Source organism: Gorilla gorilla, chromosome 2, assembly GCF_029281585.2.
Source record: "Gorilla gorilla gorilla isolate KB3781 chromosome 2, NHGRI_mGorGor1-v2.1_pri, whole genome shotgun sequence".
Lineage (NCBI taxonomy): Eukaryota > Metazoa > Chordata > Mammalia > Primates > Hominidae > Gorilla > Gorilla gorilla.
This window is the reverse complement of record NC_086017.1, coordinates 79878552-80166909: the sequence shown is the minus strand read 5'-3', so window position 1 is coordinate 80166909 and position 288358 is coordinate 79878552. Positions and strand designations below refer to the sequence as shown.

Genomic DNA, 288358 nt, shown 5'->3' with positions numbered 1-288358 from the left:
TAATCTTAAGATTATTAATAGCACATGTATTAAATACTTGATTATTGACATTTTACACATTCTTTTAAAAATACATTATGTACTCACAATCCAGATTTAACAGATGTTAACATTTGGCAATATTTGCCTTTTTCTTTTTCTTCTCTCTTTTTTTAACAAAAAATAAGCATTACATACTCTTTATTCTCTGTTACTCTGTATGAAATCAAGATTCTAACTTGAAACCCTTTGAAATACAGTCATCCAAACCCAAATGTTATTGTGAAAATAGCTCCAAAAGCCTGACCCCAGTATGAATCCCTTTAATCTGCCCAAGAACCAGGTAGGTGGTGGACACAACCAAGCTCATTGTATAGATGAGGTAACAGAGGCTAGAGGAGGCTGACATTTGTGATTTCAACCCAGTTCTGTCTAGTTCTGAGGCTGACCTCAAAGTAATTTGATGCTGTATGTGGGATTCAAATCCTCTCTTCAAGGCCCTTGCTCTTTGAACAATTCTACAGTATCCAGGAAGAATTTCAGTATTCATCAGCCTGAACAATAACCATCCAGTTTCAGGTTCTCCAAAGTCCAGGCCCTATTCATTCAGCCACTATTGAGCATTTACTATCTGCCAGGCACAGTGCATTGAAAACACAGACCAACCAAAAAGCAATCAATCAGAGGACTGCATGAGTTTACAAGGTTCCCACAAATCTATTTCAGTGTCTTCATTCCTGATGAAGCTGGGATTCACAGGCATCTCCTGCCACAGGACTGCTTATGCTCACAACCACCTAGTGCTACTGTTGATGTCAAGATAAATGCATTTTCTTGACTTTATTATTAATATACCCAAGACCTATTGGTGGAGAGAATCATACTGTGGTTCCTGAGTCACTAGCCTCAACGTCTTGATGATTGAGATGTAATCAACTGTTTTTTCAGTCTCCTGCTCCATTTTTTTCTTATTCTGAGTGACAGGCCTGCCTGGACACTCAATGGTTATAAGAGTCATCTTTTATTACCCCTTTTACTATTTCATTCTGGGGAGAGAATGTTGGCAGATTCATGAATTCTACAAATATTTACACCTCTCTTTTCCAGGCACTGCTATGGTCATCCTTCATAAGGAATAAACCAAACAGTCATAGATATTTGTATTTTAGTCAGGAATAGGAGGCAATAAGTAAAGTAACAAGTCTGTAGTAAGTCTGGTGACAAATAAGCAGGAAGGGCATAGATAGGGTAGTCGAGGAAGGCCTATCTTATTTGGCAGCATCCTGGCAGAAGCAGAATGAAATAAGGGCAAGAACCATGTTTAGATCTAGAAAGAAAGGATTTCCAGCATAGAAAATAGCAAGTGCAAAGTTCCTGATTCAGGAGACTGCTTGGCATGTTCAAAGCCAACAAAATAGAATGAACCAGGCTGAGTGATAAGAGCTAAAACCAGAGGCTCAGGGCCCAATCGTAGCAGGCCTTGCAGGCCATGATATGACTTTAAATTTCCATTTGAGAGATAGGGAAAATCATTAGCTTCTGTAACTAACATGATCTGATTTACAAAGTTTAAGTCGTAGGTTTAAGACACATTAGCATTTGGGAATTTGATAGGGCAGCACATCAGATTCCATGTGGTGGATACATCTTCTTAAGTGGTGTGTCTGTTACTGAAACACCAGGGGTTCCTTCTAGGTCCCATTGCTCACTGCACAGAAAGCCAGTCCCTGAGACAGCAAATACTGCCAGGAAAGAAGGCTTTTTTGATTACTGCATCCCAGGAGATGGGAGCAATCTGTTCAGTAACAGATTTTGGTTCCCTGACCCATTTCCCCAGCTGAAACACCTGAATAAAAAAGCCTTCTTCCCTGGCAGTACTTGTCTCAGTGATTGGCTTTATATGCAACAAGCAAAGGGACCTAGACTGCACCCCTGGTGTTCTGGTAATGTGTCTGTCCAGGTGGACTTCCATCCTAAGCCAGGACTGGCCTTGTGCAGTACACAGGGTGTTACTGTACAACCAAAAATTACCCAAGATGCTTTTTAAAACTGAAGATTTCGTGGGTCTCACCCAAGGTATGATGAACTAGAATTTCTGTGGCTGAAGCTAAAGAATTTGCATTGTAAACAAGGTGCACTTATGATTCATACGCGCAAGAATTTTGAACTACTGGAATCAGGGAAAGCTTTGCAGAGGATGGGATTCTCTATCTGAATTCCAAAGATGTGAAGGAGTTCACTTGAGGTGGGGCAAAAAGCAATGATGGTGAGGATTCCTCAGGGAGAAGAACCATCGTGCATAAATACCGAGAGACATAAAATATCAGACGTTTAGATTCCTGTGTATGATTTGACATAACTAGAGCAATTTGTTTGTTTGTTTTGAGCTTTTAACCTGTGCTAGATACTTATATGATCTCATTTTATCACCTCCACTACTATTAAAGAGACTTTAAGGAAAATGCGTGTCAGAGAACCCAATAAACTAAGTGGCCTGTTCACGATTACTTGCCTAGAAAATGGTAAAGACAGAATTCTAGGAAACGGGGTTTAATTCTGAAGCTTATGATCTTACCCATTAGACAGAGGAGAGTCAAATAATGAAGTGGAGAGAGAATGGATAAGATCAGGAGGTTCTTGAATGCCTTCCTGTAAGCCAAGAAGTTAGGGCATTGACACGAATCTGGGGAGGTTACCTTGAAGAAATTTATGCAAAAGAGTAACATGATCAGATGTGAACTTTAATATGATCCTTCTGGCATCCTGACAACTACACCAAAATTGTAGGGGCCAAGAGAAAATTTCCTCTTTACCCTCTGAAACATCCTTGAAAAATCAATTCACAAAAGGCTGATTAACAGGAGAAAAGGCATACAAAATTTATTAACATGTACATGAGATCCTTCAGCATGAAGACCCAAAGATACAAAGGAAATTGTCATTTTTTTATACGTAAGTTTAACAAACTACGTACAGCTGTGTGGAAATATGATCACACAAAAAAGGGTATGATCTAATGCTAGTAGACTGAGTAGGGAAACCCAGCAAGTCCTATCTGTTTAGATTCTTCTTGGACTTTCTGTGCAGCGTCCCTTCCTTCTGGGTGTGGGGCAGTTCCGTCTCTGGGATGGGGGTTTCATGACCTACGGTCAAACAAGTTAGGTCAGATCATGTCTCTATGGCCGGGTTTTACACAGAAAAGCGGGGGAAACTAAGAGTAATGTTTTTAGGTTTTATGGCTGGCTTTGGAGACCTGCCTTGGGGAAGAGGTATTCTAGTTTCTATGGCCAGCCTCAGAGGAGAATGAGACTGACAGACAGGAGGACAGAGAAGAACCTTAGCTTCTGAGGCTGCTTCTGAGACCTTCATTTTAAGATATCGTTTTCTGAGTCCCAACATTCAATACAGGCAAAAGTAGAGATAATGCTTCAGCTCAGCTCGCCTAGAAAGCAGGGCTTGAGGCAAGGGTGCAAGTATTGATGCCTTATTTGAGAGTTACATGCCTAGGGTGGTAAGGGTAAGAAACAAGGTAAATGTAGTAGGTTGAATAATGGCCACCCAAAATGTCAGGTCCTGATTCCTGGAACCTGTAAATATTACCTCGTAAGGAAAAAGGGTCTTCGTAGATGTGATTGAGTTAAGGATCCTGACATGGAGAGATTACATGGATCACGTGAGTGGCACCTAAATTGAATCACAAACATCTTTTTAAGGGAGAGGAGGAGGGAGATTTGACACACACAGAAGAGGAGATGATGATACAGCCATGGGGACAGAGATTGGAGTGCAGCAGTCACAGGTCAGGAAATGCAGGCAGCCCCCAGAAGCTGGAAGAGGCAAAACATAGATTATCTGCCAGAGGCTCCAGAGGGAGTGCAGCCTTGCTGACACCTTGATTTTGCTCCAGTGAAACTGACTTCACACTTCTGGCCTCAAGAACTGGGAGAGTTTTAAGCCACCAAGGTTGTACTTTGTTACAGCAACCCTAAAAAACAACTACAGTAATGGAACAAAGACAGGATCTCAAGCAATATGATGTCTTTCTATTCTGGCCACCATTTGACAAAGAACCAGGATATGACACAGCAGGTGGTTTGGCAGGTGTAGTTGTGCAGCCCAGGAGACTTCTCCAGAAGATATGCAAGGAGAAGCCATGCCCCAGAACAGCCCATGGAAGGAAATGAGGGATTGCATTTATGCCATCCAGCTCCTTGGCAACTACTCAGGAAGCCTGATTCCACACCCCAGGGTGTGTGTTTGCATCTGTAAATGCAGAAATGGAGGAGCTGCTTAATGCAAACAGGACTCAGCATGTAGCACAAGAGAGCCACGCAAATCTGAGCCTTCAACCCAGACTCCGTCTGGACTGGGAGCTCATCAAGAGTGCCAGGAAAGGTGATGATGGGGTGACACATTTGGCAAGAAGAAAGTAGTCGAGGAAAACTGAGAAGGTGCACAAGATTTGTGTGTGGTACGGGGGATGAAGAGAAAATGACAATGTACTCAGAGATGTGAAGGAGATAAAGTCCAGAGGTCTTTCTGACGAGTGTGATATACAGAATTGTAGTTAATCAAATGACCGTTGGAATTGAATGGATTTGGTTTCAAATCTTAGCTGTATCACCCACTCCATATGTGATCAAGGATGATTTGTTTGATATCTCAGAGTCTTGGTTTCTTCCCATCTGTAAAATGAAAATAATAATATGTACTTTGCAGGGTTCTTGTGAAACACTACATGCAAAGCATTTATCACAGTGCACTTGCTAAATAAAGATATGGAATGGCGCTTATTGTTGTCATGATTGCATGTAGTGAGTGAAACAGAGGAAATAATCTATCTAGTATGTCATTTGGAAGTCAGCCTTGGGCAAATGAGAAGATGTTAGGAAAGGGAGAAAGCTTGACAAGGGAGACAATTAGGTACTGATAGGCATCTACATTTAGATGGATTTTCTCAGAGCCACTTCACTGTTTTCCTTGACCACCCAGACCATTATGAAGAGGAGAAAGAAACTATTCATTGAGCTCCAGATACATGTCAAACACTAGCTCTCTATGTTACAATTGTTATTTCATTTGTTTTTACAACAACCCTTCGATTTGAGGTGACTTGCTATCCTTTATAGAAGAAGAATCTGAGGCATAGGAAACATAAGTGACTTTGTTAAGGCCTCCTAGTTATTACTTGGTAGAAACAGAGCACCAACTTCGATGTCTCTGATTTCAAAACCTGGGTTCCAACCAGGTTGGATATGCCCTAGCATATCCATCATACAGGCTCAGTTGTACATAAAAGACATATTCTAGAGCCAAGTATATTTTCTGTGCAAGTAGTCAATAAAGGCATTCAAATCTATTAAAACAATATTGCACCTGAAAACACTAAATGCTGACAACAGCACAGAGTGACTGGAACTCTCATACAGTGTTGACGGATGTATAAATTGGGACTATTCTGGAAAACTGCTAGGCAGTATCCACCTAAAGCTAAAAGTCTTCCCATTCTACAATTATTTCTACTTCTGGGCTTCCTCCCCAGTGTTTATGTCAACCAAAAAATGTTCAAATCAGCTTCAGTCATAATATCCAACTACTGGGAATAGCCTAAATGTTCCTCAAGAATAGGTTGGGTACATACACATATGTAGTCCTGTCATGGAGTACTACAAAGCAATTTTTGAACTAGTGGTACACACAAAAATGTAAATGAATCTTTCAGACAAAATGTTGGACAAGTAAAGTTAGATATAAATGAAAGAATATACACTATGAGCCCATTTATATAAGAACAAGCAAAATAATTGTAATAGAAGAAGTTGGGGGCAAAGGTGCTGCTGACTGGGAGGTGGGGGAAATGATGAGAGCTGTCTATGGTGCTGAAATGTTTTTTATCTGGATGAGGTGGTGGTTAGATAGGTGTACCCGTTTGTAAAAACGGATCAATGTATATACTTAAGATTTGCGCGCTTTATTTTATGTAAGTTGTAACTCAACAAAAATTTAAAACATTGAGAGGGCTAATGAAATCTGGCCAGTAGGGTCTCAATCATCTTCCTCTGATTAAGACTGAGTTCCATCTTAATCAGATCTGTCTTGCCCTTTCATCTCCTGTACCTGGCACATAGATCTCAACAACTATTTGTATAAAAAATGGGCACACACCTGTGACACTAAGCAAGTTCCCACCCAACCTCAAGCACATCCCTCCCTGTTTCTGAAGTGAATCTTAGACTGAGGTGGCATCATGCCCTGAAGCTCAGGAGGTGGTGAGATCCTCCCCATACTTGACCATACTTTCATTAGAAGAAATAAACCATAAAACCAAGTAGCAGTTTTGCAGTATGACGCAGCATTATTGCTTGCATTAGGCCAATTTTCCACTTATGACAGCAGTAATAGCACTAAAAGCCAATAAAAGCGGTCTGTTCGTTCAGAGATCAGCTTTTATGGCTTATTCTAAATATTATCAAGTGAATCAAGAGCCGTCATTATAGTGTCTAAAAAGCCTTCATACCTTGTAAGCAAACAGTGTGACTTTGACAAATAATCATTAGAGTGCCTGTGTGAGGCCAGTGCTGGGGGAAAAAAGTCAAATAACAGATATTTCCGTTTACATAAGTTTTTAAGGTGTTGTTGGTTAGTTTCAGAGTAAACAAAATGAATTTCATATGTAAAATGATACACTATCACTTTCAACAATTCCAGCCTTTTTCGTATTGTATTTCCAGGCAGCTGGAGATATGGGCTATGTTCATTGTTCCAGCCTTCTCAGTCCTTAGGAGCCTATCAGGAAAGTTTGATAAAACTGCTGAGGTCTCACCTAATCACACAGACTTAGCCAATGTTTCTCACGCCTCGTTGAAAATAAATCTCAATAATTCTGATTTCACTCATTTCAAATTTGGTAATTATCCATGAACGCCATGCTAAAAATTATGTGTGTGTGAGGAGTTCCTTAAGAAATAATTTAAAAAATCCAGTGAAAAACCAAGACATGTTCACTTTATTAATGTCAGGATTTCTCACTGATTACAGCTGAGAACATAAACTTTCTGGAGTGTAATTTGACAAAACTACAATCTAATTTGAAGGATTTGTCAATTTTTTTCTGTGTTGGGGCAGATAGTAAATATTTCTGGCTTAGTGGGCCATGTAGTCTTTGTCACAACTATTCAATTCTGCCATTATAGTGTGAAAACACAGATAATACATAAATTAATGAGCATGGCTGTGTTCCAACAAAACTTGACTTACAAAAAAATGCAATACGCCATATGTAGACCATGGGTCACAGTTTATCGACCTCTGCATTAGATTATTAGAAGGTAAACAAAGGTAAATCCACCATGGTATCCTCAGGTAGGTGTCTAACACAAAGCACAGATTACATATGTGATAAATATTTACTAAATAAACACGGAATGAATCATAATTCTTAAAATTTCGCATAATTCACTGGACAGCCACTTCTAAGTATTATCCTAAAAAAATAATGAGAGGCATATGCAAAGATTTGTTATGGGTATTTGTTACAATGTTTACTTATAATCACAAGGTAATAGAATTAACATACATTTCCAGAAGTAAGAAAGTGGGTGAAGAAAGTGTGTTCATAAGATGGAATAATATACAGTTATTTAAAATGACAGTATATAAAATTGGAAGAATAATATTTATGCTTTTAAAATAGCTTTAAATACACTTAGTAAAAAATTGTATTGCAAGAAATTATTTTTCACTGAACAAATATTCATTGAACATCTGCTATATACCAAACATTATTCTAGACTTTGGAATTCAGCAGGAAAAAAACTGGCAAAACTCCTGTCCACATAAGTTATATTATCATATTATCTTAATTATAATTGTATTTTGTTAAAAAGAGTATATGTACATTTTTTTAAAGTTTGAAATGCTCTTCATCAAAATATTTTTAAAAGTTTATTGTGGGGGAATAAAATCATGGGTAATTCCACTTATTTTGATTAAGAATATTAATCAAAGCTGATTAGTTACCGTGATTTGCATCGACAATGAGCAATCTGATTTTAAGTAATTATTGCCTAATTAAACACACGGTACAACATGGGTTTTAGCATATTTTAGCAGAAAAGTTCTTATTTTAAATGGAATTTATTTACCAGGTCCTCATATAGCACTTATTATATGCTATAAACTTCTGAAAGTACTTCACAACTTATTTAATTGTACTTCACAATTTATTTAATCCTTTCAACAACCTTTTGAGGTAAGTATTGTTATCGCTGATGAACAGATGAGGAAGCTGAGGCGTGGGAGGTTGAGTAAATGACTTGCCCAGGTCACAGAGCTAATGAGTGGCAAGGCCAGGATTTAAACCTAGGCAGTGCAGTCCCAAGGACTGTATTCCTTTGTTTTTTTTGTTTTGTTTTGTTTTGTTTTTTGAGACAGGGTCTTGCTTTGCCACCTAGGCTCTGGAATGCAGTGGCATGATCACAGCTCAGTGCAGCCTTGACCTCCTGGGCTCAAGCAACCCTCCCACCTCAGCCTCCCTAGTAGCTGGGACTACAGGCACATGTCACCACACCCAACTAATTTTTTTATTTTTATTTTTTGTAGAGACGAGGTCTTACTATGTTGCCTGGGCTGGGCTCAAGTGATCCTCCTGCCTCGGCCTGCCAAAGTGCTGAGATTACAGGTGTAAGCCACTGCACCCGGCCCAAGTCCTGTATTCTTAATCATCATGAATACTATTCAGAAGCACAATATATAAAACAGGAAATAGTTTATTAACTTTCTTGTAAGTTAGAATTCTAATATTTAAATAACTATAAAGTCAGTGAGAATGATGACCACAAGAACTTCTGTTTGGAGGTTATAAATAACAGCTGCAGGCTTATATCACCTGAAGAGGTAGTTTCCTTTGAGTTTCTGTAGTTTCCTTTGAGAGACAAGGTTCTGAGAATCTTCATTCTCACAGATAAATAGTTTCAAACAGTAATAGATTTTATTTCCCATTTTTATATAACTCATTTTGCCAAACTGGTAAAGATCTTTAACAGAGCAAATCCAGAGTTTACAGAAAGAATAGTAGGACATTTGGGTTTTAGTTACATCACTAGCAATATCTAGTAGTTTTTATAATATTCCTTAATACATATTCAATTTGGAAGTTTCCTTTTTAAAATATTTTTAAATTTGTTTTAAGTTCCAAGGTACATGTGCAGGATGTGCAGGTTTGTTACATAGGTAAATGTGTGCCATGGTGGTTGGCTGCACCTAACAATCCATCACCTAGGTATTAAGCTCTCCCTCCCCACCACTCCATCCCCAACAGGACCCAGTGTGTGTTGTTTCCCACCATGTGTCCATGTGTCCTCATTGTTCAGCTCCCACTTATAAGTGAGAGCATGCAGTGTTTGGTTTTCTGTTCAATTTGGAAGTTTCTTACTAAGTTCTTCAGTCAACTTAACATTAATTATTTGGAGAAAAATACTTTTCAAATATATCTGGTAACACTAAATTGATGAACAATGTCATTAAAAATTATATATCAGTGCTCATTTCTATCACATACTCATTCCATATTTCAAGAGAATTAAGTTTATTTTGTTGAATATGATGATTCTCAACCTTGTTTCATTTCCATAAGTGATAATTTATCTGCAATCAAAAGCTCTAAAATATTAAAATTTGAGTTGCCTGGTTGAACTAACTGAGAGTATTAAAACATATCAATTGTCTTTCTCTACAAACACACAAACACTCACATCCCCCACCCCCTACACATATGTATGAGAGTATAATTTCACATTATTTTCTAAACGTATTTCTTTAGCCCAGTCTCTCTCTCTCACACACACACACACACACACACACACGGAGGTTTAATTTCTTACTTTTATTTATAATATTAATAATGGCATCTTAGTTTTGAGAGAAGCCAATAAATTTTAGTGTCAAAAAGAAAATTCTGGGCCGGGTGCAGTGCTGTGTGCCTGTGGCTGCTCTGGGGGCCAAGGAGGGAGAATGACTTGAGCCCAGGAGTTCAAGTCTTCAGTGAGCCATGATTGTGCCACTGCACTCCAGCCTAGGCAATAAAGTGAGATTCTGCCTTGGAAAAACAAAACAAAAGAGAAAAATAAAGGAAATTCTGGACCTCTTTCTACATTTGACTGCTAAACAAATCTGAAAAAGCTACTCTTTAAAAACTGGGATTGATTAGTAATGCCTGCCATTGGCACAGGCCTGAGTAATGGCAGCATATGTGTGCCAAGTCCATCTGTACCTTGTCTTTTCCTCCTTTGATACTGTCAAAATGCTCTTATAAACCAAACACAAGACCTGCATTTCTTTTTTTTTAATGTCCTCATAGCTCAAGTGTTTCACTAGGCTTGACCTTTTCCCAGTTAGGTGATATAACTGTATTATCTGGAGTTTACTGTTTTAGGGAAGATTTTTCTGGACGATCTCCTGAGTGATGGCAATGATCCCAAAATACTCCTGGAGAGAAACAATTCTGTGATCTCATCCTGAAGCTTTTAAGACTTCCCTTTGGATTAAAGGTCTTAGCATCTCATTTTTACGAAGAAAAAAGAGGTGATAAGTACTATATAAACACATATTTTCCTAAGAGTAGTCTTCAGAGAAATTGTTGAGTCGACTAAGATTTAATGAACTCACTGGGCTTAGCACACTTGCTATTCCATCTCTGGGGACAAACATTCACATCTGCATGAAACCTCATGCATACCTTTCAAGTCTCAGTGATCACCGGGATGAATCTTAGATTTGTCAGTCCTTTTAGGATTGTATTCATCTTCCTTGTAACGGCAGCCTTTCCCAGACAAAACTTGGGTCACTGGCTGAACTTCCCTTGACAACAGGTAAGCAGGAGAGTGAGAAGGATATTTGGAGGTGGAGTGATAAGGGAGGAAGTGATTTGACCTGGACTGAAGCCGAAAAGATGCCAGTTACAATGCACAGGGCTGTAAATGACTCCTCAGGGTTTTTGCAGAATGTTAGTTGCTAGCTGTCTCCTTAGAATTTTGTTTCAGTGATTTCCTCTGATCTCTTTTTTATTTCCCTTCCTTCCCAAAGTCTTGCCGAAAGAAAATTCTAACTTCGTGAAACAAGCAATATTCATTTATGCTTTCCAATGGAGGAAAGAAAGCAAGGGGAATTTAGAGGAAGGATAATAATGTTTGTACGTTCCAGCAATGCAATGTACTCTATCTAAAATCAAAATTCAAATTGTGCTGAGCAGCTTTTTATAAAGTTAAACATACACCTGCCATTCGACTGGGCAATTCTACTCCTAGGTATTTACCCAAGAGAAATAAAAACATATGTCCACGTAAAGACCTGTACGGGAATGTTTATAGCAGCTTTATTCATATTACCTAAAAACAGGAAACATCCAAACATCCATCAGAGGAGAACAGATAAACAAATTGTGGTTTATTCATACAATGGATTATGCCCCAGCATTGCAAATGAATGAACTCAACAACACGGATGAATCTCAAAAGCATTATACTGAGCGAAAGAAGCCAGACACAAAAGAGTACATAGTGTATGAAATCTTAGGAAAGGCAAATTTAATCTATAGTAGCAGAAAGTGATTGCCTGGGGCTGGCTGGTAAGGGTGTGATGATTGCAAAGGAGCGCAAAGGAGCATCTTGGGGAGATAGGAATATTTTTCATTTTAATTGTGATGGTGTGCACTTTTGTCAAACCCCCACTATGCATTTGGAATGGGTACATTTTATTGTATGTACATGACATATACTTCGGACAAAATAAATGTGCTGAGCAACTCTCGCATGTGATATTTGGGGATTGTTGTTATTTCCTTAAAAAAGTGTTAGCCATAGCCAGACACAGTGGCTCACACCTGTAATCCCAGCACTTTGGGAGGCCAAGGCAGGCGGATCACCTGAAGTTTAGAGTTAAAGATCAGCCTGGTCAACATGATGAAACCTTGTCTCTACAAAAATACAAAAATTAGCTGGGCATGATGGCAGGTGCCTGTAAGCCTAGCTACTCAGGAGGCTGAGGCGAGAGAATCGCTTCAACCCGGGAGGTGGAGGTTGCAGTGAGCAGAGATCATGCCATTCCACTCCAGCTTAGGTGACAGAGCAAGACTCCATCTGAAATAAATAAATAAATAAATAATAAGTGTGAGCCATAGCAATTTTGGCCACTGTGATTTAGGGCTACACTTTCATTCTTTCAGATGCTCAGATTCAAGGCTCTGCTGTGCCCCTAACTCCAGAGACCTTCTTAGATGAGTCAGTTACTTACCTGGGTCTATTGTTTTGGCTATAAGATGAAAGTAATGGACCAACCAGAATTTGCGAACTGGTGGCCTGTGAGTCAAATTTGGTCAACATTTGCAAGGCCAGGGTGATGTTTGTTAAATAGTTAAGCAAATTAACATTTAAAAATCAGAAATTTACCATAAAAATTCCAGACTTCTGGCTTCTCTGAAAAACAGATTTGATGATACTGAATCTGCATCCCAAATGGTTCCAGTGAGCTGGAGGTGAGTAGCCACAACACAGTTTATTTGTGCATAATGCTCTCCAGTTTACTCTGCTTCCTACCAGGTCCTTTTCATGATTTACATACCTGCCTAGTCCTGGTCATTTTGAGTTTGCAAACCCTAAGGTAGATCAATGATAAATAACAGATCCTCAAGATAATTAGGTTGGTGCAAAAGTCATTACTGTGTTTGGCATACTTTTAAATGGCAAAAACCACAATGACTTTTGCACCAATATATACAACTTCCCAGCTTCGATAAATGGCCTATGATTTAATTTACTATTTTTTTATTTTCAATATTTCTTTTTTATTATTATACTTGAAGTTCTGGGATACATGTGCAGGATGTGCAGGTTTGTTATATAGGTATACATGCGCCATGGCGATTTGCTGCACCCATCAACCCATCATCTACATTAGGTATTTCTCCAAATGCTATCCCTTGCCTAGACCCCCATCCCCTGATAGGCCCTGGTGTGTGATGTTCCCCTCCCTGTGTCCATGTGTTCTAATTGTTCAACTCCCACTTATGAGTGATAACATGTGTTTTTGGTTTTTGGTTCCTGTGTTAGTTTGCTGAGAATGAAGGTTTCCAGCTTCATCCGTGTCCTGGCAAAGGACATGAACTCATCCTTTTTATGGCTGCATAGTATTCCATGGCATATTTTAAAAATACAATTTTAATATATTAAAGATCCATCCCAGGAAGTCACTCACTCCTGTATATACATAGAGAAAACACTGGCCAGCTGTGAAATTCCAGCCAACCTTCTGCAAACACTGAACTCAGACTAAGAAAGCAGCCATTTATATACATACTTGAGAAAGTTTTGGTAATTAAAGTACCCCAGTACTGACAATAATGAGAGGTAGCCACTGTCAACAAGTGAATGAAACACAAAACTTAGTGCTTAAACAGATCCTGTATTTATATGTGTTTGGTCTGTGTTTTTCTTTTCTTTTTAAAAAATTTAATACTAGTTTAGGGATCAGGGTTATATATTCTTTATACATCTATTTTTGGAAGCTGTTTTTATTTATTTCCCATGCTTTGAAATATTTTGTAATGTGCTAGGATTTGCTGTACCTTAGAAACTTGAAAGAACTCATTTGTAAAACCAACTGGTCATTGAGACTTCCACCACTTTTTTTCAAAGTTGTTAGTCTATTCTACTTGTCTACGTATTCCAAATTTCAAAATAATCACACATTTCAAATTTATGTGCATAATGCTGTGGATGGCATCATTAGATTTCTTAGAACATTGTATTTTTGCTGTTCTTCATTACCTGAAGGAAAAATAAACTCATGGATTTATTTATCACTGTACTCTTGTCCAGTTGTTTGTTTCGATCTGTTTTCCCTTCCTTCTCTTTATTTGAGGATCATTTTCTTTTTCAAATTTCTTGAGATGAATATTTATTTCAGTTATTGTCACTTAAGAATACTAATTTTTCTAAGTTTATATTTGGCTCCTTCCTTAAGTTTGGATATTTAGTGTTATCACCGCCTTTGTTTTTGAAATGAGATGTGATTTTGTTTAAATTTCTTCTTTGTCCTTTTAGCAATTTGGAGAATAATATTTAAACATTCAATAGACTAGGCATTTTTTAAAACAGTTTTGTCATTAATTCCTAGTTTTTTGCCACTATATTAAATATAGCTAGTGCATTTTCTGCTGTTAAAACAAAAACCTTAGACAAATTAAATTGACAGAATTCAATTGAACAAAGAAAAAGTCAAGAGCGAGGCAGCCCCTGAACCAAAATTGGTTCAGAGAGACTCCAGCCCTGCTACGTGGTCAAAAAATATTTATGGACAGAAAAAAGAAAATGATATACAGAAAATGGAAGTGAGTTACAGCCAGATTGGTTAGAGTTCAGCATTTGCCTTACTTGAACATGGCTAGAACAGCTGACTGCCTTTGATTGGCCAAAACTCAGGGATTGAGACCTAAGTAGGTTACAGGGTGTTTATGTATCCAGACAGGTTACAGTTCAGTATATTCATAGAAACCTTTAGCTCGAATGTGAAATATATAATGAGCCAGCTTTAGGCTAAACTTAATTTAACACTGCTTTTTGGAATTTATTGGGTTTTTTATGACCTAGCCTGTAATTGATAATTATTAATTTTTATGAGTATTGTATGTGAATATTCCAAATAAATATATTCCACAGATGTTTAAAAATACCTATTTATCTGATATGTCAGCCTTGTAAATATTATTATTCCACTCTTTACTCTTTATATATGTATATATTTTTTAACTTTTGACAGGTTGATAAAGGGACAATAATATATCCTATCACAATAGAATTTTTTTCCATTTCTTTTTTTATTTAACCTTTGTAATATACAAGAAGGTTAAGATTTTTCCTGGTTCAAAGGAGAGCACTAAATTTTAATTGCTTCCATTGTCAGTTATTAATAGTGGCCATACATAATATGTGCTCCAGAAAAAATAATCCTCATAAACTGAGATTTTATAAATTTATTGATACAAAATATTTAGTAAGAATAGTTTGTTTTGTAAATGAAGGAAAAATATTTATGATGCAAATAATCAGATATAAAGTAGATACTTCATTGAAGTATTTCTCTAAAGCAGTTGCCAAAATCAATAGATTTTAAAAAGAAGCTCTTAAAAATCAGCTGCAAGAACAAAAGAAGAGAGAATACTGAAAATTTAATGGTTTGACAAAGAAAGCTACATGTCAATATACATTTGTCCAAACCCATAGAAGGTACATCATCAGAGTGAACCCGAATGTGAACTATGGCCTTGGAGTGTTGATGTGTCAGTGTAGGTTTGTCAATTGTAACAAATGCACCATTCTGGTGGGGATTTTTTTTTTTTTTTTTTTTTGAGACGGAGTCTCACTCTGTTGCCCAGGCTGGAGTGCAGTGACGCGATCTCTGCTCACTGCCACCTCCGCCTCCCGGGTTCAAGTGATTCTCCTGCTTCAGCCTCCCAAGTAGCTAGGACTACAGGTGCACACAACCACGCCCGGCTAATTTTTTGTATTTTAGTACAGACGGTGGGTGTTTCTCCGTGCTGTCCAGTCTGGTCGCGAACTTCTGCGCTCAGGCAATCCGCCTGCCTTGGCCCCCCAAAGTGCTGGGATTACAGGCGTGAGCTACCGCTCCCAGCCGGAGAATGTTGATAATAAGGTGAATGTGCATGTGTGGGGGCAGGAGTATATGCGATATCTCTGCACCTTCTGCCCAATTTTGCAGTGAACCTAAAACTACTCTAAAAACAATGAAGTCTTTAAATATTGGAGAAGAAGGAGGAGGAGGAGGAGGAGAAAGAGGAAGAGAAGGAGGGGAGGAGAAAGGGGAGGTGAAAGGGGAGGCGAAACGGAAGGCGAAAGGAAAGGAGAAGGGGAAAGGAAGGGAAGGGGGAGGGAAGAAAAGGAAAGGAAATTGGGCCCTTGGCTCAAATTTTCGAGTCTACTTTTCAAAAGGTAAACAAGTTATCTGGATATATTAGTAATCATATTAAATTTCCATTTTTTACCTAACAAAACTTGTTTCCTAAAAACACTTAACTCTCATCCAGTGAAGACCCTTTATCTGAAATCTTTTACTGTGAAGCTGCCGTTAAAAAATGCTATTTTAGGCTGGGCGGGGTGGCTCTCGCCTGTAATCCCAGCACTCTCGGAGGCCGAGGCAGGCGGACCTCGAGGTCAGGAGATCAAGACCATTCTGGCTAACAGGGTGAAACCCCGTCTTTACTAAAAAAAAAAAAAAAAAAAAAAAATACAAAAAATTCGCCGGGCATGGTGGCGGGCGCCTGTAGTCCCAGCTACTCGGGAAGCTGAGGCAGGAGAAGGGCGTGAGCCCAGGAGGCGGAGCTTGCAGTGAGCCGAGATCGCGCCACTTTGCACACCAGCCTGGGCGACAGAGCGAGACTCCCTCTCGGAAAAAAAAAAAAAAAAAAAAAGCTATTAAAAAAGAATCTGTACAAGAGAGTAGAGTCTATAATCCTGTAAAGGTAGGTCTCATGGAAAACTTGATACTTAGATGATATTTTTTAGAACATGGTAGAAATACCTTCACAATATTAAGATTTACCCATCAATTCTTGTTTTGCATTCTGCCCTTTGTAAAAATGAGACTTCTTTTACTGTCTAAAACATAAGGGGGAATTAAGTATAAAATCCCTACATAATCAATCAGAGAACATTTATAAAAATAGAAGCTTGGTACTTCCTATTCTCCTTCCCACCCCCTTCCCAGCTAGCAATTTTGGGGAGCGACCCAACTTCATTCATTGGCACGACATTGCTCAGAAGGAAGCTATTTCATGAGAGTTTAGCTAAGACAACTATGACCGGAAAATGTTGGCAGTCTCCATCCAAGCATGTTCATATGTGAAGGCTCCTCAGCCAACAAATTTCCAATAATCTAATCCCATTGCCAGGCCATGCCTTCTGTGGCAGGCAGTGGATGTGTCAGACGAATGATTCCAAACTTCTCCCTTAATGGTGTTCACTATATCTGTGTACCTTCTGGACTGATATCTACTAATTTGCTTTGAAGCTGATTCATGTTTCAAATACCATAGAAATATATTTTAAAAGAAAAGTATAAGCCAGGTGCAGTGGCTCACATCTTTAATCCCCACACTTTGGGAGGCTGAGGCAGAAGAATCTCTTGAGCCTAGGAGTTTGAGACCAGCATGGGCAACATAGGGAGATCCTGTCTTCACTGAAATAAAAATAAAAAAATTAAAAATAAAAAAATTTACCCTTGTGTGGTGGTGTGTGCCTGTAGTCCCAGCTACTCGGGAGGCTGAGGCAGGACTCTGGATCACTTGAGCCTAGGAGATCCAGGCTGCAGTGAGCCATGATTGTGCCACTACTCTCCAGCCTGGGTGACAGAAATGAGACCCTGTCTCTAAATAAATAAATAATAATATAATATGAAAATATATATCTCTATGATAAGTAGAGAAGTGAAGCAGTTACAGTTGCCCCAAAATGTTTATATTTAATAATGATTACAGTTTAATCAAAACAGTGTTGAACTATATAAATTAAAAATTTGACATTAGAAGTACATAATTAAATATGTCATAATAGGTCAAATCAACTCACAAAAATACAAAGCTGAAAATAAGTTCCTCCTTCAATAAAAAAACATAAATGTTTGTAAATATTTTTAATAAAGCAACATTCTGCTTAAGGCTACTAAACTGAAGAAAAAGATAAAATAGCCAAAATAGTGTGAGAGACTGGTTCAATAAACTTGGCTCAAAAGACAAAGAGATTTCACATTCTCTTTTCTGAATAAGCAAACTTTTTTGGTGATATGATTAGGCTTTGTGTCCCCACCTAAATCTCATGTTGAATTGTAAGCTCCATAATTTACACGTGTCAAGGGGGAGACCAGGTGGAGGTAATTGGATCATGGATGTGGCTTCCCCCATGCTGTTCTCGTGACAGTGAGTGAGTCTCATGAGATCTGATGGTTTTATAAGTGTCTGGCATTTCCCCTGCTGCCACTCATTCTCTCTCCTGCCACCCTGTGAAGAGGTGCCTCCCATCATGATTATAAGTTTCCTGAGGCTTCCCCAGCCATGCTGAACTGTGAGTCAATTAAACCTTTTTTCTTTGTAAATTACCCAGTCTCGGGCAGTTCTTTACAGCAGTGTGAGAATGGACTAATACATTTGGTAAGGTGCAAAGCACATGGAGAAAATGTCCCTTATCTGCTTACCTTTGCCAGTCAGTTTGAAAAAATATTAATGAAGCACCTTGATAATGCAACCCCACCCTAAAAGTCCTGAGATGGCTGGGAAGTTTTGCTCATGAACTTGTGTGTTAGTGTGTGTGTGCAGGGAGTATGGAGGTAGCATGGAGCAGGGTGGGGTGGGTTGGGGTGGTGGTCATCAAATCCTAAAATCAAGAGATTTCCTGCCTTCTCTGCAATCTCCATCTTCCTTTACCTTTGCTCCAAAATTGATGCCTTTCCTGCTCTTGCATTCCATTAGTGAAAAGAATATCACACTTGGGAGAATATCTCACTAGGTTAGTTTTTTCTCCCTTCTTTACCTGAATACTTCCTTTCAATCCCCTATATCTCAACTTAAATATGATTTATCCAGAGAGACTTACATGAACACTAGCCTACTTTACATTCTCCCCCTGATATGCTTTGGCTGTGTCCCCACCCAATCCCATCTTGAATTGTAGCTCCCATAATTCCCACATGTCATGGGAGGGACCAAGTGAGAGGTAATTGAATCATGGGGGCAGGTCTTTCCTGTGCTGTTCTTGTGATAGTGAATAAGTCTCACGACATCTGATGGTTTTATAAAGGGGAGTTCCCCTGCACATGCTCTCTTGCTGCCACCATGTAAGATGTGACTTTGCTCCTCATTCACCTTCCACCATGATTGTGAGGCATCCCCAGCCATGTGGAACTATGAGTCAATTAATCCTCTTTCCTGTATAAATTACCCAGTCTATGGTATGTCTTTATTAGCAGTGTGAGAACAGACTAATACATCTCCGATGTCCCTACACACACACCCAAGAGTTTCCATAGCTCCCTGTATTTTCCCTATCATGAGATTCATCACACTGCTATTATTACCTGTTTAATATTTGTCCAAGAATTCTGTTATTATGGGACTGCATCTGCCATGTTCACTGTGTTTAGCAAAGTGAGTCTTTAGCAAAGTAAATGGCATACTTTAAGTGCTCAATAAACATTTGTTGATGAGATGAGTGACTTAGTATATGGCCTGATGCCAGCAACTGTTTGACTTACCCAACTCACTTTGCTCAAAGTCCATGCTCACCAATAAATTCTCATGGTTATTCTCTAACAGGGAGAGAATATGCTGGTCATGTGGACTCAGGCACATTGATCCTTGTGATCTGTAAATTAGCAAGCCGATATTCAGTTCTTAGACAGTCATTGGATGAGCCTTGTTGCTGTGTTTGCCCTCTAAAAATAAATCCACTCTTAGAAGACTAAAAAAGAGCAGATTTCTAAATATGTAAAGGTGATAAAGGCCTGCATTGTGGCAAATTGCAAAAGTATACTTAACTAGAGAGACAGCAGATAACACGACGGCCTTTTTAAGGTCAAGAGGGGTCAAGAGATGTTCAAGTCATTGCCATTGCCATTTTTATTTACACCATCTGTATATATTTTTAAATGAAGAAATGCAAAACATATGCTACATTTTAAACATATATATTTTGTAATCATTTAAAAAGTAATCCTTTCTGCAAAAATATTAAATGCAAAGTGATTGTGCTAGCCACAAGATGATTACAGAATTTATAACATAATGATAATTCATAGTAAAGTTAACTGCTTCCAGTCATGACAGAGTAGGAGATCCTGAATCATCCTTCTGCTGTTAACACCTAAAGAACTAGAAATAATGTATTCAACAACCATTTTAGATATTGGACAACAGCAATTGCAGGACTGTGATCCCCGAGAGAAAGGAAACAAAGTGAGTTCCACCATCGCCCAGACCTTCTGCCTAGGAGTAATTTCTGGACTGTGATATAGCAATGGGAACCCAGATGGAGCCAGACAGTGTTACTGAGTTGAAGGAAAGACAAATTGAAATTTGGGGAGGCAGAGAGGATAGAAATTTGTAGGGCAGAGAACCCAAGAGAAGGGAGCTCGGTAGATAAATATTTTATAAGTTTGCATAGGGCTCCCTTGAGTCTTTTGCTGAATACCATCTACATGTGTGAAGTGAAACCCTATGAGGCTAGGCATGACAAACTTTCTGGGAAAGAACAACTACTAGAGATCTGTCAACCAAACATTTTCCAGAGATCTTTCAGGGCTGAAAATTACTTGAATTCCCAACAGCCCAAGAGGAGAAACTTCTGTGAGTATGGGAGCATTCAGGGTCACAACTTCAGAAGGATCACACCTTAGAAAAGCTAAATTAGCTCTGGAGTAATTATTCCTATAGACCTACCCTAAAAGAGTTTTAAAATAAAATAAAAAAGAACTATATTGATCACAATTGTCACTAGAACAAAGTCAAATACACTTAAAAGAATATTTTTTTAAAAACCAGCACTCGATAACATAAAATTTATAATACCCAGCATACAATAAAAATTACTGAAGAAAGAAGAAGCAGGAAAATATGATCCATAACCAGAAGGAAAAATCAGTTGGTTCAAAACAGAACCATTAATGACAAATATAGAATTTATAGTCAGGGTACCAAAACAACTATTACAAATCTGTCCTATATGCTCAAAGATATAAAGGAAAGACAAACATAAAGAGAGAGATGAATTACCTAGAAATAAATGAAATAAAATTTTTAGAGAAATGCAATACCTAAAATTAAAATTTCCCTGAATAGTATTAACAGCAGGTTAGACAATACAGATAGGAAGAGCAGTGAATATGAAAATGTAGCAACAGAAACTATCCAAAGCAAAACACAGAGACAAAAATATTGGGAGAAATAAAACCCAGACTTATTGACCTGTGGGACAATATCAGGTCATCTAACATAGTTTTGAAGGACAGGAGAGAGATGGAACATAGAAAAATATTTGAAGAAATAACAACTAAAGATCTTCCAAATTTGATGAAAACTATAAACTTACAGATCCCGGAATCTCCAATAACCCCAAGCAAGGCAAGCATGGTGCATGCGCCAACCCTGTTATGTGACACAAGTATAAAATTTGAGAGTCAATGACTACTTGCTTTGAACCTAGCAGAATATTTCTGTAATATAATATTACATGCAACTTCATTTGGAAATAACTTCAAAATTCCTTTATTATGACAGTAAATAAGGCCCACATGAAATAGCATTCCAGAGCCCCCAAGCCATCCCCATAATAAACACTGAAGAGCTCTGCATTTACTATAACTGGTCTTATTTCATTTCTACAGTCTTATTAAGAATGCATCTGCATCTTTTAAAGAACACTGATTGAAGTTATTGTCCATTATATTTTTCTCATCAAAACTTATGTTATCAGATGGTGAGGCTCAGCAATGCATCGTTTTCTATTTTGCGTTGGCTCCTTGGAAACTCAGAGTTAAATTTTGTTTGAAGCTTCACTGCCTGTTTTCAGTCTCACGTTATTGGTATAATTATTCATGCATTTTCATCCTTTTATCATATGATTTTTGTTCTTTCAACTTTATTTGATAATTCTATTGAAAGTATTGTTACCGAGCAATGGCCTTGCTGCTCAACACACATAGAAGACAATACTGTGGCACCAGCTTTTGAGAAAAGAAACGGCTTTATCGTAAGATTGACCAGCAAGGACACATGAGGAATGGCTCAAATCCGTCTCCTCTATCTGGGGTTAGATCAAACTCTTACAGGTAAGGAAGACAGGTTGGTGTGCAGAAGTGCTGGCAGGGCAGAGTTCAAGGGCTTTAAACTTGGCCGTTTATGGTAAGGTATGAAACGGTGGATTTCAGCCCCGGATCTTCTTGGATAGCAAACCCCTTGTTTCTAAAAGGGTCTGGCATTCAGGTTCCAGTCACATCCTAGTCTTCTTGGTTCCACGGAGAGGAAATCTTGGTTTCAAATGCTATTTGAGGTTAAGGCTTTCCTCCTCTGCACATGCCCAGGTTATATGACTTGCAGTTTTGGCTTTGCTACATCTGCAAGATAACTTGGCATTCTGTTTTCCAAAATAAGGCCAGTTTTGGCTGGTCCTGCACTTATGGTAGAAATAGTTGAAAGTGAAGAAAGCCCATTCAGGGATGTCAGGGAGACCAAAAAGGGAGAGCATGGAACCTTGGAACTAGCAATGATATGGAAGTGAGTCATTACCACGGAAATTGAAATGTAATTATTAATCAGGATATAGAGAATGAATCAAGGAAAGTACAAACACAACCATGGAGGGAAGTTGCATCTGAAGTGCTAGATGGCTGCAGCTGATACAGTGAGAGTGAAGCTGCTGAGGTTTCAGATTAAACATATGCATGTTCACATCAACTTTTTTTGAAGCATAGTTGTTAGAGTATGATGAAGGGACAAGCCAAGAGAGCAATAAGGAGAAAGCCACACTGCACTAACTCTCTTAAAAGAGATAGCATGGCTTTGATTTTAAGAATCCAAGATTGACTCTTGTGAATGATTCAAAGCTTTGACCACCAAATGTCTTTGAGTAAATTTCAAGCAATGCATAAGGGAACCAAACTGAAATACAATATTATCTGCTAATGGACATCTGATTTTTGTGCCTTTTTTCTAAAATTAATGGAATTGAACTTCAAATAAACTTTGAAGTGCTTATATTCTTACTGTTTGAATAATTTGCGTAAGGTCTGTTTCATGTCAAGCGGAATTTTTTAAGAGACCTGGGGCCCACAAGTTCTGCAAATATTATAAACTTGAGAAAATCGCTTATCTTCCCTGGACTCAGTTTCTCCATTAGCTAGAAGTATATTGGTCCTGATCTCAGCAGGAAAAGATGGTACATTCTCTAACTGGAGGAGAGTTTATAAAGGGACTGCTTTTAAAAGGGTGGGCAGATGTCTGGGAACCCACCAAGAGGGACAATAGTACCTTGGAGCTAGCAATAATTGAGAAGTGAGTTCATTACCATCCCTAAATCTGAAAGTGAAAGGGGAGGGATAAGTTATAGGTATCCCAGGTGCTGAATCTGGAGAGAACAGCTGTATAAAGAGGGCAGTCTGACAGAAGTTGTAACCTTACATGGAGTGATGCAGCCACTAGGGAACCTGAAAGGAAAGATAAATAAATAAATAAAATATGCAGACCTTCCCTTCCTCCCTTCCTCTGGTCTCATGATAGGGACTCCTAGCCCTTGACTTAACACAATCAGAAGATGATAGGGAATGGGGCTGTTACGATTTGAATTGAGGGGATGTAAAAAATATGTTGAGGTACTAACCCCCATTACCTCATAATGAGACTTTATTTGGAAATAGGGTTGTTGTAGATGTAATTAGCTAACTTAAGATAAAGTCGTACCGGAGTAGAGTGGGCCCCTAAATCCAATATGACTGGCATCCTTATAAGAAGTGGTGATGGGAAGACACAGACACACACAGGGGAAATGCCATACGATGACAAAGGCAGAGATTGGAGTTAGGCAGCTGCAAACTAAGGAATGCCTGTGATTGCTGCAAACCACTAGAAGTTAGGAAGAGGGCAGGATGTTTCAGAGGGAAAATGGCTCTGCCGACACCTTGATTTCAGATTCTCGCCTTCAGAACTGTAAGCCAATTGATATGGTTGGGTTTTGTGTCCCCACCCAAATCTCATCTTGAATTATAACCTATAATCCCCATGTGTCAAGGGAGAGATCAGATAGAGGTAATTGGATCACGCTGTTCTCCTGATAGTGAGTGGGTTCTCATGAGATCTGATGGTTTTATAAGGGCCTCTTTCCCCTTCACTTGGCCCTTCTCCTTCCTGCTTCCTTGTGAAGAAGGTGCCTTGCTTCCCCTCCACCTTCCACCATGATTCTAAGTTTCCTGAGACCTCCCCAGCTGTGCTGAACTGTGAGTCAATTAAACCTCTTTCCTTTATAAATGACCCAGTCTCGGTCAGTTTTTATACCAGTATGAAAACAGACTAACCAGTATGAAAACAGACAACAATACGTTTCTGTTATTTTATGCCACCCAGTTTGTGGCACTTTGTTACAGTAGCCATGGGAAACTAATATGGGAGCCCACTGATGAAGACCTTACATGTCAGACTTTCAGGGTGTAGAGATGGTTAAAAGAAAGCAGAAAGTGAACTTGGAGGAGTAAATTAAAAATATTTCGCAGAGGGGTAATCCAGAAAGCCCTGCATGGCTCTGATTTCTGAAACAGCCATGAATAGAGCAGACAGGCTCCCTGCCCTTCAAGTGCTTGCATGCTACCTCCCAGACCTGGGTGTAAGGTTTGGTGCTTACTTTCTTTCTTTTTTTTTTTTTTTAAAGTCAATAAATTTTTATTCAAGGAATTCCATGTTGTGATTTCTTCCACTGTCTATTAAGGTCACTTTAGATCCTCTAAAGAGCTGGAGTCAAAAGATGGTGCTTACTTTCTTTAAATGGATAAATGTCAGTTTTCTCCCAAAGTAATGTGAAATTCCAACTCTTACCTCTTTCTTGTAGGTTTTTAGCATAGACTATGAATAGAATGTATTCTGGGAAATGGCTAGAGCTGAGGTTGTAACTGGAAAAAGGACCACATATGAAAAAGGGCCTTGTCTGCCATCCTGAGACATTCAGAATATAAACTGAGTGCTAGCAGGACGTACCGTATAATTTCAATTAGCAAACTGACCTGATAAGCACATCAACTGTATCTTTCTCTAATTAGCACTAACTTGAGTACCTTTATTATATATCTTGCACCCTTCTTTATCTTTTTAGCAGTTTTTCAAATATATATTAAAATTTCAATGATAAAAATAAGAGATTCACTGTGAAAAAATTAAAGAAATTGAAGAAAAATTAAATTTAAAAAATTAAAGAAAAAATTTAATCATAATGTCATCACCTGCTCTCAGCATTTTTGTGTGCCTCCTTCTATGGTTATATTTTATTGGCTAAATAACACTTTTTGCAAGGTTCCATTTCCCTATTGTTTGTTATTTTTATAATTTTAAAGTTTTCGCTATTAAAAACATGCTTCAATTCACATTCTTATACATAAAGCTTTGACTGCATAGTTTCTTTTTACTTTCTATAAATTTCCAGTGGTGTGAGAGCTAAGTCAGAGCATATGAATATTTTAAAAGATTGTGCCAATCAGTACTCCCTGTTTGCAATGGATAGAAATTTAGATCATATTAACTTAAAAAAAATGAGACTCTACTAGCTCATGTGACTGGATAGTCTAGGAATGGATCTATCTTCAGTTTCGGTTGAACCTAGAGGTTATAACAATGTAAGTAAATCTCTCTCTCTCTCTCTGTAAATACATGTTTCTGTATTCTCAATTGAAGTTATTTTTCCAATAAATGAACTGTAAATATTCTCTTCATATATGCTTGTTTTTTATTTTCTCGATGGTATTTTTCAAAGAGCAAAGATTTATAATTTTGATGAAAGCCAATTTATTAAGTTTTATGGCTCATGCTTTTGGTGTCTGATCTAAGAAACTGTTGCCCACCCTATTGCTCAAAGTTGCAAATATTTTCTCCTATGTTTTATTCTAGAACATGATAGTTTTTGCCTTACATTTAGATCGATGATCCATTTCAAATTAATTTTTTTTGTCTATGATGTGAAATGAAAGTTGGGACTCATTTAACTTTTCCTTATGAATATCCAGATGTTCTTCTAGCACCATTTATTGAAAAGACTCTCCATTTCCCCCATTTAATTACCTTGACATCTTTGTCAAAAATCAATTGACCATAGTTACATAGGTTTATTTCCGAACTCTTCATTGAGTCTTATTGATGTATATGTCTATCCTTACACCAATACCATGCTGTCATGATTATTACAGCTTTATTGTAACTTTGGAAATCAAATAGTAAAAGCCTTTCTGTTGTGTTCCGTTTCAAAATGGTTAGGGCTTACCTAGATCTATTGCATTTCTACAGATGCCTGCTGCTGGGATTTTTATTGGGATTGCACTGAATACATAAGCCATTTTGCAGAGGATTGTCATGCTAACAGTACTAAGTCTTCCGATGCATGAATAAAGTATGTATCTCCATTAATTTAGGTAGTCTTTAACTTCCCTAAGCAATGTTTCATAGCTTTTAGTGTTCAGGCCTCACATATACTTCCTTAAATCTCTTCCTCAGTATTTCATGGGTTTTGATGGCATTGCAAAGCGTATCTTCCTCTAATTGATTTTCCAGTTCTCCCTCCCTTCCTTCTTCCCTTCTTTCCCTTCCTCCCTTCCTCTCTTTGTCCATCTTACAGCTCTGCTCATTTATGATTCTTCTTTGCTTCTTGGCCACATTCTCTCCTGCCATGAACAAGTTATCTGCAAAAGAAATGATGGCTACTGACATTCCTAAACCTAATTCCTTAAAACCCATGATCCAAAAAGGGAAGATTCTTCCCCAATATCTCCATTACCAAATTACTAAAGAAGTCTATTCTTGAACTTCTTTGAATGGCCAGATGTGCCAGGTTTTAAGGAATGGGGAAGAGCTTGCCGAAGAAACCCGTCCCAAGTACGGGGAAGACCAAATGTATAGTTCACAAAATTTCCTACGATAATCATGACATGTATTATCAAATCATTTTCTAGAAAAGTAGCGCTGGCTTTAAACAGTATATAAATATCCTCTTTCATTTTTCATAGTCTATGCTCTAATCCTGCTTTTCGCCATCAGATCTCTGAATCATTATGATATTCTCTCCACCACTGGACTTGCCCTCCTCTCCTTTGCTCAGCCCATAGTCTGGCTTTTCCTTGTGCTTCACAGGGTGGACCAATTATAATCCATTTCCCAGGGAAGTGAGAACATGCGCTGACATCCCAAGCATCCATCTACAGAAGTTTATTTAAGCTTCTAGTTGCAGACATAGGTGAAACAGCCCATCTACTTTGCATTCCAGTATTAGTATATTACATATGTTTAGAGAACTCTTAACTTGGAAGTAAATGATTAATAGGGGACTTCCTGACAGTTAGAATGACCTAGAAGGCCAATAATGCCATCTGACCCTTTCCATTGCTTCCCCATACTGCTAGAAAAGGAGGGACACATCTCATGGCTCGAGGACTTCCTTTCCCATTATTTACTTTACTTTCCCATTATTTACTGATGGAGCAGCAAGTGGCATAGCATAGGTTTTCCAATATTGTATTAATTTCTTTAAAGTCACTAGGGTTTCAATACATAGCACTTAAGAAGAACTAAATGAACTAAATGAGGTCCTGAGACCCTCAAAGAGTTAATATACCTCCTTAAATTAGAATTGAGAGCATAAGCTTTTATTAATTGCAGTTTACAGTCAGCATGGCATTTTAAAGGAATCTTAGAGATTAGTTTATGATAGATCATCATAGGGAAGATTGCTAAAAAGGCCAAACTATGTCTTTCACATGACAAGTACATTTCTCTCTGTCTGACTTAGAAAATCCATAACAAAGGTGTCATCTTGATTCCCAGAAAGTGGCTTCATTTTTATTAGAAACAAAAACTTTACAACTAAAGTTTTAATGTTTCCATCTGAATAAAAAGGATCCATCTTAAAGAGTCATTCGTAACCATGGGGAAACCAATAGATAAAATCATTTGACCTTGTTGGTTCTTGCTCCATTACCTAAAACCCTGAATTTCTAAGTATATTGTTACTATGTGTATCAAAAAAATAATTTGGGGTGGTATTATTACACCTACAAACTGGTTCAATGCCAGTGGAGAAAGAAAAGTGGGTAGATCTTGATTTTCAATTACGTGTTGTAAAAAGTTTACCAATTCTCCCTGTAATTAGAATTTTTTTCCTGCAAATGCTCAGGATCCACACAGTTTGCACCTAACCAAGAAGTTAAAGCATTTTCTAAAGCTATGGAGGCTTCCATCAATTGGTGTGCATTGATCATTTCCCAATTCCTAATGTTCAGAGGGCACATAAGCTGTAGTTGAAAAATAGCCCCCTGGCTGGGTACGGGGGATCATACCTGTAATCCTCCCCTTGAGAGGCCAAAGTTGAGGGAATACTTGAGCCCACCAGTTCAAGACCAGCCTGTGCAACATAATGAGACCCCACCTCCACAGGAAAAAAAAATAGCCAGACTTGGTGGTGCATGCCTGCAGTCCTAGCTGCAGGACTAGGAGGCAGGAGGACTGAGGCAGGAGGACTGAGGCTGCAGGACTGAGGCAGGAGGATCACTTGAGCCCAGGTGGTCAAGGCTGCAGTTAGCTGTGCTCATACCACTGCCTGGGCAACAGAGCAAGATTCTGTCTCTAAAATAAAGAAGAAAAAAAATTACTGAATCACAGAACCAAAATGCTTATTCCATATCTACTTATTATGAACCAAATGTCAACAACAGCCAAGCCTCTTCTTTGGTCCTTTTATTTCTGCACTTTTACTGACTATAAAATCACAGTATGTATGTTTTACCATAGAAGTTTTGTTTTACAAAAATTTATGTGTCATTGGTCCACTAAGCTACTATTCATCTTATAGTTTACTAATATTTTAATTTTTTACTTTTCTTTTTTTAGATAACATAAATCAAATTAACTTCTTTGATACCAAAGGATCAGCATGGTTTAAGAATTCCACTAGTTCACTGTTTCATTTGTTGAACTTTCAATTGTTCCACAGGTTTTACCTGCGTTTCTCTCTTTCTCAACCTGATTTTCCACTCATTTCAAAAAGTATTGTTGTAAAATTATAAGGAACAATCTAAATGTCCATCAGTCTATTACTGGTCAAATACATTATTGCATATTCTTAATAGGAATATTAGGAAACCATTAAAGAGGAATGTTACAGTCGGAAAAGGAAATACAATGACAATTTTATATAATATGCTCTCAGTTTTTTAAACAGAAATAAGGGATGCATAAAGACATGTATGCATAAGTCTTGTATAGAAGAATGCACAAGAAGCTACCAACTGTTTAGTTACTATGGAGAGGTGATAGAATATCTCTATTGAGTAGAGTGCGTCATGACAGAACTTCTGCTTTTCATTTTATAATCTTAAGAAAAAGATTATCTACCACTGTGATAAACTTAAATAGTAAACTTTTAGTAATCCCTGATTTCATAGTGGAAAATTGTTTTCCACTTTTGCTTTGCTAAGTATGACAACCTCTGCCACCTCACCATTAGGGAAAATAGATTTGTATTTATTGTTCCAAAAGCTCTCTAAGTGAAAACTAATTTTCCCCAAAGTTTAGTGGAAGGAAAGCCCAAAAGAAGGTCTATTTTTCTTTTATGCCCTTTGTGTCTAAAATGGATTATGTTATTTCAGTTCATGCTCACATCTGTTTATAATAATGTACAACTTGTACAAAACAAAATAATAATTGAGAATAATTGCATGGATTGAATAAAAATATGCAATTTTAGAATGTTTGGGGTTGAGATTTTTTGAAAAAAGAATCCCTTAAGTAGTCTTAAAATATGACTTTAATTTATCCATTAAATTTAACAGAATTCAAATGCAGACTTCACAGCTGTTAAAATCATGCAATTGACACTAATGTTTTATCATTACTAGTTAGCATACAATTTTTTTTTGTAATTGGAACTGGGTTTTGTTATGTACAATTACCAAAAAATTTTAATGCTCTGAAAAGAATATTAAAAATATAAATATGCCTACTAAATAACTGTTATCTGAATCAAACTGTACAGATTCATAATTAGTCTTATCTCTGCATTTGTTAACCCTTTTTTTGAATCTTCTGAGCTAGCTATATTATGCCACAGAGCATACTAGGAAAGCTTCTGGACTTTGTTTTGTTTTTAAAAGAGATTATACATTTTTAGTATGTTTAAAAAGTTTTATCTCCAGGAACAGAATTTTTTTCACTTAAGCTTATTTAATACAAGAGTTTCACATCTTTCTAAATGGGTTATGATATAGTCTTATTGAGTATTTATGTGCAGATTTCAACATCTGGATAAAATATTTTCTTTTTTTATTTGTATTTTTACTTTTTTTAGAGTTGGGGTTTTGCACTGTAGCCCAGGCTGCAGTACAGTGGTGTTATCATAGCTCACTGCAGCATTGAACTCCTGGGCTCAAGCCATCCTCCTGCCTTAGCCTCTTGACTAGCTAGGACTACAGAGGTGCATCACCACACCTGGCTAATTATTTTGTGTTTTGTAGGTGAGGTCTTGCTATGTTGCTCAGGCTTCCTATCTTGGCCTCCCAAAGTGCTGGGATGACAGGCATGAGCCACTGTGCCCAGCTGGATGAAACATTTTCAATGTGGAAATAAGGTGCCCCACCTAAAGCAGCCAAGGCTCTGGTATTCTACAACTCTTCATCCACTCTCTCCTTTATCCACTCAGCCCCTTCCACATTTATCCCCCACCTTGGACTCCATGCACACCCCTGCCTCTGTATCCTTGCACTTCCCATTCCCCATAAATAAAATGGTCTTCCCTATCCACATGGCTCCCTCTATTACTTCTTTCAGGACTTTACTAAAAGGCACCTTCTCAGTAAGGACTGACCCTACCATATTTTCCAAAATGTTGTATCTCACTCACCTGCTGTATACTTTTCTCTTTAGCACTTATCACAATCCAAAATACTTTTTTATTTTAGGTATGTTTCTTTTTGATTTTTTTTTTCTTTGAGCAAAGTCTCACTCTTGTCCCCCAGGCTGGAGTACAATGGTGTGATCTCAGCTCACTGCAACCTCCACCTACTGGGTTCAAGCGATTCTCTTGCCTCAGCCTCCCTAGTAGCTGGAATTACAGGCGCCTGCCACCACACCCGGCTAATTTTTGTATTTTTAGTAGAGAGGGGGTTTCACGATGTTGGCCACGCTGGTCTCGAACTCCTGACCTCAGGTGATCTGCCTGCCTCAGCCTCCCAAAGTGCTGGGATTACAGGCATGAGCCACCGCGCCTGGCCTTCTTTTTGATTTTCTTTTTAATGGTTTGGTTTGTTTTGTTCACTGATGTATCCACAGAACCAGTTCCTGACATGTAGAGGCATTCAATTTAAAAAAATAAATAAATAAATATAGGGCAATACAGTGCCTGAATGATGAAATTAGTTGGAACCAAATAGTTATCTCCTATAAATGGGGCACATCTTCTCCAGTTTACCGTGGATATCTCATTCCTGTTATCTGGCCCACTTTATTGATTTATATTGTTTGCCTAGCCTCACTTAGCTTTTGCAATTGTAACCTTGAATCACGTTTGTAACTTATTATTCTCTCTGACCCATCTTAATTGAACCACTTGACTCCATAATCCATCGACAGTTATTACCACAATAGTTTATGTCCTCAGTTAAGACCCACTCCCCAACACCCAATTGTCTAAAAAAGTCATACACTGAAGCAAATGGGGTGACACCTATGAAAGGCTTATGGGAGAATTGTACGCCACACCATACACCAATGGAAAATCACAGCATATGATACATATACTTTAAGCCTAAGTCATACATTGGATAAGAATTCCACTGAAACTATGGGTTTGCAGAATTCCCCCATTTTGTTCAGTTTTGCCAAGTAACAGGTTCGGGACATTGGTCAATTACACATGACTCATAACTTTATTAAAACTTTTCAGATCTATATGAGCTGAATTCAAGCTGCAGCTTCAGAGCTAGCTTAGAATTGAAAGACTTAATAATAACAGGAGAAACTCCTTTTGCCTCCTCACATATGCAGAATTGAAGGCACTTGTTTTGCCTTCAATTTTAGTTCCTTAACACGTGTTCTGAAGACACTTAAGGAAGTAAAATTGGCACACTGTATTGGTTAAATATTGCCATAATTACAGTGTAACAAGACATCCCAAATTTCAATGGCAAATAACAACAAGCATTTATTTCTTTCTTGCTTATCTATGAGTCAGCTGCAGTTTGGCTAATCTGAATAAGGTGCAGTAGGGTTTGACTCAAAGCTGCAGGTGTGCCTAGGTCCGTTCTACAGGTTCCTCATCTTCCTTAGACGAGCAACTACTTAGGTATGGTATTAGGTTGGTGCAAAAATAATTGCGGGTTTTGCCATTAAAAGTAATGGCAATATTATAATATTCTCAATGCAAAAGCAGAACCTAAATTTGCAGGTATATTGCTGTCATCATATTGTTTATGTTGGCCAAGTCAAGCCACTAAGCCTTCCAGAAAGGAGCAGGAATGTACACTCCACCATCATGAGGCCAGAGCAAGGCTATGCCTATAAAATACTATTTAAGGGAATGAAAAAGTGTAGACCAATACATTGATCTAATATATACCCACTATTATGCCAGTAGACAGATACCTGATATATCTGTAACCTTAAATCTTGGGATGCATAGTCAGATAAAAAAAATCAGATAGTCCCCCTATTATGGCATAGGTGAACAATGAACATAGAAAATGAAGACTGAAGACTGCAGTAAATCACTTTACTTTCTGGACACTGAGTTCTAAGAACTCAGATATTAGAAATGAAACTCTACAAAGCATAGGCATCTCAAAATTCTGAGACAGTAATAACCACAGAACCTGAGGAGTAGCTCTGTCTCCAAAGATGTGGGCAGAAACCACCTTTTTGCAATTTCTCTAATGGAATTACAATTAACCACAGGCCTGTTGTACAATAAGGCTCCACTGGGTATTACGAGTTTGGTTTAATGAATACGATTCAACGGTGTACAGCATATTCTCTAAGTCTCTCTGGAAAGGCGTTTAAATGGTGATTTCACAAAATATTACTTTTAATCAAATCACATCGGGATGTCATTATTTAATAGTTTATCTTTCTCTAAATATATTAAATTTTATTGGAGACCATTTTTTTTCAGCCAAATGTACTATATATTTTTGATGAAGCCTTCTTACTATTTGACAATCTGCCCATTCAACCTGGCTTTCCCTGAAAAGAACTGTGTGCTGAAGAAGAAATGCATATGTTTATGTCTGTAAATCCAAAGAGAACACAATATTTTCTTAGTCCCAAATTGCAAGATGCTTCCAGGACAAACAAAAGAATTGCCAGTGAAAACTCTGGATATTAGTATTTGAAGTGTTCTAGGGAAGCTGGAAATTTTTGTGAAATAAAAACATAGCGTAATTTGAAATTACGCACATTCGCTGAACAAACCTTTGCCAAACTGGCTGCTGAGAGACTATTTTTCCACCCAAATAGTTTAATGGTTTTTCTTTTAAGTATTAGTTGAAAATATTTATCTACAAGCTCAAAGAAATGTCCTGGAGTTGATTGAAATCTCGTTGGAAATCATTCTGAGGTTTGTGTTTGTGTGTGTGTGTGTGTGTGTGTGTGTGAGAGAGAGAGAGATTCATTAAAAGAAAAATACAGAATATTGTCAATAACAATAAAAACACAGGGCATGACTTCTCAATTACCTAAAAAATGTCACTGGCAATAGTAAAATTACAAGTTACAAATTATGTCCTAAGAGAGTAGAATTAATCAATAGAACGTGAGAGATTTGGTGCTTCAGCAGCACAAGATGAGAAGAATTAAGAGGCCCAACTCAAGAAGTTGTGAGAAAGTGTTAAAAACTCCAAATCCTTCACAATATTTATTGAACAGAGAAGAATAACTAGCAACAGGCTAAAAAATAAATCCCCTGGCTTAAACAACTAAATAGAAGAAGGGATGTAAAATTTGCACAACCTGACCACACCGTTTATTTTAAAAGAATAACTTAATAAACAACTCGAAGCCAGAACTTCTGTCTAGATTTTACACCAAAATAGCTCAACACCAGCTAGGCTAGTGGATCTAATTATGTGCTATAACAGAGGCCACTTGGAGTACTGTTCCTTTTTTGCCAGAAAATTCTCTTGCCCCCTCAAGAATTTTTTTATTAACGTTAGCAAATAAAGGAATTTCAGCACTTTATTTTATGACCACTGGCATCAGTGGTTACAATTTGAAATAACTACCGTATCTTAGCAACTCTAATCTTAACAAAATAAATGCAGCAAGGAGCAAACAGGCTTTGCGCCATACTAATGTCTCATCAACATCCGAAAAAGGGGAAGGCGGGAAATAAATGAAGGATGACTCTCACTGTGCTGGTACTGTGGAATTGGCAGCTCTCCCATGATCAAAACATTACATTTCTTTCCATTTTCACAGCAGGGGCACCTGCAATGATATATTTTAAGAAAAAAAAATTTACTTAGACCTAAAGGGGCAGGCATAAAAGAGAGAGGGGAAAGGATGATTAATCAGAAAGAGAAAGATGTGAGGGAAAAATTGAAATTGTATCCTGCTTATTTATTTTTCTTATGATGCAGAGGTCACAGCAATGGTAGTATCTGTTAGTTGTCTCCTAAATTGCATTCCAATCAATGCTCATATTTGCACAATATGATAGATCCCCGCCTTAGACACTGAAGCCTGAGGTAGCTCCAAATTCAAATTATAACTACCATCAGAAAGAAGGCACTACATAAATTGTGAATGAATGAATGAATCCAGTTCTGTCCCTTCAAACCGGTTAGTAAATATTAAGGACACAAAGCTCTTGATTCACTTCATACCTCTAGATCAATCATTTAAAGTGTTCCTAATGTAGAACTTGGTCCAAGTGTACATCCACATCTATCTGACGTCAACCTCAGGAAGCACACCTTAAAGAAAAGATCAGGGACCTTGTGGTTAGAAGGACTTGAGTAGGGACCTCCACTTCCTCATTTCCTAGCAATGTGAACTTACGATAATATCTCTGAGCTTCCAATTCTTCTTTAGCCGAATGGGATAGAACTCCCTAGCAAATAAAATGACAGTGAAGTTATCAATTGGAATAATGTCTTAAAGCTTCTTAGCCCATTTCCTGGTAAGTAGATTTACCATCCAGTGAGTCCTTTCAATTGATTTCCTTTCAATTGAGTCATGTAGGCCACCATTGGCAAACATATCACACATGGTAGCCTACTCAATACTATCTTGTTTTATATTAACCAGGTTAATCACCATTTTCCAATATGTTGAGCTGTTGAGTTCTTTTGTTCACTAACTCTTGAATCTGGTTATTCTGTCCATTTCCAATGACAAATTAACATCTTGTTTAAGCTTTAATTAACTCTTGTCTTTACTGTTGATTGTAAAAGCCTAAATATTGCTCTTCTAATCCAATCTTGTCCCTTCCAATCTGCTGCCAACATTCTCTTTCTAAATTTGACTATGTATTTTCCCTGTTTTAAATTCTCCTTTGTTTAATATATGAGCCTCCAAGTTCTGAGCTATGCCTACTTTTCAAGTTCCATTTCCTGGCATTCTTTCTACCCTGAACCCTACACTCCAGTTCAAACCAGTGTGCTTCTAATTCTGCTTCATAACCCAACACTTTTTGGCAATTTTGCTCTCAACATAACACGCTTTTCAAAATTTTTTCTCCATTTATAAACTCCTTCAGAGGTGGAACATTATTTCTCCAGTGAAGACATTCCTGCAATCTATTTAGAAAGTTGATAATATTCTACATAAGATCATATCTATACAATATATTATGTTTTTATAGCACATAACTACAATGCTTTGCAATTATTTACTTACTCATGTTTCTGTCCTATTAGACTGTGAGTCAGAGACTTCAGGACAGAGAATAATATGGTTCATTACTCTCATTGTCTAGCACGGTGTCTGAATTTAATACATACTCAATAAATGTTAGCCTATCTCCTTTACCATTCTCCTTCCTACCCTTCAAATACTACAAAGATGGATTGAATTGACCTGTTTAGACTTTTATTTTGATCATTGTAGCATTAAATTCGACTTTATTTGTGAATGTAATGATTGATCTCATCAGAAAGAATACACATCTCCTTACTACAGAAAACAGAAACTTATAAAAAATAACTTATGATATTATTTTAGTGCTTCATGAATATTTTTATATCTATTTTTTTTAATGACCATAACCCTATTTTGTGTGTTTGAAACCTTGAATCTTCCTTTAGGCTCTATCTCACTCTCTTTTTTTACCTTGGTCCCACTTGCTTTATATTGCATTGGCAAATGCTCATAGCATGTATACAGTAGAAACAAAACCAACGATAATGATGATTGGGATAAAAATAGTTACCTTGTGCTATTAGAGTCATAAATTCTGAAGATTAAAAGAGATATAATGTTATATATTAAAATTCTAATAGAATTGAGTTGTGGCATTGATATGTGATTAAAAAATTGGTATAATATAGAAAAATCCTATATGTTTAAACTCCTCTAGAAAATTTTCAACTAATTCATACAATAGATAATATATATTATATGATAAAGAATACATATGAAGTGCTCAAGAGCACTGTTAACTTTCTGTTATACAACCTTCCTGGTGGGTTTTAAAAAAATTATTCACTAACTCTCTCCGTCTCCAGGAGACTCATCAACCATTCAGAACTCCTCTGTTTTCATCCTTGTAAGAAATACTGCCAGAGAAACACAGCCTATAACTTACTGATAGGAGGGTGTCAAATTTCACCTTGCATCTGCTGAAGAATATCTCAAAATGGAAATAAAACCATAGAGGTAAAACTACCATTATGTCTGAAAACACAGGGAAGTCATCCAAAGTTAGAAAAAAGGAGAAAAATCAATCCAATGGCCAAGAATAAATTCATTCAAGCAACATGAATTGATCTTCTACCATGCGCTCGGTACTATGATTGGCATTTAGGAAAATAAACTAAAGAAAAAAAATAACTATCCTTCGTGGTAGTCATGGAAACAGATAGGCGACCACTCACTGATTATTATGATATGCCCTGAGCCTTGTATTCTTCATGAATGTTCCATCCAGAACCTATAATTACGAATTATTGAAAAAAGAGTCATGTCTAAATATAATATTATTTCTATTTTGTGAAGAAGAAAATATATTTACAAATATTTAAGATGGTAGGGTTGTTTTAAGGGTGACAAAAAATAAAGGTCTATTGGGTTTTTTTTCCCTCTAAAAATGTTTTTTATACCAATGATAGTCTATAAAGAATACACAAAGCCTTGCTTTCGTAGTTTGAATTGCCAGATTAAATATAGAGTGCCCATAATTTTTTTTAGTTTTGTGTCCCACATATTGCTATATAAATGTAGGTTGTTGTCAACAACCCCTTAAATACGTTTCAGTTATCAAGTATGTTCCTCGTATTTCATGGAACATCCTTATACTAACAACTGATTCATTATTTAACTGAAATTCAAATTAAATTGTGCATCTCGTGTTTTTGTTTGATAAGTCTGATAGCCCTATTTATAGTGATGCCCATCCAATGATCAAACTCCCCACTTTGAGTTCACTCTGTGTTGTTTCAGTGGACCAGTGGATTGAACAATGATGAGATACCAAGCAGCCTACTTGGTCTTGTGTTTACAACAGCAGTGTTGTTCAAGCATTTAGACTTAGACAGTTTCTTTCCAGCTTACGTTCAAACTGTTTCTGACATGTTGCTCAAGTAACAAAGTGTGACCTTTATCCTTTCCTCCTGGTGAACAAAACAGAAACTTTCTAAGGAGATAAAAATATCAAAAATTAAAAATGGTGATGTACTATTCCAAGAATCGTACGGCTGTCAATACTTTATGCTTTTAAATAGTTGCTACGGTTCACCCCAGAAGCATCGCATATATCTGTGGGTTTTTTTTTATGGTGTGTAGTGAACTTTGATATCTTTTGGGAATAAAAGAACTCTCTGTCTATCTACATATATATATTTAACAATGCAAGTTATTGTTATATAAATGTAGGCTGTTGTCAATTTCAGTTCCCTACCATATCAAAAGAACAAAGCAGGCAGAAAGAGCAAGAGGATGATCTAATATGCCTACGCTAATAACAAAGCCAGTGTCCTAAATTGGCAATGGCAGCCCTCTTCTGCGGAGATTGTTTTTAACACCATCAGTAGACATTCAAAAAAACTGGATGGTGACAGGAAGAGCACATTTTAAATTGTCAACCTTCATGATGTCCTTTTGAAGAATAGCAATTACATAACTCAGGGAGCTTTATTTTGCATTTGAATATATATATATATTTATATATATATATAAAGCAGTTTGCAAAAATGTTATGCAAGAATCCATATTCTGATTTCTTTGTAGAAATTAAAGTTACTTATTTTTGACTATAATCTCATTTCCCTTTATTACCCAGTTACTAGTTAAGGTTGGCATCAATATTAAGTAAGCAGTACAGAATTAAAACTGCTTTCTATTTAAGTTATTAACAAAGTCATTTAAAGAGGCCATCGACCATATGCTATTTCTTAATCATATTCAAAGTCAAGTTTGTGATTTTCCAAGAATCATGTACTTTTTAAATCTATACAGCATTAAAACATTAAGAGTGTGTTAATATTCTAATATTTTGTTAAAGTTTTAAGTTATTTTCTCTTAGGCAATGAGAGAGGAAAATGTTATCCGAAAGTAATTTTATATCACCAAAATTTCATTTGGTTTTTTTCTAATTCTCATCTTCTTTTGAAATAATTTTAGAAAAAAACTCTTTTAAAAATGCAGACTTAACGCCAAGAGAAATGCATTGCAAGCACCCTAAATAGTTAATGTATTTTCTAAATGAATGATTTAAAATAGCTATTAAAGGAGAGGAAATGAGCTTAGGTTTCTAGTAATGACTTCTCCTCTTCAAAATGAAATCTGTAAATCCCTGATTGCAATTCCAAATCCCCTAAGGACCAGCAGTTCTGGGACCAGGGCTCACTGGCTTTATGTCTAATAGCACCAGATAAGTAGTATGATTTTTATATATATAATTTGGGGGAATATTCAGAATTTATAGTCCTGAAGACAATTTATGAATGAATTTCCTTTTTAAAGTACATTATTCTAAAAATCAACTTTTCCACCCAAACTGTAAGTAGAGCACATAGGAATGTGAGAGGCATGGATATATACATAGAGACATATGTGTATGTATTTATATATGCGTGCACACACATGCACAAAATATAAGTACCATTTTATTCATAAGAGCATAATGATTCAGCCTGTGATTGTTAATAAAAATGCATTTCTAACCATCAAATTTGAGTCTATTATTCTAAGTTAATTGCATTTGCCCTAAAGAGACTTACAGCTGGCTGTCAGCCTGTTTGTGTCAGTTTCATTTTATTCATCAGTCAATCTTGTCTCTTCTTCTTTTTACATCCCATATATTGATCAAATAGATTTGTTAGCCTACTCACAGCTTTCACAGCATTAAAAAAATAAAAATAATCTTGATATTATCATCAGATGCATTTGATTACTTCATTCATTTACATGTTATTTTAATTGATATTTCAGTAGCAAATAGAATGCCCTTTTGACAGGCCCATAAGACTGCCATTAAATACAATAGATGTAACTCACTCAAAGAGGCATTGAGAAAATGTTAAACATGAAAAAGTCTGCACTGCAGTGGTCGGCAGCGTTTCAGCTTTTCAGTTAGAACAGAGAATACTCATCACGGTAAACAATAGTTCCTTACTGGAGTACATTACAGAGTAAGGAAGCATCTTGTTAAAATTGGTCTTCAGCAATTATTAGATGGTGAAGTGGATTAAAGAAATAGTGGGCACCTTGTTCCCATTTGAGCCAAAGAAAACCAGTGGGGGAAACCGAAGAGCAGGGAGGTTAGGCTAGGAAAGTAGTTAAGGTGGAAAATCTGTGAAGAATTAGAATCTTCCATATGTGAGTCAAGTTGCGTAGAGGGGAGATGAAAGGCATCACAGGGTGAGGAGATAATTAGCAGATCAGAAGCAAAGCAGTTAAAAGGTGACCCTTACCTCCTCTGTTACTTACTCTAGGAAACTATAGACAATTATTACAGTATTTTCTCCAGGGATGTGTGATACAGTTCCTCCACATATCCTCCTAGACACAAAGCTCTCTCAGAATTGTCATTGCATTGCTTGAGTTCAGTGCTTTTTATGGAAATTCCTTTACATCATGCCAGCCTTGTCTTTCAACCTTGCTTTAGATCAGTGATGCCCAAATGAGGGTGATTTCACTCCCCAGGGGACATTAGGAATACCTGGAGACGTTGGAGAAGGTGCTGCTGGCATCAAGTGGGTAGAGGCTAGGGACGCTGCCACCCAACGCAGAATGCATAGCACAGACCCCCCTCCACGACAAAGAATTCTCCAGTCCAAAATGACGATAGTGCAGAAATTAAGAAATCTTGCTTTAGATGTGTGGCTGAAATACACTTAAAGCCAAAAAACGAAAACTACATCACAGTTCAGCAGCAGTGCAGTGAGTAGGATTTAAGCAACTCTGAAAGAAAGAGAGCAGTGCAGCTGCTGCACACAGAATTTCACACTGGCCTATCAAATAATACAATTCATTACCTAGACCCCAGGAACAGTTGAGCCAAATACAACCCCAATTTTAAGGAAAACAAAGAAAAATGAAAATTGTTGCTTGATAGAAGACATTTCAAAGGCCTCCAAGACAAACCAGCTGAAAAATCCCCAATAAAAAGACTCAGCAAGAAAATTGTGTCACAGCCCCTAATCCTCAACAGACCTTAACAAGATGTTCATGAGCCAAAGACTCTTGTCTGCAGAAGACAAAAGGCACAGGAAACAATATAGTCTAGAGAAGGATTATCATTAAGAGGCAGGAGAAAGATAAAACAGATTCCTCAACCTTACAATTAGAACTCCTAAAAAGAATAACCAGAAATGTGCTAAAAACCCATGTCACAAAACGGTTATATCGTTCTGCTCTTGGGAAATTAGTATTTAGGTTAGGCCTGGGGCAATTTTTTTAAAGTCTTTTTTTGATGGTTGTTTTTTACCCACCTGCCTAGACACCCCTGCCACCAAACCCCTCCCTGGCACAGATGGCCAAGACATTTGCTTTTTCAAATACTCCATATTTCCACAGCCACCCACCAGACAAAAATTAGATTACCAATGCTTGTGTAAACTTTCCAAGCTCTGACACAATAAGATTCCAGGAAATGTACATGCACAGCTAAAAGCAGCATTATACATAATGCACTGTAATTCCAACAGACAAGTTGCTATCTTCGATAGATATACACATTTTTCATGCCAAACACATGAACGTCAATACATTTTTCTCAAGTTAAAATGGAAACCATTTAACAGATATAATGGGCACAATGAATTTCATTTTGCATTACTAATGCAGCAGAGAAGGAGGGAAGTTTTGGAAAGGATTGCAATGAGGCCAAGAACAACAGGAAACAACTTAGAAGCTATCATGCTTGTCCAAGTAACTGCCCCAAAGGATGGTCATGGGACCTATGGGCCACTGAGATTTCATATTCTCAATTATCTAATTCCACAAAAAGAAATTTTCCACAAATGGGAAAAAAGTTTAAAAACTGACAAAATCATAGCTGTGTTTTTGCAAAAAGATCAAGAGGATGTCACTATGTGTTTTTCCCACCATTTCCAAAGAGATGTTATCAGAGCCAACTTGATTTTAGGGGAGATTAATTGGAGGCATATGAATGAAATGATGTGTCATATAAAAAAGGTTGGAAAGATACTCCAGAAGCCCAATCCCCAGCCTCTGCTTTTACCAGTAGAAATACATATCCTCCAAGACTCCTTTTCATCCCTATTATACATATGTCACAATAGCAGTACACATCATTGGCCCTTACCCTTACGAGGAAATTGCCTCTAGTCTTTCTGGAATCAGAGATAGTGTAGTCAGCCATTGCACACAGAAGAACTGTGTTGGTGCCACCTACTAGGATTAGATAATAAACTCTAAGGGCCTAAACAAATGCTATTATACAGTTTAGAATGAAACTTTTGAGCACAGGTTATTGGACTCTGGCAAACCTTTGTTCTAAGCCCATCTCTACTACTTACACACTGTGTGAGCTTGAGCAAATCACTTCATCAGAGTTTCAGTTTCTCCATTTGTAAAATAGGTATAATATTTTCAACATTAATGGTTTTTAGGAAGGATTAAATGGACTCATGTGTGTGAGACATTAGACGCCTTAGTAGCCGCAATGTTTAGGAACAGCAGGACATGATTGAACACTCTGGCCCTATTTGGTTAAAGTATTTGCTTCCACCACTTTCTGACTCTGTGAACATGGGTCAGGTACTTAGTATCATTAAATTTCAACTTCCTTACCTCTAAAATGAGAAAAATACTAACAAGAATACCTTTAGCAATGTTATGAGGATTCAAGTGTGATAATAAAAATAAAGGGCTTAACAATTCCTACCATACCTCCCATTACATTTTAGCCCTAATAATTCTTTTCATCATATTTACAAATGAGATATAAACTTTTTTAGGGTTAGTCACCAAAATGACTGGTGAAAACATCTCAAAATATAAATGCATATACAAAGACAGATTTTGAAAGAAAACAATTGGAGAAGCATAGCACATTCTTCATCATGTTTATCATGAGTTCCAGCAATAATTTGCCTTTTGATTTTATGTTTGCCTCCAGTATATAAAGACACACCTCTAAAGAGTGGAGTTTTAAAGTAGAAATATGACAATATTTATGAAGACCCGTTCTAGCAATTCTTCCAGAATATCTCAACTCCCAGGAACTGATAAATTTATCAGCCCATATATCATTTATGGTACCCCATCCATGAACAGAAGTCAGTGTCACCGCAGTCACATCACAGGCTAAAAACACTGTGACAGTAAATTGGTTACAAGGTGTAAAAATGGGTGGACACAAAAAAATGAATATCCTTGACTGTGAAAGGCCAAGATGAGCTAGTAAGCTATTAACTTGGCTCATTTATCAAATGATGAATCAACTTTTATAAGAAATATTCAGTGTTTTCATACTGCTTATCAAGTATCCTAATTCTGTCATCTTATGGGCCTATATTACTGAAATTTTCAGAACACCACTTAATATCTTAATTATTAAATTACAGTGATGTGCCCTGGCGTATGAAAATAACTCAGACTTGTGGCTTGTTTCTGTCTTCTCGTGCAGAATAAACTAGGGGTTTCTGAAATGCTCCATGTTTAGCCAGGTGAAAAATAAACCAGATTGGTACTATAGTCAGCAATAGAAAGATAAACAAATTAAGTACTTATAATTGACGCTGAAGGAATGAAAGAATTCACACTTTCTTAGAGCTATTATTTCAGACAGTCTGGTGTCAGAATTAAAAGCCAACCAGTGCATCTGTTTATATTGCCAAGGATTTTCACAGTAAGAAGGGCTAGGAAACACATATTTTTTAATTAGGGTCCAAATTCCAAAGAACACCAAAAAATAGTATGTCAAAAATATATGTTCTTATGATTTTTATTGTCCAATGTCTAAACAAAGACAAAAAACCACATAGCTCACTTCTACTTCACAAACACAAATGGAGAGATTAAAAAAAAAAAAAGTAATTCTGTCGCTTTGGCCACAGACTTTTTTTTTTTTTTTTTGGTTATTCTGCTTGTTTCTGGCTTAGCTACTGTTTTTTTTCCCCAAGATGAGATAATATAGGAAAAGCTGATTAAGGAAACTTTGTTCACATAGAAAGTTCACCAGGATGGCTCTGTTACCAAGCCTTAAAAGTTGAATTACAATGGTTATCTAAAATGACCATTTTACACTTTAAAATACATCTCTTATTTTAAAAATTTCCATTAACTCCTTGCTTATCTTGAGCTTCTAGTTAAAGAAATGTCCTGTGTAAAATCCATACTGATGTATTGAGCACTGAAGCACTCAAAACTATCATTAACCTATTTTCACTTCTCATCAGCAAAATTAGAATATTAGGTATTTTCTTCCATTTCAAAGCTTACTCCTTTGGTCAGTGAAAGAAATACAATACACACACAAAAAAAGTAATATTTTGTCCACAAGAGTAAATAGACTTCATTGTCTCATTTATTTATTCAACAAATATTCATTGATGATCTATCTGCCAGACGCTGGACTCACTATTGGGAAATACTGAGTTGAACGAGACGTCACTGTATTTAGCATATAATCATAACATAGGGCGATATGATCTCCTACAGGAAAAATACAGGGCTCTGGGGAAGCACTTACCAGGAGAGAAATGATGAAATAGACTTGAGAGATGATCGGCCCTCATTCCCCTTGTTTGACCAAAGAGGAAACTGAGGTCTAGAAATGTTAAGCTTCAGAATCACAGAGCTCTTTAGTGAAAATGAAACTGGAATTTATGTGTCTCTAAATTCAAATTTTATACTCTCTTTATAGTAATGTACTCCCTAGAAAGTGATTGGCTTTGTTTTCCTCCAAAACAATAATGATCAAACCATGAACTTCAAGACAGTTGATTAAAGTTGGAAATGCTCTGTTTGGGAACAGAGTCAATATCCAACCTAATTGCATAACATCCTGAATGGTGGAGAAGCCTTGAGAACTCAGACAGCTGGGGTCTAATCTTCCATTTCTATACCTAATAGCTAGGGTAAGACTTGGACCTTGGGCAAGAATGAAACTCTGAAAACCATTTGATTTTTTAAAACAATCTTTGAAATCAAGATAACAATATCTACAAGATACAGGTAAATTTCATGACATAGTTGAACTGAGTAGGTACTCAACATAACATACGTAAATTCCTAGCCCCACTTTTCACTATTGCAAATTGAATAGAACTGATGAAAGACCAGTTCAGCAGAAACCACATCTCAGTTTCTTTATTCCTTTCCATTCATTTTAGCATAAGATTCAGCCTCCAATTTTAAGCCATTTTTGCAGATCATTTTTGGCATACCTTCACAAAATTAAACATTTCCACTCTGTGAATATTTTAGGAGTTAGAAAGCAGAGATTAAACAATTAGATTTAGAGAATTTAATCAGCATGCATCCTCTAAAAAGAGATGGGAAGAAAATAGAGTCAGAAGAAATATATAAAATTAATTAAACCTCCTATGCAATTCTGTGAGTCTCTTTCCATTACAGGTCATAGAAACCTAACCAGTTTAGATAAAGAGGGAATTTGTAGACTCACATATCTAGGATGTCCAGATGGAGACAAGCTTCAGGAGCAACTAAATATGGGGACCCAAACAATACATTTGGAATTTGTCCCTGTGGTTAAAGTGCCCTGCCTTTACTTTCTTTTCTTGGCCCCCTTTTGGGGGTTTATTCTCAGATAGACTTTTTTTTCTTTTTTGAGACAAGTGCTCACTCTCATCCAGGCTGGAGTACAGTGGTGTGATCATGGCTCATTGCAGCCTTCACCACCCAGGCTTAATAGATCTCCTACATCTGCTTTCCAAGTAGCTGAGACCACACGCATGCATCACCATACCTGGCTAATTATTTATTTATTTATTTTGTAGAGATGGGATTTCTACATGTTGCCAGGCTAGTCTTGAACTCCTGGGCTCAAATGATCCTCTTGCCTCAGCCTCCCCAAAATGTTGGAGTTACAGGTGTGAGCCACGATGCCCAGCCTCAGATAGACTTTTTACACATGGCAGAAAAATGGCTCTGTCTATCCAAAGCCCAAATAGTGTTTACACCTTACATAGAAGGAGAGAACTGTTACTCCCAGTATGCTAATTTCAAGTGTCAGGGAACGCCTGGATTGGTGCTATGTGAGTCTCACAACCATCCTAGAACAAGCTGCTGTGGCTAGGAGATAGAGGACTCTGGCTATCATATGTCTGTGTGAGGAGCAGGAGAGGGCAAGCCATTTCCACTCAAGGTATAAAGAATACGTTCTTCACTATAAAGTACAGTTCTCTTTCCTGAAAAAGGGATCCTGGACAGGCAAAAAAAAAAAAAAAAGATACCACTCAATTAGTTTCTTTTCCCTTCTCTTTTAGGATTATCCACCTCAATTCTAAATCCTCTTGGAGATCCTGGTAAGTTCATCCTCCTTTCTTTGTGGTAGCTTCCTATAGTGATTAAGGGGCACTTTCAGTGCAATATTTAAGGAAAAATACTCTGCCTTTGTCCATGCCCACAATATGGCTGCCATGGCACCGGCATACAAATCATAACACATGCACATTATTCAAAGCTCATTGAGGTATGTTTCACCTTGGAGTTGCTTATAATCTGTGTGTATACATGTTAGATAACAAAAGGTTAACAATCTTTTCCCTATTTAGGCAATACATGGATTCCAAGTTTACTATATGTAGGACACTAGGTTTAGCTCTGTGGGAGTATAAAAACATTAGAGTCTGTCCTTGAATGATTGAGGAAGAAGAGTAAGAGGTGTAAGTCATCAATTTTAGCATAGCATGATGGACAGAACATGGAGTTAACATTTGAGCTGAGTTTTGGAGGATAAGCAGACGTTTCACTGAAAGGAATCGGAAAAGAAAGGCATGCACAAAGAGGTCAAGATAGAAAAGTCTGAAATGTGCTTTTTTATTTGGTTAAAAGATCACACATATGAGAAGGATGGGAAATAAACATAGCAAGGTAGTGTTTAAGCATTCATTAATAGAGGTCTGTCTATATTGTGGTGTATCCGTACTGGAGAATATGATGCAGTAATTCTTTAGGATGAGGAAGATCTAAATGAGCACACCTCCAGGATACACTAACAAAGGGAAAAATATAGCTTCCTATTAATAAATACAGCTTGCCCCCTTTACATTAAGTAAAAATCAGATATGCAAATGTTCGAGAATGAATGCAAAAGATCTGGAAAAGCTTTATCCCAAACTGATAATAGGAACCAAATAAATTTGTCAAAGAGCAGTGAGAATGGGGCAAGCTGCAGTAATGAAGTGGAGATGTTGCCTTGACATTGACACATCTGTGTTGCTTAAGCTACGATTTTTCACAATAGAAACTTACCTACATGTTACTTGCTTAATAAAGAAATATTTTTTACATAAATAAAGGTTTTCTGCTAGGCGCAGTGGCTGTTACCTGAAATCCTAACACCTTGGGAGGCTGAGGCAGGGAGAATCACTTGAGGCCAGGACTTTGAGACCAGCCTGGGAAACATACAAAGACCCCATTCCTACAAAAAAAGTTTTAATTAGCCAGGCATGGTGGCATGCACCAGTGGTCCCAGCTACTCAGGAGGCTGAGGCAGGAGGATCGCTTGAACCTGGGAGGTTGAGACTGCAGTGAGCCATGATTGTGCCACTGCACTCCAGCCTGGGTGACAGAGTGAGACCCTGTCTCAGAAAAAAAAAGTTTTCTAGTAAAACAAGGGTCAATTTACAGGCCCCAAAAGGAGTATGGACTTTAAAAAATTAATATTATAATTATTTTTGGTTGTCAATGTGGAGGTTGCTAATACATTAAGGCTTACACATTAGTAAGAAGAATGTGTTGCAAGTGGGAATATCTTAAGGCTAATAAACAAATAGGCAGGTAGAACTCTTTAGAGGCCATTCCAAATATAAATGTATAATAAAATACATAAAATATACAAGAAGTGAATATATATGAGTGAATAATATGGATTAAGGGGAGATAATCATTCTTTTTTAAGTGCAGGGAGTTTAAAGTCTCAAAGTGATGTCTCTGGAAAAGTTATTTTGGGAAGTGTCTAAAAGACAACACATCTGGATCTGTAGATCACAAGGGGCCAAGTCGATTTTAGTTTGGATTTAGCAGTCATCTATGCGAAGGAGAGAGTTGAAGAATGAATAAGGTCAACAGGTCATTAGAGAATAAGTTAGGTTAGCAAGGGAAAGAGTGAAGAGAGCTAAAGCCAAGGTCGTGGGAAAGATTATTCATTAAGAGAAGTAGAATAATGCATTTGCTCATTCATTCACTGCTAGTATTTTTCAAGCACCTTGTGACAAATCCTGTGCAGGTTTTGAAGACAGAATCATGATGGTGGGAAAAATGGTGTGGTGACTGCCCATAGGATGCTTATGTCCACTGAACCACTAATATGAACATTTAATGAACATGTATTGTCTTTGCTGTGGCATTTAAGTAGCACATCAACCTTTGAAACAATGCTATAATTATTTCTTTTCTACGGATAAAGAAATGAGGCTTAGTGACGAGGGATAATTTGTCCTAAGTCATACAGCAATAAATTGTCAGTGGCCTGATTTGAATGCCAACTTTGTCTGCCACCAGAACCCTTACACATTGTGCAGACTAACATATTCAAGAGTGGACAGCAAAGGGGTCGTAGAGAAACCTCTAAAATAGGAGAAAAACCAGGATTCTACATTAAAGAAGACAAGGACAGAGCCATGAGCCTGACTGACCATGTGTCAAGGATGGAAACTGATTAAAGATCATTGATTTGGTGATTAGAGCCATGTATTCATGTGTTTAACATTCATTCAACAATTATTTATTAAGCACCTAGCATGTATTATCACATGAGCTTTGAAAGGTCAGTTTAATTTGCGAGGAGACGGAAGCCAATTGTGAGGGATTAAGGAGTGAGTGGGTGATGAAATAGTATGTATTAAGGACTACCCAGAGGAATTTGACGATGGAAAAAATAGTGCACAAAGGATTTATAGGCTCTAGTACACCTAAGAATGCATCCAGAGGGAGGAAGCAGTCAGTAGAGTAAGACTGAAGATGCAAGGAAAGAGAATGACGGTTGATGAAGACACATCTTTTGTGGATGGTAAAAGAGATAGGGATGTAAACCCCTCATGCAAAGGTTCACCTTTAAAAGACAGAGGGCCCCTTCTTCTCCAATAGAGGTTGGAAAAAAATATAAAGGAACAAGGACATTCTGCAGCAAAGTGCAATCATAGGAAAATGTGCTGATAAAATCTCTTTGGGGCAGAGGTTCTCAAGCCTGGCTACACATTAGAATCATCTTCACAGTTGCCAAAAATCGTGATGCCCAGACTGCACTCCAGACCAAATAAATCAGGAAACCGTGAGGTTTCTCCAGGCTGAAGATGTCCAAGGCAGCGTTTAAAAAGTGACAGGCAAGATTTGAATAAGTGAGAAGAAGAGGAGGCATTCCATGAGATGACATCTTAAGCAGCACCAATTAAAAAATTAATTTGCTTAAAACGAAGCAAGGAAGAAGTGAGGGACGAAATAGAAAAGTTGGTCTGTGAGTAGATCACAAAGATTTCAAATTGCTGCAAAGTAGATGTATGTGTGTCCATTATTTGTGACCATAGCTCTATTAAGCACCAGAAACTTTTTTTTTTTTTTTTTGAGCCAGGGTCTTACTTGGTCACCCAGGCTGGAGTACAGTGGCCTAGTCATGGCTCACTGCAGCCTCGACTTCCCAAGCTCAAGTGATCCTTCCACCTCAGCCTCCCAAGTAGCTGGGACTACAGGTGCATGCCACCATGCCTGGCTGATTTTTCTATTTTTTGTAGAGATGGGGTTTTGTAACGTTGCCCAGGCTGGTCTCAAACTCCTGGGCTCAAGAAATCCACCTACCTCAGCTTCCCAAAGTGCTAGGATTACAGGCATGAGCCACTGTGCCTAGCCTAGCACTGGAATTTTATCAGTACTGTTTGCTTTTTATCCCAAACCTCATCAGAGTGCCTAGCATATAGTAGAAGTTCAATAAACATGAGTTGACTAAATAGCTTAATAAATAAACAAATGTATTTTTTAGGTGTCAACCCAGCCCTCTAAGTGTCTAGAATACTTGAAAAGTGGAATTGTCTCATACTCAATCCTTAGTCATTCATTGTAAGTAGTTGTCCACATCCCACTCAGATATTTCTGGGTCTCATTAGATATGACTCCAGTCTTTTTATTCTTAATGTGTGTATCAGAATTTTATTAAAGTTTGTCAAAAATGAGAAAACAATGGGCAAGGCACACACCTATCACATGACTCAGCATTTTACTCCTAGAGTTTTAGCCAAGAGAAATATCCACACAAAAACTTGCACAGGAATTTTCATAGCAGCTTTATTTGTAACAGCCAACAACTGAAAACAATACAAATATCCTTCAATTGGGTGGATAGATAAACTGAATTAAGGTATATTCGTGCAACTAAATATTACTCAGCTAAAAAAAATTGTTTAGATATGCAACAATCTGAATAACTTTCAAAATAATTATGCTGTGTGAAATCTTGACCAAAAAAAGGTACAAACTGAGTGATTCAGTTTACATGAAATTTTAGAAGTTGAGTCAATCTGTAGTAAGAAGAATGGGTCGGAGGTTGCCTACTGAAGGAAGTAGAGGGATGGATGGATTACAAAAGGACATAGGGAAACTCTGGCAGAGGGTATGACGGAAATGTTTTCGTTGTTTTGATTGTGGGGATGGCTTCATGGTGCACACATATGTCAAAAGTCATCAAATGTTATGCTTTAAAGCCTTGTCAATTATTGTATGTAATATATCTTAAATCTATAAAAAGGTTTTAAACAGCAAACAACGAAAAGGGAAGCTTTATCATCAAAATGCCAGCTGGCAAGTGATTTAAAATGAGATATTAGATATCTGTATTGTGAACTGTGTCACTTGCTTACTGTCACGGGTCATTATTCCACGCTGAAATCTTGCTCCTGTCATCTTGCTGCACTCATATCTCCCTCAAACATCACCAGGGCCACCCACTCCACAGATTTCAGCTTGTATCTTTTGTGGAGCAGTTTAATTATGACTCTTTCCTACACTAGGGTTTTGGGAGACCTCGCTTTTAGTACCCAAACTCTGAGACTCTGTTGCCCAGGCTGGAATGCAGTGGTGGGATCTTGGCTCACTGCAAACTCTGCCTCCCAGGTTTAAGCGATTCTTGTGCCTCAGCCTCCCAATTAGCTGAGACCACAGGCGCATGCCACCATGTCCGGCTAATTTTTGTATTTTCAGTAGAGACTGTTTTTCACCATGTTAACCAGGCTGGTCTTGAACTTCTGGCCTCAACAGATCTGCCTCCCTTGGCCTTCCAAAGCGCTGGGATTACTGGTGTGAACCCCAACGCCTAGCATAGGGCTTCAAACTTTCATAGGCACTTATGATTTTAGAAATGGTAAGATTTTTTTCCTTCTTTCTGTACAAAGGAATCACCCTGGGAAGACAAGCAGAAAATCTCCAACCCAGTAAGAAGTCAGTCCCTGTGATGGAATAAATATTTATTATTGGTAAAAACAATACATATTTACATTATTATTGTGACTAATTACCTCTCTTGTTGAGGGGTTTCAGGAATGATGTCTTCATCCTAAGCACTTTGGGAGGCTGAGGCGGGCGGATCACGAGCTCAGGAGATTGAGACCATCCTGGCCGACACAGTGAAACCCTGTCTCTATCAAAAATACAAAAAATAGCCAGGTGTGCTGGCGGGCGCCTGTAATCCCAGCTGCTCAGGAGACTGAGGCAGGAGAATCGCTTGAACCTGGGAGTCGGAGTTTGCAGTGAGCCAAGATTGCCACTGCACTGCAGCCTGGCGACAGAGCGAGACTCCATCTCAAGAAAAAAAAAAACTAGGAACATCATCATTGTGTCCAGCCACATGAGTGTGAATATTGTGGGCATTCGACACATGTGCACTGATCATGAGGATAAAGGTTGAAGATGAGACACTTGCTGGGATTCTCTACCTTATAATAACAGTAGTAATAATAGCTACTTGGTGTGTCCAAAGCTGTTGAAAAGCATTAACATTTCACATGGTGCACATCCTCACAGAGCAGATCAATATTTATTCTTCCAAGTGTGTCGAGTGTACGGTTGGGGCACCTCGAGGTGAAAACATCTCGCTGCCAGTGTCACCGTGTCAGCCTCAGCACTTGGAAAGCACATCTCCCAGTTCATTATGTCAGAATAACAAAGTGACCCTCAGCAGTTGAATATACTTATTAATGGCTAAGGGGAAGAAGGGTGGAAGGAGCAGACAATAACGCTTTGGGGGCTCCGAACACTAAACAACTGTCAAGAATACACGACTGTTATTTGGTGTAGCATCAGCTCTGGAAGGGAAAAATAGACACACATGCACACATCACAGCAGGCCTGTTTAGTAGCTTCCAGATGAGAATTTATTTTTGTGACTCCTGGTCCAAGTAATTTCATTGCCACCTAATTAGTAGGGGCAAGGGGGCAGTAGTGGGACTGGCTTTTGTCCCATTTCTTCTCTCCTTGTCCCATTTCTTCTCTCCGTGTATCTGTCTCTCTGCGTGTGTGGCTTTCTTCCCTTCTCTCTCTCTCCTTAGCGTGTGTTTCCCTGATTAAGCAAATCAGCCTTAATTGGTAACTAACCAGGGAAGGACACCCCAGCCTGTTCTCCAAGCCCATTAAGGGGTAATCATCCAGCACAACTAACAAGTCACTCAGACCAGAATTTTGGAATTTGGCTCTTTTGTTCTGTCAGTTTGAAGAGTACGCGGCACGTGTGATGCAATTTAGAAGGGAGCTCTTTTAGAGCTTTCACTCAGGAAGGCGTTGGGAGCTCTGGGGGTAGAGCTTAGCTCAGAAAAAGAGAAAAAACGCAAGTTTGCGTTGACAGCTTGATCCCAGAGAGAGATGGCGGGCTGCTTGTCTAGCAGGTCCTCTGGGTGTGGAAAAGGCAGGGGCAGGAGCCTCGTCTTAAGCGAACGTGTGCCGCCAATGTTAAAGGAACTATTCCCTTCCTTGAGCATGGCTAGCTGTTTGCCACTGCTGTTTCCTTCAATAAAACCTCTTTGCACTTGCTGACTGGAGCCTGTCAGGCAATAATATTTTTCACGTACATGTACGAAAATGCCCTAGTGTGTTTTTAATACATTTACAATTGATAACAATAGAGCTGTTATGTCAGGAATGGTAGAAAAGCATTTGTTGCAAATGCAGAGCGATGGTAAGACACGATGTTCCAGGGCTGCTAGGCCCTGGAGGGTCAGTGCAGCATCCTGGAGCAGGGAATCACTGCGAAATGGGATCAGGTTGTGGTCTTTTCATCCAAATTGAAAAGTGGAAGTTTGCCTTTTCAACAGAGCTGGGTTTGTTAAGATTCTCTTTTCTGACTTGGGAGGAAGATAGTAACACAGCAGGTGCGGCGTGGGCATGAACATCCTTAGATTTGAAGACGTATTTGGACCTTGGTCTCACCATGAAGCATTGCCTTTAAAACTCAAGGAGGGTGAAGGCATGGGATGAATTCTTCCACAGACAAACCACCACTTACAGAGGAATCCACCAAAGAAACCTAGAATTGATTATCAAATTACCGTTTGCTGTCATTGCAGCTCAACTTTTTTTGTTGTTGTTAAATTAAACCAGTTTTTAAATAATAAACAATAAGTAGACAACTTCTGCCAGTAATTTCAAGAGAGAGTTCCATTATTCAAACATCTATTTGGCTAGGATTGCAAAACTGTATATATATATATATGATTCATCTCGAATTTGTCTAATGTAACAATAATTTCATAGAGGTTTTGAGATCCAAGTAAAAGTTCTAGTGGTCAAAAAATAAGCGTTTGACACCAGCCCTCAAATATATACAGATTTTTATGAAAGGATATCCTGGTGAAAAAAATTTCTATTGCTATGCAGTGAAATTTCGTTGCAGTGAAATGAATCTCCTATGTTTGTCTACAGAATGAAGGGAACTGCATTGGGTGGTGTTAAACTATGTTTAATTTCTTAAAAGGGCATTCACTGACCAATGTAAATTATGGTATCTACCAGTCAGAGACAATGTGCTGTTAAATGGATGGCTCTGGTGTCTGATAGCATGGATTTCAATTTCGGCCCGACCATGTTTAATTCTATAATCTTAAGTAAATATTTCCAACTCCCTGAGCTCAATTTCTTAACCATTTTAATGGGGATGGCAGCAATAGCATCTAAGACATAGCACTTACAATTTGATAAAATTAGATAATAATATACTTTGTACAAATCTTAGAATTCAATAAATATTAAATATTTGTATCATTATAATTCCATAATAAATACCCCAAAATATTCTTGATTAATTCACATATAAGTTGTATCCCAAATTAACATGTTATTAGCTAGGCTGATTGACAGTAGCTGTTACAAATATTGACCCCCAAATTTTAGTATCCAAATTTAATAAAAGTGAATTCTTGGCCACCAAAATCTCAATGCAGATAGATATCCCTAGGTTGCTTTCCACCATGTGGTGACTCAGGGATCCAGGCTTTTTCTATTTTGTGGCTCTGTCATTTTTAGGGGCTCATCAGAGTTGTCTACCGTATTTTCTGTTTTCAGATGGCCAATAAGTAGAGAATAAAACGTGAAGAATCATATGATACATTTTAGAGGCCTAACATGCAAGGGAGGTACATCATTTCTGCCCATGTCCCTTCAGCCAGAACTATTTGTAGGTCCTGCTGAGATGGAAGAAAACCAGAAAAATATAGTTTAACCGTGTGCCCAGAAAAAGGAAGCAAGTTCTGCTATGTAGCATCTAGCTAGTCTCTGTCACCAACATAAATCTTTATGAGCTACAGAGAGGGTAATTAAAATGATCTTCTTTAGCCATATTTGAAGGATCGGATATACCAGCATATGCAAATAAGGATCATTCTGAATACAGAATATTACTAATATATGCACTGACATGGTTGCCCACTAAATTCTTTCACACACTCACCCTCCTCGGCTATCTCTGGAATTTTCTCTTGCTTCCTGACCATTCCTCTTCTGACACCTTTTCTTTTCTTGTATGTGTAAGATGCTGATAACTAAAAATTGTGGTAAAGTTTACAAAAAGTGTTATGCTTTTGATAAAAGAGAGGGTACATCCTTTCTATTCTTCCTCAAAATTCAGTTATTGGTTCATCTTCTCTGGGAAGACCTCTTTAGCTGTGGAGGCTAAGTGGGGTGCCCTGCATTGGTATCCCATTAGCCTCTGTTGTAGCATTTATTACATGGTATTCTCAGTGTTTCTTCACTGGACTCTGCTCTTGGACTAGAAGCTATTTGAAAGCTAACTTACGCCTTTTAGCTGAGTTTCTCCACACGTACTACATAGTCTGCCATATAATAGACACTTGGTAGCATTAGCTAAAGGAATTAAGGAATTTTGAGGTATAACCCAGCTATCCATCTTAATAGGTAGAGAAAAGGAGAATGCAAATGAAACTTGACTGTTGTTAGTAAAAAAAAAATTATTCATGAAAAAATTAATGAGAAGAATATACATTTCCTTCATCAAATGTAAAACTGTTATTTTGTTTTCAATTTTTAACATTTAGCCCCACACTAAAAAAAAAAAAATAAGAAGAAAACTTGAATGTTTCACCAGGTTCCAGTAAGTAGACTCTGAAATATTTTCCTTTCATTTACTTAATCTAGACATTAGAAAACAAACAAACCAACAAAGAACTTAGAAAAATTATAACAGGGGTCCTTCTCCCAAAACTATACTATATTAAAATACAGAGTCTATTTCTGAATCTCTATCAGTGAAGCATTATTTTTTTTTTGGCAGCCTAACGTCAGTCATAAGACAACAATTCCTTCTGAGAGGAAAGAAAAGCTATCCTGAAGATGAATTACTTGTCAAATGAAACTTTGATTAAAGAAAAGATTTTTTGGTTAATATTTTCCATTCTAGTGAAACATAAAATATATAATATAGTGTTATGTTTTCTTCAGCATCTTGGCATGTTTGCAATGTTTTAGTAGATAGTATAGTGGATATTAGCTGTAAAATGCCTTTCTTGATACCAAAACCTCTAAAAATTAAGGACAGTAAAGACAACTCAGCACCTTCTTCACTTTTAAATGTTGAACTATTTAGTACATGTTATTTTAACAGTAGTAGTGACCTATTCAATCTGATATCATTAAGATTCTCTGTTGGATATTATTTATATTGCTTATTATATTACTATTATACTACTATATTATCAATATTATTTATTATATTATACTTACTATGAATGTTATACTATTCACCTACTAAGTTTGCTTTAGCAGAAGCAGTGCACCATGGTAGTTAAAAGCTCATGCTCTTTTCTAGAACCAGACTTCCTGTATTCAAATCCCAGCTCTGCCACTTACTACTATCTGCATTTATAATTCACAGTTTGTATTACCTTTCTGTGCCTCAGCCTCCTCATTTGTAAAACATGGAGGGTAGTAGTGCTTATCCCACGGAGTTATTGGGAGAATTATCAGAGCTTATTCGTTGAAAGCCTCAGAACACTATCTGGCATCTCAAAAGCCTGTAGAAATTGTTAAGTAGTATTATTAGGTTGGTGCAAAAGTAATTGCGGTTTCAATGGCAAAAACCTAATACCTTTTGAAAGAGTAATCTATGTTCAACTTTTCACTTTCTTATTTTTGGTTTCCGTCATTCAGCCCACTCACTTTGTCTTCTAGCCTTGTCCCTCTATCGAAATTGTTCTAGCAAAAGTCTACAATGACCTCCATATTACCAAGGTCAGTGGTCTGTATTTCCTGCCAAACTATACGTGCCTTCTTTGCAGAACTTGATATTTTGAATCACATTGTTTTCTTGACATATTCTCATCTCTTGAGTAAGAAGTGGTATGGAAAAAACAAAAACAAACTAGAGAGACTGTTATCACAGTTCTCCAGGAAAATATAGTATAAGGAGGAGACTATAATAGGTTTAGAGATTAATTTAAAAAAGAACAGTGAGATAAGAACAATTTTAATCCAGTCTATTTCCTTTCTAATTCATCGTCCATCATGGCATTTCTAAGACAAAAATATGATCTTGTTGTAGTCCTGCTTTAACCTGTATTTCAGGTATCTTACACAGGAGTTAAGGGAACTTGGATATAATTTGTGTGCTGGGGATCAAAGGAATCTATATCATATGTCTGCATATGGTGTATTTTCCCAGGAAAAAGATGCATGTATTTTTTCGAGGTCCATCCCCTGTCAATCAAGAGCCACTGCTCCAGTGCCTCTCCATTGTCTATAGGCTAAAATAAAAAATCTACGGGTAAAGATCAAAAGCTTCATCAGAATTCCCACCAGTCCCTCTTCTCTCCTTTTCCATCCCACTTCTTACCATGCTCTGCTAGGCATTATTTTTTTTACACTTCCATATTCTACAAACTTTTTCTTCTCTTCAGAATATCTTGCTTTTAATTGCCACCTGGAAATTGCACACTATTTTTTTTTTTTTTTTAAGACAGAGTCTCTCTCTGTTGCCCAGGCTGGAGCGGAGTGGTACGATATCGGCTCACTGCAACCTCCGCTTCCCAGGCTCAAGCAATTCTCCTGCCTCAGCCTCCCAAGAAGCTGGGATTACAGGCACCCGCCACCATGCCTGGCTAATTTTTGTATTTTTAATAGAGACAGGATTTCACCATGTTGGCAAGGCTGGTCTCGAACTCCTGACCTCAGGTAATCCACATGCCTCAGCCTCCCAAAGTGTTGGGATTACAGGCGTGAGCCACTGCGCCCAGCCTTGAACACTAATTTTTAAAGATCCAGTGAAAATTTCACTGAGACACCCTTCTGCATATTATACCCAACAGAATAGGAAATTCCTGGGCTTTGCATCCACAAAACTATGTGTGTGCCTCTGTTATACGTCTCGTCACATGCTATTAAAATGACCTGAGTGCCTCTCACACATTGAAGAGCAAATTCCGAAAGCAGAGGCCAGGTCTTACTCATCTTTATATTATCTACCAGCAGCTAGTATATTGCCTGGCTCTTTATGAACATTCATAAATGTTTATCGAACGAGTGAAGGAAATGCTGATTACTGTCCTCCTTCAAATTTATCTATTAGGTGGGGATGTTGCATGTGTTTTCTGAGGGATGTGATCCACTATTGTCTTTTATTTTTTTTAAGTGAATGTTGATTAATCCATCCTGGAAAATACCTACCATATTCTTCAATATAGAGAGGAATTGAAAAATTAAGGCACTATGTCTCATCCTGTCTACATTGTTAATGACGTAGGCATCATCAAAAGACCACTTGGTAGATGGCGAAGGAACAAAGATTTGATAACATAATTCTTAAGCCCTCAGAGGCCAGAACTCTTTCCACTAGCAACGTTTGTCTAAACAAAGCTCATTATAACATTATTTCAACAATGGCACCACCATGTATCTTTAACTGACAAATGACATTTTTTTAAAAGACATAAATCTTAAGTGTTTTTGTTCTTATCACCAAACTATCGTTCCACTTTATTGTTTCATTTTGGGGTGTTCAAGAAACACTAAACTGCTTTTGATCTAGAAGGGAAACAGTGTTTCTTGTGAATGTGTTTAGAGAACTTGGAATTAGGCATGCTTCTAGCATCTTCACTTTTACAGAGAAAAGGATTTTGAAGCAGGGAGAATATAAACAGTATACACTGACTCTTGACACACCGTTGCTTTCTTAAACTAGAATAATAAAAATTTGCAAATGAACAAAAGAGTGGGAGGTAGATATCTGATTTACAATGTTTTTGAGATAAAGAACTATAAAAAAGATCAATGTGAATAATAAAGCATTGTTAACTGAGTCATGACATTTCTATTCTAGCGACTTGAACGGCAGAACTCTGCAAATGAGCACCTTGTGCCTTTCCAAGTGGGAGGAAGACATATAATTATAATTCTCACACTGAAGAGAATTCAAGAAAATCTGGGGAAAAGTTTATTGAAAAACATATTGACATATCAGTATTATAAATTTCTCTTATTAAACCAAAAAATAAAATTTCTTTTGTGGACTAGTTCATCATGGCACAAAAGGTGTTTCATGAAAGGATGTACTTGCTTTGAAAATTCCTTTCTTATATTGAGAAAGATCTACCATATATTTATTCTGTAACTTCCCAACACCCAAGATATATTAGAGAAATATATTTTCCAAACAGTTTTAACCTCCATTGTCTTGAGTACACGTATCAACATTGTCATGTCACCTATCCAAAATCCTCATGAAAACCTTGTATTTAGTCAAAACTAATGAATCTGTTTCACCACACTTTGCAAAAGGAAAAGAGGGTATAATATTATGTTTTCACTTAACATACATTTTCAGCCATCTCCTTTCTTTGTTGGATGGGTGAGGTGTGGGGGGGAAACTGCAAAAATTACAGTGATATTATCAACTGCAATGTTTTAATAGAGCGCAAAATTGGAAATAGCATTTTGCCGAGCGCAATGGTTAAATGAATTAAAAAAAAACTAAGGGTGAATTTTCTCCTGATATTTAACTCCGCTGGTCTCAGAGAGTGGATTCCCAAGTATTGCAGGAAGCTCTCTAACTGACCCCATTACTGCCTCTGGCACTTGAGAAGCCAAAGGGGCAGTTGTAAAGTCAGACACTTAGTGAGCATTGCGAAAATTATAGTGTTGTGTTAAATGTATCCTCTGCAGGGTGCTTTCCTATCTTCAGAGAACACACTCATTAAGTGCTGCCAACAAGAGAATGAAGCACTTTTCTTTAAAAAAGGGCCACCTTTTATAGAACATCTGGAGCCCATCCAAAGGGCTTCTAGAATAGGTAGGAGAACATAATGAAATAAAGCAGCTCAGCCATGGAAGTTTGTACCATACGCTGCAGCATGGAGTCATTTCTCCAAATGTATTGGATTTATCCACCATTGCAGTGTGCTTGGAGGACTGAGGAAGAGTGCAACATGTCAGGTGCATGTAGAAACCTTGGCTGGGACTTCAAATCAGCCTACTTATAAACTGAGAAGAAAATATATTTTGGCTATTTACCAAAGTCTACAAATCCAGTTTCATCCACATTCAATTATTTTCCCTCTGCTTGTTAGTGATAAAGATACACACAGGGATTTGGATTTTACACTAACCTGGTGTTTGTTACAGTATCTACTGTGATAAAGAATAGAGATCAAGATATATGGGGAAATATATAAAGACTGTAGATGCTGCAGTCTTGCATATTTCCAATAGAGATAGCATATCAGATTATAGTCAAGAAAGAAACAAAACCAAAAGGGTGGGGGGAGAGGAGAGTACAAAAGTTAGATTGATGAAGCAGAGTAAGAGAAAGAGCATGATAAAGGGAGAAAAAAGATTAAGTCTAAAAGAGTGCCTAAAAGCAAATTCACCTCTGAGAAAAACCATTAAAAGAAATCCGAAGCAGCTAACGTTCATTTGTATGTGAATTAAATTGATTGCATGCAACCAGCTTGGAGCTGACCTGGTCCTGTTCTAGGATGCTCTTAAAACTGCGAAATATGTTGGGAAAAGAAATTTTTCAGACTTAAGTTTTGGGAATGAACCTGTGACAGGGCACCAGGAAATAGCCTGTAAGACTCATTGTGTCTGCCCGAAGGACAATAATTTTTCAATCGAGTTCTCATTTTTGGTGGGGGAGACAACCTCAGCCTTTCTGAATTGTGGCACTGCACTAGTTTCCTTGAAATCTACAAGAGTAACTTTTGCTCAGAAAGGAAAAAATGGAATCATTTTTAATTCTATCTCATTTTCTTAAACATATGTAGGCTCAAAATACTGGATATGAGTGTTTATATCAGCGCTCTGCACTCATCTCAGTTGATTTTTAAGGAATCTGTGCAGAGATAGGTGGTGGTAAGAGATAGGGCTTGGGAGTCAGAAAAAAAGTGAGTTGAGTCTTGACTGTGTGACCTTGGCTAAATAACTTCATCTCTCTGAGTTTCGATTGCTTTGTGGCTCACAAATAAGAGCACAATAAGGGAAAACTTAGACAAAAAGTGTCACTTTCACATGTTAGCATCCTGTTACAAATAGACGTAAAGAGTAGTATAGAACAATGACAATCATCAGAAGCAGGTGTCAGAGGGTTGGCCATAAGACTTGCCACATTTTCCATAACTCTTTGTTTAATATAATGTATCTGAAATTTGAAGCCTGCCCCTAACTCATACTCACAGAATCAGACATTCTGAAAGTATAACATAGCAATATGTGTTTCAACAAGCACTCCAGGTCATGATATATAAATTATGTAGGTATACCATTTGGGCTTACCAAGCTGATCACCTGAAAAGGCATTCCTCTCAGATTGACCTTGACAATAGCAAATAGTATTCCTTTAAAACATCAGCAGTATCTTCTAATGACTTATGGAGCTCTCTTAGGGAGGAAATACTCTTTCCAGTCTACCACAATTATTGAATAGGAGGCACCTGTATATTTATACCAGTTTCTATCACCGAGAGACAACTTTGTACAAAGTATGGCTGGCTCACTTCAGGTCTGAATAGTCCATTAGCTAAGTGGTAAGGATGTCTGAGTAACCTAGGAGGCCCTAAGGTTCCATCTTAAGTATTATTCTTTTGGAATTTCTATTACTGTTTTCAACCCTTTTGAGTCTCTTCAAATTTATTTGGAATTCAATTTAAGTGAGATTAGCCCAAAGCAGATCTAGCAGTAGTGAAGAATTGCTTTACCGAAAACCAACCTATCCAAAGTGCTAACTTGTAAGCACATAGACACAAACAAATCCATAAATATCGATTATTAAAATAGATTTAAAATGCATAGTTTTCTATAACTCATTTGACAAAAATAAAAATGCCAATGAGCTCTTAGCAATGAGCTAAAATGAGTAGTTTTATCTTCATGGTAACATAGAAGAACTTCCAAAGTAGAGGACCTGAAGTTTCAAAGAGTCTTCATCTCCAGTTGCCAAAAGCAAGTATGAATTTTACGCAAACCTACAATTCTCCAAGGCTCTGACTGTTCACCTGCCTTAGATTTTCAGAGAAAGAGACCAGCAGAATACCTTTGCCTGTGTAAGCCTGGGGAGACAGGGAGAAGCTGTGGAACATAAAAGCACTGGGAGAAACCTAAAGGATAAAGGGTGGGTGTGGCAATGGTTAATATTGTTGTTGTTATTTACTAAGTGGGATAGAGCCAAACAAAGCACTCGCCTATGGAACACTTGACATTTTTCTATGACAACCTAATTGATCAAGGTGCTTAAAAGGGAATGAAGTGACTAATCTACCCAACTGATAGGATGAGTACTAACACTCATTATCTATTGGGTTGGCACAAATTACGGTTTTTCCAATTGAAAGTAACGGCAAAACCTCAATTACTTTTGCCCCAGCCAAAAAATTTAGCAATGTCCTGTAAATGGCAAGACCACCTTAACAATGATGCTCGATATAATCACGGTCCCAAGGATTGGGACAACAGCCAAATTGCCTTATCATCCAAGATCTACCTCATTGTCCTTTTTCCCCTTCCATTTGAACCTTGGCATCATTGACCAGTCACTTGTCTTTCAGGGGAATTATACCGGTTTTCAAAATCAGGTTAGAGATAGCACAGAAGGAATGCCTGTAGGTAAGCTATCTGTTGACATGTGTGTCTCCTTTAAATAGACCATAAAGCTCCTGAGGGCTCAACCAGGCCTCATTCATCTTTGTACCTCCTGCATATATCACGGTGGTTAAGAGGAAAGGCTGTAGAATCCAAATGCCCAAATTCAAATTCTTCCTCATAATCTTTACCAGTTTAGTAAAAAAGCAATGAATAAGGCACAGCGCCCTTCTTCTCTAAGATGTATTCTCCTCACTAGGAAAATTGAACGTATAATAACTTCCGCATTGGGTTTTTGTGAAGATTAAATGAGAATTCATTTAAAGCACTTAGGCAAAGCTTCTCATAGTGTGAAGTGAATGTTAGCTATCATTATTTTTATTATTATAGCAGGCACTAATGAATAAATGAATGGATGAATGGGTATGTGGGTGAGGAAACTAACTGACATCTACGGTTTATTCCACATCTAAAATTTTATACTTCTATTCAGTTTCCAAAGAACTTCACGTCTGAAAATTTCTCATCTGAAAATATTTCACCAGTACTAGTTATTATTGTACCTGGTTTAGATGCAATATAATATGGGAAAAAGCAAATAGACTAGCAGCCTTAGAACCAGATTTAAAACATGTCATTACCTACCACTTAGTAAGCTGATGCATAGCTACTACATTCATTCACCCTTTACGCCAAGCCCTGTGCTAAGCTCAGGAATGCCAAGGCATGGTTCCCCTCCCTGATGGTGGGAAAGACACACTTACAACTGAATGTCATGGAAGCACAAAAAAGGAAATGACCTTCTTTTGTGCAAGTCTAGGAACGCTTCAGAGAGACTGAAATCTTCATAAGGGTGGGCAAAGGATTTTATTCATCCCCATATTTTCACTGCCTGATACAGTAGCAGTCAGCAAATATTTGTTGAATAAAAATTAATTGTTGAAGGTTTCCTCATACATGATACCCAGATGCCATTCTAAAGGGAGACCAAACTCCTCAACATACTAACATACTTCCTGGGTCCTGACTATGTTTCCAACCAGGGTTAGTTTTGTATGTTGAAATTCACTTCAGTGCTTTGGTAGTAAATTCAATTTTGTACCAGTTAGAAATTGTGCACCAGTTCTTAATTTTTGCTGTCAGTCAGCAAAAACATAACTTGAAGTAATTTTTTTTTTTTTTTTTTTAGAGGTAAGGTCTTGCTCTGTCTCCCAGGTGGAGTGGAGTGGTGCCATCATAGCTCACTGCAGCACTGCAGCTTCAAACTCCTGGAGCCAAGTTATCCTCTCACCTCGGCCTCCCAAAGCACTGGGATCACAGGCACGAGACACTGAGCCTAGCCTAATACATGAGACTATTGTACTCTCACACAGAAAAGACAAACTGAGGATAAAATTCATGGAATATAACCTTATTCTCTCAAAATTTTAATACATCTCACCACTGTTTTCTGATGCTTAGTTTTGTACAAAAAAAATTTGAGGTCAGCTTCAGGAACAGTTATTTCTCATTTGATCTAGTTTTCCTTGCCTGGGTACTTGAAAGATCTTTTCTTTATTTTTGTAATTCAAAATATTTTTTAGAATTGTGGGTCTCTTTTTACTAAATTTTAGGCAGTGGAGCACACTCTCAAAAAGTGTTTCTGCTCAGGAAATACATCGCAGTACCATCTTTGAACAACGCTTATGCTTAGATGGTTTTGGTTTCTTCTCCAGGAAACTGTATCTCTTAGGTGAGATCTGTAGGTTCTGACCTTTGAGTTTGGCATCATTTTGTCATCATAACTCGAATTCTTTGTGCTTCACTTTTGAACTGTGGGAGAGTTTCAGAATTGCTCTTAATCTCTGTGTTACTAATGATATTTTCTGCAGTGTCAATTCTGTATTTTACTGCTTCTGATGCAGATTTTAATTCTGTCATTTCAATTTTGAATTCTTCAGTATCTCTCTTGGTTCACACATGTCCCTTTGGATCCATTCTGTTGGTTTTTCATCCCAATTTGTTTGATCCTTAAGATTATTTCTCAGTATTTCTCTTTTCTTTACAAAGTTATTCTTGCAATCTAATGAAAACCTTGCACAATTTTTGAAAAATTTCTTCTGTTTATGGTAACATTATTTCTGGATCAGTTAAGGTGACAAAGAACTACAGCTCTCTTGGTCACATCAAAAATCAACACCTCTAAAAAAACTTAACAGCCTAATTTTCTTGTTGACACAAAATATGGTTTGTGAATCGGGAGCATGCAGAAAACAACACTAATTCCATTTTACTTTCAGCAGAGCTCTGTAAGTGCTAGACTGATTGGATTATTCAGTTCAATTCTAATGGGTTGATATTTAGTGTAAATCTTTCCCAATACTATCAAACCCAAATTTGCAGATGTGAGCATTCTTGTTTTTCCATATTTTTAAAGGTGTTTTAGAAGAAAGCTAGAAGAGGCTGTTTCAAGGACTGTGATGCAGACAATACCTTCAACTTGAAAGCCTTGACTATAATGACTATTTGGTGTTTAGAAATAATTTTTTTAAACCTGCCTTTACTAACAATTGGAAAAAATGAACATTCTTTTTAAAAGGCAACTTTTTTTTTCTTGAAATGGCCCAAACACTTCATAAAATTGTCCTGTTATTTTTAAGACCTGAAATTTTAAACTAACTTTGTGGTAGCTTATTTTAACACTCTAAAATATATTCAGAATAGTTCACCTCAACATGCTTGAATGCTGAATATTTTATGCTTGGACAAAGAGCAAACTGTAGGTCTTTCGCCAAGCACAGTCAATGCACTTGAGTATGGGTTACCAAAAATGCTGAAGAATTTTTTTTTCTATTTATTGTTATAGCTCAAATCCTTGTGTCTCTTGTAGGCTTTAAGTGACATAAATATGCATTTCCATCTGCACATCCTTGTCAGGAATAGTTCTGCTGGGAGGTGTTATGCCACCCAAGTACTTCCAGAATAGAGTCTGTTAATCCTGTTACCACTATAGAAACTCAGAGGAAAAGTCTACTCAGGCCACTACTGCAGCTGCTGTGGCTGTAAACGTTCCAGCAACCACACCCTGGGTACCGAAAGGAAGCAAAAGAAAATTGAATTTTTTTAGTAGAAGAGGGATGTAGAGTACTGACCTCAGTCTATTACTCAGACCAGTGGTCTCCAGATTTTTTATTGTAAAGCTTATAAACCTTTACTAGTAAAAAAGGGAAAAATAGCAAGCCCACCTAATGCATGCATATATGCATCTATATACATCCACGTGCACATGCATACACAATGGAGGCATATGCTACCATATTCACTGTACTATACGTTATAAAACATGCAGAAATAGTTATTATATTAGGATTTAAAAATAGAAGTAAGTGTTTTAACCCCATTGGATAGGTTTGCACCCCCTCCAGGTATACATATGCCACTTTGGAGACCACTGGGCTAAATTTCCACCAAGTGGACTATCAAGAAAATAGATCTTAAATCCCCAGTGAGGGCTTTTGATAGATTCCATAGTTCATTGGGCACACAGAGCGGGCAAAAGGAGTTTAAAAATAAGCATATGGTTTGCTCCTCTGTTCCCTCGCTCCTGTGATTTCTTGTCCTTCCAAAAATGTGGCTTGACTTCTGGCCTCTCCAAGGCCTCTGTATACATCTTATTTCTATCCCACATTTATACAGGCACATCACAAATGGATATTAACCTGATAGATGCTGATAGGGAGCCTCTTAAGTCCATCCAACAGTATGTCACCCCCAAGCCCTCATAACTCAGAGACAGAACTAGCTAAATAAACCAGGTTCAATGATCATTCAGTAAGTATTTTTCAACACTAATTTACTGATTTATAAATACAGAATGGATGTCTTTAACTGCCCAATTCCATATCATACAAGAGATTTCAGATTACCAATGAATCTAGTTGTGAAACAAAACTTCCACAGAAAGGTGGTGGATATGAAAACACCTTCTACCTCTTATAGTGAAAAACTGTTTTTTCAGCTCTAGGAAAAATTGGACACTTAAATCAAAGTTCCTTTTAAATTGATAAAAATAAAATATTTTAGTGGTAAAACCTAGAAAGATCAGAGCATAGACAAACTTCTCCCAATCCCTCTTGGTACAAGTCTATATGGACGCAATCTTTCTGGAAGGCAATTAGCAAATTATATTAAAAGCCTGAGAAATTCAACCATTAATTCAATAGGTCCTTTTCTATTAATTCAACCAACACAAATAAATAAATATTTTAAAATCATGACAACAATGCTTATTTCAAGAGTATTCATGGTATCAAAAAATAGAAACTATCTACATTTGTACTGAATGGGGGAGCTGTTAGCTTATGATTCACCATGTAAGAAATGCTAAGCATTCTTTAATTCCCTGTATATTGAGTACCTACTGTATCCCAGGTCCTCTTTTAGGATATAGCAGTTAATTGACACAGACAAACTTTCATTAGGCAGCATTTTGGTCAAGGATGGGAAATACATGTACACCATAAGCAAGTAAACAAATAAAATATTTTTAAAAATCACTGTGCAGAAAAATGAAACAGAGTGATGTGATAGCAATGGCTGGTGATCAGGGCTATGAGATTAAAGGATTTCTGAATCTTGGCACAATTGACATTTGAAACCACATTTTTATGGGTTTTGGTGGTGAGGGGAAGGGGTCCCTGTGCATAATAGGTTGTTCAGCAGCATCCCTGGCCTCCACCCACAAAATGCTAGTGCATCTAGCCCAGTCATAACAATAAACATTATCTCCAGACATTGCCAAATATCCATTCCCTTGGGGGGCAAAATCTGCCCTGATTGGGAAGCACTGTTTTTGATGTCATGTAAGGGAAGGCCTGCCTCACCCAGGAGGTGACATTTGAGCAGAGACCTGAGTATGTTTTTCAATAAGCTTTAGGATGAAGGGAAATGGTTACGATACAACGGTAACATCTATAATACATTATATTCAATAAAATTCCACTTAAAAACTCTCTATCTAGACAGTATAGCCTATTAGTTAGGAACATGGACTTGGAGCCAGGCTGCCTTAGTTAAAATTCTAGCTCCATCACTTACTGGTTATGTGACTCTGGGTAAGTTATTTGATATCCCCGCATTTTCTGTGTCCTCATGTGAAAAATGGGAATGACACTAGCAGTAGCTACCACATAGGGTTGCTGGGAGTATTAAATGGGTTAATATATGCAAAACTCTTATAAAAATGAATGACATCTAGGAAGCACTATAAGTTTATATATATATATATATAAATTATAATTAGAATATGTAGTATTAATCAGATATCTAATTAGAATAGTATATTTGTTATTAATCTAATTATGTTGATATATGTTCTAATTGTATATGTATTTATATATAAAGTAGAATTAGAATATATATCCTAATATGCAAATATAAAGCATAAATATAAATATGTAGATATATATACATCCATAAACATAAATTCCACATATACCAGATATTTACATTTTTGTGAAACAAATATAACAATGTGTTTAAAATGGTAGAATTATAGATTTTAATTTATTTGTATCTTTTTGTATTTTCACAGTTTTACAGATATCAATGCAAATGTTGCATTCAAATCAAAATAAAATACCAAGATGTGTTTTACCACAAAAGACAGAAATTTATAGACTTTTACTAGGATCAGTTGGTCTACAGAGAATGTGGAAAGAGGACCACTGGAATGTACTCAGAAAACCTCCCCTAAGGATGAGTCCATTGTCAACTGAAAACCAAGACACCCCACCTTTAGTCTGTCAGTTCATCAGTTGGCTAAAATGTATTTATTACTTGCTTTCTGCCAGACACCATGGTAGGTTCTGAGAAATTGAGCTGAATGGCTTATGTATTTCCTCAAGGAGTTCACAACAGAAAGGAGAGGAAAAATACATCCAAAATTAATCACAGTACTATAAACTAAACTAAGGGCTCTAGTAAGGATATCAACCTGGATTTCTGGGGGCTCCCAAAGGAAACAATTGGGATTGGAGTTGCAGGGGACAGTTGTAGGAAGCTTCTTATAGTGGGCTTTGAGGGCTAAGTTTGGAAAAAGCAGTTATTAGTTATCAAATAGGAATTCTAGGTTTGAACCTACATAAAAAGTACCTCCTAATCAAATACCAGCAGGATCAATTAACCTGGAGAGGGGTAAGTCAGAAGGGACAAAGCAGTTTTATTTCAGAAAAGTATCTCAAGCTCATATCAGAGTGCTTCGTTTCTGAAGCAGTTTCGAAATGCAAAGTCTGACTGCCATAGGAATTAGAAGACATAAGTTCAAGTACTAGCGCTGCCCCTTACCAGCGGGGTAATCTTGGGCAAACCACTAAAATCTCTGACCCTCTATCAGTTTCCTCATTCATGTAATAATGATAATAATACTTTGCAAAACTGTTGTGAGCTTCAAATGTGATAATGCACATAAGAGACTTTAAGTGACATTCAAATAGTTCGGATGAATAAATTGTGATAGTTTTAACATAATAGAGAATATTTTGAATAATTATGGTTTATTTTTAACATTTATATTTAAACACTGATAGTAAAAAAATTGACTGTATATGTAATACCAATCATGCATGAGTTTATAGCCTGATTGGCTTCATTTATTTTTTCAGAGCCCTAAACCTATTATTAATCCAAGTGCATCAAACTATAAAAACTGCTAACCATTTTTTTCTCAGATAACATAATCTTTATTTCTTGAGACACTTTTTACAAACATTAAACTGAAGGTAACTGCATAAAAATGAAATGGAGACTCATAATTGCAAACTGCTTTCATGTCTGAAGAAGATTCAACTATCTCTTAGAAGTCAATTGTTCCTTGTTACCAGCTTATGATCTAGCTATAAAAGTACATCACTTAGCCTATGTCTGTCTACAGGTGCAAAGTATAGTGGCGGGCAGAAAACTGAAGTAATTATCCAGAATAGTTAGACAAAAAAAAAAAAAGGCCCACTTCAGCCCCCAAAAATTGAAGTTGCTTTGCAGGTGTCAGGGAAGCTTGGGGAGGGGGCCATGCTCAGCCTTCTTCCCTCAGTTCTTTTGTACTCTTTAATCCTTTTCACCTTGAACACTCACTTCTATTATTTCTGGAGGAATAATATACTTTAGCCTTTTCTTTCTTTTTAAAAAAGATTTACCAAGCCTGATTGAAAAGGCTTAAAATGTCCTCTTGTCATAGCCCTTGATAAACATTTCATCTAATGTTTCTTGAGGCAGGGTTTTAGTTGAAGTGCTACAGAAGACAAATCAAAACAACGATTTATACAACTGTGACTTTAACTTGAAAGTCTTTAAAGGATGTCTTCCAACCTGAGCTGCCATTTGAAAATTAAAGAAAAAATGTCAAATATATTTATCTTATTTATCCTCCCTCCCAAATTAGATTTAATGAACCCAAGGTTGTGTCTTATCCAATCTATCAGGATGTGGCAATTGAATACTCCATAGTTACTTATTTCCATTCATTTCAAAAAGGTGATGAAATTTTAGAAGTCTTCATCCCTCAACTGGAGAAAATTATCCACTCAGCTTTATTACTCAGCTTTTAAAGAAGAAAATATGTTTTTCTTGAAAACATAGCTTCTTTGGGTATCAATCACCTTTTATTATGCTTTTCTCAATGTCAAGAAATCTTCATCTTCCTAATTTTGTTCTGTCTTCAGCCATAGTATGTTTTCAAATTTTACTCAATATAAAAATAATAGTGATCTACACATGTAAAGAAAGATGATTCTGACCCTAGCTGATAATTTTCACCACGTTTGATCATGTTGAATGATTTCCTGTATTTTATATATTGCATTTTTACCCACCAAGCTGCAGAGAGTATAATCATACATTTTAACAACAAAAATCACCTCTAACATTTGAATGAACTTCACAAAATTTTCATACAAAGGAAAAAACTTTTTTTCTCTATACAGTGTCACTTCAATTAACTCCTTTTACTAACCACAATAATTTGTTAATGCTTTGGTAGCTTATACCTTGAAATGTCACTTGTCTGCCTTGGTCTGATTTCAGCCACGGATAATTACAGTACTAAATTCTAAGCTGGAGTATAGTTTAAATCCAAGGGAAAACATAATTCACCATTATAGCTTAAAAAATGGTCTATACGTTTGAAATATACACTCATTTTAAATGTTTTGGCCTAGAACTAAAATTAAAATCACCCTACCTTAAAGTCTTATCTAATAATTTTCATATACGCTTCTGGAGTTTACTGCTCACAAGAAAAACTTAGCAACAAGCTACCTGTTTCCACAGGAAACTTGGCAATAGAATTTGTAGGTTAAATGAGAATAAAAAGATCTACTCAGGAGGCTGAGGTGAAAGGATCACTTGAGCCCAGGAGCTCTAGTCCAGCCTGGGAACATATCAAGAACCTGTCTCTAAAAAGAAAAACAAAATAAAGACAGACAGAGGAGGGAGAGAGAATGGAGGCCAGACGTGGTGGCTCACGCCTGTAATCCTAGCACTTTGGGAGGCCAAGGCAGGTGAATCCCTTGAGCCCAGGAGTTCAAGACCAGCCCAGGCAGCATGGTGAAACCGAGTCTCTGCACAAAATACAAATAATAATAATACTATAATAAGCTTGCTGTGTTGGTGCACGCCTATAGTGCCTGCTACTCAGGAGACTGAGGTGGGAGGATCACCTGAGTCTGGGAGGTTGAAGCTGCAGTGAACTGTGATTGCACCACCACCACTGCACTCCAGCCTGGGTGACAGAGTGAGACCCTGTCTCAAAAAAAGAGAGAGAAAATGGGAAAATATTCAGGTAATAGTGAGCCATTAATACTTGTGTGTGTGTGTGTTCATGATGTGTGTGTTTTGCTTTCTTTATGACTAATGTGATGAGAAGAATATTGTCCAAAGTATAATTTTGATTATAATGCATAAGATATCTTGAAGAGAGTTGTCACTGTATTCAGAGCCAATGACTGCTGAAAAAGAGTCCAGATGTGAGGGCAGAGAGGATTAAATCTGAGTGGTAGTAATGGAAATGAAAAAGCAGACACGGACTTGAGAGATGTTTAGTAGGAAGAATAAATAAGAACTTGTAAATGATTGGATGGAGGGACATGGCCAGTCAAATAATAGTTTTAAGCCCAGGGAACTGGAAAAATGACAATACAATAAAGACAAATTGAATTGTGAATTCTCCAGGGATAGCCAGAGTCATTCCAGTTTGGGGAGAAGAATGAGGGGCTTAGTAGAAAGAGGCATCATAATTGAAAGGATTTTGCTAGTTACCCACATAAAATGTTCAACAGACAGTTACAAGTGTGAAACTGTAATTTGTGATTACTGTGAGCTTCTTGAGGACTGAAACCATTTGTTGTTCTTCTCTGAATTCTGCAGTGGTTAGTGCAGTGCCAGGAGTGTAGTTTATGCTTGACAAATATTGCCTGCATCTCTGGCTGGCTGGATGAAGATTTAGTGGCCAACTTCACAAAGAAATCAATGACAATGTGAGTGTGGACAAATACGGCCTTCAAGGGCAGGGTAGGAAGAAAGAAACTAAGAGGACAAAGTCTTAAGGAAAAAATACATGGAAGGAGCTGGAGGATAGCAGAAGCTGATAATGGAGACGGGCTAGGTCAGTCAAGGAATTACACCAGAGAGGGAGAAGGAAAGGACAAAGGAAAGGAAAGGACAAAGGGAAGGGAAGAAGGGAAGGGAAGGGAGAAAGAAAAGCAGAAAGGAAGGAAAAGGAAAAAGGAAAAAAAAGGGGGAAGGGAAGGGTAAGGAAAGGAAAAGAAAGGAAAGGAGAGGAAAGGAAAGGGAGAAAGAAAAGCAGAAAGGAAGAAAAAGGAAAAAGGGAAAGGAAAGGAAGAGAAGGGAAGGGCAAAGGGAAGGGAAGGGAAGGGAAAGAAAGGGAAGGGAAGGGAAAGGCAAAGGGAAGGGAAGGGCAAAGGGAAGGGAATGGAGAAAGAAAAGCAGAAAGGAAGGAAAAGGAAAAAGGGAAAGGAAAGGAAGCGAAGGGAAGAGGGAAAGGAAAAGGAAAAGAAAAAAGAAGGGAAAGGAAAATGGGAAAAGAAAGGAAGAAACAAGAATAGAATCAGAGGATCTAGTACTTATTCATCATTTGAATGCTTTTATCTATAAAGAGTCAAATGAGAGAAAACATGGATGCAAAAATTACAAAGTCACATTTAGTGATCAAAAATGAAAATCATTAAAACGTTTTCTTAATAACTTAGAGTAAATAAATTAATAGCTCCTGTCACATTGATTCATCTGTTGCATGTGGGTACTCAATAAATGTTAATTGAATTAAATTAATAACATTTGCTCAACAGTAATAAAAACTTAATTAGCTGTCTATCTTTTCTCTGACTTAAGTTTATGTCCATTTGTTCTTGCAATTACCTGTAGCCCAAACTGTTTAACATTCACTTTAATTTTTTTCCAAGAAATACAGATGAGCTTCTATTTTTTGTCCTAATTTTGGTTTGTTTTTAACTATTGGTAAAAATTATTTTCTCTAAGTTAATGTCAAGAACTATGAATAACATCCCAAATATAGTTTCACGAGTTCCTTATTTAACTCTAAAATAATTTTCTCTACAGAAGATGTGATACTACTTTTTATATGTTTCTACTTTGAGCTTATGCTACTTTATAGTACTTTGGGTGCAATGTCGAATAATACAATAAACGAAGGAATCTGAATCTGATGAAATTATTGTTAGCATCATCTATAAAAGACGGAAGATGTCAGTAACATTCACCCAAAAATTGTGACTCACTTCAGATGTCAGAATTCTGGGTTGAACAGACTGGGTTCTCAAATGTGTGTATGTCAGATGATTTTCTAATGAGCAACAGATAGTTCCCACTGAGGAATGAGAAAAAATAAAAATATAAACAGAGATATAGAATTAAAATAACTTTATGAATGGCAGTTTAACTTCTCCATAAAATTCTCTCAGTACAAGCCTAGTGTGCTCCAAATGGTTGCTTAATGTAGCACACCACTTACATTCAAAATGCTATACTTAAAATTGTCACAAAATTAAAAAGAGAATCATATACCACTTGGCTGTATACTGTATTCTCCGCATGTTCTTACATTCCAGTAACCTCTATCCAACTTTTTTTTGTTACTGAATTACTTTGTGCAAAAGCAATTTAAATTACATGCAGCCTGACTACGTGTGATAATTTGAACTGATTGTTAATTAATTCTGTTAAGTAAATAGCTGCTGCAATCTCCATACTCATCAAGGTCTCGTTATCTATCAGCTCTTTCTGAGCTGCTCTCTAATGTATGGGATAAAGCAGCTGTAATGGAACAAGAAGGATTCCCTGAGTGTGCAAAGAAGGTAGCTTTGCTTTGCAAAGACTGCTAAGGGAAAGGCGAGTGTGTAAAATCCAGCTATTTGCAAGGCTCGATTTTGGGCAGGTGACACATCACAGTATTTAGGGTGAGAAGGTTTTGCTGATGTGCATTCTCAGCAGTTAGAAGCAGAGATAAAAGCTAAGAATAAATCAGAGAAAACATTGCATAATATAAAAGGGAAAAGGACAAGCACAAAGCTTTTGGAATCTACCAGGCCTAGATTTGAATCTCAGTTCTACTACTGAATAAGGAGGAGGCCTTGGACAATTTACCTAAATAAACTCTGTAAGCCTTGGTTACCTTCATTCATCTGCTAACTGGGGATACCCATTCATACATTTCCCATCTGTTCAAGGAGGCTAACAATATCTACCTCCTAGACTCTTTGCGATGCTTAAGTTCAATAAGGTATATAAGCAGTAACATAGAACTTGACATAAGATACATGCCACCCTGTGTGTGTTCGTGTGTGTGTGTGTAAAGCAGTGCTTTTCAATCACAGTGATTTTGTCCCACAGGGGAAATGCAGCAATATCTACAAACATTTTTCATTGTCATGAGCTAGAGGGTCAGGTGCTACTAGCATCTAGTGGATAAAAGACTATGAAACCACTAAACATCCTACAATCTCTCCATGCCAAAAAATTATCTGGCCCAAAATATTGATGCTGCTCTTAGTGTTCTAAGACATCATTTGAATGTCCATCTATCTGCAATATTAGCTGATTACTGGATGCCTTGATACCCAAGTAAGAAAAATAAACTAATTATGATTTTCATCATCATCATCATCATTATATCATTAATTTGGTGAATCCCTCTTGGGTTAGAGGAAGCCTAGTGTTCTCTCATCTGTAGGGCTGATTCCACTTCAATATTCAATACTACATTAATTGCTTTCAACGATAGATGTTTTCTTGAATCCCTATTTCTGCCAATCCTTTTTATGGTGGATGAAACCACAACCAAGAAATTTAAAGCCAGCACATAAAAGGAAGAGAATAGAAATTAAACATTGTTGAAAACCAAGGCTGTTTGGAGGATCAGAAAGAAACAAAAATGACCTAAGACAGTTGTGTATACCAGACTGGTAGTTCTGGTGCCAGTTAGGATTCTTCAGAAAGCAACCATCTTAAGATTGGTTTCTGAAAATCACTGATGCACAAGTCAGTGGGCTGTTCTCTCTCTTTTTCTTGTCTCAAATGCAGAAGATCCCTAGCATCGTGGTTCCCAAACTTGTCTACACGTTGGAATCACCTGAGGAGCTTCAAAAATTCTCCCATCCCACCAAGGATTGTGATTTAACTGGTCTCCTGAAGAGGGGAATACCAGAGCTTTAAAAATTCTGAATTTTAAAAAGATTTCCCAGGTGATTCTACTCTGCAGAAAAGTCTAGAACCCATTGCCTTAGAAGGCAGAACCCACTAGACATTTCCATTGGCCCTAAACTAAGAAACAACCTTGGAAGGGAAATAAAGATGGACTTGGCAAGAATATGTTTCTTGTACTGAGCTGCATAAGCATGGTAAAATCAAACCAGGTTGCCAATTGTATTATCAATTTCAGTAACTCAATGAGCATTATTGAACCAACCAGGCATTGCATTAACAATGGGAATGCAATTCCCAAGGACACCTCTTGACCACGTCCCAATTGTGCCACCAAACCATGAGGACTGTTGCTTGTTCAGGTTTTAAGTTGTTCCTGGGCATCATCAGCCTGTAAGGAAGTTATAAGCTAACTGCACCATGACCCAGTCTGGTCCTCTCTCTAACATGATTTTATGATATGCTTCTCTTTTATACACTTCTCAATCCTGTAACTTACAGTTATTTCTTTGACGATTTGTTTGATGCTCATGAAGGTCAAGGTCCATGCCTGTCTTAGTCATCCCTCTATCCCCAATATACAGCCCAGCGCTTGTCGCAGAGCAGACTCCCAATCATTACATGGCAGGAGAATGCATACAGTTGTCCCTCAGTGTCTGAGGGGAATTGGTTCCAGGACTCCACAGATATTGAAATTTTCAGATGCTCAGGTCTCTAATATAAAATGATGTGGTATTTGCATATAACCTATGCATATCCTCCCATATACTTTACTTGACCTTTAGATTATTTATCATACCTAATACTATGTAAATGCTATGTAAGTGGTTGTTATACTGTATTGTTTTTTATTTGTATCATTTTTATTGTTACATTGTTATTTGGGGAGATTTCTGAATATTTTTCTATCTGTGTATCTAGGATTTGTTTTATTGGGGATGTGAAACCCACAGATACGGAGGGCCAACTGTATAGGAGATGTAAAATACATACAACGCTTGGGGCTTCTCAGCCTTCTCTATGGCTCTCCAAACCAGAATTTCAGTCAAGAACTTTGCTAGAAATTCCCTGAACATCTCTAGCTATTGTGCCAGACAGTTATGTGGAAATAAAGCATGTTCCCAAGAAGCATACCCCCAAAGCCATACAGGCTATCACCTGAATAGGAACTTAAATACCAAGGCAGAGAAAGCCACTGTGAGGTTATGAGGACAGAAGCAGGAATGAGCTTATAGACTATTCATTTATATGCATTTTTCTTTTTACAGAGGAGGAAAATGAGGTTTGTAAAAACAAAGTAATAAAGTGACTTGATTGAGCTCATATGAATAACTCAGCAGTATTGCCCACCACGTAAGATCCTTATCCTGCTCCTCAGATTAATAATACACTGTGACAGGAGGCTGGCAATGTACTATGAGATTTTGTTGATCCAAATGAATGAATTGCTTGATTCTCCCTACTTATCACCAAAAAAAAAAAATAGTAGAAATAAGTGTTACAAATTACCATGATAGGTAAAGTTTGCAATGTGTATAAAATTTTATAATGATTGCACTCTTCTTTCTTATATTTTTATTCAAAATTGTCTTGCTCAATAATACTTCATTTGTTTTCTTAAGACTTTAATCTTAGGAAAGTCAAATGTGAAAATTTCTGCATTCTTAGGTCACTAGGTCACGTAAACCATAGTGGGTTTCTGTATGTGTTTTTTCTTTTTTCCTCTAGATACGCAACTCACGAATGAAAAGCATGCAGATGAGAAACCCATTAATGCTATCGTTATAAATTCAGTATCTGACTTCAATATCACAGATGGACCAGCCAAGGAAAACCCCAATGAGAAAAAACTGTCAGAATCCAGCACATCACTGTCCTCCCTTGAAGAATGCCAAACAACATTTTCTTACCTCCAAACTGATACTTCAGTTCATCACAGAGACACTGATGGTATGTTTCTCAGAATTCAACCCATCTCTAAATAAAGCTCCCAACCCCCATCCCCTGTAAAATCATCACATATGCTGTTAGGAAAAAAAAAGTCCTTATGAATATTAAACACGAAGACTTCGATTTGAAAACTCTGGTGAATGACATATGTCAAGGTCACTTTGCAGTTATGAGGCGCTTGGCAGATTGTTTGCTCTCAAAGCTGGGAATCAGAGGCAACATGTTTTAAATAGCTGGGGTGGAACATAATCATTCTTGCTATGGGGCTATGAGGCAGATAAAGAAAAATGGCAAACTTCTTTCTCTCCTCAGACATGGAACTATTCAGTCTATAACTCTAGTCAGAGAAAAGAAGGCAGAGAGAAATAGTATTAAAATGCCGGAAATATATATATATATAGACAGCATAAAAAATTAAGATGTTTACATCAGCAATCTATGAGAAAGGAGTGGTTCCCCTGGGTATTATCCATAGGCATTCTGATCAGTGCAAACCTAGACCCAACCATCCCTATATATGACATAAAGAGTACATTTCGTTTGCAAAGCCAATTTCAAATTGGTTTGGTGCTAAATAAACAATCAGCCAAACAAAGTTCAAAATTATGGACTCCACACCAAGATATGGAATTTTACTTAGGTTAACTTTGCAATGACCTTTACAGGAGAAAAACCATTCAAGATTTTGTAGTGTTCAGTATCTACATTAGCATTTAAAGAAAGCCTGGAGTTTCTCAAAGGAAAATGTAATAAGGTATGGTTTCTGGTCTACATTTAAATTCATATTTACTTTTTGAAAATAAGAAAAAAGATTAAATAAACTTTGAATAACAGCACCTTTGGAATCACATCAGTTTCACTTCTGCCTCTGAAGTCTATTAACTGTATAGTACTGGACACGTTTTTTAAATTTACTATCTCTGAATTTCAGTCTCTGATTATATGATAGGCTAGTTAACACCATGGGGTATGTTGGGGATCAAAAAAAATAACGTATAAAGCACCTAGTACAAAAGTTGGTACACAATAGGTACTCAATTTCAGCCATGATTGTGATTACATTTTTAGAAAGTAAGGAAGATTTCTATCATATATTATATATGTGGTGTCTTGTGCACATGTTGTCATGAATGCTTTAGGCCAGAAACTACAGGCTTAATTGCAATTAAGCCTGTAGTTGCTTGCAGATAATATGAATACTAAGTAGGCTGGCAGTAAACAATAGGGATTGGTGAGGACTATGGCAAGCTGGAGAGCACATGGCTCATCTAAAGGTCACTACCTTGACACAGTACCAGCTGATTGTTGCCAGAAGGAAATACAGGGCCAGAGTTGCCAGATATTGAAGTTTTCCAAGAAAATCCAGAGACCAGGAGTGTTATGTAAAATTTCTAAGTTTTCCAGGGTTGATAATTACTTTTATTTATTTTTTCAAAGCTCAAGGTACTCCCAACAACACATCGTTGGGCCAACTTTGACCTGTAGCTATCAGATTATGACTCCGAATTCAGGATGATGCTCAAGTCTCTAGCTTTGGTAGAGATTAATGCCAGTCAAGAAAACAGGTAATGGCAGAGAGGCCTCAACAAAAGGCCTCTTGATGCTACAGCATTTTATCAAATTTTACCAGGAGTGTGTGGATGCTGCTCATCATGTGAATAATTGAATGAAGTTAAATCCCAGAACTGGGAATTGCCATTGTACATATCCACAGTGAAACATACTTTCCCTCCAGAATCACTCTGATCTGACCTATCAGGGATACTGGAGGAATAAGAGGGGCCAAGCCAACTAGCATGACACCTAACTCTTGTATTATCAGGAAAGGGCCCAAATCACTACTTCATTAAAATGGCAACTGACGCTCAAGAGCCCCATTCAAAAAAAAAAAAAAAAAATAGCTGACTACTCTTCATTCAAAGAGCAAAGGAGATCCATGAAGATAATTAAATTAGGTCATTTCCAAGAAATTCAGGTTGTAAGCTGACCACATAGGTGATAGTCCACTTGTCCTTTTCCTCCTGTGTGAAAAATCTCCCCAGTGAAGTAAGAGCTTTTGGTACCTGGATAAAAGAGAAAGGAAAAGAAGCCAACCTAAGACCCACAAAGAGTGATAAGAAACTCTCATTATCCTAAACCGCAAACAACAAGGAAAACAAGAGTTAAGTCAGACTCACTCCATTTTAGAGAATTTTTGATAGTAATTGTAATTAATTTCAGGATGCAGAAATTGAGAGCTGGGGTCATTGTTCGTACTGAGATAAACACAGAAATATCTTTCAGGAACAGCAGGGAAAACAGAAGGGAAAAGAGAATATCGCATCCACTTTCATGTAGTTTGTGGCTAATTTATTTTCAAATGTATAAATGAGTGCATAGGAATAGATGCTTAATTGCTAATATCTATTATTTATATACATTGCCCCACTTAAAACAGGATGGAAAAGCCTCACACATGCAGATTTCGTAAAATGTGTTACATCCATTAGCACAGTTCATGGTGTGTGCTCTGATGGGAATTTAAAAGGATCTTTACTGCACATCACACACTGTGTGCTGAAACATTACTTTATTACTAAATTGTGGTTCATCGTGTGTGGTCCCTTTCCTGAATAAAATGGAAAGTGTCCAGAGGACTATCCATGTCCCCACTTCTGTTTCTGCAAACTTCTGATTGTGAAAGCTTCTCTGTGGATAAGAAAGTCAGAAATATACATGATATTAGAAAACAGTCCCCTTAAAAATAATCCTGAGAATATACCTAATTGATGTATAATTTTGAATTTGAGACGTCTCATCCAGGTGGAAGAGGAAAATCATAAATACAAGATACCTCAAAAGAATAGTCTTAATTACACCATGGACTACTGAATAAAATGATTACATTTTCTACACTGTAAATTTCATACAATTAAATGCACCAGTGCCACCTTATAAAATGTTTCAATTTTATAATTATTTCAGTTCATTTGCTCAGAAAAAAACATAAGCCCAAATTTACTTAGTATCACCCAAATCTAGTCATTCTAGTTCTAAAGAACTGACTTGAGTGTTAGTTGTGCTTGTCTGAACTTAAATAGATCTTGACATATTTAAGTAGCTATTAAAATTGATAACATCAGGGATGATACCCCAGCTAGAGAAAGGGATTCAATCACTCTTTATTTATTCCCATTCTACATTACAGACATTTTTTAAAGAACTCAATGTGGGGGAGTGGGAACCGATTTTTATACTTTTGGAAACTTTTAGTAATCAGTGGATTCATTGTGTCATGAATCTCATTATGATGCTGAATTTTCTGTGATAACATATTAATGTATTAAAATACTGGCTTGGGGCTGGTATCATGCTGGCTCTTTTCTTTTTCTTTGCTTTGGGGAGGATGAGGAGGGATTGTGATTTGTCTGGGGTCACTTCCGGGAGAATGATTCTTGCCACTTAGGATAAGAAGTCCTGGGGTAGCAGGAGGTGTGCTTCAGCAGCTCAGAAATGCTTCAGGAACTTCTGTGGGTGCTCTTATCCCTCCCACCTCCTAATCATGGGCACCAAGGTGACAAGACCCAAAGTTGGGAGGGCAGAATCAGGGAGTGTAGGACTGCAGCCATAAGGCTCCCCTCAAACACACTTGTGGAACCTCCCTGGATTGCCACCTTTTCCACTCTAATTAAAGATGATGCTTTCTAGTGAGAGAGATTCTCCCTCCTAATCAGCCAGTCCCCAGTTGTACATTTAACACCTCTGGAAGCTGTGTTAATTCTTCAGTGTCATTAGGGTATCGCTTTGCTCATCACAGCCTCCATGTCCTAAAGGTACCCTGGGGTGTAGAAAGGAAATGAAGCCCAAGGGGGTTTTTGTCATGGCTTTTTGCTCCCAGCAAAACACCACTGTTGATTGTGCAGCCTGCAGGTCTCTGATCCATCTTAAACCTTCTTTAATTCAGGTTTAAGGAATGGGAAAGCCAGGTGGGCACTTCAATAGCAGTGATTAGAGCCTCTGCCAGGATGCCAGGTGTTCTATAGAGGAGATTTAATATACAAAGAACTTGTGACAAAGGTTTTAGAAGAGCAGAAAAGTCAAATACAGTGAACAGTAAGCTACCCAGATATTAGCAACAACAAGAAGGCTCTCCCACCTCTTCCTTTTGTCCCTCCAGACTACTAGTGCACTGGTATGAACTTGGAGACCACTAGTACTAACTGTTGTCAGATAGACTACTAGTCACTAACCACTATCAGATAGAGCACTAGTTACTAACCATTATCAGAAAGACCACTAGTCACTGACCACTATCAAATAGGCCACTAGTCACTAACCATTAGCAGATAGACCACTAGTCACTAACTGTTATCAAATAGACTACTAGTCACTAACCATTACCAGATAGACCACTAGTCAGTCACCAATCACTATCAGATAGACCATTAGTCACTAACTACTATTAGACCACAGTCACTGCCGTTAGCCAGAGCCACAGAGGGATATACATTCAGAGAGAGATAAAAGCAAAGAGAAGATAAAACCACTGCCTAAGACACCACCCAAAGCAAAGAGCAGGAGGAGAAGCATCCTGAATTTTCTCTTCCTCCCATCTTGCAGGTTCTGGTTACTGCCTTCTACTGGCTGAATCTAGACAGAAGCCACTAAGAGCAACTGGAAAATGATCTTTGCCAGTCTTGGGAATCCAGCACAGAGGAGGGCAAGAGGAGGGAATGGAGAGGGAAGCAGGCCATCAAGAAGCTGGTAGTGACCTGTGCCATGCTCAAGTGTGTCAGAAGGAAACTGGGAGCATATTATGGAAGGCAGGTTGGATTCCTAGTTAAAAACTGTGGAGGAGTCAGTCTGGTTCAAATTACAGTGCTGCAATAGCCTATGTTTCCTGGGGCATGCCTCTTAAACACTCTTTGCCTCAGTTTCCCCATCCATAAACAGGGATCATAATAGTACTCAACTCAGGGTTATTTGGAGGCCTGTGTAAGCTGTATGTGGAGGCCTGCACAAAATTTGCAATAGCAAAGACATGGAATCAAACTAAATGTCCATCAATGATAGACTAGTTAAAGAAAATGTGGTACATATATACCATGGAGAACTACACAGCTGTAAAAAAGAACAAGATCATGTCCTTTGCAGGAACTTGGATGGAGCTGGATGCCATCATCCTTAGCAAACTAGCACAGAAACAGAAAACCAAATACCACATGTTCTCACCCATAAGTGGGAGCTAAATGATGAGAACACATAAACACAGAGAGGGGAACCACACACACACTGGGGCTTATTGGAGGGTGGAGGGTGAGAGGAGGGAGAGGATCAGGAAAAATAATGAGTACTAGACTTAATAATACCTGGGTGATGAAATAACCTGTCCAATAAACCTCCATGACACAAGTTTATCTATGTAGCAAACCAGCACATGACCCCTGAACTTAATAAATGCTAAAAAAAAGAATTTAAATAAGTAAAAAAAAAAGTTACAAAACAAAGGTTCTAAATATAGAAGGAGAAGAGAAATGAACACCGCCCCCCCCCCCAAAAAAAAAGTATAGAGGGCTGTAGATTGGCTTTTGGCAAAATAGTTGACACATATAACAGTGGGATAGAGACCACAGGCTTTGGATTCAGAAAGACTTAGATTTGAATCTCTGCTCTACGATCTTACAGTTGGGAGGATTTAGGACAGTCAGAAACAATCCCTGAACCTTAGTCCTTGCATCTAAAAAATGAGGATTACAATATTTACTTGTTAGAATCATTCATTGATTTAGTCAGTCAACCAGAGAGAGAGATATGGCTTTCTTGCCTCTTGCAACGGAGACTCTAATAGGAGGAGGTAACAAACTAATTAGTTTCATGCCATCCTATGGTCAGTGCTACGAAGAAAAAATAAAACAGATTGCTGTGAGAGTTTCAGCAAGGATGTGATTTAAAGGGAAGGTGTTTAAAGCTAAAAACTTAAATGTTTGAATAGGAGTTGGGTGAAGTTGAGGGGCAGGAGGGTGTGCAATGCAGGCAAAAACACAGCATGTGCAAAGGCCCTGAGCCATGTGCATTCCAAATACTGCAATTTAGTCAGTGTGGCTGGAGTGCTGTGAGTGTGAAGTAAGTAAAGTAGGTCCAGAAGTCAGAGAAATAGGCAGGAATCTAATCATGCAAGGGCTTGTAGGCTAAGGCAAGGATTTGGCACTTTTCTCTAAGGGGAGAGTGAGTTGTTTAAATTTAGAATTAAAAATACTGAAGGAGCTGATGAATTTGAAGTGGGCTCGTGTGGAAGCAGAGTGTCCTTGCCAGGAGGCTATTGCTGTTGACCTGCTGGTGGCTGATGGTGGCCAGAGCTAAAATGGTGGCCCTGCAGGTGGTGAGCAGCTTGTGGATTTCGAATACGAATTTGAGGTGGAAACAGCAGGACTCAGCAATGAATTGCACGGGGAAGATATGATGAGGAAAAGCAAAATGACAAAGAATGACTACCAGGTTTCTGCCGAATTCATCTGGGTGTTCAGAAGCCATCCATAAAAGAAAATAGGAGGAGGAACAGGTTTGTAGGACTGGGGAGAGAGAGATCCAAAATGCAGTTTGGCCTTGGTAAGTGAGATGTTTTGAAGATGTTGCAGAAGAGACGTGCAGCAGGCAATAGCATATATGGTATACGCTTTTGGATGGGCTGAGAGAAGGGGTGCGAATCCTGGGATATGACTTTGAATATCACATTTATTAAACATTAAAGCACCAGGAAATAGTGCAGGCAAAGAAAAATATACTCATTCAGGACAAGAGGAAATCCAACGCTTTTTTCAAACAGTTGCAAAATTTCCCCTGAACTGCTTGTGCAAACAAAAATTGGCCATATGCAAAACAGTTTTACCTGCTCATGTAGAACTATTTAACATGCCTTTTAGGAAAAGTGTGGAACACACTTGAAAGTTCGGAAAAATCTGTTTTCAATTCATTAATGTTACCATGTTGTTTTTGGGCAAGAGACTCTGCCTTTTAAAACCAAATAAAAAGGACTGACTTAGAAACAGAAAAAAATGGGCTCTATTCTCAAGTGCAAAATAGGGAGGTAGAAGGAAACAAGTGCCAATTTGGCCAAAGGATTAAGCCAAAACTTTTTTTTCTTTTGTAAATAAAATCTACAGTATACATTAGAAGAGGAGACCTCCAGAGTCTGCCAACTTGAGGAGACATTGGCAAGAGCAATTGAACCAAAAGGTTGTACACTCCCAGGAAATTATAAGTCCACTTTACGAACAGGTCCTTCACACTCTGATAGGAAACACCAGCTCCAATCCTTAAGGTCACCTGCATTCCCACCGTACTTAGCTCCAAAGCAAACTTTTAACCTTGCATGTATAAAGGACAGGATCCAGTGGACTCATTTTTATATGGTCACAAGCTTGAGTAAGTCTCTTGAGCATTCAGCCTGAGGGATCACAGAGTATTCACTTGGAGTATTGTCTGCTGACAGCCTCTTCTTTGCCAATGGCTGCTATAGTAGTGTTCTTCATATTGGTAAAACTCGATGAGGTTGTATGTCCCTCATCTTTGACCATCTTTTCCTTTTCAGAAAAGCATAGTAGAAACAGTCTATATACTATTACTAACTTACTCTTGCATTTTTGTGGGAGGTTTGTGGTGACTTATGAGATATGGGAGAGTTGGTCACACACTAAAAGCTGGCTCTAAGTGAAGAAAAATACAGCAAATTTGGCAAAGAGATGAGTATGTACACAGTAGAGGTATTGTGGAATATGCTGCCTAAACTATAAATACTGAGTAGTGGCCACAGCACCTGCAACAATATATGACAATTAAAGTAGTCATAACAGTCATGGTGTGGTTCTTTACCACCATCTTTCTGGGAAGAAAGGAAGGGAAGGGAAGAGAAAGAGGATGGAGAGAAAAAGAGGAAAGAAGAAAGATTTCTGTTTACTTATATTCAGGACTCACCTTACAACTTTATATAGTGTTTTTACAAGAAACCAAAGTGGCTTTCTTTAAAATATTGTTCCTTTTCATAGGATGTTTCCATATTTTTCTTTCACTTACAGACGATTATATGAATAATGAAAGAAAAGAGCTTTCTGGGAAATAAAAGTAAATGAATACGGCGATAAGAGCACTTATACTATAGGCAAAATATCTTCTATATGCTTATATACTCCCCATTGACTAAAGTCTGAAAACCAAAGTTATTAGCATTCTTATCGGGAAAAATACAGATCCTTATGAAAGTCAAACTTAAATCAATTGATAAGCCCATCTAGAGGAGAAATTTTTCTCCAATTCTTGCTAGAATGTTACTTTCAATCATCAATAATCTTCAGATTACTGATTTTAATTAATTAGATAATATATCACATGAACACTTACCTACCCTTTTACAAAGCACTCACACATTTTTTAGACTTTTTTAACTTGAAAGAAAGAAAAGTTAAAATTTTAACGAGAGAACTGCTACATCTTCTAACTAATTCCCTTTATGCAAACAAAAAACATAATAATCCATAACCCATCACAGCTGTTTGGCTAGAAATTACCAATTACCTTCAGTGCCTTAGAGATACTTTCCAGATTTTTACAAGTCTGTGTAGTAAATTTTTAAACCAATTTTCTTAAAGAGGATTGATAAGATTTAAAACCTTTTAGGCATATGATGACGTATTTCACTTAAACAACTTGAATATAAAATCAAGGCTTTACATAACTGGAGGGAAACGGAAACAGAGATTAAAAATAAAACACAACCCAAAAGCTGTGATTATTTTAAAAAGCATTTATATTAAGTTTTGAAATGTGCTTTTCGCTTGCACTGGAATATGGGTGTGGCAGATTTATGGGAATCCATGTCGAAAAATAACAAAGCCTGGTGACAAGAAACAGGGCATTTGTACAGTCTCTCCTTGTCCCCAATCCTAACTGCTTCTTAAGCCCCATGTATTTGGGGAGTCCCTGCAATTTTTCAGACAGTTGCAAGGTTTCCAGAGAGGTAGCTAATTGTGTGGCTTCCCAGAGCCTTGCAGGCAAAGTAAATAAAGGAGTTTAGAAAAGTGACAGCACTTTAAATAACCGGATTATGTCGAATCAATAGGAAATGCTCAGGAAGTTAATAAAGCAATTACTTAAGTAGAGTGAGTACTGACATGGGGGTGGGGGAGCTTGAGAGAAGAAGGGTGTACATTACCTCTAATGTGGATAAATAATTAAGAGTTGGCTATCAAGTTATCAAGTATCCCAGCACACATGCCTGTCCTTCATAGACGCCCCCAGATGTGCCACTATTAATTGGTCTTCTTCTTTAAACAGAGGAGTGTGCCTCCCTTATCCTCGCCTGTCTGTTTTGCCAGTTTTGGGACTGTCTCCTGATGCTCCCCGGCACCTGCGAAACGGTGTGTACCAAAATGTGCTGCCCCTCTCACCGGTATCACCACACCTCGGATGAAAACCACTCTCGGAATGATTGCAGCTGCAATTGTGACATGGACTGCAGCCTTTTTGAATCTTGCCATGAGACCAGCGAGTGTCTGGAACTGGCCATGGAGATTTCAGAAATCTGTTACCGCTAGCACAGTGAAGTAACCACATTCCAGCAGTCCTTTTGGCCACGGTGGGAAATTCCATTACAACAAGACTGATTTCCATGTGCTGAAATGTAAGGACTGTACACATTTCTTGGATGCTATAGGCCATTTTATTCTGCACCTGTCTAGGAAAGCTAGTATTGTCAACTCAATGGTCTTATTCCAAATTTCACAACCGCATGGCTCACTGAAAAATAAGATTCTTGATCACATGTGATGAACAAATCTTAAATACCTCTTAAATGCTGTAGGTACAAGATGTTTCTTGACTATAAAATAGCATGTTAAGCCACTGCGTTATTGCACTCATCAGCTTGCATCATGGATTCAACCTCATTCACAAATTCAGGACAAATTAGTGCATTCTTTTAGAATTGACATACATTAGCTCGTCTTTCTAACGGACTCATGCATAAACATTATGCATTGTTGGTTATTATTAATAATGTATTGTATAACATCATTTTGTAATTAAAAATTTATTTATACAGTCTCTTAAAATTCACTTATATGTACAGTTTAGGTAGGAAAGGGAATTAAATGAATTAGAAACCATGTTCCTGTAATTACAACAGATGTCTCTAAAACATCTCCAGTGAATTTTGAATATGGTGTACTTCAAGAGAGTACTATAATTCTAGACCATATTATTGTATGTCTATGACTATGTCATAACAGGTTATTCATATTCTTAATTCGTTACAGAAAGGCTCTTAGTTATTCTAATAAGCATAAATGAGAATTATGTGCAAGTTTCAAAAAAAAATCTCAATCAATTCTTCACTTGCTTCATTTTTATTTGTCAGGTACAATAAGCAACAGGATATTAAAACAGATTCAGCTCATTTTACAAAAACTATCATTTGTATAGACACCAGAAAGAAATACGCGTTCAGGGTACTTATTCAGCACCAAGCTTCTTAATATAGCATGTGCTTCAGAAACCATGTTTTTCTTTGTCTGATAATTAAAGTGATCGATAATTATGTCAAGTACTTATTTTACTTATTTTTTTAAGAAAAAGATATGATATAGACTGGAAAGTGATTTTCGACTCAAATAAGTTTAAACAGTTTGTGGTGAAAACACATCTAGGTTAAAGTTACTTTGGAATGTTCTTTACTTTCTGTAGAAACAATTCTACAGTCCTTGGGCAAATACGTTGCTCATTACTTTGTGTTAATTTCCATGGATATATCTTAATATTTTCACTGAATATAAAAAAGCATCATGCATGAGTAACCAAACAAAGAACACAAAAGTGAAATGGAGAATTGAGGGAATTTTTTTTGTGTGTAATTTAGGGAAACAGCAACAACAAAAGAAAGCTCCAAAATACCTGTTTTTTCCTGACTTAGGTAATTTCAGGCAAAATCACCATTTGCTTTATTTCTGTAGCAAACTAGCACATTTTTCCAATTTGAAATAAACTCTCCCAAACATTGAAAACTATTCATCTGTTAAAAATATTTGTAAACTGCCTCTAAAAAGGCATTTAACCACTCTCAACTTGCTCCTGGCAGTGCAGTGCCCCCATGGTTAATGCTGATTTCATTCCTGTTTGATGACCATGTTATTCACAAACCACTGAGCATGAAAGTGCCCCACACCTTCCATGAAAAAGTCTTTCTGCTTTTCAGAAGCTCGAAGAAACAGCTCTATACTCGATGCATAGAACTTGTAGATCATTAGAAGAAAAAAAAATAGATTCCTAGAACAGGAAGGGAACATAAGGCTGTTCTTATGCAACCTTCTTATATTTCACAGGGGAAAAGAGAGGCCCCACGAACTGACTTATTCAAGACCACACAGTGAATTATTGGCAGTGTCCGGAACTCTAACTTGGGTTCTAATTTTCTGACTACCTGCACTACCCAATTCTCAGTCCAGCTGGTACACAGTGGTACAGGTGTTACAATTGTTAAAATACTAAAACACTACCAGACTGACTCATCAACAGTTGTTCCCTTGCACCTCCTAGTGCTTCCTTATGTCCCATCCCTCTTGGCTCCTCTCTGAGCACCCACCCCTCTACCCGTGGTCTAGTCACTAAAGGAGGAACACCTGGGGGTCTCTGGAACCCTATTCCTATAATATGGTACCTGGTATCATTGGTGAGGCCATGCCATATTGGTGTTAAATATTTTAATTATCATTCCCTTATTCTTTCTACTCTACATACCCTCAAATTATGCAAAGATTGTGCATTTCAAATGTGAATTGAATGCTTGTCAATTAGAGACATAAAAATCACCAGGTCTTATGTGGTAATGTGGTCAGAACACTACAAGATCTTTCTGTGGCCTTGCTTTCCACGGTTTGTTAACTTTGTTCCTCACTTTCAGAATTCACTGTGATAACAGAAAGGGTCGGTTATACAAAGTGTGAAATTTCTTTTCTTTATAACCAATAATAAAACATCATCCTTTTTGCAAACATGAATGGCTTTTTCTATTGAATTCTTACACAATAAAACATACGCAGCTGGGAAAATACAATTGCAGAAGTAAGGCAGATCAAAAAGGGATGTGGTTATTGATTAAATACAAATATCAGAATCTGAGAAGGCTCAGATATTTTCTGCAATGATGAAGGCCTGTGATTACAAATAAAGATAATGTTGTTCTTTAAGGTAGGACTTCTCAGGGAACAGAGTATTCTGATTTAAGGAAGCACACTCTTATAAAAGAGATTTAAGAACATACAATCTTTATATAGAATGAGGAACAGACATTTTTTTTCCTACAGCATTATAACCACATATCTACATTGTCTTTGCTCTGCTCAATGGATTTTTTACAAAACCACTGCTTCTGTAAAAGCCAACAAAATATGGAAAGCAATGAAGATACGAAGTTACGTTTGACTTGCTAATGAAATTTTCCCACTACATAAGCTGATAGGCCTACAAAATTAATTATCAATGCTGGACAATCAAAGTTAATAGAGCAAAAGTCGCTTCAGTTTTTTTCCAAAGGAGCAAGAAAACATCCAGGCAGAGAAACTTTACAAATAGGAAACATCATGGGAGGGCATATTAGCATTTTTTCAAGAATAAATGTATAGAAGGAAATATTTGATAGGCAGAATTAATTACCCAGTGCCTCTAAGTTTCTTTCTCTCAACAAAATGGACAAAAATATTAATATGTACACTTAAGTAAGGTTGTTTGACTGTAAGAATTTTGCCCATCAAATACTAAGTTCCCTCAGTCCACACAAACTATAGACTCTGATAAAATATAAATATTTGGTTTAAGAGTTTATTGGGTGTTTTTTGAAGAAGATCTGAGTAAAACCTAAACAGTTGCCACATGTATCTTCAGGTGAGCTGTGTAGAAAGGTAAAGTGAATAGAATCAAACAAATTTCTAGTGATAATCAACATAGGGGCTGGACTTGGTAGCCTGGGTAACATAGTGAGAACCCTGTCTCTACAAAAAATAAAAATTTAAAAATTTGCTGGCATAGTTGTGCATTCCTGTAGTCTTAGCCACTCAGGAGGCTGAGGTGAAAGGATGGCATGAGCCCAGGAGTTCAAGGATACAGAGAGCCATGATTACACCACTGCATTCCAGCCTGGGTGACAGAGCAAGACCTTGTCCTCAAAATAATTAATTAATTAATATGGGACTAAAATTATATTTTGGGGCTTCTCCAACAGAGGTCTGAATTGCTCCTAATATTACAGGGAAGGAGCCCAGAATGTGGGGAGAGGACAAGAAATGCAGGTGGGGGCCAGAGCTGCGCCATTATTTGGATAAATATGCCTCCTTCTGGTCTACCATCTTGATATGCTTCACAGCTCTGCTTTTGCCACTGCCTCTAAAGCAGTGGTTCTCAATTCCCTCCCTCACAATTTGGCAAAGCCTGGAGAGACAATTGATGTCACAGTGGAGGGCAGGAGACTGCTACTAGAATCTTGTGGATAGAAGCCAGAAATGTTGCTAAACATCCGTAAGGCACAGGACAGCCACCACCCCCCACGCCCACCAACAAATATCTAAATGTCAACAGCATTTCACTGAAGCATTCTGTCAGTCTCAATTATCCATCACCAATTCACCTTTAGAAACTGTCGAAAATAGAGTTGCCAGACAAAACACAGGATGCAGAGTCAACTTTGAATTTCAGAAAAACAACAAGCAAGCATGTCCCAAATATTACATGTGACCTACTTATACTACGAATATGATTCCTCATTTATCTGAGATGCAAATGTAGCTGGGTGCTCCTTATTTCTAATTGCTAAATCTGGCAACCCTAGTTCTAAAGACTCCACGTTTTGAGAAGGAGTCAACAGAAGTGATGAACCTTCAGCTTTCTCCCAGCCTTCAAGAGAGTAGGGGTTGTTTATCTTTTTGGTGGGAGGCCAGGACATTCATTGGGCCACATTTTACAATGTGGTGTAATTTAAGAGAGGTTTGGGGAGTCTGGCTTAAAGATCACCTCTATGGCATTTTCCTTCCTGTCTGCCGCTTACACAGGGCCCATGGCCCTGGACTACCCTGGCCAAGTCTCCTTCTCTGCTTCACATCTTGATTGGCAACTGAGGAGGACCCCTCAGCCAAAGGGTTATCTTGATTCAAAGGGTGGGAAGCAGAATTACTTAGGCCTGGAGATCTAAAACACATTTTCTCATTCAATCCTCGGCCAGAAGGACCTGTATTAGAGGTGCTTGCACAGCTATAAGGGAGTATTTTCTTCTCTCCGGAATTTTCCTTTCCATATATCGCTATTAGGGCACTTTGGGGGAAAGGGGGTAAGTGGGAGGGCGAGATGGAGACATTTTTTGGTCATGGCAATGCCATCTACTAAAATCCGAATTTCACCTTACACTCTTAGTATATAGTTAGGGGTGGACCAGAGAGATTGATGTGTTCTCTACATAATTTTTATTTTTATTAATTTATTTTACAGATGAGAAAAAATATCATATAGAAAATATTTAAGTATTTTGGTATATTATCACATTCTCTAACAGCTGTATAAAGTAGATTTTATTATTATTTCCTGTGTTTTTTTTTTTTAGGGAAAGAGTCTTAAAGAGATTAAGTAAATTGTCCCAGGTTACACGGCAAATAACCAATTATCACAAGGTTTGAGGCCAAATCTGTTCATTCCAAAACCCATGCTTTTAATCACTAAGCCTAAAAAGTTGTACATGTGAAAAATTATGAAACCAAGATAAAGTTCAAGTAGTTACTTTTAAAGCATTCAGAAAAATACAATGGCTATATCAAAGAAAAACATTCACTGGTAGTAAATGTTTTAAGAGTTGTTATCCTGTACAATGATTAGAATTTGGAACATCTTCGAAATGCTTTTAAGATACGTACCCAATAAGTAATAAATGCAAAGTCAATGTATTGCAATTTAATCCTTATGTCAGTAGCTGTGCCTCATTTATCTATGGTTACAAAGACTTACCTTTTAGTGTTCCATTTTAGAAAAGCAACTTTGATCTTTGCTTTAAGAGAGTCAATCGTGCACAATGCACCCAGGCCAGCCCCTCATCAGCATTCCACCAGAGGGTACTAGGAGCATGAATTGTTTTTAATCAGTCAACAACACTATGCTCAAAAAATGCATTCTGATGCTTAGACCTTTTATCTCAAAAGCTATACAGAATCCAAGGTCATGCTAACCTCTTTTATGGTTTATTGTTCCTCAAATGTACTTAGAGTGAATTTACAAAGCCACAATTTATTTTGTGGATACAGAGCTTTCATTAAGTTCAGCACTCCCCAACATCTTCTTTGTTTCCTCTTTCAGCACTTTCTGCCTATGGTTCCTCATTTAATATCAAGTTCCCGTAAAATTTAAAAAATAAGATAAGAATATAGAAGAAGATCCTCTCAGTAGCTAAGCTACTCATCATTTAAAGTTGAGACTTCAGAAAGCTGCATTAACGTGTCCAATTACTGCTGTGTAGTTTGCAATACTAGGGCCAGTCCCTGAAATCAGGGATGAAGGCAAGAGGCCAGGATGGTCCCACTGTCACTACTCTGCCATTGCTGTGATCCTATAATTGCCAATGTGGGCATGGCAGTAAACCACCTGGCACATAAAGTGAGTTTGTAAAACTGCCCCCAGGAGGCGAGGTGAAGATGGTATTCCAAGGGATGTAGAAAAGCCTGGACTGTATACACCCCAGGAAGTGATTTATTAGCTCACTTTCTTGATGCCTTTCATTCCAAGCAACAATATACATAAATTCCTAGTTACGCATTTATAATACTATATTAGCAATGTTTTATAAGTAATTCTGTGAATAAAAGTATCTGTGTGGCACCAAAATCCTCCTGCATGTAACCAAAGGTACTTGAATAATATTTTTGGAAAACATTAGGTCAAATCAAAGCAATGGTGAGACCAATTAGGTGGCCAGGTAGGAGGCTACTGCCCAACTTCAGGTAAGACCTAGTAGTGACCTGGACTAAGATGGTGATTGTGAAGTGAGCTTGCAATTTATTAAGGAGCAGATGAAAAATCACTGAAGAATAGCAGGAGATTACATGATTAAAGTGGTGGAGGAGGAAGATTGACCAGGCAGCAGCATGCAGGACAAATTAAAGCCAGGAGAGTAGAGACTGAGAAAGGTGCAATTGCAATAAGACATGGGGTGATGAAGGCTTGAAATAGGATGGTGACAGGGAAACAGGAGGGAAGAGATGGATGGGAAAGAAATTAGAAAAGGACCATTAGTCCTTTCTCAAACTCTTCTTATTTTAAAACTCAAATATTCCCTACTGTCTATCACATATATGAGTCATGAAGCCATTATTTTCATTAGGGAAGAAATGGGTTGGGGAGGGGGGAGTTCTATTCCAAGTGGAAAGTCAAGGTATATTTTTAGCTACATTAAGCCAGCCTTCTGCTGCTCTGCACACTGATGTAATTCCAACATAAAATATAATCTATAATATTCCAGGGGAACAAATCCAATTCTTGGCCATATAAATTTTCATATAAGTCCATCACAATTCATTCCCAAAACATCTCATTCTCTTTGAAAGCTGGAGCTGCAGCAAGTGATCAAAAAGAGTAGTTTAAAATTGCTCTGGAATTTCCAGAGATGCTAAATCTAACCTGCCTACGGTGCAGGACCAATCCCCCAAACTTTAAATCAGAGGTAAAGCATTTTATGTTTTAAAAGATATATTCCTAAAAGTTTATCATGGTGTATTAAAGTCAAATGTGAATTATTACTTACCAAATCTGGAGCTGATGTCTATTCTTGATTACCCTAGGTAGGCGAGAATAAGTATCTTCCAACCAACATATTTTTTACCTTTTCATCTGCCTCTTGCTATTTACAATAGAGTGAAAAATAATAGCCAAGGAGTGACTTTGCTAGGTTGGGCGAAGTGCAAAACCCATCTGACTATACTCTATATTGTATTCCAGGCCCCTGGCAAGTTCTGCTTCATGGAGAAAAATAATGGAAACTGACTTCTCAATAGCTGGATTGGTCCTGTAGGAATAATCAGTGAACACTTAACTGATGAACTTTCAGCACATTTGCATGGCTTAGAACTTAGTGTATATATTATTGGTCATGCCTGAAATGTACTTCTCTCTGCCCTCACTGGGGCTTTCTGCATGAGAGAGAGAGTTACCAGGATGCCCTATGAAACTCTAGAACTAGCATAAATTTTATAACTAATACCATCTATGCAAAAAAAAATTCCTGTCAATTCTCCTGGCTTTATCCTTTGTGAACACAGCAATTATTAGTAATTCAAGATTCCTCCTGGGGGTGAGGAAAGTAAGAGAATAGAGGTCATCCTTGAGTTTAAAACCATCTTGGAAGGATTATACTTCTTTGTGCTTGGGGCAGTAAATTACTTAGGCACTCAAAATTGGAGAAACATTCTAAAGATTCATGGTCTCAAGCACCCTCTCTTCTGATTTTTGGGGTGTTTGAACCATTAGGAGACTCCTACTCCAGAATGCCCTGTTACAATTCAGGTATATTTCATGAAAAGTTTTCATGTTAGCTTTGTAATAGCAGAAAAAAAAGGTTGCAGACTACAGACAAACATTGGTTCTAGTCATCACCACCATTTACCAGTAAAATGCATTGAGTTAGCAACTAAACCTCTCTGAGCCTCAGGTTGCTAGATAATAAAGTGTTGTTAATAATACCTACCCTATTGGGTCATTGTGAGGAGTAAAAGAGATGATTCAGCCAAGTCTTTAGCGTAGGCTTAGTATATATGGTAAACTCACTAAATTTCAGCTATAATTATTGTTATCACTACCTAGTTCATTTGTTTCCATGACACATGAGAGATGTCTATTCTTTATTTCTGCACTATCCCACATCATATCAACTTTTTGAGACTTATTCCATATACCATCCCTTTCATTATTCCTGTTCACTCCTCCAGGAAATGAGCACTTCTAATTCCCATGTCTCTTTATTTTTTCTTCTCTTAGATACCACACACTTTTCTCCCAAGATGAGCATAATACCTCCTGTAGTAGGTAATAAGCACTTACGTGTCAGTGCTGTATGAACAGCCATTAATGCATTATCTCACTGAACCACCTCAATGATCTCTGAGAAAGGTATTATGACCCCCATTTTATTGATGAGGAAAAGTGAGTCTTGGAGACTTGAAATAGCTTTCTAACCAAGACAACACAATGGCAGAGTAGATATTTGAACTCTAGAGTTTGTCTGACTTCAAACCCCATGTCTTCCTCACTTTACTATAAAGACAATAAAGAGAGCTGTAAGATGGCCATGGTTGAAGGCCAGGTTGGCCAACCCAACATTTTGAGGATTTAAAAAGGTAGGACAGTGGCAGACAGATAGAGACGAGTTTATGGTGTTGATTTCCTTAGAGACCCTTCTCTGTGATGCCTCCCCAGGGGAAAGGTGGGGTGGCTGCCCTTCTCCTTAATGTGGTGAGAGGTATGTCCAAGTGAACACTCAGAGAGCTTGCTACATGGCCTTTTTTTATGGGGAGACAAAGTGAACCGCATTGACTCCCACCCAGGAAATCAGAGGGTTGAGCTTCTTTGGCAGCAGAGTGAGGTAGAGTTGCCTTTGCCCAGAAAAAAAAGCACCACACTGCAGAGCAAGCACAGGCTGGGAATTGTGTGGTCTGATGGACTACATATGGGTGAGGTGCCTGAGAAAGAGTTGGTCCCAGAGCTGTCTCATGCTCTGTCTCATAAGGCCACCAGAAATGTCTATGAGACTTCAGCAAAAAGAAATTATGTGTGCAACACCAAGCCCTGGATAAATAGGGTTTATATTCACAGGTCAAAGGAACACACGTGGGAGACCCTTCTCCATCATGGGTACTCTGATGAAACCATAAAAGGCACCCTTTAATGAAATTGGCACCTTAAATGTATGCAAGATGCAGAGAATATGCCACAATGTTATAAGAGTATCAATCAAATTAGAAGCTTTCTATCCTCTTTATCCTCTTCCTACCCCCCTACTCCCCATTCGGTCTTGGTGGGTTCAGGAGCCACAGTGCCATTGAAGAAGGAAACATGGTAGCTAGAGAAAGAGGAAAGGCCCATAACAGACCTTTCTTCCAGCAGCCAGTCCACACAGTAGTCCCCAGATAGAACAGGAGAAGACATTGACTGAATCAAATTCAGAACTATGGTTCTTAGTACTCAAACTAGGTTATGAATTGAGACTATGTTTATGACTTAAAGGCTGTCTGACAGACATGTCATGGGGCTTCCCTGAGTTTACTTCCAAGAGCTAGGAAAAGACTCCCTCTGACAAAAAAATATAAAAGAATGGCAAGAGACAAATGAAAAGTTGCTTTTATAATGACACTTTATGAGCACTGATTATTTAACATGCTAGCGATATTTGTTTCCCATCACACAGTGGAAGCTTCTTGGGGGCTCCTTTTTCAGCTAAGAAAGGTTTTTCTCATTCTCCTCTTAACCACCCCTCAATTCAGTGCCATCAATGAAATCCCTTTCAACTATTAGGTAACCTTTCAAAATAAAAATTCCTACGGTTGAGTGTGCTGGCTCATGCTTGTAATCCCAGAACTTTGAGGGGGCAGAGGCGGGAGGGTCACTTAAGCCCAATATTTTAAGATCAGCTTGGGCAACAGAGTGAGACCTCATCTCTACAAAAAAAATACCAAAAAATAAAAAAATAAAAATTAGCCAGGCATGGTGGCATGCACCTGTAGTCCCAATTATTTGGCAGGCTGAGCTGGGAGGATCCTTAAGCCCAGGACATCAAGGCTGCAGTGAGCCAAGATCATGCCACCGCACTAGAGCCCAGGTAACAGAGCACAATTTGTCTCAAAAAAAAAAAAAAAGAAAATCCCATTATTGAAAATGAGAAGACCATTACTGAGATTGGTTTTTTTTTAATACAATGAATGAATATATGGTCATTTGAAGTAAAGAAAACTTAATAAGTCTTCCAGTTTCTGGAGTATGCAAAGCTTCATGTGACATACATTGTGATGAGGAAAGGATCTCTTTCTGTGTTTGAAGTGGGGATGTTGAGGTGTAGATGGAATAAATAGATCTCTGTAGTTCACAGTGGAAGCTCATAGCAGTAGTGGGTCAGGACTATGGCATAAAATTTTTGTTTTTTGGGTTTTTTTGAGACAAGGTCTCACTTTGTTGCCCAGGCTGGAGTGCAGAGGCACAGTCATGGTTCACTGCAGCCTCAATCTCCTAGACTCAAGTGATCCTCCAGCCTCAGCTTCCCAAGTAGTTGGGACTACAGGTACACACCATCATGCCCAGCTAATTTTTTTTTTTTTTTTTTTTTTTTTTGTAGAGACGGGGTCTTGCTATGCTGCTCAAGCTGGTCTTGAACTTCCAAGCTCAAGCAACCCTCCCACCTTAGCCTTCTGGTAGCTGGAACTACAGGCATGTGCCACTACACCTGGCTGGCACAACCTCTTTGAATGACCCATGGAAGAGTTTAGAAGGTAGAAGCTGACTTTAGGTGATACTTCTGCATCTGCCAATCTTGGGGGTGATATTTTGATTCTTTTACTTATTGTGAAAAGGGAATTTCTAGAAAGCAACTGCCAAAGACAACCCAAGGGTTATTCATGCTCTCTGTTGTCCTATAAAACTTATACAATAGCTAGATATTCTATGCCAGGCTTTCAATCCTCTGTCTGCAAGAGGGTGGGAAACTTCAATCATGGGAGAGCTCTGGGCCCCAGAGCTGACATGCCCCCTTAATTATAGGGAAGAAAAGACAGAAGGAGCTCCCAGCTACATCTGAGCACCCGTATGAAACTTTTAGTGGACATTTCAACCACACTACATAGTGGAAGGGCTATTCTGAGCCTTTTTCTTATTTCCATGGGATAAGATATATGCCATGGAGGAAATTTTTATATGGTTTCTCCTTTTGTGGCAAATCCAGTTAAGGCTTTCTTTGGTGATGGGAGTAGATCCGTGTTCTGTGGAGTGTGATGCTTAAAACTTCAGAGAATCTCTCCAAGATCAAGACTGCAAAAAATACCTTAATTTTGCAATTTTCCAAAAAACACATGGATATGTTGAAAGGGGCTCAGTGTTTCTATTTGGGATACAATACAGCAAGTTTCTCTGCAAGCTACTGATGGAGACCCAGACATCGATAGGATACGTTAAGTTTACATCTAATCAAAAAGGACTGCAGCAGAGACTTTGCATATGCTGGCATTCTCCTTGGTGGAGATAGCGCTGTCTTACAGGGAAAGGTCACTGCAAACCTGGTCCAGCATGCTAAGAACAGTACACAGTCCATTAGTTTCACCTGACAACCTGAGAGGTAAAATGTGGTGTGCTGAGAGGTATTTTGCCTTCTGTTTCAGGATTCTTCCCAAAGATTCCCCAGAAAGGTGACATGACCTCATGTGGTTAGTCCAGCAAGGGCTTGCAACTAAATTATTCAATGGGAACTGAGACTCCAAATTTCTGTTCTGATTTACCTTACTGCTTTAATCTCTTCATGTATGTCTTTAATTTCTGATTGTCTAAAAATCTAATCAGTTATCAATCTTTAGGAATTATGTGCTAACAAACATATAAGAAACCAAAGAGGACTAAAGAGATGTGTTAACTATCAAAAATTTTCATAATAAACTTCTATGTAAGCGGAGGCTTAGCCATAATGACCCAAAATCGGGTGAAAAAGTTAAACCCTTCTTTACCTAAGTGATAATATTTCAGCATTTTCCTAAGGTTGTTTGGAAGCACAGTAGTGTGAAGCAGATACTTTATGGAAAAAGCACTCTAAGATCAAGTGGTATAGTATTATCCCTTCTTAGAGAATCACAGGGCAATAGTAAAGGCTCTGAGAAGTCCTGCAGGGGAAAAACAAACCTGTCTATATATGTTAAATTCAGCATTTCCCAAACATATATTAACCAAAGTAACCCTGTTTATTAATCTGGGCAAATATATTTGAAACACTGGTTCCAGCATTTATTTAACATTTTTGAAGAAGCATCATGGATGATACATTGCATTGGGTATTATAAATTCTTTTAACAGTTACACAAGATTGTTTTTCGGAGAAAATCAAATGACCCAAACCCCATCTTTGCAACCACACTGCTTCAAATAGGAATTTGTACCAACATGGAGCATCCATCTGCTTTAGCTCACAGAACTACGAATTGGGAATCTTTTCAACATGACATCCAAAAGAAGATTGTGATTCTGCCACGGGGAAGTAGTGACACACTCTCTCTTCTTATCTTTCCCTTTGTTTCATGGTGTGCAACTTGCTCTCTCCTCTATCTCGCCATCTCTCTAAATAGATATCTGTGCTCTCATTATTTTTTTAAACTGCTCTCAGTTTGGGAACTGAGAAAGTCCTCATTTATTTTTTGAATTAGTTCATAAGGATAGAAGAGGGTCACAGATTTGGGGGAGTCTTCATTCACATGATGCCACTATGTGATGACTAGCTAGTTTCAAGCTGGCGCTACTTTTCTGTCACAATTTGGACACCCCAGGGGACACTGTATTTGTTCAGAGAAAGCTGCTCCTCAAGTAATAAAAAACCTATAACTTCCAAATTAAATAATTAGTTAAGTCAGAGGACCAATTGCATATTCAAAAATTCCTCTGTTTAGAAAAAGGACTGTGTTCAAACTCTGCTCCAAATTAACTAATTAGTTAAGTCGGAGGTTCAGTCGCATATTCAACAACTCCTCTGTTTAGAAAAAGGACTGTGTTCCAACTCTTCTCTTTGAAGCATCAGGATTATCTTCAACTCTAAATTCCAGGATAAATCATTCCACACGAGCCACTGAGAACAGAGAAGTGGGTGTAATATTTACTCTGGGAACTGTGAACTATTTTGTTCTTCATGGTTCCTGAAAACTGAAAAGGATCAAATAAGTAAATCCATAATGCACATTCATAATCATCTCTTTGGGAAAGTCACTTAAATTTTCTAAGCCTCAGTTTCCTCTGCTGAAACGTGGATTTCATCTTCATACTTCACGGTTACAGTGAAGAAAAAATGAGAAAGTTCATGGGAAGCACCTAGGCTTGTAGCTGGCATGTAGCGAGTGTTCAACAAAGAATAGTTATTATTTGAATCCAGAGATCTGAGGAGGACCCAAATGCCTACTTTTCCCTAAATTGTCAGAGTAAGAAAGACTTTTTAATGCTCAGATTTCAGCGTTAACTCTCTTGTTGAAGTCTTTTTCGTTTGCATCATTAATATACAGTTACAAAAAAAATCCAATTAGTCATTAGTCCTTTGAAATTATGAGCCATAAGCATGATAAGGAACCAAAAAGGGTTACAAAGAAAGAGAAAGACAAATAGTTAACTATTAAATGTTCATTCATAATGAACATGCATGCAGGTGGGAACTAAGCCACAATTGCCCTAAATTAGCAAGAAATTTACATCACTAAGAACGGTTCTGCCATCTCCATTACTTGGAACTGTTAGATTTATGTTGGAGTCAAATTGAGCCAAATTTGGCTAAAGTCACATTTGGGGGCTTCGCTATAAATTAGCCCGTGAAATCATTGAGACTGAGGTAAAATTTCCAAAAGCTTCGTCTTCGGAGGGGGAAAATGAACAGACCAACAATTCCTTAGCATGAGCTCCACCCCGCTCCAATCTGTTACTTTTACGTCCAACGTCAAAGGCAAGCTCTCCTAATTCCAATTGTACCCTGAACACTCTCCCCCATAAAACACAGTTTAAAGGCCAGCTGCAGCGTGGAGCCTTTTCTCAGAGCCTACAGTTTCAAACAAACGACTGGGCAGAAGCCAGAATCTATATGGGCTCACGAAGACTGTAAAACATTTGGTGCCGAGTGGAAAACGACGTCTGTGAGCTCTGCCAGACGTTTTCAGCTTTCTTGCACCTGTGCCAAGTGTTTTTCAGCTCCCCCACCCCTTTCTTTCGAAGGTGGGGGCGGGGGTTGGGGAGATAAGCAAGCTTTCTGAGGGCATATGCCATAGGAATTAAAAAAAACCTCCTTAGCACCATTAGACACCTGCTTCCTACCCAGGCCCCTTTCTGAAGGCAAAATGAGGACCTCCAGCCCATCTCGGGCTTGGAATTCAGAGCACTGGAGCATCCTGGACATTCATTTCATCCTGCCAGTGTCTCACAGGATTCTAAACCCTGTGATTCTGAAGACTACTCCCTCCCCAGTGCTCCTTCCCTGCAGTCTTTCTGAAATCTCTTTCCTGAGCTTCCAGTTGACTCACCCCTGCCCATCACCGATACTAAATCGCCAATTATTTCAAGGAAATAATTTGCACGTTGACACAGTTTGTAACATGCAAAAATATGTGTGGAAGAAAGTATATGTTTCTTAAAGGAAGAACACCCAAAATGTTTTCGGATGAAAGTGTGAAAATGTCTAAACATAGATGATGTGATACAGATCATGAGAAAGTCAATTTGAAATTACCCTGGAATCTTGTGATCATGTTTTCAAAAGAAGAATTCAAGGAAGGAAGGTCCTTTTCCCACCCTGCATGGTAGGGTTTAATATAAACAGTCCCACAATGGTGTATTTATTCCCATGCATTATTCTACTCAGTTCAACAACCCTATGAGGTGGGGACTCTTCCCAATTTGCAGATAAGGAAACTGCGGGTTAAGAAGATTGAGTATAAACAAGTCACACTTGTAGGAAGCAGGGCTTGGACTTTATCCCTGGTCTGCTTATCTCTGAGTTTCCACACATTATTAGGCCACATCCCTCTCCAAAAGAAGCCCCTTCAACTCCTGAGGTTGCTGATGCAAGAAAAATCACACTTAGAGATTCATTCCTTTAGCTTAAAACTTGAACCTCTGTTAAAATATAAATGTCCTCTCAAGACCACATACGCAGCTTCATTGGCCACTTTGCCTTTCAAGAGTGAGAAAATTGGATCCTTTTCTGTGGACATGTTTCACGCAATAAACTTGGCCATTGCAGAGAGGAAAGGAGCAATGCTGCTGGGAGGATGGTCCTGAAGAAGTCTCTTTAGAATGCAAACTGAAACTTATCACTTCCTTGCTTGATACTCTCAACGTTCACCCACTGTTCCCATGATAAATTCCAAGCTCCTCACCATGACTTGTCAGGCCGGGAAGATCTGACCCCGTGCAAGGCCTTGGCTAGCCCGGCTAGTCCCCCAACATAAGCAGTTCTTTCCTAACTCAGCCCATTTGTTGTTGCTGTTCTTTCATCTGGCTAACTTCAGGCCTAAAGCTTTGTTCTCTTTCCCCACCGAAACCTCAATTTAAATTAGGGGGCCTTTGTTTTTCTCTGACTCATAGAACTTTTCTTAGCCTTCGCAGCACTTAATTGAATCTGTAACTCCATGACCAGGGCAGGAACAGTCTGTCTGTTGTGCACCACTGTATATCCCATGGTCGGCCCAGATATAATATTTTTGGAAGACTAAATGGGTTCAGAGTAGCACGGTGTACTTCTGTAATCCCTAATTGTTCAGTGAGGTATAGCATATCTGAAGGCTCAAAGAACTTGAACATTTGCTTGATTGGGCAGTAATGCAATTCAAGGAGATTCTGGTTTATGTCGGTGTATAAAAGAGACCCAGGCTTGTAAAAGGGTTTCAGTTCTTAGATTTCTGTTTTCTAAGGCCTCAGTATTAAGCATACATACATATGTGTGTTTGTACCTATATAAATATATACTAGATATTATATATGCAACATACGTGTAATATATGTAGGTAGTATATACAATTACACATATATGAGTAACTGTCAATATGATTATAATTGTATTATTGTTGTTATTATTGGAGTAGCCTCTATTGGCCTGAAAACTTGCTGTGTGTTAGACATTGGCCAAAGCAATTTATATACATTATTTAGTTCAATCTTCACAAAACCCCATAAAAAGATATTACTATACTCATTTTACCTATGAAGAAATACTGCTTAGGACCATTAAGTTATCTATCTGAGGTTTCTCAGACCCAAGACTAAAACCTAAGTTGACTCAAAATCATTTTTTCTTTAAGGACAACTGAATTTCAGTTTATTATGCCATCACTCAAAACTGAAAACAAACTCCTTCCTTTCTACCCATTTTTTCTCTTCACACACACGTGTGCACACACACACACACACACACATACGAAGCACAGGTAAAATAATAAAAATCTATCCCATGATGAGAGGAAAAGAATCCCAGGAGAATAAAGGCCACAGGACTGTTGACACTATCCACTGGGCATCTTTCCCCATACATCCACTCACTCAGGAAGCACATCTTTCTTAGCAGTTGAACTTTTCCTTAATGTCCTTTGGACATAAGCCTGTGACTATAATCCAAGAATTCAAGCAGAAGTTCATTGACCCCATTCAGAGATAGAACAGAGGATATTCCAATGTCCAGAGGCAATTAAAAAAAACTCTTAAGTTCTCTTCCAACTCTAAGCCACAGTCAGCCACTCTCATGTACAAGTACAGACCTGCTTAGAAGCAAAGTGTTGCGCTGGTAGATAAAGATCCTAGTGTTAAGACCCACCTCTGCCATAAAGAAACTTACTGGCTTTCAGCAAATAAGGAGGCCTCAGTAAAATGAGATCTTGAACTCTATTAGGGGTGTACCCTGTGCAGTGCTTGGACTGGTCAACAGGACAAGGTGGGAGCCAAGAGCAGCTGAGTGAGCAGGGCGCTGGGCTTCTCTTCCCCCTCAGCCTCTGCAACTCTGCTCCTGTCTGTCTTAGGTACTGCAGTCCCACGTAGGATTCTGTGTAAAGTCACCTAACACGCATTCAACAAACACCAAAAATGTCTGTATTAAACACCATGCTCCAAGAAATGTTGAAGTGCCTAAAACTTTCACTTCTCAAAAAGAAGGGGAACAAAGGTTTAAGAAGTGAGAAGGGGAAAAAGAGACAGCACCCACAGAAGAGAGCTCCAGGTGCCCAAAATAATTCTGAGAGCCCTTCCAGTTTGACATTCTAAGTCTCAGAGTCACTTAACCTCTTAAGTCTTCATTTCCACATCTTTAAAATGGGACTAATTATTTTGCCTCCCTCATGAGATTATTGTGATGTCAGAGGCAAAAATATAAAATGAAACTGATCAGTTATAAAGTTCTTCTTCTTCTTATTATTATTACTATTATTTTGAGACAGGGCCTTGCTTTGCCACCCAGGCTGGAGTGCAGTGGCATGATCATGGCTCACTGCAGCCTCGACCTCCTGGGCTCAAGTGATTCTCCTACCTCAGCCTCCCTAGTAGCTGGGGAATGCCACCCGCCCAGCTACTTTTTTTGTATTTTTGGTAAAGATGAGGTTTCACCGTTTTGCCCAAGCTGGTCTCTAACTCCTGGCTTCAAGTGCTCCTTCCCCCTTGGCCTCCCAGAGTGTTGGGATTACAGGCATGAGCTACTGTGCCCAGCACAAAGTTCTTATTACTGCTTCATAAGCAGTTCAAAACCATTTTTCCTAGTGAGACATCTAATCATTTTTCATGGCCCAAACAAGAAAAGCTTCTAAATGCCTCCGCAGTGGTATTTGCAGGACTGGAAACTCCCAGCAAATGCCTCCTTCATAGTGCCATGCCCCAGTTTCAAAACATTAGTCCCTTCTCAATTTAACGCATTTTCTTAGGTTGCAGTGACTCTTCCACTAAAAGACAGAGGCGCATTAGTGGGAGATTTATGCTAATATCTCAGCACTGGAAATTATGAGGCTTGCTGTATTCTTGTTTGGTCTGAGACAAGCAGCCAGGGTATGTCCTTTAACAGGATTTCCAGGAAGGATACTGCAGTTTAAGAAATGCTGATTTGCTGGCATTTATATATTCCAGGAAGAGGGCTGTCTTAAGTGTATCAGAGCCTAGAGCAGAAAATTATTTTAATGCCCCCTCCTTCCTCCACACATCCCCAGCATAAGAGAAAAGCACAAAATATCCATTGGCTACAGAAATGCTGGCATTAGAGAAGAGCCTGGAACTGTTTTGAAGAGCCCTCATAAGACAATAGGACAGCCCTCCTGGGGAAAGGGGGGTGATATACATCCCCAGCAACTGCTCCTAGGATGGCCCTGCCAGCATGTGTAACGGCCAACTGGTTCATCTTGCTAACTATAACGCTCGGCATATGGGCAGGGAGTGTTTATAGATATATACATACACCATACATTTTCCCAGCAAGTACATATAGAGAACATCCAACTGTATATTTTGCAGACATACAAACACGCACATATATTGTCCATATGTTCAAACAATTTTTAAACTATATCATGAACGAATAAGGATCTCCTTACACTAAAAGTTGCTGGCGTTACCATAAGTGGACACTTGAGAAGGCATATTTTAAAGATGGACAGAACTCAGTTTGAATTTCAGTTTTACCCTTTTCAGTGGTGCAACTTCTTCTATAAAATGGGAATAATAATGGGATCTTCCTCATGGGATAACTGTGAGGACCCCATAGGATTGTGCATGTAAAGCAATTAGCATATTGTCCAGTGCGAGGTAAATTCTCAATAAATTTTAGTATTATTAATACGAGGTGACATACCAGGTTGTGACCACCAAAAGTCTTTGGAAACAAGAGAGGTCAAAATGAATGGCAGCATATTATACATTGTCCATCTAGATACTTCAACAACTGAATGTCACTCCTCTACTTCTCACGACACCCCAGACATATGTACTTAACCTGTCGTATCTCTCTCCTTTCATTTGACTATGACCTTGAAGTCAGAGAGAGCATATTTTTATCTGTGTTTTCTACCTTCTGGACAAGAGACCAGTTCACGGTAGGTGCTCAATAAATATTGATTGAACAGATTATTATGAATGGATGGCACACCCTGTGCAGATCTTTCAGCACACAGGGAAGTGTCAGATTTGGTCAGGTAGGGGTATGTAACAGTGTAAATTGTTCCAGTAAAAGCTGATCTCTTAAACAAAAATGTGCAGATAAAGCAAAACAACCTAAAAAAGACACATACTTTCTTTCCATATTTTCTTTCACTGAGAACAAATAGATGTATATATATTCTCTAGTTGTTTGGATTAACATCAAAGGATAGGTGGATGTCTGATCTTCAACACCCTGCATCATCTTTCTTGTATATACCAACGCCTTAATACATATGTAAAGTTTTCGTCCTTAGCTCTTAAAGAAAACATCTCAAAGACCTTTAACAAAAATCCTGTGTGAAGAATTCTAGATACCTGTGATACTCACACCCTTCAGACTTTGATCTATTCTCCACCCGGTTGAAGAGAAATTTTAAATTTAAGCCTTTATCAAGTAATTCCATAATACGTAACTTAGTTTCAGAAAAAATGATCATCTTTTTATACTCTTATTTCACCAGTTTATATAATATTTGATCATTTATGTATATAACATTAGGCATTAACATATTTGAACACCTAGTCTTATCTTTTTAGTATACAAATTAAATGATAGGTGTATTAGAGTAGTTTTCTCATTGCAATGGATCAGAGTTTGTTTTCTGGTAGAAAAAGAGAATTATTAGTTTGAAAAGTCGTTTAAGTAGGGGTCAGATATGAAAGCTTCTATTGAATTACCATTGTATTAATAACAACTCATAGAACATCATTTTGAGGGGCATTGGAAAAGGAAGAAAATTCCAAATTTCACATTACAAAAGAATATTTTGTAATCCACGTCAGGTCAAGACATTGATGAAAAGTTGATGAAGCTAAACTCTCAAATGATGATGTCATCTCATAAACGGGGTCTATCTCACCCACAGAAGCTTCTTCTGCTTTCCTTAATGCCTCTAATTACTTGTGTATAACAGAGGCTTATGGGGTTTCCTTCAAGTACATTTCTTGGGTTTCGCCTGAGCAATCAGTTCTACCAAATGGCCTCTTACAGGTATAACCCTGTGAACTACAAATAAATTGAGTTCCCCTACTCCTCAGCACTACCTCCATGATTTGCCTGGTCCTCAATTCCACCAAAAGAAATATATTAAAGCATGAAGAAGACAGTGAATAAATGGGATTTTTACATCCCACTTGTGAATATTTTGTGTCTTGGTGAATTTAATGAACTCAAATTCTGACCTTAAGTCTGAATCCCTAAGGCATGGAGATATCATGGGTATGCTGAATCTGAGTCTTGGAGCAAAGGCAGAAATATCTCTAGATGAAGTGTGCTCTTGAATGGCAAACAATAAAAATGTAAGCCTAATTACTACGTGCAAAGGTGTTTCGGTGGCCCCATGTAAAGCCAACCATGAGTGGTCAGGACACCTCACCTTAAACTAGCTTTCTCCTACTGAAACCCAGGACCCAACTTTTTACCATCGTCAGAGAGAAATTTTATGCTAGGAGTGTCTTGTTATAATGCAATAGTCCTGAGAATCTTACCACATTAAGTCATTCTAAGCCATTATCACCTTATCAGGAATTCATTATTTAGTCATTTGGCAGAGTTTCTGGAGGAGATTGTAGAGCAACTGGGGTAAGAGAAGGGATACATCCAAATTCTTGGTTGATATCTATGAAGTCTCAGAAACACTTTTTTTAAAAGCACAGAAGATTTGGGGTTCTGGATCAGCTCACATATGTCCACTTCTCAAAAGTGGACACGACAAGTTGTCTGTCTAGATCTATTCCTTCTGCTTCTCTCCTAATAGAGCCCTAATGTGAATCCTATACTTCCTGTCTCTCATACAGTTCAAGTGATTCATGAGACTCAGGCATTTCTCTGGTAGGGCTTGATGAGAATAAACCAGTCAGTGGAAGGCATTTCTTTGATAACTCTGATTGGTCTGAAAGATGCCTAAACTGACCCAATCAGACTGACATACGTATTAGACTAGGGGGAGAGGTACTCTTTCTCTATTTCATTTGGCATGAGCAAGAAAGTAAGGTGTCTTGACTGCTATTGGCGGCCAACTTATGACCATGATTAAATCAATGCCAGACCTATATTCATATCATTAGCAGAGGAGAGATGAAAAGAACCAAAGTCCCCAATAGAGTTAAACTACTGTGTCAATCAAAAAGCAAACTTGTTTATCTCCAGACTTTCTATTAATTGTGATAACAAATTTTCTTATTACTTAAGCCAATCGAATACCAGCTTTTGTGATATAAAAGAAAAACCACCTCGTTAAGTGTTCATATTGATTTTAAGATGTATTTCAATCTGAAAACATTAAAATGTATGTGGGAAGGTGGGGGGAAGTACTTATTAGAATTTGGGAAATAAACTGTACATGAAAATATGTTAGAATTGGCTTGGTTCATGATTTTGAAATTAGATTGTCCACTTAGGATTCATGATCTATAATTAGAAGTGGTTTCAGTTCAGTGGCTACTTCCTCATAGATGGCAGCCTAAAAAAAATCTTAGACCTTATTGACCCTAATTGAATAGATAATTGAAGGGATAGAAAGTCAACCTTTTCTAGAATATTTTTTCATTTGTAGGCATATGAATACAATAAAACTAAATTCTGTAGAAAAATAGATATGCTATTGAGAAAAGTTGAAAATTCTTCTTAGACACCATGAAGTACCTCTCATTAGCATATTTTTTTTCTTATAATTAATGGTAATTTACCTAAATCTAGGGTTACTAAATATCTGCAACCACTTCCAGGATTCTTTATCTCTACGTTATGTCTTGCTTAGCTCTGCTACTCTGCATGGTTTGATGATGCACATTCTATTTTGGCTGGACTCTGAGCCTGGATTTTAGATACAACTGCTTCATAAAGCAACCAACACTTCACTCCCTATTTAACCACTTACGCTCCCTTAAAGTGTACTTAAAAATATATCAACATGTGATTAGGTTTATCAATTAGATTTTTTTCCAAAAGATGAAATAATACAGTTTCCTAGTACAAACAATTTTTGTTCTCGCAGTGCTTCATACCATCTTAATAAACACTCAGATGTAGAGGTGTGGTTTAAACCTGAAAATGAATACAAATCAATGCAATTATCCAAAATATAAAATTCTAGTCAAAAAACAAAATCTGTTCATAACCTAAGAATTATATGAGAGATTAAGCTGGACAAGATGCCTCATAAAAAGAATGTTCAGATGTCCAAAGGGAGGATGTAATTTAGGAGTTAAGAACTTGAGCAGCTTTCCTGGGGAAGTTTTTTGGTTTTGTTTGCTTGTTGCTAATCAGCCATTCAGATTCCTATCCATTCTACATTCCCCAGATGCAGAAATGTGGAACTTGGTAACATGTTCTGGTATATCTATATTATTTCCCTGCAACTTAAATGCATTAAGTTGTTTCTTATAATGAAAAGTAACAAAATATCACCTCAAGGAGAAAACTTTATGAGTATTAGTGCTGCTAGTACTGTTTTATTCTCTTAAAGAAAAAAACTAAATAGAGATATGATTTTTACCTGGCTAATATGATTAACAAGACTGTAAAAACACAAAAAAAGTACTTATTTTTGTCATTTTGGCTCGTGATCATTGTAAGCAACTAATGGTTCAGGGAAAAATGTTTTTAAAATTTTTGCAAAAATTATCTAGTTTGAGCATATATAAATTCTCCTACTTATGAGAAGCACATGCAAAAGTCGTGAGAGGGCAGATGAGGTAAAGATCAAGGATAATATAATGCCTAGACAGGGGATTTAAAACATATACCATATATTTGCTTTTTTAGTTAAAGTAGATTTTGGTTGTTACTGCTGTGAAAATTTTGAACAAATTTTATATCATTACTTGAAATATCCAAAAGCTATTTTTAATGGATTTTGAAAAGCCACAGCAAATAGTAGTCATTCAATAAATGTTTTTAAATTAAACTCAATTGATTAATGCAGCACATCCCACGGGTCCTGTGACAAACAGAACAGAGACTATTTTAAAGGTAAAATAGTCTGCCGAAAAATAAATGGTTTGAGGAAACAGTAACCTGTATTACAATCTATTAAACTCTCAATGCGTTAATATGATAGGGTAATAATATCTCTATCAGTATAAATTTAAACTGCTTATATTTATCCAAGAAGAAAAATGTAGTGGGCTTTTAGTGGTCAAGTATGCAAGCAATAATTTACATCTCCTCCCAATCCCTGAACAGCGCTGGATCACCCTGTGTGGATGGTTTCAGCATCCTCAGTAGGAAAGAACTAACATGAGAACGCTACGAAGCAAACGACTAAGAGTAGAAAATTCTTCAACAATATAAGTTCTAATAAAGAAAAAATAACAGGTGTAAAGCTGACATTTGATATGAAGTGATGTTTATTAAACACGAACAGTTAAATAACTATTATGGAACATGTATCTCTCTAATATCATTCTCTTCTTTTTTAAAATTAAGAACTCAGATTTTGTTCAGCATAGTAAGTGTGCCCTGTTAAAATCCTGAATTTCCCCAGCTGTCTTTTGGTTGTGATTGACCATGAGAAATAGTTCTGTTCAATGAGCATCTAGAGAAAATATGGTTATCGCTATAAGGGACAGATGCTGAAGTCATGTGCCTTTTGCCCTTAGCCCTTCCCCTTTTGTTGCATTTAAGCCCCTCTTTTGTGAGTGTTCTTACCTGCAGCTAAAAGCAACCCCTAACCCAAACACAGGTCTGACATCTTCCAAGCAATTTATTGTTACTAAGCAGAATAGCTCTTCAAATAATATGAAATAAAACCAACACTTATAAGAACACTAGTGTAATGAACTTTTTACCTCTTTAAATAACGCCAGAAAGCTGGCAGTAGCAGTTTCTTAATGGCATGGAATTTCTAAGGACTTAAAATTGAAGCTTTGTTTTCTCTTTCTCCTGGATGCAGGTGGGACCATAAACTCTTTCTAGCATGACGCAGAGAGTACCCCATGGCCAACATGAGACTGTCACCTTAAAAAGAAAGAAAAAAAAAGACCACTAATGAAACAAAATAACAATTTGGGGGGAAAATCTGTTCCAATAACTAACTAGCCTTTAAAAATATTTTACCTGGCCTGTGGTTACCAATTGAATAAAGGCAAAAGATGTAAGAAATGAAACTTAATTGAATGAAGCTCAATAGAAAGTTCTCTGTAATAGGAAATGAAGTTCTAGTGGATCAGACCAACTATCTAGATTAAATCATTGTTGTTTAGCAGATTCTCCCCAGATAGCAACTCTTTTTCAGGTTACTTTCCAGAGACAAAATGACTGAATCACTGCTTACTTTTCAAATCACTTATCAGCACCAGCCAAATCACTCCACTATAGCCTTAAAATACAGAAACCTGCAACTCGAGGCTTTTTCAGCTGAATTCTATACCTCTCCTAGTCTAATACGCCAGTTGTCTTCCTGAAATATGTGGCAGGGGTGGGAGATTCATTCATTTTTGAGTATCCAGTGATTCTTGTTTTGATTTTCTGGGATAATGAGTATGCACTTTGAAAAGAGTAGAGAAGGTTTAAAGGACATGAGAATAAATTCCAAAACACATGAAGTGAAATTGAAGAGTATAAACATCTTTTATGTTTTCATTAATGAAGATAATTCATATTTGAGTAAAAACTGGAAGTCAAGCTCCCCCCCACAAAGACTGTGCCTTTTAAGTTACATCAATGTCCATTTTTTTCATGCATTTTCAAAATTATTTCAGCCAAAACTATACTCAGATTTTCTATTTTTTGCAGTGCTCATTTTGAAAATGTATTTTTATTTATAGCATTATACATAAAACCTATAAATTCTCTGAACAGTATGGGTTTGATATGTCTGAAGATTTTTTTAAACTTATATTCACAATATCTTCCAGGAGAAATATATGGCAATGAAGTTAAGCTTCAGCTAACCTTCTAGACATAAATCTTAGGTGCTCCCAGATTTACTAGTGATCAGTTCTCTATACTTATAAAAAACATAGGTTAGACTGTCTCTGGCACTTTGATAGACAAATTCCACTTTTAAAATTTTGATGTTCATAAAGTGTCCTGAGAGAAGAGAGCTCTTAATTTGTGAGAAATAGAGTCTAGGGGAAAAAGTAAAATTAAAAAAAATGTTGTGTATGTGTTTTTTTAAGAGTGTTTTCTGGACAGCAGGAAAGCAGACAGTTATTTCTGGAAGTCTTTCATTGAATAAAAATATCACAGAGCCAAATTCTGCCCTCCGATGATTTTTCTTAAAGTTACTTGAGTCCATATGTTTCTAGAAGCTGAATTTGCTTCATTGCATTTCAAGGTCTAATCACGCAGTTATTACACAGGCAGAATCTCCATGAAATTGAATTTTGTTTGTTTAAGAACAGTGTATTTGAATATTTCCTACAACAAAATGTGGTCAAAGACTGTGGAGAATTTGGGTTAGTGGAAAATAAATTGCAGATCACCAAAACATCTCTGCACTCGCTAATTTTTCTTATTTGATTTTCCCTTCTATTTGGAAAATGCCAAGACTTCTGAGAATACAGAAAATAATATCTAGAGAATCTTTATTCATATCTAGCTCTTAAAAAATTAACAATGTCCTTCACAATTTCCTTTTTAAAATTTTTCACCTCTATTTAGCCAGTGAATAAAATACGAATTTCTATTCAAAGCATCATAAAATACAAAAAAAAAAAAAAGGAAAATCTAGACTGCAAGTGATTCTGTTTAAAATTGTTATTCTTGAAAGTCTAGTTGCCAATTTAATACCACATGGCCATTAATTGTGTGGTATAAAGTAAAAATATTATGTGATTTTCTGTATAATTAATGAATTTTAAATTCAAGAATTTAAAAGAGACAAAAAAATTATTCCGCCAGATTCCAGACATTCAGGAACCTCTATATTATATCACAAATCTTCTTTTAAAATATTTGAACATTTGTCACTTTTCCTGTAAAGCTATATTCATCTTCATGACAAAAGTACCTGTTTCATTTTTCAGATAATAAGTGAAAAAAAAACCTCTCCTACATCTGCACAAAATATGTCTATCCTCATTAGATCCATTTTCTCAATTAAATTCAAGTTTCTCTGTCCAAAAGGCATAAATCTGGGTATTGATTTAACTATAAAATCATAAAACTCCCGGTAGTCTTCTAAAACCATTTTACTTGGATGAGCATATGAGCTTTTAAAATATCAAGTTATTCCAGTATTTAATACACATAACTGCTTCCAGAGGGCTAAAGGCAATAAGGCACAGCTGCCCATTCCATTTGAAGAACTACAACTAGACTGCTAGCCAGTGTCCCCCTCCTTTCTGGGGTATTTTTTCTAAAGCGTTTGCTTCTATTTTATTCAGCATGAGTTTGATACCTTCTGAACATGAACCATATCACCAGCAGCCAAAATCAATAAGCTATCTAATCAAGCGCCTATAAACTAACAACAGACCCTCGGTGCTCTGTTCCTATAAAATGTAGTTCATTCTAAGTCTTTCCTTCCAAACCAGTCTAACTCTAAATTTATTATCCTCTTCTGACAAGGTTAGAGCATTGTCTACCTAGAGTTCTAGAAAGACTCTTTTGGGGAGCAAATCAATTACCTCTTGAGAAGGAAAAAAAAAAAGAAAAAAGAAAAGACCTCTCTAAACTCTCCCTGAAATCTTTTTATTTAGCTTCAATTTTCTTTTGAAAGCAAGGAATCTTCGCCATGAAGCTTTCATGCAGCAACCAGCTACTTCCTTTCAAATAAAAATCATGTGTAAATATTTCATAGACATGTCTCTAGTGTGAATTGCACAATATGAAAAGGAGATGTTAAGGAAATATCACCCTAAATCATACCAAATAAGAAATACAAACATTTTCCTAGATCCATAAAGTTTTGAAGTGTAAGCCACAAATTCTCCTTGCATAAAACATCATATGCTTTTTTGATATCCTGAAAGCTGTGGCTGAATAGCCTTCACTCAATGACTTCATAGTGTATTTGATACTTATGTTTATTTTAAGCTTTTTCAAATGATATTTTCCATCTTAAAACTGAGAAGCATTTTTGCTTTGAAAGATTATTCATAGGTAGCAATATAAGCAAAACCAAAGTTTATCCAAAATATCTTTTTTTCTCCCAGATCTGTGACATTAAACACATGTGTGCAAAACCACTTTCCATGATAGAAACTTTCTTTTTATATTTTAGTTGTTTTGTGATTCTTTCTCCCCAGCTAGATACAGAACTCTTTCTGGACAGGGACCATGATGTCTTCACCTTGTTTCTACTAGGAGAGTAGCTTTGGCATAGGCAGTGCAATTCAACACACAGCTATTGAATTGGGTGGAAACTAACAAACACAGAAAACAGCCGGAGAATTTGAATGAAGTGTCAGCAAACATATTGGTGTGGGTTCCACATGTAACACATTGTTTCTTAGCAAAAAATAACCAATAACCCCCTTTAGAATAGTACAAGAAATTACAATGATTAGAAACATAATAAGCAAGGTATATGCTAATAAATTGATGGACAAGCAGAAAAGATGCTATCTATTGAGAACACTCCATGTACACCTAATGTTGACAAGTGGGGCCATAAATAAGTATTGATATGGAAACATTAGTGCTGATGTTGGCTACCAATTCTATGTCTAACAGCATTCTTATCTGTGCTCATTGATCTCACTGGCTTGTGTTCTTTTAGGCTTTTCTGATAGTCCCATATTTCAAAGAGCTAATCTTTTCTGCTGCTTTGTTGACTGGCTTTGCATCCATTCTTAGCATTAGTACCAATGCATACTTTCAGTGAAAATTTACCATGATCCAGTTTATAAGCACATGACTCTTCCTGGTGGCATAAGCTCCATGTGCTGATTTTCCTTAAAAGGCGCCACTACTGACCCGTGCTCTATAGGTTATGAGTTGTTTTGCCAATAGAGGTCATAGATGGCTTTCATCTGTCACCCCTTCCTCCCTTAATTCCCTTGGAACCAACTACACAGTCATTCAAGACAACAGCTAGAAGAAGGCAGGAATCTGTGGCCGGGAAATATTGAAGTTCACTAGTCTGCGTGATGATTGAACCTGTGCCCTTGACTTGTGAACCCAGCTATCTAATGCTCCAACCAAGATACTCAAAGATGGAATAGGAAAACTGGAGGAGAACCACTCTTTGTCCTTAATTCAGAATATGCGAGTCTTTCATGGAGAGGTCTTTGGCCATGGAAACAATGCTTTACTTTTCACTCCCTAAAAACTACTTCTGTGAAGATGGTATTTTTCCCTGTGAGGTCAGCTCTCCAAGATTCAAAACCATCGCCTTTTCCATATTCAGATGTAGTCCAAAATCAATACTTTAGCCACTCTCATTACAAGCTGTTCAAGCAATCCTTCAAATTCAGTGATAAGGACAGCATCGGCACCACCTGCGATGACCACAGGCTTCTTCTACTATGAAGTCTATCGCTGTAGTCATCTCCAGCGTGGCCCATTACCATGAAAGATTTAGCAGCTAGGGTGTCATAATGCAATTGGTGCTGATGTTCATCAGGGTCTGTGATGCCTGTTTGTTCCCCTAACGCTCTTTGTGCTAGCAAGAAAGCTGATGCATCTAGTTGACCAGATTTCCAGGAGATAAAGATCTCCCAGTAGAAGAAAATCAGGAGTTCTTAGGAGGTAGCTGAAAGGAGTACTCTGGCCATATTTTTCTCAGCTCAGCCTCAGTCACCACGTTCCCTTCTAGTGATAAAAATCACTAGATTCGTATTGCTCAAAATACAATGTGTCCAAAGGCTGTGAAAATATATATTGTGTTACATTTAGAGAAATGCTGCATCTGAAGCATGATCTTTATTTTCATGTACGTGTATTATTTCACAAGAAGATCATCTATTAGAAGATGTTAGAATTCTGCTCACTATTTAAATGCAAAAATCACTCACTATATATTCTGTACCCATTACTAGGTAGAAAATAACAAGCCATTTGTGTTTCTACCAATCTACTTATTTTTATTAGCCAACTATAGTTTAATATGCAAGGATATAGAACTTCACTCTCCAATATGATAGTCACTAGCCACATGTGACTATGAGAACTTAAAATATAACTAGCCCAAATTGAGATGTGCTTTAAGTGTACAGTACACATTGGATTTTAAAGACTAAGTTAAAAAAAAAGTTATACTGATTACATGTGGAAAGAATAATATTTTGGATATATGAGTTAAACAAAATGTAGTATTAAAATTAATTTTACCCTTTTTCAAGCATTTTATTGTAACTACTATAAAATTTTAGATTACTTGTGTAGCTTACATTTGAGGCTTACCTTATATTTCTATTGGACAGCATTGCTATAGAAAATAAGGTGAACTAAAGAGAATAATGCCTATAAAATATAATAATGTCTAGCCCCACCTATCTCCAATATTCTCTTTCCTTGGAGGGCAAGGAAAGGAAAATCTGTTGACACTTATTGTACAAACCATGGACATCAGTGATTCAAATTCACTAAATTTTTGTCCTGGGTGAGCATTCAATGTTAATATTCTAAAAGAAAATTGTCACAGGCAATTTTAAGTTGGAAAGTATGGACTCAGCTTTGGTATTCAAAACCAAATAGGCCTGTGGGGTTATAAACAGGAATTTAAATTTAATTCTGCTCTTCCTTAAATCACCCTCTACTTCTACGGGAGCAGCCAGCCACTCTTGGGCAGCCTGAAGGTCAGTGGCTTCTAGGAGGGCAATAATTATTAAAGAATGCCATGGAGGATACGGGTGCTGTAAACGGTTTATAAACTATTGTGTTATCTTGTTCTTTTTGGAAGAAGTTATACTATCTTCAAGAACACCTCTTCTAAAGATCTACATTTAACATAGGATATGAGAAAGCAAAATTGCCCAGGGGTATCTGCTATTCTTCTAGCTATTGGAAGCAATTCTTCAACCTAGAGAAGGCAAGCCACCATCACAGCAATACTTACCACAAAGCCTCATCCTTTTAGAATTCCACTACATACATTTTCACTGTAAAACTCTAATAATCAGGATATTTTTTCACATATGCTTTAAAATGGTTTCAGAGAGGTTAAGTGACCTGCCTAATACCATACTGCAGAGCTGGAATTCAACCCCAGGTTTGGCTGACTCTGAGGCCCATGATCTTAACCAACTGAACACAAAACAATGGCTCCATCAAAATTATTGCCCCTGAAATTTCTAGAAGCTTCATAAAGAAGCCATATTAGCTATAAGGAAAATTGGAGCTCCTTTAATTCAGTCTACATATCTTACAGATGAGGAAAGTGAGGCTCAGAGGAATTAAATGTCCTGTCTAAATTTCCCATAATTAATTAGTGCAAAATCTGGAACCATCACAACTCCCAGTCTTTCCACTTCATGGTACCGCCTGGATAAAATATCCAGAGAGCTGGATGGCACATTTTCCCATGGCAATAGCTTTGGGAATATGATGCATTGAATTTTGGAGAGATATCCATGACACCACGTCCTATAAGAATGGTAAATTTGATGAGCAAGAACTTTAAAAGAATAGACAGAGAAGCATCTTCCATATCCTTTACCTAAGAGAAACTTCTGATCCTTGGTAGAAAAGCCATGACAGAGTGTTCAGGAATGAGCTTTTCGTAGCATTTATGGACAACAACTTCCTCTGTCTTAGGTCATTGGGAGTACTATGACAAAATACCATAAAATGGGTAGCTTGTAAACAACAGAAATTTGCTTCTTATGGTTCTGGAGGCTGAAATGTCCAAGATCAAGGCATCAGCATATTCGGCTCTGGGGTGGGCTGCTCATCTGGTTCATAGGTGTGCCTTCTCTCTGTGTCTTTGTATTGTGGAAGAACCAAGAAAACTCTCAGGGGCCTCTTCTATAAGGATACAAATTTCACTCATGGGGCTCTGCCCTCATGATCTAAGCACCTCCAAAAGGCCTCATCTCTAATACCAATAGATTAGGTTTTCAACATGAATCTGGGGAGGACACAGACATTCAGACCACAACACTATATTACCCTGTGTTATCTGATAAGTCTGCATCAAGTCTTGTTCTTTCCATATCATCTAGAAAATGATTATATAATTGACACAAATTACATCCTAATTAAGAGATTTGTTTTTCTGGACACGTGGTGGATTGTTCATAGTAAATTCTCAAACCCTTACTCCACATGTCCAGAGAATTCATTTCCTTGGGGCTCTCCAGTTAACTTGACCATTTAGTAGAACATCTCTTGAAAACATATCTTATATATGTCTTGAAAATCTATCTATACATATCTTGAAACATATCTTGAAACTGCAGATACTAATGCACTGTTTCTTCAAAATATTATGCCGCCAAATTCAATAATGCAAAGAGCAGTTTGTAAGTTTTCTTTTTTAAAGCCCCAAAGTCTTTTCTGGAGGAAATTTTATGTGAAACTCAAATAACAACAGCAAGAACAATAACATTAAAATGTACACGGAGTTTGCTTTGTGCCAAGCACTCTTCCAAGAACTTCATATGTGATAACTCACTTAATTCTTTGTGGTAGGTTCTATTATTATCCTCTGGATTTTATAGATGAGGAAGTATAGCCACAGAGAGGTTAAAAAACTTGTCCAAGCTCACAGAGTGAGTGAGCCCAGATGGTCTGGCTACGGAGCTTACGGACAGAACACTATGCATACTACCTTGATTTGGAAGCCTTATTTGATGCACAGGTGGGAGGTCAGGAGCTACCTGGTAAAATTTTGCTGGTATTCAAATGATCTAACCAGAAAAAGTGCAGGCACAAGGTTTACAGAATTCATGCAATAAGTACTATTCACCTCAATAAATCCCTTGAAGTTACAGAAAGAGAGAAAACAGATCTTTTTTTGAAATTTTATATTGTTCTCTGATAGGCCCTCTTTGGATGATAGCCATTATTAATTAAACAATGCCTGTCATTGTGCTAGGGGTTCTATACATATTATGTCATAGAGAGATAAGTATTATTACCATGAGTAGATGAGGAAACTGTGGTTCAGAAAAATTAGGCAATTGTCTCCAAATGACACAGGCAGTTAGAGGCAGAACTAAAATATGAGCTTTCATCTGCCTGCATCAGAATCTCAGATTCTTTCTACTTGTTTCCCCCTCAAATGACAAACAGATGAATTGGTAATAATAAAAACTAGGCTTTTTATGAACCCAAATCCATCAGCACAATCACTGCAAGGCCAATGGACCAGTGTCTCCAATTAATCAACTCTTATGGATAAGTTAAAGGGATTACTTTGCCAGTTACCACAAGAAATTTGCCCTTAAAAATAGGGTTCATGGGTTTATGGGGCACATGGCTAAACTATACAAGGCAATTACCTTGGGAACTTTCATATCTGTGCTTTGAACCATTGAATCCATTCACAAGTAAACCTAGTGTTTGGTAGCTAGTGCAAATGCTTGAGGCAATTTTTTTCTAACTTTCTCCAGAATAACTGTAACTTCAATTTGGGAACTTCAGTAAAATTAAGAGGCCGTTGTTTTACTAAGTCACTGCTCTTTCTTCTTTTTACTCATTTCCAATCCCTCCCCGCATTGTCAGCTCCAACACAGGGTTCATGCCACTGCCTGGCTAATATTCCTAAAATGTGCTTTTTGTTATGACTCTCTTTCTTTTGCCCAAGGTCTTTAAAATGTCTCCTCACTGCCTATGAGAGTAAGTTAAAACCCCAATCTGGCATTTTAAAATCCTACAAAGTAAGTATTTCATGTAATTTATATGACAATAATAACATGAATGAGGAGAGGGGGAAGGGAACTATACTGGAAGAAAATTTCTATATACTAATGAAAGTAAGCTAATATTAATCTAAACTAGATTGTTTAAAATTAACATGCATATTGTAATACCCAGAGCAACCAAAGATAACTCTCTCTCTCTCTCTCTCTATATATATATATATATATATTCTATATAGATGGATAGATAATATATATATATAGTTCTGATTTATATATCAGAAAATAAAGAAATGTAAATGGTACACTTAAAATATATATTTAACACAAAAGAGGGCGGTAGTGGTGGCACAAAGAACACAAAAAAGACATAAGATATATAGAAAACAAATAGCAAAATAAAAATAAATCATACTATATCAATCATTGCGTTGAATGTGAATAGATTAAGCATCCAATCAAAAGATAGAGGTTGTCAGACTAGATAATGAAAAAAAAAGGATTCGATTATATACTTCCTAAAAAGATACCCTTTAGATTCAAAGATAAAATAAGATTAAAAGTAAAAAGATAGAAATAGGAACACCATGCAAACAGTAACCAAAAAACAAGTGGGGTAACTATACCAATGTTAGACAAAATAGACTTTAAGATTAAAAAATATTTCTAGAGACAAAGAGGAAGAACATTTTATAATGTTAAAGTAATCAATTCAACAGGAAAATATAGAACAGTCATAAACATATGTGCATCTAACAACAGAGCCTCAAAATACATTAAACAAAACCTGATAGAAATAAAAGGAGAAAGAGACAATTCAAAAATAATAGTTGGTCACTTCATATTACACTCTCAGAAACTGATAGAACAATTAGACATAAAATCAGCAAGGATATAGAAGACTTGGACACTATTACCAACCAACTTGATCTATCATACATCTAGAGAGCATTCCACCGAACAACAGCAGAATACATATTTACTTCAAGTGCACATGGAACATTCTCCAGGACAGATAAACTAGGCTATACTACAAATCATAACACATTTAAAATAATTGAAATCATATAAAGTATGTTCTTCAATCAAATGGAATTAAATTGGAAATCGGTAACAGAAAAAAAAATTGTAAAGTCCACAAACATTTGGAAATTAAACAACATATTTCTTAATAACCCAAGGGTTAAAGAAGAAATCACAAGGGAAATAAGAACGTATTTTGAGCAGAATGAAAATGAAAATACATATACGAAAATTTGTGGGTTTCACCTAAACCAATGCTTGGAGAGAAATTTATAGTTTTAAATGCCTATATTTAAAAAGACAAAAGATCTCAAAGCAATTTACTAATCTTACATCTTAAGATCCTTGAAAAAGAAGAAGAAAATAAGCCCAAGGCAGTCAAAAGAAAGGAAACAATAAAGATTAGAGTGGTAAACCATTGAATTAGAAAACAGAAAAATAAATACATAAAATCAATGAAACCAAAACATTGTTTTTTGGAATCACTGACAAAATTGAAAAACCAAAATTCAGCCAGGAAGAAAAGAAGGATGACACATATCACAAAAATTAAAGATGAAAGAGCAGAATTACCACTGAATCTTTAGAAATTAAAATAATTATAAAGTACTAAGAACAACATTATGTCAACAAATTGGATAACTTAGATGACATAAATTCTTAAAAAAAGAATTACTCAAACTGACTCAAGAAAAAATAGAAAATTTGAATAACAAATAAAGAAAATAATTTAATTGCCAGAAAGAAGAGCCTGGGTCAAGATGGTTCACTGGTGAATTCTATAAACCACTTAAAGGAGCAATAATATCAATACTCTACAAATTCCCCTGAAAATAAAGGAGGAAGAAAAACTTCTGAAATCATTTTATGAGGGCATTCTATGAAGGCTGATACTAAAGTCCAACAAATACATCATCAAAAAAGCAAAAACCACAGACCAATATCCCTCATGAATATAGATACAAAAATCCTCAACAAAATGTTAGCAACCCAAATTCAACATATAAAAATAATTAACACAACCAAGTGGAATTTATGCTAGGAATGGTAAGATAGTTACGAGCTAAAACTCAATTAATATAAAACACCATATTAACAGAGAAAGAACAAAAACCACATGATCATCTCAATAGATACTGAAAACGCATTCAAAAAATTCTAACATCCACACATGATAGAAGCTCTCAACAAGCTTGGAATAGGCAGGAATTTCCTTAATGTGATAAAGCGCATCTATGTAAAACCTGCAGTGAACATCATACTTCCTCATAAAAGACTGAAGGAAGTCCCCTAAGATTGGGAACAGGATAAGAATGCTCTCTCACCACCTCTTTTCAACAATGTACTGGAAGTTTAAGCTAGTGCAATTAGATAGGAAGAAGAAATGAAAGGCATATAAAAGAAAGACATCTAGGCTGGAAAAAAAGAGGTAAAATTGTCTTTATTTGAAGATAACATGGTACCATGTGTAGAAACCCACAAACAAAGCCAAAGCTTAGAACTGAGAAGTACAGCAAGGTCACAGGATACAAGATCAACATACAAAACTAAATTGTATTTCTACATATGAATACAAAATCCAAAAATAAAATTGAGAATATGTTTCACAATAGCATCAAAAAGAATAAGATATTTAGGAATAAACTTTAAAATTATAGACTTCTATACTGAAAATTATAAAACATTGCTGAGAAGATCTAAACTAATGGAGATATTCTATATCTATGGATTGGAAGAGTCAGAATTAAGATGGTAATTATGCTCCAATTTATCTATGGATTCAATGCAGTACTTTTCAAATTTTCATCAGGCTTTTCCTTGTTGCGGTTTCAGAAATTGACAAGCTGATCATTAAATCTATATGGAAAGGGAAAGACCCAGAATGATAAAGGAATTTGAGAAAAGAACCAAGTTAGAGGACTTTCACTTACTCATATCAAAATTTACTACCAAGCTACAGTCATCAAGACAACATAATACTGGCATAAGGACAGACATATGGATCAAAGGAACAGAGTTGAGTCCAAAAATATATCCTTCTATGAATGGTCGATTGTCAATTGATATTCAACAAACCTACCTCAGAAATTCACTGGAGAAGCAATTCGAGTTTTAACAAATTGTACTGGTACAATAAGCTATTGCCTGCAAAAAACTGCAAAGAAGGAAGGAAGGAAGGAAGGAAGGAAGGAAGGAAGGAAGGGAGGGAGGGAGGGAGGGAGGGAGGGAGGGAGGGAGGAAGGGAAGGAAGGAAATCCTTACCTCACAGCACATGCAAATATTATCTCAATATGATTATAGACTTAAATGTAGGAGCTAAAACAATACAACTTACTGAAGAAAACAGAAAATCTTCAAGACCTTGTATTAGGCAAGGGTTTTTTTAGGTATAACATGAAAAGCATGATTCATAAAAGAAAAAAAATTAATAAATTGGATCACATCAAAATTCAAAATGTTTGTACTTCAGTAGACATCATTAAGAAAACAAAAATAAAAGCAACAAATTGGGATACAATATTTGCAAAATATGTATCCAACAAAGAATTTATGTCCAGAAATTACAAAGAACTCTTACACCTCAATAAGACAATCTAATCAAAAAATAAGACATACAGATGGCTAAGAAGCACTTGTAAAGCTCTTTAACATCGTTAGTTATTAGAAAAATGCAAATAGAAACCACAAGGAGACAGTTTCACACTCACTAGAATGGCTATAATTTAAAAAGTCAGGGCCAGGCACGGTGGCTCACACTGTAATTCCAGCACTTTGGGAGGCCGAGGCAGGAAGATCACAAGATCAAGAGTTTGAGAACATCCTGGCCAACATGGTGAAACCCTGCCTCTACTAAAAATACAAAAATTATCTGGGTGTGGTGGTGCATGCCTGTAGTCCCAGCTACTTGGGAGGCTGAGGGAGGAGAATCGCTTGAACCCAAGAGGTGGAGGCTGCATGAGCCGAAATCTCACCACTACACTCCAGCCTGGGTGACAGAGCGAGACTCCATCTGAAAAAAAAAAAAAAAAAAAGTCAGACAATAATAAATACTAGCAAAGATTAGAGAAATTGGTACTCTCGTACACTGCTGATATCAATGTATGAATGGTACAATCATTTTGGAAAATAGTTTAGAAGTTTCTCAAAATGCTAAATATAGTTAGCACATAACTCCAGCAATCCTGCTCTTAGGAATATACTGAAGAGAGATGAAAACAGGTGTCCACACACAGGAAGGGCAACATCACACACTGGGGCCTGTTGTGGGGTGGGGGGATGGGGGAGGGATAGCATTAGGAGATATACCTAATGTTAAATGACGAGTTAATGGATGCATCACACCAACATGGCACATGTATACATATGTAACAAACCTGCACATTGTGCACATGTACCCTAAAAGTTAAAGTATAATAAAAAAAAAAATCACTAAGTAAAAGGAAAAGATAAAAACCTTACATGTATGAAAATATATTTTGGGTATCAAAAAAGGTTGTAGAAAGAAAATCATTTTAAGTAAACAATAATAATATATGATAAATTTTTGTCCTAATGTAAAATGACTGGTCAATTTTTTAAAAAGTATAGGAAAAAAACAGAAAATATAAACATGTCATGAAAAGTCTGAGTAAGTCACAAAAGGTTTGGAAAGGACAAATATATAGAGGAAATTTTTACAAGTTGCCTACAATTAAAAGGAAATTATTTTTGTCTTTCTAAATATTGAGCTTTGATATTAAAAATACACTAATACAAAAGTATAAATTTGGTCCCCTATATTAGAATAGCAAGGTTTTCCTAAAGTATTAATCTACTCAGTAAAATTTGCAAGAGGTTTTGATTTAATTCTAAAGTCTGTTTTTTTAAAAATAAACTTTTCAACCATCTCCTAAACTGTGGATTTACAGTTACAAGCAATGTTTTTCTTGATTCTATACTCTTGGCTTCTCTTGATGTGTCTAAATTTCTCTAGGTAAGCAGGAAATTTCCCATGCTTTTACTAAAAGCCATGTATTTCCCTACTTAAGGTACTACTTTTCTTGTTTGCATTAAAAAAAAAAGTGTCCACCCAAAGACTTGAACATGAATGTTCTTAGCAGTATTATCCATAATAGCTAAAACTTGGAAACATCCTAAATGTTCATCAACTGGTGAATGAATACTCAAAATGTGGTATAACCATACAATAGAATACTATTCAACAATAAAAACGAATGAACTATAGACACATGTTAGAGCACTGATGAACCTCAAAAACATTATGCTCAGTGAAAGAAGTCTAACACAAAATACCATATATTGTATGATTCCATTTATATAAAATTCCCAGAAAAGGCAAAGATATAAATACAGAAAATAGATTAGTGGTAGCTGGAGGTGGGAGCAGGGACAAGCGAGAGGGATTAACAGCAAATGCATATGAGGAATCATGCCAGGATGATAAAAATGTTCTAAAACTAGTTTGTAGTGATGGTTGCACAACTTGGTAAATTTACTTTAAAAATTTGGAATTGTACACGTCAAAAGGGTAAATTATCTGATATGCTAAATATGCTGAATGAAGTTATTATAAAAAACATCCAAAGCTCAATCTAACATTTAAACTGAAAGTTCTATAAAATACACACTGATTTTATCTTACCCAAGACACAAAAACTGTGAGGGTACAAGAGTGGGGGCTCTGGAGTCAGACAGATCTGACTTCAAATCAGACTCTTCCACTGATCGGTGATGTGACTGAAGCAAGTGATTTTGCCTCTCTGAGATTTATAATATTCATCTGTAAAATTGGGTCAATAAATGGCATTTCCTTGCAAGATCGTTATGAGAATTAAAGGAGGCAGGGTTCATAATGCATTCAGCAAATGCTAGGCGTAGAGTAAATCCTTACTCATTGGTAGCTAAAATCATTAGCTACATTTTCAAATTATGTCTAGGCTTTTGCAAAATAAATTCTGCTTCAGCCATTTTTGTTAAATGATTACCCCTAGACATTCTTAATCTGGCAATTGTATTGTCACTCTCTTCACCTAAAGGTCTCTACCTCTCCTGCCACCAAAACTACTTATTTTTCAAGCTCCTTCTAAGCATTTCATTCCACTAGGGACCTTTCTCTCCTAAACTCTTGCAAATTACTATATCCATATCACTCACGTGAATCATAAGCACACTCATACTATTGCCATTTACCTTCTCCTCAGCGTATATTTTGATTCATGTACTACCACACTCCCCCTTGCCTGAAGGCTCTAAGGTATGGAATCATGCTACGCTTGCCTAGTCAGCTCAGGTGTAACTTTTAAATCCTTCTTCACCATCGTTCCTCGTAGCCAGAGTGGCAGGTGATTTGACAATTACTCTCCCTGAATCTAGATAAAATCTTTATGGTTATATATTTGCATCAAGCATTGCTCAGAGATTGTGGAATAAATAAAAATGTTTAGGAAAAAGTAAAAGTCCTTTAAAAATACATATTAAGGTATTTGTAAAGTATATATTGTTAACATCCTTCTTTAGCTGCTGACAAAGAAGCCCATGACTATATCTTTTTACCCTGCTTTCGAAAGGGTTAAGAATCCAAGACTAGTAGATATTGACTCAGCAAAAATAGGCAAGAAAATAAGTTTAGGTGTGTTAAATATCTAACTTGTAAAGAAATTCTGACCCCTCTGTTAAACTCTATTGAACTCTCTCAAAATACTGCAAACATTAAGCAGCAAATTAGTGAGTGAAGCTATGGGCTACAGTTGATACAATTAATCTTTCTTATTAGCAACAACTTAGAATTTCTGTTTCTTAAAGTAGAAGGATGCTTTGTAAGAATATTTCCCCTTCTTTCACTTTCCATAATTCTTCCAAAGGAAAAAAATCAGACATTTTCCAGAAGTTTAGACATCAAAATTTCAACCAAAAGACGTGTCTTTATCACAGGAAGTAACTGTTCTTGCTAAGGTTTTCATTCTTCAAACGATTTCTAAATTGCCCCCTTCTTTTTTTAAAATACATTTACAACAGATAACGACCTACATCCTTCCATTATTTGTCACTTTTGATAAGATCTTCACTTTTCTCATTTATTCTTTGGTCTTGTCTCTATCAATTATGAGTTATTGAAAATTTTGATAAAACTTCATGGTTATCCTAGTTGGAGACTTGGAGCAGCAGTTTCCTGACCTTGCCTGAACACTGACTGTGTGTGTGACTGACCCTGGATAAGAGAGACTTTCAAATATACACTGGGCTCAAAATACTCGACTGCACAGTCATGTTGAAAAAATAACTGAGACCACAAGTATGAAAATACTTCAGTGATTTGGGATCAAAATTCAAATTCATTATTATGTTCATTGTATTTCCTCTTCAGCTCTGAATGGGTGGGTGCACCAGAAACAAACCCTCATCTGACCCCTGAAGTTCAAAGATACCACCTGGTTAGTGGATTTCATCTTTTCTTGTATTCATTAAGTAGGGGAATGGACTTAGTAAATTAAACTTGGGTCTTTCTGTTTGGAAGGAGGCAGGGATTCAGGGCAGAGGGTCCGTTTTGAGTCTTGGCTCCAATACATAAAGCTTTGAGCAAATTGCTTGAACTCTGCAGTCAGTGTCCTCATCTGCAAAATGGGAGCAAGGATCAAAGGTTATGAAACCCTTGAGTGCTGCTTAGATGTAAATGCTTATTAAATATTTAGCAACTCTATTTCAAAAGGATGCATGTTCAATATTTGAGGAGCTCTAACACCTATTAGCCCTATTATTTGTTCCATTGTGTATTTCTCAATAAGCTCTCTCTTCTGCCCTCCACCCTTAGCAGAAACTGGATTTTCAAAACAAATCAGTTTTGCAAGAACAAAGAAAGAGAGAGACTGATTTGCCAACATACGAAAACTAAAAGGAGATTGTTAAAAATGGCTTGTATGTTATTACAGCAGAATCTGAAAGAAAGGGGTAGAAAGAAAGCTTCATTACTGCCCAAGCCAATTTGACTTCTGCAAACCTAATTAAACATGCCTTGAGTATATAAAATATATCATCCTCAGATAACACCATACTGTTAAATTCTTCATCTTATTAAGAGCTTGCATTAATGCTTCTTCAACATAAATTTTATACCCAGACAGGTACTGTTTGAGAAGGCTCACAATAGGAATGACCTAAATTAGGGTGACAGAGGCAAAAGATGGATCACCAGTGACTGTCTCAACAAGAAGAGGAATGAAGATTCCATCTTCCATTATGGCCCAATTCTAATGTGATAACATTATCTCCTGAAAGAGCTTCCTTCCTCAGGCCTTAGGCTACCCTGGAACTTTGCATTGGGCTGATGGATTTCAGAATCCAGAGAAATAAACCCCAACCCCCAGAGTCATGATGTCAATACCCAAAGGCCCCTAGGGACCCTTGAAACCATTCTTTACAAATGAGGAAAATGAGGCCCAAATAGGTGACATGACCGAGGTTGCAGATATAGGTACCTATTATAGCATTTTGAGAGAAAAGAAAGCTAATATATGTAAGCCAATATAGGTGTATGATATCCACCAGAACTATTTGACCACTAAACATACAAATAAACAAATTTTAAAAAAAATGAAATGTTATCAAGTGATCTGATTGGTCCATACCTCTCACATTTTCCTTTGCTGTCCTAAAACATTATTCTGTTTCATGTCATGAACCCCTACCCTTTAGATATTACCTCCCCTATGCATTTTTCTCTCCAGCTTATATTTAAGTTTTCCCTGGGGATGCCCCTCTCCATAGGATCAAAGGTAAAGCCAAAGTCAACAAAAGTAGCATGGCCTACCATAAGATTCCACCATAAGTGACTACTAAAATCTTTACCAGTTTAGTGACTACTAAAATCTTAAAACAAGTTCAACTTATATAACTACCCTAAACTTTCATGGTTTCCTCCATTGCTAACTAAATCAAAGTCAAACTTCTTTAAGGAGACTGATGTTCAAGGCCATTTGCTCAAGTACCCAGAGTCATCTTTTATTATTTTCCTATGCTCTAGCCCAGGCAATCTTAATTTGACTGTACAACTGGAATCACTGGAGGAGCTTTAACAGCTGATGAATGCTCAGACCCAACCCCAGATCAATTCAAGTATAGTCTCTTGTTAGTGGGAGGGGTACATGAGAGGCAATGTAATACAGTGCTTAAGAGCACAGCCTCTGGGACCAGACAGCCTGGCCTTACGACTTGGCTATGCCTCTTACTTGTTGTATGGTCATAGGCAAGTGACCTGTCCTCTGCCTCAGTTTACTCTAAGATGAGGAAGATAATAGACCACTTTTGTAAGAATATTCTGAGAATTAAGTAAACTAACACATGCAAAGTACATAGAATTATGTCTAGCACATAGAAATCCCTATATAGTATTGCTATTATTATAATACTTGAAGATATGGGACAGTGATTTGTTTATGAGGATTAATACATTTTTCTGATTTAAATGTAATTAAATATTGCTTTAAATAGCCCCTAACACTGTGCTGGAAAAAAAAAAAAGTCAGTTTCAAGGAGTATTTTGGTATTACAGAAGCTCCAGCATTTAATACTGAGAACAAACATCCTGAAAAAAAATAGCAGGATAAATGAAACTTCAAGACATTATGCTAAGTGAAATAAGTCAGACACGAAAGGACAAATATTGTCTGATTCCACTTATATGAGGTACCTAGAGTAGTCAAATTCAAAAAGTAGAATAAGTATTCTGGAATGGGGAGTTTTGGGGGAAAGAGGAGTTATTGTTCAATGAGTTCAGTGGGTACAGCATTTCAGTTTGAGACGATGAAAAAGCTCTGGAGAGGAAAGTTGGTGATGGCTGCACAACAGTGTGAATGCATTGAATGCCACAGAACTGTACGATTAAAATGGTATGCTTTATATTATGATATTTTACCATAGTAAAAAGAATGTTGAGAGTTTTTTAAAAATCACAAAAATATAGAATATATTTAATATAGTTTAGGTGTAGTTAAATGTAGTTTTCCCTGATTACAAGATTACTTTTGGTTTATTAAAATCCCACATGTATTCTTTCATCTCTTTCATGTTCCCCAGGTGAAGGCCACATTTCAATAATTTTTTTTAAAATTTATGACCTCACTTTTAATAGGTACAATGGGAAATTGACCCAACCACAAAAACATTCCTCAGTGGTATCCGTTGCAGCGAACTGGAGCTATAGAGAACGCTCTGTGACTTGCAGGGTTCCCCCAAACAGAAAATCCTGAGCATTAATAGGGAAAATTTCACTGACATTGTAAAGTTTCTGTAGAGTTGACATTTGATTGATGCTGTGACAGCTTTTTCAAACCTTATATACTGTCAGTGCAACCATATTAGAGACCGCTCTTGACTTTGTAAAGTCATTTAAAAAACTTAGGCGGGGCTGGGGTGAGGATTAAAAAAACACTTCACTGACATCCCAAGGGCTCTTATATTGACAGAATAACGCCCCTCACCTTGGGATCATTTCCTTGGGAGAAAAAAAATATATGTGTATAATATATATACCTTCTAGGGACAATGTGTTGGCTCTGCAATTCCTTCAGATTCATTAAAGGGCCAATGGAATGACGACTGCATGCATTTACGCATCGCGTGAGACACTTCTACTGAAATTCAATTGTGACTGTGAATGCTTCAGACCAGACACAATTTTAACATTTGCTGCCAGTGGAGTGGGAAGACCAAATAGCTATTTCATATTCACATTTCCCTTTTCCAATTGATTGTGGCACTCCCCCTGGAACGCCCCCATATTACAACAGCTCTAACTTTCCAATTCATTTTCACTGGAAAAGTCTAAACATGAAGCAATACCTTCTACTCTACCAGTCACTGTGGTTCCCCTAAGGGTATTTTTGTGTTGAAGCAAGTCACTGAGTAGCAGACTGATAGCTTTTTGTCTTCTAAAGCTCATTGACTAAGAAAATAATACACATAAAGGCAGTCTATTCCAACAATATCTCAAGGGGAAAATAGTCTATTGCCACCCACTTTTAGTGATGGTGACAGAGAGGGTTAGATAATAAAGCACCTTGGGGTCTGCAGAAAATAACATGCCAATACTATATGTTTTGATGGAAAAAGTAAAAGAAAAATTATAAAAACCATACTTGTTTAGGACATATAGAAGAAGGTACCCACTGTCACTTTTGATTAGAAGAGTGCTTAAAAAAGATCCATTGGTAGCAGGCATTTCACCCAACTTGTACATTGGTTTACTAATTGAAAATTCAAAAATGCAAGGGGCATTGAAATGGCATTTTGTTATTCAGAAAATGCCACCTATTCATACTTTTAGGGACTGTCAATGCTCAAAGCCATATACTTGATATGGTGACTTGAAATCCTCCCAATTGTTTGATGATTTTTTTTTCATGGTATTGCAAATCAAGTGTTCAATTTCAATAGAGAAATATTTTAAAATTTTAAGGATAAACATATTTCTGCAACAGGTGCCAGAACTGTATCTTATTTTATAAATATTTTTACTCTAACCTGCATAAAAGCAGCATAATTAGGAAAAAGGATCAAGGAACATGGAATTATATTTCTGTTTAGAATTTTATAAACACAGCTATGCTTTCCTTTTAGTGCTGTGATCTGCAGCTGTAAAACATCCTTAACACTATTTTTTAATAATATGATTTTACTTAAAATTGCTTCCTTCCTCTATATATGTGTTTCTATAAAAAACAAACTTACGTTTAAAAATTTTAGACTCATTTTAGAGAGATTGAGAAACAACTCACTTATGTACTCAAAGTCAAAAATTCTAGAGCTTCGTGTTTAAAATGACAATAAAAGCAGAAAGCAAATAAAACTGAATGATTATGCAAAAAAAAGAAAAACAACCCATTTACATGATGAGACGATGGCATTATAAGCAATTTTTTCTTACATTTATCTTATTTGAATATTGTATTTTGAAGTAAAGAAATACTAAAATGTATCACTGTTTTATCATTTACCAAGTGTTTTAACATTTCTTTATTTTCCCAAGACACCATAAAGATGGGTAGTGCAAAGACTATTGGTTCTGTTTTGTGGTTGAGGATGATGTTCTTAGAGACTGAGGCAAAGAAAGGAGGAAAACATAGCCTTATAGCATCTCAACTTGAAGGATGACAAATACACGTAAATCAACTGAAATCCAGATGGGATTGTAACTCATAATAATAGAGCTCTTCATGCTGGCAGTAGCAAAGAATCATTTCTAGCATCCAGCTTTGTTCAGCATTCCCAGAACCAGCCTCATGGAGCAGAACCCAAAAGTACTTCCACCAGCTGAACACTCCCACACCATCCTCAGAAGTCTGAGCTCCAGCACCAAGGAGTCTCTTCCCAGATTCCTGGTGTGATAACCCCAACTTCTTCCCTTTTTTCTTCGAGTCTTAGGCATGATTGCTGCTTCCTGTAGTCATTAGTTTTTCATTACCTCAGTTTTCTCCTTTTGCTCTTTGAGACTTCTCATACCTGTTTAACCAGTTCCCTCCATTAAATTATCTCTGTTGAAATAAAGTGGGTCTGTTTTCCTGGCTGGATGCTAATAGAAACATGTAAACAATACATATTTTAAAACATTTATTTGTGTGTATATCTATATATCTATATATAGATATATATATTTCAGTTAATCTGATAACCCAGAATGTCACATTTTTTAGTATAGCCCCACTCAAAAAAATTGAACATTTATTCACACAATTCTGTGTTCCTGGATATTTGTTATTTGTAGCCTTTAAGGGGATGGCAGCTAGCCAATTGTCTTCCCTCCATATTTCCCAGGCTCCAGTGTTAAATGGGCACATGGCTTCTCTTCATATGTGCGTTTTACAAAATGAGGCATCCTCATCACTGAAGCTAAAACAATGGTATTACATGTAGTTTATTGTCACTCATGTAATCTTACAGTTACCTCTAATAATACTCTGCATGTGATTACATCCAGAGTACAAAGTAAATAGCTATATTTTTTTCTAGAATAATGGAATGAATCCTGCTAATCTATTTCAAATTTAAACATATGGCACTTGGGGCCAAATTCAGAAACAAAGCCAACTATGGTTCAACTCCTCCGAGCTTCAGCTTGGTCTTTATTTTGCAGTATTTTAACTAACATCATATTTCTAAAGATTTCAAGGGGTACGTGATACTTGGATAAGAACTAGCTCTAGCAAAATAATATTCTGATGAGTTAAGTGTAAATGAATCAGAAACATACGAACTGTATTTCCCTTGAAACACACAGGGATTTAAAAGTTAATGGAAAAAGTGCTGGCAACTCACATTTAGAGCTTTTATTGAAACCAGGATGTTTGAATAAACATTAGACATTCAACTAACTGAAACTGAAAAAGGGTTCACCAATCCTTAATTATAACAGTGCTTTAAATGATGAGGAAACATGTCACATTCAAGTTTCAGACAGAAAGCTTTACTTGGCAGACATACTTTTGGTTCGAAAAACCTCTACAGTCATATTATGGCAACCAACTGAGATATTAAAACAGACAGTGAAGTTTTAAACTCAGTCTGGCAAGCACCACGAGACAATAACTACCAATTGGAAATTTAAAAAAGAAAAAAAGGAGTGGTGAGAGGGTAATGATTAAGTTTTGAAAGAAAGAGCTGGACACATAATTTAGAGAGTATGCCTTCTTAAATGGACTAATAATGAGCTAATCACATAAGAGCTGAAGAGTAGCGTATGTTTGGGTTTCTGCTTTCTGATCAGGGGTTGTAACTTGGGGCCACAAACCAAGATAACTTGTTAAGTAGGAAATGGACAGACCTGTGATGGAATTTTGATTTCTCTGATGCCTAATGTTGAATTAAGCCAATAGTGGTATAAGTGGAACTTGTACGATAAGACAGCTTGGGACAACGTAATGCAAATTCCCCATGGCCTAAAAACCACCTCTGGCAGCTTGTCCAGAGCCCCGCTTGAAATAAATCAGAAGCAAAGTTAACTGTATGATAGTTGTCAAATCTTAGCATGCATCAGCCAAACCTTAGCTTGCATCAGAATCATCTGGAAAGCTTATTAAAACATGGATTTCTGCCTGCCCCACCTGCTACCCCCTGCTAAGTTTCTGCTTCAGTAGGTCTGGGGTGGGTCCTGATAATCTGCATCTTTAATGAGCTCCCAGCTGAAGCTGATGCTGCTGGTCTGGGCCATCAACTGAGAACCACAGGCTCAAACACATTATTAGGGACTGTTCTAAGCCACTACTAACTGTAGAAGCAGGTTTGCGTCTTTACATTAGCAAACTAGAAAAGGGCTTCAGGGTTACTAGCTCTGCTTTGTCCCCTAACAGACCAGACAAGCTTAAGGAATTGTCTGGTATATAATGAGACTAACAGCTTTACATCAAAATCAACATAAATGGTTTGTAAACTAAATACCTATTAGAAATAGCTATAAGAAAGATTTTAAAAATAAACAAACTGGGAGTCACTCTTTTCACCACATTTGACCTTCTGCTGAGAAACAATTTTCAGAACTTCTTTTTTTTTTTTTTTTTTTTTTTTTTTTTGAGACGGAGTCTTGCTTTGTCGCCCAGGCTGGAGTGCAGTGGCGCGATCTCGGCTCACTGCAAGCTCCACCTCCCGGGTTCACGCCATTCTCCTGCCTCAGCCTCCCGAGTAGCTGGGACTACAGGCGCCCACTACCACGCCCGGCTAATTTTTTGTATTTTTAGTAGAGACGGGGTTTCACCGTGTTAGCCAGGATGGTCTCGATCTCCTGACCTCGTGTTCCGCCCGCCTCGGCCTCCCAAAGTGCTGGGATTACAGGCGTGAGCCACCGCGCCCGGCCCAGAACTTCTAACTAGCCTGATAGATCAAGCTCCAAAATTGGTGTCTTTAGAATAATTTTGACGGAACTTGTTCTTTGTGAGCGACACAATGTGCTGCACAACTTAGCCAACCAGCATTATTCCTCGCCTTCCATAATAGATGCATTCACGTCCCTCTGGCTCCTGGTATTTCACCAAATCTCAGATGGCAGAATCTCAGAAATCCATTCCAAACCATCACGCTTTCTGCAGGAATCATGCTATCATTTGGATATTTGTTCCCCCAATCCTCAAGTTGAAATTTGATCCCCAGTGTTGGAGGTGGGGCTTAGGAGGAGGTGTTTGGGTCAGGGAAATGAATCCCTCATGAATGGCTTGGTGCTGCCCTCAAGGTAGTGAGTGAGTTCTTGCTCTAGTAGGTCCCATGAAAGCTGGTTGTTAAGAAGAGGTTAGTACCTATCCCTTCGCTGTCTCTTGATTCCTCTCTGGCCATGTGATCTGTGCACACACCAGCTCCCCTTCACCTTCTGCCATGAGTGGAAGCAGCCTGAGGCCTTCACAAGATGCTGGCACCATGCTTCTTGCACAGTCTGCAGAATGGTGAGCCAAATAAACCTCTTTTCTTTATAAATTACTCAGTCTCAGGTATTCCTTTATAGCAACACAAACAGACTAAGACAAATTACTTGTACAAGCTATTGCACAAGATTTTTAATTCTGTAATTGAATATCTGCAAGAGTAAGAAACAAATTACCTTTCATGACAAAACGTACTTTCATTCTGAGGGTAATAATTCATGTATAGTTTCGTGTGTGAACTTGTTTTTATTCCTCTAAGGTAAATACCTACTAGGGAATAGCTAGGTTATACAAGTGTGTATTTAACTTTACTGGAAACCACTGAACTATTTTCCAGAATGGCTATGTAATTTGGCATTCCCATCAGTAATGTTTGAAAATTCCAGTTGCTCCACATTCTCACCAGTGCTTGCTATAATCAGGGTATTTAATTATAGCCTTTCCAAAAAATGTATAGTGGCATCTGATCTTGGGTTTAATTTGCATTTCCTTAATGGATAATGATATTGAGCATCTTTTCATGTGCTCATCTGCCTTCTGTGTATCCTCATTGGTAAATTGTCCAAATTTTGCCCATTTTCAAATTTCTCACTATTGAGTTTTGAGGGTTTTTTATAAATTCAGGCTATAAGTCCTTTGTTGGAAATGTAATTTTTAAATATTTTTATCCCAGGCTGCAGTTTGATTTTCATTTTCTTAACAATGTGTTTTGCAGAGCATAAGATTTTAATTTTGATGATGTCCAACATATAATTATTTTCTTTTAGGGATTGATTATCTTTTGATGGCATGTCTAAGAATTCTTCACTTAACCACAGATTACAAAGTTTTTCTCCATGTTTTCTTCTAAAAGTTTTATAATTTTATGCTTAGATGAAAGATCCATTTTGAGTTAATGTTTATATAAGGTATGAGATTAGGTCAAGGTTTATTTTCTTGCATATGGATTTTCCATTGTTCCAAGACTATTTGTTGAAAAGACTATCCTTTCTCCAAAGAATTGCTTCATCTTTTTAAAAAACTCATTTGGTATACTCATGTGAGTCTATTTCTGGACTATATTCCAGTCATCTACGTGTGATCCCTTGACAATAACACACAGTCTTGACTATTGCAGCTATACAGTAAGTCCAAAAATTGAGTAGGTAGATTCTTCTGGATTTATTCTTTTTTCAAAATTGATTTTGACCATTGTAAATCTCTTGTCTTTTCATAAAAATTTTAGAACCAGATATTCTATTCTTACAAAAAATTATTCTTGAATTTCAAATGAAATTTTATTAAATCTATAGCTCAATTAGGAAATAATTGATATCTTCCCTATGTATAGATCTTCCAATTCATGAACACCAGATGTAGCTCCATTTATTTAGTTCATTTTTTATTTCTTTCATCAGTGTTTTATAATTTTCAGCAAATAGCTTTTAAGGATGTTTTGTCAGATTGGTAACCAAGTATTCCATTTTGCAGCAGCTATCATAAATAGTAATTTTTTAAATTTTGGTTTCCTATTTTTCAATGATATTGTCTAGAAATACTACCAATTTTTGTGTTGATTATGGATCCTGTCTTTGATAGACTCACTCATTTCTGAGAATATCTTAAATATTCCTTGGGATTTTCTACATTAATAATTATATCATCTGTGAATAGGTGATGGTTTTATTTCTTCTTTTCCAATATGAGTGCCTGTTATTTCTTTTTCTAGCTTGGTTGTACTGGCTTTTCCTAGCTTGGTTTGCAGTGTGATGTTGAATAAGAGTGAGGAAAGTGTACATCTTTGCTTTGTCCCCTGTCCTAAAGGGAGAACATTTCTCTATAAGACAGCCTGTTAAGTAGGTTGTTAGCCGTAGGTTTTTTAAAAAATAGATTTTATCAGATTGAAGAAATTTTCTTACATTTCTAGTTTGCTGGGAGATTTTATTATTAATGGTTTTGAAATTTGTGGAATCATTTTTCTGCATCAGTTGATATATTCATGTGGATTTTCTTATTTAGGCTATTAATCTAGTGGATTACATTGATTGACTTTTAACTATTGAACCAGCCTTGCGGTACCAGAATAAATCCCACTTGGTCATGGTGTATTAATTTTTATAAACTGCTGGATATGATTAGCTAATATTTTCTGAGGATTTGTGTATCTATGTTCATGACAGATATTTGCCTATAGTTTTCTATTTTTGTACTGTCTTTGGTTTTAATATTGGGGTATTCTGGTGTCATAAAACATGTTGGGGGGTATTTTCTCCTCTTCTCAAGATTGGGTATAATTAGGATTATTTCTCCTCTAAATGTTTAGTGGAATTATCCAGTGAAATTATTTGGGTCTGAAGAGTTCTTTTTCAGAAAGTTTTTAGCTATGAATTCAATATCTTTAATAGTAGAAGACTATTGAAATTACCCACTTTGTACTGGGTGAGCTTTGGCAGTTTATAGTTTTTGGGGAAAAGGTAAATTATTTTGCTGAATTGGTATGCTTTGAGTTGTTTGTAGTATTCCTTTATTATCCTTTTAATGTCTGTAGTGATGTCCTCTCTTTTACTCCTGGTGTTAAGAATTTGTGTCTTTTCTCTTTGTCAGTTTTCTTAGAGGATTGTCAATTTTATTGATAGTTTCAAAGAATCCACTTTCAGTTTCATTTGATATTTTTATTCTTTAATTTTATTTCTATTTTTTAAATTTCATTGATTTCTCCTATCTTTATTATTTCTTCATTCCTGCTTATTTTGGTTAACATTTCTCTTTTTTTCTAGTTTCTTAAGGTGGAAGGTAAGATTACTTCTTTGAGATCTTTCTTCTTTTCTAATATAAGCAGCTAATGCTATAAATTTTCATTTAAGTACTGTTTTAGCTACAACCCACAAATTTTGTTATGTTTTGTTTTTATTTTTGTTTAGTTCAAAATATATTCCAAATTCCCTGAGATTTCCTCTTCGGCCCATGGATTATTTAGAAGTGTGTTGCTTAATTTCCAAGTGTTTGGAGTTTTTTCTGTTATCTTTCTCTTATTGGTTTCTGGTTTTATACATTGTATTCAGAGAGCATTTTTAATGATTTCAACTATTTTAAATGTGCTAAGATTTGTTTTATGTCCCAGGATATGATCTGTCCTGAAGATGCTCTACATACTTTGAAAAGGCTATTATTCCATTGGTTTTTGATGGAAGGTTTTAAAAACGTCAATTTGATTCCAGTTGGTTGATAGTGTTGTTCAGTTCTGCAGCCTTACTGATTTGCTGTCTGCTAGGTTTTTCAATTACTTTAAGAGGAAGTTTAAAATCTCCAGCTACAATTGTGGACTTGTCTGTTTCCTTTCATTTCTGTCAGTTTTTGCTTCAGGAATTTTGAAATTCTGTTGTTAGGTGAATTCAGCATGTGAGGGCATCTGGAGGATAATAAGCGCATTGGGTTTTCTGTGCCCTGAGATTTTCAATGGCTGCAGCAGTCCTGGGTAAGAATGAAGAAGAAGCGGGCAAAGCAGGAGGTAAGGGGAGAAAGATGGGTAACAGATTCTAAACATACTTGTGTGGCCCTAAGAATTAGTTGGTGGGCAACGGGGAGCAAAAAGAGACATTTAAGCAGACAGTAACTGTATTAGTCTGTTTTCATACTGCTGATAAAGACATACCCGAGACTGGGCAATTTGCAAAAGAAAGAGGTTAATTGGACTTATAGTTCCACATAGCTGGGAGGCCTCACAATCATGGCAGAGGCAAGGAGGAGCAAGTCACATCTTACATGGATGGCAGCAGGCAAAGAGAGAGCTTGTGCATGGAAACTCCCATTTTAAAAACCATTTAGATCTTGTGAGACCCATTCATTATCACAGGAACAGCATGGGAAAGATCTGCACCCATGATTCAATCATCTCCCACTGGGTCCCTCCCACAACATATGGGAATTATGGGAGCTACAAGATGAGATTTGGGTGGGGACACAGAGCCAAACCATATCAGTAACATAATCAGATTTTTATTTCTGAAGTATATTTTGGAGGACATTGTAGATAAAGTTCAGGATTCCACAGGGGGAGATATGAACTTGAAATACATGCATACATAATTCTAATGAATGGACTTGGGAATCTGATGACAGCAGCATTGGAAGGGGTGAATTTTATTAGTTTAGATCAGAAAAGCATTCAGAAAGAAATAGACCTTGTATATACACACCAGCACTGGGACCTACTATAGTTTTTCTCTGTATGGGTAAAGAGGGGAGAGAGAATTATTTTATATATAGCAGTTCAGCATACTCATTATAAAGTTAGCATTAAAAGTTTAATGGAAAGGCCAATTTGCCAATTTGCTGCCTGTCCCTGTGAATGGCCTTATTAATAAATAATGCATATTGTTTAATGAAAAAAAGTCAAGGTAAAAATATAAAACATTTAAATGGGATGTCTTCACAAAAGGTCATTGCCCTTTCCAAATATTTTTTGATGAGTTCTTCTACCAAGGAAAGTTGTTTTTAAATGCATAGTTAGCATACAATGCATACTCCAGCACCTTAAGAATATCTAAGTGTACTTTGATAGGAATCCAAAGTTGTCTTCAAAAATGTTTACCAAAAGTCAAAATGATGGTCTGCCACTTATGTACTTATAAAGGTCTACAAATAATAATAAACAATAACTTCTCACAAAATAAGAAGTTTATCATATGCTGTCCTCGCAGGACAGCAGAAAACAGTTGCTACATCAAAGGAATGTTGAGAGGAGTTGAAAAGAAATTATTTACAAAGATGTGGTCAGGGTTCAGGGAAATCAACAAAGAATGGTGAAACACACCAATGCTAGCAACTGCAGGGAGCTCACTCTTTGACTTGAAGGACTACAAGGAAGGAGTGATTTCCAAAGTAACTGTGAAGAACACCCTCTACTCTCACCCAGCAAACTGCTGGAGTGTTACTTCACTCTCCTTCCACCCTCTTACTCTCTGCTGGAAACCCCCATTGGCCAAACCCAATAGGATGCAATGGATTGACCCACAGAGGTGAACCTCCTGGAGCAAGGAACAGGGTAGAGAAGAATAGAGAGTAGATTGGCAGGGTGAGGGATGGCCAGACAACTGAAAGCATTGAGAATGGGTACACGAAAAACAAAATTCTTATTGGGCATTTCATAATTGAAATAATTCCACCTCCACTGGCCATTATACACACGCACACACATTCACACATATACCCTAATTCTTCTTATGGAGAAAATAGTTATAAGTCTCATGTGTATTTTTTTTTTTTTTTTACTAAAATTCAAGCCTTTGATTCTCCTAGTGCCAGTTGAAAGACTGATGTTGTACATTAGAATTCCAAGCCCAGATGTTTCATCACATGGATAAATTATGTTACTTTCTAACAAATATAGTTACAAGAACTATACTTGCATTTGACCATTATATTAACTGATTGGGCTTGGAGTTGGGAAAGCAAATGGTCAAGTAACAAGTCTAAAATTCTCATGCATCCCTGAAAGTAGCTAAATGTCTCAATGATTTAAAGTGTTTGAGGCTTTAAGTGGTTCATTCAGAAGGCAAACTGAGATCATTCTGAGTCCTTGTCTTTTTTTATCATCACTTGATCACAATCCCTCTAATGAGATGAAGGGCTTCTTCTCTGTGAAATAGGGACTCAAGTATGCTTAAAGCAATTGAATTATGTTTCTTTTGTACAGGTGATTCACCGATTTGCCACCTTTTATATCCCTCAGGATTTGGCTGGGGCAGGAGCTCACTGGTCTTATCCACTACTGAAACCTTAAGAATGAGCATAGTGCTTCCCACACAACAGATACCATGAAGATATTTTTTTGACTGACAAAATTAATAAATTTTATTTTTTATTTTTTGTCAGATTTTTTTTCCATAGGTTATTGGGGAACTGGTGGTGTTTGGTTACATGAATAAGCTCTTTGGTGGTGATTTGTGAGATTTTCATGCACCCATCACCCGAGCAGTATACACTGCACCCAATTTGTAGTCTTTTATCCCTCACCCCTTTCCCACCCTTTCCCCCTAAGTCCCCAAAGTCCATTGTGTCATTCTTATGCCTTTGCATCCTCATAGCCTAGCTCCCACTTATGAGTGAGAACCTATGATGTTTGGTTTTCCATTCCTGAGTTACTTCACTTAGAATGATAGTCTCCAATCTCATCCAGGTCATTGCAAATGCCATTCATTCATTCCTTTTTATGGCTGAGTAGTATTCCATCATATACATATATATACCACAGTTTCTTTATCCACTCGTTGATTGATGGCCACTTGGGTTGGTTCCATGTTTTCGCAATTGTGAATTGTGCTGCTATAAATATGCATATGCAAGTATCTTTTTCTTATAACGACTTCTTTTCCTCTGGGTAGATACCCAGCAGTGGGATAGCTGAATCAAATGGTAGTTCTACTTTTAGTTTTTTAGGGAACCTCCACGCTGTTTTCCATAGTGGTTGTACTGGTTTACATTCCCACCAGAAGTGTAGAAGTGTTCCCTATTCACTGCATTCACACCAACATCTATTATTTTTTCATTTTTTTATTATGGCCATTCTTGCAGGAGTAAGGTGGTATCACTTTGTGGTTTTGATTTGCATTTCCCTGATCATTAGTGATGCTGAGAAATTTTTGTATGTTTACTTTTTTAATAGATTAACAAACAAACTAGACAGGCAACATAGCACTAGGAAGGACATCTTACTCTAATGCAGAACTTATCCTGTGTCCTGGCTCTATCCTTTTAGCTGTGTATTGTCTTCAGGGAGGTCACTTAACATCTCTGAGTTTCAGTGTCTTCAGCTATGAAATAAGAAGAAAAAAACAGAAAGCAATCCTACACAAGGTTGCCAAAGGATCATGGGAAATAATATGTTTGAAACTGTTTGGGAAATGTAAGGCATTTAAAAACATACACTATTTTTACTACTGAAATTGGTTACTGTGATGGTTAAGTTTGTGTGTCAACTTGACTGAACTAATAAGAGATGAATGGTGGCAGGTAAATACTATTTCTGGGGGTATTTATGAGAGTGTTTCCAGAAGAGATTAGCATTTGAATCAGTGGAATGAGTAAAGATCACTCTCATCAACATGGGTGGGCATCATCCAATCTGTTGAGGGCCCAAATAGAACACAAAGCTGGGGGAAAGGCAACTTTGCTGTCTTTCTTAGAGCTAGGACATCCATCTTCTCCTGCCCTTGGGCATTGGTACTCCTGGTTCTCAGACCCTCAGGCTCAAACTGGGACTTACACCATTGACTTCCTTGGGCCTGCAGCTTGCAGACGTAAGGTCATGGGACTTCTCAGCCTCATGATTGTGTGAGCCAATTTTCATAAGAAATATTTATACGTACATATATCTTATTAGTTCTTTTTCTCTGGAGAATCCTAATACAGATTTTTGTGTCAAGAAGTGGGCATGTTGCTGTAACAAATGCCTAGAAATGTGGAAGCAGCTTTGGAATTGGGTAATGCGTAGAGGCTGGAAGAGTTTCAAGGTTCATGCTAGAAAAAAAAAATAAAAACAAAAACAAAAAAAAACCTACATTGCCATGAATGTCCCACAAAGGGCAATTCTGATGAAGTCCCAGAGAGAAAGGAGGAAAGTTTGCTGTAGAGAAAACCTCAATCTTCTTAGAGAATTCCAAAGTGGTCACGAACAGAACGTTGGTAGAAATATGGACAATAAAGGCTATTCTGATGAAGACTCAGATGGAAATGAGGAAGAGGAACATGTTATTGGGCAATGGAAGAAAGGCAATTCTCACTCATTATAAACTGGAAGAGAACTTGGTTGAATTGTGTTCATGTTCTAGCATTTTGTGGAAGGTAGAATTTGTGAGCAAAGAAATTGGATATTTGGCTGAGGAAACCTTGTTTTTGTAGATCACAGAACTTCATTAAGATAGAATCACTGCTAATTACATAGAAGCTACTTGTCTAAGCCAAAATCCACGAGGTTAATATAAACTTACAGTTACACAAATTAGAAGCAAATGGCATATTCAAAACCATAAGGAAAGATCCTTATGCCAAGGTGATGAAGGCTGAAGTAAATATGTCTGCACATTTATTTCAAGCTGTTAAAGAGTTTGTGGGTCACTCAGTGGTCCCTTGCATGCAAAAAGTCCAAAGCTCCTTCATGCCATTCTCTTCTTTGCGACTGGAAGGATATACACTCATCACAGAGCTCTAGCCACTCCTGGCCTTTACACATTTCTCCAGCTGCTTGCATTGCTCTCTTTCTGTTGTTAGGGGATCCAGTAATTCCTCCTCTTGCTCTTCCTCCTCCATGAGATCTTCGGACCTGGTCAGCATCTTTCACTCATCTTCCAGTCCCATGTCTGGCTATGGTTCTGAATTCAACACACTCAAGCAGCAACAGCGGCACCTAATCCACCTCAGAATCAAGAAGGACTTATCAGCTGAGGAAAGTTTTAAGCAGTGTTGAAAGTGCAGTTGGCTTCTCTTGACTGCTTCTTGCAAAGTGTGAGAAGAGAGAAATGACTTACAAAATAATTATTAATGAAAAGGGAAGCAGAACTTAAAGATTTAGACAATTCTCAGCCTATTCATGTTAGAAAAAAAATGAGAAAGCCTGTATGGAAGAGAACATGAAGGGTGTGACCAAATTTGATAAGGAAATTAGCGTGGATCAGCTATCTCAATGGAGCCAGGTGCTATTCATCAGGACAATGGGGAGATTAGTCAGCCATCTAAATAGAAGTCCAAATAAGATGTATTGCACGCTCTATTGTCCAATACAATGAAAGAATGACCCCAAAGACATTTTGGAGAACATCAAGGCTATACTTACAATCACAGGCCAAGAATTCAAACACCCAGGGGGCCGAGTAATTTCAAATGAGGGGCCACTACTGTTCAGCACATCACGTCATGGGCTTCCTTACCCCAAACTCCATAACCATACTCCTCAATCACTCCAGGTATGAGTCCCATGTGCTGCACCCAGCAAAGCTGTAGAGGCATGGCTGCCTCCACCTAGATTTTAAATTATGCCACAGGACCCAGACAGAGGGATGCCTGTGGGGAAAAGCCATTGCAAGGAGCCCCAACAAGGACAATGCCCAGCAAAGCCACGGGGTAGGGCTACCCAGAGTCATGGGTATGGGGCTGCAACCGCAGTGGGTCCTGAAGACAGGACCACTGTCCCAGTGGGTCTGGAGTGCAGAGTATTAAGCCAAAGAAAATTATTCTCAAGACTTAAGGTTTGGTTGGGTGTGGTAGCTCATACCTATAATCCCAGCACCTTAGGAGGCCAAGGTGGGAGGATAACTTGAGGCCAGGAGTTCAAGACCAGCCTGGACAATATAACAAGACCCCATCTCTACAAAAAATTTAAAAGTTAGCTGGGTGTGTTGTCATGTGTCTGTAGTCCTAGCTACTCAGATTTTATTTTTCATACTAAGTCTCTAATATCCAGTATAGATTTGATACTTATAGCACATCTGGAATAGCACATTTCAAGTGTGGTTAGTGATTACTGTATTGAAGAGTGTAGTTCTGTAATGAAGATATATCAAAATGTATTAATTTACACAATTTCAAATAAGGCAGGAGGGTCACTTGAGCCTAGGAATTTGAGGTTACAGTGAGCTATGATTGCACCACTTCACTCCTGCCTGGGTGACAGTGTGAGACTCTGTCTCTAAAAAGTTTTTTTAATTAAAAAGACTCAAGGTTTAATGTTGTTTGCTCTCCCACCATTATATTTTGGAAGCACATTATATGTTTGATTTCACGGATTCACAGCCAAAGAGCAACATGATTCAGAATGAATCATACCTTGAGTCTCACTCATACCTAATTTAGATGATATTTAGATAGGACTTTGGACTTTAAACATTTAAGTTGATGCTAGAATGAGATAAGACTTTGGGGGCTATTGATATGAACTGAATGTATCTTGTGTGTGAGAAAGACATGATTTGGGGAGACCAAAAGCAGAATGCAATGGACTAAATGTTTATGTCCCCCCATGATTTCATATATTAAAATTCTAGCCACCTAGGTGATAGTATTAAAATGTAGGGCCTTTGCTAAGTGATTAGGACATAAGAGCAAAGCCCTCATGAATGGGATTACAAAAAAGCCTCTAGAGACATCTCTCACCCCTTCTGCCACGTGAGGTTACAGGGAAAAAACAGCCACCTAGAAAGTGGGTCTCTGAATCTGCCAGTCCCTTGATCTTGGACTTCCCAGCCTCTAGAACTATGAGAAACCAATTTCTGTTGTTTATACATTATCCAGTTTTATGATATCTTTGTTATAGCAGCTGGCACAGACTAAGCCAGTTACCACACAAACAAACAAAAAATGGGGATTTTATTTAATACAGATTTTTAAGTGCCAATGAAAATGTTATTTCTTCTATAAAGAACACAAAAAACTTTTTGTGACAAACTACAATCAGCATGCTTTTACATTTGAATCTCATTCCCAAAACAAATTTCTTGTATCTATTAAAATTAATAGTGCACGTCTTTTATTCAGCAATTCCTCTTCTGGGACTCTATATTTCTTAGAAATAAATAGTTATAAGGAGAGCAATGCTTATAATGACAATAGCAACTCGGAACAACATGAATGTATATTAGCAAGCTATATATTTAAAAATTGTGATATATCTGCACTACAGAACTACACTGCCCAATACAGTAGTCACTAGTCACATGTGAAATGTGGCTATCCAAGATGTGCTAGAAGTGTAAAATCTATACTGGATATTAGAGACTTATGGTAAAAAATAAGTGTGCAAAAAATTTCAATAATGTTTTATATTAAGTACATGCTGAAATGATAATGTTCTAGTTAACTAAAACATAAAATGTTAAAATTAATTATTCTTATTTTAAAAACTGTGGCCATTAGAAAACTTACAATTACACTTCTGGTTTGCATTGTATTTCCATTGGACAGTGTAAGTGTAGACTGGGAACTGGCAAATGTTTTCTGTAAAGAGCCAGAAAGGAAATATTTTAGGTTTTGCAATATTCCTGTTGCAACTACTCAAGTGAGTTGAGACAATATGTAAAAAAAATGAGCATGATCGTGTCCCAATAAGACTTTTTGTATGGACACTGTGATTTCAATTTCATGTAATTTTCACATCAAGAAATACTATTCTTCTAATTTTCCCCCAATCATTCAAAAACGTAAACACCATTCTTAGCTCATAAACCATATAAAAATAGGCAACAGGACAAATTTGGCCCATAAGTCATAGTTTGCTAACCTCTTCTATAAACTATCGAGGAGTTATTTTAAAATAAATTAGACCTATCTGTACTATACATACTTTCTCTAAACAATATATTGCAAAGTAGTATGTAGAGCATGATTTTACATTTGTAAAAAAGGCAAAATTATTATATTTATATGTTTACCTAATTCTATATGACCAAAGGACTATAGAAGGATACACACCAAACTGTTTATCTAACTTGTTACCATTGGACGTAAGATGGGAGACAAAAAAGAAAAATTTGTAGCTTTTGGTTTTGTGTCTATGGGTTTCCTGGATCACAGCAATTATGTATGACTCATAATATTGTGATAAAATAAAAGGTACATAAATTTCAAAAAAAGTTTTATCATATACACATAAAGACTCTTATTGAAATGTTGATATTATTGTTTATTTCCTTTGAATATGTTTTCTGTTGATCATAACTATAAAAACTTAAGGAGAAAAACTTAGATCAAAACAAAACTTCAATGACATAAAATGTCTTAAGTTAAAGACATTGTTGCCCTTCAAATTCTACACTTTGCATTAGTAAGTATAGTTAAACCTTATCTGAGCTCTTGATAAAATACAGTATTCTCCTAAGCTATTTTTATTTCAGAAAATACTTAATACATGTCTCCACTTTCAGTTTATACCAGCTATCTATTACTGCATGGCAAATTACTCCCCCAAAATTTAAAGGTCTGAAGCAAAAAGTAAACATTTACTATCTCACACAGTTTCTGTATGTCAAGCATTCAAGAACCGTTCAGCTGTTGGTTCTGGCTCACAGTCTCTCAAGAGGCACAGACAAGCTGTCAGCCAGGGCTGCAATCATTTGAAGGCTTGACTGGGGCCAGAGGATTCATTTCCAAGTAGTTCACTCAGATGGCTATTGGCAAAGGCCTCAGTTCCTTGACACATGGACCCCTCCATAGATCCACTCAATGTACTCATGTCATAGCAGCTGGCTTCCCCCAGGATGAGGGTACAAAAGAGAGGAAGGTAGAAGAAAGCTATAATGCCTTTCATAGTCTAGACTTGGGAGTCACACAACCACAATAACTTTTTGGTGAACAGCTCAGTTCTATTCAGCGTGGGAGGGGACTACACAACGGTGTGAATACCAGGAAGCAACAATCATTGGGCACCATCTTGGAAGCTGGCTACTACACACGTTCCCCAGACATATTCACCAAAATAGCTATGGGCATGGCCTTAAATCTAGCAATTAGCCATGTTTTACAAATAAAAATCTGATTAAAATATTCCAATTTTGTGTGGAGATGTATTGCAGGGAAAAACCTTTACATTATATTGAAAGTATATTTAAACTACAACTTAACTATAACAACCGACAAATCAGTGCAAAAAAAAAAACACTTAGAGAACACAGGGTATTTTATAAAAGCAACTTATCTAGCTGCATAAGCCACATGCTCAAGTGATTAAACACAAGAAGCAAGGCATTAGATGGAGAAAAATGGTATAGTAAAAATGAACTGCTTCAGCTTATTAGTTTCTTGACAAAGTGTATACATAACATAGAAAGTACAGAATTTCATTTGGTAAAATATCAGGTTATTACATAATATATAGAATATACTTTTGGAAAAGGAATTTTATGTATGGAAAAAAGACTAGAAGGATATGCACTGATATTAACCGTGGGTGTCTCTGGATATTAGATTGAACAGGATTGCTTTCCTTTGGCTTATGTGTTTTTATCTTTTATGTCCACAGAAAATATGCATCAATCACTTTAATGAGAAAAAGACTTATGCAAAAATGCCCATTGTCTGTTTTTTTCCGGCTTGCATTAAGGTATTTCTGCTCTCTAAGTTGCCTTTTGAAGAATTTTGAGATTCATAAGTCATTCTTACAAACCCAAAAAGGGTAAATTACCCATTCTAATGTTTATTCCTGAGGCTATAAGAAGCTAATTGTGAATAGGTGAAATAATAGATAAATTTCATTTACATTAACTTACTTTTATGCTCAATAAGGTCAAAGGTACATATTTTGTTTCTTTCTGGTCCATAAAATATAGATTGCTATTTTCAAAGTACATCAACAGTGGTAATAGCTATTCCCATTAGTCAGTCATATAATCTTATGAAATATTGACATGATAAAACAATGCAACTGAGAAAAAACCAATAAGACCATAGGTTTTATTGACAAATAAATGCACAGGTTTAAATTGTCTCTCACCACCTTTATACCTGATTGACATGTTATCAGAAAAATAAAGATTTAAGCTGGCCAAGATCAATGATTTCAAAATGATTCTTTAGTGCAGATAAAAATACAAATTCAATTCAATTCTAATTCATATTTGGGTTCATGCCACTTTGACAGTTACATTTTATGGCAAAATGTACTTTAATTTTATTCAAACCTTTTTCCAGCTTTTCTTAGAGATTCACTTTTTAATTTATGATACTTCCTTGCCCAATTCAAGCTTCATTCACTTTTAGATACTTTGGAAAGATAAATAACTGACACACACTGCCATTCATGAGTAATGTACCGCCTGTATCCTAAGAAAATAAAATAGGTGGCCAAAGAGATATATTTGTTTTAGAAATAAATATGTATCATATGTATAAGTAATAAAATAACAATGAATTAGAAATATGTCATAAAAATGCTTTTCTATTTTACTGAGATTAAATTATATACTGTAATATATACATTTAAAGAATGAAATACCTTAGTTGTGTCTTAAGCTAAATATAACTATGCTTGTATGTAAAGCATGCAAGTTAAGTCATATGTTTACACTTTATTTGTTTGCTACTTTCAGTATATATCCATTGGGAAATATTTTATTTGGCTGGCAAATATTGTATCATTGCAACTGTAGTCAACAAAAGCACTTGAAATGCAGGGATACCTCCATGTAGTACTTAACACTTTTTCGTAGGTCATACTGAGTACTTTTTATTAAAAAAAAAAAAAGTTAAAAAAATCATTTATTGAATACTTTCTATGTATCAGGAACACTACTGGGCATAAACTCCTTCACATACGTCATTTCATTTAATTTTTTTTTTTTTTTTGAGATGGAATCTCGTCCTGTCACCCAGGCTGGAGTGCAGTGGCACAATCTTGGCTCACTGCAACCTCCGCCTCCCGGATTCAAACAATTCTCTTGCCTCAGCCTCCCAAGTAGCTGGGATTACAGGCACCTGCCACCATGCCCAGCTAATTTTTTTTTTTTTTTTTTTTGTATTTTCAGTAGAGACGGGGTTTCACCATGTTGGCCAGACAGGTCTCGAACTCCTGGCCTCGTGATCTGCCTGCCTTGGCCTCCCAAAGTGCTGGGATTACAGGCATAAGCCACCGCACCTGGCCCATTTCGTTTAATTTTACAACCACCTAGCAAAGTAGAAAATATTATCTTCACTTTACAGATGAGGAAACTCACATCAGTCTGAACCCAAAGCCTGGATTCTTACCTGCTATACCTCAGAAAATTAATTAACATGTGGATCATATATTTATGACTGAGTAAGGAAAAAACAACTGTTTTTCCTCTCTTTACTCACACTCCCTCAGTACACATCAATTCTTTGACAGACACCAACTGCCTAAAATTTAACTCAACTGTGCCCTACAACTTAGGTTAATTTTGAGACTATCTATGTGGAGACAGTGTCAGACCACACAGGTTAAGAGCTCATTCCCACAAGACTACCCACACTACAGATAGCAGTCACAAGCCCCAGACTGTGACCTGTGCTTCTAACTCACGAGCTATAAATTGAAGGACTCCCATAACCTCCCTTTGGGCTCAACCATTTGTCAGAACAGCTCATTGAATTCCAGGAAACATGTTACTTACATTTATGATCTATTATAAAAGGATGCAACTCAGAAACAGCCAAACAGAAGAGATGCTTAGGGCAAGACATTGGGGATGGGGGCAGAGTGTCCATGCCTTCTCCAGCAGGTCATCCTGCATGTGTTCAGCAGCTCGGAAGCTCTCTGAACCCTGTCCTTTTGCGTTTTTATGAAGGCTTCCTTATGCGGGCCTGATTGATTAAATCATCAGCCATTGGTAATCAACTCAACCTTCAGTCAGGAAGTGGGGCTGAAAGTTACAACTCTCTAATCACATGACTGGTTCCCCTAGAAACCAGCCCCCACCCTGCAGCTATCTAGGGGCCACCAGCCATTAGTCATCTCATCAGCATGTAAAAAGACAAATCACTTCAGAGATTCCACAGGTTGTAGAAGCTGCGTGCTAGAAAATGGGGGTTGGAAGGATATATTTCTTATAATATAATATTATAATCACAATATCACAGTGCCCTACATACTTGTTTCTCTCATTTATTCACAGGTGAGACCATTAACAGACACCATTCACCTGGTAGCAAACACTCATGTCTAAGTCAGCGATGGGAATGTACATTTGCCTTTATAAGATCTGCCTTACAAAGCTCATCTTTAAAGCAATTTCGAACATTGCACATTGATTGTCAATTGAAGAATGACAAGGTTCATAAATTGTTTTTTTTTTTCTTTTTTCTTTTTTTTTAGGGTCTCATCGTGTTGCCCAGGCTGATCTCGAACTCCTGAGCTCAAGGGATCCACCTGCCTTGGCCTCCGAAAGTGCTGGGATTATAGGCATGAGCCACCGCACCCAACCCAAGGTTCCTAAATTTGGAAAGGAGAGTTTTATTTCTCATAAAGGTTGCAGCCTGCAAGATGGCCACTCTGACAGGCTGGAAAATGTAGCTTCCTGCCAGAAGCCAAAAACAGGCACCTTGAGGTTGGGAAGAATAAGACAAGGATATATGTTAATAGGGGTTGCCAACTACACATATCCCACAGATTATAGGAGGAGCTGTGAACATTTGTGAAGGGGAGGTATGGGCATGTGTAGTAGGCTAACATGTACACAGCATGTATCTCATGTTCACTTTGGGGTGGAGACTTAACATTTAAATGTATTACAATTAGGCCCTATACAGCCAAATGTGAAGCAGAGGACAAAAAGGCCCTCTGTGCATAGCCTTCAAAGACTGTCCAGAACCATCCCATGGTCAACGGTCTTTTATCAGGAAGAAATGCTGGTTGGCTGCTGTATTGAAGTCACAAAAAGGAGGGGCAGCATCAGGCAGTTGGTTGATATCAGTGGAGGACCCAGTCTTTCAAAATGACTGGTTTTGTTTAACCCTTAGGGAAGAAAGCCTAACGGTGTTTAGTGAGGGAGGGGATATAATGAGGTGTGTCTGACTTCCTACCCTGCCATGGCTAAGAACTCAGTTTTTACGGTTTCTCTAGGGTCCCCTTGGCCAAGAGGGGGTCCTTTCAGTCATTTGGGAAGCTTGGAATTTTATTTTTATTTCTCAATATCATCTCCTATTTATTCTCTAGATCTGATTATAGGTAGGCTACTTGTAAGCATGATCGAGAATTGCAAATCCTGACCATGCATAGTGTCTCACGCCTGTAATCCCAACACTTTGGGAGGCTGAGGTGGGTGGATCAATTGGGATCAGGAGTTCTAGACCAGCAATTTAGTGAGACCGTACATCTACTTAAAAAATCAAAAAAACTAGCTGGGTGTGGTGGGGTATGCTTACAGTCCCAGTTCCTCAGGAGGCCGAGGTAAGAGAATCGTTTGAGTTTAGGAGGTTGAGGCTGCAATGAGCCATGATCATGCCACTGGGCTCCAGCAGCAAAGTGAAACCCTCTATTTTTTTTTAATTGCAAATTCTATTGCCTTGCATTAACTAAACCCTGTTCTTCCTGTTCATGATTGGAGTAAGATAAATAAGAGAAGGAAATAATGGACATGAAGGCAACTTCCCAGTATTCACCCTGCCCCAGACAACTGGTTGAGCCAATCATGTTCATTTCATAGTCTAGTAAATAAGAATTTTCAGCTTACAATGAGGTAGCAGGGAAAACCTCATGGGGTTGGGGATTGCTTTTAAGCAAATTTCCTACTCCTAAGAGAGAACCACAGAAGTCTCTTTCTTCTAGACATAATTTTGACTGTATAGGAAACTTGCAACTTTCAAAAGCATCCTGCTTTTAGACTAAAATAATGCTATCCTGAGAATGCTCTATGAATTCAAAGAGTCTGAGTTCCTCAATGATATCGCTGAGCCACTCAGAATACCAGACTTAAAGCTCGTCTGACTTCTGGGCTCTGTTAAGTGAGATGATATATCTTCTATTTTTAAAACTGGCTTGAGTTAAGTTTCTGTTACTTGCAGTCAAAAAGTACCCTATTTTATACCAGTGGTAACCAAACAATGGTTATATACTTATTTGGGCATTCAATATTATTCTTAACTGACCAGAGTTTCATTTAATATAATTGAATAATAAACTATCCCAAAACCTAGTGGCATAAAACAACCAGTTATTGTATTCATAGATTCTGTAGGTCAGGCACTTGGACAGAGCACAGAGAGAATAGCATGTCTATGCTCCATGATACCTGAGGCCTGAGATGGAGGCCTAAAAATCTTTGAAGTCTTTAGAGTCCTTGAAGATTGAGGTCTTGATCATCTAAAAGTTCATTCACTCGCATGGTTTTGTTAGCTACTGGCTGAGAACCTAGTTGAAGGTGTTGGCTAGAACATGTTCACCTGGCTTCTCCATGTGGCCTGGGCTTCCTCAAAACATGACAACTGAGTTCGGTTCCACAGGTGTGCATCCCAAGAGGGAGTGAGGGCCAAGCAGAAGCCACATCACCTTTGATGTGCTAACTTCAGAAGTCACCCAGTGCCACCTCCATTGCATTCTATAGCTCAGGACAGTTACCAAGTTACATCCAGTTTCAAGCAGAGGGAACAAAGAAATGTCATTATCACGTTGTAAGAATAGCATACAGCATGGGATGTATATTTGTATGGCCAACTTTGGAAATGCCATCTGCCACAGTTTGCTTCTGGCCACAATAATTCACAACCCTAGCACATGCAAAATATACCATTCCTCTCTTGAAACCCTCAAGTCTTATTGCAGCATCAGCTCAAAGTCCATGATCTTGTCGCCACAATCACCTCAGGTCCATGTACAGACGTGGCTCCTCAGATGCAATTCTTTGACTTACAGCTGCTCAACTACATTCATCTCCATCTTAATACTGTTAATCAATGAGACAATTTATCTATTCCAGAAACATTCAACATTCAATGGTGGGACAGCTGTAGACTCCCTGCTAAGAACAGCCCTATTCATAAAGAGGGGGCATGGGAGACTGTCATCACTGTTTCACCACAGTTCTAAAATTCAAACAGGTGTATATTGCCATCCCATTGATTAGAGGGGCTCTTACCACATACACACAAAGGGTTACTTCCCTGTGACATAATGGATGTGTTAATTTGCTCAAGTATAGTAACCATTTCATTATGTATAAAGTATATCAAAACATCATGTTGTACAGCTTAAATATATAACATTAAATAAATAATGTTTTAAAGTAAAATAAAATAAAGTCTAACCGTTTTCAAAGTGGCAGAACAAAGGCCCCATCTCTTGATGGAACAGTGTCCATATCATATTTTAAAAAGAGAATGTGGGATGGAATATATAGCTATAGCTATACATTCATTCATTATGGAAAATACAATCTGCTGCAACTAGCTCAGAGATATGTTTAATTAGGGTTAGTTTCATATCTATAGACTATAATCTATAAGCAGTCCCAGGATCATTGAATAAAATGCACTTGCTGGATAAAAGATCTGAGTCTGACTACCAGCTGGGTCATCAAGAATAAGATTCAATCCCTTTGTAGGCCTCATTACTCTTATTTATGAAAGATATATTTAAAATAGGCCATCCCTAACGTTGTTTCCATGTCAAACATATACTATCACACATTTATTTTAAAAGATACTCGAATGTTTTCCACCAATTGCTGTTTATCTGATGTTTACTTAATTTTGCTTAAACATCAGTATCCTCACCTGGGAAATGAGTGCAATCATAAAAATGTTTATCTTTTAAGGTTATTATGGAAATGAAATGATATATGTCAAAAAGCTTAAAGTAAAACCTGGAACACAGTAAGTACTTAATACATGTTTTCCGTTATTTAACAGAAAATTGCGTCACATTTGACAACCACACTAGTTTGACCACTTGGAAAGCTTATCAGTTACAAAAGAGGTTACTTTTATCAAAATGTTAAATCAGAAGATAGAGACACAGGCCAGATACATATAATCCCAGTATCCAATAAATGTGAAAGGAAATTGCTCTTTTCCGTTATTTTTAATAGAAAATATTTATTGGTGCCAGACCGTGTATTAAAGATTTATATGCATTTGATGCTTACATAAACCTTATAAGGCAGTTTTTAAACTGAAAATTACTATATTTACCTACTCCGTGAAATATTACTTTCTACACTGCTACAAATTCTCTACATTTTTAATACTTTTCACTTTCCTGCACTACCAGATATACCAGGCAAAAATGTTTAAGAGAGATACTGAGGGTTATTAATAGACATCATTAGTAATAAACCACAATGTTAATTTCATGCCCCAAATGCTTCTTATCTTGCTCCTAATTGAAAAGAATTCCTTGTCTGGACCTCTCAGGTTCATGTCACCCCCAAAACATAGCCAAGGATTGGTTCCCTTTCTTAAAGAGTCAGACAATAGAAAGATGAATAGGAAAGGGCAAGCTTTCAAATAAGAATTTCTAAAATAAGAGGAAAAATTTCTGAAAGAGGATAGATAGGGAAATCTCCCATAATCATATGATGTCTTTATTCCAATCATGAGAGTCCGTATTTCAATCATTGTCTTTTGAATTATCAGGCTACCTTTCAAAATATGAAACGGTTTAAAATATTAAACTGGATTCCTGACCTGGGACTTTTTGGAGCTAATATTTGTTGGGAATCTCCAAGCAGGGTCTGTGAAGTATATATTTAACCTCAAAACTCATTTTTATTTTTCTTGCTGGACTAGTATTTATTGGAACATTCAGGGACTGTCAAGGTGAACTTATCAGTAATATACACATTCTTGGCAGCTATTCAGATGGAGAAATGGTAGTTTTGGTTCGGGAGAGGAATAAGGGGAATTGAGGCACTTCTTGTGTAGACAGTCTTAGATGGAGTGACTTACTGCAGCATTCCAAATGTCAGGATCAGCCGGAAGGCAAGAATGCCTAGAAACTGGGAACAGGAAGAGGGATGCTCCCCCAGACACATTTAAATCACTTTACACTATTTCCTTTGATCCTACATACTTCTGCAGGCTATTCCATTCACTCAAACATGTGAACTGTAAAATGATGCCTGACCCAGGAATGTTATCCATTCTGGTCTTTACTAATCCTTGTACTCCCGAGTATGAACTATCATCTATAAAATGTGGGGCATGGTTGGGCACAGTGTCTCATGCAGTAATCCCAGCACTTTGGGAGGCCAAGGCAGGCGGACTACTTTAGGTCAGGAGTTAGCGACCAGCCTGGCCAACATGCTGAAACTTCATCTCTACTAAATATACAAAAATCAGCTAAGCATGCCAGCACGTACCTGTAGTCCCAGCTACTTGAGAGGCTGAGGCACAAGAATAGCTTTAACCTGGGAGGCAGAGGTTGAAGTGAGCCGAGATTGCACCACTGTGCTCCAGCCTGGGTGACAGAGCAAGACTTTGTCTCAAAAAAATAGAACAAAATGTGGGGCATGGACTAATTTAGTTATGGCAAATAGAAGTCATTCCACTTGCAGATGCTAATCAATCCTAGTAGCTTCCATTTATATTTGTTAATAAAAATAAATTTTTCGAAGACATGAGATCCTATATCTCATTGGTAGTAGGATAGGAAATGGAGCCATTATCAACTTCCCTGGTCTGCCTAGAGTTTAGGTGTGGAGAATGAAAACATATGGCCTCTTGTCTGCCATCCAGCACCAGGGACTCATTAAGTTCTGATAATTTATGATCCTGACCCTGATAAACACCCATGGGCTGCTGTTTGCTGGGGATTGTACCACTGTCTTCCCTAGAAGGAAGAATGTAGTAAGAGGATCCTGAAAGTTGAAAATAATAATAGTGATGATAAAGTATGGATATAAACATTTTATTCTTTCCTTTAGAATAAAAATAAATGACATCTTATATCATTATTTGGGAAGCTTTGCTTTAGATACCAATTTCTCTGAAACATAGAAGCCCACACTCTTAAGTGGTACAGCCTTTATCATAATTTAAAACATTCGTTCACATAAGTATAATATATGCTACCCATCTTGGACAGTTCAAAATGTTCCACTTAATTTTATTTGATTAAAAGCCTAATTTTGGCCAGGCACAGTGGCTAACTCCTATAATCCCAGTACTTTGGAAGGCCAAGACAGGCAGATCAGGTGAAGTCAGGAGTTCAAGACCAGCCTGGCCAACATGGTGAAACCCCGTCTCTACTAAAAATACAAAAATTACCCAGCATAGTGGCACATGCTTGTAATCCCAGCTACTTGGGAGGCTGAGGTGGGAGGATTGCTTGAACCCAGGAGGCAGAGGTTGCAGTGTGTAGAGACTGTGCCACTGCACTCCAGCCTAGGCAACAGAGCAAGATTCCATCTCAAAAAAACCAAAAAACAAAAACAAAAACAAAACCTAACTTTTTAGCCTTGCCCAGCTTTTCACAATTAATCTTGACATATAAAACAGTGAGTCCCACATGTCTCTGGGCCAATTTTTGCTTGAAAATGCCAGCTCTCTATCAGCCATTTGCAATATCAAGGGGATGCACAAGCTCCTCCTCACTTTTCCTGCCTCGGCCGACCGAACCCTTCTGGTGAGGCACCTGCCAGCTGAGCTGACCGCTGGAGAGAAAGAGGACTTGCTGAAGTACTTCAAGGCACAGTTGGTGCATGACCTGTCAGATAAGGGGCAGCTGAAACATACAGCTTTTGCCACATTCCCTAAAAAGCAGCTATAAAGGCATTGACAAGACTCCATCAGCTGAAACTTTTAGGTCATACTTTAGTCTTTGAATTTGCAAAAGAGCAAGATCAAGTTCACTCCCCATGTCCCACTTCAGTCTCTGAAAAAAAAAAAAAAAAAAAAAAGGTCTGATGACCCTGTTGAAGACGATAAAGAAAAGAAAGAATTTGGTTATTTAACAGTAGAAAACGGAATTACACCAAACCATGGGCTGACTTTTCTTAATTCATGCCTCAAGTATATGTACCCACCACCTTCCAGCACAATCCTAGCAAACAGAGTAAATGCTTTGGCAAGCGTGCCTAAGTTCTATGTACAGGTCCTTCATCTTATGAATAAAATGAATTTGCCCACAGCTTTCAGATCAATTACTGCGCGGCCTCCCATCTATGAAGACCATATGCCATTGCATCCACCTCTTCCACCCACATCTCCTCAGCCACCTGAGGAACCTCCTTGGCCAGAAGACGATGAGGAATTATCTAGTGAAGAATTAGAAGATGACAGCAGTGATGATGAGGACCAACAGAGAATGAACAAACTAATGGAACTAGCAAATCTTCAGTCCCAAAGACCCAAAATAATAAGGCAGCGCCATGTGAGAAAAAAGAGAAAAATAAAGGATATGTTGAACATACTTTCGCGTCCTTCACAAAACAGTTTACATCTAGTGCTGTTACCTTCGGATGTATTTGACCAACCACAACCTGTAGGTAATAAAAGAATTGAATTCCATATATCTACCGACATGCCAGCTGCATTTAAGAAAGATTTAGAGAAGAAACAAAATTGTGAGAAAAAAATAATGATCTACCTGTTACTGAAGCTGATGCATCCAGTATAGGATTTGGAAAAATCTTTCCCAAATCTAATTTGAACATCACAGAAGAGATTAAAAAAGACTCTGATGAAATGCCATCGGAATGTATTTCTAGAAGGGAATTGGAAAAGGACAGAATTTCTAGAGAAGAAATGGAAACACTTTCAGTTTTCAGAAGTTATGAACCTTGTGAACCAAACTGTAGAATTTATGTAAAGAATTTAGCTAAACATGTTCAAGAAAAGGACCTTAAATATATTTTTGGAAGATATGTTGACTTTTCATCAGAAACACAGTAGATCATGTTTGATATACGTTTGATGAAAGAAGGTCGTATGAAAGGACAAGCTTCCATTGGACTTTCTAATGAAAAAGCAGCAGCAAAAGCCTTAAAGGAAGCTAATGGATATGTGCTTTTTGGAAAACCCATGGTGGTTCAATTTGCTCAATCTGCTAGACAAAAACCAGATCCTGAGGAAGGAAAAAGAAAGTGTTAAAAATTAATAAAGGTTTCTTTTGAATCCTGTATCTTTCAAGGGCTTTCCAACTTGGACAGGAAGAAATTGACCACCTGGACTATGGAACTGTGCGTAACAGCTTTGAAAGTATATTTAAAAATTAAATACATATGCCTTTAAATCAGTGTATTGGAACTATATTATATGTATTTTAATGACCTTCCTCAAATATAATAAATTATTTTCTTTTTCTTTCTTTCTTTCTTTTTTTTTTTTTTTTGAGATGGAGTCTCGCTCTGTTGCCCAGGCTGGAGTGCACTGGCACGATCTTGACTCACTGCAAGCTCCGCCTCCCGGGTTCACGCCATTCTCCTGCCTCAGCCTCCCAAGTAGCTGGGACTACAGGCGCCCGCCACCACATCCAGCTAATTTTTTTCTGTATTTTTAGTAGAGACGGGATTTCACTGTGTTAGCCAGAATGGTCTTGATCTCCTGACCTTGTGATCCGCCCGCCTCAGCCTCCCAAAGTGCTGGGATTACAGGCTTGAGCCACGGTACTTGGCCACAGGTACCGTATTTTAAGTCTAATAATGAAAGAATGCTTACATGTCAGGTAAAAATGTTACTAAAAAATAACTAACATTATAACACTTGGAAATTTTTTGTATATGTGATTCCCTAGTACCTAATTACTGGACAAGCTTTTTAAAAATACGCATTTCTCCCGCAAATGATAAAAAGCCTGTGATTAGTCACACCTGTAACTTGTAAGTTTATTCATTAGTTCATTCAGTAGTTATTTATAGAATACCTACTCTGAGCCAAGTACTCCCATAGAACATTGAAGAGAAACATAGTCATTAACTTCACTCATTCATCTAATAAGTTCTGTGAGGTAGGCTCTGTGCTGTGTGCTAGAGATATGGTAGGGGATAAGACAAAGTACAACCCAGGAGACAGACAATCAAATAATCACAGTGACCGATTCAAGAGGCGAGAGAATGTTCAGGAAACCAAGGCCAGGAGAGATTGTGACTTCCCCAGGGTACCCAGTTAGTCAGCAAGGAAGCTGGACCTAGAATCTGTCTTCCGGGCATCCTCCCAATCTGTTCAGAGGCAACAACATTGAAAATGGCTCTCACTCCCTGCATTCCTGCTATGCTACTTCCTGTGCTGGGTGCTCATTTATCCTCACACATGCTGACTCCATTTCATTCTGATACCTTAAAATGATTCTGGAAAGGGAATCCTCAGAGACCCTCCAAAAGCCTGAAGGCTTTACCTTCCTGCACTCTCCCTGCCCCCAACACATCTGCACATCTCTGAGAGGGGATCTGCTCCTCCCTACAAACTTGAAGGCACCTTAAAGGCTTTCTACTCCCTGGCTCAGTTCCCTGCCCAGGTGATATGTGAGCAGTGACAAACCCATGTAAACTATTCCCAGAACACTGGTTTCCAAGCATGGCTGAACGCCATAATCACCTGGTCAGGGGTTGGGGAGTGAGGGAGTGTGCTTTAAAACTAGCTTACCCGGCTGGGCATGGTGGCTCATGCCTGTAATCCCAGCACTTTGGGAAGCTGAGGCAAGTGGATCGCTTGAGCTCAGGAGTTCGAGACCAGCCTGGTCAACATGGCAAAACCTCGTCTTTACAAAAACACAAAAATTAGCTAGGCGTGGTGGCAGGCATCTGTAATCCTTGCTACTTGGGAGACTGAGGCACAAGAATCAATTGCCTGAGCTCGGGAGGCAGAGGTTGCAGTGAGCCAAGATCATACCACTGTACTCCAGCCTAGGCAACAGAGCGAGACTTCATCTCAAAAAACACAAAACAAAACAAACTAGCTTACCAGCAAAGCATGATCTAATATAGAGGTTACCAAAGTATGTCCCCAGTCCAGCAGCATCAGCAGAATCTTTGAACTTGGTAGAAATGCAGAGTCTTGGGCCCCTTCCCCAGCCCCACTGAATGAGAAGTCTGTGGGTAGCCCCATCATCTGTGCTCTAACAAGCCCTCTGAATTGTTCTGAGGCTGTAACTATCTATCTAGGAGTTATCAGGTAAGGGCTAGGGACTATTTTTAAGTATTTCAGGTAATTTAGAAGTCCAGAGAGTTGGGAACCACAAGGAGAGCATTCCTCACTGCAAAAAACACACTTTGAAATGCCCTAGGACGGTGAGGTGAATGCTATACAAAAGAAAATATTAGAGAAGACATTCGAGAACAGTAAGGTTGGAAAAATTTGGCAGACAATTTAAAAATTGAAAAGCATTGCTATTAATTACAGTACATGCAAAAGTTATGCTATAGGATAAAAAACTTATTTTGCAAAACAATCCTATTTTGAGACCTAGAAAACTAATCTTTCAAAAGTTATCTATTCTAGAAACAATTTAAGGAATACATGCCTGAAATAGAGAAAAATCTTCTGTTTCACAGCTTTTCATCTTGAATAAAAAACATGTTTTTTTCACTATTTGTTTTCTTATTGACAGTTAATGTTAGTTTAAATTATTACTGTTTTAAACGTTCATAATGTTATTTTACATTTGTTAATAAGCATATCTATATTCTTTATGTTCTTTAATAATTGAAAATTGGGCTGAGTGCAATGGCATAGGCCTGTAATCCTAACAATTTGGGAGGGCGAGCAGGTGGATTGCTGGAGCCCAGGAGTTTGAGACCAGCCTGGGAAACATGGTAAAACCTCAAACCCCGTCTCCACACACACAAAGAAAATATATAATAATTAGCTGGGCTTAGTGGACACGCCTGTAGTCCCAGCTACTCAGGAGGCTGAGGTAGGAGGATTGCTTGAGCCCAGGAGGTAAAGGCTGCAGTGAGCCAGGCTCACACCACTACACTCCGGCCTGGGTGACAGAGAGAAATTTTGTCTCACAAAAAAGGAAAATTAATAGGAAAGAGATAAAATTTAAAGACTATCACATTCCCGATTATAGACTGTATAGTATTAGTGAAAATAAAATCCTCAATGACTAATACTTTTTACCTCTTATTATTAATTCCAAAGTAAATGACCCACACAAACACTATAACAGGAAAATTTTTGGCACCAAATTGATACTTGTTATTATATCCCAGGTCTGTCGAGACCCTGGCCAATGGTGGTGTCCCTCTGAGTCTCTTACGAGATTCATGCCAAGTGCCTGGACTGTGCCAAGTAACACCCCCCTTCAAACACAACAACATTGTGCAGGTGGGATCCTTAGAATCCACACTTTCAAATGGGAGAATGCAAGCTTAAAGTAGTTAAGCTACGTAGCTGACTCGGCTGACTCCAGGCAGTCGGCCACCAGTCTTTGTCGCTGCCCTGTCACTGTCCTGTCTCCTTCACGCCTAAGGCAGCACCAGCACCAGAAACACAGTGGACGCTCAGGAAATTCAGCACTATTTTGTCTGTTTGCTGTGTGTATTGGCTTTTGCTTGGGCCGGCTTAAGACTTTCAAAGCCCCAAGTTACTGAAAAGCTTACATAATTCAAATTTTAAAACCATGCTCAACTATAAAGGAAGCTGAAGAAAGTCCAAGAAATTCTTTATTTTTCTCATGATGACTCTTCTGATGCTTTGTTAAAAGATCAAATGTAAAAATTCTTTAAAGTAAATGTGTATTTTTTTTTGCCTTCCTTTGTGCATTACAAACATACACACGATACAGTACAGTATGGGCCCATTTCAACTGATGGAGAGTTCTTTCTAGACATCCTCCTACTCAGGGCTTATGCTAGGTATGACTGAGAGGAGGAGATGAAAGGCTGCATTCTACAGCAGGGGTCCCCAACCCCCAGGCCAGGGACCAGTACTGATCTGTGGCCTGTTAGGAACAGGGATGCACAGCAGAAGGTGAGCTGGCAAGTGGAGCTTCATCTGTGTTTACAGCTGCTCCCCATGGCTCACATCACCACCTGAGCTCCGCCTCCTGTCGGATCAGCAGTGGCATTAGATTCTTATAGGAGCGCGAACCCTATTGTGAACTGCACATGCAAGGAATCTAGATTGCGTGCTCCTTGTGAGAATCTAATGCCTGATGATCTGTCACTGTCTCCCATCACCCCCAGATAGGGCTTACCATTTAGTTGCAGGAAAACAAGCTCAGAGTACCCTCTGATTCTACATAATGGTGAGTTGCATAATTATTTCATTATGTATTACGATGTAATAATAGAAATGAATTGCACAATAAATGTAATGCGCTTGAATCATCCCGAAACCATCCCCCCACACCTCCAGTCCGTGGAAAAATTGTCTTTCATAAAACTAGTCCCTGGTGCCAGAAAGGTTGGGGATCACTGCTCTATATGATCATTGCTTCAGTGCATCCCTGACTCAGCAGACACTTGAGAGAGCTTCAAGAGAAGTCTAGGTGGTAGAGGATACTCTCCCGCGGTTTTAATATTTCACTGCCAATTCAGGTTTAGCCGCCTCAGTCAAAAACAATCTTGGAGTGTCACCTCCAAGGACATTTGCTTGAGCATGGAGGCATGGCTGACTTCAGTTCTCACGTGAGTGCAAGAGCTCCTCCTGCTGGCAGAGGTGAGAGCAACACTCCAGAGTACATGCGTGAAGCAGGCAGCTTCTGTCATCATGGCGTGCCATCATGGTATGGCGAGAAGAAACCAACCTTTGACATGAATTGAATGTAAAAACCTGCATCCAATCAAATGCATGGGCTTGACTGTCCTGAAAAAAATCAAATTCTTCATCCTAGATTAGCTCTCGCTAATTTGGGGTTCTCTCAGAGCATTGGCTGACCAACTCGCCTTCTAAAATGCTAATCACCAAATGCCATACATCCCTGGGTTCCATTCTGAACTCCTCACCTTATTCCAAAGCCCCCATATGAAGTGTCTCTCGTGACAAGTGTGGGGAAAATGTGGTGAAGAGTTAAAAGTGAATCTCTTACCTCTTTGAACTGTTTTCTTCGTACTTCATGTACACAGATACACTTTTGATGTGTTAACTAGAAAATCTGACTAGAAAAGAACAAAGCAGCTGTCACTGGAAGGAAGACACTGACAAAAAAAACCACACAGCCCTTTATTGAAGAACTGTCAAGCCCATCCTACAGTTCTGGGGTTGTCTGTGGTATTTATCAAAGACCTAGATCTGATGCAGGAAATTAAAAATAATAATAATAATAAATCTATCCACTGGGCATTTATTAAAGGAATCTAAAATTATATTACATTTAAAATAACCAAAATGGATATTTTAACAATTCAAATACAAGGTTGTTTGTATTAGTTACATATATATGCATATTTGTATATTCATGTGCATGCTTTCTTACCACAAAAATGCACATGTATATATAGAGAATAAAGATATATACATAGATAATGTGTTTACACACAAATTAAAAACATTTTTTCTCACTATGAGGAATCTTTTAATGTATTTAAACATTTTTCTTGATATAACCTTTATTTTAACATTACATATAAAATTGAAGCTTTTAAATATTTCTGAAATTTGCTTAAATGGTCTGTCCAGGAAAGTGGATTCCTGCATTTCATGTTGCTCAATGGACTCACAACATTTTCCTGAATGTCATTCCCAGCTTTGAGGTAATGTACATGTTTTTCTTTCCTCTATGCCATTATATATTTATTATAAAATTTTCTGTTCTATGTGCTATTTCAGCCCAGTCCTAATTACTGTATTACATGGAATTCAACTACCTTTTTCTAAGTAAATATACTGTATGTAATAAGAGTAGTGGTCAGGGGGCAGTGGCTCACGCCTGTAATCCCAGCACTTTGGGAGACCAAGGCAGGTGGATCACCTGAGGTCAGGAGTTCGAGAGCAGCCTGGCTAGCATGGTGAAACCCTGTCTCTACTAAAAATACAAAAATTAGCCAGGTGTGGTGGCGGGCGCCTGTAATCCCAGCTACTCAGGAGGCTGAGGTAGGAGAATTGCTTGAACTCAAGAGGTGGACGTTGCAGTGAGCCGACATCGCGCCATTGCACTCCAGCTTGGGCAACAAGAGCGAAACTCCGTCTCAAAAAAAATAATAATAAATAAATAAGGATAGTTTTCTTACAAAACCCCAATGACATGAACATGAGGAGAAAAGAAATCTAGGAAATAGCGCACAGAAAAGCAGAACAGATAAAGTTGCTAAGTGTAGCTGGAAATGGTCCATATATTCAAACAAATCTATCTCCTCATATTTTCTGGCCACATTGCCAGATTATAGGATAGGCTTCAGACTTGAGGCTTCACATCTTAGCTATATCACTTAAGACTTGTATGTCTTTGGGCAGGTTACTTAACTTCTGAGCCTCAGTTTCTTCACCTGTAAAATAGGGGTAACAGCTACCTCACAAAGGTTGTTTAACTGAGACATATTTACCACAGCAGGGTCCCCACAACATTAGTTTGAAAGGAAGCAAGCAGATGTTGGATGCTAAAAAAGGGCTCGGGGTGCCATGGTTAAATCAGTTTGAGAGGTGGGACACTGAACAATGCAGAACAGATTTCTGTTTTACAGAACAGAATGCAGGGCTTCTCAGAGCCTTTCCCATGCTCCTTTTAATCAAAATATAATTCAGTATTCAGATTTCCACAGAATTATTTGACCTGAAATCCTTTTATGATGAGTGTTTCTGGGGATTAACGTTTCTCAGAACACATTTTGGGTGCAAAATAAAAGGTTGGGGGAAAAAAGATTCTAACAGACATCTCAGGTCAACATAAACTTCTTAATGGTACATTTGAACTTGCTGGCATAAAGACAATGTAACAACAATGGAGAAACCATCTGGTAATTCAGGTCACTACTGCCTCAGTTGCAAAGTGCTTCTCATGGTCTAAATTGGCAACCAAGTGTATTTGTCCGTGCATATTAAGAAAAAGATTATCTGGCCAGGCACGGTGGCTCACGCCTGTAATCCCAGCACTTTGGGAGGCTGAGGCGGCTGGATCACAAGGTCAGGAGATCGAGACCATCCTGGCTAACACGGTAAAAACCCCGTCTCTACTAAAAATAAAAAAAAAAAAAAATTAGCCGGGCGTGGTGGTGGGGCGCCTGTAATCCCAGCTACTTGCGAGGCTGAGGCAGGAGAGTGGTGTGAACCCGGGAGGTGGAGGTTGCAGTGAGCCGAGATGGCGCCACTGCACTCCAGCCTGGGCAACAGAGCGAGACTCCGTCTCAAAAAAAATAAATAAATAAAATAAAATTTAAAAAATTATCCAGAGGACAAATTTATTAGGTAAATAAATAGCTACAAATATTTTTCATAGAAAGAATTTGTTAATGGTTTAAATTAGATTTCCTTATAAGTGCTTTAAATGTATTTATGTATCTAAACAATTATCAAGTTGCACTGTGGACCAAGCAGGTATCTAAATTGAGATCAGGACAAGCCCTGGGTAAGATATTGGTGGCCAGTGATGTGGGTTTTATGGTCTTTCTCACCAGACCAACACAAAGGAAGATTTTCAGGGGGTTATACTGAGGCCCATGATCCCTTGTTTATTTTCAGCTCTTAAAAGCCAAAATACTGCATGGAACAAGGGCTCTATAAATATCTCTGTATAATTTAACTTTTCAATCAATTGAAGGCAAGAAGAATTGATGATTCATTTCTCTCCTTTTTAAAATTCTCTCTTTCTCTGAAAATTACAACATTTTCAAAGGATCTGATAAATAATATCAAGTTCATTGGCATTTCAAACAGACAAGACATTTATCTATTTTAAACTATGATGAATGTCATATTTCCATTCAAATTTGGGAAGATCACATTTTCAGCTACCAACCAACTATGGAAAAATCTTTCAGACAACAATAACCTCTTAATTGAAGATTTCTCTTAAAATTTTTAATAGAATAATGTGGGTGTTATCCTTCTGAAAAACAAAATTACTTTTAATGAAGCAGTTCAAAATCAGGGCAGAGAAAGAGCAAAGAGTTTCCTTGAGGTTCTGGTGACAGTTTACATAAAAAGATGTTTTATTTTCTCTTCCCAGGGTGTACACCATCATTTTATCTTATTATTCCTGACATTCAGTTCATCATATTAGCATCTTTGTGGGAAACAAGAAAGCAATTAAGGTTTTTGCTCTTTATTCTTTGGGAGACAGAGATTTTGCGTTTCTTCAAAACTCTTAATGATGAGGCAGACCTGGTCAAACACCAAATGCACGAGTTTTAAAATGCAATAAAGATACAGCTTTAATAATTTTCAATTACAGTTATTCTGCAATAATGTTAGTGAATCTCATCTAAAAAGTAAATTATTCATTGAATAGGAAATAAGAAAGCTTTGGGATTGTATGAATCTCCCATTTAAAGTTTCACTAAGATTCTCCTTGATAAGGTCCTTTTAAAAGATTACATATTTTATACTTTGTTTCTATCCCTTTTCTTCATTCATGATGCTGTTTCTACTTTTTAATATACTTTTCTAACAAAACACGGTAGTTATAGAGTGGCCATTCAGACGGGTCTATTCAGAATAAGTATTCATTCACTTGCAGCCAGAAATACTGATAATATGATATTTTTTTTATTTAGTTTTAAGAATACTTTTTCATTTTAAGCAAATGAAACTTAGAACCAAATAAAAAAAACTGTCACTGGCTTTCATTAGAAAATTGGTAGGAAAAAGTCTCTCGTGTTGCCTTTGCATTGTGGAATCTTGCCTTTCATGTAAATAAATACTTCATTTACTGGAAAGTGCACAGAATACAGCAAAACTATAGAATCCCAGAAAAATATTTTAAATCAAAATAAAATATGACAAAATGAAAAAGGGCAATGCAGACTATTTTCTTTAAAAAAAAAAAAAGAAAGCATCGCCCTTCTCCTAAAACTTGAAAACAAGTCATTAACTTAGTCATTTTCTATATCCCCTTTGCAATAATTTCCAATATTTGTGCTCAGATAAATGCTAGATTCTTTATATCTCCCTGCTCTCTTTTCTCTTGCCATGAATTTAGTTACTTTCGTTAAATCTTCCAACCTTAAAATTGAAGAGGGTGTCACAAATTTAACCTAGTGATTAGATTTGTGCAAAACTTTTGCAATGAAACTTTTGACTGGAAGACTTTACATGTAGAATTCTGGTACATATTCCAAACTTACACAAGACTTACGGGTTGTGCTCCTGAGTTCAATAACAGATAAATTGGAAGTTCTCATCCAATAAATATGACCAACTTAACTCACAAATCCAAGCTGACATGGTTGAGATGTCAACACTGGGCAACTTAGCACCCTGAGGGGTCAAATTCAGTGATTTCTTTTGAATATTATTTTAGAGTCAACGTGTCTTTTTGTTTGTTTTTTCAAATGTTGTTTAAGAAAGCATTTGTTTATCCATTTCAATGAGAAACTAGGTTGGGACAAGAATAAGGGAATAAATTCCTATGTCTGTAGACTCATAGAATAGAGGGGAGAAGAAAATTCTTACAAATGCCTTCATCTACTAATTTCCCTCATTCCACTTTACAAAGTACTTTGAGTTTATTACAATGACAAAGATTTTAATGACAAAACAAAAGAAAGAGAATCCACGTTGGCCCTTAATCAGTGTCTCTGACTCTCTAAACAAGATGTGGATGCTTGTATCCTAATTAGCTTAATTTAAACTAGATATGTAAGTATGTCTAAGACATGAATATTGGGGAAATGATCTTTTCCGTGAAAATACTCATGAAACATCTTTGAAGAGGTAACTTTTGTTTTAGAATCCTTTTTGAAAATCTCTTTACTGAGAAAATTAAAGTAGCCCTAATATAGTGAACACACATAGTCCTTAAGATCTAAGAGGCATGGGTTCAAGTTCTGACTCAGCCAATTACTAGAAAGCTTTAACTTAACCTCTCTAGTCTTCTGCTTTTTTTCTTTTTTTTTTTTTTTTTGGAAAATAGAGATAATAATAATAGCTACCTCATGGATTATTGAGATGGCCAAAGGAAATAAACATCAAAATTTTCAGACCAGGCACTTAATGAATATGTGCTGATGAATAGTGAATTATTCTAATGAATAATCTGAAGTAATAAGGCATATTCTGCAATTTTATCAAAGTTTACCTAAGTCAAGATAAATTGTGGTCTGATGTAAGATTTGGTCCCTTTCAAATCCAGCATTATATACTTGATGCTACAATTTCCCCAAGTGACTATAAAATGCTCAGCAAAAGAAAATGAAAATAAAGTACTTCCTGCAATGCTAAAAGAATGTCCCAAAGGAAGCTATATCTTAAATAAAGCTTGAATTTGTTTAGAAATCTCACTTAAATAATTGATATCTTCATATATAGTAATACTTTGAATCCTATATTATAATTGAACCATCATGGGATATTTTTCTCACATAGATTCACTGTGTATCATCTCTACTTGGCCTTTGTTGAAGATGTTTTCTTTAAAATCTTTCCCCAATGTCTTCATTTCTCAAAAATTCCACTTTTCCGTCATTTCATTTTTTGGTCAAGAGATCATGAGAATGGACTAAACAGAGGCACGAAGGAGCAGTAAAATATAAGCACTGTTGTGTAAAACTAAATGATTTCTACCCTACTTTAGCATAAATGAGTCTCCTGACAAATACTGTAAATAGAAAACTTACTAAAAATGCCTTTGAGTGGTGTGTTTTATTGCCTGTTTGCATAAACAACTTATGTGTGTCTACTTCACTTTCAATGTTGATTTATATTTTACTCTATCGACAAAGAGATTTCGTTGAGGAAGAAACTTATCAAATATTTTCTACCAGAAGTCAAAAGAAACATCTGGCAAGAGTACAAGATCTAGACCCTTGTACACATGGGGTAATCTACTCATTGCAATGCTCCACAAAACATAGAGTAAGATTTGGTTTTAAACATTCTCATTATAAACACACATAAGGAAACTGGCACACACCAGAGATTTAGGCTCATGTGAATCAGAGGCTACTCAAGGTCAAACTTCCTTCTGACCTGCTCCTCTGGAGGGCACAAAACTGAGATGAATGAATCGGCGCCTCCAATTTGACCCACTTGTCAATTCCGGCCTCGTCAGGGAACCCTATTGCATTAGTCAGCTCAGGCTCCTATAACAAAATACCACAGATTGGACGGCTTAAACAACAGATATTTATATCTCACAGTTCTGGAGGCTGGAAGTCCAAGATCAAGGTGCCATTTGCTTTGGTTCCTAATGAGGGCCCTCTTCCTGCTTGCAGACAGCTGCCTTCTCACTGTGTACTCACATGGCTGAGACAGAGACAGTCCTGGTCTCATCCTCTTCTTAAAATGACAGGAATCCCATCATGGGGGTCCCACCCGCAAGACTCATCTAAACCTAATTATTTCCCAAAGGTCCCACCTCCAAATGTCATCAACTGAGGGTTAGGGCTTCACTACATGAGTTTGGGGTGGCGGTCAAGGGGACATAAAAATACAGCCCATAATACTTGTTTCAACATGTCAGTGTACCAAATATGACTTCCAAAACTCATAGCAGGAGATAAACTTGTACACATCCCCTTACATTTATGAGTGTGCTGGACTAAGTCCCTTAAGGCAAGCTCTGCCTTCACTATTTAAATCAGTGGTCAAATAAAATATAAATAATAGTGTCTTTAGACAAATACGTAGTGAGATTTAATTATCTAAAATTTTTAAAGCCATCTGATTTTGCCTTTGTAAATAGACTGCTTGTATATAATTATTTGTAACATTGGTTTATGTGCAGTTACATGAATACGACCCAGCCCATTATTTACTCTGGCTTTTAAAAACTATGTGCATGATCAAAATATGAATGGCCTAATAACATGGAAAAATTGATTTGGGGAAAGTAAGAGAGAAAGAGATTTATATCATAGCATTACAACACAAATTAATGCTTTCATGTCTTTTAAATTTCTATTTTATCATTAATTATGGTGTGATAAAACTTCATAATTAAAATAACTATACCATATGCTGTTATATGTGTCCATTTTATTCTGAAAGGAGATATATATATGTCCTTTCATATGTTTTATTCTCAGCCATCTGTGAAAACTAATCCTGTGGCAAACATGGATCAGCAGTTCTTCAATTTGATGTTATAAAGCGTTAAAATACTTGGGATCCTAGATCCAGACATGTTCAACTGCTATTATATCTTGTTCATAGAAAGCACTCAATACTCCAAAATATGTTCCTGTGAGTTTTGGCATCTACTGTGAGAATGGAGTTTTAGTGACCTCATTCGAAGCACTCTGGGTTCTCAAGAGATAAAAAGAAAACCAAGTCTGCTATATCAGCAAGTGTCTTTGTATTTAAAATCCATCTTTTGAAAGAGTATGTAATTGGATTTTTGAAAGTGAATTTAAATATCAGACTTCCAAGTGGCAAGTTTATTCATTCATATTTACTGTGATTATTTAAATATTTCAATTTATTTTGCATTTATTAATTGATTTTTACCATGCTTTCTCAACAATGTAAAGAAAAATTCTAGATGTACCCAAGAGCACTTGCATCCTATACATCCATGGCATTAGGGTGAACTATTGCTCTTCTATCCTATTTTCTACCCTCTGCCATATTAGTCTTTTCTCCCATATCAATATCCTTTCAGGTTAACTCATATAATTTCCAATTTCTTGACTCACAATTGCTTCTTCTGTCCCACTCTTTCTTTCCTTCCAAGGTTTCCATTTTTCTCTTTCCCTGAAGCCCCTCCTTTAGTGACTTGTTTAGCAGGGTTTTATGAGAGAAACATGCTCTCTGGCTTCACCCCTTACTGCTGCATAGTAGATTTGTAGGGTACGTAATTGTACATTGATAGTTCTTTCTCCCAGCATTGTGCAGATATTCCATTGTCTTCTGACACCTGTTATTATTAATGAGAATTCTACTCTTGGAGGAAGTACTGCTCCTTTATATGTAATCTGTCTTTTTTCTCTAGCTGTCTTTAACATTTTCACTTTGGTGTTCTACAGTTTATTTGTGGTATTTCTAGCTGTTTATTTATTTTTGCTTACCCTGCTTCGGAGTCAATGTAATTCTTCAATCTGAAGATTCGTATCCTTCATTAATAGTTCACATTATCAACTATAATGTAGCTTTTCTCTCATTCATTCTATTCTTTCCTTCAGGAAAAATCTGGCAAATTATTTGGACCTTCTCATTCTACCTTTCAAGACTTTTAATGTCCCTTTCTTATTTTCCAATTCTCTATGACTCTGGGCAGCAATAGATATTATTTGTTCAGATCTGTCTTTCTTTCTCGTTCTCTGTCTCTCCCTTTCCCCTCTCTCCTCTATATAGCTAACCTGCTATTTGACCTATCCACTGAGGTTTATATTACAACATTTTTTTTGTTTCTGGAACTCCTGATTTTGGAACCAAAATTGCCAGTTCTTTTATTTATACTCTCTTTCCTCATTTATGAAGCCTTCAGGAAATTTAAACCTACTTATGTAATATCCTCTTTATGAGCTCAAGTTCATTTCAGTATCAGTCCTCTTATTTGTAAACTTAGTTGATTCTCCCTAGTAGTGAATCACTTCCTCATGTGCTTTGTAATTTTTATATTGTGGACACATCATCAGCTGAGGTTATTTTTTCATATTGGAGTCCTATGCATTATGAATTATGGAAACAATTCTGTTTTACAGTTTTTTATTTGGTCTGATAGGTGATCTGTCCTGTGTCTGAAGTTTCCACGTTAGTGTTAAGAATTCAGTCTTTTGTCTTTAAAAACTATGCATACGTCTGCTATACTGATCATTATTCTGGATGATTTCCAGTATTTATAAATCACTTGAGTATTTATTTTTATTTCCTTTGAATCCAACAACGAATTGGTTTTAAAAAGTGTTTTATCTGTTTCTTTCTTATCTAGTCTATCATGTGTTCTTACGCAGGGTCAGAAAGCACCTTCACTAACTGTTGTATTGTAAGACCTAGACATCCCAACACCATGTCATTATGTAAAGGTTTAAAAACAATATAACACACTAGTCTTAGGGAAGAATCATCACTTACCAATGGATTTGGACATCATTTTTCAATGGACCAAGAGACATGCCTTTATTGATAACTTGGCCTTCCCATCATTTGGCTAATAATTGACCTAATGAGGAACAGAGGCCCCCAGGCAAGCCAGGAGCATCGTGAGTAAATGGCTTTAGACAGAGGGTCTTAAATTTGATCAGAGAAACATTTCTCCCTGGTTACTAATTTCTTGTGTCCTGGGAGAAGTGTCTTGCCACACTTAAGATCATCCTAAGGACTGTCTTCTGAACTTTTCAAGTAGGTGGCGTACCTTCAGGTGTCTACTCACTTCACAATAATTTACCCTTTCTCTGGAAACTGCTTTTTACCACCGCCCTCATCTCCACAACAATGGGTCACCCATAGCCATATTTTCACTAACCTGAGCTGGGCCAATCTCATTTTCCCTTCAGGGTATTTAGAATTGAGACAGATAGAATTCGAGTTGTGGCTGGACCTACAGTATCTAAACCTGAGAGGTATAAGGTGACTGGATTCCACACCATGGAGAGAGATAAGGATATAGCAGCTCTGAAAGAGAAATAGGGATGAAAGAGAATTCTGACATTGGACCAGTTTCTGATTCTAGTTTTCTCCTGAGGACCAGCTGCATTATTTCTGCACCGATTTCCACACTACACCCCTACATCCTTATAATAAATCACCCCTCTTCACTTGAGTTAGATCGAATTGGCTGCCATGTCTTGCAACCAGAAAAATCCTAAGACATTAACCCTGGGGATACAAATAGAGTCTGTGGCAGATAGCAGGGGAAATACTCTGAGCTCTAGGACAACCAGCATTTGTCCAGCACTGACAATGTGCCAAACAATAGCTGGTGCTGAAAAATCAAATGCGAAAAAGACAGCTCCAGCCCTGGAGTATCTTACAGAGTAAGAGTAGAGAGAAAGACACACGAACATATGATGCAATACAAAATAATTCACCACCTCCAAGAAAGTTTTCTGTGTATCTCCACTTCCACACCACTAGCCAGACTAGGTTGGATGCCTCTCCTACAGCACCCTGTGGTTATCACGATCACTAATGTATCAAACACTGTATAAGTTATCTATTCACTGGCCCACCTCTTTTGTAAACTGTGAGCTCTTTGGAAACAGAAATGGTGCTTTTCACCATAGTATCCCAAATAAATTGCAAAGTTTCTATGAAATAGCAGTTGCACAATAAATATTTGCCAAACAAATGACTACCTGTAAAAACAAATGAAGATACCTCTACACAAATAGGACAGAAGAAAGAATAAGTAATTAATTTTATCTGGAAAGTACTTAGAGGATCTTTTAAGGAGGCAGTATAATGTACAAGATAAGAGCACTGATTTTGGAGCCAGAGATGCCTGAAATCACAGAGTGGATCCCACGTGTATTAGCCACACAATCTTTTCTTCATCTGAAATGTGGAGATGCTCTTGATCAATATCTCACAGAGCTATTGTGAATATGATGTGCAGGAGAGTATCCCAAAGGACACACATACTCATACGAGGTAGAGTCTGGCTTTCAGGGAAAGAAAATAGGATGAAACTGCAGAACCTCAGAGGCCAAGCTCTTCTCCTGCATGTTCTCTCTACACCATCTTTAAGTTGGCTGGTGGGATTAAGAGTGCAGCTTTAAGCACCTCTGTATCTGCTATTTGCCAACTTTAGCATGCAGAACTCAAGGAATTGTAGCCGGGATGGAAGTGGGCTCCACACAATTGGGGGCTTAGGGGAAATGACTGAGAGAAGATGAGAGCTCCGGGAATGGTAGGAGTCCAGTCTAGGAGAGTGACTAAAGGGTCAATCAATTACCAGGACAAGTTATTTTGGTGACACAGGTAGACTTGTGTTTATGTGAGTGGGCAGTAAAGGAACATCTGATTTCAATAGCAGATGTCTCAATAAGTGACTCTGACAAATCTCTGGTTGATAGAAGGGTGGTTCCAGAGGATTCAGTTTAGAGCTGCTACAGGGGTATGAGAATAAGATCCCTAAGAGAAAGGGAGGCTGCAAAACTCTTGTTCATGCATCATCAATGGGGCCAACATCACTCCAAGGGGATAAAAATTGTTCCTTAAGGGTTTAAAATCTTAGATACTATAATGATTTTTAGCCATCCAATTGGCCACAGAACATAAGCAGATACATCTGTGGTATATTATTCAGTTCAGGCTGCCATAACAAACATCCATAGCCAGGATGGTTTAAACAGCAAAAAATTGCTTTTCATTGGTCTGGAAACTGAAAAGTTCAAGATCAAAATGCCAGCAAGGTTGGTTTCATTCTGGAGCATCTTCTCTTGGCTTTTAGGCAGCCATCGTCTCACTGTGTGCTCACAGGACGTCTTCTTTGTGTGCATGCGGGGAGGGAGTGAGCAAGCTCTCCGGTGTCGCTTCTTACAAAAGCACTAATCTCATCATGAAAGCCCCACCCTCAAGACCTCATCTAACTCCAGTTATATCCCAAAGGCCCCATCTCCAACTATCATTACATTGGAGTTTCAATATATGAATTTGGGTGGTGGAGGGGAACACAAACATTCAGCCTGTGCGATGTGGCTTTAAAATATAATAGGTGAGAAGTAGCAATTAGGGAAAAGCAAGTCTAAATCAGCTCCTTAGGTGAGTTATGATTTAAAAAAAAAAAAGGAACCGCAAGAGTTGAGAAACACTAACATGGATAAGCTATGCCGGGCTTGCTGTCGGCTGACCTTATTTGTAGCACTTATATTGCCTGTGTAAACCTAGCCTTCTGCAATTCATCCCTTTCCCCATGTTCTTATACCTGCAATTCCAGGGGCGGCCACCAGGGTGCCTTGTTGCTATTAGAGCCATGTGGCTTGAGCAGCTGGCCTTCACATTAACAGAGATGATTTTTAAATTTCATTACAGCTCTTAAAAAAAAATGAGAAAGAGCTTTTCAAGAAACCAGTCTAACACAGTCAGCATTGGTTAAATATTCATGTTTAAAGAACAAGAGGAAAACACATCTAAATCCAAAATGGTACCTCTGACTGACTTTAGATTATTATTAATTACTGTGTAAATTAACTTGAAGATTAAATATAATTGTTTCTAATTATATTTTTAAAGCCTTTAAATTATATACCATAGAGTGAAATTGTGATTCAATGAAACTGATGATCCAGGAAGATGTACCAGGTGTATCCTTCCCATCTCACCTAACACACTGCAGGATGTCTTCAATTTAAGAAGCAAGAATCCAAATACATGGTAGGTAAAATTCTCCATGTATCTGGGTCCCTTCATTGCAATTTGTAAGAAAGAATCACCTTTCAGAGGTTGGTATGTAGAATCCTCTTTCCCCCTCATTCTCTATAACCTATTAATTCATATGACAAATATATTTTCCTTTTATGATCTCTTTTATAGACTACCAAAAGAAATTTGAGAAGGATTAAAATGTCAATTCACACACAAATAATTCAAATTAAAAAAAAAAAAAACTAAGGAAGAAATTCGGAAAGTAGAACTGAGAACAAGAGGGTTGGGTAAAGAACAGCTCCCTGCTCTCTACTAAATTAAGTCCAAACACCTTTCCCCAGCTCTTGAGGTCATTCCTGTTATAATCCCAACTTTCCTTTCTAGGGTTATTGGCAACCATTGCCCTGCATGAAATCTTCATTTCAGCCAAACCGAGACCACTCCCAATTTATGACACATAAGCTAGTTTTCCTACTTCATATATTTTCTCAAACCTTCCCTCCCTTTTATATTTTCTTACCTTGTTCCATATCCTACAGCCTCATTTCTACATGCCCAATCCTGGTAACTAATTCAAGGCCTAATTCAAATGCTATCTTCTCTGTTAGGACTCTCTTTGGGCTCTGCCATCAAATGAGCTTTCCCTCCGTTTCTTCTGAATCCAAATAACATTTAATTTGGGTCTGTCTTTTATCACTTTAGTCTCCATTTTACCCGGTCCCCCTCTACGTAGTTTAAATTTCTTGATGGCATATTTATGCCTTATTCAACATTCTATTTCCACATAGCTCTCAAGACAATGCATTACATACACTGGGTGTCCAATACTTGCAGAAGCTGCTCTGTCCCCAGCTCCAGCAATGTGAGTTGTGGATGTCACTCAGATTGGAAGTAGTATTTGCAATTCAACGTGAGCTGTTCAGAAAATAGCTCTCATTAGGCAGGGGCTTTTATGAATCATTAACAGGCAGCAGCAGTACTCGGGATTAATTTTAATAATATTTCTGTTATAAAATTCAAAGGCTATCTTAACCAACACATGTATATCCCAGACAAGTGCACCTGTTGATGATCGCAATGACCATAGCTGAATTTTAAGAGTCGCCCCTTAGTTTAAAAGCTTTGTAAAGCCTTGCCTCCCCATGTGTGGTCCAGAGACCGTCAGCATGGGTCCACCTGGGAGCTTGTTACAAATGCAAAATCTGGCTAGGTGCTGTGGCCCACACTTGTAATTCCAACACTTTGGGAGGCTGAGGTGGGAGGATAGGTTGAGGCCAGGAGTTCGAGACCAGCCTGGGTAACATACCAAGACTCTATCTCTAGAAAAAAAAAAAATAGCCAGGCATGGTGGCATGTGCCTGTGGTCCCAGCTACTCAGGAGGCTGGGGTGGGAGGATTGCTTGAGCCCATGAGCTTGAAACTACAATGTGCTATGATCATGCCACTGCACTCCAGCCTGGCAAACAGAGCTAGACCCTGTCTCTTTAAAAAAAAAAAAAAAAAAAAAATGCAGATTCTCAGGCTGCCCTCCAGACCTATGGGATTAGGCCTGCATTTTAACAAATACACACAAAATTTAGAAGCTCTGGTTTAAATGTTTAAATGGAAATTTATTAAAATTTTAGTGTCCATTTATTTGGACATATATTTAGGTCCAAATATATTATGCCCATATATTTTGTTCAGTGGATATATCAGAAGAGCTTGTTCAGTATATTTAGTAGAATTTAAAGTCAAGAAGTTAATTGCACATAATATGAAAACAAGAATTAAAAGGAATTAAAATACCATCTCAAATCACTGTTTCTTGCATTTTGCCCTCAGACTTCCAGAAAGCAGCCAAGAGAAAGTGTTAAGGAGTAGGGAGCACCAACTATATCGTTATTCCTGAAATTTCTCTTTCCATGAAGGAAATGAAAAACACTAAATATCAACATGACAGAGTTGGAATGAAGACGAGGTTTCCCAGGTGGGGCTCATGAAATCCAAATTGTTTGATTCGAGTCTTCAAGGAGAAACAGAGCTTCTCTCTCACCTCTAAGGAGAGACCCAAAAGACCCCTGAGAAGAGTAGAAATATAGTCTCCCTGCCACGCTGACACCCTTAATTATGGCTTTTGAGCTTTTGATGTTCTGACACATAAATAGCTAAAAATTTGCTTTTTCATTTTGTGCACTTGCAAGTTGGAAATGTCATCAAGTTTCATCAAGATTGAAATGGGGTCCAATTTGCTAAAAATGCCTCATGCATAAGGAAGTTTTGTGCTCTCTTCCACATGGGAGTCAGCCTGCACAATACATTATGCACCTCGTGCTGGAAAGATCTCGACATGCCACTCAAATACTGAAACGGAGGGAGCAGTCACGCTTCAGGGTCTTTGCACTTTCAGAGGGAGGGGCCCCTAGCCCTCAAATATTCAATTCCCAAATAAAACTGTTCTATGTACTCACTGTAAAAGTACTGATATATAAACTCCAGCTCCAGCTTCTCCCCGCTCATTATTTCTGAATCACAGACGGTTATTGTGTGGTGGTATGCCCCCAACACAAAGAAAAGCAGACTAATGGTGAAAAATAATTGCTATTTTACGTCTCTTTTGCTTTTAGCAAAGTACAAAACCAACAACTTTTTCTTCAACAATAGGAAAGCAAAGTGAATTAGTCAATGGAAAGATTACTTTCCTATAATTTCAGCCTATCTTTTAAAATTGGGGTTACATTTCCCTTGATTCTGTCTGGAGACTATGAAAGGAGAAAAAAAAATCTCTCCCTGAGTAAGGTTCTATATCTGATGGCAATCCTTGAGAAAGGGTGCTCGGGTTAGGCATATTTCTGTTTCCTTTCCCAATGTTGATTTTTTTTTTACTGCTTTCCCCCCAAATTCACACATAATTACTACTTTAAATAGAATAGTTGAGGCTACTGAGAACCTACATTAGAAGGAGTCTTTCTGTTCAGAAGTTCACATTGAAGGGAACAGAATCCTAAAATTTGTCAGATTACTTCCCATGGGAGATCCATATGTGAAAAACGAAGGCCTGGAGGTAATTGAGCTTCTAAATTTCCAACATACCCACACATAGGGATACACACCCCAGGCCTTGACACCCAGTTTATATGGACTGCCACAAAAGCAAGTTTCTGTGGAATCTCTTGAGGTGTTCTAAAAACTTATAACAGTTTTGCATTTTCATTTGAAAGATGTTTTAAAATAGTTTTAAGCTCCTGGCACTCTGTAAAGGTCCGACATGGTTTGGGGTACACCTTGACCCAGCTCCTTTTCCCTTAGGGGTGTTCGCATCCTCCTCTCCATGTTCAGAATTAAGGGTTCCAGTGATCATAATAGTTTTAAACTTTACATATTACCTAGGGCTTTTACTTCTATCAGCATCATCAAATGGCAAATATTAATTGAATATCTACTGCTTGTCAGGCGCCCTGAGAATCCCTTGCACGCATGATTTCACTCACTAGTTAAAATACTCCTAGAGGCAGGAACTGGTAGCTCCATGTTACAGATATGGAAATTGAGACTTGGAGAAGTTAAATAACTAGCGCACAGTATTGCAGTGTAGGAAAAAAAAAAATGAGGTTTTGCTGATTGCTACACTAAACTGCCTATTCGTATTTGCTTTTAACAAATATAAAAGTCCTGTGAAGACTTTATTGGACTCTCACATTCAGAAGAGGAAACCAAGACTCCCAGCTTAACATCATACAATTAATAAAAAGCAGAAAAATCAATCCAGGATCTTCTGACTCGAACACCATTGGGTTTTCCGTTCTACCACAGAAGCTTAGGTCATTTCCAATTCTACGTTTCTAGAAATCTATGATAGGAAAAAAAAAAAAAAAGCTTAAATGAATCAATAGAACATGCTGAAACTTGGAGACTTTATTTTCATGCAAATAGTCTCAGGATGAAGGGCAAGACATAAAGATTCAATGACCTTCATTGTAAAAGAATTAGAAATTCCATTAGTAACTATCACAATTTAATAACGCTCATTTTTTTGCAAGAATGTGTGATAGTTACAGGAAATTATAGCAACCTCTTAATTTCTAAGATGATTGTTTCAAGTGCATTTTCCTAGTTAAAGATTAGATGCCTTTTTTAGCCTCCAATAACAAAAGAGTTGAGTAAGAATTTTTGCCAATAAGAAGTTTTCTACCTTCAGAGCTGTCTAAATTAGGAGTGGGCTATCTTGTGCAGTAGTAAGTTTCCTGCTCCCAGGAGAATTCAAGTAGAAACTAGATGACAACTTGTCAAGGATGTAACCGAAGAGATTCACAATCTTTTCGGGTGACAGACTTTTTGAGAATCTAATAAAAGCCATTGACATTTTCACCATAAAAATGTATAGATGTGCAAATTTTGCATACACTGGGATAAGAAGTTTGCTCTGCCATTTCTATACAGCAGGAAACCATTTGGCTTGGGATTAACCTCATACATCTAGATGCAGGTAACTTATGTAAACTGGGAAACATTGCCATAGCCTTTGTTTCTTCTCTCTCCCTCAATCTGGTCTCCACATTCACATGGAAATACTGATTGCAATCTGGCATATATTGTTTGGCCTACATGATGGTTTGCTTTGTTTTTTAATTTGTTAAATCAAGGGATTTCATATAAAAATCCAGATTTGGGGGTTTCGTTGAAAAACCTGAGATATTCAGGTAACCGTGGGCCTGCATTCCAGCACGGTACCAATTTGTTGAAGCTTAGTGGAAGCCATTCCTTTAGGTGGAGCATTCCAGTTTGCCAGAGTCCACATCACTCAAGTGCCAACCTTGGCCTGCTTTACTTATTTATATGACCTATTTCACTGTGCATTTGAGTTTGCAATCCCTGAAGTAGAAAAATAGTTTTTAGTAGAAAGTTTTCCAAATTGGCTATCAAAGGGGCTGGTCTGCTTCCCTTTAATCACACCATTCTCAACAGAGAGGCACTGTACATAAGAGAGGGAAAGGGGAATAAGGCTGGGCCAAAGCAAAGAGCAGAGCAGAGCAATCAAAGCCCAAGGAACAACCAAATACATCCATTAACCTTCGCTCTCTATGTCCATTCTCTCCTGATGACTACAGAGACCCAGTTTGCACGCATTTAGAGACCAGGGTCAAGATGCAATCCTTTGAACCAGGAGCTGACTCTCTAAGCTCATTGACTGTGAGCTTGAACTTGGAGCTGTTTGTACAAGATTAGTGATGAATTCTCCCTCCTTTACCCAGTTTACCTTACAGAATAGACATGATATCACCCCTGCCACCCAACTCATTGGTGAAAGAGGAATGAAAAATCTGGGAAAGAAGTGGCCTGAACTGGAGACTAGAGATGCTCCTCCAATGGTCTTTCCATTCAACTACGAAGTGGGATTCTCAGAAAGATCGCAGACGTCCCTAGAAAAATTACTACAGATGGTCTTCAAATTTGATAAGAATCATACTTCAGTATGTTATATGTTCACAGTTAAAACAGTTTTCTGATGCCAAATTGAAGTATTTTTACATCAGCTGATGAACAGATATTCCTCACAGTTTCATGATGGCTTTGTTATATTTCATCTGGGTAGCAGCTTATGGGAATTTGTTTGAAAGTTATATTATTATTGCTAAGAATAGAGAAGAGGAGAAAAAGATGAAATTGCTGATTTTAGTAAAAACAAAATGTGTAGAGCTTATCAACTTAATTCAGATAAGACTAAGATGGAATCTCTAAACATCCTGAAAATGGCAAGCATGTTTCCTCAGTTGAATGCTCACTGGACTTTAGCTATATGTTAACTATGAAGGAAAAGACCTAAGTCAAGAACACAAAGGAAATGTTGAAAATATATTAAAGACAGAAACTAGTGGATATAACTAGGGAACTGATCATTTGTTTCCAATATTGGAACACTACCAAACCTTCATAACTTGTATTACAAAACCTCATGACTTATAATCATTGTTCAACCTTCTACATTTTGTCTATGTTTTCAAAAAGCCATTATCTGTGAAGTCAGGACATTATAATTTTAGTTTTGTTATTAATTGATTTTTCAGCTTTATTTAAGACACTTACCATTTTTGGTCTGTTTCCTTACGAGTCAAATGAGGAATTCTATAATTCCAGGGATCCTGGAGGGACAAAATGCAACCACGGATATAAATATGCTTGCAAGAGGTAAAAGGCTCTCCAGATGTAAGGTATTTTAAATACATTAGCATGTAGTGTAAATAACGCTTATTGTCTCATGTAAAATCATAATTCACAAAGAAGGAAGGTACTTTTTTCTCAAAAACACTAAAAAATTAAAAGACATATTTATTTTCTCACTCTTTAATCTATACAATTAATGCACTTGGGATGGCCTCATCCAGCGTCAAAATAAACCTATATGTAAACAACGAGGTAAATTATCAAATAATAATTATGCCCCTTATAATGCAATTCTTCTAAGTTTTTTTTTCATAAAAAATGTCCTCAATATTTTCCCAGGCAAAGTCATCAATATAAAATTTAGAAAATAAGTAATTATAAGTACCTAAATATGTGTTTACTTCTTCCATCCTGTCATTTGTTATTATAATATGTATGGTTTTAAATATTGGACCCATCTTATTTATAACAACATTGGATAGCAGTACTTATTTATCTATTGAAGAAAGGCAATTTGGAGGAGGGGGGTAGCTACAGTGATAGCAATTTGTCATTAACAGCAGTTGTAATTATATAGCCTCATCTACACATTACTGCACCATCTTGTGCATTTTCCCTAAGACTAAATATCTTCTAAACCATAATAATCCACCAGATCAAAAATTCAGCTGCTTATGAAAGTGAGAAAATAGTGATTTACATGTTACACTTTAAAAGCTTCATCAAAGCTGTAATAATTTTGTTGGATAAACAATGTGATTCTCAAGATTAATAAGAATTTCCAAATATGAACAATATGTACCCTGAGGAGAATATTATCTAACAAGTAACTGATAAATTATGTTGGGCAAATAATCTGCATACTAAAATATGTGTAATGGAGACAGGAAATTAAATATTGAAATGTGTAAATAATACACAGTTTGGTATGTTGATTTTTTCCCCCCTTAGTTGGGCTAGATCCCAGCTTCAAAATAGTAGATGTCCCAATGCATGTCCTTGTCACTCACACAAGAGAACAGATAAATTAACATATCGTTCAGATTCACGTTCACTTTAGGCAGGAAATTGGAAGTTCTTTGATGAGTTCCATTTGGAAGAGATTCTTGGGGAAGAATTAGGGAAAAATTTCTATGAGTTTTTTTCTAGACTTCAGAAAACTACATTTGGTGCTGTTTTTTTTTTTTTTTTCACTCTTTCAAGTGGATAACTGCCTTTGAAAACTGGATAAAAATGCTGCTGGTTTGAAAGACTATGATGGGCCGGGTATGGTGGCTCATGCCTGCAATCCCAGCACTTTGGGAGGCCAAGGTAAACTGATTGCGTGAGCTCAAGAGTTCGAGACCAGCCTGAGCAACACAGTGAAACCTCGTCTCTACAAAAAAATACAAAAATTAGCCGGATGTTATGGCTCGTATCTGTAGTTCTAGTTACTCAGAGGGCTGAGGTGGCAGGATTGCTTGAGCCTGGGAGGTTGAGGCTGCAGTGAGCTATGATGGTGCCACTGCACTCCAGCCTGAGTGATAGAGCAACACCCTGTCTCAAATTAAAAAAAAAAAAAAAAAAAAAAGAATATGACAATATGCACCCCCAATGAAAATACTGCCAAAACTAAATTAATCAGAGTGTTGATATAGGACCTGGACTCTGTAGCTGAGCCTTGGCTGAACATTTCCTCAGAAGGCCATTTCACCAGCCATTTCTGGTAGGCCATTCAGGAAGGCTTCACCAAAGCCATATGTGAAGTTGGCAAAACTCATGTGGCACTATGTTCTTCTTCAGGACAGTTACTTCTGAGAGGAGATAAGCTGACAGGTCTTCACAGGTCTGCACAGGGAGCATGCAAGTACAGAGAGAGGGACGGTGCAGGGTAGCAAAAACTCCCCAGAATATTGGGTTATGAAAAAGTAATAAATGTTAACCAGGCAAAGAGCAGGTAACTGCAGAGGGGACCACGTGAGCAAGAACTTGGAAGAATGAGACGTATTTGCCAAAACTTAAGTAGGAGATGGAGAATGTTTAGAAACAAGACTGCAGGAGTAATCAAGGCCAAACTGAAGGCAACAAAGAACAAGCTTGAAGAAAATATTAATAATTTTGGCAAAACATATAATTGACAAACAATTGATATCCAGAATATATAAAGAACAATTATAAATCAATAAAAAGACCATCCAGTTGAAAAACTGATAAAAATTTTAGACAAATTTCCAGAACACAAACCCTAAGTGACCATAGAAACATTTTAGAAGATATTTAGCTGTGGTAGGAATGGAAAAAATGGAAGTCAAAACACAATGAAGTGTCATTTAAAACCCATCAGATACACAAATCTGACAATACCGAGTGCAATCAAAATGTGGAACAAGCAGAACTTTTATACACTGTTAATGGGAGAGTAAATTGGTATAATCACTCAAGAGAACTATGTGGCAATGGTCAATAAAAGTTTAAAATGCCAATACCTTTGATCCAACAATTCACCTTTTTGTAATAGACCTTAGAAATAAATATAATATTTGTGTGTAAATATACATGTGCAAGAATCTTAATAGAAGTAGTGTCAATATTTGAAATATATATAAAAACTTAAATGTCTGACAAAAGGAAATAGCACAAAAGTGTGATCTATTCATACAGTGAAACATTAAATTGCATTAAAAATGAACTAGAGCCTCACATATCAAAGGTGAATCTCTTAAATTTAAAATTAAGTGACATAGAGAAAAAACTAGTTGCAGGAAGATATAAACCTTATCATGCCAGTCATATATATAAAGTCTGAAAACATGCGGTGTAATAATCTATATTGCTTCAAGACACACATAGATATAGTAAAATGTAAAGAAAAGCAAGGTAAATGAAAACAATAATCGCCACACTTTAAGAGAAGGGTGTTTTACTACAGGGGCACAAAACCCCTGGGAGTTTCTCTGTATTCTGATAATATTTTATTTCTTAAGCTGGGTGATAGGGACATAGGAATACATTGTACTATCCTTTGTACCTTTTTGTACACTTTATACTTCAAAGTAAAATTTTAGAAATGAAAAAGAGGCCGGGCGTGGTGGCTCACACCTGTAATCCCAGCACTTTGGGAGGCCGAGGCGGGTGGATCACAATGTCAGGAGTTTAAGACCAACCTGGCCAAGATGGTGAAACCCCATTTCTACTAAAAATACACAAATTAGCCAGGCATGGTGGCGGGCACCTATACTCCCAACTACTCGGGAGGCTGAAGCAGAATTGCTTGAACCAGGGAGGTGGAAGTTGCAGTGAGCCGAGACTGTGCTACTGCACTCCAGCCTGGGAGAGAGAGCGAGACTCCGTCTCAAAAAAAAAAAAAAAAAAAAAAAAAGAAAGAAAAAAGAAAAAGAGAGCTCACTCAGGTGGCAGTAGGGAGAATGGAACAGGATGGGAGGGAAGGGAGAGAGGCAAGATGTGTGAGACCGCTTTCAATTTGCAGGGATTCCTGCCATTGATGAAACGACACACAAACCCTACATTTCCCAAGAAGGTTTGGACAAGATGCTGACTTTATCTGGACTCTATCCTCAAAAAACCTGGACTCTAGAGGGAAAATTGCCCTGCAATAATTTCTCTATCCCCCAAAAATCCACAAGTGGGTAAATTTGGCAAAAGCAGCACAAACATAAAGCTGGAGAACACAAATGACTTAATTCTAATTCAAAAGTAATATCAAGTTCCCCAAGGAGGGGAGAAAAAGCTAATTTAACCTTTCAACCCCTTGCTCCCTATTTATTATGTGGTGAGAATAATACGAAGAATGTTGTGAGGATTAATACATTCATTTCTCAAGCTTTGTAGATAAAAATGCGCTCCATAAGTGCTTTATTTTAAGAACTATGAAATGGTTTGTTTATTCCAGTATCCCATTCAGCCATTTCTCAAACCTTATCTCCCGGTTCTGGGTTTTGAGATGAATATAGGGTCTTTTAAATGATTGCGAGTAACCTTTGAGGATTATGCATTTTAAGCACTGGTTCACAATGAATATGTGACAGATGTATGTCACATAGGAGAGAGTCAAAAATATAATCCCTAAGAGGTTAATGATACAAATTGCATTTGGAGTTTCAATTTGCCGTAATAATTCTGAGCCCTTTCGAATAAGTGACTTCAGTCTTGGCACCCAATATCTGCCAATACAATTCATCCTGATTTGGGGCCTGTTAGGAATAAACTAGGGTTTGGGCTGAAGGCAACAAATCAAGTTATAAAATTTAATGGAAATATATAGACTAGATGCTTTATAAAAATAGCAAAAGAAGTTTATTCAAGTAGTTTTCCTAATAGCAGGTAATGGTTTATACCGGTTCATCCACAATTTTGTGCCTAGCCTCCTTTGGAGAAAGAACCAACACTTGGAATAAGACTGTCCTGCTTTCAAAGGACAGTAGGCCTCATGGCCAAGAAACAGAATCATGAGTGCCATCTAGGGCCCACATCTCTCCTGACCTTGGCTTTGTTTTTTCTCTGTTTGAACAACAATTCTGACTGTTTTGTGTAAACTCCAAATTCATTCATTCATCCCACAATCATCTACCAGAGGTATGGCTTTTCACAGTTCTCTTTTACCAGCTGTGTTAAAACCAGTGTTTGGGGTGGCACCCAATATTCATTCACATATGGGTCAGCATTTTCCAGATTGTGTTATGAGAGGCTTATATGTTATCTGCAAGGGGAGAAAAACAACTTTTATGATTCTTTAGCCATATGATCATGTCTTCTTCCAGGAAGATCACAGGTCGTATTTGTATTTTCAGTTCAGAAAATGTCACAAGCTAGTTTTACATGGTTCAATCCAGTGTTTCTCAAACTCACCAGGCCATAGACATCTCTCAACATCTCATAGTTCTTTAGGGTTACACAGAACAGCGTTTGATCAACACTGTTCTAGACATACATTCTGTGACCTTGTTAACAGAATGAGGAGCTACATGGACAATAACAATATGTTGCTGTTAATTAACTAATTAATTCTGTAGGCAGCTTCTAAGATGACCCCCCAGTGGTCCTCATCTCTTGGTATTTATGGCCTTGTGTAGTCTCCTTCCTTTGAGTATAAATAGGACCTGTAACCTACTTGTGAACAAAAGGTCACAGAATGTCACTTTCAGGATTAGTCATAGATGTGACTTTTGTCTTGTTAGCAGACTCTCTCTCTTTGAGAGAAGGGCTCACTCTGTGGCCTAGGCTGGAGCGCAGTGGTGCAATCATAGCTCACTGCAGCTTCAACTTCCTGGGCTCAAGCAATCCTCTCTTCTCAGTCTCCTGAGTAGCTGGAACTACAGGTATGCACCACCGCACCGAGCTAATTTTTGTAATTTTTGTAGAGACGAGGTCCCACTATGTTGCCCAGGCTGGTCTCAAACTCCTGGCCTCAAGCTATCCTTCCACCTTGGCCTCCCAAAGTGCTGGGATTACTGGCATGAGCCACTGCACCAGCCAAGACTGTCTAACTTGCTAGCTTAGATGAAGCAAGTGACCAAGTAGAAGAGGCCCACCTGGCAAGGAACTGGTGGCAGCCTCTGTCCAGCAGCCAGCAGGAAACTGAGGCTCTCAGTTCAATGACCCACAAGGAACTAAATCCTGCCAATAACCATGTGAGGTTAGAGGAAGAGCCTTCCCCAGTAAAACCTTCAAATGAGACCTTATCCTTGCCCAATACCTTGAATGTGGACTTGTCAGAGACCCTGAGGCAGAAAGCTCACCTCAGTCATGCTGGACTCATGACCACAGAAACTGTGGAAAAATAAACGTGTTAGATTCAGACTCTAAGTTTGTGGTAATGTGGCAATAATCTTATATGTGTCAGTGATATGCATTGAGATGCAACCATACGTCAAATTAGTTATTTTCTTGGACCCCACAGAACTTCTAGTGAAGTGGGGTAGATAAGCACTGACATATTATAGTTAACAAGAATATTAGAGTTAACACTTATATAGCACTTATTTGTGGCACATAAATAGCCTAAGTTCTTTCTATATATTTTCTTATTTAACCCTCAAAACAACTCCTAAGAACCATTACTGTCTATATTTTATAGGTGAGGAAACTGAGGCCAACAGAAATTGAGTGCTCAGGTTCCCCTTCCTGGCAATTGGCAGAGCTGGGTGTTGAGCCTACTTTTTAAACATAATGCTAAAATCATGCTAACAAATGTGAAATATATACCACGACGAGTCCTACAAAGAAAAGTATGTGATTCCACAACAGTCTCTCATACAGGATTTGAGATGGAGCAGGGAACTCTCTTAGGAGCCTGTCAGGCACCTCCCTCTCCCATCAAGCATGGAAATAAAGGAAAATCTTGAGTTTATTTAAGGGAAATTACAGGCACCTAGCTAGCCCTGAGAAGCAAATGAGCAACTTAATAAGCAAGAAGGTAGTAGTAGCTTAAAAACACAGCCATGGAAGTTAGAGTCAAAAGATGGTTTGTTCCCTAAGGGAACTAAAGATAACCTCTTAAAATATGTCCTCCTGTGGTTTTTCAGAAACCTGGACCTCCACCAAATGGATCTACTGGCACATAGACCTAAGATAAGGGAAAACTGAGGACTGAACCCTGACCTCCATTCTTTGCTCTAAATTTCTTCCTGAGGGGCCTGGAGGTGATGACGCTTACTAGCCAAAGCTAACATTGTTTTATGCTGACCCCAAATTTTTAGACAAAGTTTCACCTCCTTAAGCAATTGCAAATTAGAAAATCTTTGAATGTACCTGTGACTCCTGTGGGATCCTGCTTTGAGATGCCCTGCCTTTTTAGGTGAAATCAATGTACAGCCTCTATGTATTGATTTATGACTTTGCCTGTAACCTCTCCCTCCCCACCTTTAAAAACCCTTACCTGTAACCTGTCAAGAAGTTCAAGAGTTCAGCATCAGCTGCCTGATTCTCCTTGGTTGGCACCCTGCAATAAATGCCTCACTCTTTCTCTCGCTACCATCTCAATGTCAGTGTTTGGCTTTGCTGCACAGGATAGGTGGACCCACCTTCAGTTCAGTAACATTTAGCCAACTAGGGAGTAAGGGCCACTTAAGCTGAAATATGAAATTTAAGTAAAACTTTATTAAAGAGAGACAGGCATTCCAGGCTGTGAGAATAGCAAACACAAAGGCCCTATGGCAGGAAGGGACAATTTAAATCAGACAGGATGAAAAAAGGCCATTCAGGGTGGGACTGAGACACTGGGGAGAGGTGAGAGAGCTCCGAAGAGCCAGAAAGTGCAGAGAATTTTAGAGCATATTAAGTAATTTTGTCTTTATCTTAAGAGCAATGGAGTGGAACATCATCAAAGGTATTTAGTGGGGATGGGGAAGTGGGAGGCTCACGTAATCATATTTGCATTTTGAGAACATTACTCTGAACTCTGGAGTAGAATACACTGGAAGGAGTCAATAATAGATGTCTGAGGCTATTAGATGAGTTCAGAACAGATGTCATGAGGCTATTAGATGAGATCCTGGTGGTGGCCTATACAGTGGAGCCGATAGGGATGGAGAGCAGCAGGCATGATCAAGAGATATTTTGGAGATGAAAACAGTGATTGGGCAAGGGAAGGTGAGAGGAGAGATCAAGGAGGATTCAAAGGTTTCAGCCGTGCACAATCTGAATTTTATATAATTTGCACCAATTTCAGGCTGATGGTTCCCAATTTCCAAAGTCAAAGGCAGCGCCTCAGGAATGTTGGCCTCCAGAGTCAGGTTTTTGGTTCCCCATATATCACAACATAAAACATTGAAAATTTACTGCAGAAGGTTAGGGGTTGCAAAACGTCCCTCAAAGGCACCTAAGGGCTTTGACTGAGGACTTCAATCACCCATTTAAGAATCAAAAAGCTTTGGTTTTAGAAAACAGATTTTTTTTAAATGAATGGGCCAATATGGTTTTGCTCCAGGTGTCATTTCAAACACTTTCTTCAGAAGTATTTCTGAGTCTCAGTTTGCATCTCTAAACTAAAGAACCAAAGAGATCTGCCCACTCCACCGTGCCACATGGGATACATGGAATTTCACAATCTTGACTCCTTCTTTGCATAGCTATTCAGGGATCTCTGTGCACCATACCCAAACCCCACCCTTGGATCCAGCTGGAAGGACATTACTAAATGTCACCCAAAGAGGAGACCTGTGTGCACCATGTAAATAAGAAATTATCTTAAAGACAGTTTCTTTAATTCAGAAGATGGTTGTGGCAGAGGTCTAACACAGAGCAAGTCATTTAGTCATCTACAAACAACCAAGTTGCCTTTTCTTGAGGCAGAAAGATCTACAATCCAAGCCATTGACAATCTAAGATAGTATCATCCTCAAGAGTCTTAACAGCTGGTCCAGATCATTTCTGCAGCTCTTGTTTAGTTTTTGGTAGCCTCAATTTTCTTATCTACAAAATGGGCACAGTTGCCCATAAACCTGCTGTGGGAATTAAGTGAAATTATCCATGAAAGATGTTTGACTCACTGCCTGACATAGAGTGTGCTCTCTGTCAGTGTGCATTATTCTGATTATGCCCTGTCCCATGCTATTCAGAGAAGAAGGCAAGAACATTGAAGGCAGAGAAAAGACAGCTCTTTAGCTATGGAAGCTCACATTGTTGTGGAAGAGACATGAAACAAGCAAGGGTTTGAAATATGAGGATCAGCAAAGATACCCAGCTGTGCCTCAGATCACTCCACTCTCTTTCTCATCCCATGGTTCTCACTGTTCCCATCCCAGGAGAGCCCCCTGAGGATCTCTGGCACTGATCTGCAGAAGAAAATTTGAAGAATATTTATCTGGTGGAAAAAAAAAAAACAAAAACACTAGACAACACATCCGGAGACCCTCCCTCAGAACTTTATCAAGCGAATCACTAAACCTGTCTGTCTCAGGTACCTCTTCCACAAATAAAAGGAGTAATGGTCACATCTATACACAAAAGTACATTTGCATTTACGACAGGATAAGATGAGATACCAAGTGAACAGGTAATTAAAAAATTAAGCATCCAGTGTCTATTAAGCTCCGACTGTGTGCTGAGCAATGTAATGAGTGTTGAACAGAATACAGAACGAGTTTAGGCAGGGCCCCAGCTTGGGAACAAAGAAGAAAGGTTCTTCTTTGGGTGGGAGAAAGAATAGCAGTTTTAAATTAAACAGTACAAAGCAGGAAATAATAAAATGATAGATGATGTAGGAGAGATGATCATGTCATATGATTCTAGAATGATGAGAAAACAATGAGACGAAAGCTTTATAAAAAAAAAAACAGCATGAGTTTGATCAAGAAAGATGATGAAATGGAATGTATAAGTTATTCCAGGTGAAAAATGATGCAACTGATGACCCAAAGGTGGGAATGAGTAAGGCATGTTTGGAGGAAACAGAAGTGTCCATCATGTATATTCTCATATACCCATAAATACATATATATCTACTATGTGCCCACAAAACTTAAAAATAAAAAAAAAACTAAAACTATATATAGCTTCAGGAGCATAATCTTTGAAAACCTCATCTAATTCCACTCTCATTTCGTGACTTAATTTCAAAGCAAGTATCAGTTTGCATACAGGCAAATTGAGAACAGAGAGATTCATTTCCAAATCAAAGTTAACCAGCACAGTGGAAACCCAGGCCTAGAGCCTAGATCTTCGCTTCCTTATTCCTAGATGCCTCTTGGATATTAGTGGTTTCACGTTCAATGAGGAGAAATTAAAAAATAAAACAAAACAAAAAAAACCCCTTAATTTCCTTTACTTCATGTATGAACTGAAAGAAGGCAGACAGGGGTTCCAAAATGTAGGCACATGGAGTTCAACTGAATATTTGAGATTATAATATTATTCCTTCTGAGAACCCTGCCTGTCCACTATCATTAGAGATCTTTGAGTGCATACCTCTTGACTTTTAGAAGAATACAGTTTAGAGAAATGAAGGCTCCTCCAGCATCTATTGTGTGCCTGACCTATGAGTCTCTAGTTTCTGGAGACATCACCAAATATTTGCCTGTCACTCCCAGCTTATGATGTTGCCAGACTTGCTTATTAGGCTGTCCATATATGTCAGCATTCTTGGATATTGGAAGTGGTTACTTTCAAGATGCCTCATCAACAGATTTGGAAGGGAATTGCTCAAGGTGACTACAAGCAGGATTTTGTAAAATCAGTGAACAACAGGAAGTCAGTCCCTACTGATAAAGTTTTACTTTGAATTATCAATGTGCCATAAAGTTGACAAAAATTATTTTGGCTGCAGCAGTTAGATGTGCCCAGATAGTCCCCAGTCTTGGGACAGAGCCTGAAAACCACACAAATCCCACCAACCTGAAGCCCTTGTAAGCTTGTTTCAGTGGAAATCTCTATGGTTGAGCCAAGAGAGATCCGGGAAATACAAATGCATTAGTGTGAAAGGCGGCTGCGACCTATGCCTGAGGGCTTCACATACACAATCATTTAGAATCCTCATCTCCCAAGTGCCTTGAAATGGTTGGAAATTATGCAGACTGTGCCATGTTGCAGCCTAATCAAAAATAGACTTGTGCATTTTTCCCCCTTGGGTCACGTGTTAGGTCACCCAACACAAAGTACAATATGCTAAGCCATCCAAAGTGTCGATTCACCCCATTTGTATGTGGTCTATGATGGATGGATGAGCAGAGATTAAATAAGACCCCTTTCTCAGAGGCTAACATAAGTTACAGTCCCACTTACATGTCAAGCCTAAGTATAATATTAACATATACATTGATCCTGCATTTTTAGAAGGAGGAGGAAGAAAAGATTTCTAATAATATGCTACTGCATACAAAATTTATCTAAGTAAATAATTATTTTTAAGCCTAAGATTCAGGCAGCTTTATTATTCCACATTATGCTAATGTTTGACAATTACTAAGTGTGGGTATCAGCCAATGGTTTTTTTTTTTTAAGTTTAATTTAAAGCAATTTGACATGGAAAGGTTATTACTTTAGTTGCCAATAAAAGCTGTACTTTTAACATAAGTGTACAGTAGGCCCTAGGGTATGTGACTATTATCTTTTCTGCAATTATGTGGTGTTCTACATAAATGTTTAAAAAAAACTTGGAAATATCAAAAGTACTAACTTAGATACAATATGAAAGTTGAATAAAGAGAGAACGAAAACCTGATTATTTTAGACACAACATGGGTTGAGGTTTCCTCCTAGAGGTTATACTGGGAACAACACCAGCTGGCTTTGAATAAATTAATTCAAACTATATCTTAAGAACACACACTTAGCAACCAGAATATCGATTTTATGAACATTCTGTCTTGAGATACAGTTGTTCAATTTCACAAGCTAAATGCCATTAACAGTAAGAGCAAGTCTCTGAACCAATTAACCTATTTTCTGGAGTTGCTGTGCTACCAAAATAAAAAGAACATTTCTCAGATGGTATTTGCCACCCTAAGATTTCATATGTCCCAGAGAAAAAATAATAATTTATTACCAGTAATTGGGTAATCTAAACTTTTTCTCTTTCCTTGATCTATTAGGAAGATTGGACTTTAACAAAAAAAAATACTATTTTGTTCTTAAAAAGAAAGAAAGCAGCCCTATCCCAGCTAACCTCCCTTTACCTTTTTACATCTGTCTTTGAGGTGTTCATATTTAATGAATGGGGGAAAGTCAAGGAAAAAAGGGTAGGAAAGAATTTAATCAATAGCTACTGCCAATTTTTCATTATTATGGGATACTCCCTTCCTATAATAGGAAATCACTCAAGAAAAGTAAGGCCAGCAAAATGGGGACATTTACCCAGTCATCTGCTTAATAGGAGCATTTAATCCATCAAAGGAGAGAGATGCAGGGCTGGGAAAAGCAGACTCCCACACTCTACCTGTAAAGATTGACCCATGGGAGTCAAAGTTGCTCCTGGACAAATACTTTTTTTAAACCTTGCGAAAATTATCATCATTATTATTAACAAGAATAATTATATTTTTTGAAAACATCCAAAAATGGCCCCTACCGAAACACCTTGAAAGCATCACCCTATTCTTCCTCAAAATAACCCAAAGAGGTAGGTGCCGTTCTGACAAGCATTTTCCCAATGGAGAAACACAAGCTATCACTTGTGATAGTGGTGATTGGTCCTGCTGAGAGTCCAACACCCATCACCCTCAGCCCCACCCCCACCCCCTGTCCATCTGCCTAAAAAATGCACGATGTTATCACCGTGAAGCAGTTAGCAGAACAGGCTTTCTGAGTTTGAATCCTAAATTCATTATGTCCAAGCTGAATAACCTTGGCTAATTTACTTCTCTGTTTGACTCAGTTTTCCTGTGCATTAATTGGGGATAATAATTGCACTTACCTCATAAAACTACTGTGAAGATTGCATGTGTTGATGCATATTAAGCACAGAGAACCTGTACTCATAGTGTACATTCATTAATAAATATTAATTAGTATATTATGATTGCTTTTCAGTATATATGTATTAGCTTACTTTAGTAAAACTCTTCTATTCTTGTCTGGGCATTTAGAGAGATCCTCAAATAAACCTATCTTCTTGGGAAAAGTCAGAATATAGCAAATTATAGCAAGCAATATAACAAGCAGTTTGTTTTTTCAAGCGTCCTCTTTTATTGCCCCATTTTAGTGCAGAGGAAACATATTTTTAAATTTAGCAACTTCTATTTTGACTCTCAGTGACCCTGAGCAGACCCTGCTCTGCTCGTCATTTTGCTGAGGCATAAACCTGGAATGAAACAGAAATTTTCTGAGTGAAAATACACAATGTGCCTAGTCACTTGCCCAGTACCCATCTCACAGTTCATTGTTATCAACATAACTCTGATCTGAGATCTTGAGGGATAACATATTTTCTTATCATCTCTACCTTATTGTATAGAGAAAATCATAACCAATAGAGAGGCTTGCAACTTTCTGAATGCAAGGAACTACTATAATACCTTTGACTTGTTTAATCTGTATCCCTTGAATTATCTCTTTTGATAATTCCCAACAAAACTATTATAGAAATATTATCACACAGTTTCAAAAAAGAGGAAACTGAGGCTCAGTTACTGAACGACGATAGCTCATCCATATCAAATACACATCTCAGCTACTGTCTCACCTTCTCTACAAGAGATCCCAAATTTAACAGAGAAGGGCTTAGCCAATTTATACATGGGCTTTCTCTCATTTTTCTCTTATCCATATGCCTTGCCTTTTATCCCTAGTTACTTTCTCACTTCCGTTGAGATGCACCATGGTGCACATTGGATGCACCATGGTGAACATCTGTTATTTCTGCCTTCCTCCTCTTCCTTGTAATATCATGGTTTTCCCTTGAAACTATCCCTTAATCCATTCTCTGTCCAAGTGACTTAGTTAGTAAGACTAACCTAGTCCCTGCTCCATGGTTGGGCATAGGCACAGGTTTAATCAATCAGAACACATATATCCTAACCCAAGAGACCAACACAGGGATTGGCATGCAACCTAAGCTTATTGTTGAATGTCTGTTGGAAGCATTAGAAAAGAAAAGCTATCATTATCCTAAGGTTGCATGAACTCTAGACTGTAACCCTAGAGCATTTGGAGACCCTAAGTGAAGAAAACCTACCTGGGAATAAAGCCATCACAGAGGAAGGCAGAACCAAAGAATGGAAAGAAGGCAAATGCTTGTATCATTAGTTAGGCCCCTGGATTCAGCCACACCTTAAGCAATGCTCTCCCCTATACATTTTAGTTATGCCAGCCAATAAAGCATCATTTTAATTTATTAAAAAATGGCTAGGTTTCTGATATTTGCCCCTGTCTTTAATAACTCATCCATACATCCCTTAAACAAGCATAAATTAGTATGCTTATTTATTTATATTTATTTATAAATAAGCACACTGCCTTCTTTTAGAGCTGTGACTGCTTCAGTGTGTGTCTGCTATAGACAGTGAAGTTCTGGAGAACTGAAGTGCCCATGATTCTCTTCTGATCATTCTTGGCACATTTCTCCAAATGCAGTTTTGATGATAAATAACAAGGATAATGCCTTCCCCAGCCCACTCCATTTCTTAAATGGGAAAGCCTTCCTTCTCTTCTCTCATGTTTTCTACTGAGTGAAAAAATAACTCCAGTGTCATCTCTGCTAATGAGAACATGCATGCCTATACCACTTGGATCTCAGAGGAAGGATATTCCTTCCTCCCTGTGGAAGGAATCCACAAAATTATTAGTCAATAGATCTGTTTCATTTCAAAGGTTGAATCTGTTTTTGGACGAATGTGCATACAGAGAAAAAGGTCTCAGGCTGAGACCCCTAAGTCGGCAAGAATATGTACCTAAAGTGCATGGCACTGGCTACTCCTCCAAAAATATATATTTGTATCTCTCAGGAAACTTTTTAAGTTAATTTTCCATCAAATTAAATAAGCTAATGTTTATTTGCAGATAGAATTCTGGAATGAGACTTGGTCAAAAAAGAAGACAATTTATGGCCCAAAGCTACAAAGTCAGCGTCAAATAAGGAAAGTATCCTTTAACCATTGGCCACTATGAATACTTCAGAAAAACAACATGGCAGAGACCCAGGGCAAGAGAACTTCAATATAGTGAATCCTCAGTGTCCTCCTGGAGAAAGCAAAGGCCAGTTAAAGATTGCTTGAAGCTCAGAGATGGCATCTTTCAGGTTCAGAAAGGGGTTATATGGTGCTTCAACTTTTCAATCAAACAGCCGTGGGCTGTATTTGGGGCTCAGTCAGGAGCTCTGCAACCTTGGGCAAGTTGCTTTACTTTTTCTATACCTCAGTTTTTCCCCTCAGCTAAATAAAACTAATAATGCCTCCTGGGATTGTCATGGGGATTAAATGAATAAGCCCATACATGTGTAAATTACTGAGGACACTACATTGCAAGGGAAAAATGCTCAATGCATGTTAACTCTGCTGTTGGAACTAATCATAATCAGTATGAGAACTCATTACATGCAAAGACTTCTCCAGCAAGGACATTTGAAAGAATTCAAGAACCCTGTAGCCCCAGATTTAGGGGGCTGAATTTACAGAATTTAAAGAAGCCAGTTCTAGAAGAGACAGAAAAATCTTACCAGGCCTGGGAGGACTTGTAACCAAAATCTGCTTCAAGTTGGAAGTCTGAGGCTCTTGTTTTAGCATCCAACCCAGACAGAACTCAGCATGGTGAAAGAAACCAGGGCAGGCTGCCCAATAAGCTTTACCAGACAACCCAGTGGATTTTATCCTAGCTCAACCATGCCAGAGTAAAATTATGGGCAGGAAAAGCTCAGATCTCTATCTTTGCATGTATTTTATTTTACTTTCATTACTACATAATAGATCCTTTTGAAAATACCCAAATTCGTCTTGGTTAAAATGAGGGAAAATAATTTTCACACTTGAGGCAGAAGATAAAGAGATTGATACACCCACAGAGGATAACCATGAGTCCACAAAATAGAGCTATCAGGTATAACCCCCTGGTGATGTGAGAAGAGAGAAGGCAAGCCATGGCCCCTGAGCCAGGCTCAGAAGAGACTTTTGTCAGCATCAAAGATAAAACTTGCTTCCTTCACTGGTTTTCTTAGTAATAACAGACTGACCTTTTGTTGAAATGACTTGCCACATCCAATAAGAATTTTTTAAAAGGTGTTTGGAAATAATACAGTGACCGTGATAAAAGTGATGCTTTTAAGAAACCCATAGCCAACTATTAGATATTCTTAAACAGCCTAGACCTCTTAGTATTGTTTTACTCCTTAAAATTGAAACAGAAGCCCTAGAGCCATAGGCTATGATTAAGGTTTCATTTGTTGATCAGCTTATGACTTCTTTGAAAGAGTATCTCACTGCAAGAGAACTTGTTCTATTGCTCTGTGTCTCACACTAGTCCTTCCTGTATTTGGGGGGAACTAGATTGTGAAATTGATAGCAACTGCAATGTAGAGTTTGTAAGAAGCTGACACTATATAATTATTTGTGTTTAAACTGGGTCTACTAACAACAACCATATTATGCTTATTAAAATATTAACAAAATCCAGAAGAAACATAAAATGTATTCATAAAATTTGGGTAAGGTAGGAGTTTGGGAGGAAGAGTGACTTCCTTCAATATATCAAGAAGAGGTCTCCAAAAGTGAATTTAATGTGAACTTGGTAATGGAAGACTTACTCAAATTAGGAAACCTACCCAAATCAAAGTAGTCCCACTGAGCATCAAAGTAGTCCCACTGAGCACCCCCAGGTGGAGGGAATTTAGCAAATGAAGGGTGTCTTAAAACTTACAAATGTTCGAGCCTTACCGGACTGGCTCCCCTACATTTGTCTCAATGTCCTGAGTGGCAATAAAATATCCCAGCTAGTAATCAAGTCATGAAGGTGATAATGAAAAAGGGGGAACACAAAAAGAATTCTCGCATGTTTATTCAGTGAGTCAGCCCTTACCAACAAGAAGGATATTAAGCAGATAACTATTAACTGTTTCTTGCCATCAAAATATTTTTTTCAGGATTGGGAAGGTTGGTAAAAACTTAGTCACTGACCCTAAATATAGTTAAGGTCAAACCAGTATACAGTTGGAAAAGGTGCCCACTCTACGGTTTGATGTGAGAGGCTTCTGAAGCCATGCCACTTCCTAATATGACCTCTTGACCACTTTATCCAGAAACCGTAACTAACCCTCTCCCCTCTGCCCTCACTGATTCCTCCCCAGAACTCACCCACACCCACCCAGTCTTGAGGTAAGACATCTTGTTTCCAAGCACATGCTATTCTAATGTACACTTTGTGTCCGGGAGGGATAAGCTTGTAGTCCATTACTTTGTCAATGTAATTAGTTCTTTTACCATACTATAGTCCCATTCCCATCTGTAAATTGGGGATACTAGTGGCACTTACCTCACAAAATTGCTTGCAAATTAAACAAAATAATTCATATAGTGTGCCTGGAACACAGTAGGTGCTGAATAGATATTGTCTCTTTTTGCAGTTGCTGCTGTTGTCTGCAAGTAATAAAATGTCAGTCTCATGGTTATGACTCTAGAATTTGAAAATATAGAATTAATGGGGAGGGAAAGCTGTCATGGAGGTAACGCAGGGAAGTGCCTGGCTGAGCAACTCAACACAAGGGTCAGAACCATGGGAAGTGTGGACAGGCACGAAGGCAAGGGGCCTGTACCCCTTTCCCATTACTCCACTTCTAAACAAATTGTCTTCTCCAACCCCAGTATATCCTCTGAGAAATGAGGAAGAAAAATAATCTCTTCAAATTTTATTAAATGGTTCACAGGCCACTTTTCTTTCCCTTCTAAGTAGAAGCAGGCTGCATGATTTAGACGCTCCTAATGAAAGATTTTCTTAGCTCTGTTAATTAGTGTCAATTGCTATGGTGGTTTCTGTTTCAAATCCATTCTTGTTCGCCACTTTACCCTTACATGATTCTAGAAAAGGCTGCAGCAGGCTAGAGGTAACCCCTAATAAACAGTCTCCAGGCAAAATGATTTGGATGAGTTCCTGAGGGCACTCTCACTGAGGTTTGTTTACGAATCTCATGCTGAAGAACAACACACACAAAAAGTGAGAAACAGGCGTGTGATGGGCATCCTGATGTGAAAGTGTCAAGGTAGAAGAGTGAGATGGGGAATCAAAATTCATTTAAAGTGTATGTGCTGGTATATTTCATAGTAAATCTCAAGGTCTCTGGTTGGGATTCCAATTAGCCTGAATGATGAAAATAGCTAATGCTAGGAATAATAGCTATGTAAGTGCTACTCATCTCCACTCATTCATTCATTCATTCATTCCACCCTTATTTACGGAGCTCCTACTTGGAATGCAGCTTACAGTTTCACTAGAAAGACAGACAACAAAATGAATCATGCAAAAATATATATACAGAGGGAGATACTGTGTGAAGGTTAAGTAAGGATGAGATGACAGATCATAATAAGAGGTCAGAATTCAATGCAGGGAAGGAAGTCAAGGAAGGAAGGCTATGTTCTAAAATGATATGCAGAACTGAGACCAGAGGATCTTCAGGAGTTCACCAAAAAAAGCTTCAGGAAAGAAAGGAAGGCAGCAAAAAGAGCATGAATCCCTACTGCCTTGAAGAAGACCTCCCCCTTGATGCCCTCAACGCCCAGAGGCATTCAAAGAAATCCAGCAATTGTTGGAGAACAACTCATAATTTAAGGTCCTGATGCTGTCTTTGAACACAGGTCATGGCCAAGATTTGGTGACTTATACAGATGGGATAAGGTGGAACCACTTCCGCCCTTCCCTGAGTTGCTAGAAGTCGGGGATAGAGGTGACACAGAAATCTGTGCATGAGAATGATTTTCCAGAGTTCCTGGCTTGAACAAGAAGAGAGATGACCCAAAGCAGTTGCTATAAAGACAGGGAGCTGACATGTAAACTTTAAATTTCAGAGTAATGATATCCCCCATAAGTATTTACGTTATAGTCACATGCGGCCTCAGAATGAAAACCAAATGGCAAGTGATACAATCCTTTCAAGACAGCCAATTCTGGCCAATGATCACAATCCTGAGCTCTTAAATAAAAGTGAGTGCTTTTGCTTCTGATAACCAAGCCTTGTGCCCCTGAGGAGTCCTACAGATCAACAAAAGTCCTTGGGGTCTGAGGTTCACCAATAGCCAAGGAAATGACAACGAAGATTACTTCTGCTCCCTTTCCTGGGGGCCACTTTAAAAATCAAGAATTAGTAGCAAAACACAGAGACCTTACAGCCAGGCTGTCTGGATTTGAATCCTAGCTCCATCATTTACCAGCCAATGTGATCTTGGTCAAATTATTTAACCTCTTGCCTTAGTTTCTACATCTGAGAAATGGGGATAGCAACCACATCTATCTCATAGGGCTGTTAGGAAGACTAAATGAGTTACTTTAAAACCAGTACACGGTAGATGCTATAGCAGCATTTGCCATTGGGAGAGTAATTGTTAATCCTCCCTACATTTCATGGAGAGTCCTGTTTTACAGATAAGGCTCAGAGAAAACAAGAAGGCTACCCAAGAATGCACAGCTCAGTGAAGAGCAGAGCTGGGGTTCAAACATCTGTTCATACCACTCCACATTTTTTCCACTGACTACATTGTGTTCCCTCTAAGTATTGGCAAATAAGTGCACATGAAAGCAAGAAAAGGAACAGAAACCAAGGTGGTTTGAGGGTTCATTTTCCTAAGGAAAAAAGGCTGAGAATTTACCGGCAATAATTTCTCTCCAAACCACCTTCCCCACCAACATGTAGCCTAACTCCTGTTTATCCTTCCATTCTCAGATTAAATGTCATTTCTGCAGAGACACTCCCACACACTGCCCCGAACCCCTGGCCTAGGTTAGCTCCTTCTGGGAAATGCTTTTAAAGACATTGGACTTTTATTAACTAATATTAATCACAATTATATCGACATTATTTGTTATATGGATTATTTGTTTAGACTCTCTCTCCCATTGTGTTACCAGACAGAAGCAGCACTGTTCTTACTTGAGCCAGAGTGGGTCTCCTAATACCCACCGCCCTTGTTCACTCCATGATCTCCAAACAAGCCCACTACATAAGTTCTGAGGGAGGCTCTTAGGCCAACATCAGGACAGAGTTGACTGATATCTTCAACATCAACTGATTTGTTCCTGTGTTGGAATAACAGTCAAAGCAGGGCCTCCCATTACCAAGTCATAGCACTACACCTGCACAACAGCTCTGATGTAAACCCATCCCTCTTTGTGTCAATCTATAAAGCATTTGAGTGTCACACTAATCATTTTGGCTACACTCCTTACCCTAAACTCATCTTTCTCCTCATGACTTGGGTATTTCTAGAGTCAATAATTTGTGGTGTCACACTTTTAATTTTAGGTGTCACATTCCTGCATTTTCTCCATGAGGATTAATTTCAGGAAAAGCACCTGTGAATATCTATTGATTGTTCATTGTACTTTGTAGAAAAGTGCAACAATATTTATCAAACTCAAATAAGAGAAGCTCTTGGCTGGTGAAACATGTGCCAGAAGGTTCCTTTAAGTGACTTCATTCATTCACTCGCTCTGCAAATATATACTGAGCCCATAGTATGTCACTATACACCAGTTCTGAAAATGTCTACATAATTCATTTGTTCTGTCAGTCACTGCAACATATATTCATTGAGTGCCTGCCATGCACAAGGTGGGCTACAAACAATGGGGAGTGAGTGAAGAGCCTGTCTTCATGGAGCTTACAGTCTTGTTAGGATTAAAGATTGTCAGTAAGCAAATTAATTAGGAAATTATAAGTGGTGATAAAAACTATGAAGAGGTGGGGCGCGGTGGCTCACGCCTGTAATCCCTCCACTTTGGGAGGCCTACGTGGGCAGATCACGAGGTCAGGAGATGGAGACCATCCTGGCTGACATGGTGAAACCCTGTCTCTACTAAAAATACAAAAAATTAGCCGGGCATGGTGGCGGGAGCCTGTAGTCCCAGCTACTTGGAAGGCTGAGGCAGGAGAATGGAGTGAAGCCTGGAGGCGGAGCTTGCAGTGAGCAGAGATCGCGCCACTGCACTCCAGCCTGGGCGACAGAGCGAGACTCCGTCTCAAAAACAAAAACAAAAACAAAACAACAACAAAGAAAACTATGAAGAAATTAGAGTGCTGAGATAGATGGCGACAGTATCAATGAACAAAACTGGCTAAGATATCTGGGGATACCTATCAATATAGCAATTAAAAGTCTGTCGTTCAAAGAAACAACTTTTGTAGGCATTACAAAATACCCACCTCCCTGGGCTGCAAATGGAGTGAACTATAGGCCCTGGGTTGTCCTTATACTTGAACACTTAGTAGAAAGCACAAGAACCACATCTTCAAAGGTTATCAGCTGGATCTTTTTTCACACTTCTGAGGATCATTTTTGCAATATCGTTATATTGATTTTACCACATTTGTCAATCTATTCAAGTAAGTTATACAGATGATGATTTATAGGACATAAACACAATGGAAGGAAAAAAACTATTTGGTAAAAAAAAAAAAAAAAAGGAGTCAGGGATTGGAGAATTATGTAGAGTAAATTAATGTCATTTAGAATGCTGTAGCCAGTAAGAGTTTTATAGACAAAATAGGGTTTTGGAGGGAGGAGGGGGACAATGGCATTTAGATAAGCCAATAGAAACAGAGCATGCACTGAAGGTAGGGAGAAGAGTACATACAAAGGCACAGGAGTGATCTGTCTCATCACCATTTCTATCTATACATGTATTCGTTCATTCCCCATTACTGTTTCAATCATTGCTGTTTCCCATACCTTAACTCATTTAGTCCTTAAAACAATCAATAGGTAACAATCCACTATACTGTCACTTGCCTTAGGTTGGGTTGCTGAGGAATAGAGGCTAAAGCAGAAATTCAAGTGCATGTGATTTATCTGGGCAAGGAGGGACCAGACTAGGGTAAGAAGAGGGAAACAGCTAAGCCATAAAATTTTAGGAGGCACCTGTTTTCTTCCTCCTAGAAGGGTTGTACAACTCGTTTGGCCTGACAGTGAGTGCCTCCTGATATTGTGTGCTCTAGGCACTTCGCTGTCCTCACCTCACCTAGTCTGGATCCTGGACTTAATTCTTTAGAACAAACCTGTAATGAAAAAAGTGAAGCCAGATAGAGAAGGTGAAAAAGCCAATCAAGAATCCCAGGCAAAGTCTAGCCGTGGTCTAACCCATGGCAAGAGAGGCATTCTGGAGCATAAATTGCATGACAGAATAGTGCAAAGGAGCTGGGCTTTTGTGCCACCCATATCAGCAAGCCATTTGCTGCCCCTGAGGAGAGCACAGCTATAAGCTGTTAGCTGCAGCACTCACAGCAGCTGGGGGCTGGGTGCACTGATGGTTAAAGAGGCTCCAGATGTGGCACTACGTGTGTGTGTCACATCATTTGGAAAAAGAAGAATCTAGTACAGATGCCTCTCGACTTACAGTGGGGTTACGTCTTGATAAACCCCCCATAAGTTGAAAGTATCGTAAGTCAAAAATGCATTTAATATGCCTAACCTACCAAACATCATAGCCTATACTAATCCACCTTAAGTGTGCTCAGAACACTTACATTAGCACATATTTGGGCAAAATCATCTAACGCAAAGCCTATTTTATAGAAAAGTGCTGAATATCTCATTTAGTTTACTGACTACTGTACTGCAAGGAAAAAACAGAATAGTTGTATGGGTACTTGAAGCACAGCTTCTACTGAATGCATATCATTTTCACACCATCGTGAAGTCAAAAAAAATCATAAGTCACACCATCATAAGTCGGGGTCCATCCATACTTATAGAGGCAGCAAGTGTTTAGTTCCTGGGTCTCTGGGGAAGCCTCGATTTGTAGCATTTGCCAATTTTCCTAAGGTAAATACTCCCACCATGGCTGATTTCAGGCTATCAAGATGATCAATGGACCTAGAGTTAAGAAGAGATACCCACAAGTTTTGGGTGATTCCAGCACACCACTCATGGAAGTTAAGCAACTTAACCAGAGACTCATAGAGAAACCAGAATTTGATCTCAGGCAGTCTTACCCCACACATTTAGGCATATCCACAGTAGCATATAGAGCACGAATCTGCAAACTTTTTCTGTAAATGGCCAGAGAGTAAATATTTTCTGCTTTGTGGTCTCTGTTGCAACTACTCAATTCTGCTCTTCAGTGCAAAAGCAGCCATAGATAGTACATAAAAGAAGAGCACGGCTGTGTTCCAACTGAACTATATTTACAAAAACAGGCAGTGGGTCAGATTTAGTCCATGGATTGTATTTTGCCAACATCTGTTATAGATGTGATTTAATTATTTTTAAATAAATAACATCTGCTATTTGCTTACTGAGCTGAGCCAGCACTAAAGTGAGGCAAGAGAGTTGCCCAGGACATAAAATGTAAAGAGACACTTCCATGACCCTGAACGTGCCCAACAACTTAAGTTTTGTGCCATGGGTGCCTCTATTGCTTTACTCTGGGCCTGGCCCTGTTACGGAGTCATCTGAACCAGATTTGCAGGGGTATTGATCAGGGTTCAGTTGCTTAAAAGTAAAGGACTTGGGCAGAAAGGGATTTAACACACAGAAATAAGAGCCTGCAAAACTGTAGGAAGGGCCAAAAAAGCAGGTAAATCGAGGTAACCACACTGAAAAATTGGTGGGCCAGGGGAGTCTCCACATCTGCTTGCTCAAGAATGTGGGGAATCTGAAGGCTGCCTACAGAACAGCTAATTTCAAAGACACAGTGATAAAAGCATGATCTGGAATCAGGGCCACCACATTGCCACTCCACACCCAGAGACTTAGTGAACCACACTTAGAATATTACCTTTCAAACAGCACCTACATGCACCTATGTGAACCTAATTTTTTTGCAGAACCCTAGCTGCAAGAGAGTCTGAGAATTACAGATTTTTGCTATCTAACTGGTGACATTGGAAGAAAAGCAAAATGTGTGCTAAGCGACAATTTGCCACATCTACCATAATGGGTATCCTAAGAGTAACTGTCCAACGGGCATGAGATTCTCCTGTGTCAAGTTCAATTCCAACCAGAAGTTCCTTCTAATAAAGGGAACACCACTCCTCCCCACCCCCATCTTCTAAATCTTCCCCCCACACACATGTGATGGGATAGGTGATAGAGATGAGAAGTTTACCATCGAGGGCTAAAGGATAAGTGTGTGAAATGCACGGAAGTATTGCAGCAGGGATAAACGGGGTCAAGGAATGCCAAGAGTGGTTGCAGCCAGTAGGAGAAGAAGGAATGAAATCAGGAGCCCTATAGGACAGTAGAAGACTGGCAGTTGCTAAGGAGTGAATGCAAAGGGAAAGCTGAGAATTTCTTCCGTGGGTCATTTGTCTCTAGGGAACCAATGCCTTGTGACCAGAGTATCTATTACTAATGGAGGACAAATGTGGCATCATTCCCTGAGGTCGGAGACGTGTGCAATTAACTAATACTAAGCATGTTACAAATACACAGTGCTCTACAGACTGTAATTCGTAATCATTTCCATGGGAAAACAAAATTTACGAGTCAATAGAAATTGAGTTATTTCCTTTTGAAAATGTTTTATATTCTGATATAGGATCTATATAAACACATATGTTACATATATGTAATTACGAATTATCATAATAAAACAGACACTCAAAAATCTATCACCAAACTTAGTAGCTATTAATATACAGCTGAAACTGCCTGTGTATGTTCCCCTGATACCTCTGACTCTTTCCTCCTCTTTATTCCTAAGGAAACATTATCCCAAAGTTTATGATTTTTATTTCCTTGCTTCAAAAAACATATAGTGTTATCACATATGTATGCAATCTAAAATAATTTCAAATTTGCACATCTCGATTTATTTTTATAATAGAAATTAATAGTCTTGTTAACAAATATCTTTCAAACCTATTTGTTGGAATTAGAAAATGAATATAAATCTTGGGCATTTCCAAGAAGAATAGAAAAAAGAAAAGCAGATATCATCCATGAAAGCTTAATTCACCTTATAATTTGAGCAAGTTTTCATTTAAAAAAATAGTTTAATCATAAAATGCTTTTAGACGTGCTAGCCTACTAAAACAGTGGCTAATTTTAACTGTTTCTCACAATGGCGAGCCAGTCACAGAGTTAATGAAATTAAGCTTCCTTCATTTCTCTCAAATTCCCCCCACAAAGAAGAGCTGTAATGTACAAAATGCAGCATAAATACATGGCTGATTTTCAGGACTCAAGCCACCACTGATTTGTCACACTGCCTCTTAACAACATATTTGTATTTTGTAAAATGTGTAATTTTTTTCAGCCCCTGAACAAATATATTTACATAACTGTGTCTAACAAGAAATTACATTTAACTTCTCAGAAATGACAATAACTAAAACCTGAACTGCCAATTCCACTTCATTAGTGTGGTAGGAACGCATTCCAAATGTTAATAAAAATTCCAACATGCTGATAAATTAGAGCTTCTAAGGAGCATGTGACACCTTGGTTAATATATTCAACCTCAATTATATTTCTCTTCAGCACCCTGTTATCTGGAACCTTTGCTGGCAATCAGAGGTGCTGTTTTTCAGCGGCCAATTTTCTAGATAATGTAGCTTATCAACACTGTGGGTAAACTTGCCAATGGAATCAGGCTGCACTGAACCACACACACGCTAATTGCATCCCTTTTTTATGCATATTTACAGACTGTCACTTCAAAGAAATCAGTGGCCCATTGAGGCACCCAGTTAGCTGGAAGAATTGCCTCTTGCAAATGAAAATTAGCAAACAAGCTAGTGATAAATATGAAATGAACAAAGTGTAAAAATACTGTTTTGTTCCAAAACTTCCTTGTCATCCCAATTTATACTCCCAAATAGAAGGAGTTTTGAACATAGGATTTACCTTTTGTTTCAAATAAAGACACAAAGAATTCTTCCTTAAACCCACTAACTAGGTAAAACCCTATTAGCTTTTCCTTCTTCTCCCACGCCACCCTCACCCTAAATTTCTATTCACATAAACAGGTTATTAAATCCCGTATTAGATTTGCTTTGGAGTTTGAATAGACAAATGACATGTTAACACTTCAGAAACAATTAACCCTGGGAACTTAATTAAGTTCTTCTGACTTAAAGGAAGCACATTTCAAAATAATGTTTCTAAACTCTCCGAATTTGCTCAAGAATAGCAATGCTTTCCTTCTCTTAAGTATTCATAAGTTCTACTTAACAGCAGAAAGCTTTGTCTGGCTATATATGGGTAAAGGTTATGGTGTTATGAGCCTACTGTAATAGGACTACCTCAGAGTGAATATTAAAAAAAAAAAAAAAAACAGGTACCGAAAAATAACAATTATAGAAAACATTTTCCAAAAGCCCAAAACTCTAGGCTTATATGAAAGAAAAGATGATTTTATAGCTACATCCAGGAGCTCGACATAATCCACTATACTGCGCTATGAGTTTGTCTGAAATCCTTTTCCTTGCTTTTCAGAATAACATTTGGAAATCTTTTATCACTACAACAATGTTTTAAAGCACTAGTAGGTTTTGAAAGGCATGTCACTTTAATATAAGCAGGTCATTTTAATATAATAGAAAATAAACCACAAACCAATTGAACTATAACTTCTTTTAAAGATCTTGTGCCAAGCTGAGCAATTTAGAGTGGCAAAACCCAACAAATAAGTGGCACTTAAAGTCTTAGCTTACAGCTAAGCTCCAGTGAAACTTTATTTGGTTTGGAGTATGAAGCATCAGTCCTGCTATGTGTCACAATTTTCAACAGACTCCTAGATTCCCCATCACTAACATTAGATATACAATGTCATTTGAGAGATTTTGTTTTATTTTGTTTTGTTTTAACAGAGCATGAGTAACAACATAAATATTGATATGAAGACTGGGAAAACATTGCTATTTTAAGAAACAGACTACACCTACATGCCGACTGCTCAGTTGTTATATGAGAAAAGCAGGATTCTTTAGTAAATTAGTGCTCATCTATGTACACTAATTTAGATAATTGTTTTACATCACTTTCCAAATTGCAACGTAATTCCATGTTTATATGTCTGCTTCCTTGCCCAGACTGGAAACTCCTTGAAGACAGGAATCAAATTTTCTGGAAAGGTGAATAGGGCATAGATCTCAAGAACTCACTGAGGAGTTCCTGGTGTGGAGGGGTGAAAAGATGCTCAAACAGCCATCGTGTACCAGGAGAGGAACAAAGAGCTACGGGGTACAAAGAAGGGACCAGTTTCATTGCACCCAGGGGTATTGGGAGATAAGTCACACCATAGATGACACTGGAACCAGACCTTAAAAGATAAGTAAGATTTCATCCCAACAGGGAAAGGCATTTCAGGCTAATCAGACCACACAAGCAAAACAGAAGGCATGAGAGTAAATGGACCATTCCTGGAAGAGAGATGTTCAATGATGCTAAAGCCTAGGCTGGGATTGGAGGTGGCGGACATGCACACTATGTACAAACAGAGAGGAGGCTATCTAAATTCTACATGTGATTATGTCACCTTTACCTTTTGTACATGGGGATGTAGTGTGAGCACTTCCAGAATCTAAAAGTGTTCACGAAGACTGATTTTTAAATGTCCTGATTAAGGACAAATTTATAACAATTTTAATTTTTGAATTAGTGCTATCAAATTATATAAATTTGTGCTTTAGCACTATCAAATTATATAAATACATATTCACACTTGCATAGGGTTTGTCTCTAATACAGTACAACTGATTTCACAAGACACACACAAAAATCTATCACATTACTCTATATGGGTGCATTAAGAAATATGTCTCAATCACTCTTGAATCAAAGTAAGTATTAATAAATTTCCCTATCTCCTAAAGGGGCTCATTGAAATTTGGCTCAAGCTTTAATCCTAAAACTGTTCACAGGAAAAGACAACACAATTGTAAATAATATGGCTCTAGTATCTTATCTAAAAATTTATTTATTGAAAATGGTTTTTATATTTAACATTCAAAAACAACAGCTTTTGTGAATAGGCAAAACAAAACATAAGAATTACGTAATTCCAAAGCTAGTCATTGTTTTTGGAGAAAATTCTTTCAATTGATTAATATCATCATTCACTATTTTTTAGCTGTTGTATAATACAGGCATTGCTTCTACAAAATAAAAAGAAAAATAATAATAGTAACAGTAATAATAATAATATGGTAGTAGCTAACGATTTTAGCATGATCACTACCTGCTAGGAAGGAAGCCAGAGACTTTACTTACAAGGTCACATCTAAATTTCCTATAAATTCCTAAAAGTACATATTTCTAGCCCTATTTTTAATAAAAGAAGACACAGATAATATCTTTTGAGTAAGAATACAGGCTAGTTGATGGCAGAGCCAGGATTCCAATCTGGGTCACACCCTTCCAAGTCTATGGCTGTAACCACTTATAATATGCTGCTCTTTCTAAATAATGTTAGACTGTTTCTCTTTTTAAAAATGAGTTTGGCTGAATTCTGCTTGGAAAATAAAGATCAAGAGGGAAAGAGAGGAACAAAGAGAGAGGGAAAGGGGAAAGAGAGAAAGAAAGGGAAGAGGAAAAGAGACGGTGAAGAGGAAAAAGAGGGAAGAAAAAAAGGGGGAAAAATCAACTAAACCAATAACCTTAGTTTTCTGGGTGTTCCTGTAACACTCTCTACTTCTCATTCTACACATTTCATACTCTTTTCCCTGGTCTAGCTCTGCAATAGATTGTAAGCTCCATGGGGGAAGGAACTATGTCTGTCTTGATCACAGCTGTACTTCTCCAGGGCCAGTAGAGAACCAGCACATAGTGGGCATTCCATAAATAAAATACAACAATATATTTTCTTTTTCTCCACGGCTTGAATATTTCACTTTTCATGTTGTCCTGTTCTATACATGGGCTCAAAAGAAATGTGCCAACACCTAAGACTATAAGGATAGAATAATTTTTTTATACTGTACCTGCACATCTGCAATCACAGATTATTTATGTCTATGTAGCACTGTTTTGCCATTGCCATTAGTATGGGCCTCCTAAGTAAGGCCACTGGAGTCCCACGGTTCTGTCCTTATTCACCCATCTCTGACTGGATGCTAGGCAAACCTAAAACAAAGAGTAGGGTTCTTCTGCCTTCTAACTTTGTAAAATATAATTCTCTGTGAGACAATTTGAGGATAATGCTAGAACCAGATATTTCACCAGCCTCAGCATTCCACAGAGGTCAAAGCTCACTTTAATCTTTTCTTTTAACCAAACATTTACAATGAGCCCAATTAAGAATGGCTTTCAATAGGACTATTGCCCTACTTCATACTGGTAATCAAGAAATTATAAGTTTCAATCTGTAAACATTTGCTCCATGTTCAAATTTGAAAAACTGCATATTTATTTCATAAATAAATTTACCTAAGCAGTTTAAATGTGTATCACGTATTTGGCCTTTCAATGCTAACTTTGTCATTTGTTTTGCTTGAGCTTCATCAAACACCTGTTTTGTACTGACGCCCTTATAAAAAAAATTTTTCTGTTTTTTTTTTTCTTTCCTTTGCTGTTCTATTTTTCCCCCCTTTTCTCTTCTTTCCCAAGTCCTTTGCTTTGGGGGCTAAAACAGCAATTTTTAACTTTATTCTAAAATCCCCCCTTCTCTCCGTGGTCAGGAGGAGATTTTTTTTTCTTTGTGTTAAAATTATTCACAACCCACAGAATGAAGGGTGAGCACAAAATAAACTCCAGCTCACGGGGCGGGGGAAAAAAGTGTTGTTTGAAGAGTAGGGCTTTGGAAAGTTCACTGAGCTCAGGACAAAATAAACAGAACTGGAACTAACTTGAGAGCAAGAATATTCTGAGCGAGAAGCCAAGCGGGTAGCCAGAGCAAAACAGAACGTCCTGAACGTCCATTCTGTTTTCATTTCAGGAATTAAGAATACCTTAGACTTCACTAATTGTTTTGATCTGAGTAGTCGATTTGGAGTTTCAGTAAACCCAGAAAAAACCTGGAAAAACTTTGATGAGACGTAAAAATGCAAATAGTTTACTTAATATTTAAAAGAAAAAATGAGAGGGTGGGAGGGAGGTAGGAAGAGGGAAAGGAGAAAGAAAGAGGAGAGAGTACCTTTGAAAGTTTTTAAAAATCAGTAAAATGTAATTTGTCCTGAATATTTTTGACACGAGTCACCCTTAATTGCCATTTCTGCAAGGTGTCTCAATTACGAGAGTACAACGTGGCAGTGTAAATGCCTATACATTTGTCTGAAGAAGGAAAAAAAAAGCCACAACATTGTCTATTCAGTGTCAAAAAGCCTTTTCTTTAACTACAGAGGGCTTGGACAGAACTCAGGAAATACTTCAGCTGGAAAAGAAACGTTAAAAGCTACCCTTCAAGCTATTGGAAAACCTATTATCAAATGTTAAAACCTTTAAAAAAAAAAATCCATGAGTGTCCCCAGCATGATGACATATCTTTGTTTAGCAAAGGTTGATCATCATTGATAACCAAAGACAAAATAACAATGGATGCAATCTAACTGCTAATTAGGAATAGCGAGGCTTAAATTAAGAAACTCAGGGAGAACAGGTATCTGATTACGTATGTTCTCTCAATGCCGGCACCACATTTACTTACAGAAAATGCAATAGATGTTTCTCTTTATCACATCTCTAAGTCACAATGTCAGCATTTTAGACTCTGCTAGCTGTCACTGTGTGTAAGAACCTAAAAAGAAAAAAAGAAAAAAAAACCAGCATAACTTTCCTTCAGAAGAAAACACTGTGTGGAAAAATATACATAGTGTATATGCATATGCAGACAACCTTTCACTATTTCTTTCGGTTCATAGAACATAATGAGAATTAATTAGCACATTCCTAAATCATTAGCCCCAATTTCCTCTCTAATGTGTGCATCTACGCATAACTGAAGATTTTGTAAAGAAAGGAGACAGAAACCAGAAAGCTGGGGTCAGAGGCAGACGCACAGATGCACGTATAAATGGATGCACTGTGATTGTACCTCTTTGTGATGCATAATTACAAATGATTTTAATTCAACCCCTTCACTATGAGCTATCCCTTTTTTTCCCTGTTCTAAATACGATACCTATAAGACCCCCAAATTCATTTCTTACAGATTTTAAAGATTTAAAAATTTCTCCAAAATGCCACGTCAGTCAAAAAAGAAAATGATTGGCTTTTAAAATTATAATTTAAAGCACATTGACTAGAGGGTATGTTTTCATTAAAATTTAACCCCTTTTTAAGCTCAGACGTCTGGGGCTTTTAGGAACATACTGAAAATTTGGGTTTTTACCTCCATATCCTTCTTCCAAACAAGAGCTACAAAATAAAAAGCTCTGAATGGCAATAGACAGTTTCCCATGTTAATATAAGATGATGTCTTTCAATATACACCTCAATACAGTATTGCTCATACTCATTTGAGATACACAGAAATACATAGAAAAATCAAGAGCCTATCACTGCCATCTGTAAATGTTTAAAAATTAAATCTAACAAGTAAGCTTTAAGTAATAAATATATGGAAACCTTATTTTTCTTAATGGGATCAATTTATGTCCCCCAAGGGGATTTTTTTTTGGCAACCTTTTTCTACTATGAATAATCATTCTTACATCATGGTAATATTCCATTAAAACATAAATTATTTTAAAAGAGTAAGATATTTGGCAAAGCAGCCCCTAAACATAACAATACCATACAACAAAATGATAGATTGTTCAAAACAGTTTATTTTATTTTTTCTTTATGCCAGCTTAAAACAAACTACTTCTTGATGGTTACACAAATCAATACATGTGATAAAATGGAAAAGAACTATACAAAACAATAGAGTGCATCTAAAAACTAATGAAATCCCCATATGATCTGTGGTCTAATGAACAGTATTTTGCCAAAGTCTATTTCCCACTTTTGATATGTACTATGGTTATATAAAACGTTAACTTTGGAGGAAGCTGGGTGAAGGGCATACTATAACTCTCTTATTTTTACAACCTCTCATGAGCCTACAATTACTTCAAAATAAAAGATTTTTTAAGAATTACTTCTGTATGATTTTTATAAGTCTGAATTCTCAGACATTGTTTTGGATTTTCGCACTCCAAGGAATGGAATAGATTCTCACTAAAATTCAGATCTATAACTTATAGAGAGATTTCTGAAAGGTTCAAAAATACATCCTTCAATTGACTCAGATCAGAAGGAAGTCTGATATAAGCATTATCTTAAAAGTCCTTATCAAGACCATATTTCTAATCTTCTTATAATTTATTTGCCCTAATCTCTGTACCTTCCCGCAGCTCCAGGCAGAAATGCCTCTACATCTCACAGCAGTAAAGTTTAGTTGTCAAGAGCCTATATTCAAATTGCTGCTCTGACATTACCTACATGACCTTGGTCAAGTTGCTCCCTCTCAGAGCTCAGTTTGCTCATCTGTGAAATGGGGATAATTATAGTATCCCCTGCATAGGGTTGTCATGAAGACTGAGTGAGGTCATGAGTGTAAAGCCCTAAACACAATGCCGGGCGGTCTGGCAAGCACTATGTGAGTATCCAGAACCACACAGGGCTTCCGGTAAATGCTTGTCCCTCTTCTTGTTAACTGTGTGATCTAACCTCTCTGCAAGCTTCAGTTCCTTGCCTGTAAAAGAGAATCATTGATGCAGTGTCTCTACTACGGTAAGTGTCCAGCACTGGACTGTTTCATGAGCGTTGCTCTTTTCACATTACAAATATTTGCTACAGCTCTCTGTTTTGCTGCACTATGAGATCTTAAAAGGTAGAAGTCAGGTATTATTCCATCTTTCTGTCTCTTGGCCAGTGTAGGCACAAAGTAGATGCTCCATAAGCATTTGTGAAATTGTCATTTTTAAAAAGCTACTGATTGAAAAGTGAAACATTAAAATAAGCCGTTTGAACCACATCACGAAGGATCATAGGAATGAAAATGACATTATACTTTGACGCTTTTGTTGCCCCAAATTTTTCTTTTTAGATGATGGTACTTTTAGGTTTTCAGATATTGAATTTGTAAAACTAACCCTCCAAGGGAGTGAGCTCTGGGTTCCTAACCACAGTAGGCATCCCCCCAAAATCTTGAAAACCTAAGGACTAGAGCAACTAAGTGGGTGCAAGTTATGCCCATGAGAGACACCACAAATCAATGGGATGCCTCACCTGTCTTAATTAACATATTCCAATTGCTTTGGGTTAAATAAATACTCTTGAACATTTAACAAATGCTCACAGTAATAACTTCGACTGCTACAGTTCTCTATCACACCATTTATTCCTGTGTTCTTTCTTCAGCATTATAAAGGGGCCTCTCCATAATCCTGAAGTCATTTAGAAGACTGGGATATTGTATTCAGGACATAGTTGGTTTTCTGTCAGAAGTACTTACTGACTGTGACTCGAGAAATCCTCATACAGATAAATCTAACACCACAATAATCCAATATTTTTTCTCCAAAACAAAGCCATTAGCATTTTATTAGAAGAAATATTTCATCCCTCTCTCTCTCTTTAAACATGCCACAGATGTAGCACTCTGTGTGGGTTGTTAGAAAGTCAAAGAATATAATTTCTTGATTAATTGCCATACACAGGATCCAAGTTATGTACAATTTTGGTAGTTAACCCCACCACCTCCCATAAGCGGTTACTGCTAAACCTTCCAAATAAGCACATTTATGATAAATCACTTGGAGCTGTTTAAGTGGATCAGGTCTTAAGCTATTCCTTGGGATAGATCATGTCATTTTCAATGTGCACGAACTACAGGAGAGAAATTCCACTGTAAACCTCTGCCGCGGTATCTTCGTTTCCCTTGCAGGCTTCAGGGAGTCTCAGTCAATATTTCTTATCTTATTTTTAAATATCTTGTGGTCTCAGAAATGGTTGGTGATTCAGAAATTACATCAGGAGTCTAAAGATAGACTACGGGCTTATGACTTCAATAAATGCAGCGGTTCTATAACAGGAAAAGAAAATGCCTGTTGGTTTTAAGACTATTGGGAATCAAAAGAGTTATTCTTAGTTTGGCCAGTTAGAGTCTATCCCTCCAAAAGCAAGTTACCTTCTCTTCTCAACCATCCATCTACTTAACTGGGTGCATGAATATAAATCACAAGGCCTCCTAGATATTTATATACTGCTGAATTCAGAGATATGGATACCTTTTTATAGACTCTACCCCCACCACTACAAATTGTTTTGTGAAACAGTTTCCATGTTGGTTATTTTAAAAATGGAATAATTGATTTGATTTGGAAACGACAGTAGCAAAAGCAGGGGAAAAAATCAGGTCTCCCATGTACATGGTAGATGCTCCTTTATGTCACCCTACCTCAATGAGTTATTCACCCCACATTACTATAAGGCAACCTCTGGCATGAAAATTCTTTGCAGGTGACATTGGAGGAGTTATGCTCCTCCTTTTCCAGTACAGGCACAGCTGCAGCTCATCTTATTTCAAACAGGATTAGTCCACCAATGCATAAATGACAAGAAACTGGCTCCTCTTGCCTTCTTGACCAATTCAGACTCTCAGACATCTTCCTCATTTCCCTGAAAGTTTATCTTCTTTTACAATGGAAATGTGTTTCCCCAAAAGTGAATGTATTTGGGTTTTATCCAGACAACCCTCCTTTCTTTAGTTCCAAGTGGGGGCGAGGCGGAGGGGTATATAAGAATTCTGGTACAAATGACAGTCAATGAATCATGAATTTCTAGTAAGAAAAAAACCAGTACCTATTGTTACCCTTTTCTTGAATCTCCCACCCATCTAATTATGGGTTAATATATTTTCACTTAAAATTTTAAAATTAAATTTTTTGAATACACTTTTAGATTCATATTACTTAAATGTCCCATAGTAAACATGAACCACTTTTGCAGTTAAAAGTGTTCTTTTAAAATAAATCTGATAAAATTCTATCTATCTTTTTCTTCTTTTAAAATGGAAAATACCGTAAGGAAATCTCTCCGATATCTGTGCCAAGTTTTGTTTGCCTTGGTTTTTTTGTTTGTTTGTTTGTTCAGTTCTGGTTTTGCTTTTTACGTTTCCCTGACCCCTCTAGATGGTTTTATTATTAGATTAGAATTCTTTCAATAATTGACTACTAAAAAGTGTTTTCCTGAATATATAGACTGAGAATGAAGGGGAAAAACATGAAGAAAAATGTCCTCTAAGTTTTCCTACACATATCCTATAATTTTCCAGTTGGCTTAGCCACTGAACATATTTAAATAACCAACCAACATATTTATTTAACATTCGGCAGATGGACATGATAGGAACATCATGATTTTCAGATGTACTTTTATAACTGCAAGGTTTTCTTCGTGCCAGGATCACAACAGGTTCTTAAGGTAAAGCCGCCCCTACCTGCTGTTTCTTCAATGTTGGAGCAACTCTCAACCTAAACATGTCCACTCAGATTAATTTAAATCCCTGACATTAAAGTGGAAATCAAATCATTCTCTTCAATCTATTTTTTACCAGCAGCATAAAAGAGGCTATTTTACATGTTAATAGTAATCTGATGTGGTTGTATAAATCTGATATAAATATGATACTCTGTTTGGAAATGATGCTAATTTAGTTTAAAATGGAGATTACATTTCAACTTGTAAAAGAGCAGGATGGAATATTAGCATTCATGGCTGTTATATAATTTCCCTTTACACTACACAAGTGTTACTCAAAATCTTTTCTGAGCCTCTTTGTCCAAAGATTTCCCATTCTTCCTATAAGAAAAAGGACTTCTCTATTTAACTATAAGTTAAACAGGTGGTACAGACCCTTGAAAAAAGATTAACAACAACATTATAAATGCATTTTTGAAGAAACATTTGAAGTTACAATGTAATAAACTGAACAGAATGTCATAAGAATGTCAAACTGGGCACTGTAAAAATAAATGTTATTCCCAAGGAAAATAAAAAGTCTGCATATTTATGTAACATTCAGCAGATGGACGTGATATTAATATAGGGTTTTCAGTTGTACTTTTATAGCTACTAGATTTTCTTGCCTAACTTGGCAACCCGAGGCACCATTTGAGTTTTGGATTTGGACAATACTGCAACAGATGTCCAGACCAATAAAATAAATTCCTTAAGGGCTATGCTTAATTTGTGTAATTGATCAATTTTGGTTACATAGGCCTCAGCTCACCAGCATGTAACTGCCTTCCACAAAAGCTTTGCAGTTGGGATTTCGTTCCATATGTTACAAGAGTTTATGGACTCTCTTTGATAATGCTGCAGATAGAAATGGGCCTGCGGTGACACCTGTTGGCAACCAGCGGTGAAAAATAACAAGGGATGGAGTGGGCAGTTCTGGGGCAGGGTTTCTGCACCTTGGCGCTATTAACATTTGGGGCCAATTCTTTATTGTGTGTGTGTTGTGGGGGTGGCTGTGCTGTGCATTGTAGGAGGTTTAGCAGGATCCCTGGCTTCTACCCACGAGATGCAAATAGCATCCTCCCCCAGATGTGACAACCAAAAATGTCTCTAGACGGTACCATATGTCCCACAGAGGACAACAGCCCCCCAGGGAGAACTCTTGCAGTAGAGTGGATACTTCTGAAAGAGGCACACATTGGAATGGCTTCAGCTTTCTCACATTTTTTTTTCTAAAAAAAACAAAACACAAAGCACTTTTCTTTCTTTCTTGCCTTGAAGTCTCTCAATCTAATAATAGTTTTATGGACAACTCATGAAAACTTTGGCCCAACAGACTGTATCTGTAATAGGTGTGCTAGAGCCCCATCCTCGTCACTGCACGCAGGCGGGTGGTAATTAAGACATGGATTTCGAAGCCAAACTCTAAATGTTCATCACTCACCTATTAAACTTGCCAGAGTTGCTATGTTAATTATCTCCCCATACCCTTGATTTAGCATAATACGGCCTGCAGCCTGTGACAGAAATTAAAGGAAAGACCAGTGACCTCTTTTGTGATTGTGCTAATAACTACATGATAATAAATCAGTTTTCAATTTTCAGAAGACTTTACATAGCAAAAAAAAAAAAAAAAAATGGAGCAAGTGTATGATACACAAACTTTATAAAAGATGGCTGATCAGCACCAACTTTGAGTCTTCTTCTTTAAATTAGTTTCCAACCAGTGTAAACAGCAAATCTGAAATCAAACTGCAGTATTATTTTTCTGGCTCAGTACATTACATTGCATTAAAGATAATAATAATGAGAAGATTATGTCAGTCTGCATTTTACGTTGGATATTTTAGCAATCAAATCCTATTTATATAACTTTTTCAGGGGTAGAGAAAACTTTGACATACACACTGTACACACGCCACACATACACACACCACACACAAAAGATTTTTCCAGTAAGACATATTGACTTGAAGAATTCCTACTAATATCAGAATAAAAACATGTGAAGTAAAATGACTCATCCAATAGCAAAGACGCGCCATGACTTCTTGGCATGTTTTGTGCCTTCCTTACATCTGCTCCTGCCTCTAACAGCTTTCTTCCCTTGGCTGGCAAAACCCAAATAAGAATGTACAGGAAGCATGGCCCCACTCTGATGTACAATAATATTTAGCTAATTAGAAGAGTCCTCCAGCTCATTATGCTAGGCAGTAGGAAGGAAGAAACTACATGAAAGCATGACACTTGCTAAGCCCTAGGATGGTGTCAAAGCTGAACTGGCATCACTTTCTCCCATTTCTTTATAGACTTGGTCGGATTGCAATATTATTCCTTGAAAATCAGTTTTGACTTTGAGAGAGAAGGATCCCTTGAACACTGCACCATCTTCTGGCCAAACGCTTAACTACAAGTGCTTAATTAAAGTGTAAAGTCCCAGATTTCTGAGAATGACTGCCAAATTAGTACGTACTTGGTATATTTCATTATTCCTATTTTAAGACAGCACAATAGACAGAAACACAGGGCATTTTCCTTCTGATTAAATGACAAGGCACTGGAACTCTGTTTTAATACAGCTTTGTGCTTCATTCACAGTCTCAAATAATTTTTTATCCCACAGATATTTGTGGAAAGCCATGTATAGATCTGGCACTTAGAACTGGACCCACAGAAGGATAAGACATGGTTCCAGCCCCATGAGAGCTTACAACCTAGTCATATAATTATGAATTGTAAAGTGGATGTATTCCGAATAGCCCAGACAAGAAATGCAATAGGAATTAGGAGGTGAGATCTGAGGACTGACCTTGTAGGAAAAGATTTATTGTAGACAGTAGGCCTTAAATTATGATGAAGAATGATGATGCTGATGCTAATGATACTTAAGATATGCCAGGCACTGTGCTAAGCCCTTTACAAATATTGCCTTAATTAAACAGCTGAATTTTGCTGATGGGTAACCCAGCAAGGGAGTGTAAAAGGTTAAGACTCAAGCTCCAGTTACCTGGACGCCATAACTCATGCTCTGAACCACTCTCCTGTACTGTCTCCTGTGATAAGGATTTGATTCACAGAAAGGGGTTTCTGGGGGAAGGAAACAAAGTCAGCAAAGATGGAGACAGGGATATGCAGTGGCAGCTCTAGAATTTCTCTGTAGGAGGGACTTCAGATGAAAATCTGTTTGCGGGGGAAGGGCTGCTCAAAGATGTAATTCTTTGCAGCTATGTTTGCAGAGGAGGCACACGGATCCTACCTAAAAGAAGAGAAGCTGTTGGGGATCTCAAGAAGGGCTAGCCTCCCAGAACACCTAGGGCTGCTGCCACTGGGAATATGTGCTGCATCTTCAAGCAAGAGCAAGGAATCCAACGGGGCTGGAAGGCTAAGCGGTTCAGAAGGCATCACAGGAAATGGGATTTGAAAAGCACGCTGGAAAAAGACCAAAATATTCACAAAGTTGCAGGTGGGTCTAAAGATATATTTGGTGTAGAATAATGAACCTATTCAAATATTATACAAAAGTTAATCTGTTCTCAATATGCAGGGTTGAGGGAACAGGTACGAAGCAGTGAGATAAAAGGCTCTAGCATTAATCAAGATATTTGTCAAGAGAAAGAAAAGAAAGGGACCGATGTGAGAAGCATTTCAAAGAAAGTCAATGCGGCGGGGGCGGGGGGTGTAGCCAGTGACAGAAGGAAGAGGGTCCCTGCAGACAAAGCAGGAGACAAAGAACTTCCCAAGAGCTTCAGTTTTGTAGTGAAGGGCAGAAGGGACACCAGGTGATGAAGTCAAATTTTCAAAAATAAAGGAAGATGTAAATTTTTGGAATACTGTATTTCTGAAGATATGGGCAACCCAAAATAGAATGTCCAATATGCAACTGATGCCAATACTAACAGCTCACTTTGGACTGAGCTCACGGCCGCAGGTACAGATGTGGAAGTCATTTACACCAAACTCAGAGATGAACACATGAGGACGACTGACTTTCAGAGGAGGCAAGAAATGGCAGAGCGAAACAGACAGCCAGGCCTGAACGTTTTGGGACATTCCCCTTTGGAAAGGAGTGATGTGAGAAGCCAGAGAATGGGCAGAGAGGAGACATTAGAGGGAGGATAAAAGTCACAATGACAGAAGAGCAGTGCAATATCAAAGAGATTATGGTTATTGGTGACTGCTACAGAAAGATCATGAAGAGCATCTCAAAATGTTTGTGTCTGACAAATATGTACTGAGCATCCACTATGTGCCTGCTACTGTTCTGGGGCCTGAGGATAGAACAGTGAGCAAACCAGAGTCTGTCCTCAATGATCTTACATTTTAAGGAGGAGAGGATAGAAAATAAGCAAATTAATATGTTAAATCAAACCACGAGAAATTGCCAGTATTTGTCCGGTTTTGACCTACAAAATGTGCATTCTCATGTGGTTCTACTTAATATAATGTCAGGTGGTGGCAGATGTTGTGAAGAAAATAAAACAGGGCAAGGAGAAAGAGCATGCCATGGGGAGAGGGGCCTTCTTAGACAGTGGGGTCAGGAGAGGCCTCCTTAACATGCCGATATTATTATTTGTATGGGCATGAATGAAGTGGGGAAATGGGCCATGTGGGTGTCTCAGCACCATGGGCAGAGGAAACAGTGGCACACAGACTGTGGGGTTGCAATGTGCTTAGAGAGAAGAAAAAGCCAACGGACTTGGCTGCTGGATGATCACTGTGGAGGGTTTGCCTGTAGAATGGTGAAGACTAAGGCCAGGGATCAAAAATACTGCAGAGAACGAAGGGGAGTCTGGGGGTTCCAAAGACATTAGTGTAAGCAGCTGGTTTGTTTACACATAGAATCATTTGTTCATTCAACAAAATGAATGAGTCGAAGGAAAAAAGAACTTGGAAGATGGCAGAATCAAGTGAAGCTGTTGCAAGTGACAAGAGACCTGTGCATATTTACAGCAAAAGAAAACCCTGAGAGGGTAACCAGAGATGCTGAAGGCATAAGGCAAACCTGAGGAGACACAAGGCGAATGAATCGGAGGAAGCTAGCATCTGATACAGTCATAACCTAACCCAGGCATTGCAAACTCAAATTTTAGGCAGGTAAAGTAAACTTGGGAGGTGGGCTGGCCAGGTGACATTTAACAGGGCATGGTGGTGATTGAGGCAAACTGGAGACATCATGCCCTGTGGAAAGTGGGCAGCCAAGCCTCAGCTCAGGCTTTGGCCATGCAGAAACGAGAACCCAGAATTGCCAGATGCTCTGATATTTCAAGACAAGCAGAAAAGATGGGTTTTTATACGCAGTCTCTCGATGTGTATGTTGTTACAAATCTTAAAGATTTTTTAAACATTATGCAGGCCAAACAAAACACATCTGTAGTCCAGATGGGGCCCACAGGTTGCCAATTTAGGACCTCTGGCTTAGAACAAAGATGTTAGCATGGTCCCTAGACTTGGTCATGGCTCTGAGCTCCTGACTCACAGTTGCATTCGCCTGCTAGGCAGTCCCAACTGGAGGTCCTGTCGGTATCTCAACCACAACACACGCAAACCCAGATTCATTTTTCTCCCCCAAATCCCTCTTCCTGCCTTGTCTATTACTCATGAATGGCAGCACCACTGCCAAAGCTACCACCTTTGGAATGGCCTTCCCTCTCCTCCTGCAGGCAGGATATACATCCTTTTATGCATGGATGTCTGCATCTTGGCATACATCCTTTTTCCTCCATTTTTATTGTCATCATCTCCAGTTTAAGCTCTCACGACTTCCAATCTAAAATATCCAGATAATTTTCCACTCCCACTCACTCCCTCTTCCTCTCATCTTTTCTCCACTACTTAAGTACAGACTTCCACTGACCTACATCCATGACCCTCTACAGTTTGGCCTGTCTAACCCATTATTCCCTTTCATATGTATATATTCTAAGCTTTGCTAATATGGACTGCTCAGATTCCCAAACTCAGTCCAAGTTTTTCTATGTCTAGATCAGGGTACTGAAGCACTATTGACATGTTGGGCCAGATCATTCTTTGCTGTGGGGACTGTCCTGTGCATTGTAGGATATTTAACAGCATCCCTGGCCTCTGCCCACCAGATGCCAGTAGCATCTCCCCCCAAGTTGTGACAGCAAATAGGAGGTGATGGAAATAATAAGCCATCATAATATTTTCTCCAGGATAACCTTCAAATTAATTTGAAGCCTAAGTATCTATCAATAGATAGCAGAAAAGTTTGCTCAGAAATGGTGGAATGGCAGAGGAAAATAAAAATTGGTTCCTGATTAAAAGTTATTGTATATGAATTATAGTGCCTATGACCATAGTCAGTGCATCTTTTGACTTTTTCATATTTATTAGAGAAAATAGCACTTCCCCTGGGAGGTTTTGCCTCCCAGACTCTCCTGCTGGTCAAGTTCCCCTTCTCCAAGCTCTCACAGCACAGACTTTATAATAATTCCTTGTTTAACTGTTGGTTTCCCTCTAGGCTAAACACTCCATAAGGGAATGTATTTTGTCCTTGTCGTAGCCATGTCCCTAGCAACTAGCACAGTGCCTGGCATGAAGTGGGCACTCAATATTCCAGCAATAAGTAAGTCTTGCACTAACAGAGTGATTCTCCTGCATCTAATTCTCAACAAATCCCAATTTAATTCTTCCTTTAAGACATAGCTCAAGATCAACAATCTCCCTGAAGAGTCCCTCACTAATATCAACCGACAAAGGTCTTTCTTTTTTCATACATTCTACAACACTTCATAGATTTTTGTTATCCATGATTCCCGTATATCAGATCTTTATCACCAATAACACTCAAGATCTTCAAGACAGTCTGTCTTCTTCAACTTTTTATTATTACCCTTAACAGTGAACATTTAGTACATGATTCTAAATATTTGTAGGACAAATGAATAAATGCTGGTGTCATTCACTAAAACAGCTAGAAAGTCCCCCATAGCCAATTTAACTTGCCAACTGGGGGGGCTAATTTTATGTGTCAAGTTGACTGGGCTAAGGGATGCTCAGATAGCTGGTAAAATATTATTTCTGGTGTGTCTGTGAGTGTGTTTCCAGACGAGATTAGCATTTGAATCAGACTGTCCTCACCAATGTGGACAGACTCATCCAATCCACTGAGGGCCTGAATAGAACAAAAGGATACATTTGCTCTCTCTTTTCAAGCCACTATATTTATCTTCTCCCACTCTGAAACACCAGTGCTCCTGATTTTCAGGTGTTTGAACTCAGATTGGGACTTACACGATTAGTTCCCCCTGGTTCTCTGTCTTTGGGGATTGGGCTGGAACTACACCATCAGCTTTCCTGGGCCTTCATCTTGCAGATGGCAGATCATGGGAATTCTCAACTCCCATAACTGTGTAAGCCAATCTCTCATATCAATCTCCTTCTATATATATCTATATATCCCATTGGTTCTTTTTATCTGAATAACCCTGGCTACTACAGGAACTAAATTTTGAATTTATGATCTCTATCTAAAATGCTTACCTAATGTTCTCGTCCTCTGATTTAAAATTAAATTTCTATTGATTTAGGTTGAATTATTATTTATTTTACAATAAACATGTCACTTTACAAATAATACATATAAAGCTCTTCTAGCCAGCACATACTTCTATCATCCTACAAGTCTGGGGTCTGGTAGAATGAGCTCCTTGTTAGAAAAAATAGAGACCAGATACAGCCCAGGCTCTGGAACTAACTTCTTATGAACTTAAACAGGTCAACTAGCCTCCCTGATTTCCTCAACCTATAAAACGGATATATTAATACCTTCCCGCTGACAAGAGTAGTGATAGTTCCTATAGGCTTAGGGCTTGGGATCCTACAAACTAGATACAAATCTGAATTCCACTTCATGGTAGCTGTGTGCCCTTAGTCAATTATTTAATCTCTCTGACTTGATTTGTTAAACTGTAAAATTAGAATAGAACCTATCTATTTTGAGATTTATATGATGGTATATACAGTCACTGGTAAGTAGCAAGTGATCAACTGCAGGCCTCCTATTATAGAGGAACAAACAAGACAATGTAATTATAAAAGAACTTTGGACAAGAATGGTTGCTGGGGCTGACCCATTTTATAACTGCAATTATCAGCAAGTTAAATGAGAATGGTATCAATTGCCCGATATCCATTTAAACAAAATTCTTACTTCTCCTCAGTACTGTGGCTACAAAGCCAGCACAGGGTTTTTATGGACTGAGACTAGAACTGGGTCCAGGACACACATTATACTTCAAAGTGTATAAACCTGAAATTTTCCCCATGGCTTCATGAAACCCCTTTGAATTTTTAGAAGACCTTTTTGTTAGATCTGGTGATTCTGTCTGGAATACCCAAATCTGTTCTGAATCAGCTGGAACTTTTACTGCATCCAAACTAAGACAAACTTTTAACTGCAGGTTCAAAGTAAAGTCAAGCAGAAATGCAGCTTTATGCTAAGGAGGTCAGTGCCCATTCTAATTCATGATGGCAGGATCCTTTTGCATTCAGCAAACTGGATTGTGAGAACTGTTTACCTCTGTCTCTCTTGCAACCCCTGTGCAATGCAAGCCTCAACTGCCTACATTTATGTATGTGTATCTGGTTCTTCCTCATCAACTTTCTTGAGGCTGAATGAAGTTCAATTAAATTCACAGTTTAGATGGCGTTCTTCTCAAAAGGAAAAAAATGAAGAGATATTTTGACTAATTCAGATCCCAAAACCTTTTTTGTTAATAGGTATATTTCATTCACTCAACAAATACTTGTTTTCAACTGAAATATCAAATAGATATCTCAAGTTTCCCTTTCTCTTTGGCTCTGAGGACCTGGATTTTGTTTGACCTGGAACAGGATTTTCCACTCAAATTTCCCATCAATAAAGCTGAGAAAATGACAGTGTTTGCCCACTGCATGGGGGAATTGTAAAACTTAATTAATTGAAATCTTGGATGAAATGTGTTAGCAACACCAACATTCTGCATTACTTCCTGACCTGTATATGAATGAGTGTTAGTTTAAAAAGACAAATTCTCCAATTTATAGCATGATTGTAGAGTGGAATTTTACACACACACACACACACACACACACATACACTCATCCATATACATATGTATATGCATATGTATAGCTTGGCATTTATACGAATGTGTGATTTCAGCAGCAAATCAGCCAAAGGAAAAATTAGCTACAGTTTTTTCCAAGGGAAATAATTTTCTGTTCATGTTCTGTTATTTTCAAAAGATTCTAATGCTGTTATTTCAAAACTAAATGTCCTCAAACAAGGCAAAGACAATTCTTCATTGAATTATGCTTGCAGATGCCAAATTTTCAGTGTTGTGTTAGTCCCACGAGAATAATCCAAAATTTAAAAAATGTATATAGAAACATTCTTTTAAAATGAATTAAAAATACTGTACCCTTTTAAGATCTGGTAACTTTCAAAAGAAGATAAACATTCAAAAGTAGAGAGGGAAGGGGGTAAGATAGAAAAGAAGGGCATATTTAAAGAATATCATTTTTAACCCCCTTTCCCCAATAACAAAATTATCCACGAAACTTATTTTGCATTCTGACTTGACTAAAATTGGGCAAGGTCATGTTGTGACAAAGTAATAGAAAGGAAGTGCTCTGAATGTAATTTAGTAGGAGTATTAAGAAACTATTTCTTTTTCTCTTTGCACAGTCTCTTTGGCTAACTATCACATCCATACATTCCTGCCTGCCTTCTTTGGGACACAAATAGATTAGATACTTCCCACAGATAAATGTTTTCTCTGGTTGCAGCTATTTTCATAGCTGATTAGTTGACTAAATGCCGTCATATTTTTAAACTAGTTCATTTATATAGATTAGGCTTTTTTTCAATATAGCACTACTTAACTTTGGCATCAAAATATGGCCTCCTGTCATAGGAAAAATATATGCAACTGATAAGGACTGAACACTGCCTAATACAGTGGGAAGAGTATCTGGATTAGGGCTGTTTATCTTGTAGCATGAGTGAGAATCTTTTGTTAATTTAAATACCACTGTATTTTAACATGTAATAAGAAGTGTTAGATGTGAAATATAAACATTTTAATAGATACACTATGAGTTCTAATATTATTTAACTTTACTTTGTTAAATCACTTTCCACCTCGATAGTGTATTTCCAAGAAAAGCTTTAGTGAAGAGAGGGAGAGAGAGAGAGAGAGAGAAACAATATGTAAAACATTAAATGGGTCATGAAAATTGGAAAAGGGGACAGGTTGTTTCTAAATAACTATGTACAAAAAGAAAACAAAACTAGAAAACCTGAAAGGTAGCCGAACGGTTGATGAACAGATACAGTTCTTAAGAAGCTCGTAAGTCTTTCCTTCTGTTGTTGAAATCCTCTTACTCATCCTCTTCATTTATTTATGAAAAGACTTTTTGTCTGTTTTGTTTACCAACAGATCCTTGATATAGACACATAGTGACTGACACATAGTATGTGCCCAGTAAATCTTTGTTGAATAAAGGAGCAAAGGAAGGCCAGATGGACAATCACATGGTGATGGCTACCAAATTTGAGATTAGTAAAAATCAAAAGGAATTCCAAGAAGCCCTTCGTCTCTAACTTTGAGGTATGACAAGAAGGAGAAGAATGGGAAAGAAAGACAGGTGTCAAGATTAATCTATAAATGGGGCTCTGGCTCAGTCTGCAGTGATCCTGGAAAGAAAACAGAAATTGCCCAAAGGATCATTGAAATATTGCTCTCTTCTTTCAGAGAGTGAGACATCACTTTTAGCAAGAAAGGAGTGGAGTTGAAGGAGTGGGAAGAAGTAAGGGGCTTCATAAATATCTCTGAGTAAATGAAAGGCTATTTATGAGGTAGGTATTGGCTAGGCACTAAGATGGCACACTACAATTGTCCTCAAAGAGCTCAAAGTCCAAAGAGGAAGGAATAAATAGGATGGTTCAGATCCTGAAAGAAAAGGAAGGAGAAATAGGTAACAAGGTGACAATAATTGAAAGGAAAATTAATCTCTCCTTTTTCCAATATACAACAACACATTATTTAGAATTTATGCAAAATTCCACATGCCTTAGAAAAGACACAATGGGTCACATAAGATAAGTTCAACGGAAAGCCTCTGAAATGCATGTCGATAAATTTGAGAACTTTTATATAAGGAGAGAATAATAAATTCTTCTGGAAGGATGAAAGCTCACGGGAAATATCATCGGAGGTTTAAAAATGTACAAAGTAAATGGGATGAACATGCACTTGTTCAAAAAAGTTCACGAATTGTGGAATAAGGGACAGCTCTCATAGCCTTAGAGTGGTACATTTATGATAAACTTTTAAAAATACTACAACCAAATATAGTACAGATTAAAAATATAAGTAGATTGGGATGTGTATAGACAAATTCATGGATCAGAGACAACTCTAGTAGCTTGAAGTCAAATCTGGCCTGTGGCCATGGTTTTTTAAAATTCTTTATTATGGAAACTTCAAACATATACAAATTTAAATATGTATATATTCCTCCATCATCCAGCTTTGATAATTATCAACCTATTGGCCAGCCTTGTTTGTTTCATTTATATCCTCTTCTTCACCCCAACCCTTGGATCATTTTGAAGCAAATCTCAAATATTGCATCAGTCATCTGTTAAGATTGCAGTTAATATTTCTAAAATATCAGGACATTTAAAAAAACAACTACAGTTTCAAGATCAAGATCACACCAAAATTTAATAATAATTCCTTGACATCATCAAATAGCATTTCAAATTTCTGTAATTGATATGCATGGTGTTTTTAAAAATTAGAAATTTTATGCTATATTTGAAAATCAAGATATTTCAGCCAGAAGTCTAAATTTCTGATTTCTCCTGAAAAATTAAAAAGATCTGGCAACTCTAGGTACACATTTCTAAATAGCAACATTGAGCAGGGATGAAGCAGCTACTTCCCTGTTGAGATTAGTCCCGAACTTTTTCTGGCTGACCACAGTCCTCATCACTCCATGTTGTCCTGCCCACAGCCCGCTCCACCAGTCAACATTGCCTGCCTGGCTCTTGGACAGAACAGAGTTTGCAATGCTGAATCTAAGCTAAGAGGAATTTTGGATGATAGAAACTCATCCTTTAACTTTGGGGGTTAATGTTATACATGGTGACCATGGTCAAGTTTAACCTGCTAGACTTGAGTAAGTCACAGATAGAAAAGAATGTCACAACCCTAAAGACAAATGGTCAGATTTGAAGGTCAAACCAAGGACCGAACAAGAGAGGATGCAAAGTCAACAGACACAGGATCCAAGAGGAGGAATGGAGGCGTGATGAGGTACAGATATCTTTGATTAGTTCAGGAATTATTTGGAGAACCAAATTATGTGCTGGGCTCTCTTCCTTGCTGTGCATTCCAAGATCCAGAGATGGGTATTACTGCTTTTAAAGGAGTTATGCCAAGTTCAACACTACATAAAGCCTTCCCTCCCTCCCCATTCACTTGTCAGTTTTGAAATGTGAGAATGCGAGTACAGCAGGTTAAATTAAAAGTGTAGTCACTGGGGCAAGATATTAATGCTCTTAAAATTAAAACTAAAATTAAAATCTAAAGCAAAATTTCTTACACTCACCTATATCTATATGTTGACTACTTTGCAGATATGCTGGAATGCTTCATACTCAACGTAAGAAAATTAAATGGTAAGTGTTTGCCAACCAGTTGTTATTCAAAAGTAAAAGAGCTTAATTTTAAGACTGCAGGAAGAGAAAGTGTACAATTTGCTTGTTATCCACACAGTAAATTAAAAAACAAAAAAAGGCAATGAGTGTGAAATATTAAATATTTACTTCTCAGAGTATTTTTGTGCATTCTAGTATTAATGGATAATGATAATTACTGTACCTTATCCAAGACATACATAGACTGAGAAATTAAATTCCCAACATGTGGGTATATCCACCTGTCGATGCACATGCATAATACCCAGCAGTGTTAATAGTTCCACAGGAAATGCACCAGTGAAAAAAAGAAAGAACCCCAGATATGTAGTATAATGGGAAACCTGGAAGGGTCTGTTTCCCTGGGAATTAACTGAACTAATTCCATTAAAATTTCTCAAAATATATATGCATCCAGGACAGAAAAACTGAGTGCATAAAATATTTCATAGACAATATCTTACAAAATTGGCACGTGTCAGTCTCCTTGTGTGTTGAAAACCTCAAAATGGCTTGGGACTCTATGTGGGAGCTCACTCAAGGAAATGAGTCACCCATCTGAGACCTCACCACTGCTCTCATCTTTAACAGGGGAATGCCTTGCCTTTCTGATCTCTTTTCTATGTGTTAGTTCAAATGCCCCATTGACAAGTCTTCATGATCACAGTGATATGCACACAAGCCCCTAGGGCAAACACAGCTCAGAGCCATGCCTACACGTAATGCATGGAAAAGGCTACAGGCTCCCTATCAGTGAGCAGTGGTTAATGTAATTCAAGAGTCAAGAAGCTGCAGCTCTAGTGCAACTTCTGCTGTTTAACCACTACAATGACTTTGATCTAGACTTCAGCATTTCTCCCTGTAAAGAAGAAAAGTAAGAATCCCCATCCATCTATTTCCCAGGATATGAATGCTCCAAAAGGATGATAAGCATATGTGAAGGGAACTGCAAATTCCAAAGCACTATGCAACTGCAAGGACCATGAGTGACAGCACTGTATGCTCTGCTTTTCAGAGCACTGATAGGCTTATTATGCATTTTTTGTCTTTTGACTTTTTTCTTTAATATACAAGAAACACAAGTCAAGATGTATAAAGTAGAACAAGAGAAGCAGAAAGAAAAGGGGGCATCATTCACGTTCTTGCCACCCTGAAATAATACCCATTAACGTTGGAACACATACATATCAATCTAAGCCAGTGCTTCTCAAATGAGGGCAATTTTGTCCCTACATTCTCCCAACCTCTAACTCCTAGGTGACATTTGGCAATTTCTGGAGGCATTTTTGGTTGTTCACAGGTGCTACACGTCCTACAATGCACAGAACACCCCCTCACAATGAGGAATTATTCAGCCCAACATGTCAATCATGCCAAGACTGAGAAACCTTGATTTAAACATACATGCAAATATGCATATGTTACATAACATTAATGCCAGAATTCCACTTACCACCACCAAATGTTAGGTGGAATGGCATTCCCCAAATCTCACATTTGACCAATTTTTGCTACTATTTTAGTAGCATACATGCAGTGTACAAATAAAATTTAATGCTGAAATTATAAAGTGCTTCTTGTGGACAATGTGTTACTCTCCCATTTTTTTCTATGATTGCAGGAAGCTGCCGAGGTAACAGGGGAGAGAAGAGATGAGGTGGCTTTTGCTCAAGGAGATTGGGAGTGCTCCTCCGTCATTTACTCTTGCAAAATATATTTTTTGACACTGCAGTGGGGTCACACTGATATTAGACTGGCCACATAGAGTATGTGAGAGACTGTGATTATTCTGAGGACATTGTCAAAGTGGGAATATTCTTGTGGGTAATACTTTATTTTTGCTTTTTTTGTGAATAAGTAGTTATAGAGTTAAGAAAATAAATAGGTTATATATTTAAAATTCTCTCTCTTTTTTATTATTTATTTATTTATTTTTGAGACAGGTTCTCGCTGTATTGCCCAGGCTGGCATGCAGTGGTGCAATCACAGCTCACTGCAGCCTCAAACTCTAGGGCTCAAATGATCCTCTCACCTCAGCCTCTTGAGTAGCTGGGACTATAGGCACATGCCACCATGCCTGGTTACTTTTTAATTTTTTTCTAAAGACACGGTCTCTCCACGTTGCCCAGCCTGGTCTTGAACTCCTGGGTTCAAGTGATTTTCCTGCCTTAGCCTTCCAAAGTGCTGGGATTAAATGCATGAGCCACTGCACCAGCCTGAATTCTCTTTAATAAAATTAAACATTACTTTTTACAAAGCTAAGAAATTAAATGTCAGAACTCCACCAACATAAATTTATTAAGTTAATAGAAATGGAAAGAGATCTAATGATAGACACTCTACAATTTTTTAACCTAAATAACATTGTACAAAAAGATGCTAGTTATGTAAAATCATAACCAAAATCAGATCTACCACCTTATTTTCACTTAGCAATAAATAGATCCCATCTTCGTGTGTCCATAAATATAACGCTAAACAACCCTTTTAACAGCACAGAAATATTTCATTGTATGGATGTTTATAATTTATTTATCAATCCTCTATTCTATTAGGTTGGTGCAAAAAGTAATTGTGGTTTTTGCCATTAGAAGTAATGGCAAAAACCGCACTTACTTTTTGCACCAACCTAATAAATATTTATATATGATTTTCAATCTTTCATTAAAGTAAACAATGCTACTCTGAACATCTTCCCTGTTAAATCCTTATGTACATCTTGAAGTATGTTGTTTAATTGCTAGAAATAAAATTAGAAGTCAAAGTGTAGGATTCATATTATCAAGTTGTCCTCCAAAAGATTTTCTTGAAAAGCCAAATTCAAGTTCACCTTTATACTTCCCATTTTACCTTCTCTAACAATCTGCTGTATTCTTTTTTTTTTTTTTTTTTTTTTTTTTTTTTTGAGATGGAGTATCACTCTGTGGCCCAGGCTGGAGGGCAGTGGTGCAATCTCGGCTCACTCCAACCTCCATCTCCTGGGTTCAAGCAATCTCCTGCCTCTGCCTCCCAAGTAGCTGGGATTACAGGTGTGTGCCACCATGCCTGGCTAATTTTTGTATTTTTAGTAGAGATGGGGTTTTGTCATGTTGGCCAGGCTGGTCTTGAACTCCTGACCTCAAGTGATCCGCTGGCCTCAGCCTCCCAAAGTGTTGCGATTACAGGTGTGAGCCATTGCACCCAGCCAGTCTGCCTCTATTCTTGAAAACAGCACCCACTGCTGTGCCTGGTGAGCATGACTTCTTCCAGGCACATGGATTACTCTATGCCTCCGCCTCTCCAAACTGCCAAAATTAAAGTGACTTCTGGGTTTCGAGTCAACCAACTGATCATTGATCACTGAATTATCATTCAGGTAAAAGTTGACCAAGACAGATCCATAGCAAATCTGATTCAACCATGAGGGGAATCCTAATTAGCAGTCTGTCATTCCTTTAAACTAACCTTTAACTTCTTCTAATTGCCTATGTGTCAATTCAATTAACATATGTAATTAATTTTTAAAATGTTGGTCCCAAGCACCACATACAGGTCTCTTCTTTCTGATAGGTTCTCAGCAAACACTCACAAAGACATCATTTGAAATTTCAAGCCTGTCTTTTCTTGTCCCTATAGCCTTCGGTTTTCTTCTGAGAGCTGCTCTGCTGTACTGGAAGACATTGGAAGTGGCTGGCCAACCCAATGCCAAGGTCCTGGGTGGGGTTGTGAGATGGAGGAATTCATAAATAACTATATTGCGTTTTTTAGAAATTCATTGCAGCAGACTGTGTTTGTACCTGAGCAAATGTGCCATTTACACAGAACACAAAATATTTTTAATCGAGTAGAAAGAATTTTCTAAATGTGACAAGGCCTCTGTGTTTCAGTAATATAGATCACAATGCCACGGTGGGGCAGTTCTTCTCTCTGGCCACTAGCATGCCACTTTCTGCTCTGAGAGGGAATTGGCTAGGTGGGGCCTTTAGCTTGTAATACCTCCTTCCAATTGTGAATTTATTCTTTCCCTCCTTGCTGGCAATTTTTTACTTTTCCAGCTTGGCACATAGAATCTTGCAAGTCTCCCTGGAAGGTGACTCATATTTAAATGTGAATGGGGCAGCTGGCTTCTGTTATCTTAAAGGGTTACATTATGTCATTGCACATTTTCAGCTGGGGTAAAAACAAACTGTGCTCTTTCCACACATCAATTCCAGTAATATATATTTCTATGAGATCACAGGGACTTATAAAGTGACTGAAATTTTTCCAGCTTTAAAAATTAAGACCAACGTACTGTTTCTTAATAATTCAGCAACAGCAACAAAAAAATCTCTCATTTCCTGTCATACTGTTTGAGAATTATTTCTAAAAGAATTATAATGATAATGATGATGATGATAATGATGATGATGGTGATGATGATGCTAGTGACAACAATAATGATGATAATAAACATTAATGTGCTTTGGCCATTTACCACACACCAGACACGGTACCAAGATCTCTACCTGTAGTCTTCACCTCAACCTAAAGAAAGAGATATTCTTAAGACTTAAAGGGTATAAGGTCAAAGGTTCATAAATGGCAATGGCAAGGTTTGAAAGCAGCCAGTTTTAACTCCAAAGCCTGTATCATTAATCATTGTGATATGCATTTATGTACATATCCACATATCTTGCCAGTAAGTAATTTTCTAAGATTTTAGTAAGCAAATGAATTGTTTCTCATGACATATTTCCTCTGGGTAGCCTTTCCTGGCCACCCAGGAAAAGGCTGGTGAGAATGCTAGGTGAGATGTACTGAAGTTTCCTAAGCATCATATGCACAGACCTCTATTAAAACAGGCAGCAAACTCCATGGTGACTACTTGTCCCCACAATGTACTAAGAGCTCCTTGAGGACACAAATTTAATCACCTCTAACAGTACCCACTACCTGGTAGGTATGCAGTAAATGTTTGATCAAAGAATAAATATATCAACAAATGAGTTATGTCTCTTTTATCTTAGGAGTTATGTCTCTTTGATCCTTTATCTTAGAAAATACAGAGCAAAATGAAATTCTCAGTGCTATAGTCCTCTTCTATTTTCACACCATCCTACACCATGCAATTTGCCTCACTGGAAAATTATCTCAAATCCTGCCGCCTTCCAAAGAATGGTTGACACCTAAGTCAGACTGCCTGAGTAGGAATCCTGGCTCTGTCACTCTCCTGTTGTAGTTGTAGGGTTTAACCGTCTTCTCTCAAATTTCTTAGCTGTGAAGTGAGTTCTATAAGAGTGACCAATTCACACTACAGGGCTGTGATCTGGATTAAATAATATAATGCAGACATAGTGATTAGAATAGTGTCTGACACATAAGAAGAAGTTAGTAAAGGTAAGTATTGTAATAATATTAATAGTTGTAGGTATAGTAGCAATAGTAGTAGTAACAGTATTTTCTTGAAAATTTAGCATGAGCAATCAGTGAGAGAAAGTTAGGATACAGTTTTACCTTCTTAAAGTCTATATTGCTATTTGGTGTTGTCCCTATAAAGGATGAAACTTCCTCATCAAAAATAGAGTCAAGTTTTCTTTAGGTGCCTAATAATGATCATTTTTAAAAGTTACTTAAAAATGATTCTTATGTGCCAAGGATTGTAATAAAAATTTATGTGTAATAAGTAATTTAATCTTTATAAAAACCTCTCAAGGTAAGTCCTATTAACCTCAGCTACAGATGAGGAAATCAAGTTTCAGAGAGGTTAAGTCATCTGCCCAGAATCACATAACACAGCTGGTAAGTTATGGCACCAGGATATGAACCTTAATTTGTTTATTTACCTAATAGTTTGCCCTTTCCACTAGATTGAAAGCATCATGAGGCAAGAGAGCACATCTGTTCTGCTCATCATTGTATTCACAACCGGTAGCACAGTGCGTATTTAGTAATAGGGAATTGTGGAATGTGTAAAAAAAATGAATGAATAAATCCAGAGTCTAAACTCTTAACCAAAATGTGTCTTTTAATTACCTGAGTGGTATTTTTGCTACTCAAATCATTGCTATGATTTGAATATGTCCCTCAAATCCATGTGTTGAAAACTTAATCCCCAATACAACAGTGTGGGGAGGTGGTGCCTAATGGAAAGAGTTTAGGTCATGAGGGCTCCACTCCCCATAAATAGATTAATGCCACTATAAAAAATGGTTTGCAAGAGCGGATCAACTCTCTTCTGCTCTTCATCCATGTGGGGACTCAACACTCATGCTCTCTTGCCCTTCCGCTTTCTGCCATGCAAAGACACAGTAAGAAGGTCTAAACAAGAAGCAGGCACCTTGATCTTGGACTTCCAAGCTCCAGAACTGTTCTTTGTAAGCTAACCAGTCTCAGGTGTTTTTCTATAGTATCACAAATGGAAAAAGACACACACATCTGGCACAATTTGAAGATACTTGAGAAATTATATGGCTCATGCCTATAATCCTGGCACTTTGGGAGGCCAAGGTGGGCAGATAACGAGATTAGGAGTTCGAGACCAGCCACACAACACGGTGAAACCCCGTCTCTACTAAAAATACAAAAATTAGCTGTGCATGGAGGTGTGTGCCTGTAGTCCCAGCTACTCGGGAGGCTGAGGCAGGAGAATCGCTTGAACCCAGGAAGCAGAGGTTGCAGTGAGCCGAGATCACACTGTTATACTCCAGCCTGGGAGCCTGGGTGATAGAGCGAGACTCTGTCTCAAAAAAAAAAAAAAAAAAAAAAAAGAGAGAGAGAGAGAGAGAAATTATATAATAATAATAATACCTACTATTTACTGAACATCTACTGTATTTTTTTGTTCCTGTGCAATAGTTTTATCCTTAATTCATTCATTCGTTAGCCCAAAAAATACTTAGTGCATACTATGCACCATACTTTATCACTTTTGTAAGGGGTCCAAAAGAGGCATCAACTAAAAAATGACAGCAACTGCTATTACTGTTAACATTCTTTATCTTTCTGTGAGCAGTAAGCAGAACAATGGTACATCCAAATCCCTGGAACCTGTGAATATGTGACCTCACCTGCCAAAAGGGAATTCACAGGTGTAACAAAGGTGAAGGATGTTGAGCTCATAGATTAACCTGGATTACCTGGGTGGGCCCAGCCTAGTCACATGAGTCCTTAACAAGGCCTTTCCCTGATGATGTCAGAGGGAGAGAAAGATGTGACTATGGAAGGGAGCCAGAGGGATGAACAGGGCTGACTTTGAGGATAAAGGAAGGGGCCACCAGACAAAGAATGTGGGCCACTTCTAGAAGCAGGAAAAAGCAAAGAAATAAATTATCCCCTAGACCTCCAGAAAGGAATTTAGCCCTGCCAACACCATGATTTTGCTCAGTGAGCCCCAGAACTGTACAATAATAAATATGTATTGTTGAAACTGCAGGGTTTACAGTAGTTTGTTGCAAAAGCAATAGAAAAGTAGTGCAATGTGAAACAACAAAAGAAACAGGATTCCCAGGCTTCCAAGTAATAAAAATACTGATTTTCAAAAGTATTTCAAGGTAAGTATTAATTTTTATGCCTAAAAATTGGAAAGTACAAGAACAAAATGAATAATGTAAAATAAATATTAATTTTGGATACATTTGGTACCAGCTGCAAAAATACCCATTACATGTACCGCATTGCAAATCTTCCAAAATCAATATGCAGCATTCATGTATTAAAATGATTTCCCTCAAAAGTTGGGGTAGATGGTTGTTTCTTATAGCCAATCAGCAGGACTCCAAAGTGCTCACCGGGAAGATCTGCATCAATCACTTTTCCCTTTTTAACTAAATATTTTCATTGGTCACCTTCACTTATACATTTGTTCTTTCAAAAAAAAATATGTTGCTCACTCAGATCATTTCATCCACTGGGATGATAAAGAAAAAAAGGCATGGAGTTGTGCCAAAGAAGAAAATAAATTAATTTTCATGCATTGGAGGATGTTGTTAAAATGAAACATCTTGCCCAAGAAATGGATGCTAATACAACACAACAGAATACTAACAGTGTCCTTTCATAATATTTTCCTAAAGATTACTTGCATTTTAAAAATTGCCTTTTATACGGCCCCCAAGTGATGCTTAAAAAGAAATCACCTCTGAACAGAGTTATTTTCTCCTTGCGTTTCTCGTTAGCTGACATGTGCTTTTGTGAAGTTATCTTTAGTTAAGGAAACTTACCAAAAGAAGAGATCATTTACAGTTAAAAGGAATAATTTGTATGATTTAAAGAAGAGCTAATAAAGCTCCAGATTTTCCCAAGGTAACACATGTGCATTAAAAGCCCACATTTGTGCTCAACAACTGGGAAAAAATTACTTGGTTTAATATTTCACAAACAATATATTCATTTTATGTGCATTTAATATATGCAATTTAAAACCCGAGCTTCTAAATATTCACTAGTCGCTTCACTTTGGAGTGAGAAATGAATGCATCATGTTTTTGAACCTTGGGGTAAAGGAGTGGGGGCAGAAGAAGCAAATATATTTTTAAGAAAATATATATCAACTTTCCCTCCCCTCAAAGAAAAAGGGGGTTGGATGAAAAAAATATATATTAATGGTGGCAGGGCATTGGACTATTGGTGAGCAGGTGTGTGCTACTGAATGAGCCTCTAGTGAATTGGAAGCTTTTAGAAGAGATTGATTCTCTTGCTTAACTAATTATTTCAAACATGCTTTTAAAGGTATTAATTACTTATGGAAAAGATCCTCCATTTGCTTCTAAATTGTTTCGATGGGTGATTCTTTGCCTGCAAAAATGTCTGGGGTAAAAGTCAACATTCTGTCACCATACTTTTAAGTAAAATATTTAAAACATACTAAATAAATAATATTAAATAAAATACTTTAATTATATTATTAATTATAATATAATTAAAGTATTTTACTTTATGTAATACTTTAATATAATTAAAGTATTTTACTTTACGTAATACTTTAATATAATTAAAGTATTTTACTTTATGTAATATTTTAATATAATTAAAGTATTTTACTTTATGTAATATTTTAATATAATTAAAGTATTTTATTTAAAGTTTAATTAAAATTACATAAAACATTTAAAATATATAAAATATTTACAATTATTTCCTTTTTATGTGAAGTATAGCTTTTATATGTAAACACAGTTACATTTTATTTATGTAATATATATTGTAAGTATATCAATGCTACATTAAATATTGCTTAAAAGAACTTCCAGTTTTTGTTTTATTTGTGCATGTGTGTGTTACACAGTAATAGGAAAATTTCTACTCCTTAGTCTGTCTCGCACATTGTGTAAATTATAACCAGACACCAATCCGTATCTTCACTGCCTTTGATACCTGTTCTCAGTGCTACAAAGTTGATTTAATTATTTTTCAGTTTGATCTGTTGAAGGCATTTGAACTTACATCAAAAATGAATATCTGGTTGGCTTAAAATATGTTTAAGTACACAGCAGCTAACATTACCTAGGTACATACCACTATAATCATCGGAATGTTAAGCACATTGCATAGTGTCTTGGGACTTATTTCTCAAACTTTAGCAGCCTAAAACATGCAGATTCACCTGAAAAAAAAATCTGCATCCCCTTTACCCCCTAAGCGCAATATATTCTCACTGTGTACTAGGAAGATTTTCCAGTGACAAGAGGCCATTTTGCCAATTTGCTATCCAGAGCTCAGACTAATGAGTCACAGACAGCAGAATAAAAAACTTAATACACTTGGCATTAATTAGTGGGCTAAGGATTGGTCATTCTAAATGCTCATTGGTAATGCCATAAAGTAACAAAAAACACATTTAAAAAAAAACCCACAGGCACCTTGGTGTTTCAATAACTACTTTATTTTAACCCAGCATCTGCCAAAATTCGTAGGAATATCTTCCCTATGCCAAGATTTATATATATTTTGCTGCATAAACATTTTGAAACAAAAAAAGAATACCTAAAAAAGAGTAATTAGATCAATTTTGTTCACTTTAACTTTTGTTAGTTTTTTTTAATAATACTACAGCTATTCACCATCACCAGTCTAGAATTTTAAAAGCTTCATTGCTAATGTAAAATATATAGATAAGTGGAACACAGAAAGGAAAAAAATCTACATCAAAAATGCATCTTTAGTTGGCCCCAAACACATTTTAATACATTGAATGAATATCTAATTGTTAAAACCAACACAAAAGACTGAAGTCTTTCTGCCAATGTTCCCAACAGGATAATGTAGTCTATCAGTTTATAAACACAAAGCAGAAATTAAAATTAAAAACTACCCCAGGTCAGAAATGATATCACTTTATAATTAGAGAAAAAACTACTGGTACCCAGTGGAGATTAAGGAGATGGTTTCTGAAAATGTACATAAGAGCGACAAAAATAAACAACTACCACAGTCTGGTGGCACAATTCTGTTCCCTTGTGATAGAAACACAAAAAGGAGTCTCTAACAAGCTCCAAAAATATGTGTACGTGTATTTTAAGTAAAATTTAGCTTTCTGGCCAACTACATTTTTTTTCTGCTGGAAATAATGAACTAACGTAAAAATGATATAAGGATGTGTGTAAAAAGGACATTTAAGTGAAACAGGTTGAAGAACTCCATAAATTTACTGAAGATTAAATTAAAGACAGATGCGTGAGATGCAGTGATAAAACAATTTGGGGTGGTTCGTTCTCAAGGATGCTTTGGGTTTTATCAAAAGCCAGGCTTGCATAACTAATCAGTGGCAGGACCAGCCCTGGCTCTGAAATGGGAATCTCAAACAGCCCCTTGTAATACATATATGATCAAAACTCATTACTTTTGATATGCCTTGTTCTTGACCTAAATACAATAGATATTCTTCCTTGGGGTGCATGATATACATGAAAAAGTACAACTTCTCTTTAAAACGCCATTAGAATATTTTATTGTGTGTGGACATACACTCTTGTTACTCCTAAATGCTATTCTATTGAGCACAGTTTATATTCACTGGCAAAGCGAAATCTCTGGGGAAGCCAGAGAGGGAATGCAATTTCTAGTAATAACAGCTCACAACAGTGAATACTCTCCACTTATCCCCACAATTTCCAGCTATTTTGGACTCCTTTCTGAATTAACCTTTCATATCAAAAGGAGCAATTCTGCACACTAGAGACTCCGGCACAATTTCATGCATAATTTATTCACTCAGTTCAACATTAAACGCACAGTCCTTGACTTTGTCAAGGTGGATTCTGTTGGCAGACTTCACAAGCAGCAAAACAGGAGAAATGAGATCTACAACTCAACCTCTTCACCTATTCTGTCTGGTGAGAGATGGTTGATGGGGCTAGTGGAAAGAGAAAAATAAGGCAAGATTCTAGTATAGTGTGTTGTCATCTGTAGAATCTCTAGCAAGCATATAGTATTCTCACATCAGTAGTCTCTCAAAGGTTTTTCTAAAAAGTAAAAACAACAACAACAACAACAAAACATGCTTGAATTCTCTTTCACCAGCAAAAGTCTGGTGCAATTTGTTGCCTTCCTGACAATTCCACCATTCGTGGAAAAACAATACTTTTATCCTGGATTGCTTAGTAGGCACTGTTGGAAGAAATTGCTCAAAGCTGTTATTCAAACAGACCCACACATTAGCTTGAGGTCACATTAGAAGGGCTCATTTTGGAAATTTAAATAACACAGGCTTTCTAGTGAGATCCCAAATACCAGATTTGCGCTCCCAGGTTGGCCTTCAAAAACATAGATACTCATTTTCTCTTCCTAAACTGCTCATTTGAACTCTCAAATGAGGGATATGTGCAACCATTTGTAAAAATGGAACCCTGATACACCATGACACTGATCGTCATCCTTTTCAGTGTCGAATGAAGTTCAGAGTAGACGGAGATCCATCTTCCCTCCTTCAAAAAAGCAACCTCATTCAAAGCCATTGATCATGCACCAGAGTCCAAATAATGTCTGGGTCAAAACCTGTAGATTGCTCTATTTCTCAGCCTGATGGATTGCAAACAATTTTTGTTCATCCTATAACTGCAAGATTTTTTTCCTGTTAATGATTGCTATATTAGCTTCCTATTATAAGTACAGGCATCCCTCTGTATCTATGGGGGATTGGTTCCAGGACCCCCACAGATATCAAAATCTGCATATAACTTCTGCACATCCTCTTTTATACTTTAAATCATCTCTAGATTACTAATAACACCTAATACAATGTAAATGCTATGGAAATTGTTGTTATAGTGTATTTTTTAATTTGCATTTTTAATATGTTGTATTGTTATTTTTATTGGTATTTTTTTCAAATCTTTTAAATCTGTGGTTGCTCGAATCCACAGATTCAAAGGGCTGACTGTACTTAATATATATGTCACCAATGTCACTAAGAGCTTTACAAGCATTATTAAATTTACTTCATCTAATATCACCATGTTGTAGATGAAGAAACTGAGACCTGGAGATCCTAATTACTATGAAGAACACCTCTTACAGGCCTCAATTTCCCTTGAAAGGCAAATTGTAAAACTAAAGCAATAATTAAATTTTAACGTAGAAGCAGACACTATGTGATTTCCCTAAATACGTTAGACAAAGTGATTTGATTCCTATCACACTTGCCCTTTAAAAATATTACTTCCCAGCAACCACATCTCACTTTCCAAACCTGTGGATAATACGAGGCCTAGGAGCATACAACAAAATGTCTTTGGAAATTCCACAAATGCGGGAACTTTTTACACAGGACACTTTGGTAAAGGTCTTTAAATCTAAACTTTACTAGCCAGCAGCCCCCAAAGCCTAGTTAGAAGAAGCCCCATGCAAATAAATTGGAGCCTTACCAAAACTGAGCCTTACTTTTATAATTTGCCTTCAAATTTACTGCAAGAACATGAAAATTAAATGCCCCTGATAACGTCAAAGGAGCTCGCTGAGAGTTTAGCAGTCCTCCTCAGTTACCATTCAGCAGCCTTTTTATTGTCTTGAGACGATATCTGGATTTAGACCAAATCATTGAAATCTATGAAAACTCAGAGGTGCAGCAGGTTTTCCATTTATGACCTTTTCAGTCCCAGAGACTTTGATTTGCATCCTGATTATGGCATACAAAAATGAAGTTGAGAAGTCTCATTTTCCCCTGGATTCCATTTACTCACCTCCCTTAGCCACCATGATTGGCAGGCGGTGGGAAGAGCATGAGGCTCACTGGACACATTGGATTCAAGATGCAATGGCCAAGTGCCCCTCCCACCTGGCATCCTAGACATTCCCACTTCTCATCTCTCTTACTGCAGCATTCCAAAGGGTGGTGGAAGCCTGCAGCATTGACTCATGATTTTAGATTCCCGGAGCAGGATCCCACGCCTCCAGAGTGACAACCAAGTCGCAAAGCTTCTAGAATTCTATTTATCAGAAGCTGAACAGTATCTCACTGTGCTGTTTTCTACAAAGGATAGAATGATGACCAGTCTTTACTTCCTGATACAAACTTAGAAAAACATTAGCTCCTTTGTTTCCCAGACTGGTGACCTTGGGCACATGTCTTAACCTTTCTGCACCGTAGTTGCCACATTAGAGAACAGGTTGAATATCTACTTCAGAAAATTGTTGTGGGAATTTAGCCTCATATGATTTTAAATTGCTTAACCCACTGTCTGGCACAGAAGAGTTTAGTATTCACAGGTGACATATATCTGCTTTCTGTGTATGATATCAATTTTAGTTTTAATCTTCACAACACATCTTTCAGGTGGTTATTATAATATTTATCATACAGATGTGGACTCAAAACTCAGAAGTTAAGTTACATGTGCAAATGTTGCTCAGCTGGTAAGTAGGGAGCTGGAATTTGAACAGGTGTCTCTGACTTTAAAGCCCAAAAAGTTGAAATCACCATATCATGTTGCCATACTAATAAATAAATGGTTACTAAAAGGAGCTTTGCAAGAACTGACAATATACTGAGGAGGAACTTGTGAAGGGCCATCAACTTCACTTGCAACTAAAATAAATTTAATTCCATGCTGTTTATTCCTCTAGCATTCTTCAAGCACTCCATAAAAGCATTGTCCAAATGTATCCTCCCTGAAGTAGAATGGCACTCCACCAAGATTCCTGTTCCTTGCTGGTGCACCCAGTTGCTGCAGGGACCACTGCTAAGGGCTTGTACCTGTGATCTTTGCAGAAGACTTGTCCTTGGCTGATGGGAACCACCTCCCCTGAGACAGAGACTTCCAATAGGCATATTAGGGTTCACTAGATAAACAAAAACCAATAGAAAGTGTGTGTGTGTGTGTGTGTGTGTGTGTGTGTGTGTGTGTGTGTGTGTGTGAAGAGATGTGTTTTAAGGAATTGGATCACACGATTGCAATTATGGAGACTGGCAAGACTAAATCTTCAGTGTGGCCATCTGGCTGGAGACCCAGGAGAGCTCATGGTGCAGATAAAGTTCAAAGGCAGTCTGTAGGAGAATTCCCTCTTGCTTGGAGAGGCCAGTATTTTTGCTCTAGTCAAGTCTTCAACTGACTGGGTGAGGCTCACTCCCAACATGGAGGGCAGTTTGCTTACTTAAAGTCTACCAATTTAAATTTCAGCTTCACCCAAAAACACCCACTAAGTTGGCACATAAAATTAGCTATTATAGTAGGTTCCTCCCAGTCCCTCCCCATTTGGATGGCTTTTGGACAATTTTAAATCGCTTAACCTACTTGATGGCCAATAACTAATGGAGACAAGATTCAAAGGGCTGAGGCAGGTCAAGTACTCAGTGGTGCAGTTTAGGCTCAAGATTTCTCCCATTTTTATTGATCAGACTGAGGCTAGGCTTCACTTTTTTTCCTTTCCTGTTCTGTTTCTTTCTCTCTCTGTCTGTTCACAGAGGTTTGTCATAATGAGCTGTTGCTCAAAAATCACATATAACATAACCACATCCCTGTCTCAGGCTCTATTTCCAAGAAAACTGACCAGGATACTCCCTGTTAGCTCCTGACTGGCTCCTAAACCACTTCACACTGGTTCAGTTTTATTCAACTCCTCAGCCACAAACCTCTATTTGTGTTTGCCTCACCCAACATGATCTCCTATTATGAATTATGCTATTCTGACTCCAGTTTCAACTCTGTTTGAAAAATTGTTTCTATTCATTCAATCTCTTCTGATTCATAGAGCCTTCATCTGACTGTGGGGCTCCCAGAGTCCAATCTAAAAATAAATACTTTAAGGAAATTTCATTTACTTCAAAATTTCCATCACAATTTTACAGCATTTTCTGAAACTGTATTTACAATGAAAAACAGCTACCTCAACCTTCATTCTGATGCTGTATTTGAGGTCCAGGATGCAAAATGCCTTTCTGTATAAATTATGTTAAGATACTAGTCTTAGTACATTTAGTGTTGCTATAACCAAATACCTGAGACTGGGTAGTTTATAAAGAAAAGATGTTTATGTGGCTCATTATTCTGGTGGCTGGAAAGTTCAAAATTGGGTAGCTGCACGTGGCGAGGGCTTCAGATTACTTCAACTCCTGGCAGAAAGTGGAAAGGGAGGGGGCATGTGCAAAGATATCACATGGTGAGAGAGAAAACAAGAGAGAGACAAAGGAAGCCAGATTATTTTAACAACTCATTCTTGTGGGAAATAATCTTTCCTGAGAGAATGAGAACTCACCCATAACAGAGGGCATTCTTCTATTCATGAAAGATGCACTCCTGTGATCCAAATGCCTGTCATTATACCCTATCACACAACACTGCCACATTGGGGATCAAATTTCAACATGAGTTGTGGTTGGGACAAACCATATCCAAACCATGGCAATACTCAAGAAGTTTCCTGACCCCTCTTGAATGGAGTTAACAAAAAACCATCACAAATAAGAAACTCGCCACATGCCAAATGCCACTCCAGTGATTTAGACTTGCTAAGCCATATTCTCTGACTTGTTTTTCTCAAGTGTAATAATCCCCAGTATGGAAGTGCCAGGTTAATCAAACACCTTAATATGGCATTCAAATCTTTCCAGATGTTGAGCTCAACAACTTTATTAGCTTTATCTGACAATTCCTCTCTCCATGTAAGATTTAAAAATAGTTTTCATGTCACCTTAGGTCAATTGAGAGTGTCTACATGAAGCATTACATGGAGAAGCAATCTAAGGGTGTATTCCAGCTCAACTGGAAAGAGTGCTGTAATCAACTAGTAATGTCTGCCACAGGTGCAAGAATGATGAGTGAAATAGCACTGGAGTCTTCTTCCCAAGTGACAGAAACCGAACTCAAGTTAGCTTAAGAGATGGAAAAGAAAGGCTAAGGGATAATGGCTCACATAACTGGGAAGCCCAAGGTGAAGCCAACAGAGATAATATCACCAGATTTGTCTGTGTGTATTTCTCCTCCTTTTTCTCTCTCCGTCTCTTGGCCCAGCCCTCAGTCTGTTGGGCTCATCCTCTTCTACTGTAGATAAGCACTGGAGATAAAAGTAGTTGGGGCGGAGGAGGAGATTGAGTTATGAACCAATCATCCTCAACTTATACCATCCCACTTTAGGGCCCTGAGAGGGATTTCTTAACATCTTTCTGTATATTTCATTCTAGAGAAGGACCCTGCTTGACCCTTCTTTGATCATATGACTACCACTCAGGCTAATTGTTGAAGCCAGAGGGGAAGGACAGTGTGAATGGCAGTCCAGATAGAATTGGGTAAAGCCATAATCAAAAGGAAATGGTTTGCTGTCCCCTTAAGGAGGGGTGAAAAAAAAAACAAATCAATAGATGCTCACTACAGGTAGCATGAATATCATAGACTCCCATTCCTGTACCATACCTTATGTTCCAGGCATTGAAAATATTAAACATACCACATCCTCCTGTACTAATCTCAACCTCTATTAAATGTCCTCCTCTATTCCTCTCTACCTTTTGACATTCTATTAATCATCATCCTATGCTATTTACAATCCTATCCTCCAACACTAAATAAAGAAATCATATTTCCTTCTTTTACTCTTGCATAGTAATTAGTTGATTCCTCCATTCAGCACAAAGTAATTTGACTTTTCATTATGGTCATTGTATCATTTAAGAATATTCCTCACAGCAATTTTTTTAATATAGAGCAAGCAGAAAGAGCTTATGTTCCTGAAAAGTTAAAGAGTAATCCTGGTTCCTGGTGCTCAGAAAACATCATTAAAATGCAATTCACCCTATCTTTGCTCTTGATTTGACTCATCCTGGCTTTCTTCTATGGGTTGAATTCATTATGAGACAGGTTCTCCCACAGTGGCAGTCACACGGCTATAGCAGACCTATTTCCTCTCAGCTTTTTGTCCAGTAGAAGAATAAGAGCATATTTTCTGCAAAGCTAGAACAAAAGTCCTGGGTCCAACTTTCATTGGTCAGAATTGGGTTATATGCCCACTTTTTTAAACAATCACTGTGGCTGAGTCAGGAGGACATACTTATGATTGAGCTAATGAGAACAAAAGCCTTCATCTGAGAGTGATATCAATCCCTTCAAACCATGTGAGCAGACAGTGGGGGAGAGCTTGTTCACCAGGAGAATATACAGGCTGTTGGACACATGAGATAGATGTTGGGTCGCCAAGAAATTATAAATGTCCACTGTAGTCAGCCCTCATCTCTAACCCAGGTGTTTCCATACTAGGATCTACAATACTCCAGGGACCTCAAAGAGACTTTGCCTTAGAAAAGAGGCATATAAAGAAGCTGAAAGTGTGGGACTATTGGCCTCTCTCCCCTATTCCAAACCAAGTATCTCACCTTTTAGTGTTTTATATATTTGGCTTATTTACAAGCTTTTCTCTAAAAAAAATCATCATTTAGCTTAAAAAAATTAAAACCATTTTATCTGACTGTAAGCCCATTGAAGACAATCATCTATACTTACTTTTGGACTTACATGTTATTTTAACTTTCTTCAGGTACTATTTTTGATATATTGTTTTCCCAATATCCTCCCACTTTCTAACTATAATTCTGTATTTTAATCTTTGTTATACTTTATTTATTTGGTCAGTTACATTACCTATGATATAGGATTTTTAAATAGATCATACTGAATTATTCTTTTTGAAAGATATAAACAAATCACACGACACATTTGTACACAATGAGTGTGACTCAGACACAATTAGTTTGAAAATGACTAGACCCTACTTTCCTTCCTTTCCCACTATCATCAGTTGAAAGGTTATCACCAGCCTGCCTCCTAAATTTTTTGGAATGCAGAATCAGCAGAATAGATAAATGAGGAAATTCAAGAGAAACTGCGGAGGGTTTGGCTAAAAGGCTGTGATGGTCTAGTTAGTAGGGACTAACAGGTCACTTTTGGTACTCCCGGAGTTGCATAACATTTGCTGAATTGCTAAATAACATTGGCAGAATTCTAAAATGGCCACCCTGGATTCCTAGCTGCTGGTTATTCAATTAAACATCAATCTATATACTGATATGAAGGGACTTTGCCGGTGTACTAAAGTTACTGATCAGTTGACCTGAAGGTAGGAAGATTATCTGGGTACACCTAATATAATCACATGAGCCTTATAAAAGTAGAGTGTTTTCTCTAGTCAACGGTAGAAGAAATAGAGAGATTTGCAGTGTGAAAAGGACTCAGTGTGCTGTTACTGACTTCAAGAAGGGGCTGGGGGACACATGAAACAGGATGTGGACAGCCCTAAGGAATAGGGCTGAGGCAGTCCTCCACCAACAGTCAGCAAGAAAACAGGGACCTTCAACCTACAACACCACAGCCTGGATTCTGCCAATAACCTGGATGGGCCCGAAGTGAATCCCCCCCTTCACATAACTTCCAGGTAAAATCCCAGGCAGGTAAACATCCTAATTTGGGCTTTATGAGATCCTAAACGGAGAATCCAGCCAAGCCCCCTCAGACTTCTGATCTATATATCTGTGAGGTCATTGATATTGTTTTAAGCCACTAAGTTTACAGTAATTTGTTACACAGCAGTAAAAAATTAATAGAACATTTCTAACCTAAGATTTCCTCTTAATAGTATAGGGTACAACACCATAGAACAAAAGGGTTTTGTTTGTTTCCTTTTTTTGAGATGGAGTCTTGCTCTGTCACCCAGGCTGCAGTGCAGTAGCACAATCTTGGCTCACTGCAATCTCCACCTCCCAGATTCAAGCAATTCACCTGCCTCAGCCTCCCGAGTAGCTGGGATTACAGGTGCCCGCTACCATGCCCAGCTAATTTTTGTATTTTTAGTAGAGACAGGGTTTCAACATGTTGGCCAGGCTGGTCTCGAACTCCTGACCTCAAGTGATCAGCCCACCGTGGCCTCCCAAAGTGCTGGGATTATAAGCATGAGCCACCACGCCTGGCAGAACAAAAGTTTTGATGGCATTTCTCTGCACTCCAGGGGTGCCCTAAGTTCAAAGCACCCACAGATCAAACTGCTGGAGGGTATATATACTGCATGGTTTCCAGGCTTAAACATTTTCTTTTTTGGCTCTTATCAATGGCAGTATCTATATACAAGTTCAAAAATCACAAAGAAATCAATTCAGCCAAACCCATTCTTCGATGAATATATTCATCAAATTATTTTACTAAATATAGCCTTTTAAAAATCTATAGACAGTCAAACTTCATACACATACACAGAGAATAGCAATATCGTGCAACTTTGTAATGTATATTCCAGGAAATGTGTTGGAAATATAGGTGATTATTTTATTTTGTTAATATAAACTTTTATTTGATGTCTTATGTGATGCTCGAACAGACGGCCCAGCTTTGGTTCCATCTCTCCTTCCCCTTCACCATTTATTCTCAGGCAATTTCATCTAATTCCATGGTATCCAGTACAAAAGTTAATAACTTTCAAACTTCTATCTCTAGCTCCATTTTTTCTCCCTAAATATAGATCCATCTTATCACCTGTCCATTTAATCTTACTGGGATAGCTCATAGGAGTCTTCCAGAGGACATATCCCAAACTGACGCTGTTCAGATTTTGCATGCCCAATTCTCTCCTGTCCTTCCCCATCCTCTGACATCCTCCTTTTTCCATATTTTCTAGCTAAAGACATCACCATTCATCCAATCTCCCAAGCTAAAAAGCTAGATGACAACTTGAACTTCACCCTTTCCTTCAGCCCCCATGTAGTCCCCAAATCCATTGAGTCTACTGTTTCCACCTCTCTCCAAGCAGTCTCCTCTTCCTCATTCATATTTGACCTGCCCTAGTTCATCCTCTCTCACCTGGCCTGTTACAATAGTCTCATAACTGCCTGACTTCTGGTCTCTGACCTCCATGCATGACATCCCTGCTAAACATTTTATCTGGCTGGCTGTTACTTGCCAGATAGTCCCAAGTTCTAGCTATGTCTCATACGGTTTTTCAAGACTAATCCCAGCATATTTCGCCAGTCTCTCTCCCTTCTCAGGTCCCACTGGCCAGCACACTCTGACGCTTCATCACCTTTACTGCCACCAAGAAACACCCCATGGTTCTTGGTGATGTTATGGCAGCCCTTCTGCCCACATACACCATGAACAAATCCCTCCTCACATTATTCTTCCCCAGCTGAAATGCCACATTCTCTCTTAGTTTGGATTCTCATGAAAGCCCAGCCTGAATCAGGGGCTCAAGTGCAGGTGACTTACTTGGGAAATGATTATAGGAAGTAGGAGAGGGAGGTAGGAAGACTGAGAAAGGGAAGAAGGAAAAGTAAGTAAAGCTGCATTATCAAGGTTATTGCTATAGACAATGTTAGGGCCTTTGAAAACCACGCAGGATTTTTCTCAGGATTGTCTACTTAAAGTCAATTGGCTTCCATCCCCTCACGTCAGATGTTACCCCCAGGAGTATTAAGTAACTGGACACTTTATACTTCCAGATCTTGATGCCTCAGAGAAAGCCCTCCACAGACAAGCTGAGAGGCACAGCTCACACTCTCAGTGTGTCAGAATCGTCCCCCACCTGGGCAACGAAATCAGAAGCGGACTGAGGAGCTATTATGAAAGGCCCCCAAAGCATCTGCTACATCATTGCGAAGTTTTCCTTTATTTGTCCAAAGAGAAGAGCTCTCCCAAGGTCCTCTGAGCTTAGCCCTGTTGCAGCACTTCCTATAGTTGATTGTAGTTGTTGGCTTAGTGCTCTCTTCCCTGCACCGGGCTCTGAACTCTTGAGGAACACACCCTGCTGCAGAGCAGCTGGCCCCTACCACAGTTCCTCAGATGTTTGTTAAATGAATCAATCCATAAAACTTATCCTAAGCCATTCCATGGTACTAACCATCAAACTCCACATATTTTGAACACAGATAAAAAGATATCAACTCATTAATAGAAAGCGTAAGATCTGCAGCCCTAGCTGTCAAATATATGACCAAATAGTTTTCACTCAAATCAAAATGCTACAGTAAAGTTGTTTTCTTCCCAGCCTTTGTAATTTAAGAAATACTAAGTAAAGGAGACAGAGAGAGCAAAATCCTCTAGGCTGAAGGAGTTTAAAATTCATGGTTCAATACATCTTTACTATATTTTTATCAAATCTTTGTTGCTATAAACTCAATCAATAAAAAGTTACCTTAAAATAATTTAAGCAAGTGGCTTTTTTTCTATTCCAGACTTATTCAAATTAATTTAAAAGATTTTTTTTTTCCTGTACCCTTCTCCTCCTGTTTGCTTGATGTACTCTGACATAAATTCAATACAAATATGGGTGGCTGTTCAGAGGGGCAGCCTAGAAATGTTAATTGGCTGATCAAAATAACAGCCTCATCCTAATTCTAGGCAGCTCTCATCCCTAAAAGAATCATGTTCCCAAATTCCTATAAATTTAAAAATAGAATTCCAGTGCCTTTGATTGAGTGTGCCAGTTTGCATTATTTTTCCATTTTATAAAACTTATGGTTAGGGAAAAATGTGCATTGCACACAAAAATGTGTAAAACACAACTCATAAGTAATCTTTACCGTTAACTTGAAATTATTACATAGCTGTTGCTTTTTGATAATTTTAGGTGTTCCATTCAACAACTCTTTGTTGCATGCTTACCGTGAGCCTGGTACTGTGCTGATGGCTGCTTTATTCTTAAGCATGAAGAACCACTCTGCCATTACAAACTCTGTCGGTCTACAGTGTTTTAATGTCTCATCATCGAACTCTCTTGGAAGACCAAGTTGGTTTCATTTAGAAAAGCTAACCAAATCCCACTAATTAGGCATACACCTAAAATAAGGATTTTTTTTCCTGCAAAGATGTTTGCCATCTGTTGAAACTGATAGTCACTACAATTTTAAGCAATGCCTATACTTAGCTTTACATTTCAGTTCTTACCTAGTCTTTTCTTTGCCCAGAAGTATTTCACCCTCTCCTGTGTGTTATACATAACATAAAATTTACTGTTTTAACAATTGTAAGTGTACTATTCAGTGGCACTAAGTGCATTCATAATGCTGTGCAACCATCACTCTATTTCCAGAAATTTTTCACCAACCCAAATGGAAACTTTGTACCCATTAAATAACTCTCCATACCCCCATCTCCCCCAAACCCTGGTAATCTCTATCCTATTTTCCATGTCTATGAATTTACCTATTATAGGTACCTCATATAAGTGGAATCATACCATATTTGTCCTTTGTCTGGCTTATTTCATTTAGTGTAATGTTTTTAAGGTTCATTTATGTTGTAGCATGTATCAGAATTTTATTCCTTTTTATGGCAAAATAATATTCTATTGCATGTATATACTGCATTTTGTTTATGAATTCTTCTGTTGATGGACACAGGTTGTTTCCACCTTTTGGCTATTGTGGATAATGTTGCCATCAACCTTTTTACAAGAACTGTTTGAGTCCTTGTTTTTAATTCCTTTGGGTATGTACCTAGGAGTGGAATTGCTGGACCACATAGTAAATCTATGTTAAATTTGGAGAAATTGCTGAACTGTTTTTCACAGCACCTGTACAATTTTACATCTCACCAGCAATGCACAAGAGTTCCAATTTCTCTGTATCTTTGCCAACAATTGTTATTTTCTTTTTTAAAAAATAATAGCCAACATAATGAGTGTGAAGTGGTATCTTATTTTGGTGTTGATTTGCATTTTCCTAATGACTAACAATGTTGAGTTGAGCATCTTTTCATATGTGTACTGGCCATCTGTATATATCCTATGGACAAACGTCTATTCACGTCCTTTGCCCATTTTTGAATTGGATTATTTATTTTCATTGTTTTTGCATTGGGTCTTGGTGTCAGACAAACACATGCTTAAAATTCACTTCCACCACTTACAGACCTATGGAGTTCATTTAAAATTCCCGAGCCTCAGTTTCCTTATTTGAAAAAGGAGGCCATTAATAACCACCTCAGGATATTGATGTCAGACATAAGTGAGATAATGATGTAGAATCACCTAATAGCATGTGTGGCATATGGTCAGGACTCAACAGCTGTAGTTATATTTTGAAAATATTAGCTATTTATTCTTAGCTATCTGGTTATATTTGTAGAAAGTGAAGCAAGATGATCACCTATCAGAACCGGTTGCTTAATCTAGTCTCTTAAGGTGGCCAGCAATGTCCTTCCACCTTAAAGAAAATTGACAAAGAAGAAAAGTAAAGTTAGACGCTAGTTCCCAGTCTCTCAATCACTTAAGCAACAAAAAAGAAAATCTGAATAGGGCAATAAATAATGTGTGAAATTTTTTTTAAATTTTATAAACATTTGATTTGATAACACTAAACACTCATAGCTATTTTTATTATTTATTTAACTTTTCTTATTCACATCTGGACAAATTTATTGGCAAAAATATTAAACCAAGCTTTACATTGTCATGCCAATTTCTCTCTTACTAGCACTCATACAAGATAAATATTCCATAGAGTATGAATCAAAATTAAATTCATTTAAAAGTATCATTGAAATCAACTTCTTTTCTTTCCAATGGAGGAAGCTGGAATAAATATGAATTCAAGAAAACGATTCTAGAAGTGAGAATCTCTCAAGTAATGGACAGAGAAATGATTTCTAATGCAAACGATACTCAAATAGTAAAAAGCAAGGATTTCAACCAATTCTTCCTATTGGAAGTTAAAATTATACCCCAAAGGACCTAATTCAATAAGCAGCTATTTTCACCAACAAATTAAGGGCTTTTTTTTTTTTTGACAGAGTCTTACTCTGTCACGCAGATTGGAATGCACTGGTGTGATCTTGGCTCACTGCAACCTCCATCTCCCGGGTTCAAGTGATTCTTGTGCCTCAGCCTCCCAAGCAGTTGGGACTACAGGCACATGCCACCAAGCCTTGCTAATTTTTTGTATTTTTAGTAGAGACGGGATTTCACCATGTTGGCCAGGCTGGCCTCAAACTCCTGGCCTCAACTGATCTGCCCACCTCAGCCTCCCAAACTGGGAGGATTACAGGCATGAGCCACCATGCCCAGCCAAATTAAGGGATAATTAATAGAAAGAAAATGCTACTTTCTGGCTAAATGGGAGGTTTAGAAGCACTATTCTAGCTCTCAACAGAGAGAAGAGAACTTTGAAGGGACATTAAACTAAGAAAAGGTTCCACATTGGTCTCATCCATTGTTCAAAGATTAGGCATAATGGTATTTTTAAAAGACTTTAAAATTTGATATGACATCTAGCCAAAGAGGAGAGAATTTACTCTTATTATTATGTATGTGTCTGGCTGAAAAGGAGGACGGGTTAAGTGTATTATTCTGATAAAAACCAATGCATTGGGCAATGAAATTATTTATATTCAAGTCCAGTCTATGACTTGATACTTCCTATCACATGTTGTGATGCAGAAGAAGACACAGGATTAATTTTAAAATACATGCACCTGCAATATGGTATAATGGTTTAGCTCATGGACACAGGAGTCATATGGTCCAAATACCAGATCTCCTAGTCACCTGGAACAAGTGTCTTAATCTCTCTCAGCCCAGACTGCTCACTTGTCAAATGGGCTTAACAACTGTACCTGCGTGAGTTCAGTGGGCAATGTATGAAAGCACTCAGACCAGTAGCTGGCAATGACAAATATGTTTTACCTCTTACTACTATCATTATCGTCAGTGAGAAAACTCCACTGTGTGGATGACATTTTTACCTCTGGAAAAACATGAGACACATCTCATTTTGAGTATGCCCAAAGAATGAGAATGAAAATATTTGGAGAGGCTTCATCCCCTAGACTAAGAAATAATTCTGTCACAGTTTTTGCTGTGGTTAGCACAAAGAGAATAGACCACACAGCCCAAAGGAATGTCTTCTACCAAAATCTTCCATTAAATATTGCATTTTACCTCTTAATTTCTCAAATTTAGGGATTTTTTTTTCAACGAATGCATAACCAGGCATTTCCTGGGCCTGGATGTGACACAACTCTGTGGCATAGACAGGAATTTGCCACCTACCCACAAATCTTTTAAAAGGACAAGAGTCTCACAGCCACAAATTCTCCCCAATTAGTTCACCCCTCTGGCTGCAATTGTGTGAATGGTCTTGGGAATGTATCTCCTGCCTAAAGTAAAGACCTGAAAGCAAACACAACATATTCAAAGAAGCACAAGGCACATCATTCCCACAAAGAGAGAGTAAGGCCTCAACTGCTATTCCTCATCAAATAATAACTTGAGGTGTTTTTTAGCTGTCTAAAATGCAAGAAGGAAAGACAAGAAAGAAAAAGAGAAAGAAAGCGAAAGAGAAAGAAAGAAAGAAAGAAAGAAAGAAAGAAAGAAAGAAAGAAAGAAAGAAAGGAAAGAAAGAAAGAAAGAAAGAAAGAAAGAAAGAAAGAAAGAAAGAAAGAGAAAGAAAAAGAAAGGAAGGAAGGAAGGAAGAGATGGAAGGAAGGAAGGGAAGGAAGGAAGGAAGGAAGGAAGGAAGGAAAGAAGGAAGGCAGGCAGGCAGGCAAGAAGGAAGGACTCGATGAGGTAAAGTATTAAGTGGCTTTTAACTGAAAATGCAAAGCCATTCACATTTGCCCTAATACTGCTGAAGTGTGTGTTGCAAAGGCCTTTTAAATACTGTCTATTTCAATATTACCCCCAAATGAAACCGGCTTTGAGATGTCTTCTGTATTCTTTGCTGGGGCCCGAAAAGAAATCACCGCATTACCTTGCATTTGCTCTTAGAGTCATTAGCCTTAGACAGCACCATCATTTAAGAAATTTATCATCAGTGCTGTCCTTCGCACAATGTATTAGTGCAATACATTATAGGAGCACCTTACTCTGATGATGTATGGCTTCTAAGACGGCAACATCTGGGGATGAATGGGTCTAAGAATAGATTTGGTGTAAGAGAATAAATGCATAGATCCACCTTGGTAGTGTTATTCTAAAATAAACCAGTATTTGTTGCTATCAACCTACTCCAACCCTCATAACAATCTTTACAACTTGCTCGATTTAGTAAAATGATTCTTCATGACATTAAATTGATTTTTGATGACAAAGAGGGAAGGTTTCTAAAATTAGTGGGTTAGTGTATTGAGAGATAACCTAGTACAAGCTTGATGATAAATTTCAGTCATGGCTTTCAAGAAAACTCTAATTTAGTCCACCTCTTGCTCACTTAAATTTTTCAGTAGATTCTCCAAAGGAGAGAAAGGAGATTAACATCTGATGTCTTCAAGGGTATTAGAACAAAAATTGAGTCACAATTAATTAGTCTATACCAAATTCTCACTTTCTACGTGGCTGATGATACATTTTTCCTAAAGCTCAATTCTCCCATTTCCATTCTTCAAAGTCCAGAATGCTTCCCTCTCCATTACTTTGTCTAAATAGGACACAAATATTTTAGCTAACTACCGAAATAAATCATTATGAACATTCAACCTCAAAGAAAATTATAGCAAATGAAAATGCCTCAATGTTCTGAATCATGAATAGGAGTGTGATCTGCAGGGTCGCAGACATCTTTGTTAAAATGGTTTTAAAGAACCCATTTTACAAACTCCCAGTACAGTCTGGGAATCGGCCCTACTTTCTCATTTTAAGCACTGGGCCTCCAGGAGTCAGCGCTAAAACGATGTCCCAATTCAATTTGTTGCCTTATTCCACCATCCGGGGATGCTTCTTTAACTGGGTTTAATCAATATTCATTATGCTAAGAGAAAAAGAAAAGACTGATAGGATAAAATGTCATGCTTGCACCATCACACAATTATGTCCAATTAATATATTTCCACCAAGTAGGTTGACATTGCTAACCAGTTCAGAATCTTAGTGTGGTAAACTCAGAGGACCCTTGCTCCTTTTACTGCATGATCATCAACATGAATCTCTAAAGAGACTTGGAGCTTCCATCAGCATCTCTCGGGCTACCATAAGATTATCATATTATGTGATCTTAACAATTTTCCTCCCACAGGATGTTGTGGACAGAGAAAAAAATCCTAGTCTAGACCACTTGTCTGTGGTGATCAGGGACTTGATATGTCTTCAATATTTCTGCAGTCTGTCATCTAAAGCAGTACCCTCAGATATTTGGGAAAGCTTTACTAACCAGCAGGAAATCTTGATTTCAGTGGGAAAGAAACATAGAGGCAGAAAGAGAGACAAGTGACAAAGACTGAAACAGAGGAAAAAGTAGAAAGAAGGAAGGAATGGAAAAAAATGAATAAAATAAATAAATTCCTGACCTTCAAATTGTCTTATATTCAATCGGCTAACAACTACACTAAATCAGGAACACTAGTTCCTGAAATCAGAAATCCTGTTCTCAGAAGTTAAAACAGAATATATTCAATGTCTGGAGAGCAGAAGTAAATATCATCTTCCAATGACATTATTTCATTTCATAAAATAACTTAGCACCTTAGAAAAATAAAATATCTAAGTAAGAAACACCTCATTGTGTCATTAAACGGTTTTCCAAAATTATTTTCTCTTTTTTTACTTTTATAAATTACTAAAATTTCACTGTTTGTCATTTCCATTACCCTGAACAACATGGATTTGAAATGCATGGGTCCAATTATATGCTGATTTTCTTCCATCTCTGCCACAAGACCAACCCCTCCCCTTCCTCCTCCTCCTCAGCCTACTCAATATGAAGATGATGAGAATGAAGACCATATGATGATTCACTTCCACTTAACAAATAGCAAGTATATTTTCCTTACAATTTTTTTAATAACATTTTCTTTTCTCTAGCTTACTTTATTGTACGAATACAATATATAATACATATAACATACAAAATACGTATTAACAGACTGCATGTTCTCAGGGTTCTGGCCAGCAGAAGGCTATTGTAGTTAAGTTTGTAGTGAATCAAAAGTTATATTCAGATTGTCAACTGCGTGGGAGTTGGTGCCCCAAACTCCCATGTTGTTCAAGGGTCTTCATCTTTCTGTTTGCTATTTTCTGACTTCTTTCTGGGAATAGGATTTTTGGTTTAAGGTGGTTGTTAGCTACTTAAACATAAAACAGGCTAGGCACAGTGGTTCACGCCTGTAATCCCAGCACTTTGGGAGGCCAAGGCGGGTGGATCACCTGAGGTCAGGAGTTCAAGACCAGCCTGGTCAGCATGGTGAAACCCCTTCTCTACTAAATACAAAACTTATCCGGGTGTGGTGGTGGGAACTTGTAATCCCAGCTACTCAAGACGCTGAGGCAGAAGAATCGTTTGAACCTGGCAGGCAGAGGTTGCAGTGAGCTGAGATTGTGCCTCTGCACTCCAGCCTACGTGAGAAGAATGAAACTCCATCTCAAAAAAATAAATAAATAAAAATTAAAAAAAACATAAAACAACTGGAGACTCAACATTAACATAAAACTATGGTATTTATTCCAAAATATCTTTTTTCTCTAAATTCTTTTAAGTGACAATATGCCTCAGACTTTACCACATCCGCCAACTGGCAAACATTCTGGAGTTCACAGATTTTATCATAAAATAACATGCCCTTTGTAACCATGTAGATCTTAGCCCATGGTGTTATCTGCAGGAAGCTCAAGGCCTCTTCCAGCCCCATCTTCTCCCCTTTCACCAAGAATGGGGCAAGCTCATGACCTCAACAGTCTTAGGTCATCTTCCACCTCTTCTCACAATTGACTAAACAGCCCCAAGGAATTAAACATTCTGCCTCTCTCACTCCTTTTCCTCTGCATCTTTTGTTTTGCTATCAACGTTAAGATCCAAGATCTGCACAAGGTGGAAGCAAACAGATTATTCAGTTTAGATTCTCATCTCTGGAAAACAAAGCAAAAAGCCTTTCTTGGAACCAGCCTAAATGACGGTCTTCTATGATGAGGTTTGTAGTCAAAGCCCCTGTCAACAAATGAAAATTCGAATGCTTTCCTTTGCCTCTTCCATGTATGTATCTTTCAAGGACCTAGTAAAGAACCACGGATTACGGGGAAGCAAAATTCAGCTGGGAGGCAGCAGAGCATGGTGGCTGGGAGGGGTCTCCTGGCATCAGAGGCTTTGCTGCTTACTGGCTCCATGTCTTTGGGCAAACAGCTTGTTTTCTCAAATCCCACATTTCATTTGGTGGTATATGATGAGTTGTTGACAAATATCAGCTAATTTTATTATTATTTTTGAGGTAATGCTGGTCTAATATCATCTACTAGTTTCTATTCCAATCAGAAATTATATGTCTGCCTAATGTTTAATTTGTGACAACTAGAAGAAGTGGATTTGTAAAAACAGAGAAGATAAATCGTGAAAAATAATACGAAAACTATTAAGCTTTTATCATCATATATCAGTGAAAAGCATGCAATGGTTCCATTTCCACTATATGTCTAGACTTGTGCCGCTCATTGTAGGAATATAAAAGAAATGTGAGACATTGTTCTTTGGGTCAAAGAACTGCCAATCTAACTGAGGAAATGAGACAGACAGAATAATGAGAGTGCAATCCCAGGCAGAATTGCGTAGACCTGCTAGTGATTGAGGCAGATGTGAAATTAGGGATAGACCAGTTTGAGTACAATGATTAGGAAAAAAATAGGAAGGAAGAGCTGCACCAAGCCTGAATAAGGTCAGCTGGAGACAGGCAGAAGGAAAAACTGTGAGCATTCTGGGAGGAAGGCTCAATATGAACAGAAGGACAGAGACAGAAATGGACATGGTGTAGGTTGTGAGACTCAATAACACGTTGGCAAACTATGGCTTGCAGTCCAAATTTGGCCCAGGCCTATTTTTGTAAATAAAGTTTTATTGGAATACATACACATGACAAAAGAAATGGACATGGCAAGAGCTCGAAATAGAGATCATACCTTGCTTCAAACAACAAGCAAATGCAGCTAAATTTCTGATAGTGGACAAATGGGAGCCACCAATAGTTACTGAGTCAAGGAGAAGTAGGAGGAGAAGTTACAGCAGAGTTAAGATTCACATTTTTACTTACTATGAACACTGCCTCCCAGATGTTAATTTTGAACAGTGGCATGAGTAATAGCTACACAGTAAGAAATTCATGACTACAGGAAATAAAGGAAACATATTATAAATAAAGAATATAAAGAAATAAAGAAACTTTTTTTTTTTTTTTTGAGACAGAGTCTTGCTCTGTCATCCAGGCTGGAGTGCACTGGCACAATCTCAGCTCACTGCAAGCTCCACCTCCCGGATTCACGCCATTCTCCTGCCTCAGCCTCCCGAGTAGCTGAGACTAAAGGCGTCTGCCACCACGCCCAGCTAATTTTTTTTTTTGTATTTTTACTAGAGACGGGGTTTCTCTTTGTTAGCCAGGATGGTCTCGATCTCCTGACCTCGTAATCCGCCTGCCTCGGCCTCCCAAAGTGCTGGGATTACAGACGTGAGCCACCGTGCCCGGCCTAAAGAAACATACAAGATTCCTAGTCTTTGAGACTGGAAATTATTTGCACTTTTCACTAAAATGAATTTTAAGAAGCCAACATCAAAGCAGAGATTATGAGATGAGTTGAGATTTTGCAGTTCGGATCATAGCGATGTTTTAGTGTCTAGTGGAATACTGTATTAATAGGAAAATTGGACCCAATTCTTCTAACCATTATCTTAATTCAAGGCAATTACATGAAATACCAACCCAACTTTTTCTTCACAAGAAATGTGTCCACTCAATCTTTCCTTCATCCCCAGAATAAAATGATAACAAAAACAATTTTTACATGGCAGAGCTATTCCACTTGAAAATGGTGTCAGCTAATATTTTGTTTCAAAATGATAAAGCCAAACCAAATGAAACTTGAATCTTTTAGAAGGGTTTAGGCCCTTTAGCTGTGCACCAAACTTGATGAGAATCAGTGAATTATTTAATGGTATTCTTGAGAAACAACCCAAGAAGACATGGTGAAATGGTAAGATGCTAAGTCCAAAGAGACTTTATTTTATCTAGTCAATTAGAATTATCTTTGGAATTTATGATACAAGTCAGAGTGCTACATAGATTTTGCAATACGAAATAAAATTAGTTCCATAAATGTTCCCAACTGAAAGAGTAAAAGAACCAAAAAAACATGAGGACTCATAAATAATTGGTTGTCTGTCTTCTCTACTGGCAGTATCACAGTACAATTTCTTTCTTTTTTTTTTATTATACTTTAAGTTTTAGGGTACATGTGCACAATGTGCAGGTTTGTTACATATGTATACATGTGCCATGTTGGTGTGCTGCACCCATTAACTCGTCATTTAGCATTAGGTATATCTCCTAATGCTATCCCTCCCCCCTCCCCCCACCCCGCAACAATTTCTTAATGAAATCAAATTAGGTACATTTGGGGGGCCAGTTGGAATATCATGTTGTCATTTGAATCCCCTGAATTACTGTGCAGAATCGGTTTGTAGAAATCCCTGTATATTCTAGTCCCAACTCAAGGACAACAGATTATTGGAGGAACAAAATCTTTAAATTGGTAAAAAAACAAAAGGCCCTTCTCGTTAAGATGTTGCCTTCCAGCAAGCACTACTAACACTCAGCAGGTGATGTGAAACTCTGTCACCTACCGCCTCCATTCTGGTGCCTAAACAGGTTTAGATCTCAAAGTCTTTCTTCCCCTTGATAAGAACTACTTCTTAAAAATGTTGATGAAGATTTCATAGGTTTCTTTGAAAATAATTATTAAAAAAGAAATGGCCCTCAGGTTTTATCTATGCATAGCAATAAGTCTCAGCTGCAAGCTAGTTTTTTTGAGTCCAGATTTTTGCTTCCAAAAAAACAGATTTGTACAAATGCACTTAAAAACCTTATTAATTGGAGCAGGCTACAGTCCAATTACTCTGGTGGCTTGAAAACAATCCCAAAATAATAAAATATATAATGATGATGGGTTTTTTTCCCTGTTAATATCACCACAATCTGAGAAAATCTTTGAGCCGTTCCACTGAAAATGATTTGGATCCTTAAAGACAATTAATTACAGAAGACCAAAGAGAGGTTTTGAAAAGTGAAAAAACTAAATATAATCAGGCCTAGTAGAAATACATTTGGCATTATTTAAACAAGCTATGTTTTTCTTGACTGCTCTTTTAGCATTTTGCCACTTCCTCATTTTGCCACAGATGTTTTATTTTATAAGTGGATGAACTTCATCATTTTCATTGACTAAAATGTCTAAAAATAGGTAAACAGTTATAAAAACAGCAAAAGGTTAACAAGGCTGAAAAAGAGGCCATATGCTGGCTTCTTTCTTGAAAAGTAAACATATCAAACTGAAATAAAAGAAAATCTAATATGAAAAAATATATTTTAACTGAAAATGAGAACTCATTACACTAATTATGACAGGAAATGTGTTTTGGTGGCCTGTTACTGAAAAAGGTTTTCTCACGTCTCACATCCTCCCTTCTCTTCCCACCTCCCCACCCTGAATGTACACACACACAGGGAATGTTTTCCATGAACAGCCAATGTGGTGAAAAGAGGAAATGCTCTAAAGTCACTTTCCATGGAAAATAAAATTCCAACATTTAACTCCGTTCTTGAAGCTACGGCATCATAATCTCCAGAAGGCCTCTGCTAGAATACAAACATTTCATTTCATTCACCATTACCAACACTTTCAGAACTTGGTTCTGCCATTTTCTCACTTTCTGGCACTAAGAAACTTGCTTAAACATTCTAAATCTCATTCCTTCATTGGTAAATAACAAGGTATGTTTATATAAGGATGCATGTTTCCTACGGTTGTTGGGAAGATGACGTGGAATGATGTCCATAAAGGGCTTACTTTGCATCATGCCTGAATTGTAAAAGGCGCTCAATCAACAGTAGCTGCTACTGCTATTATCATTATTATTATTAATTGTTATTGTTACTATTCTCATTAGCTAATGGGAAAGGAATGAGATCCAACTAGGCTCAATCAGATGATTAGAAGGCGAAGAGAAATGTGTGGATGAAAGCTGTGGAGTATGAGGAGTTTGCAGGCTCTGCCGTCCCAAGCTGCACAGGGATGGGAAGTCTCTGCAATAAACACCACCACCTCTTTGACAAGTTTGCCTGCAGCCAGGCCTGGTTCTGTTGACTCATCTGCCACTACCACAGATGCCACAGTCTCCATATTGGTGGGCAGACTAATAGAAGAAAATCAGTGCAAATCCAGAGCATTTGCATAATTTCAGTTCCTTTGGTCATTTCCTAGGAGAGGTCAAAAATTGTACTCTTTCGTCTAGGGTGCCTGAAGACCCATGTTCCTGTTGAATTTTTGCTTTCTGCTTTAATCTCTTAGCTCTTGATTGTGGAAAAATAAAGAATTGAGGAGACAGAGAAGGCTAAAGGAAAGAATAAAAGGGAATAAACATGACTTTTAGATCCATATTTAGTACTCTTTTCTGCAAAATTGACGTGGGGATTTGGCTAATCACATAATTGCAACTGGTGCTCGGCCCAGTCCCTCATATGCTGCAGGAACACCATCATTTGTCTGGTTGTGATGCACAAGTGCATTTTTAACTCTACCTTTAAGGCCTTTGGATTGTTTCTGCCTCTGAAAAGAGAGCCAAGCAAGAATTTCCTGAGCTTCTGGGTTCTGGACTTGAAGAAGCATTTCTTCACAGAGAGGATTCAGGGAACTCACATTCCACCAAATTTTAATAGTGGTTACCCGAGTTGCCAATAAGTGTGAGAAAGGCTGTCAAACAAAGCCAAACAGGGTTCCTTACTGCAAGACTTCTCAGGCCCTTGAATGTGTTAATATGGAATATTAATTCCTAAGAACAGCACTTCTGTTTGTCACCACCAGGCCACCCCTACAAGAGCTCCTGAAGGAAGCACAAATATGGAAAGGAACAACAGGTACCAGCCACTGCAAAAACATGCCAAATTGTAAAGACCATTGATGCTAGGAAGAAACTGCATTAACTAACAAGCAAAATAACCAGCTAACATCATAATGACAGGATTAAACTCACACATAACAATATTAACCGTAACTGTAAATGGGCTAAATGCTCCAATTAAAAGACACAGACTGGCAAATTGGATAAAGAGTCAAGACCCATCAGTGCGCTGTACTCAGGAGACCCATCTCAAGTGGAGAGACACACATAGGCTCAAAATAAAGGGATGGAGGAAGATCTACCAAGCAAATGTAAAACAAAAAAAGGCAGGGGTTGCAATCCTAGTCTCTGATAAAACAGACTTTAAACCAACAAAGATCAAAAGAGACAAAGAAGGCCATTACATAATGGTAAAGGGAACAATTCAACATGAAGAGCTAACTATCCTAAATATATATGCACCCAATACAGGAGCACCCAGATTCATAAAGCAAGTCCTTAGAGATCTAGAAAGAGACTTAGACTCCCACACAATAATAACGGGAGACTTTAACACCCCACTGTCAACATTAGACAGATCAACGAGAGAGAAAGTTAACAAGGATATCCAGGAATTGAACTCAGCTCTGCACCAAGCAGACCTAATAGACATCTACAGAACTCTCCACCTCAAATCAACAGAATATACATTCTTCTCAGCACCACATTGCACTTATTCCAAAATTGACCACGTAGTTGGAAGTAAAGCACTCCTCAGCAAATGTTAAAAGAACAGAAATTATAACAAACTGTCTCTCAGACCACAGTGCAATCAAACTAGAACTCAGGATTAAGAAACTCACTCAAAACCACTCAACTACATGGAAACTGAACAACCTGCTCCTGAATGACTACTGAGTCCATAACGAAATGAAGGCAGAAATAAAGATGTTCTTTGACACCAATGAGAACAAAGACACAACATACCAGAATCTCTGGGGCATATTCAAAGCAGTGTGTAAAGGGAAATTTATAGCACTAAATGCCCACAAGAGAAAGCAGGAAAGATCTAAAATTGACGCCCTAATATCACAATTAAAACAACTAGAGAAGCAAGAGCAAACACATTCAAAAGCTAGCAGAAGGCAAGAAATAACTAAGATCAGAGCAGAACTGAAGGAGATAGAGACACAAAAAAACCCTTCAAAAAATCAATGAATCCAGGAGCTGGTTTTTTGAAAAGATCAACAAAATTGATAAACAGCTAGCAAGACTAATAAAGAAGAAAAGAGAGAAGAATCAAATAGACACAATAAAAAATGATAAAGGGGATATCACCACCAATCCCACAGAAATACAAACTACCATCAGAGAATACTACAAAAACCTCTACGCAAATAAACTAGAAAATCTAGAAGAAATGGATAAATTCCTCAGCACAGACACCCTCCCAAGAATAAACCAGGAAGAAGCTGAATCTCTGAACAGACCAATAACAGGCTCTGAAATTGAGGCAATAATTAATAGTTTACCAACCAAAAAAAGTCCAGAACCAGATGGATTCACAGCCGAATTCTATCAGAGGTACAAGAAGGAGCTGGTACCATTCCTTCTGAAACTATTCCAATCAATAGAAAAACAGGGAATCCTCCCTCACTCATTTTATGAGGCCAGCATCATCCTGATACCAAAGCCTGGCAGAGACACACACACAAAAAAGAGAATTTTAGACCAATATCCCTGATGAACATCGATGCAAAAATCCTCAATAAAATACTGGCAAACCGAATCCAGCAGCACATCAAAAAGCTTATCCACCATGATCACATGGGCTTCATCCCTGGGATGCAAGCCTGGTTCAACATATGCAAATCAATAAACATAATCCAGCATATAAACAGAACCAAAGACAAAAACCACATGATTATCTCAATAGATGAAGAAAAGGCCTTTCACAAAATTCAACAACCCTTCATGCTAAAACCTATCAATAAATTAGGTATTGATGGGATGTTTCTCAAAATAATAAGAGCTATTTATGACAAACCCACAGCCAATATCATGCTGAATGGGCAAAAACTGGAAGCATTCCCTTTGAAAACTGGCACAAGACAGGGATGCCCTCTCTCACCACTCCTATTCAACATAGTGTTGGAAGTTCTGGCCAGGGCAATCAGGCAGGAGAAGGAAATAAAGGGTAGTCAATTAGGAAAAGAGGAAGTCAAATTGTCCCTGTTTACAGATGACATGATTGTATATCTAGAAAACCCCATCGTCTCAGCCCAAAATCTCCTTCAGCTGATAGGCAACTTCAGCAAAGTCTCAGGATACAAAATCAATGTGCAAAAATCACAAGCATTCTTATACACCAATAACAGACAGCCAAATCATGAGTGAACTCCCATTCACAATTGCTTCAAAGAGAATAAAATACCTAGGAATCCAACTTACAAGGGATGTGAAGGACCTCTTTCTTCAAGGAGAACTACAAACCACTGCTCAATGAAAGAAAAGAAGATACAAACAAATGGAAGAACATTCCATGCTCATGGGTAGGAAGAATCAATATCGTGAAAGTGGCCATACTGCCCAAGGTAATTTAGAGATTCAAAGCCATCCCCATCAAGCTACCAATGACTTTCTTCACAGAATTGGAAAAAACTACTTTGAAGTTCATATGGAACCAAAAAAGAGCCCACATCGCCAAGTCAATCCTAAGCCAAAAGAACAAAGCTGGAGGCATCACGCTACCTGACTTCAAACTATACTACAAGGCTACAGTAACCAAAACAGCATGGTACTGGTACCAAAACAGATATATAGACCAATGGAACAGAACAGAGCCCTCAGAAATAATGCCGCATATCTACAACCATCTGATCTTTGACAAACCTGACAAAAACAAGAAATGGGGAAAGGATTCCCTATTTAATAAATGGTGCTGGGAACACTGGGTAGCCATATGTAGAAAGCTGAAACTGGATCTCTTCCTTACACCTTATACAAAAATTAATTCAAGATGGATTAAAGACTTACATGTTAGACCTAAAACCATAAAAACCCTAGAAGAAAACCTAAGCAATACCATTCAGGACATAGGCATGGGCAAGGACTTCATGTCTAAACCACCAAAAGCAATGGCAACAAAAGCCAAAATTGACAAACGGGATCTAATCAAACTAAAGAGCTTCTGCACAGCAAAAGAAACTACCATCAGAGTGAACAGGCAACCTACAGAATGGGAGAAAATTTTTGCAATCTACTCATCTGACAAAGGGCTAATATCCAGAATCTACAATGAACTCAAACAAATTTACAAGAAAAAAACAAACAACCCCATCACAAAGTGGGTGAAGGATGTGAAGAGATCCTTCTCAAAAGGATCTCAATGTCTTCTCAAAAGAAGACATTTATGCAGCCAACAGACACATGAAAAAATGCTCATCATCACTGGCCATCAGAGAAATGCAAATCAAAACCACAGTGAGATTCCATCTCACACCAGTTAGAATGGCGATCATTAAAAAGTCAGGAAACAACAGGTGCTGGAGAGGATGTGGAGAAATAGGAACACTTTTACACTGTTGGTGGGACTGTAAACTAGTTCAACCATTGTGGAAGACAGTGTGGCGATTCCTCAGGGATCTAGAACTAGAAATACCATTTGACCCAGCCATCCCATTACTGGGTATATACCCAAAGGATTATAAATCATGCTGCTATAAAGGCACAAGCACATGTATGTTTATTGCGGCACTATTCACAATAGCAAAGACTTGGAACCAACCCAAATGTCCATCAATGACAGACTGGATTAAGAAAATGTGGCACGTATACACCATGGAATACTATGCAGCCATAAAAAATGATGAGTTCATGTCCTTTGTAGGGACACGGATGAAGCTGGAAACCATCATTCTCAGCAAACTATCACAAGGACAAAAAAGCAAATACCACATGTTCTCACTCATAGGTGGGAATTGAACAATGAGAACACTTGGACACAGGAAGGGGAACATCACACACCGGGGCCTGTCGTGGGGTGGGGGAAGAGGGGAGGCATAGCATTAGGAGATATACCTAACGTAAATGACGAGTTAATGGGTGCAGCACACCAACATAGCACATGTATACATATGTAACAAACCTGCACATTGTGCACATGTACCCTAGAACTTAAAGTATAATAAAAAAAGAAAGAAAGACACCTCAAGTAAGACCTGATGACAGGAAATGTCAACAATGCAAATTTCTAAACATTGCAGATACTAAGTAATGTCTCAATTACCAAAGACAAGATGTATAGGTTGATTTTCCCTGTACTGGGTAAATAAACCACTTGTTAACATTTAAAAAAAAAAAGAACAGCACTTCTGGCCATCCAGTACTTTTTTTTAAATCACAGAGCATTTCCCCAAAATGCTGAGGGAAGCCCCAAGATGGTTTTTTTTGTTTGTTTATTGGTTTGGTTTTTTTTGAGACGGAGTCTCGCTCTGTCGCCCAGGCTGCAGTGCAGTGGCATGATCTTGGCTCACTGCAAGCTCTGCTTCCAGGGTTCACACCATTCTCCTGCCTCAGCCTCCCTAGTAGCTGGGACTATAGGCGCCTGCCACCACGCCCGGCTAATTTTTTTGTATTTTTAGTAGAGACAGGGTTTCACCGTGTTGGCCAGGATGGTCTCGATCTCCTGACCTCGTGATCCGCCCGCCTCGGCCTCCCAAAGTGCTGGGATTACAGGCGTGAGCCACAGCACCTGGCCCCAAGATGGTTTTACATCTAAATTTGCTCTTTTTGTCTTAACTTATGTTTATTGGTAACCTAAGTTTGTAAGATCTACCTAAGGGAGGAATTTTAAAATCCCATGATCATCCTTAGTAATGCTGGTATTACTCTGTGTTCAGGACACAGAGCTCTGAATCTTTAACTAACACCACAAGTCTTGAGACATATACAAAGATGGACAACTCATGCAATATCATACACCTGAATTCTATGAAAAACATTTTTCTTAAACTCCAGCGTAGACACTTGAGGATTAAAGCCAGAAGTTACTTTGAGAGTTGGAGGAAAGACAGGGTGGTTGGTTCTGTCCCTAAAGACATTCTCCATAAGTGGCCCCTTTTCAAACTCCATGGAGTAGACAGGCACAGGCAGGTGCCTCTTTTATATGTTCATGCTCACCCATAACCTACAGAACTGATCCGATGCATATGGATTTGACTGAAATGTGTGAACTTGGCTAAAGGTAATGGTTTTGTTTTGACTGCAGGCAAATACATTGAAGAAAAGAATAAATGTATGTCTTGAGCAATCAGGGACTATGCTCCCCAGAAGCAGGCAACCTTTCTGAAGTCTCCTCGTAGTGAACAGCGTTGATTTTGCCTGAAATCCCCTCTTCCTCCTTCAGTCAGTTGCCAAGTTTTATTTATCTTTTAGACGCCTCCATGTCTTGGGGGTAGGTGAAGGAAAGAGTCCAGACATTCTTACTCCATTGGAACGCAGATTATGTTAGCCAATTGAATTCCCTCTGTACTCAGGATAAAATCCTGTGTCACAGGTCACTAGGTGTGGGAAGTTCTGTCTCTGCTTTGGAAATAGTAGATAGTAAGGGTCTTAAGCCTGGAGTAAAGACCATCATTGCCATGAGGGCAGAGATGGCCTGCTTGTAAATGAAACCAATACTGAGGAGAACAGACTTGGAAGATGGCAAAGTAAAGATTCCTGGTGACAATGTTCAAACGCTACCCTGTAGGTCGTAGAATAATCTCTGCCTCTAACAAGAGGAACCAAGCAAGAATTTCCTGAGCTTCTGCTTTCTGGACTTGAGGAAGCATTTTCTTCACAGAGTTTTCCAGAGAGCCCTTGGATCTAGCCACACCTCTGAAATTTATCCCTCCAAAGTTTCAACTTATAGGCGCAGTAGTGTCTTTTCTGCTTCAGCTAGTTTGAGCTGGGTTTCTAAAGCTGCAATAAGAAAGTGGTTGAATAATCCACTCCTATTCTTAAAAATTCATGCAAAATTCGCATTCTCCTCCATAATACATCCATGTGTATTTTAAAAAGAAAAATATGTTAAATTATTTACCTTTGAGTAAAGTTGACTTCCCAGGAGGATGTGCCATGTTTATACAGTGTCTTCTCTCACCCCTCGCTCACCGCTGAGGACCCCAGTTTTGAGTTGCATAGTTGTGGAATAAGAATTTAACAGTGCCTTTCTGAGACTTTCAGTCTTACTACCCTGAAAGAAAGAGAAGGAGAAGCGGAATGAAAGAAGATGAAGAAGAATTACATCCTAGGGAGGCTCATGTACTGGCCTCCTTTGCCTGGAGCTCCATTGACTACAATTCATAAAGCAACATGACTGACTATAACTGAGCACTTACTATGTGCCAAATGCTTTATATGTATGATTTTACTCCTCATAACAACCTTTGAGGAGGCTACTCTTATTGCTTCTAGTTTATATTTTTTTTAAAAAAAGAAACTCATTCAGGCTTTAAAAAACTATGCAAGACTACAAACCTAAAAATAACAAAGCCAGAGTCAAAACCTAGACAAATTAGGAACTTAAAATCATCATTATCACCATCATCATCATCATCATCATCATCACATTTACTATATGCCAGAAACTGTTCAAGTGTTTTACCTAAATAAAGGAACAGGTAGTTAATTTTATCCTTTTCTCAAAAATGGGAAAACCAAAATTAACTGACTTGCTTAAAATGACACAGCAAGTATGTTTCAAAACTAGATGATCCTGCTCCAGAGTCTACAAACTTGATAGTAGATTATTGATCACAGTTATCTTCTTTACTCAGCCTTTTAGGGAAGATAAAAAGGAAGAACGGTGCTTCCTTTTATGGTAGAAGAGGCCCCAAGACCCTTATACCATCCCATCTATGTATGAGAACTTCCCATTGACAACCAAAGGTAAGAAACAGAAAACTTTGCCACAGCAAAGCCTCACCATTCTCTACATCACACTCAAAGTTGCACCTTCTACAGTCTGGCCCAATTCATGTCTTCTGATTTCACTGGGTCATGTCAAAGACCCTTCTTGGTAGTAGAATAAAAAGGGGCAAGTAGGTACACCAGTTTTCTATGGCTGATGTAACAAATTACCACAAATTTAGTGCCTTAAAAAAACAAAAATGTATTACCTTACACATCTAGAGGTCAGACATTACAGTGGGTCAGCAGGGCTGTGTTCCTTCTGGAGGCTCTAGTGGAAAATTTGTTTCCTTGCCTTCTCTAGCTTCTAGAGGCTTCCCACATTCTTGGTTTTCGCCCCTTCCTTCATCTTTAAAGTCCGCAGTGTAGTATCTTCAAGCCTTCCTTTGACTCTGACCCTCATGGCTTCCTCTTTCCCTCTTAAGCACCCTTGTGATGACAGTGAGCCCACCTGGATAATCAACAAAAAAAAATGCTTCACATCTCAAGATTCTTAATCACATCTACAAAGTCCCCTTTCCCTTGTAAAGGTAACAAAGTCAGAGGTTCCAAGGATAGGATGCAGACATTTTTGAGGAGCCATTTTTTGACTCCCATAGCAGGTAAAAGAGATTTTACCTTCCCCAGGGACCAACAGACACTGCTGCTTGAAAATAACTTCAAGCTGCATGATTTCAGTTTGGAGTCACATCTCTTTCCTCCAGCTCTGGATCATGGATTGGAACCAGCAGGCTCTCCTGCTCAGTCCAGGAGGGAGCTAGAGAAAGGGGTTGAGACCATTCACACCATCCCTTTCTCTTCTGGCCTAAAGCCCATATCACCTTTAACTCACAGCATTGCCATTTCTGATTGTCAGATGCATTCATCTCTGGGAATTTATTTCATCTGAAACTTCCAGAGTAAGTTTCCACAGTTCACTCTTTAATACTTGTGTTTTCAAACACAGTATGAGCAGTGATTATTTCCTTCTTTAGGTCTGAGATCACTGTGCTTTCCATACTTCATAATAGCAAGTGATTTATTTGTTTTAGAGCCTGTGTTCTTGGATTCCCTCCCAGGCTATGTTTGAATGGCATTATAGGATTTTGCCAATCTTTGTTTTCTTTGCTACAGTATCAGAGAAATGGAACTGAAATACCCACAGTTTTCAGACACTTCTTAACCAATTGACTTCACTTCCATAGTAAAAAAAAAAAAAAAGTAAACTCTTCATTTCAGTCTCACATACAATTATGGAGTCTCTTCACTCTCTTAAATCTTCAACTAAATGAAAGCAGTCATGGGTCAAAGTTGGCTTTGTTAAATTTACAGACAAATTATACACATTCTGAATGACTAATAGAAAAAACAAACTCTCCTTACCCACATATTAGGGCTGAGGAGAGGGGCCCTAAATTTAAGAACATCATTTGTCCTAACAATAGGTATTTTCAAAGCTTTGACCAAATCTTTGGAATTGAAAGGAGACCTGCAATGGAGTTTTAAGGGAGAACTAAGGAAAATTGCATTACTCTGCATAACAAAGTGGAAGACTTTTTGTTTTTGCTTTTTTATTTTCTTAGAGGTAGCCATAGACAATATATAAATAAAGTCATGGTGTTCCAGTAAACTTTACAAAAAAACAGATGATAGCATGTACCTCAGAAATATGTAAAACTATTATGTATCTACAGTAATTAAAAATAAAAGGGTATAAAAAGGTGAAGAACCCTTGAGTAATACCCCAAAGTATAAAAACCAGGGCAGTATACAGCTGATATAGTTTGGCTCTCACCTTGAATTGTAATCCCTACAATCCCCATGAGTCAAGGTTGGAACCAGGTGAAGGTAACTGAATCCTGCTGTCAAGGTTGGAACCAGGCAACAGCATCACCCGCATGCTGTTCCCACGATAGTCAGTGAGTCTCACGAGATCTTATGGTTTTATAAGCATCTGGCATTTCCCCTGTTTGCACTCACTCCGACCTAAAGCCCTGTGAAGAAGGTGCCTGCTGCTCCTTTGCCTTCTGCCATGTTTGTAAGTTTCCTGAGGCCTCCCCAGCAATGCAGAACTGTGAGTCAATTAAGCCTCTTTCCTTTATAAATTACCCAGTCTAGGAAAGCAGTATAGAATTACCCAGTTCTTTATAGCAGCAAAAGAACTAACTAATACAATGGCACATACACCACTCTGGAGCCAATTACTCCAAAGAGATTACATATGCTGAAATTACAAATAGGTTATTAACAGGAAGTTGGGGTTTTAACAGGAACCCTAAGACACAAGAATGACATCAGTGAAAATAGCATCCATCTTCCCCTTGGTGCTATGGAGAAGGTTTGGCAATAAACAGGAAAACAAAAAAAGGCAGAGGTTGCAATCCTAGTCTCTGATAAAACAGACTTTAAACCAACAAAGATCAAAAGAGACAAAGAAGGCCATTACATAATGGTAAAGGGAACAATTCAACATGAAGAGCTAACTATCCTAAATATATATGCACCCAATACAGGAGCACCCAGATTCATAAAGCAAGTCCTTAGAGATGTAGAAAGAGACTTAGACTCCCACACAATAATAACGGGAGACTTTAACACCCCACTGTCAACATTAGACAGATCAACGAGAGAGAAAGTTAACAAGGATATCCAGGAATTGAACTCAGCTCTGCACCAAGCAGACCTAATAGACATCTATAGAACTCTCCACCCCAAATCAACAGAATATACATTCTTCTCAGCACCACATCACACTTATTCCAAAATTGACCACGTAGTTGGAAGTAAACCACTCCTCAGCAAATGTAAAAGAACAGAAATTATAACAAACTGTCTCTCAGACCACAGTGCAATCAAACTAGAACTCAGGATTAAGAAACTCACTCAAAACCACTCAACTACATGGAAACTGAACAACCTGCTCCTGAATGACTACTGGTCCATAACGAAATGAAGGCAGAAATAAAGATGTTCTTTGACACCAATGAGAACAAAGACACAACATACCAGAATCTCTGGGACACATTCAAAGCAGTGTGTAGAGGGAAATTTATAGCACTAAATGCCCACAAGAGAAAGCAGGAAAGATCTAAAATTGACGCCCTAATATCACAATTAAAACAACTAGAGAAGCAAGAGCAAACACATTCAAAAGCTAGCAGAAGGCAAGAAATAACTAAGATCAGAGCAGAACTGAAGGAGATAGAGACACAAAAAACCCTTCAAAAAAATCAATGAATCCAGGAGCTGGTTTTTTGAAAAGATCAACAAAATTGATAGACTGCTAGCAAGATTAATAAAGAAGAAAAGAGAGAAGAATCAAATAGACACAATAAAAAATGATAAAGGGGATATCACCACCGATCCCACAGAAATACAAAATACCATAAAAGAATACTATAAACACTTCTACGCAAATAAACTAGAAAATCTAGAAGAAATGGATAAATTCCTCAACACATACACCCCTCCCAAGAATAAACCAGGAAGAAGCTGAATCTCTGAATAGACCAATAACAGGCTCTGAAATTGAGGCAATAATTAATAGCTTACCAACCAAAAAAAGTCCAGGACCAGACGGATTCACAGCCGAATTCTATCAGAGGTACAAGGAGGAGCTGGTACCATTCCTTCTGAAACTATTCCAATCAATAGAAAAACAGGGAATCCTCCCTCACTCATTTTACGAGGCCAGCATCATCCTGATACCAAAGCCTGGCAGAGACACAACAAAAAAAAGAGAATTTTAGACCAATATCTCTGACGAACATGGATGCAAAAATCCTCAATAAAATACTGGCAAACCGAATCCAGCAGCACATCAAAAAGCTTATCCACCATGATCACGTGGGCTTCATCCCTGGGATGCAAGCCTGGTTCAACATATGCAAATCAATAAACATAATCCAGCATATAAACAGAACCAAAGACAAAAACCATATGATTATCTCAACAGATGAAGAAAAGGCCCTTCACAAAATTCAACAATGCTTCATGCTAAAAACTATCAATAAATTAGGTATTGATGGGACGTATCTCAAAATAATAAGAGCTATTTCTGACAAACCCACAGCCAATATCATGCTGAATGGGCAAAAACTGGAAGCATTCCCTTTGAAAACTGGCACAAGACAGGGATGCCCTCTCTCACCACTCCTATTCAACATAGTGTTGGAAGTTCTGGCCAGGGCAATCAGGCAGGAGAAAGAAATAAAGGGTATTCAAGTAGGAAAAGAGGAAGTCAAATTGTCCCTGTTTGCAGATGACATGATTGTATATCTAGAAAACCCCATCGTCTCAGCCCAAAATCTCCTTCAGCTGATAGGCAACTTCAGCAAAGTCTCAGGATACAAAATCAATGTGCAAAAATCACAAGTATTCTTGTACACCAATAACAGACAGAGAGCCAAATCATGAGTGAACTCCCATTCACAATTGCTTCAAAGAGAATAAAATACCTAGGAATCCAACTTACAAGGGATGTGAAGGACCTCTTTCTTCAAGGAGAACTACAAACCACTGCTCAATGAAAGAAAAGAGGATACAAACAAATGGAAGAACATTCCATGCTCATGGGTAGGAAGAATCAATATCGTGAAAGTGGCCATACTGCCCAAGGTAATTTAGAGATTCAAAGCCATCCCCATCAAGCTACCAATGACTTTCTTCACAGAATTGGAAAAAACTACTTTGAAGTTCATATGGAACCAAAAAAGAGCCCACATCACGAAGTCAATCCTAAGCCAAAAGAACAAAGCTGGAGGCATCACGCTACCTGACTTCAAACTATACTACAAGGCTACAGTAACCAAAACAGCATGGTACTGGTACCAAAACAGATATATAGACCAATGGAACAGAACAGAGCCCTCAGAAATAATGCCGCATATCTACAACCATCTGATCTTTGACAAACCTGACAAAAACAAGAAATGGGGAAAGGATTCCCCATTTAACAAATGGTGCTGGGAACACTGGCTAGCCATATGTAGAAAGCTGAAACTGGATCTCTTCCTTACACCTTATACAAAAATTAATTCAAGATGGATTAAAGACTTACATGCTAGACCTAAAACCATAAAAACCCTAGAAGAAAACCTAAGCAATACCATTCAGGACATAGGCATGGGCAAGGACTTCATGTCTAAAACACCCAAAGCAATGGCAACAAAAGCCAAAATTGACAAACGGGATCTAATTAAACTAAAGAGCTTCTGCACAGCAAAAAAAAACTACAATCAGAGTGAACATGCAACCTACAGAATGGGAGAAAATTTTTGCAATCTACTCATCTGACAAAGGGCTAATATCCAGAATCTACAAAGAACTCAAACAAATTTACAAGAAAAAAACAAACAGCCCCATCACAAAGTGGGTGAAGGATATGAACAGACACTTCTCAAAAGAAGACATTTATGCAGCCAACAGACACATGAAAAAATGCTCATCATCACTGGCCATCAGAGAAATGGAAATCAAAACCACAATGAGATTCCATCTCACATGAGTTAGAATGGCGATCATTAAAAAGTCAGGAAACAACAGGTGCTGGAGAGGATGTGGAGAAATAGGAACACTTTTACACTGTTGGTGGGACTGTAAACTAGTTCAACCATTGTGGAAGTCAGGGTGGCGATTCCCCAGGGATCTTAAACTAGAAATATCATTTGACCCAGCAATCCCATTACTGGGTATATACACAAAGGATTATAAATCATGCTGCTATAAAGACACATGCACACATATGTTTATTGTGGCACTATTCACAATAGCAAAGACTTGGAACCAACCCAAACGTCCAACAATGATAGACTGGATTAAGAAAATGTGGCACATATACACCATGGAATACTATGCAGCCATAAAAAATGATGAGTTCATGTCCTTTGTAGGGACATGGATGAAGCTGGAAACCATCATTCTCAGCAAACTATCGCAAGGACAAAAAACCAAACACCGCATGTTCTCACTCATAGGTGGGAATTGAACAATGAGAGCACATGGACACAGGAAAGGGAACATCACACACCGGGGCCTGTTGTGGGGTGGGGGGAGGGGGGAGGGATAGCATTAACATGTTAAATGACGAGTTAATGGGTGCAGCACACCAACATGGCACATGTATACATATGTAACTAACCTGCACATTGTGCACATGTACCCTAAAACTTAAAGTATAATTAAAAAAAAAAAGGAAAAAATAAAAAAATAAACAGGAAAGGTCTTAGGGTTGATCCAAGGAGCATTGCTCCTGATAAGCTGTGGTTTTATTCCCTTGTGAGAAGTAGCATAGGAGTGGTAGAAATCACATGGACTTGTTTAACCACTAAGACCTGGGTACAAATCCTACTTCCACCTCTCATTAGCTGTAGGTCCTTGGACTACTTACTTCATCTCTGAGTCTTAGTATCCAGCTTCGCCAAACTTTATAAGGCTCAGGAAAAATACAAAAGGACAGAATGCCATGAGGGAAGGGCAGGCCCTTAATACACGTTCCCTTCCTCTTTCTTATGCTGTGGTTATTGGTTTCCCTTGGATGACTATTTAAAATAAGAGTCTGAAACACTCCACAAATGTGTGAGAGCACAGCTGCTCATCTAGCATTTCAGGTTTTTATTACGCAAACTGATAAGACATATTCTGTAATTGGTGCATGTTCTTTTTTTGCCTAATGACACTAATCTGTTTTATCTTAGTCATTTAACTGAGTTTCATGATTAGCACAGGCAAGGTTTTAGGGATTTAAATCATTTGTTTGATGTTTTTGCTTTTAGGCATGTTTGATTATTTATTAAAATTGATAAAATCAGCTGGGTCAACTAGTTATTAAAACTATAATTCTTTTATTGGCTAATACCAGGAGGGCTGAGGCAAAAGAAAAACTAAAACATTACATGAATTCTTGATTATGAAGCAAGTTTCTATAGGGGTGGCCTACATACTTTGCATTAACTGAAGCCTGTTTAGAACAAGTCTGTTCTATCTTTAGTCAATAAGGAAAGGACCAAGTGGGTAAGCATATGTGCAACTCATGTTCTAATTTATGCTTTAAAATAAAAACAAGTTTGAAAGAAGCAATGTGTTCTGGTCTTCAGAAAAGAAATACCAAGTACGTGCTAAGGGAGAGTGGTGAATAGTATCCAAAGACGACTTCCCTCCATTCCTTCCCACCCTGTACCTGCATGTCATTCCAACCATCAAGAGGTAAATGCTCTGCCCCTTTTTCTGAATCTGGTCCTGCCTGTGACCTGCTTTGGCTGGTGGAATATGGTGGGGGTGACACTCTGCCAGTTCTGGTCAAGGTCTTCAAGAGGCCTTTAAGAGCTTCCACTTTGAATGTAGAAAGCCAGATGCCACGCTCTAAAAAAGCTTGGGCCAGAATACTAAATGATGAAACACCACATGGAGAAAGAAGGACACATGGTGAAGTTCAGAGATGCAATGTGGGACAAGTAAGTAGCATCTTCTTGTAGCTCCCAGCCCAGCCCACCCCATATGGAACAGGAGAACTGCCCAGATAAGCTCTACTAGCATTCCTAATGTAAGTACTGTGAATAATAATAAATTATTATATTTTTAAGCCACTAAGTTTTGGGGTGCTCTGTTATTCATCAATATATAACTTAAACAAGGGCAGGAGGGATAAGAGAATAACCATAGACTTTCAGGTAACTTTTAAAATAAAATATTTCATTGAAGGAGTGAATTTCTATTGGCCCAGGATTATCTCTTCCCTTCAATGAAATTTCAACAGAAAAATCTCCTCTTACTGAAACATTGTAGCAAAGAGAGAGAACACACTCAGATGAGAAAACATTGGTCTAGCATTCAGAGTTCTGGCTCCAGCCCGGGCTCTGCCACTCAGTGAAACAATGCTGGATAAAGCAGTTCCCTCTTTGGGCTTCCATTTTGTCATCAGTAAAATGAAAAAAAGTGGCTAAGTGGGTCATTTGGCCTAGGATTTAAAGCCTTAGGTGTAGATGCTGAAACATGAACTCTATGCATTGTTTTACATGTAATCAGAGAAAGATACTCAAGGATGGATAATAGATAACGTTCTCCACAAAACTTTAAATTTATGTCTCATTATCTGAACTCACTGCCTGTGTAATGTGGTGTTAGTATTTGTTTTTAAAAACTATAACTTGTGACCAATGCAGTTATGTTGCATTGTATTTTGTATGCTGACTACATTTTAATTTGAAATTTTCAAACTTTAAAAAATGTTGTAAATGTTGTAAGCTGGTTTAGGTATTTCTTTGTTTCTAACATTTTGGAAGTCTTAGAAGATAGGACTGATCTGTACCTCTTTTAAGCTGTAAGAAATCCTAGGTGTTAGCTATGTTGTCTCTAGGATCCCTTTTAGCTCTACAAGTTGACTGTCACCCAGGTTTTCTTTCATTATTGCACCTACAGAATAATAAAGTACATATTGAATATAATTTGTAATTTTTCTGATGACTTTTTATGGTACCAAGACATCCTTCTGAACTAATAGGCTTTATCAGAAATAAAAGTTTGTCCCAAGAAATCAAAATTTTTTACAGAATTTTTTATAAAAAAACATTTACAGAATGTTTTATACGTCTTGGTGGTATTAACAAAATGTTTGCCCACTTTATGTGGGCAACTTACTAACTTACTAACTTTACTAACTTTATGTGAGCTACCTTACTAGCCATAGGCAGCTCTTAGACAGGTGTCTTGTGTCTGTGCGTGTGCATGAACACCTGTGCACAATAAACAGATAAGTTACCAAAATCATAATAGTATTTTAACCCCAGTTATATGAAAAATTCAGCCTCTCCTCCTCTCCTGCAAAAAGACAAAAGAAACAGAAAGAAAAAAGAAGCTTTTAACTTTGTAAAAAATTAAGTACCCAAGAGAAGAAAGAAAAAAGAGAGTAAATATATAAAATATATGCAAATTAAAGCAGTATAATACCATTATCACCTGTCAAACTGGCAAATTAAAAAAATTAATTCCCAATGAAGCCAAAATAAAGACATTTTCATTCTAAAAGACTAGAAGGATTTGTCACCAGATACTTACTAAAAAATATATTAAAAAGTATTCTTTAAGCCGAAGGAAGATTATCCCAGATGAAAGAACAGAGATACAAAAAGAGTAAAGAGCAAAAAAAAAAATGGTAAATATGTGATGTGTCAAAATGAATACTGAATGTACAAAACAATAATACTAATGTCTTACTGGCTTTTGTAATATATAAAATTAAAATACACAATGTCATATTAATCAGTAGAGAATAAATAGCATTAAAGTGGCTATCACTAATGTTCATAATAAAGTTAAAAGTCCTAATATTAGACTTCGATATGTCAAAGATAGATTTAATAACCATGTAAATACCAAAATAATATAAGTAAAACTTTCAAACTCCTAGAGCAAAGCATGAGATAATAAAAACTCTTCAATAAAATTTATCCAAAAACATAAAAGAGAAAAGAAAAAGAAGAGAGGATAGGCTAGATAGATAGGAGACACTCTGTAATATATCAATAATTACATTAACTATAAATGTACTAAATGCTCCATTTAAATGACAAAGACTATCCAACTGGATTTAAAAACAAAACAAAACAAACCACTATACACTGTTTAAAAGGCATTAAGTATAATGGTTGAAGGCAAAATATTTTTAAAAAGAGGAAAAATACATGCCATATAAACTAACAAAATGGAAACTGTGAAATAAAACAAAACATATTTTCAGTCAAAAGTACTACTGGAGTAAACAGAGGCAAATAAATAACAAATATTTACTCATCAGGAAAATGCAGGAATTCTAAATTTGTATGCACCTAACAACATAACCTCAAAATACATGAATAAAAAATTAACAGAATTATAACAAGTAGTAGGTAAATCCAAAATCATAGTAGGATATTTTAACATCTATTTCTCTGCTACTATCAGGCCAACTGAACAAAATCAGTATAGATGTAAAAGATCTGAAGAATACAACTAGCAAACCCAATTCAAAGCAAGTACATAGAATACTGTCCCAAACTAGATACGGCACATTCTTCACAGGCACATGTAAAATGTAACCACAATTGATAACAGGCCATGAAGTAACTCCTAATAAATTTCAAGAGGTTGGAACCATATAGAGTATGTTCTCTGACCTCTAGCAACTAAATTAGTAATCAAAAACAAAAAAAAGTAGAAAATCCATATACAGTACTTGGAGTTTAAGAAATCTGTTTTAGTGGCCTCTTCTTCCAGCTATGACAGAGTTGATAGTTGATAATAATCCTCTTCAAAAATAACTATAAAACTGGATATAAGAATAATGATGATGACTAAATGTAATTCTGCCACTGTTGGTGAGAGAATTATAAGCGACTTGGTGGTTGGCTTTTCTTTGTGTTTTTATATATTCTCTGAGTTTTCTAAATTTCCTATTAGTCACTTTTCGTAAATTCAACGAGAATTACCTTTTCACTCAGTGACAATAAGAAGTTATTACAAATAAGCTGTCATTAATTTTTTTAATTAGTTATGTCTTCAATCAGTAGTTGTTATTCTTATATGGGGGCCTTCAACGCTGTTTGATGTTATTAAAAATCTACTAATTCTTTGACCCAGCAGTTGCATTTCTACAAATGTATTTCTACAAAACACATTCACACATCTGTCCAAAGGTGGATATGCAAGAATATATACTGTATACAGACGTATATTCTGACCTTTTATTTACAGAACACTAGACTTAAATGTCCACTTACAAGGTAGTGGTTAAATAAACTGTGATACATCCATATAAAGAAGACTCATGCAGGCAATGACCGAGAGTAAAGTAGGTCTCTATACTCTGATATACTGTATGTCTTTGGTTAACTCTCTTTGTTTACAAGCAACAGAAGTTAATTCTGGCTTATGCAAGCAAAACAAAATGAATTGGAGCAATATGAGTTGATCCACAGAATGGACAGGAACCTGGAGAGCAGAACAGGAATCGGCTACCCTAGACCACTGGGCATCAGGTATTGCTCCATCATCTTGTCTGGATTCTGGTAATGCCTTTCAAATATTGTTCTGATCCTGAGTAACTCTGGATCTGCTTGAGATTCAGTCTAAAGAGAAATAAGCTGGGTTGCATACCTAACCATTGGCTACTTGAGGACAGGGGACCTGATTTACAATCCCACAAGGAGTATGCAAAATTAGAAAGTCGTGATTCCCCCAAAATAAAATCAGAGTGCTATTTAAGGGGGAAAGAACACTATACAGTAGAAAATGCATCCTCTACATACTGTTAAAAGAATAATGCAAAACCAAAAAGCGTACCCATAGTAAACCACCATTTATGTTTTTTAAAAATGGGAGAGAATACATATTACATGTATACATGTAGAACATATTCTTAAAAAAAAAAAAACTAGAAACAACCTTAACATTGTATCTCCCATTAGGCCCTAAGTTCCATGAGGGCAAGAAGTGTGTCTGTCCCATTCATTTCTGTATTTCCAATGACTAACAGTATGTCTTACACACAGGAGGCACATAATAAATAGTGGCAGAGTGAATAAAGGATGTAATTCTACAAAGAAGAGGGATACTAGAGAGAGACTTACTTTTCATTTTTTAATTTTTTTCAAGTGCCTGAAGTTTTTATGCAATTAAAAAGGGTTAAGGATAATTCATAAAGACAACACATTTTTATGGGGCTCAACAATTCTTTAAGAAGTTTGGGGACTGTTGTTATCAATGACCCACATCACCCCTCTTCCCTAAACCGCCTCATTGTGTATGTGCCCATACAGAGAGCCAAGCAGAAAAGGGCTCATTGTCCAGTGGAACAAACCAGCTCCGGCAGGAGAAGCTCCCCGTCCCTGCAGTGCACACATGGCAACACAGCTTCTCCAGGGCCTCAGGAAATAATGACTTACGGAAAGATAAATAGTCAAGGGTTATTTGGTCATCACGCTGGGGCTCCAGCTCTTTAGAGGTTTGCACTGATAGCAAAAACACTGTTGAGTGTCTAAATAATTTGAATGATATTAATACAAGACCCTAGAAAGAGGAAAACAACAATAGCTTGATGATAGCAAGCTGACAATGGGAAGCATTTTGTGGGCTGAGATGACTGTAAAAGCAAACAATGGTGATATTGTCCTTCTGGTGTTATTGTGTAATGCTGTAATTTATGGATGAAGTGGAATTTCAAACAAAATAAACAGACTTGAATTTGTTAACTAATACAGTAAGCATAGAACATTCTGTTATGTGAAAAGAGAAATGTTTTATACACTCCTGCTATTTGCTAAACAGAAATATGTTTATATTTGGCATAACGTCTTGCTTTTGGTTTTGCTAGCTTTTTGAGAATATCCTTTTTCATTTAATCTTGAACACAGATACAAAATGTGGGTGAAAGAGGAATATTGTCAATATATATCATTGTACCATTATATTATAGTTCTATAAGTTAAAATCACAACAATAATAACTTTATCTCTATCACAAGTGAAACGGTACAGGTTCCCTTGTCCCCCTCTCAGGGCGTGTGATGGGAGTGTGGCTCGTTTCTTCAGCGCCCCGCTGCTCAGACCTCTAGAGGAGCATACAGACAGGCAGGCTGTGGGGCTCCGATCCCACGACAGTGTCTAGGGCTGACTGTTTACAGCTCCCGAAGCCCCAGTGGACGTGTGTGCTCCTGAAGCCCCAGCGGGCGTGTGTTACTGGGTGCTCTCTTAGTTTGCCGTCTATAGGCAGCTTGTGTTAGCTCAATTGGACCCTCTACCTTATCGCAAGGACAGAGGGCTTTCTGTATCCCCGGATTTCTTGCCTTGGTGTACCGGAAAAATTGGTCACACGTGGCTTGGAGAATGAGTGCAAAGTTGTATTGAGTGGAAGTAGCTCTCCTGTGATGGGGGAGCGAGAAGGAAGGTGGTTTTCCCCTGGAGTAGGGCAGCTCGGCGGCCCCAGCTCTCCTCCCACTGCCCCAGCCAAACTCCACCTTGTCCCGCTGGTCAATGGCCTGCCGGTGCCTGTCTGTGTGCTCTTCCCCCAGCGGGCTCTCGATGACCAGCCACCTGTGTCTTCTTCCCCGGATGTGTTCCTCAGACGTCTAGCGACTTCAGTCTGTCTGCCCGCTAGGGCCTGCGGGGGGCGGTTTTTATAGGCCTAGGTTGGGGGCGTGGCCGGCAAGGGTAGGCTTGGAAAATACAACATTTGGGCGGGAAAGCCGGAGCGCCTGTCCTCACCTAGATCCATGGGGGTAGAGCCGAGCCAGGGACCCGCCTTCCTCTACCCCTCACTTCCCTTCCCCACTTCCGTATCATTTAAAGGGACCACGCTCTTCCGTTCCCGGTACTTCCGTATCACAAGTGGGCTATGATATCATGTGGAACTATTTGGTTGCAGTTACACTTATAAAAGAAAAGCTACTTCTCCGTAAACTATAAAAAGCAGGTTTTTATCTCAGAAAGGATTGTTAATAATAAATGACCACTATTTATGGAGCTCTTGGATTCACAAGAAGTGAGTCACCAATGACAAATTACGTATCTTACGTCTCAGTGCTGAGAATAGTGCCTGGCACTTAGTAGGTACTTAGTAGATATTTGTTGAATAAGTAAATACTTCTTCTACAAGCCGGGTATTGCTTTAAGTCATGGTTACATCTGTCAAAGACAAAACTAAGTTCGAGACAAAATGAACAAAGGCTGTTTATTCATAAATTGATGGCAAGGGAACCCATCTGCTGTCACTTTCGTTTCCGCAGGGTTCCCGGGTGTTAGAGAGGAGAGTGATTTTTATAGAATAAAAAAGGATAGGCTGAGACAGCCTCTGACTGCTGAGGGTTCTATAAAGGTGAGATTTCTGGAAGCCAGGATGACTTTCTAATTGATCTTCAGGTACATTTGACTGCCCTTTGTTGGCTGGGAGGGAGCAAACAAGCAGTCTGGGGACATTCTGGAAATGAATGCTAGGAACAGAAGGTTTTCCGTGGCCAGCCATTTCCTGGAACATGTAGTGCTCAACGGGGTGCCTTTTTTACAGTCAAACTGTCAGGATGGTCCTTTATGAGAAGCTGACTGCTTGGGCCAGTTTCTAACATCTGGGTTCTCTCCCTGACTTCAATCTCTCTCTCACTCTTGCTCTCTCTCTCTCTCAAAAACAAAAACAAAAACAAAACAACAAACAAAAAAACCTGTCACCTAATTGGCAAAAACCTCCTAGAAAAATAAAAATAAGTCAGTTTTAAATTGAAAAACATTATTACCACTCAAAAATCCTAAATGCAGTAAAAATAGGAGTGATATAACCTCATATGTTCACGAGAATTCATCTGATGCAAGTAAACCTGCATTTTTATATTCAAGTCTTATTTAATCATGGCTGTGGTCTTTGGACAAAGATAAATTCAATATTTTACTGAAGTTTGAGTGATAGCAGTGAAGCATTGTCCTAAAGATTCAGGAACACGCTTTTTATAGATGTTATTGGAGTGCAAAATAGCCACCTTAAAAAAAAAAAAAAAGCTTACAAGGATTCACAACCTTTCTAGTGGCTTTGTCTTTATTTATTCATTTATAAAGCGGCTATCTAGGGGGAGAGTATTAGTGGCCATGGGAAATTTTAAGTAGAAATTAAATAGACCTTTGGCTTCATGCCCAGAAAAATATGTCAGTCCTGTGCAGAAAACCAGGCAAAAGATAAAAAAGATTCCATTATATCTATAATACAATCTTCTTATGGCTTTAGTACAAGTTTCTTTTCTGCTAACAGAAGTCCCTGCAGAAGGTTTAAACAATCTCAACAATTTCATTATGTGAGCGTAGCTAAATCCAATAATGTAAAAGGGCCTAGAGAGCCTTCCCATATGCTCGGTTCCATACCCTTTCCTTCTAGGGGAAGTCAAAGAACTTGGCTCTCAGGAAGCTGATTCTACTCCAATTGCCCGCAGCACAAATCTTGCATTGTTGACATCAAGGAAGCTCTCCTGAGGACACACAAAGAAGAGAAGGAGCCATTAGAATTTCTCATGACCCTGCTTTGAGCCAAATCCAGCTTCACTTAAATGAATGAAAATGCTTGTTATATGGCCCAAGAAGCTACTTTGTCCATTTGAAAATTAATTAGACCGTAGCTAGATGAACAACCCTAAGATGCTTTCACAATGTTCTTAGATGCATGACCCTGGCTGAGTTCCCAATTTTAACAAGTTTATCCTAAAGCAAAAACATGGCCTTTTGGCTGAGCTAGTGCTACAATTATAATGCTTTCCTGAGTGGTGGCAGCTAAAGCATAACCTCGCCAGAAAAGAGTTAGTTAGGAAGAGAGTAGTTAAAACTTTTGCATGCAAGCTAACAGAAGATATTTTAAAGGCATTTTTTTTGTTGTTTTGAGGAGCCAATTTAGTTATTCATTTCACAGCTGGGCTTGGAGAAAATGTTAAAATCTTATATATGTCATGATTCACTCTAGATTAAAACTCCTTGAGGGCACAGATTATGTTGTTCCTTGTAGTATTTTAAGTATAGTGGTACCAAAAGTTGGTAGATTGACTAGAAGCATAAAACACAGATTCAGATGTAAATTCTTTTTTCAAGGTGTCACCCTGAGGATGTTCACGGCTGGTCATTGATAAGAGAGAATCTTCAGGTGTATAATATTCTGAGCCACTCCATCACAAAGAGACTAATAACTACTTTAAAAAGTAATCTATACATATACCTAACGTAAATGATGAGTTAATGGGTGCAGCACACCAACATGGCACATGTATACATACGTAACAAACCTGCAAGTTGTGCACATGTACCCTAGAACTTAAAATATAATAAAAAATAAATATAAAGTAATCAATACATTGCCCCATTTAAGAATGTCCTTAATAAATATTAGGGGTGATTGTATAACTGAAGCTTAACTATCTATAGTGTGGAATTGAGAGAGAGAAAATCAGAGTTGGATACACTGCATGAGAAATAAAATTCCACCCAAATTACCAAAAATAGAGAAATTATGGAAAGGGTGCCCAACTCACAACTTCTTTATTGATTAAAGAGAAAAAAGTCTTGCAAGGTGGCTCTATCCCTATCATAGCTGATGAGGAGAAGGACAGACATCTCATTCCTGAGGAGCTGATTCATTGATAAATGACAACCAATTGCGTTCCCTCTGTGTCCCATTTGGGATCTCTCTAAATCTTTTCTGCACATGCTGTCTCTTTCTGGGGCAGCCAATTGAGGATCTTTGCATATAAATAAACACACATGCCAGTTGACCTCTGTAGAGAAGCAGAATAATATATATATATGGTTCAGGTGTTGAGTCGGGGACAGAGACAAGAGGCCATGTCGGCTTTAGTTTTTTAATACAAAGGAAGATTATAAAAGTCTGAGAAAGAACAATGAAGCAGTCCACCTTGTATTCTTAAGAATTCGCTCCTCTTGCTCACCTGCCTCTGTACAATTTCTATGTTTTTGATATTTTGGGTGGAATTTTATTTTCAATGCAGTATATCCAACTCTGATTTTTTTTCTGCCCTCAACCTCATATTACAGATATTTAAGCATCAGTTATATCGCCATCCATAATATTTATTAAGGACCTTCCTAAATGTAGCAACCTACAGGTTAGTTTTTAAAGTAGTTATCAGTCTCTCTGTGAGTGGAATGGCTCAGAATATCTCTCTGTTCAAATGCATAGACATCTGCAGATAAATGGTACTTTTGAATTTTTCCTAATGTAGCTCATCATTTTAGCACAGTTTTGACTGGCCTCCCTAATTCCAGATTATTTCTATTTCCTTGTACGACCTTAACTGGGGACTGCTCAGCATCCTTTTTTATGTCCCCCCAAAGAATGTCTTCTGGGTCTGGGCTCTCAAAAATCTCACTTGGTTAGAAATCTTTGGGTGGTGCAGTACCACAACTCTGAAAAAAGAGACATTAAATACCTCCTCTTATGCTGTATATTGATAAGGACTTGTGTTGATCTATATACATCTGGGTCAAAACAGTATACTTTGAATTTAGTTAAAGAAGTCATATCATTTCCTTTTGTGGAGGCACATGACATCTCCAGAATGAAATCTTTCCCCAAATGACATGACAGCATTAGCCACTTTTTTTTTTTTTTTTTTTTTGAGATGGAGTTTTGCTCTTGTTGCCCAGGCTGAAGTGCAATGGCATGATCTCAGCTCACTGCAACCTCTGCCTCCCAGGTTCAAGCGATTCTCCTGCCTCAGCCTCCCTAGTAGCTGGGATTACAGGCATGTGCCACCATGCCTGGATAATTTTGTTGTTTTTTTTTTTGTTGTTTTTTTTTTTAGTAGAGACGAGGTTTCTCCATGTTGGTCAGGCTGGTCTCAAACTCCCTATCTCAGGTAATCCACCCACCTTAGCCTCCCAAAGTGCTGGGATTATAGGCGTGAGACACCACGCCCGGCCAGCATTAGCCACTTTTACTTTATCTGAAACCCGCTGAAGGTCGCCCCTGCTTGCAAGGAGAAAGGGTTCTGGGCCCATAACTTGGTTTCCTTAAGGCATGCTTAAATGCTTGGCTTCTCCAGATTTGCTGAGATGCCCCTTTATCGTTTCAATGAACTCCCCCTTACTTGGGCTCACTCATGTTGAATTCTGTCCCCAGGATTTTGAAGTGCTTTCACCATCTGCCCAAACAACTAAAACTTTCACAGAACGTTTAACAAGTATCCAAAACAGTAGATGGTTTCAGTTCCTATCTTCTGTATTTCCTCTTCCACTTGGAGGAGAACTGACAGGGATCACTTCAAAAAGTGGGGTTGACTAATGAAAGTTTAAGGAAGGACTAAGGAAGCACTACAGAGGCTCC

At 37.7% G+C, this 288358-nt stretch overlaps 1 protein-coding gene, 1 long non-coding RNA gene and 2 pseudogenes across 4 annotated transcripts in view; 2 read left to right on the top strand and 2 right to left on the bottom strand.

The window, feature by feature from the left end:
- Positions 1–87057, top strand: part of MDFIC2 (MyoD family inhibitor domain containing 2) — a 115783-nt gene extending 28726 nt beyond the window's left edge. Inside the window, exons 3-5 of one of the 2 annotated variants that reach the window (XM_063703904.1) lie at positions 45901–45939; positions 76625–76846; positions 86153–87057. In XM_063703904.1, coding sequence (XP_063559974.1) covers positions 45901–45939; positions 76625–76846; positions 86153–86412 — 521 coding nt within the window. In that variant the 3' untranslated portion in view covers positions 86413–87057. The remainder of the gene's footprint in view (positions 1–45900; positions 45940–76624; positions 76847–86152) is intronic. The other variant, XM_063703905.1, reaches the window with a different exon arrangement.
- A 23435-nt stretch (positions 87058–110492) lies between these two features.
- LOC109026216 (uncharacterized) lies at positions 110493–283820 on the bottom strand. 2 transcript variants are annotated; one of them, XR_010132870.1, is made up of 6 exons: positions 283512–283753; positions 270757–270998; positions 269679–269831; positions 218122–218194; positions 211876–211965; positions 110493–110729 (listed from the first exon to the last, which is right to left on the bottom strand). It is a non-coding gene; the product is annotated as an uncharacterized lncRNA (long non-coding RNA). The 2 variants fall into 2 exon arrangements; XR_008678539.2 differs by lacking the exon at positions 218122–218194 and having other exon boundaries at positions 283512–283820.
- Positions 142946–143217, bottom strand: LOC101137680 (cytochrome b-c1 complex subunit 6, mitochondrial-like; annotated as a pseudogene).
- Positions 156834–158530, top strand: LOC101137317 (RNA-binding region-containing protein 3-like; annotated as a pseudogene).
- Positions 283821–288358: the final 4538 nt, after the last annotated feature.